Source organism: Furipterus horrens, unplaced genomic scaffold (assembly GCF_987537825.1).
Source record: "Furipterus horrens unplaced genomic scaffold, mFurHor1.1.pri manual_scaffold_5, whole genome shotgun sequence".
NCBI classification, from domain to species: domain Eukaryota; kingdom Metazoa; phylum Chordata; class Mammalia; order Chiroptera; family Furipteridae; genus Furipterus; species Furipterus horrens.
This window is the reverse complement of record NW_028327175.1, coordinates 41,702,660-41,955,209: the sequence shown is the minus strand read 5'-3', so window position 1 is coordinate 41,955,209 and position 252,550 is coordinate 41,702,660. Positions and strand designations below refer to the sequence as shown.

At 40.3% G+C, this 252,550-nt stretch overlaps 2 protein-coding genes, 1 non-coding gene and 1 pseudogene across 3 annotated transcripts; 1 reads left to right on the top strand and 3 right to left on the bottom strand.

Moving 5' to 3' along the window:
• Positions 1-13,313: 13,313 nt before the first annotated feature.
• On the top strand, positions 13,314-29,897 carry CD180 (CD180 molecule). The gene is made up of 3 exons (XM_090278946.1): positions 13,314-13,529; positions 23,570-23,736; positions 28,124-29,897. Exons 1-3 carry the CDS (start codon positions 13,440-13,442, stop codon positions 29,847-29,849), a joined length of 1,983 nt encoding a protein of 660 aa, XP_090135072.1. The 5' UTR covers positions 13,314-13,439; the 3' UTR covers positions 29,850-29,897.
• Positions 29,898-39,076: 9,179 nt separating this feature from the next.
• MAST4 (microtubule associated serine/threonine kinase family member 4) lies at positions 39,077-206,008 on the bottom strand. The gene is made up of 26 exons (XM_090276340.1): positions 205,613-206,008; positions 152,557-152,645; positions 117,042-117,111; positions 111,666-111,744; positions 105,716-105,873; positions 103,677-103,752; positions 101,694-101,903; positions 96,546-96,647; positions 93,993-94,125; positions 89,042-89,109; positions 86,642-86,727; positions 79,735-79,943; positions 77,808-77,946; positions 76,252-76,384; positions 75,210-75,375; positions 73,059-73,160; positions 67,612-67,734; positions 67,313-67,425; positions 65,380-65,507; positions 64,806-65,032; positions 60,365-60,565; positions 57,899-58,128; positions 57,229-57,351; positions 48,180-48,316; positions 45,809-45,990; positions 39,077-45,497 (listed from the first exon to the last, which is right to left on the bottom strand). The coding sequence occupies exons 1-26, from the start codon at positions 205,702-205,704 to the stop codon at positions 41,605-41,607; spliced, it is 7,269 nt and encodes a 2,422-aa protein (XP_090132466.1). The 5' UTR covers positions 205,705-206,008; the 3' UTR covers positions 39,077-41,604.
• Positions 63,399-63,560, bottom strand: LOC150008455 (U1 spliceosomal RNA). Its single transcript, XR_016511607.1, has one exon. It is a non-coding gene; the product is annotated as a U1 spliceosomal RNA (small nuclear RNA).
• Positions 142,501-144,474, bottom strand: LOC150008454 (heat shock factor protein 1 pseudogene; annotated as a pseudogene).
• Positions 206,009-252,550: the final 46,542 nt, after the last annotated feature.

Below are 252,550 nucleotides of genomic sequence, written 5' to 3'. Positions count from 1 at the left end.
CAGGGACTGCGAAGCATGAGAAGGGTCGTGAGAAGGAAAGACAGCCGAGCACCGCGGCCTCAGGAGCTCCCAACACTGCCAGGTCAGGTAGAAAGGTGGCCCCCCAAAAAAGAAACAGGAGAGAGAGCATGGGGGCTTGGAGGCCAAGGGAGGTGAGTGTCTTTGAATGACAGGGTCACCAGCTCTGGAGCAGAATCCAGTCTGGAGTAAATTTAAGAGTGAATGGTTAATGAGGAAGCAGATAAAGCCTGTGTGGGCAACTTATTCTGGAAGTTTGTTTGGCTTAGAAAATGCATCAAGAGAGCAGAGAGTTGTGGAGGATACTGGATCCAAGGAGGTTTTTTGTGCTTATTCTCAGATATTAGCATTTAAGGCATTGTGCCTGATTTGGAAAATGACCCAATATAGTGGAAACCATTGGAAATGCAGGTGAGGTGCAATTATCCGCTGAAGTCTGAGAAAGCTGAAAAGAGAAACATGTGGCGAGCAGATCTCACTCCGGGCTGTAGTTTCAGGTCCCCAGGGATTAGTTAAGATCTCCATGCCCAGCCTACACCCTAGACCAATGGCATCAGACTTTCTGAGGTAGGACCCAGATATCAGCCATTGTTAAAGCTTCCCAGGTGATTCCAATAAGTGGTCCAAGGGATTCAGACTATATCAGGAAGGCATGGATCATGGGCAGGTAGGCTTGGAAGGTTGGTGGGTGTACGTAAGAGAGACCCCAACTTTGCTTTTGTATTTCCAGAATTCAAGACAAGGCCATGTGCTAAGCATGTTCTGAGCATTTAAAGGAATAAAGGTGGGACTGAGAGCTGAAAAAAAGAAAGAAAAGGTGACAGCACGTACTGACAGTGGAAGAGGGAAGGTGCGCCAACTGGAGGAGTGTGGAAAGGGCTTTGTAGCTATACCATTCATCCATTCAACCAACATTTGTCAGAGAGACAATAAATTAGGCTGTGGGGGTAAAACATAAGCAAGACATTGTCCTCAGAGATTTCACAATTCAAGGGAGGAGGGAGTCACATAAGTAAACAGCAGACTCGGGAGCTATAATGGAATCAAGAGCAAAGGTGTAGCAAGGAGTCTTATGCTTGTGGGGACAGAAATCTCCTCCCATCATTGTGCTCGGCACATAGGAAGCTCTGGAGACATGTTCATTGGATTCCAAGCACCATACTATTGTGGGGAAGTGGAGGTGTCACAGAAACAGGGGAGTCCAAAAACAAACCCCAGAGTTTGCGGCTGGGGGATAGGGAGCAGGAAGCAGCTTTCAGGATGCCCTTGCATGCCTGGAGCTAGTGGCAGGAAACATTGTTGCAAAGATCCGCTTTACTTCCAAGACTCAGGAAGATGGGAGGGATCTTGCACTGTGGGCTGGTAGGGGAGAAGCAGACAGAGCCTACGTAGGGTTCTGTGAATGGTCAGAACTGTTTGCAACACCCACTGCGTGAGAGGACGCAGTGAGGGAGGGAGAGGAGGCAGTGAAGAAAAGAGAGGAGCTGCGGACATTTTGGGCTGGCTCTGGCTCTAGGAGGCTCTCTCTCTCAGGCTCTCTCTGGCCCTCACGCCCTCACTCTCTGACTCTTGTGGGCTCCCTCCATGTGGCTTGGAGAAGGGGTCTCCAGGCGGCTTTAAGAAGAAGCTCTCGCCATGCGGTTTTGAGAAGGAGAGGAGATCCGTGCGGTTTGCAGGAAGAAGGCAGTTTGCAAGGAGGCTGAGAATCGAGGCGGTCCTGCACTGAGAGCTGGAGGGCACCACAGCACAGAAAGGACCTCCCCAATCAGAACTGAGTGATTGGCAGCTACTGATAAAGCTGAACTGTGCCTAGGAAGTAGGGAAACGGTGTTTCTGACTTTCCTAAGACTGGCCAGGTCTGGGAGGGGGAGGCAGGACTTTGTGTCAATAAACAATTCTTTTTCTTTTCACCAAACTCTGGTATTAAGAGTTATAATTCTGGTGGCGGGCAATTGGGCCCCTAACTAAACAGCCCGTGGGTTCTGTTTCAATCGGAGCAGCCCAGGGGTTCTGTTACAGAGGGGGAAAGGACAACTCAGCTGTAATTCTGCAGGCGTGGCCAAAGCAGTCCTGAAACAGTAATGACAGAGCAGCAGTGCTGTGCCACATGGGGTCTCTGGGCTGGGGAGAATCTCAGAGCTGTCAGGAACGACAACAATACTGAAGTCAACAGAGAGCCTTCCACACTGTAATCTCCCCGTGACATTCAGAAAGTGGCCACTAGGTGGCAGGGCTAACATTTGCAAATTAACTGCCAGTAGCTGGATACGCTTAGAAACTAACCCGATACACCTTCAATACCCAGAACCTAAACTTCCTGGCCTCCCCGCAGGTTCCTGTGTCATCCTGACCAACACAAAAGGGAATAGCAAATAAACAATGGTTTAGGTCACTGTTTAACGTGGACCGACTGACCCTTGGTTATTTAGTTTCATTTATCTCTACCTTCTAGAGCTACGCTGTCCAAAAAGGCAGCCAGTAGTCACACAGGCCTGAGCACTTGCAGTACAGCTACTGCAACTGAGAAACTGAATAATTAATTCCATTTCACTTCATTCACTTAAATATAAAAGCTGATACACTATTCAATTATTGAAAACTTTTAAATATGCTTGGGACAACTTGGGTATGTCAATCTACTTTTTCAGCCGTTAATTTTGTGAAATCTAAATACAGATCTATGACTTTCAATGAAAATGTAGTGTCAAATTGAGATGTGGGATAACTGTAGAATACACAGTATGAAAAATAGAAGGTAAAAATAGCTCATTGATATTTTACATTGATTATATTGATTTCTACATTGCTTGAAATTATAATATTTTGATATACTGAGCTAAATAAGATGTTATTAAAATTAATTTTACGGGCTTTATTTTATATCTTTACTGTGAGTGTCTTAGTCTGCTCAGGCTCTTCTGACAGACTACCGTTAACTGGGTGATTTAAACAACAAACGTTTCTCCCAGTTCTGGGGGCCGGGAAGTCTAAGATCAAGGTGCCTGCAGACTCAGTAGCTGGTGAGTGCCCTCTCCTGGTTTGGAATTGGTCACCTTCTTGCTGTAGTCTCACTAGGAAGAGAGAGATCACCTCTTTATGTCTCTTATTATATTTGGGCACAAAATCAGCACAAAGTCTCCATCCTCATTACCTAATTATTTCTCAAAAGTCCCACCTCCAAATACTATCAAATTGGAGATTTGGGTTTCCACATATGGATTTTGAAGGAACACAGACATAACAGTGTTGCTCAGAGGATGTGTGGAGCTGGCCTAAGTGATGGGACTTCCATTTGATGAGACAACAGGAGACTGGGTGGGTGTGGGACAAAAAAGAGGCTGAGCTGGAGGTCACAGAGCCGTGGGCTGGCATTCTCCCAACATTGCTGTGCTCTTGGCCCTGAGACCCTGACCAAATGAGCACTTTTCATTTATAGCCCAAAGGGAAAGTGGATCCAAGTCCTAGGGAGACAGGGTGGCTGGGCATGTCTCTCAAATTTCACACAGAGCCTTCTCCATATACAATCAACCCCCTGCTTCTACAGCTGGATCTCTCTCCACTCTCAGAGGCACTGGCCCCAGTTCAGACCCTATCCTGAGAGCAGTTTCAGAGAGGGTTGGGGTCAAATTAGTCATTCTGATGGCCTTTTCCTGTCTTCAGACTTCCCTGTCACGTTCTTTCTCCTGTTTTCTCTCTGGCGTCATATGCCCCAGGTTCAAGCACCATCTCAGTCACATAGCTAAATAATCTTGAGCAACTTATTTAGCTTCCTTCTGTTTCTTTACCCATAAATGACTACTCAGAGTGAAGTCATAAAGATTAAGTCAGTTAATATTCGTAAAGTACTTAGAACAGCACCTGGCCATAGTAAGCACTGTGTGCTAGGTATTATTATTATTTTCTCAAGGGAAAATAAAAGTAACTATTTTTCTTAACTTTCTTATGAAAATGTTAAATAGTTGACATTCTAAGTCATAATTTAAAAAAACAAAAGGCTTGTAATCCCAATTTGCAAGTGAAAGTATAAAGAAAACTTAACGCCTCAACAAAAGGCATATCTACTCTGTAAGTGTGACCTGTGGTCAGGCGATTTTCCTGGTAGAATTCTGGATTGGGAATGGGCCACCTTCTGCCTGATGTCCAGCCTCCCACTCTGTCCCCTGCAGAAAAGCACAGCTTCAAGCCCAGGGCCAGCATGTGCCATACTGAGTCACAGGTCTTGATTGTGGTGGTAGTTCAGTCATTCCCTAGAGTAGCACACCACTTTGACATCACAGGGGACCTCTCCAGGCACTATAAAACTGCATTGCCCCTTCCAGTTGTTTGGGGTGTGAGTGGGGTGGCATTTTTCTCAGAAAGCTACAGCCTACAACACTAGGACAGCTAGCTCAAAGTGCAGCTCTGACATTACTGACTCACATGAAGCCATTCGTTGGGTTTCTTATTGGTTCATGAATATTAATGTGCATGTTTCAAAGCTACAACTCAGCCTTGCTTTACATAGCAGATTATACATGTAGTTAAATTTTGAAAAATCAGGTCATCAAAAAAATGTGGTAGATTTAGTTACAGTTTTAAGGAATTCTACAATGCAATGCAGTCATAAATAAACTAAGTCCTTTGATAACATAGATCATCGTATTTTATCAGTTCTACGAATTTCAATTTTTATGGTAGATTTGTTTAAAGAGTATTAAACTATATTTAGAAAGTGAAAATGGAGTCTTAGAATTTCCTCATTCTTTTTCTTCTTCTTCTTTTTTTTAATAATAGACTACAACAGGAACAAATTATGTTCCAAAGAGGAAGACTATGCATGAATTGAAGCTACAATTTTATAATTTTCCCACACCTGACCACTGTTGATTAAATCTCTATGTGAAGACTTTTGCGCTTACCTTGTGTCTATTTATGTCTGGTTTTATCACAATATATGTATATTCAGCAATATAAAATAAATTTTCTCTCCCTTGTTGAAGATCTCAAGACACGCCAGTTCTTGGCCTCCTGTTCTCCTCCCCACAGGTTTCATATATTTGCATCTCATTTGGAAAATAAAAAAAAGGCCAAGAGCTACTAGATATGTACCACCTTGGAGCGGAACTGCCTGTTGTGTTGGTCAATGTCAAAGCTGTGGAGCATGCTGCATCCCAGGTGTTTCAGGCTCACCACTGCCTGACTTACCTCCAACCAGGCACTTCCCATTGACCAAGCACAGCTGGCCACTGGGTTCCAGGCCTGAAGTGGAAGAAACTTAGAGCTGAGATCTGAGGCACCTTTCCTTCCAGCCATGTTGGCTGCTGACGTAAACAGCCACCTGGGCGACCTCAGAAGCCTGGGAACCGATAAACCAAAAGGTCTAAGGAGAGAAAAAAATGGGTACTGCCTGGGCCTTCCAGAAATCAAGAAACATGATGATCCCACAGAAAAAAAACTGCAGGTGAGTAAGAGACAAATGGGGTGACAAGACAATGAAAAGCCATAGCCAAAGGTGAGGTTCAAAAATAAAAAGGAATACAAAAATCTGAAGGGGATAAAAGTTACAAAGAGGCTATGGAAGTAAGAACTGAATGCTAATGTTATAGAGTGGGGTCCCCCAAATTCCCCAGAGCTTGCAGTTTGGGATGGGGGAAGGGGTCAGCTTTCAAGATGCCTTCGCATATCTAGTGTCTTAGTTATGCAAATGGTTTTGATTCTTCCAAGGTCCCAAGGAGATGGGAGGGGTTTTGACCATGGAATGGTGAGGAAAGAGCACACGGGGCCTGTACAAGGTTCTGTGAATGGTCAGAACCATTACCCTGCCCACTGCATCACAGGCCATGGTCAGGGATTTAAAAATAAGGCAGCAGCCATTTGCAGAGAGAGCACCATGTGGTTTTAGAAAGAGAGAACCATGTGGCTTTGAAGGGAAAGGCAGGAGAGAACCATGTGTGATCCAGTGCAACATGGCACATGTTTTCCTGGACTGTTACACGGAGGCTGATGGCATTGTACCCCAGATCCCGAAGGAGAGAGCTGACAGATAAGGGATGGGGAACTACTGGGCTTGGTTTTGGTTTATAGCCTTTTGGGGAGCAAGGGAAGTGCTGGGTCCCATGGGAGAACAGGGCTCTGAGCTGAAGTGCTCACTGCCCTCCCCAGCTTGGAATACTGTAAATAAGGACTTGTTTTCCTCAACACCAGTTGTTGGGTTTTACACCAAGGCGCCACGTGACAGAACCCCCTTTTGCTCGGTAACACTAACACAACAGGTCTCACAAGAAGAAGATTTTCAGAAAGGAAATGTAATATGAGTAAAAAAGGAAACAGGCAAGGAAATAAATACCACCCGGGAGAGAGGCAAAGGAAAAGAATAAAGAGGCCGTTTCCCGAGCACAGAGGCCAGAGGGCTGCAAAGTTTTGACCAACTCTCCATCTATCTCTACCTAAACTGACAAACTCCTACTATTGAGGTTGGTTGTGTTTTGTTTTTAAGTCAGAAACAGTAGTAACTTGATAAAACACTTGCAGATGCCATTTTTTGTGTGTGATTTTGAAATAAAAGACTCAAATGTAAATTTCCCCAGAGAGCAAATCTTTCCCCAAACTCCAAAACCTTCAATATATTCCAACAAGGTAGAAGCTGAGAGAGAAGTATGTGGATCAGGTTTTATTAGTGCCATTTATAGGAATTGGAATTTCAGGAGTCTTCTTGGGACAAATAACACCTTTTTCTGGGGTGGGATGTGGGGAGTTTGGTTCCAATCCTGCCAAATCCATTGGCTTTGGGCATTTATTAGAGGAACCCAAGTTGGTGTGTAAGAGTCAACCTTCTCTAGAAATGGGTGCAGAAAACACATGCAAGCATTCCATTCAGATGTTGCCATAATAAAAGCCCTCTGTGTAGGATCTTAACCTTTTACTTCTAATCCCTCCGTTCTTCCCCAAGGTCCCTGGTCCTCCACCCAGGGCCTCCCACGCAGGAGGAAGGAACAGCAGGGATCACGAATCAACTATGCAAACCCTGTGAGCCACCTTAATTAGCTCCTTTGTATGTTCAAATATTTCCTCTCATCACTACGTAACAATCAGCAGTCATGACGTGTCCTAATTACAACAATAAATTGGACCTGGGGTAGCCGCCTCCTGCTCCACCATTAAAAGAGGACTATTTACGGTGGCCTTTGCAGTTAATCCATCTCCTTAGCACTGCAGAGTCACCACGGCTGACAGTGGTCACCATTTGTGAGCAGGGAAGCCCTCGGTGACCAACAGAACCAGGCACTCGGCAGTCCCAGCAGTGGCTTGGAGCTGTAGATTCTGCACAATTAAGAAAATGTGTCTGTGTGAAGCGAGGAGCAGCCCACAGGCCTGGGGACCAAGTCAGCACGTCCTCGGCATTTACTAAGTCCAGATGTCTTTATCTTCTGGGCAGGAAGTCAGAGTTTGCCAGATGGCATCTTGATTGCTTTCTGTCCAGCTGATTAAATTGCTAAGGCTGACATCCCTTCCAAATACCCTCTCCATCCTATGAAAATGTGGTTGTCAAATAAGTGCCAGGAAGAACTCCTGCAGCGGATATCCATGCCATGCAAATTTCCTGACCCACACCTACAGCTCTGGGATTCTTTCTACTACAAGCAAGGCGATTTCTGGGGAGGGAGTGAAGTGAGGTGCAAAACCCTGGAATCAGACAAATCCAGGTAGGGGTCCTGGATGCTCCACTTTTTGACCTGTGACCTTGTGCATATCCCTGAACCACTGTGATCTCAGTTTATTCACCTATAATTTTGGGATAAGAATAGGACCTACTTCAACAAATTGTTCTGAAGATTATATGAGATAATGCATGTTAAGTGCTTATAAGAGTGCCTGATACCTGGTAAGTAAGTGTTCCCCGTGTACATTTTCTTAGTAGACTGCATATTTTGGTCCCTAGCTTTACCCTGCCTTCCAGGGAGCTGCTCCGTAAAATCACAAACCTGACTGAGGGCAAAAGACCAGCCTGGTCACTGGCACATGCTTTATACTAGAAACAATAAATCATTCTTTGTCCTCCCTTTTCAGGTTACCCTGCTGTCACAGGCTGTCTTGTGAAGAGTGGTCAGGGCAGGCTGTACTTTCCTTTTATAGAAGCGAAGATGCTGAGGGGTGAGTGACTTGTCTAATGTCAATAGGAAGCCATGTCTGAAGATGGACACCAAGAAAGGCTGCTGGACGCCTGTCTACTGCTAATCCCACTCATGTGAGGAAGCCAGCGTCCCACATGGATCAGGGGAATGAATGAGCTGCCCTCAAACCACCACCATGCACCCACCCCCTCCACAAATGCTGCCTGTCCTCCCGGTGGAGCAGTCTGAGGCTCACCAGAATGAAGAAGGGACGCCATACTGCCATGTAGAGCAGTGGCTCACTGACCTCTTTGCTGGTTCAAATGGCCCTTCCCTCCCACGCTATGAGGTTTGACCTAATACTATGCTCACAGTGAAAAGCCTGACTGGAAACAGGAGGTGGAAAATGTTCCAGAAGGCCGAAAAGTAAATAGCTGGATAATAATATGAATAATCTGAACTCTAGGGAATGTTAGACCCACATTGTTCTTTAAATTCTTTAAGAAAAGAAAATAATGGCAGAGTTGTATTGAATTATTTTAAAGCCTATTTTTAGCTTTAAAATGTCTGATGTTAATGTACTACTATTAGTATGACTTTTGAGTTGAGAGTTTATCTCAGAATCCCAATTCCAGCCCTGTTCTCTAGCCCCCATATTCTCCTGCTTGTTAATATCATATTCATTTAAAGGTTGGGAGAAAAAAAACCCAAGGATGTCTTTAACATTTCTGTCTTTATAAAATACACCATCTGAAAGAGAAGTTAGTGAATAGCACTAACTTTATGGTTAATTAGAAGTTTAAGCTTGGCAAATATTCTAACATGTTACATATATTTCCAGAACCATCTACATAGATATATAACCAGATGACCATAGATAATAGTGAAACCTAGATTTGGGGAAATACCCCAACATCAGACAGTTTTTAAATTGCTATAATGGGGGCCGTAGGGAATGGATATTTCCAATGTCAGTCACCTGGGAAAGAAATGACTCCTGGGGCAGGAAATGCAGACAGACTGTCCCTGGATCAGGCACGGAAGAAGCCCCTCTTTCCCTGAGTACAGAAGGCCTGTTAGCTTCGGCTCTGAGATGTGACAAGGCCTGGGGAGTTTTTGTGGTGGAGGGGAGCTGGCGATGTCATGTGAAATTCCTGTGCCTGCTTTGTTGGCAGTGGTGCCATCAACCACAGGGCAGAGAAAGGGCCAGTTCTGGAGCAGCAGGATCAAAAGTGGCATTGTGAAGCCATCCATAAACCTGAGCTTGAACTCAAGCAGGATGTGATTAAAGCCATGTCCCCTCCTGGGGGGTGGGGAATAGGCACAGCATTGCTTGCTCTGTCAAGGCTGGTGACTTCATGAGAGCCATCAACTGCAAAGGCAGCAGTGCAGCAGCATGACAAGGCGGCTTCAGGGCTCTGTTCCTATGTGCCCTCCCCTCCCGACTTCCCCCACCCCTCGCCAGGCCGCACAGCAGAAAACCCTCAGAGAAGAGGCACAAGGACCTTGAGAAGGCTTTACTACCAGCCTTTATGGCTTTGAATCTGTGTCATAATAACTGGGTAAACAAGCAAATATGGAGAAATAACCATCAGAGGTAACACTGGCCATAAAATGCATCAGAAAATTCAAGTTTAAGTAGAATTTGGGATGCAAATAGATTTCACCATCTGAGGTAGAGGTGGTAGAGGCAGGCATGACCAAAAAGCAGAACAGAAACTAAACGTACAGAAGGAGAAAAGAAGGTAGGACAGTTTAACACCCACGGGCACCCATAAGCTGCAACGGACATTGAACATCGAGTTCTTCGCTAATGTTGGATCACAACAGCATATTTTGTCTTGCACACCCTTGAAAGAAACTAAATAGCACTTGGGTTATTGTGCAGAAAGCGCTTGAAGAGCCAAACAAGCTCTCTCAGGACCCTGCGTCACTCCCCAGATTATAATGACCTAGAAGCACAGGCAAGTGAATGCACAGGCTTCCCAGACATGAAAGTGGGTGGTTCTATTGAGTCACCCATGGGTGGCAACTGACCCAAGGGATGAACTGCATGCAAACCTGGTAGATTAAAAGACAGCGCAACAACAAAAAGGAATGATGCAGGAGGTGTGTCTAAATATGTAATATAAAGGTGCTTGAACTTTACCAAAAATGTCTTGGGTCCACAGATCTTTTTTTCTGCATGGACGTGGTTACTGGTCCACAGAAATAAATAAGTTTCTGGTGTCTTACCTCATCTTCTTCTTTCCCTCTCCAAATCTCTGCAAGAACGGGAATGGGTAACAGCAATTCCATCTCCTAAAGGTACCGTGAGTAAGAGGATTGTAGCAATCACGTTGAGTATTGCTCTAGACAAACCTCTCTCTACTTTTTGTTTGCTGAAAAGGGGTAAGAGCACCTGGAATAGGAAAGAAAGAACAATTATCAGGAAAAATCTAATGTAACTCCATTTTATTGGTTCAAGCCAATGACTGTTACATAAGTAAAATGGAAATTATTGTACTGAAATAGAGCAATGGGATTTTGGATGAAGAGGTGCCTTATAGATAAGCTAGATTAATGCCATTCTTTTATAGATAAGGAAATTAAGAACAGAGAAATTTTCCCAAGCACACATAACTGGTTAATGACAAAGTTAGGACTAGAATTCAGGTGAGCTTTTCTCAGAAGATTGAGAAAATATTCAGAGAAACAGACTGTTAGGGCCTCTAATGCACGAACTTATAACACAGTTGGAGGAACCAGAGATTTTTAACCTAGAAAGGGGATGATTCGGGGACATAATTATTTTCAAATACATGAAGGACTGACAAGTAGAAAAGGGGCTTGAACTTGTTCTGTTGGCCCAAGAAAACAAGAATGACTGTGGACAAGTTGGAGGAAAGACTTTAGCAGTTCAGAATCAGACAAAACCATTTAAATAGTCAAAATAGGCCAAAACAGTTTGTTGGAGGAAGAGCAAGCTTTCTGTCACCTGAGGCATTTCAGAAAAGTCTAGAAGATGATGCAGTGAATGTTTTTGTCCACTGAAAGGCAGTGGAGTGAGGGGTGTGGAGGAGATAATTCAGGCATGAAAATCATTAGGATGAGGTGACCTTTAAGAGTATGTGATTCTTTACAACCTGGGACCAGATAAGGGTTTTATTCTTGCCTCTAAACTCTAAAACCTATCTCCCTACCTGTTTGCAATAGTTTAAATTTTAATCTATTTCCTATTTCAGGGTATTATGCCCTGAATATCTGATTTGAATGCTATGGCAGAAGGTTACTCCTATTCATTTATTTTCTTTTACTCTTATACTCTTGCAGTGAGTCTTTTGAATCCATTATGCAAACACATGCAAATAATATGTAAATACCGTGGCCTCAGAAAATGACAAAACCTTAACTGAGCCATCACACCTTTCTTTAAGAAGAAAAGTAATATGCCTTTTCAATATCTCTGGGGCAGGAGACAATTTCCTGAGAATGATATTTACATGACATTGAAAGTGGTTACTCAGAGGAGTCTTTTCCTTACATACTTCATATTTATGTAGGACTTGAAGGTTAAGAAAGCATTTTCATGTAAACTATCTCATTTGATTTTCATAATTACCCTGTCTTGACAGCAGAACAGGAACTGGAATTGCTGTTCTTTTTCTCAGATGGGAAATAGACTCAGAGAAGTGAAATGACTTCCCCAAGTTCTTTCAGTTAATAAGCGATGGACCTGGGCTTCCTTCCAGTCCAAACTCTTTCCATTACACCATGAAGCATGCCTTCTTTAAAGCGAGGTATTTGGTCATCAGTCTCGGTTTGCTTAGCCTGTGTTTTGCCAAAAGCACCTTTGGATGTGTGTTTTGCTGTTGAGGATGGAATTTTAGGATGACCAGAAAAGTTTAAATATTTGTAGTAGCCCTAGCATAGTGCCAAGTACATAGTTTTTTCCAACTCCCTCTTCTTTTTAGCATCTGCTCTGAAATCTCCAGATGAAGAACTTTCTTTACCCCATCTGCTCTTCAGCTCTTTCAGTAGGCAAAATTCTTTCTTGAACTATGGAGAGTATAGGCACAGTCTCTGCAGTGACCCTGGGTCTAAGCCCTAATCCAACACATTCTAGCTGGACTTGGAGAGGTCATTTCATTTCTCTAAGCATCAGTTTCTCCATCTATAAAATGGAATAAATAATAACACCTCTTTGATAGAATATGTGATAAGGAACTATACAAGGGAAAAATAAAAACAGTGTGCTCAGTGACTGACACACAGTAAGTGCTCAATAAATGGTAATTACTATAATTATTGTATTAGTGGTAGTAATACGGTAGTGGTAGTAATAGTGGCAGCATCTCAAGTCACTGTGATTGATGCTCATGATTGGGCTATTGGAAATGAAATGGGGGAACAGTAATGCTAAGTATCTCCTATATGCCAGAGGGTTGAAAAACAGACAAGGTTTGAGGTAGCTAAATTCAGTCCAGCAAGGAATGCTTGGATTTTCACTCTTAAATCACTACCACATCTTGCGCCATAATGAGTGTATTTGCAATCCTGCTTCAAAGCTATTTCTAAGGAGAAACAGAGCCAAGGCTGACATCCTCAACTCTGCTCTCTCCTAGCCAGACTGCTCTGTATATATCAGTGTCCTCTACTGGATCAGGTTGGGAAGGAACAAGAGGGGATTCCACCTTGCTGCTTTAGTAGGCCTGGATCACCAGGTCAAGAGATGGATTTGTCTTCTTCCTGTTCCAAGACCAGAGGTGGGTGTTGGTGAGGCGGCCCAGGCAGCAGCAGTGGTGCAAGGAGCAGCCATACTCCCTCGGTGGGTGACCCTTTCCCTCGCTCCAGTTCCCAGCTCCAGCAGCACCTCCACTCCCAGGGAGTGCTCTGCCCTTCCTTCCAGCATGCCCAGCACCTCTCCCAGTCACTCATCCAGGACAACTGACAAAGCAGCCTTTGTGAGGGCAGCTTCCTGCTTTCACAGACTCTCTTGAGGAAAGGGACCAGGAGCTGTTGGAGTTGGCCAAACCCTTGAAGATGGCCGAAAGTCTATAGAAACCATCACATTGAGAGTCAGCGTGACCCGCTCAGGAGGGCTGCCCAACTCATGCGTGTTTGCCAGGAAACACGCTGGGCCCTCCTGGGGCTGGGTTCTCAACTATTTTTGGCTTGGGTGGGTGGTATGTAAAGAGACTTCCCATTTTCTGCAGCACAGAGCCACCAGACACTGAGCAGTCAGAGTATTTCTTGTTCTGAGATCACCCTTCTGAACACCTCCGTGGTGGCCGAATCACCGAGGCCATCATAGACATAAGCCCATCGAGCTGGGGTGGCAGTGCTCCCGGGATGGCTCCCCCTGTCAGCTGCTTCTTGCTGGCGGTGCTGTTTTCTGCCAGCTGCAAAGTCATCGTCTCCTTGGATCAGATGTGCATGGAGGTGAGTCCAAACTTTTTGTCTTTAACCAGATTAAACTGCCTGGCAGTTCTGAGATTCAGCCTGCAGTCCCAGCTGAGCCTTGGCATCCTGAAATCTACTGTCTTTGGAAGGGCAATGAGGTATGTAGCAGTTTTTCTTTCTTGCAAAGGAGCCAAGACCTCAGCCAGGGGATGATCCCACAGATCCTTAGTAGGAGGAAGTGAGAGTGTTCCTCCTCTGCAAACAATGCCTCCAAAATAATCCTAATGGGACGTAAAATATCAACAGGGTTCCGGTGCAAAGAGCAGACCTGCCAACGTGCTGCCAGCGTGGAGGAGCTATTTGTCCAACATCCCAGCACATGGCCACTACCCCAGAGTCCTTCGGTTTCCTGGCTCTCAGGGTGGGGATTAGTAAGGATAACCTGCGCCAGGTTTTACAGCATGTAAAGATCACTCTGAATGAGTCTGGCATTCTCCTCGAGTTGGACAGTCCTCCATCTGTTTTCCTAACCCACCGGAGTGATATCCAAGAACAGAGCCAAATTGCACCTTCTGTTTGGGACCGTAACAATATTTATCAACCTGTGGGAAACTCTTACAAGGGGTGGTGAGAGAGAGAAAGAAGAGCCTCAGTCTTTTGCCATTTTCTAAAATGCTTCAAGCTTCCTCCCACTGTCTCTGACCCCAGCAAGTGTCCAGCACCACGTGGGCCTGCTGAACAAGAGCTGGGGGCAGGAAGGACCATCTGTCTTGGTGTCTGGGTGGCTGCTTTCCTGGGCTGGGACTAAAAGCATAAGTGGGTGCCGGAGAAGCATGATGCTGAGGTGGTGGTTGGGAGCCATGGGCGGGAGAATGGTAAGGGAGAATGCTAAGAGAAGGGGCAAGAACAAGAATTCCAGCCAGGACTGGAACAGGCCTGAGAGCCAAGGGGAAGAGAAGCTGCTTGGTCAGGTTTTAGGATGGAATCAGGACACACTAAGACTAAGAGGAGGCACAATGCCCAGGGAAATGAAGGCTGGGAAAGTGGATGATTTTGTTCAGGCTGCCATAGCAAAGTACCATAGACTGGGTGGTTCTGGAAGCTAAAAACCCAAGATCAAGGTGTTGGCAGGGTTGGTTTCTTCCAAGATCTCTCTCCTTGGCTTGTTGATGGCCATCTTCTCTCTGTATCTTCACATGGTCTTCCTTCTGTACATGTCTGTCTCCAAATTTATTTCTCTTATAAAAACACCAGTCAAATTGAATTAGGGCCCACCCTAATGATCTCATCTTAATTTTAAAACTATTTCCAAATAAAGGCATATACCTGGTTAGGAATTAAACATATGAATTGGGGAGGGGCAATTTATTATATAACAGAATAGAGTAAGAAGTTGCTATCAGCCCCTGAAGGCTGTCTCCTCCTCATTCAGGTTGGAAGGTCAATTTCACACAGACATGTAGGTGGCATGAGAAGAGGATAACAGTGGGCTCACAACCTCCTCAGTGATCAGATAGGTACACCATCCACCTGCAAAGCCCCGTCAGCCCTACTGAAGCCCACAAGAGAGTCACAGGGGATTTGGAAAGCTCATGGAAACACTGGACCAGTCTAGCTCCCTATTGAGGACACGAGGCCCTAGAGCTGCCATTTCTTTCCTGCAAATTACCCCTGCCATGGCTCACCCTAGTCCCTTTGCTGCCTTCTGAGACATTCAGGTGGCAAGAGCAGTGAGTGCTGAGGGTCCCAGGATCTCCAGGCCTCACCCTACGCTGCAGCGAGACATTTTCTTTTGAGCCAAGTTTGTATTGAAGCCTTCCAATTCAACAACCTCCCTGCAGCGTGCCCTCAGGAAGAAGTGGGATTTTAAATGCTCTGGGGCCTACTCCATGAACATTGGACCTCCATTTTCCTACACCTCTTCTGTCATGTGTGAGTTCTTGGCTGCAGGACCCTAAGGCTGTATACTGAGCCCTTACTCATGTGAGTACTGGGGAAAGACAAAGAGAGATGAGAATTGTCTTGAAGATGAACTTCTAGGCTGTAGGCAAGTAGGATGAAAGGGGGGGTGGAGGGAGAGGAAGTTTGACTTAAGGGTTTGACCCCAGTTAACCTACCCTTCCCCCTTGCTTTCCTTTCCTCTTTAGTTCTTCCCTTCCAGCTTAAGCCTAACTAACCAAATACTGTATACATGTTCATGTAACCACCATAGCTAATCAGGATCTATCCTGAAAACAAGGTTTTGTTTCCTTTTTTGTTTAGTTTAGTAAACTTTTAATTAAAACATAAATGCAGAAAAGTTCACCAATCCTAATTGTACAGTTCAATGAGTTTTTACTAAGTTAATACATCTATGTGGCCAGCACACAGATCAAGAAAAAGAACTTTCTCAGTACCTCAGAAGCCCTTTGACACCTTGTCCCAGTCCCTCCCAGTCACTAGTCCCCAAGGACATCCAATACTCTAACTTTGATTTGAATTTTATATACATGAGACCAGACAGCATGCACATATTTGTGTCTGGCTTTCTTTGTTCAACATTAAATATATGAAATTTCTTGATGATGGTCTGTGAGCTAATCACTTGTTCATTTTCATCACTGAATAGTATTCTGTCGTGTTAATGAGCCACCATATATTTATGTTTACTGTTAATGGACATCTGGGCCCTGGCTGGTTTAGCTCAGTGGATTGAGCGTCGGCCTGCGAGCTAAGTGTCGCTGGTTCGATCTTCCAGTCAGGGTACATCAGAGAAGGAAAACTCTGACTCCAAAAAACCTCCGCTGCCTTGCGGCATACCTCTTCAGGGGAAAGGCTAAGGGAGTAAACCCCGACAGAAAATCCGGAGCCGGAGTCCCTAAGGCGGTTTGACGTTGTAGTCAACACCGGCAACTCCTGCGGCGCACCTGAAGCCAAGCTGTATTGACTCCGTCTTTCCCTTGGACCCTTCAGCTGCGAAGAGAGGGGGGGTCTGCTGCATGGGCAACAGCAGACCCTCCATATTACCCTGCCCAGGCTCTGTAGCTTCAGCGTCATCACAAGATGTCGATTCAACACGGGAGGAGACAGATACCATGTCACTCCCGAGTCGAACTGCACAGCCATTCTCAGCGGTGCAGATAGACTCTTAAGAAGCTACACCATCGTCTCTCGAGATGGACGGCTGCCGACGACGACGGTAATGGACATCTGCATTGTTTTCAGTTTTTTGGCTATCATGAACATTACTGCTTTGGAATTCTTACCTATGTCTTTACTAAGCAAATGCACAAAACGTTATTAAGCATATACCAGGGAATGGATGCACTTGGTTATAGTGTATACACAGGTTTAAGTTTAGCAGATATTGCCAGTTTCCAAATTGTTGATACGTGTTTATATTCATCAGCGATGTATATCAATTCTGTTTGCTCCACTGCCTCACTGATATTTGCTATCGTTTGTGTTAAAAACCCATTCTGATGGATGAATAGCGGTATTTCACTGGGATTTAACTTTTGTTTTCCTGATGAATAATTAGAGTTCATTTTCATGCTTTACTTGTCCATTTGCATGTTCTTGTGTGGTGTGGTGTGGTGTGGTGTGGTGTGTGTGTGTGTGTGTGTGTGTGTGTGTGTGTGTGAAGTGCCTTTTCAAGTCTTTTGCCCATATTCTTTTGGGTGTCTTTCTTTTTTTTTATATTGGGTTGTAAGAGTTTTTTATGTACTGTGGATACAAGTTCTTAATCAGATAGCAAGTATCTTCTCCCACTCTGTGGCTTGCCTTTATACTCTCCTAGTGATATCTTTTGATGAACAGAAGTTTTTAATTTTAATGTAGCTGGATTTATCATTGTTGCTTTACTTCCAGTGCATTTCTGTCTCATTAAAAATTTTTTGCCTACTCAAGGCCATAAGTATATTAGCTTATGTTTTCTTCTAGTATTTTTATTGTTTTGTATTCATTTCTCTTTCTAGGTTTCACATTTAGATCTATAGTCCATCTGGAGTTGCTTTTTGCATATGAAGTAAGGTAGGAGTCAAGGTGAATTTTTTAATAAAAGTTTTTTTTGAAGATATTTAAAACATAGACAAGTTCTAAAAATAATACAATGAACACCCATCAACACTCCATATAGAATATTCCATTGCTAAATGCTACCTGTTCTGTGTGTGTGTGTGTGTGTGTGTGTGTGTGTGTGTGTGCATGTGCGCTTACACCATGGCTAACAAAATTAGACCCATGACTAAGTCTGGAAGCTGACAAACATGTGAAGCACAGCTAGAATTTAGTGTTCTGTGATTTGGATTTTGATGACATTTTAGATGGGCTCTTGAATAATTACCTGGAAGGGTAGGCATGCCTCCTCATTTCAAATGGGCTCATCTGAGCTATTCTGTATGCTCAAAACCACGGTAGGAGACAGTTTTCAGCCCTAGATATGAGGGTGTGTGCTTAGCAAAGCTTCTTTTTAGGAGAACTCCAAATTCATGGATACAAAGGCTTCCTAATAGCTCTAGACAATGCCATGATGCTCTGATGATCCAGTGAAATACTAACTCCTCTTGGGAGTGCTCCATATACATTATCCAATTAATCCTGAGCTGGCCTGCAAAGAAGGGTTATTGTCCTCCATTTATAGCTGGGGGGTAAGGGGGCTCAGAGAACACAGCTTAGTGGTTGAGAGCTGGGATTTGAACCCAAGCAGTATGAATGCAAACAGAAAACGAACTGCACATACTTGGAATGCCCTTTGCCCAGAGGAATCAGATGGACAACAAAGTTTTAGGACTATGCGCTCTTGGGAATGCTTTGTTTTATTTGCAGAGTAATTGTTACTCTGGGATTTGGCTCAGTCAAATTGCTATCTCTGGATAAAAAAGTGATTAACAGGGGAGGGTTGAGGTTCAGCCTCTCAGACTCCTTGTGCATGGTGGAGCTGGCTGCTGCGTGTGCCAAGTGTAGATGAGACATCCGAAAAGGTGGGAATCAGCACTAGAGTGAAACTCAAAGGATTCTAAATTAGAAAATGATTTCAACACTTGCAAGAAGAGAAAATACAGTGGGACCAGCAGGGAGTTAGAGATACAGCAGAAAGAAGCCAAACAAGATCCTGATTGGAAAAATGCAAATGAATACCTGCAGGGAGAAGGGATTGCAAACGCAGACACAATACTTGAAAGACCCGCTCTGTGTAAAAGGCGCAGCTCTGACATGAAGCTAGACACAAAGTGGTCGGCACAGGTCCCAGTGCCCAGTGGTCCTGAGTAAATGCCCCCTGACTTGGAATGGGAGTGGGAAGGGGGCAGCTGACCAGAATACCAGGTAGCCTCACACAGTCCTGCTAACTGTAGGAGTAGGGTGCTGTCTCTGATGGGACAAGCCAAAGCAAAAGAGTGACAAAATGACTTTGGAAATTGACCCCATATGGGAGTCTAGAGCAGCTATTTTCAACATTTTTCATTTCATGGCACACATAAACTAATTACTAAAATTCTGTGGCACACCAAAAAATATATTTTTTGCCTGACAAAATAGAGTGTAATTTTGATTCATTCAAACCAGATGGCTGTTGTATTGGCTGTTGTCATTTTTTTATTTGACAATCTAAGGGAAAACAGGTCAGTGCCCTTGACTAAATAGTCAGGCATTGCATGTTTTAAAAATTCTCGCGGCACACCAGTTGGGAAACGTTGGCATGGAAACTGAAGGCTGGGTTTATAGGAAGTGGCCACGTGGAGCTCAGAGAAACCGGGGGGGCTACAAAGCAGTGGTGGGTGTCTGCCTGGAAAAGCAACTGAACATGTGGCACCAGCAGCCAGCCCAGCCCTGGGCAAAACGGCAATAGCCACACTGTATTCTTTCCCTGCTTCCTGTCCTTTTCTTCTCTGCTGCATTATCATTCTGCTGTCCTGAAATCCTGTGCTATGCTATCAGAATTCGCTCTGAAAAAGTTTTGATATAAATCCTGACAATGAGAAAGACATAATCTCACTGATGCAGTATTTCTGCCAAAAATATATAATGTGAACAAATCATGAGGACAGATTTTTAAAAATCCATATGACGGCCATCCCATACACTTTGATCCTGTATTCATTAAAAAAAAAAAAAAAAAATCAATGCCATGAGAGATAGTGAAAGGCTGAGGAATTGTCTCAGATTAAAGGAGACTAAAGAGACAAGAAAAGTAAATGCAATTTGTGATCCTGGATTGGAAAAGCAAAAATTACTATAATAGAAAACATTAGGACTATCAGCAAAATTTGAATATAGACTGTATGTTGGATAATAATATTATTTCACCCTGGCCAAGTGGCTCAGTTGGTTGACACATCTTCTTCCCACACACAAAAAGGTTGCAGTTTTGATTCCCAGTTAGGGCACATACCTAGGTTGCAGGTTCAATCCCTGGTTGGGGAGCATACGGGAGGCAACCGATTGTGGATCAGTGTTTCTCTCTTTCTTTCTCTCTCTCTCTCTTCCCCTCTCTCTAAAATTAATCAACATATCCTCAGGTAAGAATCAAAATTTTTAATAATATTATATCAATGTTAAATATGCTGATTTTTGGTAATGGCACTGTGGTAGTGCCCTGGCTGGTTTGGCTCAGTGGATTGAGCGTCGGCCTGCGAGCTAAGTGTCGCTGGTTCGATCTTCCAGTCAGGGCACATCAGAGAAGGAAAACTCTGACTCCAAAAAACCTCCGCTGCCTTGCGGCATACCTCTTCAGGGGAAAGGCTAAGGGAGTAAACCCCGACAGAAAATCCGGAGCCGGATTCCCTATGGCGGTTTGACGTTGTAGTCAACACCGGCAACTCCTGCGGCGCACCTGAAGCCAAGCTGTATTGACTCTGTCTTTCCCTTGGACCCTTCAGCTGCGAAAAGAGGGGGGGTCTGCTGCATGGGCAACAGCAGACCCTCCATATCACCCTGCCCAGGCTCTGTAGCTTCAGCTTCACTGGAGAGGACACTCCAGCGTCATCGCAAGATGTCGATTCAACACGGGAGGAGACAGATACCGTGTCACTCCCGAGTCGGACTGCACAACCATTCTCGGCGGTGCAGATAGACTCTTAAGAAGCTACACCATCGTCTCTCGAGACGGACGGCTGCCGCCGCCGCCGACGACTGTGGTAGTATAAAAATATCCTTTTCCTTAAATGATTTAGGGGCAAAGGGTCATGGCATCTGTATTTACTCTCAAAAACAAAAAGAATGAGTGTGTGCGCATGTGTGCAGGTGTGTGTGTATACTTCATGCCTTAAACAATACATTTAACACTGCTTAAATGATTCCAGAGCATGAGGAGTTTGGGCATCACCACCCGTAATATCTGAAATGGTAATTTTGCTTGTACAGGAGTGTGAATGTGAAAGCAAAAAGAGACGCCAGCACATTCTCTGATATGTGTTTGCTTTGCAAAGTCTCGTGTCAGCTGCAATTTTTGTCACTCGCCTCTTTCTCCCAGAAATCAAAGGCGGAGAGTTCACTGCGGCTTCCCCCTAACTACGGGTGAATGTTACGACACAGGCGCTCGGAGGCTTCTCAGCACTCCTCGGCAGTGTGAAACCCACAGGTGTGCGGTTTCTCAGTGCGTTCAAACTGAGCTGCTTCATATCCCTGCTTCTCCCTTTGCTAGGAACTCCCTCAGGCCACTGGCTCAGTAGAGCTCCGTCTCAGCCTCAACTTTCCAAATCACATTAGTGCAGTAAAGTGCTCAGTAACGCAAAAAAGAGGAATAATCTAGGTGTCACAGGCACTTACATATTCAGCAGGTGGGAACTACCAGAGGGGAGCCTGTTTGCTGTGGGGCCAGAACAGAGCAAGATGACTTGAGGAAAGGCCCCTTTCTCCAAGTGTGTGTGACATCAGTTATGCCAATGGAGACCAGAAAAGAAAAATGTCCCCTCAAAGCTAACCTGAACCCTAACAGCTATTGAGACAGCAGCTGCACATACATCCTCTCTCTGAGTCATCCATGTTCATGGTCACCAAAGAGGGATCTAGCAACATGTTTTTTTTTTTTTTTTCCCACCAGTGAGCTAAACCTAAGTTTTAAATGCAAAGTGTGCATTTCAAGGACATTAGGTGGATTTGTGGCAGTGCCTGGAGGACTTTAGGTCTACAAAACAAAATACGAATTACAAAGAAGTATAAATATGGCATGTTCATCAGTGACCTTCATAATATCATCACAAGATAGGAAACAGCGATTTCTTGTAATTGAGCATGTGCACTATAACTGCAAAAAGGTGCACCACTGAGCAGAAGTTTCTGGCTACACAGGCCTATTTGCGTCTCAGGATGAGGAAAGCTGCTCATCTAGAGTTTGATGGGCTGGGTCTTTCCCAGACCCGACTCAGTGGGGCCTCTAGTGAGACCACTGCAGGGATTGGCAGGGTCTGAAAGGTTGGATGAAGTCATGTGGAACCTGAGATGATCTGAGAGATGGCCCCCCAAGAATATATTCCTTGGAGATTATTTCAAAAAAAAAAAAAAAAAAAAAACCATCACACCTACACACCTGCCCACTACTCTTTATCCTAAGGCATTATCCAGATAAATTATTGACCCCATCATTCTACAGATTTCTAACCAACCCCTCCCATTTTTACCAATTAGTCAAGGTTTATAACTTGAGCTAGGAAATCTAACAAGCAGTTACTGGAAAACTTCCGAATACTTGACTCTCCTGGACACAGGGTCAGGTTGTCCGCTGAACTGATGTGCAGGGCTGTGCCCAAAAACAAGAGCAGCCCATAGAGATCCGAAATAGATTCACACTTCAAGACTGCAAGGCCCCATGACCTAAGGTCTCTGCCCCACTGCTAGCTCATTTAAACCTAAAACATTTTCTAACCATATACAAATGTAAATAGTTAAAAGGAATCTGTATGTACTTATCACTCAACATTCAACAACCATCAACATTTTGCCTACTAATCTCATTCATCTACTCCTTCCCTCTTTTTGCCAGAGTATTTTAAAGCAAACCTCAAACATCATGTCATTTTACCCCTAAATACTTCAAAATGCATCTCAAAAAAAATTATTAACAAACTTCATAATTCTTTAGTATTCTTTGATATCCTGTCTGCATTCAAAGTTTCTTGATAGCCTTAACATCTTTCCCAAAATGCATTATTTGAACCAAAATCAAACATGGGCTACTGTATTATTTGTTGGTTATTTTCTTAAGTAGCTTTTATGTCTCTTTCCAAGAGCAGTCCCCTCTTTCCTCCTTCACCCTCCTCTCTCCACAACACTCACATGTTTATAAAATAAAGTCAGTTGTTCTATGATGTCCCATCTTCTGCGTTTGGCTGATTGGTACCTTGTGGTGCTTTTGAACTTAAATCCCCCATACTCCTTATACACTGGAAATTAAACCTAAAGTCATGATGGGATTCAAGCTTTAATTGGGTGGGGACAAGAATATGTGTAACTAAAATTGTATTACATCAGAAAGTCTAATTTTGTTGTTGCTAATCTAGAGTTTGTTTTCAGAATGAAATAAAGCATTTCCATGCATTCAAAATCAAACCTATAAACAAAGTATATTCAAAGAAGTCTTGTTTCCATTCTGGCTCCTCTACCTGGTTCCTTCTCTCCCTTTCAAGACAACCAGTTTTGAGTTTCCCCCATGGTTTATTTTTGCAAATATAAGAAAATACACACATACCTTTCTTACAGAAAAGGTAGCATACGATATACTACATACTGCATCCTATCTACTATGTACACTATATACGTACATTTGACATCTTGCTTTTTTTCTACACAATATACCTGGATATCGTCCCATATCAGCGTGTGGAGATCTTACTCATTTCATTTTCAGCGGCTAAAGGTCCCCTTTTGTTAATGTGCCGTATTTTGTTCAGGTAATCCTATAGTGATGAATAACCTGGTTATTGTAAATCTAATACAAAAAAATGCTACAATGAATAATTTATGCACAAGTCATATTGTGTTTTTGCAAGTATATATTTGGTATAGATTTGTAGAAGTGGGATTGCTGCTCAAAATATAACATATACAAATTTACTAGTCAAATTAAAATGTCTGATATTAATTTACATTGTTTCTCTCATCAGAAAGAAGCCAACAAAACATATAACTGTGAAAATTTAGGTCTCAGAGAAATTCCTGACACTCTACCAAATACAACAGAATTTTTGGAATTTAGCTTTAATTTCTTGCCTACAATTCGAAATACAACTTTCAGCAGACTCGTAGATCTTATCTTTTTGGATTTAACCAGGTATGTATCTGAGTTCCCTGTATTCAGCTGATGTTTTACTTAAGCAATAACACAACTTGCATTCCAACAGTTTCCTGGACCTTTTGGGGGGGCGCAGGGACATGCTTATCCTGTTTGTTTACCCTCTCCCGTGAAATAGTTTTATGCATGTAAAATGTAATTTTTTAAAAAAAGACAATCAATGGAGAAGAAAGTGAATTGTTGAACTAAATTAGGTCAATCCTGCTCTTTAAGGAGTTCTAAGGAACATTGATAAGAAAACTGAAAACAAGTTTTGTACTAAATCAGATGCATACAAATGTATCTTGTACTACATTATGGAGTGATAACATTTTAAAAACTTTACAGGAGAAAAAAATAATCTGCTAACTTCTTTCCTACAAATTTGGAAAAAAGTTCCATTATTTGGTTTTAGAGGCAGAAGCAGGATTCCAAATGCTGAATCAGTGTTTATGAACCAGTGAGGAGGTAAAGGAAGCAAACAAGAGGGAAACAGTGTGTGTGTGTGTGTGTGTGTGTGTGTGTGTGTGTGTGAGAGAGAGAGAGAGAGAGAGAGAGAGAGAGAGTGTGTGTGAGAGTGAGAGAGAGAGAGAGAGAGAGAGGAGAGAGAGAGAGAGAGAGAGGGCTCTCTGAATGTGATGGTGTCTGTACTTTCCACACAGTTGTTTCTTCGGTTGTTCAACTCAAGCTTCTGCAAAGTGGGAGGGCATTCACAACCATAATACTATTTCATTCATATAACCCGCTACTGTGAGGGAGGCACAGTAAATATGATCATCCAGCTTGTGTTAGATGAGGAAACAGAGACTCAAGAAAATTTTGTGAGCTTGCTTAAGGGTAAGGAAACTGGGACTCTGCTCTCCTGATTCCCAGTCCAGAGTCCCCCCAATGACATCAGGCCGCCTCCCCAGCCAAGAGTCCATGTGCACCTGCTCAGAAACACTTGAAAGAAGACCTTGTCCTGAAAGAGACAAAGATCATTCTGCTACCTACCTATTATGCCCCAAGGAAATTGACTTTCCCTCTCCTTTACCATTTCTCATTTTTAGATTAAATGAGTATGACCACATTTTTAAGAAGTGCATGGGCCAGGTCAGCTTTTCTATCTAGAGAACTCTTAAGTTTCCTCTTATTTTCAAAAAGGGATAGTAATGTGACCTCGTGCTTTCTAAAAGCCTTTTCCTCTCTTCCCCCCACGCTTGCCTTTTATCTAGCCACAAATCAGACACTATTTTTATTACTCGAAACAATCCTTGTGTCTTTAGCTTTGCCAACATGTTTTCTATTTTCTTTGCTCATTTTTCCATCTTGCTTTTCAGATCTTCCTCACTGGAAGAATTTTTCTTTTTCCTTAAGTACATGCTTAGAAATTCCTTTGGTGAGAGTCTGTTAGCAGTAAAGTTCCTTGGTTTTTGTTTTTATGAAAATGTCTTTATTTCACTCTGATTCTTGAAAGATAGTATTTTCTGACATATAATTCTAGGTTGACACTGTTCTTTTCTCTCAACCTTCAATGCTATCATTCCAGTCTTGCATTGTTGCTACTGGACAGTCACAAATCTGTTCTAATCATTGTTCACAAGCAGGTCATCTGTCTTTTCCTCTCTGGATGTTTTCAATAGCTTCTTTTGTCTTTGGCATTCTGTAATAACTCAATAATGCATTGTATAGAGTGTTGGGCTCCTTGAATGTGAGATTGGTGTCTTTTGTCAGTTCTAATATTCTTGCCGTTATCAGTTCGGACCTTGGCTTGCCACAGTTACTCTTTCACCTCCTCTGGATCCTCAGTTAGACTTATATCGCATCTCGTCATCTACCTTTCATATACCTTAATTTTTTTTTTTTTTTGCTCTCCATGTGTTTGGTTTTTTGGACTGTATTCTAGGTAATTTTCTCATATTTACTTCTAGTCCATTACTATCCTCTTCAACTATGTCCAATTCCTGTATAGATTATACATTAGCTTTCTAATTTCAATTACTACCTTTTTCCATTTCTATAAGTTTGATTTTTCATTTTATATACAAGAGGGGGACCCCAAAAACCTGGAATTTATTCGTAAAAAAGTGTGTATTTATTCTCACATGTTTAAACTTCAGTCACCTCCAAAGTACTCTCCATTGGATGCAATACACCTGTCGAGATGTTTTTTCCACTGCTCAAAGCAGTTTTTGAAATTGTTGATTTTGATGCCTTTTAGTGCTTCTGCCATTTTCCTGTTTTACCTCTTCCACATTGGCAAAATGTTTCCCTTTGGGGACTCTTTTCATTTGGGGGAAACAAAAAAAAAATGTCACTCAGGGTGAGATCAGGTAAGCAGGGAGGGTCGGGCATGGAGGTCATGCTGTTTTTGGTCAAAATCTGCTGAACATTCAGTGCAGTGTAGGCAGGTGTGCTCATCAATCACCCATCATGAAATGGGCAAATGTATTGAAAGAACCTTCAAAAAAAATTCACTGAAACTGAACACAGCCTCTCACAACGCCAGCTGGTACACTGATACAGATGGGTTCCTAGAACACTCCCCTAGCAGGGGAACCCTATATTACAAAGGGCTTGCCCTCCAGAAGATATTTCTGATTTTCTTGGGGTCCCCCCTCATATATAACAAATTAGTTTTAATATTGTTTTCCTTCATTGCACTTTGGTTTTTGCTATTTTTAAATATGTCAAACATGTTTGAAATAAACATATTTATCATATATTCTGATAATATACATACACATATAGAGCGTATTATCTGTATGTATATTATTACCTGCCTGTATATTACATATAGGTAATAGACCGTATTTTATATATCGTATATATTATCAGATATGTCTGATAATTCTGGTATCTGCTTTTTTAAAAAACCTGATTCTGTAGAACTATTTTTCCCCTGACTTTAGCTAATGTGTTTCCCTTATGTGTTAAGTAAATTTTTATTTTGAGCTCATTTTTCTTTTGGAATTGTGTGCATATCTTTGTTTAAAATGCTTTCCTGGAATTCGATGATACCAGTGAATTATTAATATTGTTAGATGAGACAATGGCCTTATGGCTATAAAAAATAAGCCTAGATATTTTTGCAGATGCCTACTCAAATATGTATGGGATCTCTAGGATTTGCTTTAGAACAATTCAGGAAAGAAAGATGGGAATAGATAAAGCAAAGAAACATATGTGGCAAAACCCTGTGAACTGCTGCATTTGTGTGATAAATATATGAAGGTTCTTTGTGTTATTCTCCTTGCTTTTATGTAAAATTGAAAGCTTTTTTTTGTTGTTGTTAAAAATTAAGTACATCAACCTGAAAACAGTTTCTACTTACTTCTGCCGGTTACCTGAAATTACTATCATTCTGGAACCACTTTAAACTGCATTTTCCACTTGGGTTTCTTTCGGGAGGTCCACAGAGGTAGCATAATTTCAGGTCTCAATAATCATGAGTAAAAGCTATGGTTAGGGAATCTCAGACATGTTTCTTGTTATTGTCTTTCTTGTTTCATTCAGAGTCAAGGCCAAGAAAAACACATATCCTTAAGGTCTCTCTCTCTCTGAGTTTTTTTTTTTTTTTTTTTTAATGTCATCCACTGAAAAGATTCTGTTTGAGGATCTTCGTAGTTTACAGGCTTTTCAAAGGACCTCTTGTCTATCCTCTCTCCAAACTTTATCTTCTGCCACTGATACATGTGGCTCATTAAAACCAAGACTCTAGGCCACTAGGGACTGACAGGTATTGGCAGATACAACAAAGCTAGTGTGCAATCCAGTATAATTAGATGTAATACCAAGATGTGTGTCTTTGAAGCTCTAGTGTGCATATTTCTATGGAGTATTTTACATCATTGGATTCACAACCACTGTATAAAAAAATCCTTATTTCTATACTTTATAGATGAAAAAACAGAGGTGAAGAAAAGTTGTAACTTGACCAGGATGACATAGATTTATATATAACAGACCATTATGTATAATATATATAACACACATATAATGTATATATTATACATTATACATAACATTTTATATTACTTAAAATAATAATGGCCTGTTATATATAATATAAATCTTATAATAAATATAAATTTTTATTATTTGTATGTATAATACAAATACTTTGATTTTTTCAATGATTATTGCCCTAAACTCCAGACAAAAACCTCTTAGAGGTCAATCTAAAAGTGCAAGATATCTGGGGAAAAAAAGTCTAAATCAGCGTGTTTAGAACTGAGGCTAGTCATTAATTCAATAGGTCATCTGTGGCTACCAAAGAACATTATTTTACGTTTTTGAATAATAACGTACGCTGTTTTTACTATACACAGATGGTGACTTTGTTAATATAGGTCACTGTGACAGAGTTTTTCTTCTTTTTTCTAATTAATACTATTATCTTTTTAAGATGCCAGATTAACTGGATACATGAAGATACTTTTCAAAGTCATCATCAATTGAACACAATTGTGTTGACTGGAAATCCCCTGATATTCATGGCAGAAACAGCACTTAATGGGCCCAGGTCACTGAAGCATCTTTTCTTAATCCAAACAGGAATAGCCAATCTTGAGTTTATCCCAGTGCAAAATATGAAAAACTTGGAAAGTTTGTATCTTGGAAGCAACCACATTTCCTCCATAAAGTTCCCAGAAAACTTCCCAACACGAAATCTGAAAGTTCTGGATTTTCAGAATAATGCTATACACTACATCACTGGTAAAGACCTGAACACTCTGGGGGCCAGCAACCTAAGCCTTAACTTGGATGGCAATGAGATTAGGGACATTGAGTCTGGGGCTTTCCATTCAAAAGTCTTCCAAAGTTTGAGATTTGGAGGGACGCTTGACTTGTCTGTTATATTAAAAGGTCTACAGAACTCTTCTGCTCAGTCACTCTGGTTGGGGAGATATGAGGACACTGAAGATCAATACCTTACTGCAGCCATGCTTGAGGGACTTTGTGAAATGTCTCTTGAGAACATCAACCTGCAGAAGCGCCATTTCTTTGACTTGTCACCTACCACATTTCGGTGCTTCACGCAACTCCAGGAACTGGATCTGACAGCAGCTCACTTGGGAGAGCTACCCTCTGGGATTCAGGGTATGAACTCTCTCAAGAAATTAGTTCTCAATGTAAATCATTTTGACCAATTGTGTCAAATCAATGCTGCCAGTTTCCCATCCCTTACAGACCTCTATATCAAAGGCAACATAGAGAAACTTGACCTTGGTGCTGGGTGTTTGGAAAAACTAGAAAATCTTCAGAGACTTGATTTAAGCCACAGTGTTATAGAGGCTTCTGACTGCTGCAATCTGCCACTCAAAGGCCTGCACCACTTGCAGTACCTAAACCTGAGCTACAATATGCCTATTGGTCTACAGAGTCAGGCATTCAAAGAGTGTCCTAAGCTAGAAGTCCTGGATTTGGCATTTACCCACCTGAGTGTTAGTGCTCCACAAAGTCCTTTCCAAAACCTCCCTCTCCTGCAGACTCTGAATCTCTCTCACTGCCTCCTTGACACCAGCAACCAGCACCTTCTGGAAGGCCTGTTGGATCTCCAGCAATTGAATTTACAGGGAAATCGCTTTCAGGATAACAGCATCTCAAAGACCAATCTACTTCAGACAGTAGGCAGCTTGGAGGTTCTGATTTTATCCTCCTGTGAGCTCCTCTCTATAGACCAGCAAGCATTCAGCAGACTTGGGAAAATGAACCACATAGACTTAAGCCACAACAACCTGACAGAAAACAGCATTGATGCTCTTAGCCATCTTAAGGGGATATACCTCAACCTGGCCACCAATAGCATTCGCATCATTCCACCCCATCTCCTCCCCATCTTGTCCCAGCAGAGCACCATTAATTTAAGTCACAATCCTCTTGACTGCACTTGCTCAAATGTTCATTTCATAACATGGTACAAAGAAAACCTACAAAAACTCGAGGACTCAGAGGAGACGGTGTGTGCAAGTCCCCCATCTTTAAGGGGGGTTAAGCTGTCTGAGGTCGAACTGTCCTGTGGGATTACAGCAGTGGGCATATTTTTTCTCATAGTATTTTTATTCTTATTCACCATTATGCTCTTTTTTTCAGTTAAATTCCTTCTTAGGTGGAAATACCAGCACATTTAGTGCTGAAGGTTTCTAGAGATGTCAAATAAATATGTTTGTCAAAATTGCCCTAAGTAGAAGAACTGTTGTCTCTTGGTAACCAGACTTCCCAGATTGGTTCCTGGTGCTGGGCAGGGACTTACTGGGCTTTTCTGAGCTCCAGAACTAAGGAGCCTCCCTGGAAAGTAAACTGAAGAGGGCCAGAGGGTTAGATGCAACTGTGAGAGACACAAAGCCATTTCCTCCCAGGGAAGGTGGGTGGAAGGTGAGAAAGGGCCTGTGGCAGGGCGTGGCCAGAAGAGTCACCCACAAAGAGGCCACCTCACTTACACTCATGGACTTCCTTCAAAGCACCTCCCACCCTGACCCAAAAAGGAGACCATCCATGCCCACCACTTGTCCATGCCGAGGACCCCAGCTCCCGACTCTCTGACACAATGTGGGCATTGTGCCTGGGTCTGAATTCCCAGTAACGCACCAGTTTGGGACACTTGTTGTGGGTATGGACTCAGTGCTCATTTTAATGAAAAAGGGAAAACAATGAATTTAAAAGAAGAGGCTGAGAAATGAACCTTGCTATCAAACTGACTCCATTAATCTCCCTAATCCTTAGGAGTCTGAGGGTCTCTACAATGCTACTAGGGTGCAAATAGCAACAACAACAACAAAAAGACAACCTCTGCCAGGACCTCCCTCCCAAGGTTTAGGATTTTGTTACATTGGCCACACTCACCTGAGAACCAGGAAAGCTCTTCTGCCAGTCTGGTCTTCTCACTCTTACGTTACAGAGCCCAACTTACAGGTGGGCTGTGGTCCAAATGCTCTTCTCATTTGGATGTCTGGTGCTTCGAAGCTTCTTTCCCACAGGGACCAGGTGATAAACGGCGATTTGGCTTCCAGGCCAGCTCTTAAATACTTATTCACCTGGGACAGCAATTGAGATAGCACATTTATAGTGGAAACCAGTGGAAGAAAGCACCTTGGCATACTCGCTGTCTGTCAAGAACACAATAAGCTGGCTCACTGAGTAGTTTGCTTGTTGTCAGCAAAGGTAGTACCAGCGACAGAGAGGGGACAGCCATCACTGAATGCAGACAGAGAAAGAGGACAGGGAAGCTTGCAGTGTTACGACTTAGGCCTTCTCAAGGCCTAAAGGGTCACACTCCTACAGGGTTTTGTAACAGAACCCCTGGGCTGCTCCGATTGAAACAGAACCCACGGGCTGTTTAGTTAGGGGTCCGATTGCCCGCTGCCAGAATTATAACTCTTAATACCAGAGTTTGGTGAAAAGAAAAAGAATTGTTTATTGACACATAGTCCTGCCTCCGCCTCCCAGACCTGGCCAGTCTTAGGAAAGTCAGAAACACCGTTTCCCTACTTCCTAGGCATAGTTCAGCTTTACCAGTAGCTGCCAATCACTCAGTTCTGATTGGGGAGGTCCATTCTGAGCTGTGGTGCCCTCCAGCTCTCAATGCAGGACCACCTGGATTCTCAGCCTCCTTGTAAACTGCCTTCTTCCTGCAAACCGCATGGATCTCCTCTCCTTCTCCATGCAGCCTGGCAAGAACCTCTTCTTAAAGCCGCCTGGAGACCCCTGCTCCAAGCCTGATGGAGGTAGCCCACAAGAGGCAGAGAGTGAGGGCGTGAGGGCCAGAGAGAGAGAGCCTCCTAGAGCCAGAGCCAGCCCAAAATGTCCGCAGCTCCTCTCTTTTCTTCACTGCCTCCTCTCCCTCCCTCACTGCGTCCTCTCACGCAGTGGGTGTTGCAAACAGTTCTGACCATTCACAGAACCCTACGTAGGCTCTGTCTGCTTCTTCCATACCAGCCCACAGTCCAAGATCCCTCGCATCTTCCTGAGTCTTGGAAGTAAAGCGGATCTTTGCAACAATGTATCCAGCCACTAGCTCCAGGCATGCAAGGGCATCCTGAAAGCTGCTTCCTGCTGCCTATCTCCCAGCTGAAAACTCTGGGATTTGTTTTTGGACTCCCCTGTTTCTGTAACAGTTTGATCTTCCGAAGAGTCTGCATCAGTGGACAAGAGATCCCTTGTACTCAGGTGCTGCATTCACAAGGTCTTGGTTAAGTTCTATAACCACTTTGAGGCAAGCAATGGTAACTTATAGCTATGAAATTCTGATTGGACATTAAGGGAAAATTTGATTAATATCCTATCAGAATTTATTAGCATTGAGATTGAGGGCATAATAGGGGGACATAAGAACAGAGTGGAAACTTGGGGATTAACTCCTTTTTACTTCTATATGCCCAGAAAAAGCAGGGAAGACAAGGGAGTAGGGAAGCTAAATCATAAATCCTCACTGCAAATGCTCTGTTAGTCTTAGGGGGTATCCTGTACTAGATAACAGTTCATGTTTTCCCACAAGTTCTTGGTCAGGGACACAAGGCCAGGACTAGGTAAGGCGAGCAAGGCTCTTACCTTGGGTACAAAATGTAAGGGAGAACCCAAATCTCAGTAATCAAGACCAAAATAATAATAATAATGCAATATTTTAAAAACTTTAAGTTAATACAAGAAAAAAAATGGTTGAAAATAAAACATTCAATTTTTAAACAAAGATAGGACCCACAACAGTGCCATGCTGAACCATATTAGTGTCTGAGGAAAAAGGAAAAATTATAGTAGTAATACTAGTCCTGTTCTTGTTTAAAATGTTGGTATTTTGTTCACTGTGGATGTTTTGTATTAGTTTTTATTCTTTAATATTGTATTAAATTATTATTTATCTCCATTACTGAGTCTTTGGTGCTCCCCCCCTTGGTTTTGTGCCCAAGGTAGTTGCCTCACTCACCTCTCCCTGTCCCCACGCCGAAGACTGGTGAGAAGTGGGGATTCCCAGGCAACTCCTAGGCTATAGTTTCCCGACGGTCTATTAGCTCGCTTACTATCTCAGTTTTACTCAAAAGTGTGCATCTCCTTCCCCTTTACATTCTGGAAGCAGGGAGAAGTGTTCAAGATCTTCCATCTTGCTCCTCCATCCTCAGCTGACTCCCAACTAACTCCTGAGCTCAAAGGCATTGTTCCTCCAGAGGCAAGGGAGGTGGCAGAGAGGAATGGGAACCAAACCCCTTTGGGCCATGGCGGCCTGGGCCTGGTGTGAGAGGGCAGGCAGAACACTACTCTGCTAAGAAAATACCACACGATTAACTGGTTTCATTATTTTGAATATTAGCATTTGGGCACACAGGTGCCTGGCACACCCCTGAGCCACCTTTGTTACTTCCCAGGCCTAGAGTATAATGGAGCATCCTTCTGCAAAGGCCAAATGGAGCCATGGCCGGGTTGGTATTGGTCTTGAGTCCGGCAGCGACTGAAGCCTTTTGTCATTGAGTTTGGGGCTCAGAAGGGACCTGATGCAGAAGTGGGCATGACAACCTAAGTGGGCAGAGTGGGGGCTCCTCCAGGCAGCTTCCTAACTGCTGCTACAGGAGAAGTCTCTGGGTCTAGGGGCCAGTTACAAAGGTCAGGCAGCCAACTGGTGGGGGTCAGAGCACCCACCCCTGCTACCCACTCTTGTGCAGGAACCATTCAGCTTTGGGGATCCAGGCAGGAACATGGTACGGCACATAGTTATTTTGTTGTGTTATGCTCATCTGCTTGTACCAGATAAGATGATCAGCTCTGGAAACTGGGAAATATTTCTGGTGGTGACCCTGAAGATGCAAAAGTGTATTCACTGGAAGCGCCCTCCCTCCTTTTATTTCTCTTTCCTTTTTCTTTCCATGCCATTTCTCCCCTCCCTCCTTCCCTTTCTCCTTCTCTCCTTCTGTGCTCCCCTCCTTTATTACCTTTTCCTTTCCTTCCTTCCTTCCTTCCTTCCTCCCTCTCTCCCTTTCTTCCTCCCTCCCTCCTCTCCCTTCCTCCCTTCCTTCTTTCTTTCCTCCCCCTAGAAGTCCATCTACACTCTAGGAATTCATTCTAAGACAGCACCACCCACTGCAGTCCCTGTGTATTCTAGCAAACTTAAGCCCTTTCCTGCCTCAAGAATATAAGCAGCAGACAGAAAATATTCATTAATTGCTGACCTACTACTCCGTAGCCACACTGTCCTTCATAATATTTAATATGCAATTTGGGGGGAAAAAGCATTCTGTAGAATATCTCTAATGTGAATTACATCATTCTGAAGACTACAGGGTCTCAACCCCTCGCAACAGGTAACTGCCTCTCTTGGTTTTGTCTGCCAGGCATGTGCCCCTTGCACGCGGTGTGACTCACTGCTCTGTAACTGCACACTGATCTAAGGCTTTGTGGTGGCTCCACTGTTTTAAGCAACAGTAAATTCACCTTACAAAGTCAGAAAGGGAGCTTTCTGATGACTGCTGTCAATTTTATTGCTTTATCCTGGTTACTAGGATAGAATCAGCAGACACGGTGTGTTTATTGGTTTTATGTATCACATGTTGTTGCTGCTCTGACAAGCTAGTCCTATAAAAATGTGTTATTATTGCATGTTGTAGCTCAGTGAGCTGACCCTGCATTTCAAAGTGTACTGAAGCAAATAGCATTGAAGTCCATAAAAACTGACTGGCCTTCATCACAGAGGACTCTGCGTGAGCTGCAACTCCCACAGTCTGGGAGCAAATTACTACACCTCTCCCCCATGCCAGCAGCCATCATGCTAACTGAACACAGCACAGACCCACACACGAGCGCTACCTGTAGAATTTTAAGACAGGAACCTGGCGTATCATTCCTACTCATTCAATTCTCCAATAAGCGCTGTTTTTAATTTTCAAGTTTACAACAGTATGTAATAATTAGCTTTTTAATGCTTTATATATTAGTATACAATACGGGAGGGGTAGCTGATACAGTTTTCTATCTGCTCTGAATGCCGAAAAGAAAATGAACTTGAATTACAGCAAGAATAGATGTGCTTAGCTCTAAGCAAGTCACGACTGGGGGTGCTGGGTGTTGAACTAGAATTAAGTGCCTGGAACATGCAGAGTTGTAATGTCTAACATGGGCAGGGCAGGGGGGAATTAGCCTGAAAGCTGCAGAGGAATGGGCCGGTGGGGCTTCCAGACAATGCTTTATCACCAGAATCACCTGGGGGAGTTTTTATAAAACAGGTTCCTATGCTCCACCCCAAGATAATGGGATTCTGTTAGACAAGGGTTGACCCTGGACTCTCAGCCAAATAATTTTAAGTAAAATCCTTCCCTAATCTTAATTTTATCAAAAAATAGAAGAAGCCTATGGTAGGCTTCGTGAGTCAGATAAGCTGAAGAGGTGCTCCATATTCTATAAGAGGAAATGTTCTAACAAAATGGGAAAGAGGACTGACTGAGGAGTCTTCAAGCCCAAAGGGGAGACATCCTGGGCAGGCAGGTTGTTAGTCTCTTCTGCCACCACTGCCAGACCACAGGGCTCTCTGCTCCTGAACTACCTTGCTCTGTCACCTACCCCCACCCACTCCTATTCCATTCCAGATACTCACAAGTTGAGATAAAATATTAAATACTGTGTGTCTTCAAAAAGGAAGAACTCATCTACAGATTATTTTTAAAAGCCATCAATGCCCACTTAAGATTAGTTAACTTCATTGAACATCCTCCTTTGATTCCTTCTATCTTTAGATAATATTCGATAAGCAGTTGACTTTTCAAGCAAGACATACTAGATCCTATAAAGGTGAACAGAGAGAGGACAGGGGGTCACCAGAGCATCCATCCATCTTCTCCTTCTTCCTCCATGTTTGTTCATGGGCTTTCTAAAGAGCTTGGGTCTCCCTTTTTCTCTTTCTCATGTCCTTGGGAACGACCTAAATATCCAAAAATAGATCAATAAATTAGGGAATAATCTGAACAAATGGGGAGGTGTTCTATGTTCTTGAGTGGGACAACATTGTAAACATGTTGATTCTCCTAGGAAATAGAGAAGTATATGTTAAAACGAGATAAAGTTTTGTATCTATTATCCTGGCAAAAAGAGAAAGCTGGATAATAGTGTAGGTGGGACAGGGTTCTAGGAATTGCGTGCACTGCTTCTGGGTATAGACCAGAGCAGCCGCTAGGGTCATGTGGCAATAATTAAGCAATTTAAATACATGACCCATGCATTCTGTTCCGGGTATATACCCCAAGAAAGCTTCACATTTCCAAAATGATATTCAGTGCAGCATTACTTATAGAGAATGAAGTTCCAATCTGAGTGTTCATCCCTAGGAAAATGGATCGGTAAAATGTGGAAGGCACCCACGATAGGGTACTATTAGACAGGAGTTAGAAGCAATGTAGTAGAAACAGCTATAGTGATGTAACTGAATCTTCAACATATAGTGTTGGAGGAGGTCACTGAGAGGATGTCACCACCAGTTGACCCACAAGCTGGACCCTGGCAATTGGAAGGTCCTCATCCCCGTCCCCTGTCCTTGGAATGTACACTCTGCCCACTATTCCCACAGTGGGAACCATTTTCAAGGATGCGGCCTCTCAAGAGTAAGGTGTTGTCGAGCCTCTCTGGACAGGATAAGAGCCTGAACCCCATTAAGGTCTCCATGCAAACTTTCAAGATTCTGGCAGGTGAGTGAGAAGATCTACCCTCTTGGGGTTGCCAAAGACAAGCTTTGTAAGTTCTCTTGCTTGTTAAAACTCATGCCTACCAATCTGGAGTGGTCTGCCTCCTTCTTCAGTCTCTCTTTGCCCTCTGTCTGCGGGGTCAGCTTGCAAACCAACATATGGTGCTTGATGAAAAAACAAACCCAAAATGGCATATTAACATGAATATGTTTATAAATTAAGAATCCATGCATACAAAACAAGGATACCTATATGTTGTAAGGGCACCAAAAGATAAGCCATTAACACGGTTGGCTATGGATTGGGAGAGGGAGATGCAAGGGAGTGTAGGGATAAGTTAAAAGAATCTTATAAACTAAGGTTGATGTGCCAAGAACTGAGAGTAGGATGATTTCAAGTGTTTGTACGTGAGGTTCTCCACTGTTGTACACATTAAGAAAAAAACAAAAAAACAAAAAACAGTATGGCACATCCATAAAATGAAATGCCATACAGCCGTTATAAGTAACATTTCAGACCTGTATTTCTAATCTGCCTTCAATAACCATGCACTGTGCAATAAAGGGGAAATGAGGGATTTTCTTTCAAAGACTACTTTTATTTTTGCAAAAGTACAAAAGAATAAAGAGGTCATTGGTTATGATAATTACAGGTACTAAAAAGGAGAAAACTTTTTTCGAAAGCTTTGTGTTTCAAATGCAAGTGGGTCCCAGCTTTATGGATTGCTCTTTCCTTTGCCTTGAGTACAAAAGGAGCCCCACTTCTTCTGAGGATCCCCACTTGAACGGTCCAGGGAGCTGGGACTCACATGACAGGATGGCTTTGCAGTGACAGACATGGATGCGTGTCCACAGGAACTGCCATTGGGACCAACAAGAGTGTATCTGTCTCCAGCCCAGGAAAGTCACTTCAGCACAGCAATGTTTAACACAGTGCATGTATTCCAAAGGGACAGAACTTGCAGGCAAAGGACTGAGACAGGTCAGGCCTGGAGGTTGTGGTGATGCCGGTCTGACACGGGAACGGTTGGTAGCTGTAACATACTTGCTTCAGGCCTTGCAAACATCTTCATTCTTCACTTCCCGGGTGCTGACAGCCACCTCCAGGCAGTGCTTAATGAAATTTGTTTAAAAGACTTTCAGCTTTACAATCTTAATCAATTTTTGGTAAAGTTGTGTAGGGCAATAAAGAGTAACCATATGCAACAGGTCTTTCTTTTCCCACATCAGAACTGACTGGACTGGCATGTCACAGTGTACAGGGAACTTCAGTCTTGGGAGCAAATTGCCTTTTTGAAGTGCTTGCTTGCATCCAAGTATTGGAAATGACTGCCTGCCATCAGCCTGTGGTGTTAGAAGAGGACCATCTTGGTTTTTGGATGCAGTGTCAGAGTTCAGCTAGATCCTGCCGCATGTTTTTCTATGAGGCCTGGTGCTGATAACTCTCATCCAGGGACTGAGGAGTCTGAACTGCCACACAACTTGAACCTGGGCCAGACTGACTGCCTTTCAATATGCAAACAGTAACAAGACAGATTCAACAAAGCTGTGGTCATGATATAGGAGATGTATACTACATTCACTGGGGTCAGAGGCAGAATTAAAGAGGAACGAACACAACATGACTGCTTTGAGAAATGAATTAAAAACATAACAGTAGGAAAGAGTTGAATTTAGAATGTCCCGGCCATGAGATCCTTAAAGCCTGGCCTGCATGGAAGAAAACAAATTCTAGTAGTTAATACAGCAGCACATTTTAATGTTACATTTGCTTTGTGAACTGAAAATGCTAGATGGGAAATGGCCTACTGATTTAGAACTAATAAAGGAGCCTATTACACAGAACAAATAGCTTCCTTGCCTCATGGTTTTCCACCAATCATCAAATTTGTAATTTTGCACCATATGAATTTTTTTCAGCATGTAAAGAAAGAGGAGATGGCTTCCATCATTCCCAGAGGGGACTGGATCTGAATTCAATTACATGACATCTGGTAATGCTTAGAAAGGTCAAGAGCTTTAGATCCAAAAAACCAAGATTTTGATCCAAGCTCTTCATAAGGTGTATGTTAATCAAATTACGTAGCCTGCCTGGGCCTGTTAGCTCATCTGCAAAATTGGGGTGCCACCACCATCTGGTTTGAAGATTGTGTTGAGGCTCCAAGATGGTCAATGAAAAGCATCCTGCCCAGTATTAAGCATATGTATATATGTATGAATATATATAATATGAAACATAATTCTGTATCTATGTATCTATCTATTGTATGTAGGTAGACAGTAAGTGTTGCTTCCTTCCTTCCTGATGGTTTCAATGGCTTTTAATTACGAGGAGACAAAAAGGGGGATAAAGAATAATGAGAGGACACAATGGTCATTGATGGAGCAAGGTTTTGGGAGACTTGAGGGAGGTGGTGTCACTGAGAAATGACACCTTTCCTGAGACTGTAGGGAGATGGGGAGTGTGGTGTGGAAGCTGAGAAGTTTTGCAGGCAAAGAAAGAAGGTTGGTGGAGAACAGGAAGGAGTTAAAGGAGACTTAATCTTAAAGAATAGAACACATTTGTGTAATTTAAAAAAACTAACAAACCTCCACTCAACAAAGAGCAATCTGCAAAAACCCAGTTTCCATAACATAGTTATATTCAATAACATTTTAGAGATAGTATGTGTGTATATGTAAAAAAAGAAACCACCTGATTAGCCATTATCTTTTCATGCTAAATTTTTATTTCAATGTTATGCAACTGCATAAGTATAAATATTTGTTCAATATACAACAATTATGACATCCATAGGGAGTTCCTTAGAGAAAATAAGACTGCAAACACTTTATTGCACAGATCCTAACAAACTTTAAGCTGGTAAATCTACCGCTGGGAGTACTACCAAGGAGCACATCTTACAATCACAGGAGACCGACCAAAGAGAACACAGAATTTCTACCAGCTGACTGGAGAGGTTTACAACAACAAACAGGTAGGTATTACATGAATGCAACCTTAAGTACTCTTTACTCATCCCAAATGCAAAAACATATTTGGCAAAAATGATAACACACACTATACAAAATATACATAAATATATCATTTGTAAACAAGCACCTAGTTGTGCTTTAAATGAAACTGGACAGTTAGAAAGCAAAGGCTGTAAACCATGAACTGCCTCCCCAGTGCCCTGTCTCGGTGTCTGAGTGCAGAAGCATCGGGTTATGACAACTGCAAACACAGATATGAACTATAAATGTTGAGACCGCTTTTGAAACCCATTTAAGTTCTTGTAAAATATTTTGTTTCTTCTACAACTTCACAATATGGTGATGGGGAATGACTGATACTACACGGGAAAGTAATAGGGGCAAGGAGGAGATGTTTTCCACGTTTTTTTTTTTTTTTTCCTTTTACCATTGCCAACTCATTTCACAACGGAGTACAACCAAGCAGTTGGTTAAATAATGCCTTTGTTTTTGGAGTGGAGTTCACAGCCTTGCTAAATGGTGTACAGTCCACAGGGCTAGAGAGTGATGCTATGCTTAGATGAAAATTTGTATAGTCTGAAGATACTAAGACATCCCTGAGGAGGTCTGGGTGTTGGGTTAGTATTTGTTGGTAGTTTTTTTTTTTCTTCCCTTACAAAACAAACAAACAAACAAAATTCCTGCTATGGATCCCAAGCATCTTATAAATACTTATCCGTGTGTGTGTTTCTCTTAGTACTTGGTGCTTTAGTACTTATGTCAGCAAGTGCCATATTACAACACAAAACAAGTCATCAGGAAAGCTGGCATGAAAAACAACAACGAAAAACCCTTCAGCACTAAAATGAGCGGACGATTTCTACATATTCCATGGTATACAAAATTCAAATAAGGCTTAGCAAAAGTAAAAAGGACAGTCACATTCAAGCACCAAATAGCTCCAACGGGTCTTTTTTTTGTTACAAAAATGCTGCTCTTCATTCATACAGTAATTTTTTGCATACAAATAAAGAGATCGTGTTATGAAATGTATGGAGCTACTTGATGCATCAGAAATGAATGTGAAACCCAGGAACTTGCTAAAAACAGCAAGCTTCGTCTACAACATAAGGCCCCAGCTATGTATTAAAAGGTATCTGATGTCCTGATTATTCCTTAATATATATGCTATGATGCCCAAATCCACCCTTCTTTTACGCAAAAAAGGAAATTTAAAACCTCTTCCAATGCCTGATGCTTATTATTCAACCTAAGTACTAGCAGATTTGTGAGCAGCCAGTAATGTTCCTTTTTGCCCAAGAGCAGGGCTCGGGCAGGACGGCAATGTGTGCTTCTCAGACTAGCGACTCAGCATGAAGCCTGAGTTTACGAGCATGAAAAGAAGAGAAGGCAGGAGAACAGAAATAAAGATGATGTGTGTTCACAGGCCCCGCTCTACCTAGGGTGACGACCGGACACACACCCACAGACAAGGACAGCTGGCCTTTCAGACAGGTGGACCCAGGGTCGAAATGTCCATTAGGATGACGGTGAAATGAACATGCTGGCTCCATTTGTTCCGGCCATTCCTAATGGAGGAGGATTCTAAATGCAGCAATTAGAGGAGTTCTTGCTTTAGATCTGGAAACAAAGGTAGCCAGATACAGTACTATCAAAATCTCTGGTTAAAAATACACATAAAAACTCACAATCTACTGTATCTTTATCTCTACTTAGGATGTTTTAACTTAGAAAATGTAGCCTTGAAATAGTCTCTTAACCACAGATGAAAACATATGGGTAAATGTGCATACACACGAATATGGCTGTATCTATACTTCCACATACATCGGTTTTAACCAGTTTGCCTCATTACTACATTTTGATAAGTGGTAAAGCAAAAACATTTTATTTTTTTTAAAAAGCTGTAATAAGTGACGCAATCAGCAGCAAGGTATCAACTCTACATCCCAAACAAAACACGTTGCCAGATATTTACAGAGAAAATCTTTTTCCTCAACAACCCTCCACTGTAAAGGTAGCTCCTTTTTCTTGTACAAACACTATCTGGTAACATTTTTTTCCCGGTTACAATTGGGAAGGCATTTGGAAGATGGTCCCCTCTTTCTTTCCATCTTTTCTCTCTCTCTCCTCTCCCCTTCTTCAATGAGGCTCCAGGCTCCGCCTGGCGGTGTTCCCACAGTGCTGGTTTCAAAAGGTAGTCAAGATTCAGTTACACATTCAGGCGGGTCTCCCCAAAGCTGCCGGGGCCCATCCCATTAGGAGGCCTTTTTGTGAGGGCTGCTCCGCAAACTCTCTTTCCCCCGCCTCTGCCGGACCACAAAGTCCTTCTCAGAAGAAAGCATGATGGGGCGGTCACTGCTGGGAGCAGGGGACAGCTTGGTCACCTCTCTGCCCGCACTCTGTTTCCTAGTCTGAGGAGGCTGGGCTGGGGCAGGCTCTCTCCCTTTGGTTTCTCCCATGGTGGCCGTTACTGAGAGAGCCTTGTCCTGGGGACCAGCCCCGCCCGCCACATTTGGGTTGGGATGGTGTGATTCCATAGTGATAGCGGAGCTCCTGAAGGATGGCAAAGAGTCGCTCTTGGTCATTTGGGCTCCGCCATCCCCCGCAGGCAGGGGACTCCTATGGTCCCTGTTGCTGGGGGCTGCAGGCTCAGCCGTGGCCCCGCTGGCCTTGGCAGAAGAGGGGTCGCTGCTGGCTGTTGAGGCCTCTCGAACTCTGGGTCTGGCTTCAGGAAAGCTGGAGGAGTAGCTCAGAGACTTCTCCGGGAGGGCAGTGGATCGAAAAGAACTCTGCCCGAGGGCTGAGGGAGACCGTTTCATGATGCTGGGCTTGCCTGCCTCTGTTGATGGCTTCTGGGGACCAAGCGCTTTGCTCTTGGCCTCTGGCAAGCTCTTCCCCGCTGCCACTGCCGGCCTCTCTGCGCCCTTCGGCCTGGCCTCCCCATGTGCCAGGGTCAGGCTGGCCTCCGGCTTCCCGCTGTCTGACAGAACATAAAGTGCTTCTGTGCATTTCTTCCCTTCAGACTTCCTGTCTGTGCTGGCGGCCAGTGGACTAGGGGTCTTGTCTGCCTGTCTGCACGGTGCGGGGCCATCTTTCACAGTGGATGGTTTGGGGTGCTTTGGAGACAGGTTTAGCTTTTCACTGACAGTGGGGGTTTTCTGGTCTACAGGCTCACTCACCCCTGGGTGCCCTTGCCGTGGCAGGTGTATGGGCTTCTCCAGCATTGCCGGGGCACGCCCGCCCTCGGTGGGCTTCAGCTTGGTATCCAGAGGACCCCCTTTGGGGGGCACTGAGGCTGAGGGCCCACTCCCTCCCTGGCCAATGACATTGCTGGCTGTGTTCTGGGAGCTTAAGAGGGCAGGAAACACATCCAACACGCCCTTACTGCTGCCCTTCCCATCTCGGCTGGGGCCACTGGGGGGCTGTGTGCCAGGCTCCCTAGCAACCGCAGCCCCAACGCTCGGCTTCTGGGAGGAGAGAGGCCTGTCTGGGGGCTTGGACTTTGGAGGGCTCGGCTCAGGGCCTGGCCTGGGCTTGTGGCTGCTGCAATCGCCGTGCACAGCAGCGGGCTTGGGCGGGTCCTGGACGCCCGGGCTGGGCTCCGCGGCACAGGGCTTGCTCCCCGGCTCTCTGCCTGGAGGGTGGCCGGGGGAGCCGCAGAGCTGCCGAGCAGCCGGGCCGGGCAGTTCTTTGGTGGTCGTTGGGGGCTGAGAGCCACCACTGACACGCTGTTGTGGCTGTTCTTTCCTTTCTGGTTCCTTGGGACTGTCTTTCTGCAAAGAAGGGAAACTGCAGAGCTTTTCACTCTTTCTATTCTCGGGTGGCTGCAGAGACCAAGTGGCAGGAGGGGCTTCTGACTTGGCTTCCACGCTACTCCTTCCCTTGCCTGGCTCCCTCTCACAAGGAGTGCCCACGGAATGCAAAACGGAGTCCTCTCTGGCCAGCGGCCTCGCCTCATCTCGGCCATCTCTGTGGTGTGTTTTCCCACAGGGCACCCACGCTTTCTCCATGGCCTGGGTCTGTGTGTGGAGATCTGGGCGAGTTCTTCCCACAGAGGGGGGAGTTCTGGAGTTGTCACTGCGTTTAGTAGCTTCCGGCGGACACGGCTCCACGGAGGGTCCTCTGTGGACATCAGCCCTTGCAGCAGACGGCTCGATTCTGGCCGTGGAAGGGCCCCTTTCCGATGATTCCCTCCCATTCAGCTTCTCCCTCGAGGGGACACCTTCAGGTGGGAGCGGGCCACACGGCCTGGATGGGTCGGGGCTATGCAGGTTCTGCCCCAGGAAGGGCAGGTGTTTCGTGTTGGGGCTGGGATCTTGGTGTTTGCTGGGGCCGCCCTCTCTGTGCTGGGGATTGTTTTCTGCGACTGTCCCTAGGCTCCTGGTGGCATGGGAAACTTTCCTGTCTTGCTTTCGCTCTGGGTCAGGCACGGGGGCTGCTGGTGAATTCTGGAGACCCCGGCTGGGTGGCAGGCACCGAGGCTCAAGGAGGTGGGATTTATTCATCTTGAAGCCAGCAGGGGAAGGCTCCCTCTGACCATCAGTGTCACCTTTCTTCCCCCCGCTGCTGGGCAGTGCTGGGGGCACTGAGGGCCTCAGACCGCTGCCTGGGCTGGGGCTCTGTGCAAGTTCCGGGGAGGGTAGCGCGACCTTGGAGGCCTGAGGTCCGGAGAGGAGAGCAATGTCCAAAGTGCCCTCGATTGGCTTCAGGCATGACACAGACCTACCTTCCAGCTTATACTCGGAAGGGCTTTTCCGGACAGGTGACTCAGGAGCAATCAAGCCCGGCTTCTCTGCTCCACCGTCCGCCCGGCCAGCTAAGGCCTTGAGAGGGACGAAGGCCACACCGCCCATCTGTGCTGTGTGGGCACTGCTCAGGAACACTCGGCTCTCGGAGGCTGGCGGGGTGTCCTGCTGCCCACCCATGGGCCACACTGGGCTGCCTGGCAGGCATTCATGGGCACTAGATGTCATCTTGGGCTTGAGCACAGGACAGGGGTTTTCATCTTTGTCTTCAAGCGCCATTTTCTTTCGGAGGTAATCGATGTTGGCCAGCTTGCTGTCAAACTTTTCACAGCGGAGACACTCCTTGGCCTGGGGAGCCTTCTCCATGTTGTCACCCTTTCCGGGGGTGGACCTGTCAGTGGAGTGACAGAGACTATCTTGAAGGGAGCTGGGAGCAGAGGCTCGTTTGAAGTCACAGGCGCCTTGGCCGTGGTCTCCGGGTGCCTGGCTACAGCCAGCTGCTGCCCCGTCCGAGGTCACGGCCTCGCTGGCCCGTGCGCTGGCCTGCTTGTGCAGAGCATCCTTCAGCAGGCTGCCCAGGGACTGCGTCTCTGGCACGGCTGCTTTGTTTTCAAAATGACTTGACCTTTCTAAGGCCTTTGGATATTTCTTCTCTCTCTCTTCTAGCCTCAAAGTAGAGTGGCTTTCCAAATCACTCCCAAGTCTGTGGGATTTCTGGAGGGATTCTTGCTTGTCTGGGAAGCCGTCTGGTTTCTTCACCACCACCTTGGTCTTCAGCTTGTCTCGGTCCAGGTCATCCACAGACTCCTGCCTGCCCAGTTTCCGGGAGACGGGGCGTTTCAGGCAGCCTTGCTCCACGGGCCTGGCCCGGCTGAGGGCAGGCGCGTCACACGTGTTCTCCTCCAGGCTCTGCAAGGTCACTTCCCGCTGGGGCTGTTCCCGCTGTACCTCCTCCTGCGTCACCTCCAGGCTGTGCTTTCGGGAACACAGGTGCTTCTTGTCACCACCATAGGAGGGAGAGAGCTTCTCTTCCGACTGCACGCGTTTGAGCAGCGGGGACCGAGGGGGCTCAGCGCTCTTGGGCCTCACAATGTGTCTGACAATGGTTGGAGGGGAGTGCATTTTGCTGGGAAAGGCTTGAGTGATCTTGGAACTGCCAAGTGAATGTCCCAGCAGAGGGGACGGAGACCGCTGTGGGGAGGTGGGCTGTGGAGTTGGAGAGGGTGTCCGGGCCAGCGGGGAGAGCGGGATGCTGCCCGCTGACTTACGCCTTCCGGACCGGTATCGCTGTCCACTGAGTTTGGGGGCCAGACCATGAAGAGTGCTGGGCCGGATGTGTCCCGACCCCGCTGGGGAGTTGGGGGCACTAGAACTTGGGGAGCTGCTCTGGGAGGAGTTAGTCCCTGGAGGTGGAAAACAGAACACTGTGAGCAACAGCTGCCTTCTCTCTCCTTTCCACCCTCCAGCCCAAACTGTTGCAGGTAAGGTCAGGTCAAGGTATCTTAGCACCCAACTCTAATGAATGAATGCTTTTCAAATAAACCTCCCAAATATAAGTTTTAACCCAATCCTTTCTGTCTCCGTTTAATGGTCCGAATAGCCCTACCTTATGACCGCCACGCTGGAATAATCCTCCTGTGTTTCAGGATCTAAGATGGGGACTTTGACCTCCTCCCAACTCCCCCTTGCTGTCCCAGCCAGGGGACTCACTCACCAGATGGGAAGTCGGGCGTGGAGCGATAGCTGGGTGTAGGAGATCGGGGAGACAAGCTGTGAGTGGGGGACCCTGGGAGGCTCTCCCCAGATGACAGTGATCGGTTCAAGCAGGAGAAACTTCGGCTGGTGTGGAGTAAGGGAGAAGGCTGCTTAGCTAGTTTTTTGAAAAGGGATCTCCTCCTAGAATGAAAACAAAGAAAATGGATCAGATCCTGTGTTTGGAGCCACTCCTGCCTCCCCGCAATTCCTGTGTGTTCTGCTCACACCTCTGTGCCAGAAATGGTGATATGACGGCAGATCCTATTAAAGAGTAGGATTCCATTTTTAAAATATTTTATTTATTTACTTTTAGAGAGAGGGGAAGGGAGAAAGAGAGGGAAAGAAATATCGATCGGTTGCCTCTCTCATGCCCCTAGCTGGGGACCTGGCCCACAACCCAGGCATGTTCCTTGCCTGGGAATCAAACCAGCAACCTTTAGGTTTGCAGACTGGTGCTCAATCCACTGAGCCACACCAGCCAGGGCAAGGTCCTACTTTTATAGTGAAGATATTTTTATGACTAAGAAAGGAAGATAATATACAATGGAAGCTCTCTTAATTCCAAACAGTTTTAGAAGAGCTGGGAAAATAAAAAAAAATATATAAAGCATACACATTACTTTTATTCATTTATTTATTTGTCAAGTTTATAAAAAGGTATTCTTGTCCTGAAAGCTTCTGAGTATGTACCCCCAGATACTGACATAATTTCATTATAAGATAATACAAAGTAAATCTCTGGAAGAAAAGTCATCTGGGATATAGAATTCTTTAATGGTGCCCCACTGGGCCAAAGCTTTATCTGCCAGGGGCTGTGTGCTATGCTCATTCCATTGTGAGCTCTTGAATATTCCTAATGACAATACAGGCTATACATTTACATAGAAAAGCCGAGAAAGGTGAACTGAAGATTATCCTATCAGCAGGGCAGCAGACACCACGCTGTATCAGTAGCATATGTGTATTCAGTGTTCAGCGAGCCTGTCTCAAAGCATAAGACACCGTCTCAGACGGCTGAGAAATACAGGCGGCTGAACAGAATTCCTTTACCATCATGCAGGCCCAACCTGCCCCCAGTGAGCATAAGCAATAGGTTTCAACACTGCCACCCTGGAAACAGTGTGTTTTCTATGAATTGCAGACCATACAAAATCTAAGCACACATTAAAAAAAGAAGAATCTCAAAATTTGTGTTGTGTAGTGTGCAATTTTAATAAAAGTAATAATATGCACTTGGGTTAAAAAGCCAAACAGTTTTATAAACTTAAAATGACAAATAATAACTCCCCTACTCTGCCTTTTTTTGCCCACTCCCCATAGACACGAGTGATTTTTCTTCCATCTGTCTGTATATTGCTAAGCAACTTGCTTACATTACTTCTTAGTTTTTAGTTTCAGAAATTATCTGTTGATATCCTACCACAGAAGATGAGAATTAAGCTCTTATACGACCCCTTTCCACCCTCTGACTAAATCCACTTTCCCTTTCCTATTCCTAATAGAGCTAAACAAAAAATTTTGGTTACAAAAAAAGGCTGGTGGTTTCTTTATGTTATAAATATTGTTCACAGCTGGGCCATGTAAAGCATAATTCTACTTCCTTCCTTGTATAACTTTGTCTTTCCTGGAGTTGATATCCATTCCTTTTACATTTGCTGATTTTTCTACATTTCTATTATCAAAACTCCTCTTAGTAGGATCCCACATCAGGTTCAAGTGGGCCAAGGAGAGCTGCTGGGGCACCAGGTAGGGAGAACATCTGGACAGCTGCCTGGCAAGATCTGTTCCCACCAGAAACACTCCCCGCATCTTGCCAGTGTCTTGCACAGACAGATGTTCATCGTGCCTCTCAGACAGCAAACGGGGAACCTGGCTAGATTTTCAGTCAGTAAAACAAAGCCCTTTTATTTCTAGGTTTATCTAGATGCTTTTAAGATATAGTTATTTCAGACTGTCTGGCACTTAAAAATACCAACTGTTTTTCGATAGCGTAAAGGACATTATTAAATATAAATTTAATGTTAAAAACTGCTTGAAGGTCCAGTTCCTCAAATTCAACTCAAATGAAATAAAGTCCAGAGGCTTAAGAAATACAAAAGAGCTGTTCGCAGTTCTCACACATGAGAGAGCAATATGAATTCTACAACATACCTATATAAACCTTATCACAATGAAAAATAATGCTATTATGAATATAAACTTTCATGTATAAATATACGTGACCCACAACACAAAATCTCTCCTATATAAACACTTAAATTAAGTAGGGAGTAACTTTCCTCCAACATGGGTGCCCCACTAAATTCACAAAGAATACTGTTTTAACTAACCTTTCTAGACTTTCTTTCTTCTTAGATTTCTTGCTCCGCCTCACCATCCGGCTCTTATAGCTGTTTCTCCTGGCTGGTCCCGTTTTGATTGATGTGTTTTCAAATGGGGTAGTAGTGATCGACACCTTATTCACACTCTATAAAAAAAATGAGGTGGCATTAAAGGGAAATGCTGTAATGAAACAAGATCAGAATAGAGACAGGAGTCAAAGACAAAGATACAAGAGGACGTACATACAAAAGGACTTGCATTTCTAAACAACCCCTCAAACAGTAAAGTCCTGGAGAACACAGTGTGGGTGGAGACAAAATGTAAGTTTCTTTTAAGAGGGTGGGCTCTGGACTCCACAGACTGAGCTGAAATCCGAGCTCTGGGACCTGGGCAGGTGGCTTCCCCTCCCTGGGCCTCCTCTTCCTGTGCTGACAGTACAATCAACCTTTCTCATAGGGGCTCCTCTGAGGATCACACACGGAACAGAGTTGTTAAAGCCTCCAGTACCCAGAGTGATACATGGAAAGGCTCTATAAATAACAGTTACCCTCATCCATATGTATTAAGTATAAATAATGTGCCCAAGGGCTATCTCCTGGGTTGATTTATTTTTCTTTTTTTTCATTTTTGTGTTTTTCCTTTGACCTAGAAATCAAAGAGTAACAAAATTGAATGAGACTTTCATTTTTCATTATTTTAAAAGGTTCCTTTTCTATCACCATAAAACCTGTCAGCTTGCTGAGCTGGAAAGTTTATGCCGGTGACTATGAAATGGCCTTTCTTCCACCAGGTCACGTGTGGTGAGGTAATTCCAGGCGGGTTTCTGTGCCGTTTCATTCAGTCCTGGGACCAGGGCTTGCTGGGCAGGCCCTGGGGACGGACTGGAGAATGGAGTCAGAAGCCAGGCTGAGGGGTGCCCAGGGCAGGTGGGCAGGGCTGAGCCCCATTATTCCAGCATCAATGATTTCTTCCGAATTTCTTAATAACCAGGGGAGAAACATGTCCTTTCAAAGTCAAAAATGGCCCTGACTACCTTAAAAAGATGAGAAGTATAAGAAGAAGGGCTTCTTTTTTTCATTAATTAATTTTTAATCCTCACCTGTGGACATGTTTATTGATTTTGGAAAAAAGGGAAGGGAGGGAGAGAGAAACATCAGTGTGAGAGAGAAACATCATCTGAGGCCTTTTGGTGTACAGGACAATGTTCCAACCAGCTGAGCCACACCAGCCAGGGCAGGAGAAGGGCCTTTTAAAAATCCAAGGCCTATGCCCTGGCTGCTGTGGCTCAGTGCAATGAGTGCTGGCCTGCAAACTAAAAGGTCACCGATCTGATTCACAGTCAGAGCACAGGCCAGGTCCCCAGATCAGGGCGTGTGAGAGGCAACCAATCGATGCTTCTCTCCTTCTTTTTCTCCCTCCCTTCCCCTCTCTCTAAAAAATAAATTAATTAACTAATTAAGCCTAGGCCTGAAAGACACACTCACCTTTAGGTGGCCTTAAGCAATGGGGATTTAAGAAAAAGGAGACTGAAAAAACAAGGATTGACTCTTTCCCTGTTAACATCTACTCTGTCCCCCAATCTGGGAAGTAATAAAGCCATTATAAGAATAATATAGTAAAGTATAAATAAAATGATAATAATCATCAAGAAGCCAATTACCTAGCTAACACTGGTGATACTTGAGGGTATTTTTTGCTGGTCTTTTTTTCAGGCAAGTATAAATTATACATCTACATACAGACATACTTCATAAATAATTTCCATCTTAAATTAAGCTAATACTTAGTTTCACATTGTTTCTTCATTTCACATTATATAACTTTGAAAAACTTTCCCTTAATCATTGAATATGCCTTCAGAACTTTGGCTGTCATATAATATTCCATGAGATGGGTGGATCAAAATTTAACTCTTTCCCTACTGCTACTGCTACTGTTTCCTACTTTTCAATTCTTATGAGAGTTGAAATAAATATGTTCACCTGTATATCACTGTCCTAACCTCTGACATTCTCTTTAGATTAGGTAACTAGATCCCATGCACTAAAACAAAGAAAGGGTCTATCTGAACTCTTCAAAGACTGTTGGTACAAGCTGATACACTACTTCCCAGAAAGTTTATGTCAGTTTTCACTCTTGCGAGTCTATCTTACCACAGGCTTGTCAGAACTTAATAACATTTAACAAATTACCAATTTTATAGAAAAAATTATACCGAGTTTTACTCTTCATTCTTTGGCAATTAACAGGCTGAATGTTGTCTCGTTGATTTTGATCATTTATATTTCTTTACGGAATTATTTGATCGTGTCATATCTAATTAAGTATCTGAAAATCATAGCATTTGATTATTGATTTTAGAGTTCTTTATATATTTAAGAGTATATAATCCCATACCTAATGTCATAATTATAAAAATATTTTAAAGAAATGGATTTAAACATGAATAAGAGAAGAAAAATTGTTTTCATTATGAAAAAATAAATTATACTTTCTATATACAAATGCCAGAACTTTACAAATAAACCTTTATCTGATAGTAGAGACTCACATTCTATTTATATTTAAATGGAAAATTCTTGTAAGTATGAAAGGCCCACCAATAACGGTTGTTTGGAATGCAGTCTTCCTTTTCTTCACAAACAGAAAGAAGCCATACTAAAATTTTAGATTTTACTATGCCTTAGGTGAAGGAAAAGGGCAACAAGTGTGGTGGTTGGAGCTTATCTTTCACTGAAGTTCTTTCTGTCTTTTTCCACATTCAATGCAGACTGGACACGTGGCCATAATGATCACTGCAGTGATCTGTCACATGAGCTACACGGGTCTGAATCCAGCCTATCCTTTTCTAACATAATCAACACTGACTTTATATCTCTATCTACAAGAGGCTAACAATGCCCCCTGGTATTTCAAAAGTGCATTATGAATATTAAAGTATTTATCACATATATTTTTTCCATTTATTTTCACAACCTGGTCATTTCCATTTATTTTTTACAACCATATGAGGTGGAAAGGAATTGCTATCCTTCCTTGTGTTATAGATAGATAAGGACAACAGATTCAGAGACACCGTGTTTCTTTCTTCCTTGAGTCACCGCGCCCTGTGGAAGAGCCCAAACGGGGCTGGCCTGCCCTCACTCCCACTGCCCGCTCCACTCCTCATGGGCAGGCAGCCTGGACCCTCTCCATCTCTCTTGTTCCCAGCAGAGTATACAGCTTGTACTTGTGGTGAGGGAGGCAAGGCACTGACTAACAGGAGGGACATCACAGCATCAGATTGTCAAGAAGTTAAGGAGTTAAAAAAATATCATAAGTACCAGCCTGTGAATCAAAGGGTTCAATTCCCAGTCAGGACACACGCCTGAGTTGCGGGCCAGGTCCCCAGGTGAGGGCGCACGAGAAGCAACCACACATTGATGCTTCTCTCCCTCTCTTTCTCCCTCCCTTCCCCTCTCTCTAAAAATAAATAAAATCTTTTAAAAAAATAAAATATAAGCATTTTATAAAATAAATATAAATGCTGAACATTTTTCAGAAAATAGTTACAACCAGGAATGCTAAATCAGAGCACATCGCTAGACTCTGTACAAAGGTCCCCTTTGCCTATGAAAACCCAACCCAGTTTTCTCTTCTTGTTTCTACATATGGAAATACAACAAGAGATAATGCCCTTAGGGGGAATACAGACAAAAAAGATAAAGAGTACCAATTTTGGTCAGAAACCTTAATGACTGAGAAAATGATAAATGACTGAGAAAATGATAAATGACTGAGAAAATGATAAATGATTGGAAGATAACTTTACAGAGAATAGGTGGGAAATAGGAAGCCTGCCACCTGGTGGATCCTTCGGTTACAGCAAGTGCTTCCTATACTTAATGGCATAATGTGGCTAACTGGGTGGGTTTATCCTCAGTACATTCTTCTAGGGAATGAGCAATCTCTTATCACAGAGACTCTGGGATACTTCTTTAAAAATAACAACAAATAACGAGCCAGCAGGCTGTTAAATGTTCTGTTGGTTTTCTTCTACTTGAAAGCATGGTGGAAAGGAAATTATTTTCAGCTGGCTGAACTGAACACAATAGCTGAAGTCAGTCTGCCCAACCACTTTTCTCAATCCCGCCCCACATTAGCTATCCGTTGGCCTTGGGTACCTCTTGAGCTAGACTGTTTCCACAATTTTTTCTCTGCAAAACGCACACAGAGCGTGGCACTGTTCCCGCAGAGCTGTGTCTTGCTTTGCCTAATTCACAGCCCCCACACTCCAGCCCCACCCTTCTTGCACACTTCATCCTTTCTGAACCTGCTCTCCACTGCCCGGCTTTGCTCTGAGGTCTCCCGCCCTTGCGTTTTTATGCCCTCTCTTTGTTTGGCATAGACTGTCCTGCCTCCCCTTCCCATATACTAATACCAGCCCTCACAGCCCTGCGCAGATGACCCCTAACTTCCCACATCTGTCCACCATGGTGGGAGGCCATTGCTCCTTCAGGACTTAGGCCATTCGTACGGCCTGCTCGTTATGTTTTAACACTTTGATGGTAGCCTGGAATTGCCACTGTCTTCCCCAGTGAACATCACACAGTAAGTCACTGGCAGTCGGAAAACTTAATGTACGAGCACTCTGGTGTAGTGCTTGAAGAACGGGCTCCACGTCTACACTGCAGGGGTGCAAACCCTCTTTGCTCCTTCCTACCAGATAAGCTTGGGCTGCCTAACTTCTCTCTGCTTTAATCTCTTTATCTCTAAAACGGGGGCATTTATATTCGTAGTACCTATTTCCCACTATGTGAGGATTACCTGAGTGCATTCATGTAAGGCACTATTTCTTATTACTCTTAATTTTATTTATTTATTGATAGAGAGGGGGAGAAAAGGAGGGGGAGAGGGAGAGAGAGAGAAAGAGAGAGCGACAGAGACATTGATTTGTTGTTCCCCTTATTTATGCATTCATTGGTTGATTCTTGTATGTGCCCTGATCGGAGACTGAACCTGCAACCTTGGTGTATTGAGATGATGCTCTAACCAACTGACCTATCCAGCCAGGGTCTATTACTCTTTTGTGCCATTTTTTGTGGGACCCTTGCAGTACCTAGAGCAATGCTCTGCACATTTCATGGGATGTGCTTACTATGTCGGCAGCCGTCCGTCTCGAGAGACGATGGTGTAGCTTCTTAAGAGTCTATCTGCACCGCCGAGAATGGCTGTGCAGTCCGACTCGGGAGTGACACGGTATCTGTCTCCTCCCGTGTTGAATCGACATCTTGTGATGACGCTGGAGTGTCCTCTCCAGTGAAGCTGAAGCTACAGAGCCTGGGCAGGGTGATATGGAGGGTCTGCTGTTGCCCATGCAGCAGACCCCCCCTCTCTTCGCAGCTGAAGGGTCCAAGGGAAAGACGGAGTCAATACAGCTTGGCTTCAGGTGCGCCGCAGGAATTGCCGGTGTTGACTACAACGTCAAACCGCCTTAGGGACTCCGGCTCCGGATTTTCTGTCGGGGTTTACTCCCTTAGCCTTTCCCCTGAAGAGGTATGCCGCAAGGCAGCGGAGGTTTTTTGGAGTCAGAGTTTTCCTTCTCTGATGTACCCTGACTGGAAGATCGAACCAGCGACACTTAGCTCGCAGGCCGATGCTCAATCCACTGAGCCAAACCAGCCAGGGTTGTGCTTACTATATGCACAATCCAAATGATGTAAGTATTGTACATGTATTTTTACATATATACATGCAGCCCTATGTGATGGCTCTTCCTCCTTTTTCTAAGGCTGCTATGAGATTTTGCAAAGTGGCTTGTAAGTATGAAACGTCATGTAAACAGCACCCAAGAACACCAAAACACAGCTACCACCTTGATGTCCGACCAGTGATGGCACACGGGAGCCCAGTGTTGAAACTAGTCACTTTACACATTGTAGAAGACCGCTGGGTAAATTTAAAAGAAAGCTGCATGATTACACAGTTCACTGGGAAGATAATTAAATCCCTTGCATCCTTTTTGTTTCGTTACACTGGTTACGCCTCCTGAGTGCCTCCTTTATGAACAAGAGGCAGGATCCTCTGCCCGGATCTGTGACAGAGCACGCCATGGCTCTGAAGAGTGCCAGCGGTTCGCCATCATAGCACATCTACACAATTTCAGGGACATACGCTGCCTAGGTGCGGCGATGAAAGCACTGTGTTACCAGATGGGATGGTGTTATTAATGCGATTGTTGGAATCTGACAAGAGACCTTGCCAGAGATCTTTAGGAGAAATGTACATTCAAATTTCATAGAAGCAGGAAGAGAGGTTTTAAAATCCAGAATCATATTCAGATACTATATAAAGTAAATGATGAAAATGGTCAACTATGTCTCAGTAAAATAAATGTCTATTTTCTAAAGATACATATTTCAGTTTATTACTTCTTCTGATATTCAGAGCAGAAATATGAGATGATACAGAGATATGCTGTGGCAGGAGCTATGCTGCATATAACACGGTGCTGCTATAAGGAATGAAGAAGGCCAAACATATGTTACCATCTAAAATCCCTTTGACCTTTTAATTGCTGATGCTAAGATATGGCAAAGATCTAGTAGGACTGACGACATCTAAGAGAAGCGCACCTATAAAAGCATAGACTTATTATTACAACAAAGGGTCAAAGTGAGCTCTTAGAAAAGTTCAAGGAGCTTTGTAGAGTTAGACAGCCTCTGTCTGCCTTCCTTTGTGGTCCCTAATCCACTGGAGAAGCTCATACACTGGATATAATAGACAGAGGGACAAACTCCCCGGACCAAGAAAAACTTCCGAGCCCTTACAAAGGGTCTCTCTGTGAGGCAGCAATGGGGCACCCCTGGAGCCCAGAGGATCGGGCACTGTGGGAGAAGCAGCTAGTCAGACACAAGAATCTCCTTGAATTTTGTCTTGGGGAGTTCTGGGATCATATCAGGGGAGCTCACAGCTAAGGGATCTCAAACTCAGCAATGATTCTCTGCCTCTCATTTCTTGGACACTTAAGAGAGTTGTCCCATGCCAGTAGGACAAAGAATGTTATCACAGGTAGGTAGTGAATGAACCTATTTCCAGGTAACTACCAGAAATGGCACATTTCTACTCAGTAGCCATGTCGCGAAAGTGTAAACTAACTCCATGCATCATAAGGCTTTTATTACTAAGCTAAATGGCATGTGCAGCAAGACAGGAGTCAAGACACAAGGTAAGTGGTTGTATGGAACTTGCCTCCCCCACCCCCTCTGATAACATGTGGACAGCAGGCAAAGGACAACCCCATCACTCACCTCAATTCCACAAACACTTATTGAGTATCTACCAATATACCATCTGGGTAAATACTGGGATTATGTGGGAAGTTTTAATAATAATTCTGCATCCCTCCTGCAGGGCTGCCATCAGATGGGCTACGTGTTCAGCGTGATCATAAGGGGATTTCCAACACCACCTATGGCTCTGCAATGTTCTCTTGACATTCAGCCCTAGCCCTCTGGTGATCAATAGCACGCATTTGCAAGAAAACTGCCTACAGTTAGAGGAACACCCTGTGATTACAGATGACAGCAAATCCCGCCCCCAGACCAAGAACAAAGTCTCACTAATGCTGTGAATCAATCAATGGCAACAACTTTTCTATGATCTGCTACTTCACACTGGACCTTAGAACAAACATGTTATTACTACCCTCAGAACCTCGGCCAGATGCAGAGTCTTTAGAAGACTCTTACGCTGGCTGGGGAAATGACAGAGAAGGAAAGAAAAAAGTCTCCTAACTGAACTTACTTTTGAAAGGCCTTACACACCCACTTCCCTGAAGTGCCTCCCAAATGCCTCATTTTCTTTCAAGTTCCAGTTACACGTCATTTCCTTGTGATGCCTCTTCACACACATAGAATGTTTTCTCCCTCTGCTACAGCCCTGAATAATTAAATTAGTGGTATTTTATCTGCTTCCACATCTCTTCCATCTTCCATACTTCTTGAGTGTAAGGACAATACCTTAATTCCCATGTTACCAATGTCTCCTAGGGTACCTGCCTCAGAGCCAGTGCTCTAGAAATGGTCTGACTGCACATCACTTAAATGACATATGTGAGTGTGTGCTTTGTCTCTCAGCAGGCCTCAGGCTCTCTGAAGCTTTGACTCACACCTGTGTCGGGCAGCCCCTTCCAGTATTCACCAAGCAAGAACTCATCCCCAAGTCTATTGATTTGTAAAACAATCCTACCACCAGAGAAACTGCATTTCTAATCTCAGAAAAATTGGTGTGCTTTTTTCTGAGAAAAAAATGTAATATCAAGCTCAAATTCATCTTTATTTGTTTTACTCAGATCCATATCTGTAGCTATAACTTTATCTTCTAGAATGAGCAGGTGGCAAAGCAGATAAGTTGGCAAAACTGAGCAGATCAATATAAGATTCCGTCTCTCCACTGCTTTCATGCTTCCCATGATCTTCTCAGTCCCTAGGCTTTATTCAGCTTACGTTTTAAACAGATATTAATCTCTATTCAAAGTCATTTGCAAGGGGGGGGGTGCTAATTTTTGCCAGAATCCCTTCTTTCATTACCACCTATTTCCATAATTTACAGTATACATGTTTATGTTCACAATCCTATCTTTCCAAGGAAATCCCTCTCTGACTAAACTTTCAGGTCAGACCTATCATTTAATACCACTTTGTCTTCCACTAACTTAGAATAAAACCCCCTAAATGTTCCTGAAGACTATCACCTTTAGTTGATTTCCAAATAGATTTTCCTATGTGAAGCACATTAGACAAGGAGAACTCTTATTATTTGTAATTTAGAATAAGAAGCCAAATTTAATCAGGAAGTGATACGCAGATATAAGGATATGTTTTTCATGATACAAAATCAGAGGAGTCGCATCTTTTGTCTTTAACAATAAACCTGAGACGGCCGAATACGTTTTCATTAATAAGACTATGTATGTAGGGGTGTTCCAGAGATGAACTCTAGAGCTCAGGTATAGAATTCTTGGTACCAGTCCCTTCCTTCCTCCTCTGTATGGTCATAACCTAAAAGAGACAGTACCTTTAGCAAGAGCTCTATTACTTCCGTGTGGACAAGTCCATGCACTGGTTCTCCATTAATGTGTGTGATCAGGTCCCCGGCCTTTAGTCCTGCCTGGTACGCAGGACTTCCTTCTTCCACATTCTAAAGTCCAAGAGGAGAGGATATATTTGTAAGCAAATAAATGACAACCCTAATGCCTACTATTTCTAGTGACAGACTATTCTGAGTTAATTAGCAAATGACCCTAAGCTCTTAAGAGGAAATTGAAAAGGCATTATTATTTTTTTTTTATTGTCATCATCCTAAAACAGGATAATTTTTATGGTTCCTTAAAAAATTCAAGTGATCTGAGAAGGTAATTTTTTAAAGAAGGTCAGAAAAAAAAGAAAACAAAAAACTAAAAGAAGAATGGAAACAGAACTGTCTCTGACTCTTTCTACCAGCTTGATACAAAGAGTGAACAATCAAATGTGAGAAATGGACAGAACTATGAGAAAGGATTAGTTTTTGCTAAATTTGATTCTATCATAGAGATAAAGGGAAAGGGCACTAAAGGAAAATGGAACAGGCCCCAAATGCCAGCATAACAGAAAATACATTTGGAGCTAACTGTGTCTCAGACAACTCACCCATATCCCAGTTCGGCTGGGGATGAAAAGCAGCAAGGATGGGAGGTGGCTGGTCTTACCCATACAATATGGTGCACTGTGTAGATGTCACTGTCCCCCACGTACACCCGGATGGCTCGGATGGTGAAACCATAGTTCTTCCCCGAACTGTGGATGACTACGGGCTGATGTGGACTGGCAGAGGCCACTGAAGAATCTCGGCTGGGAGAGGAGTCCCGTGAAGAAGAGGGGTCCGAGGACAGGGAATGCGGAGACATCGGGCTTCCCAGTGGAGAAACAGCAAACATATCTACAACAAGGAAGCCAGTCATCAAAACCGATCCCAGTCACACAAACACACATGCAGCCAGCCCTCACCACGCCAGCCCTGCTGGGATTGGGAGCATGGTCGTAAATCAGATTCATCCATTTCTAATAAAAAAATAATAATAATGAAGAAGAAATACTATAAAAACATTTCCACGGGTAACTGGTATGAATTTCAAAATAGAAGGCTGCCAAGGAAACTTCAAAAGTGTCTCTATTTTAATTAGCTTTCATTTAATAATCTAAAGTTATAATTTGTTAGTTCTCTATGCTAATTAAAACACACATAAAACTTAGCTACTATCTGGCTATAGTATTATGTGATGCATTTTATTTTAATTAAAGAAAAAAATCATAGTTGCACAAGTTTGAAGTCCACTCTCACAGAAAAGACTGTATGGGCTATAGGAAAAGATTCTCAGGTGCCAAATCATGCCCTTAACAACTTTTACAAACACCCATGACCAGAAAAGAAAGTTTCAATTTACCTACTGCTTTTTACATTATCATTGAACTACTTCTGATTAAAAAAATGGATCAAGAAAGCACTGAAATGGCAATTTCTTTATAAAAGAATCACTCCTTATTACTATGGTTACAAGTGATTCTCCTCATGTATTGCCTGCATTTCTAATAAGGTTTCTGAGAGGAAGATGCAGGTGAGATACAGAAATTTTAAGCGGAATTCAGTTCATATTCTAAAACACCAATTCTTACTTGGTTTTCCTTGTTTTATAAGCAAACACCTTTTACTTTGTAGTTCATATCAATGTTCCAGCTCTGTGAATCTAAACAGATTTTCACTGGTCATGCGAAATTGTTTGTGTGTGTTTGAGAACGAGAGTAATCTACAAAAGATGCTGAGGTTTCAACGTGAGCTCTGTTGGAACCAGGCTACAAAATGCCACCACTATGGAATCATCAGTGTGGTGAGTAGCCATGTGGCCACAGTAAGCGGGAAGGACCCCTGCCCTCCCTCACGGTGAGCTAAATGAATCACTATCCATGCCCCTTCCCTCTCTGACCTCATGGGCCACCTTGGTGTCCTTTTGCTGGTTACCTTGTGTCTGATCAAAAGAACAGGTGAAAAGATATACACAGGTGGGCAAAGGACTTCAAAACATGCAAGCAAGAAGAGGACTGGGTGGGCACACAGATCCGGACTGCTGAGAAGCCAGGCCCTGTTTTCCCCGAACTGAGTAACAAATTACTTTACCAAGAGGTGGGCTTTCTCGCCAGCTCTCAGGGTGGGCTGGGCTACATCACACTTACCTTCCCGATACAGCTGCACTGGGGTCACTGCCTCTGGGTATGGACAGTCATTTAAATTAGGGAGATGGGGGTTGTTTTACGGTGCCAAATAGGATGCCTCCCAGAAAATAGAATATGGTAGAGTGCTACCCCTAAATGAGCATTTGTTTGTATCCAGTTTCTTTTTGCCCAAATTTTAAATTTCAAAATTGTAAACAATCCTTTTATACATGGTCTGAACTCTTCCAAATGCAAGCCATCTGCAATATAATTGCCACTTTCATTCTATTGCTGTCATTTGAGCGATAAGCCACAACCACCACCAGGGTGTGTATTTCATCTCTGCCGGTGGAATTACTACAGACTTAGTGATTACTAGAGGCAAAACCAGGTGGTGGAAAACTACTGCAATTCAGCAAAACCGTTAGTAAGCTCTGTTTTCAAATACAGGGCAGAAAATGACTTGACTACCAGTAGGAGGAAGCATAGCTCAAGAGACAGGGCTGGGAAACATCATTTCAGGGCTGTCTGTGACTCTCTGCATCCCCAGAAATAAAAACTTATGCTTCCTGTGTCTACTTCCATTAATTCGATGAGAAAAACTATACTTAGCTTTCTAACACAGATGTTGTTCACAGCTCTGTAAAGTATATAAATGATACATAAGTGTAGGGAAGAAAGATTATTCAGGAGAGAAACTTATCACTTCACTTTCAAGGGGGAGAAAAGAAAAGAAAACAGAAGAAATGCGGCTCTGCGGGAAGGAAGGCTGCTTCATCTCCTGATGCAGGAAGAGGCGAGAAGAAACGAGGTGCACAAGCCTCTGGAAGCTGCAGGGTCCCCCGGGGAGAAGCTCTAGAGAGAGGGGCTGGGACCTCTCCCTTGTCACTTCAAGCAATCTTGTACCTCAATAAGCATTCCAAACATGCACAAACCACACAATTTCATGCGAGTAGATGTCTCTCTACCTCCTGGGATCATGAGGGACAGAGCACTGGCAGAAAGGGACTTTGTGACTTTCCCCGAGATTTTCTTTTTTTCTGTGCTTTCTAAGCGCGGCCGAGGCATGTGAGGAGCAGGTTCACTGGATGGCTTTGAGGAATTATCTGTACTGTCCACACACTCGCTCCGTCCATTTATCTGATCCAAGTGCTCTGAAAAACTGCCAACTGTACAAAGAAGAAGGGATAAACACGTTCAAGAAAATCTGGGTAGGAGAGGTGGGGAAAGGGTAAGAGAGAGAAGGAAGGACGGACGCTGGGAAATATCCTCCCACGTGGCTCTCAATCCGACGGTGTCGGCAAACATCAAAAACACATGACTCGTTTGAGGACGTGATGTGGAGGAGGAAAGATGAAAGAGGCGTTCCATCAGGTTTCCTCTACTTGTATACTAAGCCTGCTAATTTTCAGTCGATGACTCCATTTGACTAGAGTAATTACTTTCTAGAATGTACATTTTGCAGGCCTTGTACAGACAACTCTCCCCCCACTCCACCCTGCTATGAAGCAAGCATCACATTATGAAGAACATGAACACCCACTGTATATTATCCTCTGATAACAATGATCATCACTGGGAAGGCTGTTAATAATGGTTTTTGAAATATGGAGACATCATTTAATCACTTCATGTTGACTAAAGTCTGTGTCATCTCCTACCATCTTCCTAGCACACACCTCACACAAGGCTTAGCTGTGTAACTACTGAGAAGTACCTAAGCGTCTCCTTTGACTTCTCACACCTTTGACTCTAAGCTCCTTGTAAATTTCGTAGGAACAGACAAAGGATGTAACTGGCTACATTACTCAATGGCTCATGACATCTTCCTGGCTTTGAATCTAGACAGTGTGCTATGTGCTGATCTGCCCTAAAGATACTGGATCAGTAAGAAGAAGCTCCCTTCCCCTCCAAGCTAGCCATGACTCATTTTTAATGTTATTAACTTTTAATGTAAACTGGAAGACCTCTTTTTAGTTAAAAAATTAGGACTTCCTTCAGCAGAGGATCATAAAAGAATAGAAGCACGTGGGAGGATGCAGAAATGAAGCGTCACTGATATCGGTCTGGTGACTGCACAGTCCCAAACAGAAAAGTTCTTGAGCAGAGAGACATGTTAAGTCCCCAAAGAAAACCTGAATAACTTCTACTGGTTTCTACTGCTCTTTCTTCCACAGGCTATCAGTTTTCTTCTTTCTTTTTAAAATCACAAACAATATATCTGTTCTTTCCAAAAAATGCTTATTTCATTTTTACTCCTAAATGCTATAAGCCTGTATGTTAATCAATCATCTACACTATCATCACCTTAAAATATATAATCCACACAGAGAATTTAATACCATTATAATGATCTTTTGAAAGACCAGCCGACACATTTTAAAGTGCTGACCACATGACATTCTTTGCCTGAAAGAGTTAGGCTTAATTAGACTTAACTAACATTTCTGTCACACTGCTACATATACACCACTCGTCTGCACAGCTGGAGTCTGGCCCTCGTTCACGGGAGGCGGCACAGACCCTAGGTGGGGTCCAAGCTAAGGGAAGCCTGTGACCTGGGAGAGTGGGGTTGGGCACAGCACCATCCATGGCCATCTACTGTGCTGTGGGTGTAGGAAAGGACTCAAAGTCTTCCAGCTGACACCCATCTGACCTGCAAACGAAGACAATCACCAACAATCTTTCTTTATGCCAAACTCAATCTCACTTAACAGCATAGGTATTCCATTCATTCCAAATAAAGGAATCTATGGCTGAAGGACTTGATAAAAACTGCTTCGCAAACCAAAAATCTCATCTCAAAAGCCTTAAGCTTACTTCTGGGTAAGTTACACACTCCCTTCTCCTTTCTAATTTGGTTTGGATAAGATCATTGACAAGTGTAAAATGAAAAGCTGAATCTCTTTACAATGAATAATTCATTGGATGCATTTGGGCACTATACCTAAGGCTTCCTGACTTTTCCTTTTCCTTTTACAAATACAATGTAGTCACGAAAAAAGAGCAACAGGTATAAAGCTGTTCTTCCCTAAATGCCAGGGCGTGAATATATAGTGTTCTTTTACCATCTCTCCCCTTGCCTCCGCTGTCTCGTTTTGTAGCACTGTACCTAAGCGCATGCTTCTTTTCTGCCAGCAGTGGATAATGTCACCTTAATACTCTAGAAATGTCAAGGGTTCTTTCTTTTTGATGGTGCAGCAGTATAAAAATCAACAAATTTAATTTTACTACAGTCACGGCTTTCAGATTCCTTAATTATCCTTGGCTATGAGCAAATCAGCACATCTCTCTATTCTGTGAAGCCCCCGAGGTCTTTGATTATTTTTAGTGAGTGTGTGGGGGAGCCAGGAAGAAAGGTGGTTTAAATCTATTAATCAAAATGCATGGCAGGACCTAGGCAGATTTTTTTTTAATTATGAAAGTCATCTATCAAATGCTTTGACACCATTCCCCTCCCTTTACCTCCCACCTTTCTGATAGCGGTAGGCTAGATAGACTAAGAGACCATCCACAATTCACCACGCTAAGAATAAATTTTAAATGGAGGTAAATATATTTTATTTGGAGTAAAAAACTAAGAAACAGATAGAGACCTTAGTAACCTGAAGTACGAAATGCTGAGATATCTACATTTGGTTCGATTACCAAGGTGAACTAAAAATGGTCAGGGATTCTAGATTACTATGTTGTTTCTACACTGCTATTCTCTTGGCTTTATAGAGTTAGGACAAGTGGAATCTTTCTAATGGAAGCAGAACTGAGATGAAAAGTAAACAAATAAAGCTCAACATTAGTTTCCCCCATGATAAGCTATAAGTATATATGAAGCTCCTCTAAAGAACCAAACCTTCTTATTGAATTTTTGGGGGTGATGTTGGTTAATAAAATTACAGTACAAAGGACTCAGGTGTACAATTCTATAATTCATCACCTGTGTATTATATTGTGTGTTCACTACCCCAAGGTAAGTCTCCTTCCTAGAACCAAACTTTTTTTCCCCAGGGAAGAGCGCCAATGCAGTCCCCACTACCACAAATCACACAGCCAAATCTCCCATATTTGGGGTAATTGTAGGGGTCAGCACATCCAGAGTGCAACAGATAAGTCTCGCCTTGAAAAATCACCTTCGTGAGTACGGTATCTGCCCTGTCAGATAAGTATGATCTGTTCAATGAGACAAAGATAAACCCTATGAAATTTGTTGTCTTAAACTGATTTTAAAAATTGTGCACTATGAATATTCAGTTAGTTTAAAAAATGTTCATGAAAAATCTTGGAATAGTCATGGTTATCAATATAACACATGGAATATGGCTTAATGAAAACATTTATTAGAGCAACCCTAAGCCATATCCACGTTTTATTTTTTAGAGAAGCATAAACAGACATTGCTCTGTAGAAGAACATATGCTGTGCATAAAATATTTATAAACCAAATAATATTTTAAATGCACTTGAAGGACTTGTTCTGAGGGAAGTGAAGGTTAAGTATCTAATGAGGACCCCTCCATTATTAAGGGCCAGCAAGTATCTATGATACATTAAGCCTTTTAAAAAACCCATGAAGATACCGTTCCTGTTGTCAGGAAGGTTACTTCACACTGAAGCAACATTATAAAGTGTTTCCACAGAAAAGACCCAAGCCCTTGACTGCCTCCCGGACAATCTAAGTTGTCTCAGGAGTTTCTTATTCCAGTCACCCAGAGACTGGGAAGGTGACTTGGGTCTGCAGCAGAGTTGTGTCATATGCATATAAAATCCCAATGTGAACTGTGCCGGTGTTTCTGACTCCCCTCTCTGTCCCAGATGTATGGAAGACATCCGTGAGTCTCACAACTGTAAGCACCTGGCTGGACTTGCTGAGAGTCCAGCATGGTGAGGTTAAGTGATTTGGTTTGGCCCCTTAACAAAAACCAGCTCCATGTTGACCACCTATGTCAACACAGAGGGAAAACTGGCTTTCTGCTATACCTGACAGGAGATTCAAGACACTTCTGAGGGTAATTTTGACCGGGTGACTATTTGAAATTGTCCCTTACTCCTAACTTTGAGTTACATGCAACTCCACAAGACATGCCTTGGCACCAACAGAGAACATGCCCCCTTAGTGTGTTCTGACTGTCCCGACAGCATCCCACTGAAACCCGCTGTGATCGCTAAGGCTGACTCTCAGGTCAAGCTGAAGCAAGTTGAAGCATGGATTTGCTGCATGGCCATGCACTCAGGAGAAGTCTGAGACATCTGATCTTAATTTTTAGGAGCTCATCCTCCAAGCCCAAGAAGTTGGAGTCTTATAGCATAAACACCCTCACCTGCATCTGGCTAGGCCAGCCCCGGGAATGAGCGCCCACAGTCACTTCCAGGATCATGTCTGGGTGGCAGGCACCACACCCAGAGCTTACCTACCTGACAGGGTGGAGCTGCTTATGGTGCTGGCTGGGGTGGTGACCTCAGGCTCCTCCTGAGCACACTCAGCAGGAGGAAGGGCTGGCTTTTCCGGCTCCTCATGGAGGTCTCCAGGGCAGGGAGCAGCTTCTGCCTCTGCTGAAATAGCCAGTTTGGGAAGCAGGCCAGAACTGAGTTTATGTCTGTTGCTTTCAGTATCTGAAGAGTTGGATGTGGATAACTGTTGCCTTCATTGAAAACAAAAACAAAGTCATGTATACATACATACCAGGAGGCTGCTCAAGGTGAATTTTTTAACCAGGCAAAAATGGAACTTAGATAAGCTTAACCAAGACACGTCTAGTGCAGTGGTTCTTCAAGTGTGGTCTCTAGGCCCATAGCATCTGACCTCCTGGGAACCTGTTAAAGGTCACATTCTCAGGCCCCATCCTAATCCGAGGATCAGAAAGCCTGAGGAGGGACCCAGCATCCTACGCTGTTACAGGCCCTCCAGGTGCCTCTGACGCACACTCAGGTTTAAGAACCACGGCTCCAGCAGCTACTACTTATATTTCTTAACAGGCATTTCACATACATTTCAGAATATTCTGAACTCCAGCTTAGTGTTTCTGTGGATGGCAAAGTTGTGCTTTTGGTTTTGTCCCCAGGGTCTTCCTTCTCTTCTCCTGGATTCTGAGTTATTCGATCTATACTGCTGAAAACCTGCAAGGCAAAACATCAGTGCTCAATGATAACTTCTTGGAAGTGTTTGTCAGAAAAAAAAATACCCAAGTTTTAGGAGAAAAGCCTGAGAGTATGACTAAAGTTTGAAGTGGGACTGAATCCAGAAGGTACTTTCCAATGCTGTTTACTTAAGTCAATGTATAATTTTTTTTTCTTTTGAAGTGGGAAGCTAGGAATTCATTACTCTCTCACCATACCCCATAATGAACTTTGTATCTGCAAACAAAATCTATAGCTGCATTGGGGTTTCTAGGCCTGGGGATCAATGCACACCTCAGATTACTTTTTAACCATGAAGTCAATCAGAAAAAGAAAGTCAGAGAAAAAGATTTAACGGCTACCCGTTAGCGGTGAAAAGGAGAAAATGAATTGGAATTGAGTACGAAGAGAAGAATAAATTACCTGTTTCAGATGTGTGTGTGTGTGTGGGGGGGTGTATGCAGTCCATATTTGGTTGTGAGTCAGAAGTATTTGTTCGGCTTGTACGTTACATACACAGACAGCCCGCCTTGTATGTTGGTACTAGGATTTTTGAAGAGGATCAGAGCTCTGCCGTCCCCCAGGAAAGACGGAAGGTGAACTAGGGAGCTGAGAGCCCAGCCCAGGAAGCATTCTTGCTGCGCAACCCAGCCTTTTGCTGCTCTCATGGAAACGATCCTCAGACAGCCTGTATCTACTGGGGTGAGGAGGAAAGTAGCTAAAGAGCAGGAGACAGTGTGAAAGAAATAGAGTTGAGGGGCTGGCTTTGCTGGACCAGACTGCGGGTGCTGGGGAAAACCAGCGCTCGGTGATGTCAACGCTCAAGTCCTGGCTCTGCGGCTCAGCTGCCACCACTCCCTCCAGGGAAATCCCTACCTCTCTGTGTCCTTCCTGTAAACGGCGAGAGCTGTGCTGGCCAGTTTGCAGGTGCATTCTAGGCAGTTACTCAGAGAAAGGCACAGAGCATTGAAATCACTACATGCTACAGGAGATCCAAATAGTAACCACGTACAACGCCATGGCAACGGCAAGTACACAGCTTCCGAAAACGGCAAAGGGAGGCAGGGTGCCTTCGGGGTCCGGTTCCATCTCCCCAGGGCCCTGCTGCCCTGCCTCACACACACTGGGTTTCTTTGTTCTGATTGCTTGTTTTAATCTTGCCACTATCTGTATAAAAAGCAGCATCTTTCTCAAATATCAATTTTATTATGTTCTGCCATTTCTAAAATTCTAGTTTACTTCCTACTGTCTCTTTAATATAATGTACATTTTCTATTACTGGTTACCAGACTTGCTTATTCCATAATCAGCTATCCCCAATGATCTTAGCTTATGCCAAGGACTATGCCTTGTTCTCTGTGCTGTAATCCATGTAATACTGGGAGAAGGCTCTGCACACGCCGGGCCCAATGTTCTCCCTTATACCATGAAACGAGTGGACACGGGGGGCTGCCTCCACAGCCTGGCACCAAGCTACACGAGAGCATGTAAGGTGAGGTCGGCATGTAATGGTTATCATGTACTCCAAAGATACAGGAGTGGCCAGTCTGTGCCTCCAAGGAAAAAGATAGGAATCCGCGGAGAAGAAAACCAAAATATACTCCTGAGGGGTAGGGGGCTCTGGATTATCAAATGGTAGGGTCACTCTTCCCAAACAAAAAGGAGTTTTAAGTACAGAAGACCCAAGCTCCAAAGTACTGTAGGTGGTGTTTAGCATTGCATCCAGCTGTTTAGGGACACCAACCATCCTGTCAGCACAGAGTCGCTCAGAGGGTCCCGATACGTCTATGCCATATTTCACTGACCTTTGAGAACCTGTGTGAACATGAGGAAAACTGCCTTATTTCCATGTTAAAGTCTTCATCATTTGTGTCATCCTCTTCCTCGGTCTCCATATGATGATACTTCTCCGACCGGGCTACAGAGAAATGTTTGGTAACAGTTCCAGTTACTCAGAGTTTCAGCTTTTAATTTCAGTATTTTCATTATCAGTTTCTGTATCAGAGCAACATTATGATTAAGACCTCATAGGTTCTAGACTGGAAGGTTCTATGAAAAGTAAAGCTAATTTTCTGCAATATTTTATGTAGGATAATGCACATACTATCAAAATAACTTGTGTCATCTTCGGATTCCAGTTGGGGAATAAATTCTGCCTTCTGTCTCAGCAAACTGTTCCAGTCTAAAGAACGGAAGAATCGGTGCTGTTTGACTTCATATGCGCCACCTGGGGATGGGGAGGGGGTGGGTGGGGGTAGAGAACAGAGGGGAAGATGTTAAACTACCCTCCAAGTAAAGATAAACAGTAATTTCTTATGAACAACCAAAAAAAAAAAAAAAAAAAAAAAATCAACAGAGAAATAAAGAAGTCATGGAAACCTTACTTTTTCATTCTACAACTAAATACCCCAAAATCTCTCCCGTAATTTATCAGCAGATTTGATTTCGCTAAAAGCAGTTGCTATGACACAGTTCCTCAGTGTTCATTTTTCCAAGGCTTCTTCCATTTTTCAAAGGCTAATGAGGTGGCCACTTAAAATCACATTATGCCGAACCTGGGGACATGGATGTAGCACACTGACCCCAAGCACCTTGCTCATAACAAACCCAAAGACATTCTAACAAGGCACAAACTGTGTTTACCTAAGTATTTCCCCTGGAGGTCAGGTTAATAAAGATGAATTTTTCCTAAATAGTACACAGTGGTTACCATTCAATCTTATTGGGTTGCTCATTATCATAGGTAGGAATTAGAGTCTGTGGATTTCAGACTCTGAATGAAGCAAGGAACAAACCTGTTTGATAGATATATAATGTATGGAATAAAAAAATGAATCACAATTCCTAAGTTTTAGGCTTTTTTCTGCCAACGCAGCACAACAGTACAATTCAGTGAAATAATGTTTTTAATTCAGTTCATGATTCTAAAAAATGATATTACCTTACGCTCCACGTAAAGAAGGTACACATTATAAAATCATAGAGGGAGCATCAGGCCACTGGCCTCACACACACACACATATCAGGCCACTGGCCTCACACACACACACATATCAGGCCACTGGCATGACACACACACACACACACACACACACACACACACACACACACACACACACACACACACACACACACAGTTGATAAGGGAGACATGGCAGAATCAACCCTGAAAGACCACCAGGAAGAGAGAGCTTTCTCCCAAGACTAATGCCAGGGTCTAATCAGCCTCCCTGCCTCCCTGCCAGGAGATGCCCCTCTAGGTGAGATATAAACATCTCTTTAATGCAGTTGTGACCCATGCAGGCCAGGGAAAGGAACGAGAAATGCAAGCTGAATGAAAAATGGGCGTGGGCCTGGGAGTGGGGGAGCTGTCTGTGGGGTTTAAACATGGCTCTGTTCCCAGCGGTGTCCTGCAGCACACGGTGCAGGTCAGAGCTCTAAACCCAGACAGGGGCAAACTCGAGTTCTGAAAACAATGAAGTGGAGAGAAAAGAGCAAAGGGGAAAAGTCACCCCTCAAAAGAGGGAAGAGATTCTTCTTTACAAAGCATCTGATTAGAATCTTTATCCGGGATCCTACCCAGGCACCCCCTGTGTTCACAGCACAATACTGAAGTCTGATGTTGGTGACAACAGCTGCAGTCTTAGCAGCTGCCATTTGAGGGCTGACAAGCATTGCACTGGATGCTAGAGGCCCTGTGTTTCCTTCAATAAGTCACTGAAAGTAACCCCAATGACTTTCCATTTTGGGGTAGGGAAACAGACTACGCAACAAAGGATACTGGCCCATGACCCCCAGAAAGCAAGATTTAGAGGGCTGAGCGAGGTATGTCTGAAAACATTCATGTCAATCCTCTGCACCATAATACCACACAGCCCATAGGGAGAGCATGTTTCAGTTCGGATCCTACCCTGCCATCTTTCTTGGATCGATTTGCAGATGGATTCACAGCTGCCAATACTGGAGAACTGAGTCTAACAACCAATTCCTGAGGCTGTTCTCCTGGCACCTTTGCACAGTCCAACTCCTGACTTCCATGCATCCCGGCTTCCCTCCAGCCCAATATCAATGTCCCCAAACGCAGCTGCCAGTGACATCTCCTTCTAGTATTCTTATCTTGAGGAAGTTAAAGGGCTCAAATATTTATCTATCCAACTTCCTCGCTGGGTCAATGACAAGGAGTTGCAAAGAGTCAAGCTGCAATGACCACCATTTCAGCTACTGCTCACAGGGCCACCCAAATGGCAGGTCTAAAAGTCTGAGGTCACTTAGCTTCACCCAGACAAGCACAAGTTCTCTAGAGCCACAGGCTCAAACAGCACTTCCGGACCATATCCAGAGTGTCTGGTTTTCCCTCCTCTGCCTGCCACCCTTTGAAACACAAGTTGGTGAGATTATGTGACACATGGGTCCTCCCCATGGGGTCACAGCCAACTGCTGACCCAGCTCACATTTCTCACCCTTTGGCCTCTGTGCTCCACTGAGAACAGGTTCCTTATCACTGGGTCTTGTTTCTCATGCACCTTTGCAGAGATGGGGAACAAAAAAATTAAAAGGACACACTGGGGAAAAACGATCTCTGGGCTAAGTTGTTGGTATAATAAGGATATCATTATGAGCCAAATGCAAATTGTTGGACACAAACTCATGCAAATGACAGCTCTCATAAGAATTCAGCAGGTGGAGAAGGGCAACTGATGTACTAGGTTAATGCACCAGACACCTTTACAAATACGTTTGCATTTTGTCCTCACAATAATCCTGTGAGGTATATAACATGCCCATTTTCATAGACTGGAAAACTGAGACCCAGGGCAATGAAGAACTACTCCAGTCCCTGGTGGTACATGGGTGGAAGTCGGTCACGTCTGAGCAGCTCTAAGGTCCAAAGAGCCAGGCTGCTGCTCAACACTCTGCAAGTTCAAAACTCCAGTTCAAGTACAAGTCCCTAAATTGCAAGTTATGCTTTGGCACTAATATTCTCCCTTGAGTTTTTCTCTCCTTTCATGGAAGTTTCTTAAACATCCATTATGTTCTTCACACTCCTTTTCTCAGCCTCTCTAGTCTCTCGGGCAAATGCGTATTCGCGCATTTTCACGGTGCATTATTTTGCTGCTAAATATGCATTAAATCCAAAATGCTGTCATTGGCAGGCCTGCGGGATTCTCAGCCTCATTCTGAGCCCTACTGGGACCTGTCACATTGGACCTGCCTGTTTGGCAAGCACTTCTTGACCATGCTAACAGCTTGGGCAGGGTTTTTCAAATGCCTCTTCTGAGTTTGAGCTAGGAGATTTGTTTCTCAAACTGTCAAACCTGAAAAGAGCGAAAGTAGCAGTCAAGGAGAAAAGGTTTGGAGAGATGACTTGCGGCGTATAATATAACCATGAATGTGCTGACCACCATCCTAGCCTTGACTCGTTAAATCAAGCCCAATCAGGAGTCCAAGTATTCTTAGAGGAAGAAAACGGGCAGAATATTAAGCAGTAAAACCCTCCAAAATGACACGTGAACACTGAAGGGGAAGGGACCCTTTAGAAGGGGTAAGCTGAATCTAATATAATTTTTAGGACAACACTTCTCTGGGACAGTTGATTGGGGCATATAAATAGATATTTGTATTGTTGCAATCTTAAAATGTCACTGCTTCTTATATTTGGCTCAAGTGAGTAAAGATCACTCCTCAAAACTCTGCCCCATATAGAGCCTTGACATCAATTCTTTGACAGCTACTCTTATGTCTTGAACCATAAAGCAAATCTGACTGCAGGTCACAGAGGTGGGAAATAACAAGTTTGCTAGTCACTTCAGAGAAGAAGAAAACCAGATAGAGAGAAGAAATGTAAAGTACTCTGTTCAAAGAATTCAATCAGCTCAAAGGCAGGGCCACCACCACCTTTTCTTGATCTCACCTGCCCAAAGGGGAAAGCATGGTACCTGCAGAAAATTAAAATGACAATGCCAGCAGCGGCAGTGTCATACCTGGTTCTAAGAGCCAGAGTGGGTGACCCTTTATCCTCGCCATAATCCTGGGAGGTGCTGCTGCTCCGTGCTTCCTTTTTCAGTTGATGACAGGAGGCACAGAACGGGAAATAACTCACCTTGGCCACACTGCTGAGATTTAAACTCAGTCTGAACCCCACATTTGGGCCCTTCCCTTCATATTACCCTTTCTAGTTCAAGGCACACTCAGCCACTGAAGAAGGCAATGAGGCACACGGGACTCCAGTAAGAGGCTCAACTCAACAGTTTTCCAAATTGAGCCCTGGTTTTAAATTCTGATTCTCTAACTCAGAGTCTGTAAGATTTTTCTCTAAAGAGCCAAATAGTAAATATCTTAAGCTTTGTGGGACATACAGTCTGTCGTGACTACTCAGCCTAGCATGAAGGCAGCCATAGACAATATGTGAATGAATGGTACTGCCGTGTTTCAATAAATCTTTATTTACAAAATAAAGATTTGGTCCATGGGTCTTAATGCATCATCATAAACTCTAGTGGCATAGCATTCCATACTTTGGCAAGAACAGAACTTTCCAAATAGAGAAGCTATGGACACATGTGGAGAACAATGTAAGATAAATTTTTGGAGCTGTTGCAAATGGTTTTTGTCTAGGATAAATGGAGAGAGAGCCTCGTTTCTTCCATATTTTCTAATATTTCTATTAAAATGGAGTAGAATGAAGCAGCTCCGTAAACAACCCATCACAATTCTGATGGAAATTGTGAATATTGTCTACAGTGTGTCTGTGTTGTATATGTTTATATTTAATATTTAGTCTCATCTGTATAAGTCCACATAGTGGGCAGGCTGGAACTCTATCTTGGGATCTCTAAGTCTGTCTATTCAGAATATAAGAAAGAAAAGGAAAAGAGGAAGCAGAAGTAAAAAACCAATAGCAGAACTGTCAGGAAAAATAATCATCAACTAACAAATCTATTATCCTTACTCCTGAAAGTCAATAGTTTTTATCCTCTTTCTTGGGCCTTCGTGCTGATCAGCATGATGCGACAGCAGGGTTCAACCCCAGGCACTCGTTTCTAGTAATTAGTTCAAGAACTGATAACCCCTTTCAAAGCCTGGAGACAGTAACGTGCTGGGTCAAATCCTTGTGGGAATATAGATTAAAAAAAACAAAAAAACAAAACTCCAAACAAAAGAAGATCCACATCTCTAATCCTGTTTCAAATTATTTAAGATGCTTGCTTTTCAGGATAGAAGAGTTATATGGGTCTTGAGGTTTTCTCCCAGAGAAATTTTATTTATTGAAACAAATTAAGAACAACTTTGGCTTTGCAAAAAAGCAAAACAAAACAAACAAACACAAAAACACCATCCCATGCTCCTAGTATATGTACTGCTCTGAACCAGGAAAAAAATCCCAAAATACTGTTGTTATAATGTGTTGTGGTCATGTTCTACATCAATTAACAGATGTTTCCTATGCCAAAAAAAGAAAGGAAAAAAAAAAGACAAACACAAACCTCTGAGTGTCCCTCATAGACACTGTTTCTTGCATATTATTAGCAAAAGTGAAACATGTGCTCTAACCTGTTCCCAGTCTCTCCAGAGGATTCTGCCTGAGAAGCAAGGTAATCAGGTCCTGCGCATCCGGTGGCGGCGCCTCGTCCTTTTCAGGCCAGTTGATCTCATCTAGAAGGAAGGGAAGTAGTTACAACTTTATTGCTCAAATGGTGGCCCATGTCCCGACAGCATGGACATCCCCTGGGAATTTGTCAGAAATGCAGACTTTAGGCCCCACCCCAGACCCACTGAATCAGAAAATGCATTTTAACAGGATCTCCTGTTGATGCCTGGGCTCAGGCAAGCTTTAGAAGTATTGTTTCACAAGACATGAATAGCACAGCTTTGAACAAGGCAGGGAGATGCTATTTCAATAAACAGTATTTCTCATGTGCCTTTTTGACTCATTTTTCTTTGGTGGAATTGGCTCACAACAAATTGCTCTTTCTGAAAAGTTAATAAAAGGACAATACAGTGGAAACGCTAAACACCTGTATTTCAGGTGGTCAGTCATCCAGGGATCAGCAGAGTAAGACTTTCTCTCCTATGATCCTCAGTCACAGAGTTCTGCAGCTCCAAGAAGCAAAAAGTAATTTTGTAAAAATAACTCTTTCTAGCCCTGACTGGTGTGGCTTAGTGGGTTGGGTGTCGTCCTGCAAAGCGAGAGGTTGCTGGTTCAATTCCTGGTCAGGGCACATGCCTGGGTTACAGGTTCAGTTCCTGGTCAGGATGTGTATAGAAGACACTTGATTGAGGTTTCTCTCTCACATCAATATTTCTCTTCCTCTCTCTCCCTCCCTTCCCCTCTCACGAAAAATAAATAAAATCTTTAAAAAAAAAAAAAAAACCATTTCTAGAGACAAAGGAAAGGTCAAATGCTAATACTGAGAAAAAAATCCAAGGTAATCATAGTAATGAAAGTATTTAAAATCTGTCATAAATATTAGACTATGCTCTACATTCTGAAGGAGTTTGCCTGAAGATAGGTGGGCATGCTTGTGTGTATGGAAACGCAATAAAAACATGAATTATTTCCACGTGCGCCTGCCTCTAGCTTCCTCTGCTGCACTTTAAAATGATTTGGAAAATAAAACATGAATATGCATCTGAGCCGTAAGGCATCGAGAACAAAGCCAGCATTTACTGCTTGTGTTAATTAAACAGTTGATTCCTCTTGCCATTTAGGTCTTGGCATATCAGAAAACAGCCTAGTTATAAATCCATAAACAACTCAGATATTCACTGCAGGCAACTCACAAATCTACTTTGTTAAAGTTTACAAATATGTCTGACTTGCAAAGTCAGTGACAGAAAATAATGCCGTGGTTTAAAGGGCTCCAAAATGAAAATGTCCCCTATTTCCCGTGTTGGATGCCACAAGGACAGTCCAGAATGGACTAGAAGTAGGTGAAAAAGATATCAATAATCACTGACAAATTCTGAGATAGAGAGGCCTTTTTCATCTATGCTTAGGGGAAATTTATAAAAACAGCAGGTAGGGTAGTAATAGAGCCTATTTAATTATCATTTAAGTTTTGTCACAAGCCACCTAACAAAGCTAGGGTCAGCTTGCAGGTTAATATCTAAAGGTTATTGAATTTTAAATGAAAGATGAACAGCTGTTACAGAAATAACATTACACCATAACAACTACCAGTGAAATCATTAACAGTCTGTGGATTAAATCTGCTTCCTTCCCATTGTCATTATTTATCATTTGGTAGACATTTGTTTCAGGATTTATTACACTTTTGTTAATTTCTTCATTGTGCCTTTAGCATTTTTCCAGCTATGTAAATGTTACCCACATTCACCTTCTCTTCCCTGGTGCCACTTTGCTATTATGGAAAGGAAGACTGGACAGCAATGAACTCATTTGCAAGTCTCACACCAATTTGTTTTTGCTGAAAAGCATGCCATAAAAATTGGTAATATTGCCAGTACATTTCCAAATTCCATGTTAACAAAACTTCCTCAGATCACTTTTCAACCCAAATTGCTCTCTTGGTATTGTGAAAGTCAATTACGTGCTATGATGAGTGAGTTCTTTTAATTTGTTGGCTAAACTGTTTGATAAAGGTTAACATTTCAGTAATAAATACGGCGATAACTTCATAAAATTACATTAAATAGCTGCTTCCCAACAGTGGCTTAAAGACAGCTCCTGATGATATTTACCACTGATGACTTGTCCAAATAGCTCTTCTGGAGTGTCCCCAAAGAACGGCACACATCCAACCAGAAATTCGTAGAGGATAATCCCCATGGCCCACCAGTCCACAGGCTTCCCATAGCCCTGCCGCAGAATCACTTCTGGTGCAATGTATTCAGGTGTGCCACACACCTAAAAGATGATTGCAATATTAGAATAATGGCAATATTAGACATGAATTAAAATGAGCAAGATGGCTAAACATCAATTATCTTGCCTAGTGTGCACCTGCTCAACCACATGGAACCACATGGACAAAGAATGTAAGAACAGCAATTCTAAGCGGGTATCCCTAATACTAAAGGCCATAAATTATTTAAACACAAAAAAAGGAAGTTTAAAATTCTACTCTAATGTCCAACTATTTGTAATGTGTCATTTTAAATCAATCACTTGACCCTGTTCAGTAGTTTTACTTAGTTTACAATATTAAAAACACTTGTAATCCTTAAATTTAAAATCGTGTATTTTTTATCTGTCACTTTCAGAGATAGTTTTAGCATTTGTATGGCCAAAATATATTCACACCCTGGTCACTTCATAAAAGCATGACAATTGAGATGTGTTTACCTTAAGTAACCGTACAATGAACAGACTGTGGGCGCATGGTAATGAGGCATGCTTAAAGGGAAATGGGCCATGGCTCGGAATTTAGTGCCCGTGATTGTGCAATGCATCATGAGTTTCACAAGTACTCTACTGAGACTCCTGAATTCCTTACAAAAACAGTTTTCCATTTGTCTCTCTCACACTCTCACTTATGTGCAATTAGGTCGTTCGTCTCGCTAACAGACCATAATGTTGGGGGAGGAATGTGGAGGAATGGACAGTTCAAAGAGGCCCAGGGAGAAAAATGGAGGCAATTTGCACTCTATTAAATGTAAGGCTTATACAGACATCTAAACCCCAGTACTAATGTGAAGATGGCCTACACAAGTCGATTAGGAAGTTCACTGGCAATATCGTACTTGGTATTTCCCTACAGAACTGAACAGCATGCAAGCTTACCTGTTTGTCTAGGAATTCTCGAGCATCCTTTTCAATATGACCCTCGTAAAGATTGGTAGTCATGCTCATTAGTCCCACCTTGGATAATCCAAAATCTGTCAGCTTTATGTGCCCCATGGAGGTGACCAGCAAACTATGAAGCAGAAAGACATATATTACAATACTCACTGTGAATATCATTCTCATTTTGTTTTGTTTTGGTTTTTTTTTTCGTTTTTTTTAGCTTTCTCCCTCCTCTCTTGTCAACTGTAAAACTATTTAGTATATAGGTGTCAACTTTATTAGAAACCCAGCCTGGGAAGAGAGAAAGTCACAGGAAGATGTGAAATACCTCCATCTGGCAGCTGAGCATAATTCACAAGGGAGGGCCAGAGACTAGACCCAGCTCATTCTGGCTGGAGCAGCCACATGCAATGTCATCTACAACCTAAAACTCTTAGACAAATTCAAGTGTGGAACACTGACATCTATTTTCAGAATAAGAGAACAGAAGAGAAAGGGCTACCAATAATATACCATGTCACACATCAGGAACTAAGATAAGCAACCCATCTGTGACTCAAATGAGACATAAGAAACTTGGACAAGAAAATGTAGTATTATTTAAGATCTCAACTCTTGGCTTGAATTTAAATTTCTACTCATTAAGCACAAAACCTACATTCCTTATACATGCAACAAATTCACATTTGACAGCTTTATGAGTTTATATTTAAAAATTCTTTCATTTTAGGGAGAAAGTTGAAATTTTAATTAATTAAAAATTAAAAGACTAAGCAGTTGGGAGGGAAAGCTATTGAAAGGAAATATGTTAAAATTTTAATAGTTTTCTTTGCTTGGTAATGTTGTGCATTACCAAAAATATTTAAAGAAAAAGGTTTCTCTCTCTGTTTTTCTGCACTTCCCAAATTTTCTGGAATGAACATGATTTAAATTTATCATACAATCTTCTGTACTCATAAAAAATATACATATTAACATGTGACACATTTAGAGTCTTTTCAAATTAGTAGAGAAAGCATGAAACATTTAATAAGTGGTGTCAAGATGAATAGCCAGTCATTTGGAGAAAAATAGTCTCTCGGTATCTCAAATCAGATACCATAATGAACTCTAGATAGACTGAAATTTTTTAAATTAAATGATGAGTAAAATAGAATATAATATCAAGCATATCATTTTTCAGAAGGGAAGGATTACCTAAGTACAATACCAAAAGCAGAAACTATCCAGAAAACTAGTAGCAGTTTAGGTAGCTATTCAAAAGTTTATATGACAAAGAGTTTTAAAAAATTAACTAAGCCTGGCTTTATAATCATCCTTTTGTTTTTCATTTCCTATAAGCTATTATTATAAGCATTACAACTTTTAAAGGATTACCATACTATTAAAATAATTCATTTGGGCACATTATGGGAGGATTTCAAAATATATAAAACAGCATTAAAAGAAAATAATTTTATAGACCAAGAAAACTTATATTATATATATATATATATATATATATATATATATATATATATATATATAAAGACATGTTTCATTAGTGTACATACTTGTCTGGTTTCAAATCCCTGTGTACAATTCCATAATTATGCAGATATTCCAAGGCCAGGACTGTCTCAGCGAAGTACATCCTGGCCATATCAACAGGGAGAGGACCCATGTTCTTCATTAAGGTAGCACAGTCACCCCCTTTAAAACACACAAAAGAAGACTGAGCAGGTATAGAATCAGCTAGGATTGAAGAAGACCATCAGTTTTGAGTGCAGAATTTTAAAGCAGAATGGCCTTTACCCACAGACACAGTATATCATATTCTTAAGTGGAGACTGTGTGTTAAGTAATCATGCTTCTAATTAAGATGTGGTGTGGAGAAAATACAGATTAAAAAAAACATATTTAAGAAGCAGTACTCAGAAGAGAGCAGGTTTGGCTCTGATGTAGAACTGAAATTTGAAAAACTGCTAGCATAATTTTAGAAACACGGTGACAATTAAAAAATTTCCAGTATAAAACATGGATTCTGGAATCAGGCGGCCTGAGTTCAAATCCTAGCCTCTGACTGCTCCAGGTGTGGAGATCTTAGGGAAACTCGTCTTGGTTCTTTCATCATTAATATCAGGAGAATAATAATGTCATTACTTTTAGCATTATTGTGAAGACTAAATGACATAATTTATGTAAAGAGCTGAGGATATTGTCAACACACTTTAAATACGCGATAAATGTTAGTTGTTAAAATAACCACAACAAAGTGTTAATAAAGCAAAGTACTGGTGTGGTAAAAAGAACAATGGGTGGAAATCAGACAAGCTGTGTTTATGTCTTACATCTACCACTAAATACCTAGTACGTTTACCCCCTTTCTTGGGTTTCAGTTCACTCATGTGCAAAACAAAAAGGGTGAACTATATGATATTTAATGTTTCTTCCAGTTTTATAGTTTTGGGATTCTGTTCAATTACAAGAACTTACATTAGATGCTTTAAAAATTGTTTTGGCCCTTGCTGATCAATTTATTTTATTATTAACAGTTAGATCAACAAGTCACAGCCATTCAAACATTCAGAAATTTCATATAAATCTGCTGAAAATAACATCACTCGGAGCACCTAAGCTACTTGGTAGACCACAAACAAACAAACAAACAAACAAAAGAAAATACAAAGGCTAGGTTTTCTTGAATCTTAAATATCTCCTTTCCCCTTATTCATTTTTAATTTCCTACCATAGACCAGAAAGGATATACTTGTTTTTTAAGTACGTTTATTAAAGCTGGGGATAGTGAAACAGGGGAGGGTTGGGACAGAAGCAGCAGAGAGAACCTAGGCAGGGCTGCTTTGGATCACTGAGAAAGTCACAGTGACAGAAATGTGCCAAGGCGGGGTTGCTGTCAGCTCACCGGAAAGTCAGAGAAAAGGGGGCCTTGGAGACAGGTTCAGGGGTTAGCCCAGGACGAGCTGCCACTGGCCACTGCTCCCCTGGCTGCAAGTCTCGTGGGGACCCTTAGAGTTTAGGAGATGTGTGCCTGTGGGGGAAGAAGGGTGAGGAAGAGAAGGGTGCAGGTGTGCTTCCAGGAGGGAGAGTGCTGAAATGATATACTTTTAATTCATTATTTAAGGGATCAATTGTAATGAATGCTTTTATGATGTACGATAATAAGTAAGAAAAATCCCATCACCTATATTCTAAGTTTAATGACCAATTGATAGAAGATAGAATTAAATGTTATTTAAAAAGAAAAACAACAACCTTTTCCCAAATAGCACTAATTTTCCCTTTGTTATAGTAGAGCAAGCAGGCTCTTTACAAGCAATTATCACAAGATAATGACAAGGAATACGGCCATCTCCCTGCCTGGCTTCAGTTTCTAGGTGCACACAACCATTAAGTTGCACAAACACAGAAGGCTTCAGCCACACAAATGAGCAAGGAGTTTCTGGGTACAGGTGTCATGTTCTCCGTGTCAGACGGATTTACCTTCCACATATTCCATGACCATGCACAGGTGGCGCCTTGTTTCAAAAGAGCAATACATGCTGACCACAAAGGGGTTCTCTGCAAAAGTCAGGATATCCCGTTCCACAAAGGCCTGCTGGATCTGGTTTCGGAGGATGAGGTTCTGTTTGTTAATCTTCTTCATGGCAAACCTCTGCCGGGATTCCTTATGCCGAACAAAGTAGACTGCCCTGAAAAGAAGCACAGGAAACCACGTGATCATCAGCTTTTTTTACGTTCACATGCGAGCTGGAATGCAACTCACACAGGCATGCTGGCAGCTACAAACACCCCGTTCCAGGCCAAAATCCTTTGGTTAGACTGCTTTAAAAAAAAACTGTTTCAATAAAGGTCATAGGTTATACATAAGACATCAAATCTATTTTCACTTCTGAAGGAAGAAAAGGAACAGTCTCCAGAATGGGCTGTTTTCCAACAGCTAGCTGATGTTCTCAGTTTTGCCACAAATAAAACAAAATCCAACATGTAAGTTAGAACAGGAAAGAATTAAAAGTACATACATATAATGAGAACAAAATCCTTTCTAACATTAGATATACATTAGATATTTTTCTCCATTGACTAAAGCAAATATTTTCTATATAATACCCTTGGAATTGGCAAAAGGACCACAGCATCTTAGAGTAGTTGGCTTCCAACTTGAGAGTAATTATTTCTTATGAAATTTCCAGATAAGTGAGAAGTGTGTAAATAGGTCATATGAGGCTGTCCCACAACCAAGAATAGTGTATTTCTTCACTACAGACCTTGGCATGAGTAACACCTGTGCTTGGTTCAACAGGAAATGCATTTCCCAATACAAAAGCGGGTCAATAATAATACACTGACTTCTGCACCATCCGATCCATGGCCAGGTGTCAGGCAACTTTATTGTAAAATGAGTAGGCTGGGCTGAATCTCTGCCGAAAGCCTCCCACAAAGAGAAGAGACTGACTTATTTTCCCCATGTTCCATGACCATGCGGTGGAATCCCTGAAGATCTGAATAATGTGGAGAAAAGGAATATTTAGGAGGAGGAGTCTTAACACTACCTGGAGTTGATGAGCAACAAGGAAAATGTCTTGGACTGCCTTTTCTCATTAGTTACTCACTTGTCATTACTGTGGAAGAATTCTCAGGTTAGGCAATGTTCTGATAAGGGGTAATTTACCTAAAGAACCATCAGTCATTAGAATTGTGTAATAGGTTACATAATGCTGCCCTACAACAAATGCAATGATCAAATAAGTAGTAGTTTTCCTAAAAAGCAATCAGTCACAGTGAGATCTATCCAGTGATCTGCCTCCTTAAACAAGAGGTTATTTGATCTGAGAGGCATTTTCCTTTCTTCATTTTCATTGTCCTTGAAATGAATGTAAGGGGACTAAGATGCCCTGTATTCCTGCTGAACCAGTATATCAGGGTGGTCCACTTACATAAACCTTAAGTATATTCAATCTCAGTTTCATTGATATTCACATTTCCCCCTTAAGTATTCAACTAGGAATTCATTTTTCTTTCAAGCTGTATATTTTTATTTTTGTCTTCTCTCTGTATCTATCTTTTCCTTTCATTCACAAAATTATACTATTTTTTGGGGGGGGTCTCTTTAAATGTTTTGCTTCACTTCTTCTCTTGTCGTTTCTTGGGTTATCTACTTCTTGTTTTACTTTCTATTAAAAAGCTCTCAACCACATTCTACATAACTAAGTCAAGGAATAAGGTGGTGCTATTATTCCCACAATACAACACACAGACACAGAAGCTGGCCAGCTGCTGCTCAGGGCTTTCTGCATGGGCCAGGACCGCTTCAAGGTGCGCCCAAACCTGGGCTTCCACCAGCGGGGCTTATTTCTTTTCCACACCTGTTTTTATGGCAGGCTTGATATCATGATTAACTAATTTAAACAAATATTTAAACTGATTAAACATGAGGGTGAAAAGGAAAAGCATTTCTGTTTATAAGAAAAGTAAACAGAATGTTTTGGAAAGTGAGTTACTAAATAAAATCCCCCATTGCTTCAGTATGGGTGAAAAGATTTCAAACCTGAAGAAAATAATAAAAATCTAGATTCCTATATTCATATTGCTTCAAGTTCTTCACCTTTAAAGAAGTTAAAATTGGAAAACAGAAACAACATATTATAAGTATGATTTATAGTGGTTATCTCGGGGTAAGAAGGGGAAGGGTCTAGTCAAGGAACTAGTATAAATGACCCATGGACATGGACAACGGGGTGGGGACTAACTGTGGAAGGAGGGGTGGGGAGGATGGGGAGGAGCAATGGGGGATAATGTGGGACAATTGTAATGGAAAAACAATAAAAAATAAATTAAAAAATATATACAGTGGTTGTTTTAAAAAGGCCTTATATCAAAAAGCTAGTAAATCCACATATATTTGGGTTAAATTAAAATGTTTAAAGTACATATCATTTTTTAATGATTTCCTACTTTGACCAACTTTTTAGTTAACCAACCAATTACTCATTCTTTCTAAACCAGGTTAAAGGCTTATATGTGTGTGTATATATATATATATATATATATATATACACATACACTTTTTCAATACTGATTGGATAAAACAAAAATCCAGAGAAAAGTTGAGTTTCTCCTACTCAGATATGGTAGCAGGACAGATACATGGGAGCATAGGAAATAGCCTGACCTTCCCTTCAAGGTAAGACAAGCACCAGGAAACAAATATTGTCATTAAGAGGAATTTTTGAAATAGAGAATCTATTTTCAATAAAATTTAGAATTCAAAATGTTAAAAGATAGTGTCTTTATGTTATCACCTGCCTATTCTGAAGAGTAGCAGGAACAGAGCTTACTTTCCATCTCTCCTTTAACTATGTGATATTGAGCAGGTTGAGTGCTGAGGGCCCAGACAGATGACATCATTAACTTCTCTGTTAGACTCTCAGAAGGTTGCCATTTTGATTTCCAATCAAGCATCAGCATTTCTCACATAAATAACTGTTCAGCAATATGTTTGAGAGCAACAGGAAGTAGAGGAAGGAGAATGGAGCTGTACCCAATTTTCTGAAAGAACAAAAGAGAATGATGGCTCAGGCCCAACTTGACCATCATCCCAACTAGGCTTTCGGGGGCACTGTGTAAAATATTGCTCCAATCTTTATTTTCAGATTTTGAGTTCACTGATTTGAGTCAAATTTGATTTGACTTTCTGCTTTCCTTTGCTATGATGTACTTAAAATAATCAATTAATCCTTTGGGAAATTTACCTAAACCTAGTGAAATTAATCCTATTAGTAGCTTGAGATCTCTCTGCCTCAGGACATGCCTATGTTGATCAAATTGTAAAAGTCAACTAGACTTCCTAATTTGCTGTAGCTGGATTTCTGTTTATTTGTTGTCTTATATTCTGTTTTTTACATTTCTGTACTGTTTTGGAAATATTATTCTTAATGCTGACATTTGTTTGTTTAGTAATAATTGTTATCTTTCATATGCACCTTTCCTCCTTTCCTGTTAGTTAATGTTCCAAATGTACTTTAAGGAGTGAGGGAGAGGGGGAGGGAGAAAGGGAGGGAGGAAGGGAGGGAGAGAGAGAGAGAGCAGGGTGGAGAGAAATTGAAAAAGAGAAAACAGAGAGGCTGACACACAGAAGCCAAAAAACAGACATCTAACGCTGTTAAGCATCACTGTAAACCTCCCAGGATTAGAAAACTGGAGTGAAGTGATTCAGCCCACATTTCTCTGCTTTCTGGCCCCTAGGGTTATTTTCTCTGAAAAAGCTGTTTCTGTCTTTCTTTTCCTACACTGACCTCCCTGTGAAGAGAAAAATTCAAGGGTGGGAGTAGATGCAGGGATCAGGGCAGCCAGGGGCCCTGGTTCTCTCTGAGCCAAGTTACACTTCACCCATGCAGAACTGAGGTGTGGGACTGTGTGTCTGTGCGCGGGGTGGGGGTGGGGGTGGGGGGGTGGAATGAGCTGCCGACAGGATCTGGAGCAGAATAAATCAGTCCTATCGGGAGTGTGAATGTCTAATGCGTATAAAATTATGCATGAGTCTGAGAGCCCGATACATGAATCTGTGCAAGCAAATCTGCATGTGGGAATGATAGTGTACGTACTGGAGGAAAGCTGAGAGGAAAGGCAATGGGGAGAGAATGTGTGGGAACAGGGACACCGTCAGCGGGTCCATCTCCTGACCTTTGATGGGTAAAAGGGAACAACATGCATCAAGGCGAGAATGTAAAGCAGAGTGAGGAAGAAACAATGTGCCTTTCAAGTTTCGTTTTTTTACTTTTTAGAAATTTTAATCAATTTTATGCTTTGGTTTTAAAAACATTAAGAGTTGTTAATTTAGGCCCCAGCTGCTGTGGCTCAGTGGATTGGGCGTCGGCCCGCGAGCCAAGTGTTGCTGGTTCGATTCCCAGTTAGGGCACATGACTTGGTTGCACGTCAGGTCCCCAGTTGGGGGCGTGAGTGAGAGGCAACCACACAGTGATGTTTCTCTCCCTCTCTTTCTCTTTTCCCCTCTCTCTAAAAATAAAATAAATAAACAAACAAATAAATAATTTTTTTAAAAAAGTTGTAATTTAAAAATCCAAGTGAAAGTGCTCAACTGAAGACCTGTACACTCCAATTAACATGGCCAGAAGTTATAGAAAAAGAACACTTCACGTCAGGAAAGAGCTCTGCTTGGAATCAGTCTGTGGCCACGCCGCTGAACCTCTCCCCCCACATCTAAGAGGAAGTAATATTAACTGCCGAGCAGGGCTCTTGGGGGAAGAGAGCATAAAGAAATGAGACAGTGCCTGGTACACGCTAAGTGTTAGCTCTTTACAAAGTGTTACATTGGCATAGAGAGATGTTTCACTTCCAGTCAGTCATCTGAAACATGTTGAACAGAGAAGGAAATCAGATGCTTATCAAATTAGCAAATTGGCTTTATAACTTGAATTGTCACTAAGTAGTTAGTTAAGAGAAACCACAAGTTTTAGCACGTCAGGTAAGAAGCCCTTCCTAATGAGAGGGCTCATTCCCAACAGAACCAATTTTCAAAATCAGTGTCACTCTGAGTCACTGCCGTGAGCACTACACTGTCACAGAGATGTCTAAGAAAGCCTCTGGCAGCTCCAGTTCATCTTCCCATAGAGGGATCTATTTGCTCAGTAGTACACATAAGCCTGCAATCAGCATCTTGACTGGGTGGACCAATGGGTGTAGCTCCATTCAAATCCAAATTAGAAGTAATTAATACATAAAGGAAATCTGTCAGAAATGTAACAGAGAGATTAAATCAAAGAAGGGCAAAAGAAAAAAAATGTTTTAGTTGATTGGCGGAGGCTCCTGCAGGCAGCTTGTGAGCCCATTAATGACTTGGCCTGCATCCTGCGTGTTTACTGATTCACAGCTTGTTTAACTTCTTGTATATTCCCAACCATTCCCCGAAGTGTGATATACCTCATCTACTATCCTGTGATTTAATTGCACTACAAATGAGTTTACTCAACCAATTAAAACTCCAAATACGGCTAAGATCTAGGTCCACGTTTTATAAAAATGGTGCTTCACAGATCATCTCTTTCCAGAATTCCACTGTCAATTAAACCTAGCAGTGCTCAAATCCACAGGCCCATTAAATCAAAGTCACGTCTTCTCCCTAATGAAGGAAGAAATCCTCAAGGGGTCTCCAAAACTAAAAAGACCTAAAAACAAATAGTAAACAAACAAAACCCACAAATAACAATATTCTGAAGTAGAAAAGTTTCAATGAGATCCTTAAAGGAAATATCACACACACACACACACACACACACACATACACACACACAAAATCAGAGAGCATTTGTGAGCCACATCAGGAAATACGCCATTTGATACAATCCTGAAAGCAAATCAGTGAAGCGTAGGAATAACTCACAAATATTTAAGTTCTTCACTAAATTAATGGTGTGGAAAATATCAGAGGCAAAAAAAAAAAAATTGTCAGAAGAAACATCCCTGGTAGCACAACAATTACTTTTATCTCATCTGCTCACATGTGAGATAAATGACAATAAATGTCCAGGAGATTGTTCACTGCTGTCCACATACTGATGGAACTGGGATTAATACTTAATTAAACTAAAGTTCTTGGGTCATCTAAAATGGATCAGGATGTAGTTTGTGTACTAATTACCCTTTAAAACTATTTATTAGTAACTCAAAAGGATCAGTATTGACCCTTTGCCATGAGAAGGAAGTCATGTGTCTATAAAAATGGATTAAGGAAAAGGAACCACTGATGTCATAAGATTGTAACACAGAGTTCAACTGAACAACAATCCTGGTATAATATAAAGACTAAAAGAAATGTATTGCTCTTAATTTTCAACCAGCCTTCCTATTTAAGTATTAATACTTCCTTACTCGGTTGGCTGCCGATCAGTCAGGAAGTAGTGGCTAATTCTCAAGCAGTAATGCTGTGTATGAACTTATACATATTCAGATATCCATAATATTTTATTGAGATACTAATATATATTCAGACACATATATATCTAGATGTGTATGTTTATCTATACATATATTCATACATATACATATATCTGTATCAAAGAGATAATTACTTCTGAACCCAAAAGAGCAAAGAGGGAGAAACAGACATATGTAAAAAGTTTCTTTTACTTTATAAATTTTTACTCTTAAAGTCATACTCTCTGATCCTGTAAAATAACTCCTAGGGTCCCTGATATGTTTCTGATGATGTATCCCATAAAAAATTATTCTGACTGCATGTTATACACATCAGTGAAGGGGCAATGATCCAAAAACTGAAGTTCCTATAGAATATCTATTTGGGATAAGATAAAGTGAAGCAAATATTACCCTAGTGTGTTAAAATACAAGAAAGTTTTCTTGAATTACTCACCCATAGGCTCCATTGCTAATCAATTTAATTGTTTCAAAATCACTTTCCCGAGGTTTCCTTCGAAGTTTCAGGGAAGTATTAGAGCTCTTGGAAACAAAATATGGAAAGTTAAAAGCTAGTTGAGAATTCAAGAACATGATTTTAATAGCCAAATATATAACATTTCAATTACACGCTCTGTTTAATATGTTAGGTGTTGTATTCTAGCAGAGGAACCTGGGGGACAGCTTTAAAGATCAATTTTCCAGAGCAGTGCTGATAAACCACTCCTCCCAACAATCTCTAAGTTTCACGTAAGTGAACCCAGTTTCCAGGAGATGAAGGCACCAAGTGTTTGAAAATTCCCAAATTTAATTTACCTCTGTTACCTATTCAGGTTAGCCTCATCCTAATCTTTTAAAGTTTGAGATTGAAGTCCAGAATGCCAAACCTTCCTTCTGGTTTCAGTTGGCCAGAAAAGAAAAGAATGGGCTGGAGTGGCTGTCAGTGATGCTGCGGCTTCTCTGCCCCTGAGCAGAGCATGGCTATTTCATTCCTGCGGCAGCCTTTCTTGCTGGGAGAAGGTAGTTGTCAATTCATGGGACCTCCAAGCACAGGCTATCTTGCCTTTCTTTACTGGCATGCCATAAGTCTTACCATGGTTTAGATAACAATTTTCAAAAAGACAGCTCTTTAAAAAGTTCAGTTCGAAGGACAAGAACAAATAAAGTGCTTAAAATTTTTTTTTTTCTCATAGCCCATGTCTTCTTAACATTGAACGGGTTTTACCAGCCTCTGTGCTACTTCTGCAGAGCCTGGAATGCCTTTCCTATAATTTTGGAAGAAACCCAATCCTCCCCCATTCAGAGTTGTCATTTGCTGACTCTGTCATTCACTCACCTTTGGAAAACTTGGGTACCCAGCTTCCCACACTTCTCTCTGCTCCCATTCCCTTGCCATCTGGGTGACTTCAGCATCTACACAGATAACTTACCCAAGACCCTGGCCTCTGGGCTGCTTGACCTCCTCAACTCAAACAACCAGCTCTCTCCTGTCTCTCCCCTGGGCTTCTGGCCATAAGACCTGGATCTAGTAATTACCTGCCAATGCTCCATCTCAGAAAATATAACTCAACACTGGGACCCACTTGTCTCATTAAGCCTTCCCTACCCGAGAGTGAGCTCATTTATGCCCATGGATGACTCCTAAGTCATTTAGACCTCCACTTAAACCTCCCCAACCAAGTGCCAAAAGATACCACACCCTATATATAGCTGCTAGTCTGATGGCTTTTCTTGGATGTCTCAAAGGTACTTTGGTCTCAACACATTCAAAATTATGACAGTTAAAATAAAACAAAAACAGCTACCATTTATTTAGCACTGACTATGTGGTGCTGTCCTGAACATTTTACACAAACTCTCTCATTTAATCTTGTATATCTAGTCTACAGATAGAGAAACTGAGGCACAAAGAGATCCCACAGTTAGTAAGAGGTGGAGCCCGGTTTCAAATCTAGCAATCTGACTCCAGAGCCTGGATTCGCAGGCTACCCTGCTGCCCCTCTTTCCTGACTCCCCCTAGCCTGCTCCATCCTGGTTCCTCCTCTGCTGCTTGTAATTTGGGAGAAGAGCAGCAGCAGCAGCAGCAGCAGCAGCATCCAGCACCTCTCACCTGTGCCGCAGCATCAGCCTCTTCACTGGCTACCCCGTGGTGACCCCTGCCTGCTCCCCATGCAATCTGTGTGATTTTTTCAAGCTACAACTCAGATTCGGTATCTCCCTGTGAGCTTCCCCCCCACCCCAACCCCGCATACCCATATATTTCTTCCAAAGCTCAATAGCTTCCCATTGTTCTTTGAAAGAAAAAAATGGACAAAGATGAACAAGGACCTCTGTGTCCCGTTTTCAACCAAGCTCTCTAGTCTCTCCAGTGTCCCTTGCTCTTAATCCTCGGATACGCTCTGCTCCCTTGTGTCACAGTCTTTGTCCATGACAGTCCCTTGGCTGGGAATGTTCCCTCTGCCCCTTCTCATCCTAGTAACACCTCACATCTCAAACTCAGATGTCATTTCTGTGGGAGATCTTTTGGGAATGGCAAGACTAATGCGAATCTCTCCATATTATGTCCTATTAGCCCATAGCCCTTTTTCTTCATAGAGCTTATTTGAGTTTATCACTTAATTGTTCTTGCATGATTTCTCTGTATTTTATTATCTCTTAGTAATGAATGCAACACTTCATTGGAAGCCAAGATCCTTTCTCTTTGAAGAGAGGGGCTAAAATTTTATGCCTACTGTCTTGCCCATGGAATCCACAATAAATATTGGTTGAACAAATAAAGTTAATTAACACAGCTAAAAATCTCCAGATGCCACATACAGAAAAACCAACATCATATTTCATCAAGAAAGATACTTACACTCACTGATTCATCTGTTTCTGGTGTTTCTGCTGTCCCGCTATTATAGTTTCCCAACTGAGCCATTTCTAATTTAAAAAAAGAAAAAAAGCAAAGTTTAAGAAAATAGGGCAATTGCAATTAGACAAGATTACCATGCTGAAACAATGGAAAAATGATTTTTCCAATATTAAAAAAAAAGGAAAAATTAACTCTATGCTCCAATGAACCCATGGGAAAATCTTAAATTCAGAATGGCAAGAGCCAACAACTGACAATTAGGAATTGTTCATTACAAGTCCTTCCATGGACCATCCTTCCCTTCCTTCCTTCCTTCCTTCCTTCCTTCTTTTCTTTCTCTTCCTTCCTTCCTTCCTTCTCTCCCTCCCTCCCTCCTTTCTTTCTTCCTGCCTTCCTTCCTTCCTTTCTTTCATCCGTATATTGTATTGGGTGGTCACCACCTCAAGTCAAGTCTCCTTCCAACCAATACCATTATCTCTGCTTTATCCTCTTCTACCTTCCCCATCTCCCTTTCCCTCTGGTAGTCACCACACTGTTGTGTGTGTGTATTAGGTTTCTTTCTTTCTTTCTTTTTTTTTTTTGCTTAATGCCCTCACCTGTCTACCCAGCCCCACCCCCACAGCTGTCAAACTGTTCTCTGCATGAGTCTGCCTCCATCTTGTTTGTTTATTTTGTTCATTAGATTCCACGTGTGAGTGAAACCATATGGTACTTGTCTTTGTCTGACCGGCTTATTTCACTCAGCGTAATGTTCTCCAGGCCCACCCATGCTGTCACAAGGGTAAGTTTTCCTTCTTTTAATGGCTGAGTAGTATTCCATTGTGTACATGTACCACAGCATTTTTATCCACTCATCTACTGATGGGCACTTGGGCTGCTTCCACAGCTTGGCTACCGTAAATAACACTGTTATGAACATAGGGATGCATATTCTTTTGAATTAGTGTTTCCAGCTTCTTCTAATATATTCCCAGAAGTGGAATCACTGGGTCATAAGGCAGTTTTATTTTTAATTTTTTAAGGTAACTCCATATAGTTTTCCAGAGTGGCTGCACCAATCTGAATTCCTATCAACAGTGCACAAAGGTTCCCTTTCCTCTGCATCCTCGACATTTGTTTATTGATTTATTAATGATGGACATTCTGACAGGTGTGAGGTGTTATCTCATTGTGGTTTTAATTTGCAAATTTTCTGATGATCAGTAACATTGAGAACTTTTTCATATGCCTATTGGCTATCTCTATGTCCTCTTTGGAGAAGAGTCTATTCAAGTCCTTTGCCCATTTTTAAAATTGGATTGTTTGGGTTTTTTTTTTGTGTTTTGTTTTATAAATTTTGGATATTAACCCCTTACCATATGTATCATTGGCAAATATGTTCTCCCATTATGTGGGCTGTCTTTTCATTTTGTTGATGATTTCCTTTGCTGTGCAAAAACATTTCAGTTTGATGTAGTCCCATGGAACCTCATTTCTTATGAACACCTAGACATGGGTACTTTAGAGCTGGGCCTCTGCTCTAGCTAACAGGATTCACTGGTTAACAAAATCACTGCAGCTTGGAACCAGTTTGGGGGAGGGGGGGCAACAATTTTGCTTATCATCAGATATCCAAGATAGGCAAGTCTTCCCAGTCTCTGACAGGCATCAGAGAAGGACTAACTACAGCTCAGAGATGATTCTCAACTTGTAGTGAGCATCTCTGCTTCCATTCCTTCACATCCACTAAGATATCGCCCACCGAGTACCTTAAGAATTTGCAGTTTGTCAGAAAGGAAAAATAGTAATGGTTAAGAGGGATTTGGAAATGAAAAGATGTGGGTTACCACCAATATCATCACTTACTAGTGACCTTGTAACCTCAGGCTCTTACCCTGTAAGATGGCAACAATATTATACTTTTTTTAGAGCTTTTCTTGAATATTATTTATAAAAATGCAAGCAAAGCTCAGAGCATGTTGAATAACAAAAATGAAGTGCTCATTGAATGTTGACAGTTATTTTAATATTACTTAATTTCTCATGCAGTCAATCCTGGGCTAGATGCCACATGCTTGACACCAGCTCAAGTATCACACTGGCTGTGTAGATAAAAGAGACAAAGGCATCTAATTATTCAACCCACACTGGAATGCATCCTTGAAGACTCAAATCTAATTCATTTTACTGTATATTTTGGGTGTGTGTGTATGTGTGTTTCTTTTTTTTTTTTGAAGATTTTATTTATTTTTTTAGAGAGGGGGAAAAGGAGGGAGAAAGAGGGAGAGAAACATGACATGCGAGAGAAAGTGATCCAAGCAGTGCTCTCTCTCACACCCCTGGACCACAACCCAGGCATGCTCCCTGACAGGGAATTGAACCAGCATCCTTTTGGTGTCGGGCCGGCGCTCAATCCACTGAGCCACACCAGCCAGGGCTCATTTTGATTTTTATATGTAAAAAGACACAATTTAAAAAATGAAATAAATAAAATAAAAGGTTTTCTCCAAACTTCGATAGGGCAGGATCACCGGTAATTTGTGCCTTCTAATATTTTAAAACTTGAACATGTATAACAAAACGTTACAGTTTTTAGTTACCATATATATTTTTGTGTGCATCTAAAGTTATTTCTTAGGCTCTAATTGCATATATTTCATGTTCTTATAATGTCCATCTTGGGGAGAGAGTACATTTGAAGCAAAACAACAACGGAGCATTGCCTTTGAATAAAAAGAAACTCCAGATTCAATAATAACTGGAGACTGACATTCACTTTGCCAATTTACCTGTAAGGAAAATTCAAGAATAAAAATGAGCTCAGGACAAAGTGTATGCTTTCTTGGTGTCATTCAAATGCTGTCGACAACCTATGTGGCCAGCACCATAGAGATATGAGCAAGGAGCTGAACTAAAATGTATTCGATTTGGAGAGGCTTTCAAGAAAAGGAGTGGTTTTAATATTGTTTAAATAAAATTAAACATTGCTACACCTTGGGTACAGAGGTGAGCTCATAGGACCCTGACAACAACCCTTTGGATACGTACGACTATTACTCCATTTCTACGAACAGAACACCAAGGCACAAACAGGCTGGCTCACCAATAGCATCCTCAAGGTCACACAGCCCGCAATGCTGGCCGCCAGGGTGCAGTCCTGAGCAGCCCCACGCCAGACCCTCACTCCTTACCTTCAAAGGTCAGGCTTTAGGTATGTTAGTGAAAAGGGAGACAAGGAGGGGAAGAAAATATAGACCAGAGTTTGTAATGATCACATCTTAAGTGATAACAAACAGATTAAAACCTGTCCTCAGACATGACTCAAGAAAACTGAAACTTGTCAAAGATCACTATTAATTTTTTTAGATTATATGAAGGTACATAAATGGGCCTCAGATTATTCACCTACCAAGTTCAGTCTATAGCGGTATTTGCTGCAGGTAAGAAAACTGTGAAGAGCCCACTCAGTGTACAGTTCAAGGGCTGACACAGACTTATCTATTCCAGCGTGAAGTGTCACTATAATGTACTTTGACAGCCTCCCCCACTCCGATTATTTTCATAAGGAAACAAATTAAAAAGTGGTTCTGTTTTAAATAGAATTTCTGCTAAATATCTATTATCTGGGATATACATATTATGTGCAAGCAGTGGGTAGTAATGGAATGGAACCAAGAGTCAGCTTTTGAAGCAGGGACCTGAGGCATCATTTTGTAATGCCTGAAGAGATTTTTAAAACTCATCTAAATACCATTAAACATCTGCCCTTTTTATTTATTTCATTGATTTAAACCATTTCTGAAGATTCATGATTCAAAAAGGTAAAGATGGTAATTTACAAGCCACGGGGAAAAATCTCTCCCCAGGGAACTTTTCAGAAAAGCAGCCACCGGTTTCTGATAAGTGCTGAATCTGTTGTGGTATTGTTTTCAGTACAGCATACATTTTTCTGGCATTATCTCCCAGGAATGCATGCATCATTTCCTGGGCAGCAAAGATCCGATGGCCATACGGGCAAACAAAGCAGGGTGATAGGGGAGCAGGGAAGAGAGCAGCAGGTTCCCCGGCTGTAGACGGAAAAACGTCTGTGCTAACAGCTACCATCATCACAAACAACTTACCAAGACAAACACTGTTTGCAAATTCAATTTAATGAACCAGAAGACAATTTTGAATAAAGGAGTTTATGATTGTTTTTGAGTCTTTTTAGGCAGTACATAACCTAAATGCTTTAAATGACAATCCTAAACAATAAAGAGCATGAAAAGGAAGGGGAGGAGTTATTTTCCAGTATTAGATTAAAAAAAAAGAAAATCACTAAGAGAGTGTTTCTTCTTCTGTGTATTTAATAATATCAGACCTGTTTTTCATTTGAATCAATCATAAATCCTTATATAAGCTTTAAGAAACAATTTTCTCCACTGGCTTTCTTCTATTATTATGGCATTTGGGGACAAGTAAGCAAAAACAAACAAACAAAAAACAAGAAGAAAACATCGTCCAACACTGTACCCAATTTAAAGTAAGTAAGCTATCATTAGTTACCTTACTCCCAAATTACTTTAAATGTAAATGTCACTTTTATATTAATTATAATTATTTTCTTTAGCAACATTCTTAAAATTAAGAGCACCCTTGAAAAGAACTCAGTTGAGCTTTGCAAGAGGAAAAAATACTCAGAGAAGATTGAAATCTAAGCCTTTCCGGGACACTGGCATTGCCAAGCTGACAGGCCACTAGGATTTCAAGGCTGTCCCCACACTCTAGGTGAACTCAAAGTGGGGCACGTTCACTTGTTCCTCAGGACTCAACTTGTAGCATTTTCCTTCAAACCACAATTGGTCCTCAAACTTGGACTTTTCAATAGACAGAGCAAAAATTTGAGGAAAAAAAATAAAGATTTGTCATTAAGTTCTTCTATGAGGTCATGGTGCATAAGCAATTGAAAGGTCAGCCCAACCAAGGTACTCACCTTCCAAAGGATCCTTATTGAGCCCCAGCTGGCTGATGATGTACCTGGGAATGTCAGTTTTAATACCCTGTCCTTCTTTTGCATGGCCCTCCGCTGCTTCTAATAGGTAGTAAAATTCTTCAGGATCAAATTCCTAGCAGATGACAAATCACAGGGGGATACTTCTATGAGCCAAAACTGTTTAAGGTTTTATTACTTAAGTCCCATTCACCATCAATTCCTGGATATACATTGTTGTGGGTTACTTAGGCAGAAAGGAGGCAAGTGGCTTTAAAAAGTATATAATTCCCTCTTCATATTCGAAGTCTAGTCATTTTTCTGAGACAAGACATTTATGTACTTGGTAACCCAAACAAAATAACCATTTCCAATTTCCTAGTAATCCAACTTGGAAGGTACTACACTAGCTCCACTTCAGACATCTATCATACTGAAAATAAACAGGTCTGAATTTTTAGATGTGCCTTTTTAGCAAAGTTTTAAAATCTGGAAATCTCATCCAGAAGATTCAGTTTCTCTCTTCACACAAATAGCTACACACAAAAGAAGTAATGTTAGAACACATTTTGTCAAAGGTTTTGCAGGAAACTCCCTTAGTACAGAGGTGTCCAAAAATATTAGAAAGTAAAAGCTAAAAATTGTCACTTTTTATCAGTAAACTCTAAAATTAAGTGGTTAACATTCATATAATGTGACAGTTAAGAAAGAAAAATACAAAATTAGTGCTTCCAATTACCTCTGCCCATTTGAAAAAAAAATGACAGCACATTTTCCTATGTTTTTACTTTCATCGGCGTCTGTTGCTTCTAGCATATAGTTAAAAGCTTTAGGATCACATCACTCTAGATGGATGCCATGGATTTATGTGTTGTAAACAATTATACTCACAGATTTAAAGCACACTTGTTACTTTCAGTTATGCTTCCTGGTTTTCCCCTCAGAACTTTTCCTATTTTAATTAATATCCCAAGTAGGCAATTTTGGAATCTCAGGGTTTCACCTGACAATTATTTAAGCATTTCTAAAGACTGTTAAAATAATAATAAAATAAAAGCTTGCTGCAAATGGAGTAAAGCCAAACCCATGTATATACTCGGTGCCCTTTATATAGACCTACACTGACGGACAGGGCAAGCCTGGAAATACAAGCGCAAGACCATTGGTGGGAGACACAACCCCTAAGACTCAGAAAACCCAGTTTCATCCGAACTTTCAACAGTCCTGAAAGCATTTCAAATGTACTTCTAAGATCACTTGTTCCTATATTTGAGAGGCTATGCTTTTACTTTTTCTCTCCCGATTAGGAGTGATTACTGTAAGAGATTTATTTCCTCTTTCAGGGCATGGTCTTCTCTGAGCCTATCTGCTGCTGCTCAGAGAAACAATTTTTAATACTAACTGGTATTTCTCCTGAGACTAAATCACTGCAGGAGGTACATGCATGTGGTGCATAACTCACAGGTTACACTAGGAGAATAAATAAAGGGTCTTTCTTCTGCCTGCATTTGCCAATTCTCCTGCTCTCCCGAGGCATCAGAGTATTTTCCCCCTTTACCTTCCAGTGACACTCAGCGCCAAATGACATTTTGATTCTATGTTTCTACAGCTCTTGGTCATTGATGGAAGCACCTACTCCACCATGCCCTCACCTTTCTCTTCAAGATTTCTCCTCTACCACCTCTCACTATGCATTAGTGTATATTTATGGGGGCTATGAACATGTCGCTGTTAGAAAAAGCTATGAATGTTAATTAAATTAAGGGCAAAATCATAGCAATACCAACATACATGTATGTGAGTATATGCATAATTCTGAAAAGCTGTATTGTACATAGAATTATTAAATATTTTAATGGCTAATACAACTTAAAAGTGAGCTTTGGTAACATGCGAAGCCCCTTTAAAAACTATTCTTATGTTCAAAGCTTCCTATCTGTTCAGCGTTGAATGAAATCTCAATGAGAATTACATTAAACATAAATTATAAAACAGAAAAATGATCACTGACCAAAACAAATATATATAACTGATAAAAGGAAGTAATCCCTAAAAGTCTCATTTCTTCAGTGTGAATGTGGCCCTACTGTAAGCTTCCAAATGGGCTGCTGACTAGAACGTATTTCTAACATGCCACATTTTTAAAACAAATAATATTTATAACCACAGGTCACCGTATATCATATCTCTGATTTCTCTCTCTCTGCATCTTGGCAACACCCAAAAAGTGAGGTTCAGCAAGTGTTTTAAATCAGCTGTAACAGAGTAATTACACTGAGATAAGGTGAAGCATATATTTCATGATCATTTGTTGAGTCTGATCAGAATGTGATGTGATTATTGCTTAAAACAGCACAAGTACAAGAATTCTTACTTAAAACCAGAAAACAAAGGCCACACATGGATGTCATCACAAACATTCACAGTTGTTGTTCCCGTTAACTTTCTAGTTCGCGCTGGTCTTTGAAGCCAAATGGCATCAGAGCTTTCTGATGGTCATGCTCACCCACAGTTAACAACAGATAAAGGAGCCACATACATCTCGGGGCAGCTTACCAGGCACTCTAGTAACCGAGCAGGGCGGGCAATAACAATCAGGATCTTTCGGACTAGCTGTTTTATAAAAGCCAATTCGCCACTTTCTGAACGATCGTGGGCCTATGAGAAAGCAATGAAAAGAATGATGATACAGAGTTGCTCCATTAAACAGAACAGAAAATCAGCAAAGCATGCTAATTAGATAATTGCAAATATTCAAACATCAAGCGATTTAGAAAATACTTTTAAAAGATTGATAAGCGGACATTATCTCTACATAAATTGGACACGATTAAACTTCTATCTCTACAAAATGGCTCTATTAGCTAAATTTTAATTGCAAAACTTTGATTTATTCTCTGTGTTAAAAATCAGATGTTAGGACTCCTAATGAGAACCATGAATGAAAGGGAGATTAAAAGTTTATGACACATAAAGTACAAGGTACAAGTGGGGTGGGGGCAGCTGCTGAGGAACTTTGATTTTCCAGATATGACGTCTTACATGTAAGAAATGGCTAACAGAGTGAAGGATTGCTTTTGTTATCCAGATGATACGTATTTAATACATTCATGAAAAACATTTTACATATACAATATGCATAGTGTATAAATTAGTTATCTCATAACATATAAAAAGCGTGCATTACTTTTTTTCAGATGTTAGGTGGATGATGTTTAAACTTGGATACATACATATGATTTCAATTTCACATATTGAATGAATAATAACTAGGCATGCAACTCAATAAAATTTAACTGACTTAAAATCTTAACATTTTATTTTATATGTTGCCTACATGTGAAATCTAAATACAACAAATGTTCTAAGAACAAAACTCAGTTTATTAAGAGCCATTTTAATTTTCAATGATATTTTCATAAAGAAATGAGGTTAATCTGTATCAAAGCAGACCTAAAACCAAAGTTTTAAAAATTCAAATATAAATCTCTATGCATACTTACTTTTAGACTTTTTAATTTTTATGATTTAGTTTATTCTAATGATTAAAAAAATCAAGGTGATGCTGGTGCAACAAAATATAATTTCACAGACATGGTAATAACCATTTAAAATCATTCCTAAAGGTCTTTATTCTGACAAGAATCAGCCTTCCCATAAAAAGAATTGGTTATATTTGAAAAATGGTTACATTTAGCAGTAATATAACTACTGAATTTAAGCCACCAAATCAAAGGCTACTTTCTAAATGTATTGTAGGTACAAAAATGATGTACAAGTAAAAGCAAAACAGTTATCATTTAAAAGAAAAAAAAAACAGTAAAAATGACCATTGGTGAATAATTTTAGAACAGAATATGTTCAAAGCAAACCAACTAGTAATGTAATTATAGGTTCTAGTAACCAGTAAGGATGCTGGGACATATATACGGAGGTATATATAACATTTAAACTGTATTTAAGTTTTCTCTTCAATTTTTGTTTTATAATAAAAAGATTTTGGAAGATACAATGAATGCCAAGAAATATGATTGTATGCCTTTCTTAAAGTTTATCCTTCATCAAAACTAAACAGAAAACCTTAAAGATGAAAAAGAAAGTCCCCACTTAACTTCTTGATTGACAATTGGGGGTAGATCCTGAATTTTATTTTACTATAATAATTACTGACTTATAAATTCGAAAATGTAAAAAAAAAAAGAAAATCTAAAAAGTCTGCACACGTTTTGGTAGTCTCATCAAAGGAAATAAGAATTCTATATCTTAAATTTTTTAAAAATAGTTTAGATTATACAAATTCTATTTTAAAAACTATAATAATAAATAATCTGTTCCTTCTTACATCTTATTTTTAAGAGTTACCAGCCATAAATAAGGCCAAAACATACAATGGATTATATCAACTCAGATAATATTTCATCTACTAACATTACTGAGGAAGGATGGGGGATGCTTTGTTAAAATAACTCCAAACAAAACCACACACACAGCATGAGAAGAGTAATATTTTCTTGGCTGCCAACAACAAGCTCCAATACTCATTGATACCCTGTGCTTGTATTTTATGTGTTGACCACTATAAAAAAATACTGAGACCTAGATTTGAGGGTAGGTTATAGCTTCCCATGTGTTTTATTTTCCTTTGCTAAATACACTCAAGTAAAAAAAAAGAATGGACACATAAAGGCATTCATCAAGAACTGACCTAGACGTCAGCGCTTGAAAAGGCATCAGTTAAATCAAGCTATCCAAACCTCAGGGAGACCTTGCTGGGCTATGCAAAAGATTGACAATGGGAAGATGGCTGGGAGACAAGCCAGACAGGCACACAGTGTCACAGCTGGGAACTGACAACAGTTGCATCATGGGAAAGACAAAGCAAGTTCCTACAATTCCTCTCTGCTCAAAAAAGGTGTGTTCCCCTGTGACCGTTTAGCTCCAAACTCTGAAAGGAGACTGTGAATGTGATTCTGATAATAGCTTTGGTTTTCACAAAAGGACTGAAGGAAATGTTTATCCGTGAAGATAAATGAGAAAATATTATTTCTTATTCATACCCAGCAACGCCATTTATGCCACAAGTAATCATGCTTTTCTGCTTCCCCAAAAGAAAATTTTCTAAAATTCAACAATGTTTTATTTATTATATGGTCCATTTCAACAATTTTTGAAACCCTAAGATTTTGTTTTAATTGGCATGAAACAATCTGTCAAGTCTCTCATACAGACATGAAATTAAGCGGGAGATTTCAATACTAAGTAGCTTTTTATATCAATTGTACCCTTTGCAGGGAATGCCCATGAAGGAATGCACAACACAGGACTAAAGTGTAAGTAGGAGAATCTCTTGGGGCAGAACTGTGGGCTCGGAAGAAGTATCTCACAGAGGCTGACCGAAGTGCCTCTCTTACCTATCTCTTCCATTTAAAAATGACCTATTTACTGTCATGCTAAGTGAAATAACCAGTCAGTGAAAGACAAATACCATGTGATCTCATAAGAGGAATCTAATGAACAAAATAAACTAACGAGCAAAGAGAACCAGAGACATGGAAACAGGAAACAGTCTGACAGCTACCAGAGGAAAAGGGGGAATGGAGGAAAGAAGGGGAAGGGGCTAGTCACAGAACCTGTATGAATGACCCAGGGACAGGGGAAACAGTGTGGGGATTGACTGGGGGGAGTGAGGAGTGGGTTGGATGGACGAGGGTGAAGGGATAAAAATTGGGACAACTGTAATATAAACAAGAAAGAATAAATAAATAAAAACACTCCATTGAACAAATAGAATTTTCAAGGTATACCATAAAAAGGAATACACATAGTGTTTCCTGCATTTTCCAGAAGTTGATTTAATTAAAAGAAGAAGGGGAATTAGATTACTTGACAACAAACCCTACCAGAGAGAATATTTGACATGTACACACATGTATCTTCCCCCTCTCACCCTGCCTCCCTCCCACTTACTGAGGAGCTAAATACACACCAGGCATGGAGCGAGGTGCCAGGGAGTTAGAGATGATTTGAGGGTGATCCTTGTCTCTCAAAGAGCCTTTTGTATGCTGGTGAAGTGAGGCCCAAAACAGATCAGTACCGTGAGAGGAAGAGCAGGACCACAGGCCATATTATGGCTTTTACTTGCAGGCAGAAAGGAGCCAGTAAAGGATGTTAGATAAGATGGTCAGTAAAGGATGTTAGACAGATGGCCCTCAGTGGCACAGGTTAGGAATGGAACAGGGGCAGGCTGGTGAGGATGAGGGCCTGAGCCTGGTTATACAATAGGAGGGAAGAGTGGAACTCACATCCATGAGTTTAATGAGAGGGGATCAGAGGCCATTTATTCAACGCACAGGGACTGAGTCCTCCCCCACGCACCACACCTTGTCCTAGGTGAGTGTGACACACAACGTCTTTGCCCACACGAACAGTAGGTTCTGGGGTACTGCTACTCAAAAGGTGGCGTGAAGACTGGAACCAATCCACGGACTGTTACCAGCGCGTGACGAGATAAGCGCAATCAGTGAGAGTGAGCAAGCCTTCAGCAACTCTTATAGCAATTCCGCATTGCTGGAATGCCCAAATGCATGATCATTTTCCTGTAAATTAATTTTCAATTTAATTTATAGGACGATCGGTCCATATCAAATTGGAAATTAACAAAATAAATAAGTAAATAAAACAATGTGTTCATCCCTAAAGACAGTCTGAGATGCCTTAGTAGGCTGCAAGAGGTTGAAATGTGAGAAACAGGAACAGAGACTAGAAAACTCAGTGGGGAGATTTAGATGGGAAAGGGAAGAAAAGTAATGGCTGTTACCCAGAGAGGGATCTTCTCATCTTGCCACAACCAAATTCGGCAGGAGTAAGGATGGATGGATTCCTAGATAACCAGGATGCTAATACTTTCCTTCAGTTCCATTCACATATTCATGCTGAGAGAAAACCACCCTCAATTATGTTTACATGGGCTTAATTTATTCCCTATGAGATACAGAAATACAATGTACTCAAGTATATAGGCTAAACAGGTTTTACTTGTAGGCTGTGGCTTATCAATTTCAATCAGAATAGCAATACTATTTACTAATTTCACTTCACCATACACACTGCCTTCCTGTCCTGGGTATTATCAGGAGTTAGGCATGCAAGAGGTAGACCTAGATAAGACCTGTGTTCATCTGTCATTTCAGAAATTGGATATTTTGTTAGAAGAAGAACTGACACTAATGAAAATATAAGTTGCCATTCACCACCCAATACCACATGCAGGTTAATTAATAGGACACAGCCTGGAAGAAGCCAGCCATTTTCCATTTAGCTTTTCCAGATATTAGAACCAGATAGTATCATCAAATAATACACAGACATGCAGGCAATTTATGGCTAAGAGGTGGAGTTGAGGGGGATCACTGCTTCAAAATCCTTCACAATCCACTTATCCTAGAGCCATAGATTGTTGGGTCCCAAGGTTCCTTTAAAGGTTATTGCATTAACTTTCTATTACTATAAATGATGACCAGAATCAATTTATAGCAAGTAGCAATCAGTTCCCCCCCCCTTCTTCTTTGCTTCCCTAGAATGTGAACTCCATCTGATAGTTAAAACATGTTAAGCAAATGCTCTCATAAAATTTGCCTTTTTCTTTTTTTTTTCAGGGAAGAAGCAAAACAAATCAGACAATTTTATATGCTACATGGTCCTTACCTCCTGTAGCAACTTATCTAATTTGTGCTGTAATTCAAGGAAGTATCGTGAGGTGATAAGACCCTGGTGGGATTTATCCAAGCAATCTCGAGCCAGTTCAATAATCTGATGGTGAGTGAAACTCAGCACTCCGTCTGCGAGGGGAAGAACGTGGTCAGGAGAGTAGCTGGTGATAATTTCCTTCAGGCGTTCTTCCATCTGAGCTGTAGCCTATTTAGAGAAAATGTGCACACACAGATGTAATACAAGGAAACATACATCTGCTCAACTCGATCATCACATTTACTTTGCATTTTCAGAGACTTCCACAGTTACTAAATATAATTCTAGAAATTAAATTTAAAAGAAGCTTCACTTCTGCAGGATACTATACTGGTGCATACATGTCATTATATGTCCCTCATAACTGACAGAATGTACAGCACTAAGAGTGAACCCTAATGTAAAGTATGAATGTTGGGTGATCATGATGTGTCCATGCAGGTTCATCAACTGTTACTCATGGACCACTCTGGCAGGGGGTGTTGATGGGAGAGGTTGTGCCTGTGTGGGGTCAGGGAGTATCTGGGAATTCTACACTTTCTGCTCAATTTTGCTGTGATCTGAAAATTGCTCTGAAAAATAAAATCTGTTGGGGGCGGGGGGAGTGGGGCAGGCACAAAAAGAAGTCACACCATGTGGAAGAAAGATTTGAAGTATACAAGGAGAATAGAATATCCCAAGGTGATAATTACTTTTTCCTGTGTCCTCTTACATATAAAATGGTCCATGTAACCTTCTTCAGATAACTTACTATCTGTAAATTGTTATGCTTTCATTTCAGATTTTGAGGTCTTTCAAACAGATTGTCAAAAATACCAAGGAGCTTTGTTTCTACATATTCAAAACTCAGGACTATTGCTAGGGTTATACAGGGCAGGCCAATAGTTTGTTCTCTTGGCCCTGTTTTCATGTACCAAGAACAAACACCTTATACCTCCTGATCCTTTTCTCAAAAGGCTACATGCCATGTGCAAAAGGCCAAGGGGATTCCCTTAGTAACATAATCTAAACTTTCCTGTCCAACTTTCCTTCCCTTCCCTGTGATTCCCCTATTGCCTAGTCAGTACTCCTCACTTACATTAATTGCATAATTATCAGGGAGTTTCCCTCAGCCTCCTGCTCCCTTCTAAAGTCCCAACAAGTATTACCTAGTATAGTCAGGACCTGTTTCCCTGGTGAACAAGTGACATGTGATAAATAGCTGAAACGGCTTTAATCAATGACATTGATGTTGGCTTCATTACAAATAATAAGTACTCTACTCCTGATTTATGAAACCAAAGACTTCCTTTTGTTCTCTTGCCCAGGGCTATAAAGGTGGGGAAGGGGGACAGGAACAAAACAGAGACATTGCCTTCTCCCCCATGTGTAGGAACACTTTGGTGGAAAAGCCATGGACAGGAGGTGGCAGGGACTGTCAGACAGCATCTCCTTGCAGTCAAGGTGCCTAGTGACAGACAACCCTTCACCTAGTCCTCTCTGGCCCAGTTCAAATTCCTTTTGCCAGTCTAATGGAGAACATTGCACCTGTTCCTTCCCTTCTAAAGTAGTAAGGTTAGACCTATAATTGCTAAAGAAGTAAAAAGTCATAAAAAAGAAAAATTAGGTTAAAAAATGATTTTCATGACATACCAGGCTTCTGAGGAACATGGGCATGAGAAGCACATCAAAGCCAACTCCATAGGGACCTCGCCAGGCCCACCCAACGGTGGCCCAACAGCAGCATTCACGTTAGGGCCAGGTGAGCACACAGGGAGTGCGGCCCGCTCTCAGCAGTGTTAAAAAGTGTTTATAGAGATTTTCTCTCTCTAAGAAGGCTGTGCTGTTCTTTGCAAGTCACTTCTAGATGGAACCACTACGTCCCTGAAAACCACCTTGCAGACATTAAACGCATGTCGCCTGTTTGGTTTAATGCTGGGCATCTTCAATCCAACTCATTACCTTCGGGAACCTTTCTTTGTAGACGTGGTTCATCATAATTATTTCACGGTCACAGCAGGCGGGAGCACGTCCGGGGCTGCAAGCAAAGCAAATTACCCTTTTAAACTTGCCACAGCGTGAAATGGAAATAAGCCTTTTATTTATAAACAATTGGTTGCATCAAAAGTACTATGCGACCTTTGTAAAAAAGAAAAACACATATTAGGTAGTAAACTACAAAATCAGTCATTAGTACACATATACCTACCCCAAAACATAGAGACACCCTCAAGAGGATTCAAAAAGAAAGCTCAAGAAGTGGAATACCACAAATTAATTATAGTTACACTATATTGCTCGTTCAGAAAACATTCTTAAATTGAGCTGATATTCTGTATGTAGCATGCACTTGTGTACTAGTTCTAGAAACCAATTAATGAACTGCACTATAAAAGAAATAGGGTGGCTAGAGAAACAACATCAAGCACATGCTGAAGTGTGTAATTTCACACTTCTAGCATGCACCTGCGCTCTGTCACGGCCCACCACGGCAGGTTAGGAGCCGTCCGCGGCACAGGTGTCACCACTGAAATCCATTTTCTAGCCTAGCAAAGATTTATTTGGGACGCTGAGGCAGGCACTGTGTACCGTGTGAAACAGAGGCATACAACTGTTGTGTGCTTTTCTTTGTTTCAGTAGTAGGTTTGTATTCTTTCTTGGTGGTAGTTGTACAACTTCAGTGGGAATATATATATTCCTGGAAGGAGGTAGTTTGCACCAGATACCCTAGAAACTCCTTTCATAAAATCTAAAGGGCACCTGTGTAGTAAAATACAATGTCGTTAAATCAATTCGTAAAAATGCTCTTTTATTCCGTATCTCAAAATAATCTAATACATCCTACAAATACCAAGTGTGACTATATTTACTATCAGTTTATGATACTAAAGAAGAAGGGTAAAAAGTGAAAAACCCTTCTCAGTAAACTTCAATATTCAACTGCACACCTAACAAAATACTTTTATAATAAAACCTTAGTATATCAAAGTGCACCAATTGTATACCATCCAGATCTCGTACTGTGGTGGGCCCGGAGAGGGATTGCCCTGATGCACCTGCAGAGAAGGAACCGTCGTCCCAGATGCTGGGGCTGCAGAAGCCTTCAGCTGTCAAGTCTATTCAGAGAAAGCCTCGGCAGCAGCATCACCTCACCCAAGGCCAAGCCCTTCCCGGGGTACTGTATCCAATGACGGAGGCACAGATAGAAAGGAAGGGCCCATTTGGCCTGGAGAGGCAGCTCTACTGGGTCCTGTCATCCCCAGAGCTCCCTGCGGGTTCACTACAGCTGCTGGGCCTGTACGGCAGTGAGACTTCCGTCTCAGCCCAGTGCTGCTGCTTCCCCTCCCTCCCACAGCTGCGCACCCCGAGCACCCCCTCACACACTTCCTGGTCTCTCTTTCAGCGTCTGCTTCCTGAAGAAGCAAACTGGGATGCCTATTCCTTTTTGGAGGAGGGTCAAAATAAAACTGGCTCTATTCGATGTCAAATGAAGCACATTTGGCATCCACAAAATTCAAGGGACAAAAACTGCTAAGAGTTTGTTCAAACTCCTGGAGAAAGTACAGTTTCTGATGGGAGAAAATAATGCAAGCTCTGGGAGGACATTTATAATGTGGACTCTAAATTCCACGTGTGAATCTAAATGTCTTGTCCATCGCTTTCAGCCAAACTTCTCTCAGAGTATGAACTGCTCTTGAACCGTAATTAGATTGTCTTGAAATTTCCAATGGCTAGAAGTTTTTCTAGGTACAATACCCTTTAGTTTACTGATTACTACCACTATAGCAATTCGTAAATTGTAAGAATTTAAAAGAAAAATAATAAGATATCTTTCAATGGTAATTAACAATACCCTGTGTAGATGGAAAAATCACACTGTACTTATAGTTATTCACAAATCAATGAACACACACAGGAAAGAGAGCACCAAAAGTCTTCCCTTGAAATGGCTGAAAAGAGATAATCCGGTTTAGTAACGTTTTTCAATCCAGTCTACATACCTCAGACTTCGAGAACGGGGGCGCATGGGCGTGTTCCTGCATCTGTTCTCTGCGGCAATGCTCTCGGTAGTACAAAAATGTTTCGATAAGAAGTGTAATTCATCCGGTGTTGGTTGGTATGGTAACTGATGCAACTTCTCCTGGGAGGAACAGGATGACTGAAAGAAAGAAAAAAAGTGAGGCTATATGACTACTTCAAAAAAAAAAAACTTCAATGAATATGAGATCAAAGCACTAAAATTTGATATACCACCATTTAATAGTGTTTCTTTTTCATCTTATAATTACAGTAACTAGTGCCTAAATGATAATGCCTTAGTATTTTCTTTGGGAGGTCAAAATAGCTTCTATATTTCATCTCATTGGTCTATAAAATGATTGCCCCAAAGATAAGTTTCCTCTCTGAGGAAAACTGGGATCCAAATATGGATAGGACCCAGTCAAAGCCAAAGCAAGAAAGCAAAAACTGAAGGGAGAATTTGAGTGCATTGACAGATGAGTTTGCAGCTGAGTACGGTAAACATATTTCCACTGCTACTCACAATCAAGCGCTGCAACTTTTAGGTAAGTAACATAAAATGAACTGTATGATGTGTGATCAGAAATAAGGTAATGAGATCTCTCTTTACAAATTGTGCTGCCCTTTGGTGCAATTACCATTAATATGTGCCCTGGGTAAAAAAAAAGGAACAAAAGAAGATACTTTTCTCAATAATGCCATTGCTTTAAAAACTGGAATTTTCCCCCCTTTTTGCTTTGGCTAAGCCTATAATTTTAAAAATAGCTTTAGTGGTGGTAAATTTTTAATCTCTTGACTTCAGATTTACTTTTTGAAAATTTTCACTCAATACTTGGAGCAAAATAAGGTAGAAAAGCTAAGTGGCTGAATAACACTACTTTTAATCAATATGAGAAAACTATAAAACAGAGACTTTTTTTCTTCATTGGATAACAAACTCTGTAAGCAATTCTAACAAAAGAGACTGAGAAATTTTTGAATAATACAAATATGGTTAAATAAATGTATTTGGAAAGATACCACTCATTTAAAAATTCAGTTATAATAGGCTTTTTCATTAAAAAAAAAGAGGTCATTAGGTTAAGAGCACACTTCATAAACAATGAAACCTCAATGCAGTAACACTAGAAATTAATGACTAGAGCTCAAAGATATCCTGATACCTTGAAATTATAGACCACTGTACTATGTACAGAGACATAGAGAGATCTGAATAATGTAATGAGATTATTTTATAAACCATAAAAATGAGAACACTACTAGAAAGATTTATGAGATAAACCAAAACTCTATTCAGAAAGTATAGGCACAGCCTTTATGTCCTTTACTATGGATAAAAGAAATAAAACACATCAACTAAGTCAACTCAAGAAATCAGGAAAAGAATAATAACGCAAGCAGAAGAGAAGCAGCTGTGATAAAAGCAAAAATAAGGAAATTAACAAACAGAAAAAGAGTAAGAATCTAGACATATATCTCAAAGGTAAATAAATGTCCACAATTCTGTATCTAAGATTTCAAAACACCGAAACCCAGAAGTTTATTCTTAAGTTTACAGTAATCCCTTTGGCTGACAAAACATTAACTGAATTCATGGCAAGCTTAAAGTATGTATTTAATCCACTTGGTGTGAATGTTGATTCAGATTACTATAGAAATTTAATATATTTGATTATGAGCTGCTGGCCCAGTTGTTGCTGGGCTGTTATGTACAGTAGAGGGATTGTGTTACCTTTCTAAAATGTGACAATTAATTCCAAAACATACTGGACTCACGAGTTTTACATAAGGTATTAGGGACCTGTACTTGCATGACAATGACACCAAGAAATTTCAAGAGGGTGACTCCTATGGGGGTGCGGGGGAGAAAGGGAGGGGTTGGGTGGAAGGGGCTTTAGGGGTCTATTTAACATCTTATTTATTAAACAAAATAAAAATTGATTCTAAAAGTTAGCTGCAGCAAATGTAACAAAATGGTAACATGGGTTAACTCTAAGAGGAAAACATGTGGCCATGCCCATATATAGCCATATAACTCAACTCCATAAGGAACATGCCCCGTGTTTCCTGATGGGTAATATGTGAAACAGCCATGCAGGGTGTGAGCACTGTAACCTCACAACACTGACGAAGCAGGGAGGCAAGGAGCGTCTCTGGGGTGAGCCTCTTCTTTCATCTCAGTTAGAACGAGCAAGGTGTAAATGGAGCGGGGGACACCAGGAGCAGTCCATAGGATTGGAAACAATGGTAGACCCCCCAAATGTTCTGGGGATTCAAAAGGCACCAAATGGGGCCCAAAATGTTAGTTGACGTGGAACAATAGAGAAATGCAAGGCTCAGTTTCAGCTGCCGTCAGGGATGCAAAGGGGTACCTGCACAGCCAGTGAAGAGAGCATCCAGGACAACATGACCTCACACCCTATTGAAGACACCTGTACTGTTAACAACATCCTTGGGATACCACTTTCACTAGAGTTTCAAGAATTACTTTGGAAGTTTCTCAAAACACTGAGTCTTGCTACTTTATATTTCCTGCTGTTCTCTAAGCGTGGTGCCAGTGAGTCTCATGATCCACCTAGCTTGCCTATGAACTTTGACTACATCATAAATCAAATCCACTTTCAAAGAATGAAGACTTACACAAAACCTGTGTTGCTAGTTCTCAAGGCAACTAGAAGAGTTCCCCAAAAATGTTCTGAGTAATTATATCGTTCAAATAAGCCTTCAGTCTCTCAAGATAAACATTTTGCAAAGGACAGTATTCATATGCATGCATAACTTTCTACTTGTTATTTATTTAAAGTAATAGCATGTAGAGTCACATCTCATATTTATAGGTACACTCCTATTTCCATTCTTTCCCTCAGCAGAGGATAATTTATCTGGCAAGAAATATAAGGGCAGATGTCCCCCTACTGATGCAATTCCACATTACTTCTTTGAAAATTAAAATTTATGAACATCTCAATATTATCTTGAAAATTTTCACAAATTAATACTAATGGCAAAGTTTGAAGTTAAAATAGGTTGCAATAACTAAATATTCTCTGGAAGGACTAATTAAGTTCACATGATCAAATTTAGGAATACAGCATTTTTAACACTTGCCAATTTTGCAGTTCCCATACTATCCAAAGTATAAAGACATGATGTTTACATTTCAGTATAAGAAGTTCTGGAATTCAGTTAACAACACCATTGTCCTTAAAACTTAAGGTATATTTTCAAAGGGTTTGCCATTTTATTTGTATATGTTCTGCATTTTCATTTAAAAAATAACTAAAATGCATTTCTGATTGACTAAATAACTAATACTTAATCCAGAAACCGAGAATCTAAGAGTAATTCAGATTAGATTTAGAAGAGAAAAAAAATGAAACTACTAAACAATTTTGCTGTTTTTGTCCTAATATTTAAAAGACAAGAACATAAAGAAACTGAGGGAAAGGAGAAGTAGTTTGTCAAATTTTCACTCATAATTTTCAGAAACAACCAACAGGGAGAAGAGAGAGTTGAATGTTTGTGCAGCGGTGCTGACACTCCACAAATGTCACAGTTCCTTATGTCTTTTGGCAAAAAGTAATTCTGAGAGCTAGAATTCATTTTGAAGGACAAACAGGAATATGGGATCAACAATGGTAAAACACCACTTTCTCCAATAAAATAAACACAAGAGCAAATCTGTCTTAGCTCTGGCCAGAAGCTGTTAGAAACACAGAATACGTGTATGTGACTAAAAATTGTCCCAGGAGGCTTCTTCTGCAGGCACATATGGAAGTCAGGGACAGCAATGGCTCTATTATGACAGATGGCTAGGTCAGGTTTATTAATTATAAGGTTTGTTTTAAAAAGCATTATGTAAATTACTTAAAAAGAGCCAAGAGCCTGAGTGTAGCCCATTTACTTACTCTTATTGATAAAACCAGGGGGTTGGTAAACAGCCCCTCAGTGCATTCTCTGTACCTCACATTTTTGATCCATAAAATAAAGACAAAAACAGTGACTACATTATAGGGTATGTTGCTAGGATTAAATGAGCAAGTGCACTATAAGTAATTAGACTAGTGCTGAGCCCGTAAGTATTTATTTAAAAATTATTTTTAAAAATTATTTGTACCAGAGTCTGATTCTATGCAGCTCACCCTTATATACGATTGACTAGTTGAACATAGAAAAAAGAAAGATCCTGTACTCCCTATTTTTCTTGTAAACGAGAAATTTCTTTATCTCAACCACAACAAACTTTGACTGAAGGGCAAAACAAGGTGATATAGTTGAAATAAAAGAAGAATTTGGAGCTAAGAGACATGCTATAAATTTGGGGCATGGGGAGGATTAAGTGAGAATATGTGTGGGAAAGCTACCGAACAAAGAACCAAGTATTCTATTCAGTGGTGGCTGGGTTCTAACTGGAGATGCCCAAGAGCCTGGGGAAGAACAATACTTAAAATTTACAATATTACACTTTTGTTCTTTTTTGGTCAATCAATTTTGGCTTCTATTTTCCCCTGTGGTTGTCCATGTTTTCAACATCTAAAATATGGATGATAACCAAAGATGGCTACTGACACAATAACCAAGGGTGACCTTACTGTTATTTAGTAACCTTTTCATCCACTGAAATCATTTGGGAGTTTTAAGCACCCTTTTCTGATGAGAGAATGATGTGCCATTGAAACTACTCAGGGTTGTCAGGGCATTTCACAGAAATGATCTAAATGGACAATAAACTCATTTACCATGTAACAATGGATAGGAAAATAAATAATCTATCCTCAATAAAATACTATAAGAGTTGGTAAAAATAACCCAACAGATTTTAATAAGTCAGTTTTAAAGGTGCTCCAAAAACCCACATGCTTCTGCATCTGAAATATGGAAACACCTAATACGAGGCAGCGATGATACCAGTGAGAGTTGTAAGTTTAATTGTAGTTTCATTTCAATTTAAGTGTTATTAAGTGGCTGACTCTATGCTTGGCATGGAGCTTGGGTCTGTGAAAAGAAAAAGAAAAAAAAAGATGGCTAGCATTCCTCAATAAACCACAGATTTTGACAAAATGGAGATCCAAATGAATCAAAAGGGGTTCTAAAATCACCAGGTGTGCATTCCTGGCTGGCAGAAGAGCATTCAGACAATTCCATGAAGTATTGAACACCTACAACATACTGGGTCTTTCTAAATGACCATTAGCTTCTAAGGCTCTTCAGAGACAGATATCCCACAACATCACTAATTTAAACCAAGAAGGCATATGGCTAACCTACTGAATCGTTCCCAGTAATGATTAGGGCTCTTGTTGAAATGCTATAGCTTGGAGCAAGAGAATATCCTTTCTCTATCCTATTTTCATGGTTTCATCTTGTTTCTTTCTTTATCTTAACTTACTAAGTTATTTTAACCTCTCCTTAAAAGAAAAGTTCTTATCCAGAAGGCACAGACAAATTTAAGGCTTGCCATTTTTTTCTTGGAAGAATAAAAACAAACAAACCAAAAAACAACAACAACAACAAAAAAAAAACCCAAAACAAACATACAAATACTCTGCATCTAAGCCCCATAAAGAGAAAACACCCAGGCCATCAAAGTTTAATGGCATTTTCAGTACTAATATCACTGGCGTGAAACCAATACAATAAAACCAGATTGTGTTTACCACCCCAAACTACACCAAATGGTGTTAAAACAAAAGCTCCTGATCTTCAAACTTGTGATCCTGGGACTTACTCAATTGATGCACCACAGTTTAAAACCTTGCAGTGAAAAGAATGTCCTTGCTGTTTGTTAGCTCATCATTTAATGCGTAACCTATTCAGAGTAGCAGACAGACAGTATTTACCTTCTCCTCCCTACCAGGAAACACCCAGGGAAAACACTGCCTGCCTAAGAGCTCCAGGATATGAGGGAGAGGAAAAAAGTCAGGTACTTACAGACACCGTGGAGCTGGGCGTGTTTGTCCCATAGCCAGAGGAGGGGAGGGAAGCCAGGGACCAGCGGCGTCCATCAGTCCTGTTGAGAACGTGTGATTAGTTTAGGCCAACACTGGAGCGCTGTGACTTGGGAACCCCAAGGAAACCAAGGATGTTTACTCAAACAAATGACACAGACACAGTCAGTGAGGATGTGGAAATGTTCAGCAAGGGCCAGGATAAACACACATTATACAGCAGGTTGACTTTTATTTAAACTGAGTCAATATGCCCAAACAAGGAGAGAGTGAATGGGTTGATCCATAGTATTGATCTCACACTAATACACTTTGACAAAATGAATACCAGGGATAATTACAATGGTCAGACTCAGCAGATTCAAATGAATAAAAACAGAAAGGGAGGAGGAAAACTGTTATCTGGAAACTGATAATTGGGGCCATGGTTTTTGGAGGGCTCTGAATTCCAGCACACTGCAAGAGCTTGTAGAGACTTTCATCACATTTTAAAAATATCCCGCTTATTATTTTCAAGGGAACAATCCTACTCATCATGCTTGGGGGAGAGAGGCTCAGAGGGCTCATGGCTGGCTCAAGCCTTAAATGGCAAATAACTTTAGCACTAAGAAAGTGGCCTTATGCGCAGAATCTCTTAAGAGTTTATTACATTCTGCCATGACCTGACTTTAAAAAGCGTTGCAGCAAAAGCCTCTTGCAGAGTTTATGAGCCCAGCCCAGCTGTGGCTGAGAGCGGGGGCACAACGAGAACGCTGCACGAGGGCTAGCACGTAATGCAGAGTAGAGGTGTCTGCCCCAGTCACAGAGACAAAGCTGTCAGGAGTCTTCAAGAGAGTAGTTTTTATCTCTGGATGGCGATAGGATGGGTAGCTTTCTGGGTTGGACTCTGCTTGTGCATTAGGGTTATTACAAGGCTCCCATCTCAGACGAGTTAATGAAGTAGTAGAAACAATACTACTGTTAAAGCAAGGGGACACCAGAAAGCAAATTTTCTGAAATCTCTGGCACTCCAGAGTCATTACTTTATTAGCAATTTTGAGTAAGACTGTGCCTTCAGAATCATGTAACAATGTGAAAACAAATACATGATTTTTGCCGAGGAGAGAACAGGAAAAACACACTTTGTACAGAGCTATCTGTATTGCATTCTCAGATGGAGTATCACATATAGACTTATTGTAGTTCATGATTATATTAATTTATCACATGAGAGATGAAAGTTTACCAAATTTACCACAGATACATTCACAATAAGGTGAAGTAAGGGACTTCAACAGCATTAGACTTGAATTTCAGAAATGGCACAATTCATGAAAAAAACCTGACATTTTAGCCTAAATAACATTCAAGGTAAAATATAATCATAGCATACCATGGATGTTGCCTCCAAAAAATGCAAATGGTCCACAAAGACAAAACAGAAACTTTCAAGTGGACAAATCACAGAAGGACTACAATGTTAAGATTTTAGTAAAATTTACCTGTCATTTCTGTGACCATGATTGGAGTACAAAGGAATCAAGAATATTTAAAAAGAAAGAAGCAAAATAAGATGTTTGTAAATATACCAGAGAGAAGAAATGGGGGAGAATTAAGTCATAAGTTCTTTAAAAATATTTTTAAACAGTTGAAAATGTTTGATATTTAAAAAGAAAATAATTATAATAACATGCTTCTAAAGATATCCAACCATCAATTAAATGGAAGCAGGGTGGTCCTATTTAGCTACTTATTAAGGATTTAAAAACCCATGCCTGTGCTTTATATTTTAAAACCTCCAATTTTTAAAAGAAAAGGGTATGATTTTAAAAAGATTATTCAGTCCATTTAATAGCAATTATCAGAAACTAGTCTTTGGAAAGAGTGAGGGACACAATTTCCCTCGCCATGATTTTGTTTTGTGATTCATTAACTCTCCTTTCCCTCAGGTATCAATGAACTTATTTCACATGAATGAAAATTCCAAGAGGAGTCATGTTCTTATTAGTTCTGAAGCATAAATTACATTTGCTTACTCCAGAAAACATACAACTAGAAAGATGTTTAAACAAGAATGTGCTCAGAACCTTGTGCAGCCACGGACCAGAAATAATTTATGTCTTATAAAGTTCCCTAAGTTACTCTTGTTTATTTACTCAAATGGAGCACAAAGGAGCATTGCATTTTCATCACCATGACAACCGCACCTCAGAAGTTACCACATATGCTATATACAGTACTTAAGAGACAATGTCAATTTTTCAAGAAAGCTATCACACAAGTCTGATTTGGATCCGACTAACAATGTTGTCTTTTCTTTGCAGTAGCTACCAATAAAATGTTATCTGAAGACAAGACTATATTCTTGCCCAAGCAACAAGGCTTTTGGAAAGAAGTGTTTTCTTTGTGTGTAGAAATCTCAGTGTTACAGTAAATGAAAAAGTAAGAAGGGGAAAATAGCTGATGGGAACACAGGATAGAAAGAGATTGGCAAACAAACAAACAAAAAAACTGTCCCAACATCACTCACAAAAAATTAAATTAATGTGGTGTATAACAAAGGAAGAATGAAAAGTTCCCATATCAACCTGGCTATTATAACTGTATGTAAAGGAAGTAGATTTCTTTATTTGTCTAATTGTTATAATCACCTGGGGTGATATTTTATATTCTAGTTGAAGTTGAACTAAGCTAATATAGTGTAACCAGCTAAAGTTTACTCCACAAGAATTCTGAAAGTAACTAGCAGGTTGCTTTGCCCACCAGCGCTCAAAAAGTGTCTTTTGACCTGAACTCAGCAGACAAGTCTCTTCTACTAATTTGCATGTGGAAATATATTCTGATATTTAACGTGGCAAATAACAACAAAGCAACTAGGAGATACACATGGCATTTATCTAGGACTCATATGACCAATGAAAGTGAAAGCAATTTATAATGCATAAATTCCCACTTCTGGGAAAGGCAGAACAAAGTTATTACCTCCACCTTACCATCAAGGAAAAGGAAGTTAAGGATTCAATAATTCCATGATCAGCTAGGTCGTAAATCAGTATTATAGTTAGCAAAACAAAAATATGTTTTCTTGCTTCAGACAATATCAACTATACGCCAATGTTAATTTTCATCCTTTTGTCTTAACTCAATATTAAAAAATTAACTAGATAATTTTACTCTCAAATATGTATTAGATAATATGAAAAGCAACTGTGTCTCATCATATTTTTCAGTCCAAAATTAAACTATTATATTACAGAGGATGTCTACTGGGGGAGTATTATATATCTTGATCAGAAAAGATTAATAGTCTTATTTGTTAACCTTTCACCCACGGATAATTTTTAAAATAGGGCAATCTCTCCTCTGTTGAACCAAATACACAAAATAATATAATGTGGAACTCTCAAAATGACATTACTTCTTAGGCTTAGAAATTTATACCGAATGGAAGCAAATAGAGAACCATGAGTGGAATTTCCATGTTTCCTAATGAAAATCAGCTTTAAAATGGAAGAGAAAGACCCTAGATAAATCAAAATATGTCAGTTTGAGTTTCCGTAGCAAACACAAGGTTCTATTTACTTGAATAAAAGTTTAAAAAGATGATCACTCATGTCCTAATCTAAATTAATACTTTTTGAAGAGTGTGGAGGGAGTTCCATCTGGAAATTCAAGCAGAATGAACTACAGGTCTCCTGTGATAATCTTCTGTCACGCTTTATGGTTTATTTCTCAAAAATTAACATGCCTGGGGGTTCGTGTATTTTTTTAATAGCAAAGAAACAAGATTCATCTGTCTTCCAGTCACCCACTTAATTATTAGATTCTCTTCATTTTCACAAATCTGGCAGGATTAAGAGGCTGTGATTTCCATCATATTTAAATGCATGCTGTAATGAGATTGCATTTTTCTTATTACTTAAAATAATTGAATGTATTCCTTTTTTTTAAAAAAAGAGGTGTTTTATAAACTATGATGGGTTCTTGTTTATCAATTTTTATAAGATTTTTTTTTCCCACTTACTATAGTAGCACCAGCATGAATTAGTATTCAATGGGCAAACACAGGCTTTGTGGGACCAGTTAATTTTCCCATTTTCTTCACAGTGCTTAAAACTAGGAGCTAAAAGAACAAAAGTTGGATCTGGAGGAAATCAGGGTATACATCTCAAGAAGTTGTCTGGAGATCATGTCTTTGTTCCCCTTGTATCTCGCCAGGGTGGAGGGCCAGTACCTCACACACATGATACTTAAACATACAGTAGAAGAGTATGTGATGCTTACAAGGGAATCTTAATTAGAAGTCTGAAAATATTGCAAATATCCTCTTATCTGGATTTAGTAATAGAAACTCATTACACGCTGAAAAAATGGCAATGAGGCCACAATAGGCTTTGTGGTTAGTAACGTGTGTTAAATCTATTTTTTCTACACCTACCTACTTTGATCCACTTCAAAGTATAGTTAGGTTTCCAAGGAAAAATCAGCAGATATCTAGGACATTCAGACCAAAAACTGAATTTATCCAGAGACCTGGCTGAAGGGACAGAATGTGTATGTGAGAGGGCTGATGGGGCCAAGAAAGGTAAAAGGTTGAATCTGACAAGGTCAAGTACACTAATTTCGTACACAGAACACAGAAAAGGTGGCTAGGTCAACTCCTCTAACTTGGAGAAACCATAGTAGATATGGAACTGAAAAGGTCCAATATGAGAACATTTGCCCACTACTCTTGGAGCAGCAACACTTCCTTTTGACTCAGTGACTCAATATAAGACACATATCTTCAATATTTGGTGCCCAAGTCTAACTACAATAGGAAGAGAAAACAAAATTCCCTATAGTTCATGCAGGGCAGGCTTTATCTCAGGGAGATCAGTAAATTGCTGGCTTGATGATCTTAAGCAAAGGGGCCTCTTAAGAGTTTATACCTGTGATCCCCCAAAAGTCACTTTTATTTTGAAAAAGTGCATTTCAAAACAACAACAATAAAATATTGCACCAGGACATATATATGAATCAACTACAAGCTCAGGAAATTCACTAAAAATCTATTGAGCCCCAAGCTGCATAAGGCACTGTTCTAGGTATGGGAGAAGAGATGGAAATGGTCACTTCCTGCCATCATCTAGTGGTGACCAAGAGAGGTAGAGAAAACTAACATGGGGCAGAAATCATTATTAAAACTGTTAAAGAGTGTTATAACAAAGTTCTGCGATGGCCTAATGCTATCAGAGAAGGCCCTACATGATAACAAGCAGGACCTCACAAGGCAGAAGGCAAGGGTATAGGGGAGTTTAAGAGAAAGCTGGGAGAAGTAGGGGTGGGGGTGGGGTTCTCTGCATAACATTTTATTATTCAACTCACAAGAAACCCTTACCTGCGTGCAAATGAAAAATGGGCTGAGGCACTGGGGGAGAAATTTCTTGGGCTATCTTGAGGGCTATTGCCTGTAGAGAGAAAGAAGGAAGTAATTTACAACACGATTTTGTTTTTGCATCATTATCCACATCCAGAATTTTCTTCTCTTTAATAGTAAGTTTCTGTACACTTTTGTAAAATATCCACCTCCCCCCCCCCATAATGTTTTAGTTTTACCTGGAGCGGAATTTGGAAGGGATGGGGAACTGAGTTCCATTCCAGCACAGCGTTCCAATTGTGCAAGATATATGAATAAACTATTCACCTGTATCACCAACCAATGGTACTCCATATATTTAATAATCTAAATATTTCAGTCCTATAGAATAATGGATACACAAATTTTCGGTTTTGACCCTTCCAGATGTGCCAACATTTCAAACAGCAGGACGGATGGGGAGGCACATGCTGCAATGGGACAGTGTGGGATTGATTGCCTTTCTATTTTAGGAAGGTAGCCTCAGTATTTTTTATTTACAGTAAACTGAATAGAAGTCTGAGTTCTCAAAAACAAAACAAAACAAAACTCATATTCCCTAGTACACACTTTAAAGATGGATGGATATGTTAGCTCTAGCCATAAAATACTGCAGTTCATACCTGTTTCTCAAATAACGTAGATTTATCTCAGCATGGCCAAAGTGCCCAGTAGGATTCACCTTTCTCAATGCCTTAAATATTTTTTTATTGATTGATTTGAAAGAGAGAGAGGGAGATCAATCTTTGTTGTTCCACTTATTTATGCATTCCATTCATTGGTTGCTTCTTATATGTGCCCTGACTGGAGATTGAACCCACAACCTTGGCGTATCCAGAGGACACTAACCAACTGCACTACCTGGTCAGAGTTACCAATGCTTTCTTCAACAGGTCCCTCTGCTCTTAAGCAGCTGGGCTGTGACGGGCCAGGGAGCCTTTAAACGCCACAGTCACACAAAGACTGGTAGACGGTGTGGTCCCCAAGTACTTTTGAGGCAAACAGCGCATGGACTGATCGCTGTAAGGGGAACAGCTCCTTCGGGGCTTGTTAGAAAACTCAACCAGCTGCTGATCATTGAGGAAGCTTGGCAGGCAGCTGGTGCGAGGAAGTTCAGGACACTCCAGACCACCCTCCTTCCCTCTGCATGTTTAATTAGATTGGCAGAACTATCTCAGGACCCAATGGGACTGTAGCTGGTTTCAATCAGGAAGTGAAGAAGGCTGCAAACTGATCCTGTGAGTTCTTGAAACACGGAAAATAATCAGGAAGATATTTTTAATCCTTAACAGCAAGCCAGTTGCCACATTACTGATTTTGTAACAGATGTGACCATTGTAATTAGGTGTAAGGAATACAAGATCGCACTTTAAAGTCAGAACCTAGCTGTAATGTAAACAATTTATTACCTCTGTGCAAAAAGAATACATTAAAGGGGATAAGTTTAGTGTTACCTTGAGGACTTCTGGATGGGTTATACCGCTACTGAAAATTTTCAATTAACTTAAGGCTGCAAATTTTATAGTGATATCTTCAAAAGATGTCATGAACTTTATGACAAAGCACAATTAAAGCCATTTAACAGGAAAGCACTGAAAAGCCCCCTCCCCCTTTTCTTCTTTTTTGGATAATCAAGATGCATTTCCCCCCTGCTGCAATCAAATTTATCACGCCTTCGCATCTGTTATTCGTTGGGCCCCTGGAGAAATGGATTCTACTTTTGCCATCCAGTAATCCAGAACTATTTTTGTCCATTTATCTACATGGCTCAATTAAGTGCTTTCAGCTTCTCTCAACAGCCTTCATTAGCCTTGCCTCCCCCCAACTTAGCATATACATCATTCTTCATATTCCTTCAAAGGTCTCAATAATTTCAGGATGGTTAAAATTTTTGTTTTTTAAAGGGAAACAAATCTACTGCAAGAAATTTTCGTGTGAATTTTGTTTTTTATTTGGGAAAAAAAATGTTTCCTTTGCTCACACCCCAATAGAGCAAACTACCAGTACATTATTAGGAAAATCAAAATGATCATTTGAAGCCAAGGCATTTTCAGAACAATCCCTGCTACACTACTCACTTAGAATAAATAATAAGGCCAATGAAATGTGTCGCCAATTCTTAGCCCTGTGTTCTTTGTAAAGAGAGCTCTGTATCTAGAAATCATATGAGATCAACTACAATAACTAGAAAGTGCTTACTGAATATATTTAAGAGTCTGAAGACGGGAAAAACGGGGAATTAGCTTAAAACCCTTTTCGCTTTTAGAGATTATAATGAGTGGTCCCCAGGAAGCCATGTAACATGGTGACCCATCACTTGGAAATCGAATGGGCAGAGACAGAGATTCAGAGGTAGGTTAATTTAACTCTGCTTTTTAAAAAAGATCAAGGCTACCATTTCTAACCTTCACATCTGCCTTTCCACCTTGTGCTGCCTTTCCAGGCCCATTCATCGAAAATGTTCCTCATTTTCTTCTCATGAGTCCCTACACTGCTGTAAAATCCAAGTTCCCACATCTTCAACTTCAAGATCTGTACTGTCTTGCTAACCACAGATCTTTCTTCTTGTTTCATGTCAGACTGAAAACCACCCATCCCCCCACCCCCCCCCACACACACCCCACATTATCACAAAGGCTCTTGAATGTAGTGGGATATAAGACAAAATGAGGGTGTTGTGAACTAGAATTCCCAATAATTCTGTAAGGACAAGAGGATGTAGCTTAGTATGAGGGCAGCTCAGCAAGCTTGAGGTAAGAGAAGAAATAGAAGGACTTCAGGAAGGGACAGAAACGATCCAAACACAGCAGGGCAATGCAGGAGAGACCGGCTCCCTGGAAGCAGAGAATTCACATTGGTAAAACCAGCCAGTTGTCTACTAGGCTTACTGGTCCTAGCTAGCGTGAGGCCTAAGGAGGTATTTGGAGGCACAAGAGAGATGCTGGAGAGTTTAACCTGGTATGAGTGAACTGGGTGGGTGAACAAGGAAAAGGCTAAGGAGGAGGACCTAGATTAACACATGGAAAGCCAATAGAAAAATTTTTTGGTGAACAAACTAAGTATCATTGGTGATGAACTAGAAATAAGTGATGAGAAAGATCACAGACTACAAATGACTCATGCTCCCAATGTGGGTAGATTGAGATAATGGTGGACTCGTGGACAGAGAATTTTGAGAGAAGTGGGGTGGGGTAGTCACAGAAAAAAAGGGTAGATGAGTATTCTGCAGATTTTTGTGTCATTTATTACAAAAAGGTTCTCATTTTTTGGGGGGAGGGATTATAAAGTTAGCAGATTAGATAGATATAAATTAATCTTTGCAGTCTTATCTTCTCATTTAAAGTAAAAATTTGATTTCTGTTATGTACTCAGTCTTTGAAGACTTAGGGACTCCAGTTATACAGTGATCAAAACAACTGCTAATTTAAAACAGATCAAATTATAAAGCACATCTTCTACATTTTTAACTCAGAGATGAGGGCCAGACTGCTGTGGACAAGCACAGAGCTTCCCCAGGAGGAGAAAGCAAAATGGATTGAAACCAAAGTCCTACACATGACCTTCACTCCTCACAGCACTGCTCTCTGAATTCACCTCCACATCTGCAGAGCAATACCTGAGAGACTTTCCAATGAAAACTGGTGCCCGTTAATTCTCTGCCCATATGTGCTGCACTTGCTTATAACTCAAATCCTGCTGCTCCCAGGGATTTGCTGACTCCTGGATGTTTGAGTGCTAGGACACTTTATAGACCGTGGGGATTGCTGCTGATGTTTCTGACCCGGGAAAGGAAACCTCAGTGGTGGTCAGGCTTTGGGTAGGTAATTAACTCCGTGATCCCCAGGGGGAACTAGCAAGGCTCATAAACAAGCAGTATATCAAAATGGTACATTACCTAATAGGACTGCACGGGGCGCCTCATTTTAGAGGCAGTTATTGTTAAGACAGTGATTTCCAGATTAATTAAATTGTTTGATTGCTTTGTAATTAGTTTGGAGAAGTCCTGTGTCTTCACCACAGAGAAACAAGCTGCAAATCTTTTTAAAAGGCATATGCTATACCCACTATAGATTATTAATGTGCTTTTAATAGCTGTCTGTTCACAAAATGATAGTTTCTGGTTGCCTTGATTTTCTATCATGACTGAGGGAATCCAAGAATTAATGATAATTGCCATTTGAAAGTCCTAGTGGATCAAAAAGTAAGCCCCCATTTGAATCCTTGTTGTTAGTACTTGATGATCTGCCTGAATGATTTGTGATGTTTTAAACCATAACGATCACTGTTGTGTTTCCTAGGAGATTCTCAGCAATGAATTGACACTGCTTACAAACCTTCAGCCCTAACTTCACACAATCAAACCTAGGATCCTTTTACAGGATGAATACCAGCAGCTAAAGTGGGCAATGGAACAGTTATGTGGGAACCTCATACTGAGTGAACTTTGAAAAATACTAGTTCAACTCACCTGAGAAGTTTGCCTATCAGACCTGGCTGCCGCAAGAGAGTAAGAAATCTTCCTTTCACTTAGACAGCTGTCTCAGAAACTGGCTCCTCTCCAGATATAATTGCAGAATATTAATTAAAACTGGACAGCTGTTTAGAATCTAAGTGGACACAGAAAAACCTTGACTGGCCTTCAGTGGAATTGTCTCTGGGTAAGCTGCGAAGCAGTCACAGCAGGCCGATGAAGAGACAGAGGCTTATATGCCTGGGTTTTCAAGTAAAGACAACATTATAGGGGAAATCTGTAATAGTGTCAACAACAAAAATTTTTAAAGAGTTAGACATTAAAAAAAGATACCTACAATAAACTGGGTGTTGATAAAAGCTTTTTAAAAAGACAGGCTCATTCACAAGGCTTATTCACAATGAACCAAAGCTTTCTTAACATCTGCACTCCCTGAACCACTTTTGGTTTTCCCTGTTCCCTTATTACTTATTGATCCTTCTATGACCAGCACCACTACTCACTGCCATCTGACTGATTCATTCGACAAATATTCATTAATCCTCCCCTCATTACATAGAAGGGAATGGTACGATTTTATTTACATTGTAAAAGATCCCTCTAGCTGTTCTGTGGCCAGCGGGCCCTAAGCAGACACGAGTGGAAGGGAGAGCAGTTAGAAGGCTACCAGCACAGACAAGGTAAGAGATGACAGTGCTCTGAACAGGCTGACTGTAGATCTCAGGTATGTTCTGGCCGTAGAGCCAAGAGGATCTGCTGAAAAACTAGATTTAGCAGAACAATGGGGGAAAGAGAAGGGGCAAAGATTACTCCTAGGTTCGAGGACTAAGCAAATGGGTAGATAGTGAATTAATTGAGATGGGAAAGACTGAGGGAGGATAGGGTTTGGGAGTGTGAGAGAGGATTAAGAGCAAAATTTGAATATCTGGGTACGCTTTAGATTCTTACACAAGGAGGCATCATCTCAAAGAATTTCAAATATGTTAACATGTACTCATGGTCCACATTGTGTGCAATTATATATAACACACTCAGTTGCAGTTCTCATATGTAACATTTCTATTACTTAATTAAACATTTAAAATTTGTTATAGCTTTTATTGTACTTGAGAGCAAGTAACAGTTTTTAGCTCACATTATTTAGTGCCTAATAGATTTAATAGCCCTGATCAGTTTTAGACTAGTCAGTGCTAGGGAGAGGGTTATAGAGAAGAAAAATCCTATAGGTTAAATACTGAAGTTTGGGTAAAGCCAATTTCAATTATTCTATCTCCTGTCACCATAGGTTAAAAAACCAAATGAAATGTAATGCCATGTATACTATATTCTATTTTTCTATTTTTCTCACTAACTTATAATTCTAAAACACTGGTGAGGGATAAATCCTGGTTATATGTATAGACAAACAAAAAGTGTATTCTGATTTCTCAGTGCCTAACCAAGTCACTGTTATATAATAAACTAGAAACATATTGGTTTTTCTAATTAATAGTTATATAGTAATTTCTCTTTCATGCACAGAGTTTTGAACTACATGGTAGAACAGATTCAATAGGCAAACAAGACCGAAAAACCTAAAAATCTACCAACAAAAGCAGATCTGGGTGTCGCCAACTCTAGACTCCTCTTGCAAACCCAATTCTGGTTCCTAATTCGTGTAAAAAAAATATATTTTTTTAAACCAAAGCCCTTAAATGTATCAAACTTACTTACTAAAAAACTCAGTGGTAATATCATATAGAGAATGCACTGTGTCATAACAGACTCTTAATTGCGCAGGTAATGTTTTCTAAGGAATGACTGATGAGGTTATAGGGTGAAAAACATGTAGGGAGGGAAAGTGGTTCCGGTAACAGGTCAATTTCCATGTCATACAACGCTCACAGATATGCCTACTGTCTCCACTGCATGAAGCTGTTCCTCTGGAATCTGTGCGCCTCATTTGAAATGCCGTGGCATTGACACGAATCCCTTGGAGATGTGTTATAATGGGTTCTTGAGAATGTTTTAGCTTTTCATTGACCCTGCCTTATTACTCTGAATTGGTGTCACATCTCAAGGTGATCCCGGGTAAAGACTGGTGAATGTCAAGAGTGATGAAGAAAGTTGATTTTTAGGTGTATGTTTTCTTCCCATCTACAGTAATTCATCTTTCTAGCCATAGAGAAGAGATTACTTTTAGCCTTTGCTTAAAGCTACTGAGTTGCATTTGTAAGGTCAAGGAAGGGGAGGTAAGAACATAGCCACTGTAACAGTAGTTTCACGCAATTTTATGAAACTTGATACATTCTATTAATTAATTAGTCTCCAAACCTGGATAAAAGATTGAGTTAAGGAATACAACCTGAGGAATAAATGTTATTTTTTCCTGTCTTACATGAAGACATTTCAATTTTTTTAATCATAATTAGATACAAAGAATTTCTCCCTTTTTACTTAGAAGAGGAGTAGATACTATCAGCAAATCGGTTCGGATACTATCAGCAAATCGGTTCTTCTCAGATTGTTTGCTTCAATTGCTGAGTAATTTCTAGTCAAAAAGGAAATATTTAAATTAAATGCTGCACATCCATATAACTTGCATACAATGCAATCTAAATGTATTCTCAATATAAACCTCTTCCTTTCAGCTCCTCTTAGTTAAAAAATAAACACTAAATTTAAAGTGGTCTCATTTAACAAATGCTAAATGTTCTTTTGGCTGCTAGCATAGAGGAATTCAACCTGAAAGAAGCAAAATATGTGTATTTTTTTCTTTTAAATTGTTAATCATTTTTCAGTTTCTAGTGCCAGAAATATGTTCAGACTTAAAAAGAATCAAAGACATTCAATTCTATTACTTCATAATAAAATAGTATGTAACATGCCAAGTATCTAACAAGTCTGAACTTTGATTTCTTTTCCACAAACCATATAGATCTTGAGACTGATCCTGAGGCTCTTTCTCCTTCAATGGTTTCCTCTTACTTTCTTCTTCCATTTCCTTAGATACACACTTCTCAATCTGGGGTGCATAGGAGAATCACTTGGGAAGCTTTAAAAATGCCAGCCCCTACTCCATCTGCTTTTAAATGAAGTGATTCTAATATGCTGCCAGGTTTGAGAGCCGTCACCCTAGAATTTCCTTGTATGCTGTAAATCAATTCCAAAATGTTCACTTGCCCTTAGAGCTCTTAACGAGGAAGTCTTAGGTTTTTTTCTCTTACTTCCCTATTTCCTTCTATAACTCATCTTCCCTCTTTCCTGTTTCAGGTATACTAGTTCAATACCCCTTTTATACATTCACTTCACTCTGACTTCCAAGTATTCTCAAAATAGAACAAAGGCCTGAGATCAAATACCTCCCTACCATGTCAACAGTCTGGAATTTCCACCTGCCCACAGGTGTCCTCTTAGCTTAATCAAGCAAGTTATTACACATACCCTACCCAAACCACATAGCTACTCTCCTCTAAATGCAATTATTTCCACAATTCTCCCTTCCCCTAAAACAGGAACATCCCCAATCTAAGTTGGGTATCATTTCCATGTTCCTGGGTTGAAATTAAGTTTCTATAAAAGGAAACACAGGAAAGAAAACATTCATAAATTGTAATCTTGTTTATATGTTTACTATCAACTTTAATCATTTGATTGTTCAAAGTTGAAACACCAGTTTTCATTTTATTCCATACCTAACAGTAAATGAATGAGATATTTGACTTAAAATTGCACATCTCATGCTTACATTTTTTCATAAGCAGAAATATTATAATATTGTAATATTAAAACATTTGAAATTATTGTGACAGTTAAAATCAAGACAATGGGGTTTCCATTTAACAAGTGATTATCAGAAGAAAATATAAGATCACTCTAATTATTTTAGTCATTCCTCTTTGCAGAAAATATGATTTGCCCTTACCTGTAACAGGGACATGTCCATTCAGGGAATTATTCTCTTTAGGTTCTATACATGTAACCATGATATTTTTAGCATAGAATGTTAAGTAATTAACAGGTGGTTGGGGTAAGAAAGCTTGTTTCAAACCACATGCTACCCTGAGGTTCTGTATGCACAAATATCAACCTTTAGAGAATCCCTGCCTTAAGGAGCCACAGTTATTGATTACAGTGTGTTGAAGCCTGCAGATATGTTGGGACGTACTCAGGCAGGGTAAAAAAGTTGTGATTACTCCCTCAAAAAGCAGGACCGGGTCTTTAAGGGCCTCTGAATAAAATATTAAGTATATAACAGGTACATATTTGGCATAAAATTATCTTATTTAATTGTAAGTAATTTGACAAATATTTATCTTACTTAAATATAAGATCTGACAATGTAAAACTACTAGAAAAAGAGGGGAAAAATCCCCTTGACATTGGTCTTGGGAGTAATTTTTTTTGGATATGACACCAAATATGCAAGCACCTAAAGCAAAAACAAACAAGTGGGGCTCCATCAAACTAAAAAGTTTCTACCCAGCAAAAGAAACAGTTAGCAAAATGAGATGAGAACCTACTAAATGGGAGAGAAAATATCTGCAAACCATATATCTGATAAAGGGTTAATATGCAAAATATATAAGAAACTCACACAACTCAATAGAAAAAATAATGATTAAAAAATGGGCAAAGACTTTTAATAGATTTTTTTTTCAAAGAAGACATGCAAATGGCCAACAGATACATGAAAAGATGCTTGGCATCACTAATTATCAGAGAAATTTGAATCAAAACCACAATGAGATATCACTTCACACCTGTTAGAATGGCTATGATCAAAAGGACAAAAGCCACGAGTATTAGTGAGAATGTGGAGAAAAGGGAACTCCTGTGCACTGTTGGCGGGAACGTGAATTAGTGCAGCCACTATAGAAGCGGTATGGAGGTGTCTCAAAAAATTAAAACCAGAACTAAATGTTCCAGCAATTCCACTTCTGGGAATCTGAAGAAAACAAAATCACTATCTTAAAAAGACATCTAAACTCCCACAACAGCCAAGACATGAAACAATCTAAATGTCCATGGATGGATAAATGGATAAAGAAAATGTAGTATATATTGTATAATGGAATATTATTCAGTCACAAAAAACAATTTTGTGACAATGTGGATGGACCTTGAAGGCATCATAATGAGTAAAATAAGCCAGACAGAGAAAGACAAATGCTGTATGTTCTCACTTATATGTGGAATCTAAAAACCTAAACTCATAGAAACAGAGTAAAATGGTGGTTCCCGGGGGCTGGGAGATGTGGGTTAAAGGCTACAAATTCTAGCTATGAGATGATAAGTTTTGGGGATTTAATGGACTCCAAAAAACCTCCGCTGCCTTGCGGCATACCTCTTCAGGGGAAAGGCTAAGGGAGTAAACCCCGACAGAAAATCCGGAGCCGGAGTCCCTAAGGCGGTTTGACGTTGTAGTCAACACCGGCAACTCCTGCGGCGCACCTGAAGCCAAGCTGTATTGACTCCGTCTTTCCCTTGGACCCTTCAGCTGCGAAGAGAGGGGGGGTCTGCTGCATGGGCAACAGCAGACCCTCCATATCACCCTGCCCAGGCTCTGTAGCTTCAGCTTCACTGGAGAGGACACTCCAGCGTCATCGCAAGATGTCGATTCAACACGGGAGGAGACAGATACCGTGTCACTCCCGAGTCGGACTGCACAGCCATTCTCGGCGGTGCAGATAGACTCTTAAGAAGCTACACCATCGTCTCTCGAGACGGACGGCTGCCGACGACTATATTCTATACTCGAAAGCTGTTAAGAGTAGATCTTAAATGTTATCACCGTAAAAAAAAAAAAAAAAGTAATTATGTGAAGAGAGGGGGTAGTAACTAAACTTTTTGTGGTAATCATTTTGCAGTATATACATGTATCAAATCATCACACTGTACACCTTAAACTTGCATATGTTATATATCAATAATACATCAATAAAGCTTGGGGAGGGGGAGAGAATCAATATATGCTAAGCACTTTGCTGGACCCATTTGTCAAAGATGACTGATACCCCGCACTCCTTCCAAGTGATGCTGGCAGTAACAATGGATGAAATAAAACAATGGCAATTCTGGAGTCTAAGCTAGAGCACTGTATCCTGAGAAGAGTCACAGGGTCCAAAACGGCCAATCGCTTTGGACGTCTGACCAGATGTGACTGTTAGGCAGATTAGTGCTTAGCAGATGGACAGGAAAGTACTGCCACATTTTCCTCCTTTTTGACAACAATGTGGGAGAACCTCGATAGTTTTTGAAGAAAGTCGGATGAATCAGATTACCCCTGATCACAAGGCTTTCCCTACCAGGCAGAGAATAAAAGTCCTTCAGAAGCTAATGGAACACTGTGTTTAGGGTGGTGCCTACTGTGGAAGCCATGATTTCAGAAGGGAGAGGAATGAAGGGCTGCCCAGAGGTGACCTTCAGTCTGAATCCGAGGGAAAACGGTAAGTGAAAAAGTGAAGGAAAGGAGACTTGTGAAGCAGAGGAAACAGAACAAGGAAAAGTGAACAGCACATTTTCATGTTTTAGTTTTTATTACACAAGTAACTGTAAATACATGGTAAAAAATTCAGAGTTCAAGGAGATATACAATAAAGACTAAAAATCTCTCTCAACCCCTGGCTTCCATTCATTGATTTATTTGCATAGATATATCTACTTGTTATGAACTCATTATGTGCCAGGCACTCAAACTAGCTTGGGGCTCCCATGACCACCTACCCACCATCAGTTCTGCTCTTCATATTAACCCCTCTTTTAGGGTGTGGATTTATACTTAATATTTTATTCAGAGGGCCTTAAAGACCCAGTCCTGCTTTTTGAGGGAGTAATCACAACTTTTTTTACCATGCCTGAATATATCTCAACATATCTGAAGGGTTCAACACATTGTAATCGATAACTGTGGCTCTTTAAGGCAGAGATTCTCTAAAGGTTGATATTTGTGCATACAGAACCTCAGAGTGTGTGTATATATACACATACAGACACACACACACAAACACACAAGTATATATATACACATACACAAATATGTATTATGTACATAAAACTTCCCCAAATACCATACCCTGCCCCCAACATATATTGCCCTGTATTTGCTGGGGGTTTTTCTTAATCTACAACTTTCTACAGCAGCTCATCTAAACCTTTGCCATCATCTTTTAGCACCAAATACAACTGCAGCCTGTCTTGTACCATCACTTAGTCTTCTGTTATGGGTATTTAGATGGATTTCATTGTTTTGATGATTCAGTGAATAACTTCTGAATATTTAAGTAATTGTATTTTCCACTTTGGTGCATATAGCTAAATTCCTCTCCAAAAACACTGCACTAATTTATCCTCTTACTGGGGCATATGAAGGTGCCACCTTCCCCTCAATCTTGCCAATACAATTTTTTTTCAGGTTTAGGTGGCATCCCATTGCTTTGATATGCATTTCTTTAGATTGTGAGTAAAGTTGAGCATCTTTCAATATGTTAACTGACCATTTGTGTTTCTTTTTGTACAAACTGCCTGGTTCATACTTTATTCCTCTGAGTACCGTTCTCCTACTCCTCCTCTTCCTCCTTCTCCTTCTCACATTGATGCAATTCTCTTAATACAGTGAAGATGGGCTTTTTTTCTACTTGTGATCTTTTAATTTTGCTTATGCTAACTTTTCTGCAGAGAAATTTTTATTTAATCACATTTATCAACCATTTTCCTTTATGGTTTTTAGATTTTGTATCATGTTTGGAAAGGCCTTCCTCACTTCCAAATTATTTTCTAAATGCAACTATGTTTTTTATAGTACTTTTATGGTTTCTTAATTTTTTTTTTAATCTATATGAGATTTTGGGTGTGTAAGCAGTGAAATACCAGTCTAGTTTACTTTTTTCCCCAATTGCTAATCAATTGATTCAAGACCATTTATTTGCTTGAATAATCTACATTTTGTCCAATGATTTAAGGAACTCCAAGTAATTTGATACAATTAGGGCAGGGCAGTGAATTATGGGAAGCATAGAGGACAGAAAAAGATCAAACTAGAAAAGTCTGAGAGATCGTTGGAAATAACCTTCAGGGCAATATTCCAGGTGAGTCTTCACCTGGGTGGAACCCTGGGTATCTATTTTTATCAAGTACTCCAGGTGATTCTCAGGCTCACTAGTTTCAGAAATCTAGCTTTAGAACGGTAATTTTTTTTTTTAACTTTTAAAAATTTTAGTTTTCATTGTATTATTTTCCATTACCATTTAGTCCCCTTATACCCCTCCCCCCAGCAATCACCACCCTACTGTCGATGTCCATGCGTCCTTTTCCCTTTTTGCTCAGACCCTCCACTCCATAACTTCCCCCTCACCACCAGCTGTCATCTGCTCTCCATCTATGAGTCTGTCTCTTAGAACAGTGATTCTTAACCTTGGCTTCACATTATAATACAATAGTCTATGGAACTTAAAAAAAAAAAAAAACAAAATCCAATGGTCAAGTCACACATTAAAATGGGGGTGGGGGTGGGGGCAGGCATCAGTCATTTTTAAAGCTTTCCAGGTGATTCCCATGTGCATTCAAGTCTGAGAAAATCTGCTTTAGATTCTGCTAAAGAAAGTGAATTTTACAGATTAAGTTGTTCACTAACTTTACTATGTATCAAAATACCCTGGGGAGCTTTTAAAAAAGCTATATACTGATGCCAAGCCAGACACTTTAAGTTTCTGATTCAATTGGTGTGGGACCTAAGCGGGGGTTGGGGGTTGGGAGTTGTGTGTGTGTGGGGGGGGTGCGCACGCGTGTGAGTACGTGTGTGTGTATAGCTCTACCAGTGATTCCAACATGCAGCCAGGCTTTAAACCTGCAGTAATTCTCAAACTGTGGAATGCATCAGAATCACCTTGAGGGTTTGTTACACCACAGATTACTGGGCACCACTTGATAGTTACTTAGTTAATAGCTCTTGGTTGGAGCCTGAGAGTTTATAATTCCCACCAGTCTCCTGCTGCTGCTGCTGTCTGGGGATCACACTCCAGGAACCACCACACTCGTGTGTATCATGACAAACCAGAGAATGTGTATCTTTAGTTAAAAGACATAATTAAGTCCATGTCTTAAAAAATAAATAGCTTCCATGTAGAAGAGAGATTTGATGGAGGTGGCAGAGGCAGTGAGAGCATGCACAAAGCGGGGCCTGTTATTCTACTGCAAAAGCCCTGAGCCCAAGGCTAGGGAGAACAGCCAGGTGTAATGCACATCAGAAGGAAAGTATGAATTAACAGGGAGGGTGTACAGAGTACGAGGCCGAATTGCTGGCTTGGGTGAACAGGTGGATCATGTTACTGATCACTGAGTTGCCATCTAACAGAATTGGTGATGGTAAACTTGGAATTGGGTAACAGGTGCTGGTGGGACACACTCAGAGGGAAGAGCTCCAGTAAACAGAAGCGTGCAGCTGTGGGGTCAGGAGAAATGTCCAGGCCCACGATGAAGCTGTGGGAAAACTAAGCACATGCATGAAGCAGGAGACCTTGGGCAGAGAGTGCTTGTCACAAGTAAAAGAGGGACAAAGGATTTAACCCAAGGGATCTCCAGTTAAAATGGATGAGAAAACAAAAAGGAGCCAATAAGGAGGATGGAAATACAGCAGAAAGTGTCATAGGGGGCAAGGGAAGAGCAATTTTCAGGAAGTAGGAAATGTTTCTTGGTGTCAAATCCTGTGGGGTGCTTGGGTTGAATACAAAGACATCATGGGGCCCCTGAGGTGATCACAGTTTGTATTTTTAGGGGGCAGCAGGACAAAGCCATCCTGAGCTCATCATCAATGAATGTTGGCCAAGGTCAGACCTGAGGTAGTTTCCAAGGGTACTCAAGTAGGAATTGCTGACTGTTTTACTGAGATGTAAAATAAAGATAATGAAGAACAACATCTACATTTGGTTATTCATTTAATCAAGTTATAATTTTAAAAGAAATTTCAAATGTTATAGCAGCTAATCATTTAATAGAACTATTTAAAAACCTAATATTAAAAATGTACTGTCAGGTAGAAAATGAGCAAGATAATGCCTCGGTGAGGGGCTTTTACATTTTATTTTTTATTTATTGATTTTAGAGGGAGAGACAGGAAGGGGGGAGAAAGAGAGAGAGACATCAATTTATTGTTCCACTTATTTTTAAATATTTTTTTTAAACCTCACCCGAGGATATGTTTATTGATTTTAAAGAAAGAGGAAGGGAGAGAGATGGGGGCAGGGAGAACACAAAGAGGAAGGAAAAGAGAAATAGTAATGCAAGAGAGAAATAACAATTGGTCACCTCTCACACACACCCGACCCGAGATCAAGTGCACAATCTACGTATGTGCCCTGACAAGGAACTGAACCTGCAACCTTTTGGTGCATGGGACAGCACTCCAACCAACCTAGCCACCCGGCCAGGCATTGTTCCATTTAATGATGTATTCATCGGTTGCTTCTTGTATGTGCCCTGACCAAAAATCGAACTCACAGCCTTGTTGTATGGGGATGACACTCTAACCAAAAGGGCTACCTGGCTAGGGCCAGGCCAGTTTTTACATTTCATGAAATGAAGCCATAGCAAAACAAAATTTTGATGTTTCCTCTACAGGATAGATGCATTAGCACAGAGTCTTAGCACAGAACGGTTTTAAATGGGTCATTTTTAAATTAAAAAAAAAAAAAAAATTTTTTTACCAAAAAAGGCAAACATTCTATTAAATAGTTTTGTAATGTTTTCCAACATTATTCAGAACAAAAAGTAAAAAAGATTTTTATTCAGCAATGTATGTCATAACACTCCAGTCTTCACCGAGACCCTCCACTACCCTGTGGTAGACTCCTAGGTGATGTTAGACAGAAGAGAGCAGCGTGCCCACCACCACCATGGGGCTGACAAAGGATAAATCAGACTGAGGACTCACTGCAGTGCTGCGACCGATCTTGGAAAATGCTAAAACATGAAACTGTCTAACTGCTTTGAACTGGAGGCAGATGGTGAAGGTGGAAGCAATGTGCACATGGGATTTGGCTGGTATAATGTTTAAAATCCATAGAGAAGGAACTGCTCATTTTTGAAATAACTTAAAAATCTAATTCTAAAGCTAACACATGCTCATGGTGAAGGACTTGGAAAATACATTAAACTATAAAAGTGAAATTGGTAATCCTACTAATGTAACGTTGTGGTGTTTCTCTTCAGCTTACTTTTTGATTGTGTGTACATGTATATACAAGTCACACTTTTAAATAGGATCATAAGCCATATTCAGTTTTTGTATCCTGCTCTTCATAGATAGGCTGTAATGATAATTTTCCTATGCTATTAAATATTTTTTTATGTGATGATTTTTTAATGGCTACAAATTACTCATTATACAAATGGATTACCATCACTCTTCTTATTATTTAGAGTCTAGGTTGTTTCCAATTTTGTACTATTACAAATAATACTGTAGTTAGCATCCTGAAATACATATTTCTGAGTACTTTCCTGATTATTTCCTTAAATTATATTTCACAAAGTGTAAATAATGGTTCAAGTAATATGAACTATTTTTAGGGTTCTTGTCATAAAGTGTCACTGGGCTTACTAAAAAGATTGTCAATAATGTACTGAGAACACCCATCTCACTATACCATCACCAAAAACTACTATTACTGGGTGTGCTTTTAATATTTGCAAATCAGGTGAAAACCAGTATTTCATTATCATTGATTTGCATTTATTTGATTAGTGAGAAATTAAACTATTCATTTGTTTACTTGTCATTTCAACTTCTTTTGGTGAGCTGTCTGTTCTTGTCCTTTGCCTATTTATTCAGTGAGGCATTAGAATTTTTTCTTACATTCATTGAAAAAGGAGCTCTTTATGACTTAATAATATTAAACTTCTGCCCATCATATTTATTACAGATATTTTCTCAGTTGTTAGCATCTTTTGTTTATGCTGTCTTTAAATTACAGAATTTTAAACTCTTAATATGCTCATATTATCAATCTTTTCCTTAGCAATTTCTTCCACTTTTTCATGCTAAGAAATTATTTCCCCATCCTAAACATGTTAAATATTCAAGTAGATATTAATTTTACTTTTTAGGTTTACAGGTAATTTAAAATCCATGAGAAAACCATTTTAATATACAGTATGAAGAAAGCTTACCTTGTATATTTTCATTTAGCTACCCAATTTTCCCAATACCATTTGCAGATTAAACTAGTACTTTCTCAATACTGTGTGACATTTCCCCCTCATAACACCATCAATCCTGTCCATTTTTTTCACATGTGAATGACTGCTGGCATTGCTAGCACATGACAGTGTGTGATAATTTCAGGTAGTCAGATCTAACTCACTGAATTTACTTGGTCAAGTGTATTTACTCAGTCTTCCCGATGTACCCTAGGGTGTGTGTCAAGTTACCACAGTGAGCATTTTGTCATCTTTATGGTCACCCAGTATTCTCTGAGTAGCATATCAATATAAGAGGAATTTCCCATAGTATGAGACCTGCCTCCCCAAGGTTGATACCACCACCCACTTTTTCAGCTTTTCCTGTAGTTAAAGCATAGGCAAGGCTTTGTCAATTAAGTCTAAACTCAACTGTGGCTTGAAAAAGGGCAATATAAGGAAGTATATACCAAAGGAATTAATTTTGTGGGAAAAGTGGAGGGGGGGGATGTATTTCTCCTGGGGGGCAGTAGTGTCAGAGTTTCTGGAATCCAGGGGTCAGGAGCATCAGGAGCCAGGACTAACTCTGGCACAGTGCCATGATGTGGTCTGGGAGCTTCTCCAGGCCTTGTGGCCTGCAATGCTTGGACCCTCCAGAAAATTCCGTGCACCCCCTGAAAGACTTTAATAAATTACCCTTCTGCTTAGACAGAATGAATGTGGTGCTTGCAATGAAGAAAACACAGTCTCATGCACACATACACACACATACAACTAGAACAAACTGTGATTTAATTTGGAGAAATAATATGTAGCCTTCCTCAAATGAACATGTCTTTTCATTTTTCAAAAATATCTTAGCTTTCAAATAAAGTTTTGCCGTTTCTTCATAGCAAGCAAGACTCTTCTAAGTCTCTTTTTGGTTACTTAAAGGCATGGTATCTTATGCCCCAATTTTTTTGTGGGGTACGGTAGTAGGGCAAAGGGTAAGGGGGGAAAAAGTGAAATGCTATCATAAATTGATTCCTTTATCATTTCTAACTAGTTATAGTTGGTAATATATAATAATATTAATTTCTATATATTCATCTTGTATACAATGTACTTAATGAATGCTTTCACTAATTTTAATATGTATATACTTAATTCTCTTGGATATTCTAGATTATTTATATCTGAAAGTAACAAATTTTACCACCTTTGAGTTATAGATTTTGTTTCAGTTTTATGTGTTGCTTGACGACAAAGAACCTTTAGAACAAAGTTAAACATTAATGGGAATAGATTTTAATAGAATGCTTCTAGTATTTTGCTCAAGTAAGATATTGGCCATTAGTTTAAATTACATATGTCTTACTATATTATGAAATTCTCTATTCATTTTCATTTTCTAAAGAATTTTTTAACAAAAATAGATGTTTAATTTTATAAAGTACACTTTCAACATCTATTCAAATGAACATTTGCTCTATTGCTATGATGTATTAATAGTATTTATAATATTAAACCAATCCTCATTCTTGGGATAAACCTCAATAGTTTATAGTAAATAATTCTTACAGTGTACTGTTAAATTTGTTTATATTTAAGTTTGATTTTTAATGCATCAAAGCACATGCACTTATTTTAAAAGTCAAGTTGTTTTCTGTAGATCAAAATACCAGGCCTCTTAACTATTAAGTTTTAACATTGATATTTCGAAGTGAAGTGAGTTGGTAGTTTTCATACTCTGCTATATAATTTTTTTCTGTAACATACAAGAAAATCACTGCTTTTCATGCCAGTAAATTATAGCCTTTAAATAATTTAAAAACACACCTGAATGTAATTTTACTAATTAATAAATTCAAAAGGAATACAGTGTAACTCTTTATTTCTTGACCCACTCACCAAAGTCAAGGAACTTAGCATATGTGTACTTCTGCCATACCTCCATCTTAGAGCCTCCAAGTGGAGTTCTAGATCCATACTGTTATTGGAGTCATTATTTATACTATTACATTAAAAGAATATTTCAAACTTTCACTTTTCTATTAATGCTTACCATAGCACCTTTATATGCCATCTTCCAAATTACTTATTTATTTCAATTTAACTCAGTCATTTTCTGTTTATACTAGTTACTCAGAAAATACATGAAAGTATATTTTGTGTGATCTCAAATATATAATAATACATTAATACATACATATGTATAAAAACTGAGCAAATACAGTTCTTTGGTCTCCACACCATTACCTAACAATTTGTGGAAGGAAGGTCTGAGGCCACCATGAATTTTATTCCTTCATAGGCAATCATTGTTTTATTTTCTGTTCATCATGTACAAATTTAAAAGTCACAAAACCATTTATAGGGCAGAGTTTTATTTCTTTTTTTGTAACTCAATTTTTCTTCCAAGTTGAGAAAACCTTCATTAATATTATCCTTAACTATTACTTTTGTTCCATTTACCTGGTTCCCCCACCAAAAAGATATGTTATAAATTAAAGAATCCCCAGTTTACTTGGCATGGATGTTTAATATCAGAAAGTAGTTTTTCAAATCTAATAGAGAAAGATAAGGCTGTCAGGAGGGCAATGGAAGTCTCTGGCAAGCTCAAAATGCAACTTTTTTTGTGGTGGGAGGTGACTGCCAGGTTTTTTGGCTACTGGAACAAATGCCAAGTCTCATGTGTCAGGGTATTCAATACTGAAGATGTCTTCTGCCCTTCAGGCTGTCTGTCGCATTATTTCTAAGGTCTGGCCATGAGCTGTTTTTTGTTTTTTTAATATTTATTTATTTGTTTGTTTGTTTATTTATTTATTTATTTTAGAGAGAGGGGAAGGGAGGGAGAAAAAGAGGGACAGAACCAGCAATGTGAGAGAGAAACATCAAGCGGTTGCCTCTTGTAAGTGCCCCGTAAGTGCCCCCAACTGAGGACTAAATCTGCAACCCAGGCATGTGCCCTGACCAGGAATCCAATGGGTGACCTTTTGCTTTGTGGGATAACCGGCACCCAACCAACTGAGCCACACCAGTCAGGGTGAGCTATTTTTGAATCATGAGATGTTGTGATGTACATGGAGTAATTCTTCCTAAAGATACAACCAATTATTGATATATTCTCAATATCAAGTATTACTGCAGAATGTTACCAATATTTCAATTAAAAGCATAATCAGCTAACAAACACACAACCCATAAGTAAACCCATCACTCTGAGGTATGTTAATGTCAGTGACTTAAATTTCAGTTATTGTAATTTCTATCTTGCTAGTAAAAATCTCAGGAAAGAAAATGGTAAGCAGGAGTTAGGTTAGAGAGGCACACATATTCGTGACAGCAATGGCTAAAGCCTCCCATCACCAGAAGAAATGAACATCCATCACTTATGTCAACAATAAGAACAGAAGGAATGAAATAAAACAGCTTCACTGAACTACTGACAAAGCAGACAGCATGCTACACTTACGTGAAATTTGTTGTCAGGGAAGGTATGTACATCTCTTGATATTAAATGTCTGCCTGGGTCTCTGAGATTGGAGAAAAATTTGCATTTGGCCTTTCTTTTTCAAAAATCAAAACTGTCAAATGAAGTGACCACTGATAAGTTCAAAAACTTAACATTTCCTACTGAAATAATGGCACAAAAGTACCAAATGTGAACCAACTCACATTTTTTTCTTTCGATTTTAAGGATGTTAGAATGTGTCCCTTCCCAAACCAAATTACTAATCCCATAGGGAAGTGGACTTTTTAGCCATTGAAGAACTGGATTCTTTTCCTGCATTTGGCCCATTTAAAATGATGTGCCTTCTGCCGTTTGCAACACAACCTGAGAACATTATGGTAAGTAAAGAAGTTGACAGAGAAAGACATACAGTATGACCTTACCTATGTATAGGATCTAAAAGAGATGAACTCTGAGACACAGAGAGGAGAATGGTGGTTACCAGGGTCTTAGAGTTGAGAGAATTCAGAAGATATTGTTCAAGGGTACAAACTTGGAACAAGTAGGAAAAAAGCGCCAGAGATCTAGTGTTCAGCATAGAGATTACAGTCAATAATATTGTATTATAAACTTCACACTAGATCTTAATCATTCTCACCTCAAAAAGAAATAATAATTATATAATATGATAGTGGTATTAGCTAATACTATGGTGGTAATCATATTGCATCAGAGCAACAGCTATTATACCTTAAACTTCACACAAGGTTATACATCAATTATATCCCAATTTTAATGTATAAAATAGTAAGATGATTTGCATCTCAAAACACTGAAGTGGTGCATGTTCTATATGGTCTTTGCCTGAGGATCTCTCACTCTTGTGTGCGTGCAAGTGCATGCACACACACACACACACACACACACACACACACTCATTTGTTCTCTCCCGCTCTCAAAACCTTCAAAACTAAATTCATTCCTTTAATGACTAGTTGGTCACTCTGGTAACTACTATAGTGTTTCAGTACATTCCCACATGTGCAAAGGGAGGCTTTTAGGCCTAACTGTCCTAGTGTATAGATACACTCACCACAAACTGAGATGTATTACTACTCTAAATAATACATTTGAAGGAGGTGACCTTCAAAGTGTGCCTAGGAGACCCAGGCAACAGAACAACCAGTTTTCCCATCAGAAATCCTTACATGCCGTGGCTGCTGTGGCTCAGGGAATTGGGTGCCAGCCTGCAAACCAAAGGGTTGCCAGTTCGATTCCCAGTCAGGTCATACATATGTCTGGGTTACAGGCCAGGTCCCTAGTTGGGGGCGTGCAAGAGGCAACCACACACTGATGTTTCTCTCCCTCCCTTCCCCTCTCTAAAAATAAATAAATAAAGTCTTAAAAAAAAAAAAAAAGGAATTTCTTACAAATGCAACATCCATCTTCAGATGATGATAAAATGAAAAAAAGTGACCACACCTAGAATATGCTTGTGGGTCACTCAGGCCTGCTCCCACCTCCTTATTATGTCTGTATAATCCAAATTGCTGTCCCACACTAATGTTTTTCCTTAATATCTTAGAAGCTGAGAGATCATCTTTCATTAGATTCTAGAATACTAAAAGCAGGCCACCAATGAAGAACACAAGGCCAATATGAATCAATCCTGAGAACACAGGGTAAAAAAAATCCTTTTTTTTCCCTTAAAACTGTTTTTCTACTACACTTGTCCAATTTTCCCCCCATTGCTCTCCCCTGTCCCACCCCTCCTCCCCCTCCCACAGTCAATCCCCACCCTGTTGTCCATGTCCATGGGTCCTTTATACTAGTTATTTGACTAGGCCATTCTCTTTTTTCCCCCCTTTTCCTCCTCTCCCTTCTCCTCTCTGGTCACTGTCAGTCTGTCCCTTGTTTCCATGCCTCTGGTTCTATTTTGCTCATTTGTGTTGTTCATTAGGTTCCTGTATTAGGTGAGATCATGTGGTATTTGTCTTTTGCCGCCTGACTTATTTCACTAAGTATAATACTCTCCAGTTCCATCCATGGTGTCGCAAAAGGCAGGATTCTTTCTTTCTGCTGCATAGTATTCCATTGTGTAAAAAAAAAAAATCCTTTAAAACAAAAGAACTAGAAATATCGACTTACATAACCTTAGAAATACTAAAAAAGAATATTAAAAAAATGCATGTAATACAATCTCCTCCTTTGACAGAACAGAAAATTAAAGAGAATTATTCAAAGTTATAGGCAATCGATAGCAAACAACCATAAAATTTCAAAAATATTAGCCTAAAATATAACCTCTTTATATATAAGGGAAAAAAAATGAACATATTCTCACTTGTTTACTAGGTAGATGCTACCTCCTGCTGACCATCCATGACTTGAGATAGTATTCTTGTTAGTATACTATTTTCCTGTTCAGCTCCTGATTTCCAGTTACTCTTTTAAAGTATTACAGCACCATAGTTCATTCCTAAAATAACCTGAAATTTTTTCTCTATCTTTAAAATACAGAATAAATGAGAGCTATAACAACTAAATATATAACCCATGTGTTCCTTTTTGGAAAAGTGAGCTTTCCCCCATCCCCTCTTCAGGCATGTGTGGACCCAAGTTATTTGACAGAGTAGGATAGAAGAAATATAAATGAAAATCATTAATCTAGACACTGTGTTCGTGCCCCAGAAAGAAGAGTGAATCATAACTCCCTCAGGTTTCTCCCGCTTCCTTTAGAGGGCACCTTCAGGGCCTCGCTGGGAAGGAGGCAAGAGGCAGTGACCAGGGTTCCAAACCTGGGCTCTGATCTTCATCTTTAGCTCAGACAAAAAATTACTCTGTAGCCCAAACTGTGACAAAAGTTGATTTTTCTCTGGCTGAAGCAAAGGTGGACTGGGGGGCTATGAACCCCACTCTCAACTCACCCTTCCTACTCCCTACCCCTGAGGTAGCCTCTCTGGAGTTGTTGTAGTTCTTACTCACTAGAGAGGACTTTTTAAAAAATGCTGTTCATTTCCCAAATCAACTCTAAGCCAGAATAAGAGCACTAGCTGAGGGATTTACAAAGGCTGGTGTGTCAAAATGAAAATATCACAGACAACTAATGTGTCGTCCCAGCAGAGACTGCTACAAGGATTCCACATTCCACTGTCAGCAATCCACTTGGAGACTGCAACAAGCCCGTATTCTAATTTGCTTCAAATTTACACACTATGGTGTCCTATCATTTTAACCACACTATGAATTCAGATTGGTTACATTACTTTAGTAGTTTCTTAAAACCTGTCACTCTTTGGCACTTTATAATATTGCAATTACTGTCAAATTTCATCATTCATTTGAGGCTGCAAGAGCAAGTTCTATTATTTCCATTTTATAGAAAAGGAGGTTGAGACCTAGGGTCTTTGCTCAAAGTAGCACTGCTGATACCTGAGGGCCATAACCAAAATCCAGACCTTTACCCTGAGGCCTCATGTTTATTACATACACCATTTAGTACTTTATCAATTAGTAGAGATCTGAAAATTAATGGAGCCTGGGTAGCAGGATTAGGGAGATGCGTAGTAGCTCAAGGTTTCTACCCTAGAGACTAGTCCTCAATTCCTGGCAAAGCAGGAACACAATGTGAAGCCTGAACAGCTTTGCAGCTTCACATGTAACAGCTTCTCCTTCTTTTACCTCACTGACTTCTCCAGGTCACCATGATGTCACTGGATACAGAGTTCCTGGAAGTTTGCTAGAACTGTTGTTTCGCCTAGAGAGAACACACTTGAGATGTACTTAGATACATGTCAAATTATTCTGGAGCCTACACAACACATTCTTGATGCTTATTAAATGTCATTTGCAGCAAGCATTGAAGAGCATTTCCTGTGGACCCAACCTGCGACTCTTAGGGCCTCAGACAACAATGGACAGCCCAACAATACCAATACAAGACAAACGAAGGCCAGCACCTTAAAGAATAACACCCCAGTTTAAGCTGAAAAACTAATCAGAGTTGATCACCACATTAGTCATAAGAATAAAAAATTGGAAGCAGCCAAAATATTCATTTAGGGGAAGGTAACCATTGCACATTTATAACTGGAATATTTTGTATTCATTAAAATTAAGCATTTGGGGAAAAATGACATTTAATGATATGTAAAAATCTCAAAGTAATATTGAAAGAAAATGATTTAGATAAAATTCTATCTCTAATCCCATACTTGCATGTATACATACAAATGCGTATGTATACATTAATTTTTATGCATAAATTTATGTATACATAAATGTAATATTATTATAGATGTAGATATATAAAATATACACATTTAGACAAAAACCTAAATGTTAAGTAGTTAACTCTGAGTGATGGATAAGAATATAGATGATTTTTATACTTTGTTGCATTTTTCAAATTTTCCACTAATAAACACACACAGGTTTTATAAACAGAAAAAAAGGTTTTAAAGACATTTTTTAGAAACCTGAAATTTTTTTTTTTTGAAGCAAACCTTAGCTCTTCTTCCTAAGCTATATGACTTTTCTTGTATGTATACTCTTCTAAATTTTCTCCACCTTTCTCTTCATAGTCCAAGGAAACCAAAATTAGGTATCAACTCTGAAACAGGAATGTGGGTGGGCAGCTCTCCCCCATAGCTGAGCCCTCTAAATTTGAGAGGGTTACCATAGTGTATGTACACAGTAACATATCATGACGAGCGCTGGAATTTACCCACTGTTATTCCTAACATAAAAGCTTAGAACTAGAAAAGCCTGAAATCTGCAAGGCTTTTGTAGAGAAGTACTCACACATTGCTGCAATAAATACAAAAATCTGCATTAAAGCATCATTAAGGCTTATATTATAATGATGCCGGACTAAGTTCAAAGATAGAGATGGCATTGCTGTACATGGTATTTTAGAAAACACTCTCCAGCATATGTAGTTGAATCTGGAATACAGATATTAAACCTCTCTGGCAGGCTGCCCAATAGGTAAAGGCCACTTTGGTTATGTTGAGCATCTAGTCCTCTATCAAGGGCACTGGGCACTTAATGAAAACAGATGGCTGATCCCCACATTAATGGAACCCCTGCCTCAAGTTCTTTTAGCTCTAAGGAACAGTTAGTTTTTCTGTGATCAAAATCCACACTCTTGCCAGCAAATGAGCTGGAGATGGTCAGTATTTACATACAGCTAAGGATTACTAGCTCAAATTCAGAGATAACTTGGGGCTAAGCTGCTTAAGAGTGTGCCAGAAGCACCATAGTACCAGAAAAACCATAGTCCCCATGACAGTCACTGAAGCTGTCCAGCCTCAGATCCACAAGTTCTGAAAACCTTGAGAATGAGGAGAGAAGCAACTCAGCAAAGATTTTAAATGCACCTTTTATTTTCTAGGTAACCATTTATCACAGACCTTAGAAAAAAAGCAACCCTTGACCTAAGGAAATCTCCAATTTTTTTTTTTTCTTTTTTCTTTATAGGGACAGTTCTTTATAGATCTCTGTCTCCTTCAACAAGCCATGTATATACCTGTATATTTCTATAGAAGGGGAAAGGGCTCAGGTAAAAACCCAAAAGACAATCTGAGAACACCCACAGTACCCGGTCAGCTGGCTGTGGCTGTGAAGCCCCAAGCAAGTCATGGCGAGCCGGGGCTGAGGTCCTCGAGGTCCTCACTGCACACAGACTCAGGCTGGTCCTCCTCCTGGGCCCCCCAGGAGGCAGTGGGGTCCTCGGCTTTGGGGGTCTCGGGGGCCTCGGGGGCCTCGGAGGCCTCGGAGCTCACCAGCAGGGAGATGGCGGGGTTGTCTGCGTAGTCGTCCTGCTCCGAGACGAAGGTGCGCTCCTGCCCTTCTGCGAGCACAGGCAGGTTGCTGCTCCCCGCGTCCACGGAACCGGGCTCCACCAGGTACACGGGTTGCACCACGTAGTGCACCAGCTGCTTTCCTGAGTTGGGACTACTGTGCTCCGCGTCCAGAGGCCTGGGGGGCTCCTGGGAACGCAGGAACTGCTGGATACTGACCAGGGTGCCGATCAGGTCGGACAGGGTCAGCCCCGACCCCAAGGGGCTGAACAGATCCAGCAGGGCGGTGGCGTCTACGCTGAAGCCGTGGTTCAACAGCATGGTCTGCAGGTTATGCAGGTTTTGCAGGTTGTGCAGGTTGATGTCCCCTGTGTCCAAGAACTCACTGGGCTCGGCCCTGTCCTGGCGGGCTTCGCTGAGGCACCTCTCAGGGGACAAGGCGGGCGGGGTCGAGGGGGGCTGGGCCCCCGCGTCTGTGAGCAGCGTGGCTGAGGCGGCAGGCTCAGGCTCAGGCTCAGGCTCAGGCTCAGGCTCAGGCTCACTCTCCCGCATAATGGCCTTGATGAGGACAGCCGGAGACAGGGGGGTCTCCACAATTAAGGACAGGCGCCCCGGGATCATCTCCAGCTCGATGCCCTGACGAGGGCTGGAGGCCTCCTCCTTCACTTGCATCACGGGGCTGCTCGACAGGGGCCCCTCGTCTGTGCTCCTGCTGGGGGAGGCCAAGGGGCTGCCGGGAGTCGGCTCAGTGATGTCTGAGACGACGGAGCCGGAGCTGGAAACGGCATCCGAGGCATAGAAGCTGGAGCCGCTGTAGGCTGGGGCTGCAGCCAAGCAGGGGCCTGAGTCGTACAGGGCCCCTGGGAAGCACTGCCGGGCGCGCTTCGGTGAGGAAGGCCCCGAGTCGCTGTCATCCAGGATCAGGGGGATCCTCCTCTTCACCCCCAGGCTGTGGTTGGACTGCAACAGCGAGATGAGGAGTTGGATAAGCTTGTTGAGAACGTTCTGCTGCTGGGCGAACTTCTGCCGCAGGCTGGCCATCTCCTGCCCCAGTGCCTCGTTCTCCTGCCTCAGGGCCAGGAGCTCGGAGTCCATGCTCTCCTGCTTCGCCTTCATCAGCTCCATGTCGGCCACAAGCCTGATGACACTGTCCTGCTGAACCTTTATGTCCTCGATCTTCAGAGTGGACCCGCTGGTTGCTTTCCTCTTGATGTTTTCCAGGAGCCTCGGCTGGCCGCGCAGGAAGCACGGGTGCTGGAACTCGATGTCGTCCCTCTCTGGCTTGCCCAGGCTGCCCTGCTCGGCGTGGCCCACCTTTCGGAAGCCGTACAGGTTGAGCTGCCGCACGAAGCTGGCCATGTTGCCGTGCTTGAAGTACTTGGGCAGCACGGCTTTGGCGAACTGGCCTTGGTTGTAGACGTGGAAGCTGTTCCCACTCGGGCTCCAGCAGATAAGCTCGTCGGTGTCCGGGTCGCTCACGAGGGCCCACAGCTTGGTCAGGAAGGCCGTGACATTGCTGTGTCCCATCGCGCTGGAGACCAGGGACCGATCCATACCGGCAAGGCGAAGAGAGACGGAAGAAATGACCGACCGAGAAGAGAGGCAGGGGCAGGGCTAGTGCAGCCGCTGCGTCTGCAGGGCGGGTCCGCCAACGTCGCCAGCGGCGCAAACGCAGCCCCTGGGCCCAGCTTGACTGCTGCCATCTAGCGATGGGCCTCCAAGTTTTCAAATAGATGATAAAGAAATATTTGTTCTGTTTTTTTGTTGTTGTTGTTTTTTGTCTGGTGGGGTGGGGGTGGGGGCTATGTGAATAATATAAACTTTCAGGGCTTTAGAAGATGTGATACATGCCATCTATACATTTTAAAGCAATGAAATATACATATATCAATCATACTGTATCAACTTGAAAATAATAAAATTAACCACTCTCTTTCTGGGAGCCCTATCTTCTTTTGGATTCCGAAAGACTACATTCTCCTCTTTCCCTCCTGCCTCTCACATTGCTGCTTCTCAATTTCTTTCTGGCTACTTGTCCTCTCAGAACGTCTAAATGTTGGCACAGTAGATTCCACTGCAGGTTCTGTTTTCTCAGCCCAAAACTTTTTCTCTCAATGATTTCATCCCTCCTCATGGTTTTAAATAATGCCTCCGAACGAATGGCTTCCAAATTGATAACACTAGCACAGATTCAACCCCTTGACATATAACAACAACTGTTTGTCACTTGGGTATCTTGATATACAGCAAAATGAACTCTTAAGCATTAGCTCATATGTGTTCTTGTTTCCTCCATCCTAGGAAATGCCCGTTCATCAGTTCATATTCTCAGCAAGACAGCTAAAAGCCACCTTTGATCATCTCTCTCTCACCTGACATGTAATCTATCACTAAACGCTGTCAATTCTAACATGGAAAATAGGCAATTATGATCCAACTGTTAATTTAGCTGTCAAACCAAACTGAGGGCAATTCACAGTTGATGCATAAACACACACAAAAAAAAAAATTGCAAATTTTTTATTTAAAAAGAGAAAAGAATGAAGAGTCCTTCCCAGTGGATGAGAAAGTAAAATCTCCATGAGTTGCTAAGCAAAACAAAACCCACCAAACTAATACCACTTTTGTTAGCACAGAGGAGCTTTAAAATTAAATTTATAAGTTAGCTTCCAAAAATTTCAATTGATAATGGAGAAACTAAAAAGCTAAATCAAAGGCAATTCAAATTAAATTCTACATGTAGGGATTAGAGGAATATGAAAGATGTCAGTCATTAACTTATTATTAGGAATAAATTACATATAAACATTACAGTCTTCTCAAAGGACGAAAATGATAAGCAGAGGTCACAGGGCAGAGGGATATTCGTGGAAAAATTGAAGATGCTGGTATATACGCATAGTTAGTGATTCAACACAAAGCAATACCTCAAACTTGGAAAACACACTGACGTCAATTCTCTGATTTTATCATCCTTTTCCTTCAGCAGGAAAGGGAAGATATGTCATTACTAAGGCCAACAACTGGCAATTATACAAAGGCTACGAGTTAGAATATAAACCTGTGAGTCCAGCATGGAATAAGAAAGATGGAACTCTCCATAATTCAGAGAAATGGAAATACTTGAAATCACAGGGCAAATGCATTGTAAAATCATAAAAACTGGACACACCCATTAGATTAGGAAATCTGGTGTCAGTCCCTCTGAAGGTTTTTATAAACCAGATGATTCCCAGGTGATGCTCCACCCATGACTGACAAAATGAATTGCTGATTTTAACCTCAATAAAATGAAAGCCTACAAAGAAGACTTCAAGGTGCTCTAAACTGAACACAGGTTTTACCAGTTTCAGTTGATTTTGTTGAGATACGCTTATCATTAGGAAAATAAAAGGACAATGAATGACCATATCAGAGATTCCTCGAGTAGAAAAAGAAAGTTTCTCTTTCTAAAGAATGGTTGTATGGGGCATCGTGATGATTTCTATCATGGCTACAAAATGGTTTGCCATGACTATGTGGGCACACAATTTGCTTTGTTCTATTACCCAAATATAAAGAAGCCAGGGAATCATTTGTCTTGAAGCATCATGTCTACTCGGCTAAAAGAGGTCACTGCCTTGCTGTGTAAACATTTTTACTGAAGATCTACCAAACGAATTTAAACAGTTTGGCAAATAATATTTCAAGCATTAAAAACCTGCTAATGGCATTTGAATGAAGGTGACAAAACAAGTGAAACAAAGGCTCTATTACACTCAGAGCTGTGTACCTCGTCTCACCTTATCCAAGGAGAAATCTTTCACAGATACCTAAAGAACATTCAACTCTACTAAGTTGTTCCCACCAGCTGCATGCAAAACCTGATGATACCATACACATCTAAGCAGAAATATGTAATGTATAATCTTTCCTAGTCAGCTAAGCAGTAGACAGAAACTTTTGATGCCTTTTTGTTAAATCGCTATCTTCTTCCCTTTAAAGGCTAACCTATAAATTTAGGAAGAATTCAGAAAAACTCTTGTAGCTCAAAACCTTGCTCACTGCTTGGAAAAACCATCACCCTATATGACATATTAAGAAGTATGAGAAAGTAAAGAAGCGCATCACTGATACCAGACTTGTCAAGCATAAAAGGGCAGAAGAAGCAGGGAGGTCAGAGCCAGTGATTTTTAGAGCAAGACCAGTCTTGTTAATAAAATGAAACTTGACAATAGACACAATGACAACAAAAACAGAAGGAATCAGAAAGAAAAGATTGACAAACTGTACCACAAAAGGATGAAAGAAAAATTTACATTAATCAAAAAGTCAGCAAATTACAAAAGGATATCTATGATATTTCAAAAGATTATTAAAGCATGCACATTAAACATACTAAGATATTCGCATGGACTTTTTAAAGATAGTTCCTGTCTTTAACAACTTCCAGAGTTGTTCAATAGGAAAGTGATACTCCTTTCCATCCTTTCTCCCAGAAATCCTCTTATAAATGAGTCAAGTAATCATCTGCAAATTCACAGTAAAACAATTTTTGAAGACACAAAAGGTTAGGTATTTTAGCCAATAGGACAATATTTTCTCTTAGAACTTTAAAAGACTAGAATCAGTAGGTCTCAGTCATTTATCTATACCTGGTCTGTGGCTCATTCTCTAGAAGTATAACTTTTAGGGCTCATACTTCTACCATTAGAATGAAATGCAGTATGGAAATGATACGGTGGTAAGAAGAATTTTAAAACGATCTTCTCAAGATCCCTGCACCCAAGTTATTCAAGCAAATGTATTTACACATATTCATAAGAAAATTTTGGATGGAGAAAGGAGAAACTTAGTAATGTCTATCTTTGGAAAGTAGGAAGGTAAGATTAGCATGTAGTGATTTTATAACAACAGCTAGTGGGGGAGGTTATAGGATGGAGGGATTGAGAAAAAAAGGAAAAAGGACTCATGAACATGGACAACAGTGTGGTGATTGTGGTGGGGAGGGGATATAAGGGGACTGAATGGTAATGGAAAAAATACAATAAAAATTTAATAAAAAATAAAAAATTATGCCTCTATAAATAAAACCAGTAAAGAAAACAAAATAATACCTGTATTAGTTTTCTATTGCTATGTAATAAGTTACCAAAAGTTTAGTGGCTTAAAAATGATAATCTATTAACCTTATAGTTCTATAGGGCAGAAGGCTAGGCAGACTTGACTTGCTTGAGCTCAGGCAGGGCTCTCAAGGGATCATAAAGCCAAAATCAAAGAAAAGTAGAAAATCACAAGCTGCTAGTTCCCCAGGAACCCTCACCTAGTTTTTCTTCTCAGGGTATCATGTGGCCAAAATCAAAGTATCAGTTGGGCTGGCCTCTTATCTGAAGACCAGAAAAGAATCTACGTCCAAGCTCATACAGGTTGTGGACAGATTGAGATCACTGAGGTTGTCATAGGACTGAGGTCGTCCTTTCATCCTGGCTGTCAGCCTGAGGTTGTTTCCAGCTTCTGGAAGCTGCCCTCCTCCATCTTCAAGCCCATAATTGCCACATGCCCTCATTCTCAGGCCCACATCTCTAACTTCTCCTGCCGTCAGCCAGAAAAAAAGCCTTTCTTTCAAAGGGCTCATGTGATTGGGTCAGGCCCACTCAGGTAATCTCTGTGTAAAAGGTTAGCTCACATGGGACTTCAATTACGTCCACAAAATCCCTTCACAGTGGTACCTAAAGGATGAATACAGGGGGAGGCAAAAATGGGTTTACAGTTGTGAGTACACAAAACACAGTTTATTCTTATATCATTAGTTACTAATTATCATATTATTTACCTGTATTATGACTGTAAACCTACTGTTGCCCACCCCGGTATATTATATGAGAGGAATTGCTTCACCACAACCTTGCTACTATTAGATTCTACCAATTTTTTAAATATTTTTGACAATATGCTAGACTACCCATACTATCTCTTTATTCTGGTTCACATTTCTCTTATGATTGCAATGAATCAACATTTCATGTTTCTGTTCCCATTTTAATTTTTTTCTGTGACATGCCATTCACATTTTTTGCCCATTTTTCTCTTGGTTCATTCATCAACTTTCACATTAATTTACTCACGGTCTTTATATATTAAGGCAATCAGATGTTTGTCAGTTATAAGCATAACAAATTTTCACACTTTTGATTTTGTTTATTACATAGACATTTTCATTTTAGAAGATACACACTTGTGTTTTCCTTTGGGGCTTCTGTATTAAATGTCATGCTTAGAATCTTCCTGGAAATAGAAGCCCAGGATATTCTATCTTCCTTTTTTTAATGGGACTGTCCTGCTCACTGTTCTTTGAGGAATCCCTGGCTTTGAACAAGCACTGCTTTGTTAGTGGAGATAAGGTCCGAATAGCACGCCAGCATTCCTTTTCCTCAGAGCACTACTGATACAGCCACACAAATAAATTAAAGTGCTCATCTTTACTGATTCATCTGATGGGAATAAATTCATGTGTCCGTGATGAGCGGTCTGACTCATATCGTCCCTACCTATGGAAAATGGAAAGCATAACTTTATGTCTTGGGTCAATAAGCACTGAGAGATGACAGTGTTTCTTTCTCGTTTTTCATGGAGACATTGAGGAACCCTCACCTGGCCTTCTGTGGATCACACACGTGACAGAGAATGTAGCCATAGGAAGGAAGAGGAGAGAGGCATGGTGAGTGAGGAAGCATTTCACATCATCAAGACATGCGGACTGGTCCTTTACTTAATTTACATTTGCTTCTTTTTATACAGAAATAGGAATCTACCAGACTGTGATAAATGCCATTTCTCCCAAAAAGTCTGACAGACTTCTGCAGCTTCTGAGTGAATAACAACCTGTTGGCTCCGTAACATAAGGAAAAATACTCTCAGAAACTGAAAGAAAAGCTCCTCTCTACCCACTCCTCTGATTAAATACTAAAATTATGTTTGAAGGGAAAAGAATTCACACTAAGTCTACATAGAGAAAAGAAAAACAATTAAAAGGATCATTAAAGTCTTAATCAAATTTTCTCTAATCTTAATATGAGAACTGAAGAAAATCACAGTAATAAAAGGCTAAACAAAAGGCACATAAATTGTGATGCAATTACTACAGAATACTATAAAGAGGAGTACGATTAATTTTTTTAATCACTATTGAATTACATGTAACAAATAGAATTCATCATTCAGTTAGCACCTCATATATACCGTCAGGCACTGTCCTGGAGGAAGGTAAAGATGAAAAAAAGAATTCCAGCCCTCAGTAAGGTATGTGGCCTTGCTTGACCCCTGTCAGCTTTTACCATTATGACAATGATGTAATATAAATCTCCAAAGTATAAATGGCAACAATATAAATAGTTATGTCCTCATTGCGCAGCTTTGGAAATACAGTATTACCAACTGCTTATCCCTCTCCCCAATTATATCCCCCTCACAACTTTCAGGGGTAACTACTATCAATTGGTGTTTAAAATTACCATGTTTTCTTTTATACTCTTACTAAAAACAAACACACATATACAAACATATTTATGTGTACATGTATGTGTGTACCCCTAAACAAGATATTCTTTGTAGCATCATGTTAGCCTCATAAGAATGGGTTAAATAATATTCTTTTGTTAACTTGCTTTCGTTGTCCAATGCTATTTTTGAGTTTCACCAATGTAGATATGTGTTGGGCTAGTTCATTTTCTTCTATGTGCACAGTGTTCTGTGGGTGACTATGCCGCAATTCATTTATCAATTTTCTAATTGATAAATATTTCGGTTGCTTCGTATGTTAAGCTACTATATATACAATGCAGCTATGAGCAGTCTAGAGCATGTGTTCTCTTGTATTTGTGCACAAGTCTCTCTAAAGTTTTGCCTAGGAGTAGTATTTCTGGACTTTAGTGGTCTTGCTATGGTATCACAATTTTATCGATTTATCTTTTACCATTTTTACTTTACCACCTTTTATTCATAACTATGAATAAAATAAAATTTTACTCTAATGGGACAACTCCCTCTGTCTCTCCCTTCTCCCCAAACACGTTACAGAGAACACCCACTCTCAAGTTGAGAGCCAGCACCCCCAAGCAAAAGGAATTCTGAGGAAGAATCATAGCCCTGCTTCCTAATATGAAAGCAGTATAATGGAGGAAGAGCCTAATTGCTCATCCTTTCAACCCATCACCCTTCACAATCCTGAAGTCATCTTCCTAAAACACAGATCATCTTCAAAACCCTTGAAGGGCAAAACTCCTTCCACTCTCTGGCTTTCATTTCTTTGTCCACCTTTATGTTCCTTTACAAGCAAGCATATGCTTCTCATGCTATAGCCACCCACCAGGAACACCGCTTCTTTCACCCCATTTCTACCTGTCAACATCTTGCTCATCTTTCTACATCTTGAGAAAGTATCTACTTCAAACTCTCTCAGACTTTCCTGATTGGAATTAACCCTCTTCTTCTTTGCACCATCTTGGATAGAACTTTTAAAAATATATTTACAGACACAACATACAAAGCAGTCTTCATTGTAGTTTTCTTTTTTTTTTTTTTAAATAGAGTTTTACCTTCCTTATAATTAGTACTTGAGCCCAAGGGCCTTAGCTTTTGGATCTTTATTGGCCCCACAATGGTTATGGATGAAATAGATAATTATTGTACATATACCACCGACAGGAAAAACTTCAGATAAACTTGACTTGTGCATGAATACAAGAGAAGAGACGTTCTAGACTGCTCATAGCATTGTTTGTAATAGCTAATATATATGAGATAAGCTCAACATTAGGGAGAATAAAATGCTGAGTATTTCTGATAGAACACAGGTCACGCAACCCAAAACTACAATACATTGTCCGGGCATATTCAATGATTTAAGTTGAAGGAATGTGAGAAACAATGTGTGCAGGAAGGACTTTCTGACCTATCCTAAAGCAGGACCTAAAACCCTAATGTGAAAAGTACCCTCCCCTGTGCCTGGAGTAAGGAAACATCCTTATCTCTAAAGATAAGGGACACAGAAGAATCTGAACAACAGGCCTGCTGAGCTTCCCCCAGTTTACCACAATTAGCTCATCTTTTCCCACAACACATTTCTTCAATCTTTACTGAAAAACACTCGGGTTTCGCCATTTCTTTGAGTCTCCACTTCCTTATGAAGGCTCCTGTGTCACCTAAAACTTACATTAAATAAGTCTATATGCTCTCCTCCGGTTAATCTGCTTCTGGTTACTGGGTTCCCAGTGGAAAACTTAGAAGAGGAGAAGAAAAAGATATTTTTCTTCCCCTGAAGTTCTTAACACTAATCCTCTTCACGTGAACCAACATGCTTGCACTTCCCCAAAATAACCCTAACATACAGACACATCTTGCATCATTCACAGATTTAGAAATGAAGAAAGAAACCATTGAAAAGGGCCCCACGTAAAAAAGAAGTCTAGAGTTTAGAATCCAAACACTCTGAAAGGAGATAAGGTTTGGGCCAACACTAGAAAGAGCAACTTAGTGATAAGCCAATAGGAAAATCAAGCTAACAAGGCATGAAGACACCTGAATTTCAAAATGCCTGGATTATTTTGAAAAACTAGCAAAAAGAAGTAAAACAAAACTCAAGGAAAGAGAACTAATTACCTGCATGAGCTGAAAGAGGTGAGTGTGGTCGAGGCAATGCTGGCGACTGCCCATTGCCTATCAAGCTTTTCCGGTTGCTTGTTCGGCAACTGTCAAAAGGAAAGGAAAAACAAAGTTTTTTTAAAAAGAGAATACAGCATAAAAATTAATAATAATAAAAATAATTAAAGTATATTCAACATAGGCACAGACTAGCAGGTAAACAACCTATCTGCTCATACTATTACCAAAATTTTCCAAGTTGATATGCACTCACTAATATTTGAGGGGTGGCTGCCTCTTGAATATTAAAAAATGTAAAGTATTCATACAGTATAACATCATCAGTATTCCTCACCACCAGTGAAGCTATAACAAAATGCCTTCCTTCAGGTCTTGACTGCAAATATGTGACATGCCATACATACAAGTGATAAATTAAGGATTCAAATCAGCCCACCACAGGTAGCATCTTTGTTGACATGAAATTTCTAATACAAATTACATGCAATGAAGCGCAATGACATTAATCTTACAATGATGCACTAATTAAAAATCTAATTATTCCAACAAATTTCGTATTTGTGCCTTTTGTCAATAGAACAGTCAATGCCTAAGATAAATGTATTTTGCCACTCATTCATTTTTCATCTTGTAGACTGTATTCAAATTCCTTAGTGAGGTAACTATTTTGGAAATATAAAAACTGATTCCAGTTTGTATGAAAATAGCAGTGAAGGTCTTTTTTCACAGGCACACTACCTACTGTTTTTATCCTGGGACTCAGTGAATACAGTTGCTACGTATATGCACAGACCAACTATTTTTTCCTATTTCTGCTGGTAGAAAGTTATCAAATGGCTAATTTTATTCCAAAGTAACTTTCACAAGCTTCAAAGAATAAGACAAATGCAAAGCTGATTGATGGTGAAGTCGGTCTAATTCCATTTGCTTTTCTTCAGTAAAGGTTGGCACTTCATTCTCTATTATCAGTATACACATTAGAAAAGCATAATAAAAACAAGCAGGTTACCACACTGAATTCACCTACAATAAGGTTTAGACCACTCTGATTCCATTCTCCTACACGGGGGTGCCTTCAATCACCATTAAAGGTTTACTGTAATGTCTTCTTAATTCAGAATATACCTCTGTTAGAGCAGGTTCTTGAAGCAGGGATTTTTACCTGGCTTCTAAACTAGATATAGTGGATACATTTGAGAATTTGCATAAAATATTTGAAAGGAACATTTCTAGATATGCAGATATTTATTTAACCAAACCCAATTTCTTTCAGCAATATTGACTTGCAAACCAATCCTCTCTCTTAGATGTTTGCTGTTTATCACCATTTTGTCAACATTCCCATATTTATAATTTCTTAAGGTCAGGCTGCATCATTTTATTTTCCTGACTGGAGTAATCAGCATCCCCTAGCATTATCTGTGAGTATAATTAAGATCATGTTTACTCAGCCTTAAAGAAGCTGGAGAATAAGAATAGACCCTGATACTTAATTATGAAGGTGGATTGTGGTATTATCAACTCATCTATCAAAATTGGTATTAAATTCATAATTACTAAATCAGATAGTGTGATTGTTTTAAAAAGAAACTGTATAATATATTTAGTGTTAATTCAAATTAATGTCTCCTTTCACTTCAATACAGATATTTTAAGTATATCAACTTGCTGGTGTTAATAAAGGAAATTAAAAAATGACAGATTTATACCCTGGAAATCTCAGCAAAGTTATTTGTTAAATTGAGCAAATTAAATGAGACAAGAGTTAACTGTCAAGAAATGGTTATTTGTATTATTTTTATATTTTGTATTTGTCATTTATGAAGATTTTCCCTTGATAATCAATTATTGTTTTTACATGTAAATCAAATAAAAATGTAAATAAATAGAAGTAGTAATCTGATATCTTAAATAGGGATACCAGTAAAATATGTTGACCTACTTAAACCTAAAATTTAGAAGATATTTCATAAAGAAAACTTTAAAAATTGGATTTTCATTAAGAGATATAGAATGACTAGTATACTACGACAACAAGCAAAATAAAGGCAATTTATATTTATAACAAAGAAAACACAAATTAAAAAATCTAACATTTTAATTAGTTATTTAAAAGTCTACCACAGAAGGGTAGAAAGTATTAATTTCTAAAATGTGACTCAAAAAGATATCAAAAATAAATGTCTAAACAAAACCTGAAAATGGAATTTACCTGCTTGGTCAATACAAAAATATGAAAAAAGTTTATATTACATTCATCCATTATTTGCCTTCTCTCTATAAAGAAGTGTAATCTTTACAAATAGATCACTATAAATGCAATTTAGAGTAAAAAATTGGGATTCTTCATCTATGAATACATGAGCAAGTTAAAAGAAGTTAAAAATAAACTGCTTCAGAATTGAACTATTTACCATATTTAATGTAATGTTGGTATGTTACACTAAACCTTAAGTAATTGGCATATCTTATTGACAAATGCTATTACAATCAAAGCTAAAAGTGTCTTATCTAATTTCTGTATGAATCTTTAGCGTGAAGCTAGAGACAATATTAAAATGATAACATACTTTGAACTTTCTTGAATCTCTCAACAATCAAACAGGAAGATAGTAAACATGAAATGCTCCCCGGTAAGACAAAACAAGACTATAATAAATGGCTGGGTTGGGGAAGAATGGGGTGGTCTTTGGGCTTCACTTTAAAACGCGTTTCTCTTTTCTATCCTAATGGCTTGGACAGAAAAGGCCCAGAGGTCTGAGAGGGGGAAAAACCTAAACTATTTACCTCAGCCCAAACTAAGTATAATGGGCAAAAGGGTTTTGGACAGGCGAGATGTGCCTAGCACACCTTCTTACAAAGAAGCTTTTTTTTTTTTTTTTTTCCCCTAATATGGAACATTGAAAAATTAATCCCTGCCTTTTGTCATCTAGTAGTTATGGATTGAATGATGTCTTTTAACCCTTTTCGCCAAATCTGTTGCCCCCAGAACACAACAAGGACACCAGCCTGCTAAACCAAGCACGCCGTTGACCGGAGACAGCCAACTGACCTGGAGTCTGCACGATCCTTCCCTATGTGGGAAGGCCACCCTCCCCTCCACACCCCCACTCTTATTAGGGTTTTCTGGACCCAAGGGTAGGTAGGACGACGACCATGTCCAGCTTGAAGCAGCTAGAGGAGCCTGAGACCTTCGCCCATTGTCCTTTACAAGATTACAAAGGGTCCTAATATTTGAGGGGGGGGGGGGGGGATAGTTAATTTTTACGAACCAGGGGTATGGACTTGGGGGGGATTGCTGGGGGAGGGGGGTGCTAGGTGGAGGGGAACAAGGGGGAGAAAATTGGAACTGTTGTAACAATATAATCAATAAAAAACATTAAAAAAAAAAAAAAAAACAAGACTATAAAATACAGGTCAAGACAGATTTCCATGTGGACACAAAAGAAATTTCCACTTTCGTAAAGTAAGGTCTTGGCCTCACAAATAATGTATACATTTTGCTAACATCCTTAGGGGTAAGGGGGTATTTAATACTGTATTTAACCTCCAAATACCTAGATCTTGATATATAAATACTTTTATATCCTGGGACCCTACTAAGATATTCTGTAGATAACTTTCCAAGGTTGGAGGGAAAGGGCGGTTATTTAATTTTAATACTACCTGTGTCTGATATCTCTGAGAGTAACCTAATCTTATTGTTCTAGGTACCTAATTCCCAATAAATGAATAGAAATCTGCATTTAATCCCAGAGTAAGAAAACTCCAGGTAGACAGGAGCTAGGAGTATTTACTACCTCGACTGCCTCAGCACCTGGCACTGCCCACATTAATAATGATGCTGGTACAAAATGCTGAGGTGACCTCTGCTGTCATTTATTCATCCAGGTATCACACTCTTTTCTGCTGATGGAAGAAGCTTATGGCATCCAAACATGAGGTGCTCCTGACTATACCATATTCATCTGACCCATAAAATGATAAAGTAGAAACATGGCCACTTGGGCAAAATCAAGGTCCCTTCCCTTTCATCAGCATGACTAAGACAATTCAGCCTTACTTTTTCTCAGGCAGTGTCACCACCCCCCCCCCCCACCCCCAGCCAAATGATGTCACACCAGGTAAAACAGGAACATCACTTCTACTGTAGCAGAAGTCTCTTAACTTTTTAAAAATTTATCCTCACCTAAGTATTTGAGGTTGCAAAGATTTATCTCTAGTTTCAGCCTTAGCAACAAAGATATGTAATTCCCAAATGAAACTGAAGGGCAGTTATAAGTGCAGGTTTCAGCTCAAGTTCAACCCCAAAAGCACTGTTTCTGCTTCAATGTTTAAGAAGAAATGTAAGCCATTCACTCTGACCGTGCGCTCTGATCCGAAAGCCAAACAGGTGACTCCACTTCCCACAAAGCCCTGCTCCTCCTCCTCAGTTCTCCACTAGAAACCACATAAGGAGACACCTACTCTGCCTGCAGGTTCCAGGCTTGGTTTGTTCTTTCAACTAGGAAACTGGCACAGTGGTGGCATGGTTAGATTCTTTACCTGCAAAAATCTAATTCAGCTGGGGAAGGCAGCCAAATACAACTTGAGACAAAGGCAGAGTGGTCTTTGCACCAAGTCAGGCTAATGGGGCCAGTGGGCACTTGGTTTTATCCCATTCTATTAGTCCCTCCCTGGCAAGATCCACCCACAGGCAAGACACACACAACACACACAACACACACACACAGTATAATAAATACTGTGGACCAGGGGTATGAGAAGGACGAGAAGATGGACAGACAATGACAATACCTCTGAGTGAGCAGGCCTAGCTGGCCCCTGGGGGCTGGGAGGCAAGGCAGGCAGAGGCAGACATGCTGATTAAGAACATCACAGCTGGATGGGTACCGGCACGGGGGTGGACATGCTTTAGGGCAATAGGAGGCCACCAGAAGTAAGTGCTTTATCTGTCTGCTTGGGTTTTTGTGGCTCAGGCAGGTGAAGTGGGGATTGAATAGGGCACCACTCCTGCTCCTTCAGTTCACTGTTCCCATTCACCAAAGCAGTTGCACAATCTCCTAACTACTGCAAACAGAGCCTTGCATTTGCTAGGAAGATAAAGAGATGGATCACGCACTTCATCATCTAAGTCACGTCTGACTCAGTGTGAAGGACAAAAAGGAATGCAGGGAGGGGAATGTATTTTTTCATTCAAAGCACCCACGTTCTGTTTCTGCCTAGGTTGTCCTTATGCTCAGGGTTCCATAAGAAGGTCTTGCCGGGACCTGTAAACATTTTACATCTGGCTCTTGTCACATCTCTCCTGGCAGAAAAACCTGCTAATTGTCCCCACCCAGGGCTGTAAAAGCCACGAGACCCACCAGGCTGTGGCCTTTAGCAACTGTTCTGAGTAGCTGAAATCCAGCTTAATTTTAAATTATATTCATTTTGAGACATGAATACCGATCATGTCTTATCATGGCAAGACAAGCCGAGGAGGGGAAACCCCAACAGGCAGTAATTTCTAACATTCATGGCTGACTTGAAAGGTCAACACTCATTATGAAATTTGACTGACCACGATTGAGGGGCAGTGAGCATACCATGAACTGCATAAGAAGAGCGCAAGTAATTCTCAAAAGCTAGGCTATAATTTATTAATTCATCTTGATGAAAAATTTGATAAATTTGCACAGGAGACCAATTATAGACCAAAGCTTTCCTGGATATGAATATGCTGCTAACTATTTCCTAATACCTTAATAGAATCTGAACATTTGGATATTCCTTAAACAAAGATGAAGGCTGAAGTGGAGGAAAACTGGGCAAGAAGACTAGAAGCCAGAAATTATTTAGCCAATGTGGTAATGCTGAATACATGTTACAAGCCAGGAAAGCTACTGATTCCTTATTTTTACAATAAAGGGGTTGGACCTGGTTAGAGAAACAGTTATAAACTTATATATACCTTTTGGTCAATGAAAATTTAAAAATATAGAAAAATAATACAATCATTTTCCCACCACCTGGAATGAACAACTTTATCATTTTGTCTTACATATGTTAGAGACAGGGGAAAATGTACCCTCTGACATCCAAACCAGTTTTCCACTCCCCAGCGAGGCAACTACTAAAGGGACTGTGGCTTGTAGCTTTCCCATCCATTTTTGGCACTTTAAAAGAGATGCATGTTTACCTATGAACAACATCTCTGTATGTGTTTACATTTTCACTAGTAGCATCACATATCAGGAACAACTGGCAAAGGCCTGGGACTGTACAGAAGAGATGAATGGCTTTCCTTTTAGGGGCTTGTTAGGCTATACAGTGAACCCCCGAGAGGGTTATGGAGTCTATAAGGGCGCAGAAGTTAACTTGTAGTAATGCAAATGATTCTTTGTCCATAATAATGTAAATTAACTTTGCACGGTACAGATATGATCACTACCCACTCCATGGAAAGATGACCCAAACATTTAATATCATTGTAATATGAGATACGAATCAACTTTCCATCTACTAGCAAATCCATTTCATCATTCCTTATTGAAAAATATATATATATACAGATGCTTCTGGTTTCCAAAATTTTCTTTGAACTTTTAAAAAAAATCCTCACCAGAGTACAGTTTTCATTGCTTTTAGAGAGAGAGGAAGGGAGAGAAACATCTATGTGAGAGAGAAGCATCAATTGGTTGCCTCCCACACATGTCCAGACCAGGGAACCTGCAACCTCAGTATGTATATGCCTTGATCAGGAATCGAACTTGTAACCCTTTGGTTATGGGACAACGCTCTAACCAACTGAGCCACACAGACAAGAATTTTTTTTTTCCCTCATCCGAAGACATGCTCTGATTTTAGGGTGGGGAAGGGAGGGAGAATGAGAGGGAGAGAAACAGCAATCTGTTGCCTTTTGCACATGCCCCTACCAAGGACTAGACCTGAAATCCAGGCATGTGCCCACACCAGGAATGAACTCAAGACCTTTCAGTTTGTGGGACAACACCCAACCGAGTCACACTGGCTGGGACTCCTTTGAACTGTTTTTAATATGCTGCCATTATGTTCATTAATTAATAACTTAAAATCTTTGAAACAGGTTCATTTTGTACTTCTATGACAGCCATGTTTTTGGTTTTTATATAAATTATAAAAGTACACAGTATACATTATAGTCTGTAATTTACTATTTTTCATTCAACATTTTATATTTTTTATTAAATTTATTGAGGTGACATTGGTTAAAAGGATCCTACAGGTTTTCAGTGTACATTTCTATGATACAAGATCTCTAAATTGCACTGTGTGCCCACCATCTAAAGTCAAATTTAACTATGGCAACATAAAAACGGATCTAATTCATTCCTTTTTAGATTATTTATTTGAAAAACATTTTAGGATTTTAAATGTATAAAAATTATATCTATCATGGACATTTATTTTTCCTTTATTGGAACATCAAATATCTAGGCCTCTGTGCATTTACAAATGTGATAGCAAAAGCATTGAAAAATAGCTGAGGCTGTATTTGAAAGGAAAATAAAAAATACTATGCAACATAAAGCAGATTTCCTTCAGATCTTCTTTGGACACTTTTCCCCTAAATCCTGCTTATTCCTTCAGAGGCTGCCTTGCCCATAACTTGATTTCTGCCTTCCTATCATTTTCTCCAAAAAATATTTTGCCTTTCTTAAGTAAATCCAGCTACTCTTTCTCTGAGCTTCAAATCCACAGTTCTACCTCTGTCCCTGAACAGCACAAGGCCACAGACAACAAAGCATTAATATTTGTTCCTGAGACATACTTTGTTACTTATCCAAGCTTTTATTAATTCATTCAACAAATGACTTTTTGAGACCCTAATCATATGCTAGGTACTATTCTAAACCCACAAAATCCTTGCTGCCCTTCAAGGGGCTTACATTCTGGAGAAGGGAGCAGATAAGAAACACAATAAATCAGTACAATTCATAGTATGACAGATGGCGATTACATTTAAAGTATGAGATGGCAATGGAGAAAAAGAATGTATAAGGGAAGACAGGGGGTATAGACGTGAGAAATCACAATTTTAAACAGGCAGTCAGGAAAGGCCTCACTGGGGAGGTGATAAGGGAATAAAGGCCAGAAGGATGAGGGAGTGAGCATCCAGTCAGAGCAAAGGCCCTGAGGCGAGAGTGCGCCAGAACATGGAGGCCAGGCGGGTGCGGCAGGACTGAAGGGAACCAGAGGCAAGCAGCACAAGCGGACAGCAAGCAGGGAACAGGGCATAGGTCTCCAGCAGCCTGCAGGACCGGTTTTCAGTACAGGCGCAAAAGGAAGCCTCTGGAAGGTTTTGAACGTAATCTGACTTTTTTTTTTTTTCAGAGAACCTTTCTGGCTGCTACATTAAAATAAGGAAAGAAGGACATAGGGAGATTAGGATGTACAGCTGATGTGTATCTTTAATCACAGTCATCTCCTGTAATTCTACTTTAAAATAAAGTGTTTTATTTTAAAATTAATTCATGGGGAAAAAAGAAAAAGGCCCCCAAATTGAAGGCAGGCATTATATTAATCCATGCTCTTCGGTACAACCTCCAAAAACCTGGAGAAATAGCAGTGCTGCTTGCTACCACCGTGGTGACTACCAAGCCTGAGTGCCCCAGACCTCTGCATATTTGCATTAATGTAAGGACTCAGTTCACAGTTACCAGGGGTATGTAATTATGAATGCTTATCATTGATATTATTGGCTTGATATTTGAAGCTGACTTTTCCATTAGTAGAAAATCTCCTTTTTAAAGGCATTGATTATAATGGAAATGAATGGTTGCTCAGACTATTTTCAGAACTGTCTTCACAGAGAGAGAGAGAGAGAGAGAGAGAGAGAGAGGGAGAAATGGCTGAACACTCAGGTAAGCAAGACACTATTCAATGTAACAAATATTTAGGGAACGTCTATTGCTATGTACAAAATATTATGGGAGATAAGAAAATGAAGAAAACATTCTCAAAGTATTTAAAGTATAAAAGAAGAGATAAGACTGAGTCACAGATAACTGAATCACAGATAAGGCAGAATATGGAAGAGAGGTACAAACAAAAATTGGTTGCCAACTAAAGTGTGAGATGAAATCCCACTCAGCTTTGAGACATGTTTTCATAAATAATAAGCACTATAACTTTACAGTATATAGACAGTATATGTATATAACTTTATACTATGCATGGCAAATTTCCTTTCATTTCATAAGTCTTCCCTAATCAGCCCTTAATTTCAGCAACCTGCCTAACACACACACATGCACACACACATTTTTTTAAAATCTATTTCTTCTTAGTTATCCCATTTTGTTGCTATTTCAAAGCAAGACATACCAACAGAGTTATTTCCATGTGGCTGATAAGGTGAGCGCTGATGTCAAACGTTAGCATGTGACTGGCAATCACCATGCTGACCACAGTGCTCGCGGCACGCAGGGCTTCTGCCGTGAGGTCATCCATTCATTCGGTAAACAAAACCGAAAATTCCACAGGGAGATTATAATCTAGAAGGGGGGATAAATCCCTAGAAGCCAAAGATCATAATTTATATAATAATGACTCTCTGGATACCCAGAAAATAAGAATGATTTGAAAAGAGTCAGTAAATATTTTTAAGTAACTAAATACAGTTCCTGCCTCTAGGAAGTTTATAATTTAACTTGGAGGACAAACATATCCTAATTTACAAAACTAAATTGATCCAAGATGGTATTATAATACAATCTAAACCTATTAGATTGATCAAGCCAGGTAAAACTGAGAATATGCACAGAGCTGACAGGTTTGTGGTGCTGGGTTTATGGTTTGAAACATCTTACTGGGAAAACCTATATACATGTCATTCTGAATAAAATGACAGTGGAATCATCAGTGGAATTAAAAGAGGAGCATAATATAATGGCCAAAGTCAAGTAGGAGTTGGAAGTGATGTGAAATTTATAGTAACAGGCTATGTTCAACCGATGAAAATGTTAGAAGCAAGAAGTAATTCGAATGAGAAGGATCTAAATATCTATAATCTTTTTTAGTGCAATTTATCTAAAACACGAATCATAGGAGGTACCAAGCCCTCATGCCTCCCAAGGAACCCTAAAACATTAGAGCAGGTCATTGGTTTGAATGAGGATGCTTAAGGGCAGAGAGAGCCAAAGATGAGGTGACTTCTGGACTTATGATTACTCAGCCGGAGTACAACAGGTCAAACCTCACCTGAAAGACACATAACATAGGCTGTTCCTACTTGGGATGAGGGTGTGAAGAGTGCTAAGAAGCCAAGGTAATTAATTCTGATTTAATAGTTTAAAGGCATGTGCTATATCTTGAGAAACTGCTCCAAGGGCTGATCTGGTCAAAACATTGCATGGAGTCCTTCAAAACTGAGGTCTAATCTGTCCCAGAAGGATAAAGGGCTGTTATTACTGGCTGGGCCTACCTATAGCTGGGCTATCAAAGTGGCAATAAAAACAGCTGGGGAGAGGTGAAGGTGGTGGCCCCAATTTTAAAGCTGGGTAAAGGGTCAGGGTCAAATTCCCATGAGGCTGACACCCAAACCTTTGGTTATTCTCAGGGCATCTGTGGTCACAGACCAAAGGTAAGACTACAGGCATGCTGGAGAGCTAAGGAAAAATTAAGAAGAAAAATACAAACTAATGTTTCTCTAAACCTCCATTTTTCATGTGTGTGTTTGGGGGCTGGGGATGTTTGTGACTTAAGCACATTTTTTTACAACTCCCATGTTTCATATTTAATGTGGGTAAAAGTCACAACTGGATACATTTTTCTTTTTAAATAGCAGAAAACCAAGTTCAAAGTCCAACTATAAAAATTACTTTTAACCAATTTAACCTGATAGCATTGGATTATTCTCAGTTGGCCAGTGATAAGGAAATAAATCTTTAAAAACCTGTAGCAAGTGGTAGCAGTACCAAATCAGAGTTAAATGCAAGAGCTTAACTTTCATGTTCCAATCTGCCTTCTTGGAAATACCATAACTATTAATCCTTTGCCCTGTACTCACTATCTCCTACTTTTATTATTTTTAAGAGATGGTCAACAGCTGTATTATACAACTGGATTGGAAGATTTCCTTATATCCAAATCTTATTGGATATATATACAACATATGAACATATACAATATTATTTTACCAATTCCACCAGGCTTTCCCATACAGAAATTAAACCTCAGTTTAACTTGCTATACCTAGAAATATTTAATTTTGTGGCTATATTTTAGTCTAGGGAGTAATTTAGCTACATAGCTAACTACTGCCAATTAAAAAATATTTTAAAAATATAAAAGCTCTGTTCCTTTTTTCTGGTTCAGAGGAATCTGGGGCTGTTTCTTTCTGACCCACAAAAGAGAGGGGGGTTTACCTCCATAACCACCAGATCTCCTTTTATGACACTCACCAGAGATTTATGTCAAGCCCAGAATGAACAGCACAACTATTTACACCCTTCCATCTCAAAAGCATTTGCCTTCACAGCGATTTGGCATCACACTTTGCCCACCAGTGAACTGCCCGGTTCCATGTGCTTCCGCAGTTGGAACACAAACACACACACACATAAAGACGACATCAGAACTCCACTTTGTTCTTTTCTGGGAGAAAAAGTCATGGGCAAAAAGCCATTATCTTTCTGTTCAGTATGTTTTGTTGCTAGCTGCGCCTAATTCGGTATCTTGCAAAACGACATTCTGTTAATGACATGAATGTCAAAGCTGTGATAATGGGCAAAAGTAAAAAAAAAATGTTTCCTAACCAGAGAAACAACAGGAAAACTGCCGAATGGATATTAAGATTAGTTGTGTGTTCATCCCACACTTAAGCACTCAGTCCCTGCTCCTGCCCCCCACCCCCCATTTATTTCCAACATGAAAGAGATGCAGCCCTCTGAGGAGGAAGAACATTCCACCTTGGTGAAAAACACAGGGAAAAAGAGGTCAAAGGAATGTTTCTCCCTAATTAACTTGACAGATGTCTGTTCTTTCCTCATTTGCACCCACCAATGTTTTCTTAGTTGGTCTTTCATTTTGCAAAAATGAAATTGGCCACAAAGAACCAATTCTGTTGCTAAAGACAGTTGGGCTGGGGAGATACCAGAAGATACTAGCCTTGAAGTTGCTCAGTATTCAGCCTGGGTAATGAACGCTCCTCGCTCTTGCCATGTGTGAGCTGACTAGCAGAATTTTAGCTCTGGAAGACCGTACAGTTACTGCCAAGGCAACACCACCAATGAGTGCAGACAGGGCCAGGGACGGGAGGATGTGTGGCTCCCACAACCTGGCCATGTTAGAAGTTGGTAATTCGCATTAATGTAAAGATAGCTCTAACCACAGTAGTCCCTCTCTATATCACAGCCTCATGTATCACGGGATTTTTAAAAATATTATATTTAATTATTTATCCCGGGATTTTGTGGTACTGTATGCGTATGTTGTTAAAGTTACGTAGGTTTAAGAGTGTAGAATAAATGTAAGGTTCCTACTTCATGGGGGGGCGGGGCGGTGTCTAGCATGTAATATCCGTGATAAGTGAGGGAAAACTGTACTTCTTATGTAAGTATATAATAATTCACTCCTACAAATGAAGAGAGTGTTCTGTTTTAGATTTCACAAATTGGCTATTTCTTAGGGGAGTCAATTATGAAACGCCATTGTTATATCTGATTTCAAATTCCAGCTCCCTTAAGCCTCAATTTACTGCTCTGTTTAATGGAAATAAGACTATAAGCTGCCTCAGAGGGCTATGGAGAAACTAAATGAGATAAAGAATATAAAGAAACTGTCATAGTGCCTGGCACACAGCAAGTACTTCAAAATATTAGCTGTCAAAATAAAACATTTTGGTCTCTTTTGCATACCTTCTTTTATGCATATATATGTTTTTGTTTTTGGAATGTTACACTAAAGCTTTCCCTCAAGGACCCTGGGACAAGAAGCATAAGACTGCCCATAGAATTAACGTTTAAAATCAATCCAATGAATTATGCAAAAACTAAAGAGACTGGTTCTAAGGCAGCAAGGCTTGAGAGTAAATGTAAATATTAACACAGTTATAGAAAGAATTTAACAATAGGAAGAATAATCGGTTGGCTTTAGAAACAGAAACACAAAAGCTGCAGAACCACAAGTTCAAGTGTCCAAACAAGCACTGGCCGAGGGCTTCACATTGGCAACATGAGGTGGAGGGGCGAGCAAGGACTGCACCCACCCGACTTCAGTGTTTCAAAACCACGTGCAGAGGTCCTCCTGTGCCCAATGCCGTCAGTCACTTACGTCATCGAACGCGCCTTGCTCTGCCACCATGCTCCCCAAGTTCATGGAGAGGTCTGCCCAAATGTGAGCACAAGAACAACAATGGCAACTGCTCACTTTCGCCAAGTGTTTAACACTTGCCAAGCAAAGGTTTAATTTTCACAACAATCCGAGGAGGTAGGACTTATTTTTATCCATACATTATAGATGTGAAAACGGAAGAACTGAGAAGTTCAGAAACTTACTTAAGATCACAATCTAGTGAGGGGTAGAATTGGAATCCAAACCCAGGCAGTCTGCACTCATTCAGAGCCTGTGCTTTTAACCATCTTGTTAATGTCTATAAGGTAGAGAATAAGAACTTTAAGGGGCCTACGCCCAATAATAGCTATATTTATCCATGTGAATTAATCTCAGCATTCTGGTCCTGTATAAAAATTGGTAAGCGTGATAACTATGGATCCATGCCTAAGAAAAGACATGGAGCTACCCTTGGGATATTGGATTTGTGAGCCTGTAGCCTGATGGTCAGATACTGGAGGTGGGTCAAGCCATAAAGCTTCACACCAGTTTGTGAGGTTTTTCTGGAGGCAGCAAACTTGACCCAGATGGACAGACACCTCAATGTCACCAGTGGGGCATGCTTTTTATTCTGGAATAAACTTGTGGACACCATTTTCAGGCTCGTGGTAGACAGTCAAGTGAGATGTCATGATTGGGACATCCTCCTCCACAGAGTATTCTCAAGGATCCAAAGGCAGATGACCCAACACCTGGATTATCCATGGCAAGCAGGCTCATCTTCCTTATCCTTGCTCAAACCAGTTGGTCTAGTCAGATGCAACTAGGAAAGAGGGTTGTGCTTAAGATGTGTGAATCAGATTTTTTGTTCTCCTGTTTCTGAACAGATTTAAAAATTAAATCCAAATTTCTATATCATGCCTCCTTTAATATGGCTATTTTTATTTTTCTTCTCTGTTTCTGGATATCTGACCCTTTAAGTTTTAGAGAACATAGGAATCAAATCTGTGACATGCAACACCTTTGTATGCATTGACTTTGGAGAAAAGGACTAAGGGCCCCCGGTGTAAGATGCTTTAGAAAGCAAACTGGCCAGAGGAAGATCTAAAGCCTGTGATAAAGTATATTGACTCTATTATTGAGACAAGATCTTTTTTAAGTTTAAGTATTCACAAATGATACACCTCAACTTAAAACAACCTCGACATTATAAAATCTACAACTTCTGTAATCTTGGAACCCCCAGATCTTGGGTTCTTCTGCTGTAACTTATTCTTCCAAAATGCATTCCTTTAGTCTGGCTTCTTGCCCCATTTTTGCTCCCCAAAGACCTTTCAGACTTAGTGTACACATATAAAAATGTGTCTGTGTGTAAAAGAAGGTGTCGCTAAACTGTGTGAATTACAATAAAACTATGGCAGGAGTTCAGACAAGGCAGAGCGCCAAGTCAGAGTGTCAGTTACTAAGGAAACGTCTACTGCTGGCTTCACTCCCTTCAAATCACTGGCCTGCCTCTTTGGGGCACAGCCATCTATTTCTCATAGGCCCAGCCTTCTGTTTAAAGAGGTGACCTCATTTGTGTGTAGCCTGGGGTTTGGCCCTTATTAGTAAGTACCTTGAGCTCCAGACTAACACACCAACTCCTCCTCTTCACCCTATTCACCAGGCATCCAACCTAAACGCATTTGACATTCTCTGCAGTGACTCAGAGTTCCTGTTCATTGTGTTCCTGGATTCCTGTTTATTAAAGTTATGGAATCCCTGGCCTTCACAGAAAAACATTTCTAAGTAGAAATTCAATGGTATAGAGAGATGGCACCCTGCTGTGTAAAATTTCCATACTGAAAAGGATTCTGAGTAACTCACCCACAGGAAATTAAATAGCATATCAAGACTAGAATTAGGTTACCTCAACTTAATAAAAACAAATCATTGATACTATGAAAGAAACGAATGTGAAATTGTCCACTGACTATTTTTGCTTATTATTTTTAAAATAGACCTTAAATCCTATTGAAAGATCAAAATGCATATGAAGACAACAATGCAGCTCAGTGATCTTGAAAACAAAATCTGTGAATAGCTACCCTGTGAGTCATTCCTGGAGCTTTGTGGTCACATAATATTTTCATTTACAATATAGTGACAAAATTGTAGGGCTCACTGATATACAAAGAGTGTTTTCTGTCTGGGTCTTCAGATATTAGCTGCTATGACTATTTATTACAGTAGGCACCAAAGTTTCTGAACTCACAAAACTATATAGTAAGAGCAAACTGACTTTATGCTATCAGCTAATCTGCCTCATAGTAGATTTGATGCTATGTTCTTCAGATGACAAAAATTGTTTCCTATTTTACTTTTAAAAATCACATAAACACTTTAACGGCATCTGAAAGATTCAATATTTTAAAATAATTTTTTAAAAAGCAGATGCATTTGTGTGCAATAGGTCATGTCATGTTTGTACCAATTGAAGACTAACACCTAGTAGTAAACAGTTTCATGAGAAAAGATATCTCCACCAATACAACCATCAACTTGGTTTTCTTGTTTCAACTCAACTTTGTGTTTCCTATGTGCAGTTTTATTACTCCACTAAAAATCCCCAACTTTTTGAAAAAAGCGTCTCTGCCCCAGGCAGAAGGAGAAAGGGTATAGGGCCTATGAGATGTGCTTATCAGGAAATCTGGGGAGGGACACATTTCCCTGAGTTTTTAAATAGTTTCATTGTTTAGTTAGGGGACATTGTGTATTTGACAAAAAAAAAAAAAAAAAATCTTTCTACCTAAGGTTTGACAGAAACAAGGCAGTCATGTTTTTTTAATGACTAAAGACCAAAATAAAATAAAGTGAAATAAACCAACAAGTAATCATCTAAATTAGAAATGCACCTGTTAAAGACAGGTTTCATATCCGGGTAGGCAAATTGTTACTATCTTGGTCAGGTTAAGGTATTTTCTCAACTAAGTACTACAGAATAAGATACTTAACACAGAAAAAATTTTATCATTGAGAAATAAAGAATAAGGAATGAGGGGTTGGGGAAGGTCCCCGGGAGATTATTTAATGTGTCCATAATATATTATTCAATAAACACATATAATTCCATTTATAAAATAAGTTATTGAATTATTGCAATATAGCAAATAACCAGTAAAACCAATAATTAATTTTTGTGTTCCAGTGGAAAACCAATACTGGCAATGAGTCTGATACCATTTTTGGTATATTAATTATACGTGGTAACTCTATCCCCCAAACCTCCTGGCCTCACTGTCACTGCCTTGCTTCAGAGATTAGTCATTTCCGAACTGTTAAAACTTCCTCTTAGAGAAAGAACTTTGATTAGTTTTCTACCTCCTTGAAAGATATAATTTTACCTCAAGATAAATCTCTAACTCATCTATGAGAAAGAGCTAATCAATTTATAACAACTTCCCTAATCTTTTTAAAATGTTTTTTAAAAATTGATAAGATTCAGGAATAGAAATAGGGTTGGCAAATTTTCTTAGGATGACTCATTTTTTGGTCATTCTGTCCTCCAAATGCTTTTTATATACTAAAAGAAATAATCTACCCCATAATAAAGACCAGGCCGTGCCTGACTCACTAGCCTGAAGTCAAATCATGAAAAAAGTCCAGAATGACTGAAGAAAAGGTGATCTAAAGAGGCACAAGGACTGAGGCCAACAGAAGGCTAGACTTTCCTCTGAGAACTAAAAAGCTAGAATTTACAACAAAATTTCTCTACTTGCCCACTATCATTTTTTCCTGTTTTAAGACTATCTGGGATTAACTGCCCTCTCTCTGTGGAAGTTTTTTTGTTTGTTTCTAATCAAGCCAATTTACCCCACCCCCACACACATCCCTTCTTCAAATGTTTTCTGAGGTTACAGAGAGCAAAGGATGATTCTGAACGAATGATCAGTCTTGTCCTCCTAAAATCCCTGAATGAAGTCGTTAAATAAGCTGCACTGCAATTGCAAGACGGTATATTATTCCAAAAATGCTTATAAAGACATAAGTAAAAAATGTAGAGTCCAAGCCTGATAGCAAACATATTTAAAATATATAGAACGCAAAGGAAACAGATTGGACGGAGATGCACATAAGTAATAATGGTGATTACTTCTTTGGGGTGAGAAGATGGGAGTCTAAATGTTGGTGCGCGTGTGCATGTGCTCTAGTTTTTAAAAAACTTTAATCATGAATCCTGTGCCCTCTTACTCTGGAAAAATATGTGTGTGTTTTACAAAGAAAAGCAGATGCCTTTTAAAATATGCTAGCCACAATTCCCATGAGGAACAGAGGGAGGTAGAGAGTGACGACAGATGTATCCCGTGACAAGATAATCTATTGAGATATTAGTTTGTGGTATTTTTTCTACTGGAGGAGAATGAAAATTCTGTTTTCCTTTCCTCATTCCAAGAAGTTTTTGTGCTCAGAGTCTGGGATCCTGGGTCTTAGAGGGTGTATAGTGGGCTCTGGTTTCAGGGGTGAAAGCAGAAGTTAGAAGGCAGCCTGAAGATAAGCCTCCACCCAGGCCCTTCCTAAGGACAAACTAGCCAGAGTGATGCTCCTCAAAGAATAGGAAGAGAAACAAAGATGGAGTGAGTGCTCTTGACCGGGGTGGGGAATGGAGAGAAGGCAGAGGCATCTGGTTGTGGAGCTGCCTGGGTGAGTGACCAGGATCTGTGCCCACTCCTTTCCAATGCAGAGATCCATGAGGTACAAGGTGACAGGCCTTGAGGTGGGTATGCATGTGGTTGGGGGGGGGGGGGGTAAAGGTGAGCTGGAAAGAGTTAAGAACAGGAGCCAGGCTTGCTTTGCAAGTGCCAGTTACAGATGCTTGCGCCCACTGCAGGCACCAGAAGTACCACACACCAGCTGAGGACAGGCTCATCGCTCTAGGTGGGCTTGGACTGTAAGCAGCTCAGATAAGGAGGGATAACCGCTGGTGTGCACATCACCTGACCATATCAGAAAGGCCACAGCAAGCAGGTACAGCGCAGCACAGACTGCAGGGATGGCTGCGTGGGGGTATATCTATTTCCACCTAATCAAGTTGTATACATTAAATATGTACAGCTTTTTAATGTCAACCATACCTCAACAGTTTTATTTTTTTTTAAAGCATCTAGAGAAAAGGCAGACAAACAATATCCTCCTTGCCTGAGAAGTACCAGCCAGCCCTAAATCACTCAGAGAATACCAGCAAACTGTCTCACAGGAGATTATTAAAAAATGTCATTTTGTTATTTTAGCAAAAGCCTATCCCTCCTCAGAACCTGATTTAAAACAGAGAACAAACAAAGCACAGAATGTTGACCACACAGGTTGCTGATGGAAGGATTTGTTTGCGCCCCTCTAATTACAGTTCAATGGCTTCTGGTTGTATAGTCACAGCAGTGCCAATCAAAGCTGGACCAGGCCCACTTGTAATGGCTATTAATGATGTGGGGGAGGTGCAGCCAGACTTCAGTGGGCTAGGTCAACTCCACAAATAGCAAAGCCAAGGGAATATGGGCTCCTTGACTTAAAATGCCCGTGAAAGTTCCACAAGAAGCCTTGGAGTTGCAGAGGTTTGAAAGGGAGTGTACATAATCTCCACGGTTCACTCTAAACTAGCAGTCCTTATACTTTGGTGTATAAATTAACCCCTGAGCGCACTCACAGATGAAGACTATCCTTTTAGACTATCCACATAGAGCACGCTACCTGTACAGTTGTAGACATCACCAGCTACTCTACAAGAATAAAGAAGTCTGTAAACATCATCCTTCCGCAGCATTTATTGTTATATGTATTCACTCCTTTTGGAGCTTTAATTAGCGAATTTAGATTCGGGTGGTGATTACCATATTGGGTTGGAATATAAAGTGTCTTACATTCAATTTGCAGAAACTCACAGAGTTGAAGCTGCAATGCCAGTTCTAAGTGGAATCATGCTGTCATGTGTGAAGAAAGCATGAAGCTCCCAGTGATATGGAATGACTCATATGTGACCACACAGCCCGAGATTTCAGGAAGGTTACCTGGTCCTCACTGTGGAATCAACAGGGAAGAATATGGATCCGGAATCCAGCACCACAGGGAGAATGGGGAGGATTTGTGGCTTTGGAATCATGTGATGGACCCTACATACATACACACACACACACACACACACACACCCCAATGCTTTCAAGTATCACTTGGCAGGAACCCCATCCATTTCCTGCCTGAGCCTTTTCCAAAGGTTGCAGAAATGTCATGCTTTTGTGGTGACAGACAGCAGTCAATCACCTTAGAAGTTCATGGCCCAGAAAGGGTATGTTGCTTCTCAACAGCCTGCATAAAGGCAGCTTAGCAGAAAATGTCTGAATAAGCTCTAAAGAACAATTCTAAATGCTCTCTAGGTGTGGCGTGTGATGAGACTACCACAAAAGATATGAGCCTTTTAAAGTTAAGTTGTTTCAAATGAAGAGATTGCACAAAGCCAGATAAGACATTTTATACTGAAGTCACTGGCCAACCGGCTTACGCTCTAATCTCTTGTTTGAAATGTGGTCTGGTGTGAAAAGTAAACTGCCATGAAGGGCCTCTTTCATTGACAACCAAACAGATAAACAGGGTTATACCTTTAATGAAATGTTATATTGTGTAAAAACCTGTTCTTGGACTACATTGTTTATGTGCCTCTCCAGATGGATGCCGTATGTAGATGTGGATTCACAATGCCATATTATTTGACAATAACCTGATACTTTCCTTTGAAACTTGAACTTACTTTGCTTATCACAGAAAGTGGTTGCAAAAGCAGGGATAAAGGTGACAAATGTAATGAGAAAATGAACACAGGCAGGCTGTCTTCCCACAGTGGAGTTGAAGTTAATCAGCGGTCATATTGCAAAATCTAGATCTTTCTACTGTGACACAATTCATAGGACACCACACACCATTGCTAGGGCATTATAACTCTGATTAACTAGCTCTCAGTTACTTTACAAGCGGCAGCTTCACTTGTGACTTTGACCAGAAGCTTCAGTGTCTTGCTCAAAAAGCACAAAACATTATCTAGATCAGAATATAAACCATGTGTATGTTGCAATATATCACGACAAACAAGATCAGCCTGATTCTAAATTTTTTCTCTGGACATTCTCCCCAAAAGGAGAAGTGTCTTTAACAATCTATAAAAAGCACAAAGACATTAAGATCCATATAAAGTAATAGCCACAACTCCATTAGTTAGCAGAGAACAAGAATCTACTCTCTTAATTTAATGTTAATAGCTGACACTTTTTAAAAAGTGCTATTAAGTTAGCAAGTTTCTTCTCTTTTTTAAAAAGTGAGTTGTTCCCAGTAAGAACTAATTAACTGCCAAGAAAGAGATGGGTTTCAAAAAGAATACCATTCTCCTCATCAAATTCTGGTTTCCAGCCTTGTATGTGCTCTATACACTTATAAGTAAGACTATTCATTTCTAATATGAGAGTCTGCAAATATGGTCAGACCAGGGCAAAAAGCATTTTTATATTATTCTAAGATATAAAATAGTTATCTTAAATAAAGCCAAATTGAAATTTATCTTATATAACACATAAGTATGGTACATAACCTCTAATACTTTACAGTATCTACAATATTGGACATAAGATAAATCTGAGCTACTATACGTTGTTTGTAGTTGCTGCTATACATATGTGTTTGTGTGTTTGCACTTAATAAAATACGTAATTTCTTTTTCTGGAGTGTAGAATTCTGTTATTTTCAATAAATCCTCTCAAAATTTGCATTAAGTTCTCTGGTAAACCATTCAACATACGTGACCTACGTGGCTGGGGAGTAGGTCAATGCTCTGGTCAAGAGAGATAAGGCTGATGCTGAGAGAAACAAGGTTAGGCAAGAAGTGATCCTTATTTCAGTCTTGGTATGAACTATTCTGCACTTTCCCACGTTTAAAATACTGTTTAAAACTGGTCTTACTCTTAAAAACTCCTTGCCAGCAAACATCTGTCTTGTTCTTTTTGTGACCCCAGAGCAATACCTGACCCAAAGGCACACTTGATTAAACCCTGTTGAATAAATGAATAACCAAGTAAGCTAATAAAAATGAGAAATAAAAGGTTTTGCTGAAAATGGCGGAGGAAAGAATCTGGTCATATTAAACCCTGGCCTAATATTCCTTTCTTAAATTAGTGAAAATTATCATTTTACAGTTTCTCCTCTAAAGCCTAGAATCTCCATTAGAAAGCTGCGATCATAGGTCAGGATATCCTTAGAGCTATACAAAGTCAGATCCTATCCTTTGCCTCCAGGGACTAAGTCTAAAATGGATTATGTGTACAATAGACTAATTGATGGACAGATTTAGGTAGCTGTAAGTATTCTAAACAAACTATAGGCTAAGGGGTTAAGGTAGCAATGGAGCAAGGGTTTCTGGAACGGGGACAGATGGCTTCTGACAAATAAGCACACCTTCAACGCAAGTGACAGAAGTAGGTCACAATGAGTAAGTGAATTTTCCACTGACTCATTTCCACATGCATCATGGGCAGCAAAGGATACCAGTGATCTAATTCTCCACCTGGAAGAGCTCTGCAAATTAGTTCTCTAACGAAAGGAGCTAGAATTAACACTGACTCAGCAGGGAGAACCACCACCCTGACCTATAAAACAGATCAGTAGGTAGTAAGGTCAATAGGATCTGACAAATAATGCGCCCTTCATACAAATCCTTGTGTATTTAGAAAATCTAACAACTTAGACTGTGGGTCTGTGAGAGAAAAGTGATTCCTGCCTTTTCTCCAGCTACCAGATCTATGCAACCAGGCTTAATGGGGCTGCACCAATATTCAACAAATCTTCACTTAAGTCTGCATGCAGTTTTTCAGTTGTTAACTTTGCCTGCAAATAACCTCTATTTTGGTGCTGACAGAAAAAAAATCTGGTAAATTATTTTAAAATACAAATTCATTTATTTTAGTGCAAATGGGGCATACCATTGTAAATGTCAAATAGTCACCATCCATTATGATAATAGGGTCCAGCCAATCTTACCAACTTATTCAAAGTTCACTGCATGAATGATCAGAGCTCTCAGTCCCCAGACAGAACTTAAAATATGTCCTTATTTAAAAATTCAAAGGCAATAAATCAGGTTAAAGAGGTGACAAAAGATGACTCTCCTCTGCCATCTACCCTGGGAAATGCTTACTGCTCTCTACTGGAAGAGCCAGTGAGCTCAGTCTCTCTGTCTATGCAGAGAACACCAGGGTAGGGCAGTGCTATGGGGACCCACTGTCTCTATCCACCAGGAACTTACATTAAAATAAGTCTGTTGAAATCATGCATTTCACTCTAGTGGGAGGTCATTCGCAGATGAAAGGAAATGCTTTCCTTCACGCAGGAAAAAATATTGTCCTCATTTGGAAAGATTTCATCCCATGAATATCAGTTTTATTTTCTCCAATACAGTTCATGAGTTAGGTAGTCTCATCCATACTTGGAACACAATTAGTCAAATATTATCTGTCACTTCTGAAGCACCAGTTGAAGCTCTAGGAAAAATAATTTTCAGTGTAAAAGCTGTCTGGCATGAAATCAACACTCATGACCTTGGCCTCTTTAGCACAATGCACTACTGAACCAAGATACTATACAAAAATACAGCTATTGAGACACCCAAGGCTCTATACAATGAGACATTATAAGTGACACACTCAGGAGAGGTGAGTGCTGAGGCACAGAACATTTATAAGACAGTAGGTGGTCCAAATATACAAAGCTCATACAGTTTTAATGTTTTAAATTAAAGCTACTTGAAACTACAAAATAGAATGAAAGGGTGTAAAACCACAATCTCATTCCAATATACAAAACAGGTCCTTATTCCAAATCTCAGTTCCAGGTCTGACAATTTGCCTTTGGACTGCTCTGCTCTGTTGTTGTTTTCCCTGAGTTAAAAGGTCACTCATATGCTGTAGTTCTGCTACAAAGGTTATGGTTACCTCTTCAAGCACCAAACTGATAAATACGTCATTTAACAACAGCTATCCAATAACCATCAACTGGTCACCTCGGATCTTACACTTAGTACTAGCCTGGTTCAAGCCAAAGTTTAAAAGGAAAATAATCCTAAACCACCAAATACTGTCTCTGAGTCTCTGAGACAAAAGAATATGAAATAGAGCTATCATATGGAATGACTAAATAAATTACAAAGATTTTATATTGTGTTGCCCTTGGAAATTATTTGTTAAATGAGCATCTTTAAGGATGTGAAAGATGTGAACGAATAATATCTAGCCACATGTATACAAAGTATTTAGATAATAAGAAGTACACTTAATTAGGGATGTGGATTTGTAAATCTCTAGATGTTCCTAAATATAAATAACATTTTACATTGAATTGTGAAATCAAAATAAATTTCTTGGTTTAAATTTATTTTTTCTTTATTTTTATTGTTGGCATTATTACAGATGTCCCCATTTTCCCTCCCTCTGCCTGCCTCCCCACAGTTCCTGGTCCCCTTCTCTCTGGCCATCACCACACTGTTTTCTGTGTCTATGGGTTTTGCATATGCATTCTTTGGCTAATCCCTTCACCTTCTTTCATCCAGTTCCCCTCCCCTCCCCCCAACAGACAGCTTTAAACATGTCTACATTTTTTTTCATTTAAATTTAAAAATATCATTATGTGAAATTTTGCAGTATATAATTTAGAGGAGTCTAAAATGTATGTCTTATTTTCAGATTAATTAGGATCAGCTCCATATAGACCTGTACGTAGCACAGATTTTTCAAGGCCACAGACAGCTATTTCAATGATGTGGTTAACATTAAATTATAAACTTAACCAAAATGAACTTAGATTTTTTTCCTCCTCCTACCCTTTACTCCATATGAGGAAACATGCTTTCCTTTTAAAACTCCTACTACAGTATTCCTTTTTCTTCTATGTGGGCCCAGAAATCATGAGACTGACATAAAACTTATAAACAGAAAATGCTTTTTGTTCTTGTCAAGAGTGAAAAAGCAAAATAAACAAAACCCAACAATCAAAAACTACTGACACTATGTCACAGAATTTTCAACCCCAATTTCCTATTCAACTCCTATAATCTCTTTCCACTCTTAATTCTTTTTTATAAAGACTACTCGTTTTTAGAGAGAGGGGAAGGGAGGGAGAAAGAGAGGAAGAGAAACATCAATGTGAGAGAGAAACATGAGTCTGTTGCTTCTGGTATATGCCCTGCACAGGGACTGAACCCACAATCCAGGCATGAGCCCTGACTGGGAATCAAACTGGTGACCTTTTGCTTTGCAGAAGATGCCCAACCAACTGAGCCTCACTGGTCCAGTTTCCATTCTTAATTCTTTTTCCGTAGAGACAGAATATACAGGGTAGTGAGGTTTCCCAATACACTTTTAACTATAAGAAAGATGTCAACAGTGCTATGAAACTTTAGTAGCATCTAATTCTCCTATCATCAAAGATGCTTAAATCCCAAACACTACTCCAAAGTGAAAGAAAACACCTGTGCCTATGGAAAAATAAGTATAGTTATGTGGCTCTTCCAGCCTAGAAAACACTATTTAAACCATGTGCAAATCATCTCCCCTACCCTGACCTTCATTTCACTTGAAACACAAAGGGCAGAAAAGATTAGATTCAGTCCCCGGGTCCAGACAGCCCTAAAAACTTGAGACTCCTAGAAAAGGAACATTCAACACTAACTCCGGGACTCTTCATCTATCTTTATGTCAATGATTTTTAATCCCCAACCTGAAACTCTTTCCTACGTTTCAAACCCTTGTATACAATAGGCAGCTGCACAGCCCCACACTCAGTTGCCTATGGAAGCTCCAATTCAATGAGTCCCAAATTGAAATTATCATCTATACCCAACCTGTCCTGCTTCGTGTGCCTCTGACTGCAGTGATGGGCACCAAAAAAGCACACATTCTTTTACCCTTCCTCACTCTAATCATCTAACTGATCATCCAGTCCCACGGATTCCACTTCCTGAACGTGTCCCCTAACCCCCATAGCCACCAAGATGGTTGTGGTATCAGCACCATCTCTGGCCTGGAACCCGATCAAGGCTTGTTCTAACCAGAATCCTGGCCTCCTCCCTCCCCAATTCCTTTTCATTCTTCAACTGCCAAGAATTTTTCCCATGGGCAGGTATGACCTCATCATTGCCCTGGATAAAAGCTTTCCGTGGTTCCTCCTGCCCGCAGAGTAAATTCCAGACCTCTGTTTATCAATCGAATCAAATTTCTCTTCAACTCTTACGCCAAGGGCTTGTTTTACAGGTATTTGCCTCTTTGCCTGGAATCTTCTCTTCCACCTTTCACTGACTCCTCTCTTACCCACCAACATGCTTTATTTCCCTGACAGCCCACTTTCTGTCACAGGTCCCTGAAATACTCTCGAAACCCTGTTTATTTGCCACACCATGACATGGCTAAGAGGAGGTAAGCACAGACATATAATCACATGCAATGTTATATAATAAATTTCTGTTAATCTTTTGTGTCTTCCTCCCCACATTCCCACCCACACCACATTCCCCACGAAACTGCCAGCTTTCAACCAGGCAGAAACTATCTGTCTCCTTTCCCATGGCCTCCCCAGCACAATGCCTAATGTAAGAAAGGGGCGCAACTAATATTTACTGAATTCATGAACAAACAGATGCAGAGGATGGGAGCAGGCTGTACCTAGTTCTCATCTCCCAAGTGAAATCTCCCCCGCTTTAGGCATATTTTGTTAAACTCACAGGTGGCCATAGCAACAGATCCTACCCTAAGGTGTGGCTTCCAGGAAGTAAGGATGGTTCAAAACTAAATTGCTTAAAACAGACCCAGAGCCCAACAACTCCTTCCTAATCCAACTCTTTATTCACTGACAATCCACAAACTCTTTTTAGACTGAAAACTCTCATGGGGAAAAGGCTTATCATCCTTAGGGAATGTAGAGCTTCTACTTTTCATGCTGATAGGTAAAGTTTTTATTTGGAATGATCTAAGGAAAACTAGAAAGAAGCTTCCCCACCTTTCACACAGCTCTTTTGATAGAGGCCACTATGCACCCAGGAATCGCGTCTAAGACCCATGACCCATCACTAAATGGGGTTTCTTTTGGAGTTGTCCCATGAGGTCCCATTAGCCCCCTGAGACCCTCACGTGTGAACACATTGACATTCATCTGTGGGTGTGTACCGGCGTATGGAACACAGCTGGAGTCACTTTGTGTCCACAGCCTAGCTGGGACTGGTGAGAACAGAGCACATATGTATGAGCGAATGGTCAGCCAGATAAATTTTACTTTGTTTTTGTAATAACTGTATATTTCAATTAGTTTTGTGCTACAAATAAATGTGCATAGTAGACAAACTGAGTACAACATTAAAGTACAAAACGGCTGTCTTCTACACTAATTATCTGAACTGTATCATTAAATATGAAGATAATAAATCTACAGACTGACAGCTGTTTAAGGGGAGGGGGCTTGGCAGCTGGGTGAAAAAGGTGAGGGCATTAAGCAAAAAGAAAAAAAAACAAAAACAAAAAGTGGGTAAATGGGGGTAAGTAAATGGTGACTGAAGGAGACTTGACTTGGGGTGATGAACACACAATACAATATACAGATGTTGTATTGCATAATTGTACACTTGAAGCCTATATAATTTTATTAACTATTGTCATCCCAATAAGTTCAATAAAAATTCAAAATAAATAGATGTCCTTACACATCTTTGAGTAATAACTGATAATTTACAATAATTATATAAACATACATTTCTAGAGATAACTTAATATTATTTAAAATATGAAAATAAGATATAGGTTAAGATGATATATTTGGATTTTCGCAACTAAAGGTAACTGGTTTATTTCTTTTCATAGAGCATTTCCATTTCATTTGCATTTAGAATTTAAAATAAGGTGAAGCCCAAAGGTAAAAAAGGAAGAAGTCCCCACCATTCAAATCTATGTCAGCTCCATGAGTTACTAAAGTGATGGATTGTTTTTTTATCTCTTTTGAACAGAATTCTGTGGTCTCAAGTATTATAGGAGGGAAAATGTGCCTAAGGGGCTATGATTTACAATTATTCTGTTTCATGCTGATTAGCATAAATGACCATGATAGAAAATTGCATGCAAACCCTTGAAAAGTCAATACAAGATATTGATCCATAGCAGCAACAAAGGAGGAAAAATTGCTTAGAGACCCTGCTTCCAGCTGCCTATCTAATTTGGTAGAGCATCTTTTAAACTGAAAATGTTTCCATGTTTACAAAGCATTCTTATAGTTGCATGAATTACCTTTCCCAAGCAGATGGACAAATCAAATCTCAGTGCTTCACTCCACTTCTAGGTCTATTAGGCTAAAAGGTTGTACCAAGATTAACATGGAAGCATTTTTCAATGCAACTGCAAAGTCAAAAAGAATCCTTCTTTCCATTGGAAACTAATATTGTGAGATGATCTTATAATGGGCAAGTGGTGTGACATTTAAAACCATTCATTGTTCTCTTTCTTCCCCAAAAATAACCTCTCAAAAATGCAAAGTTGAAGGTTGTAGGCAGGTAATTAGAAGGAATGGCTTCCATTTTCTAAAATTATGAGAATTGTTTTTGCTTACCATTCTTCTCATTCAGAACATATATAGACCTTCATTATTAACATGCTTCTACACTTTGGGAAAGAAAATGACTCTAAGACTAGTAAACGAGAAGTGTTTTATCACTATTATTCCTTAATGCCTTTTTATTACAAAGATCTTCCTTTTCAGCAGGACAATAGAATTCAAGCCAATAAGTAGGTAGGTCAGCACATGATCTTTGTATGTTCATGGCCCTATTTAATTAGAACATGTGGTTATGACAAACTGGTGGTGATGCTCTGACGGCAAGATGCTGAGACACAGGCTCCTCTAATTTAAGTCAAGGACATAACTTATTATATATACACAGAGCATGGGACACAGCCACATTTCCATAAGTAAAATGATCAGGGTGATGATCAACACTCTCGTGTTGTTGCTTGTTTTAATATACTCCTGGGCTTTCCTAGCTACATGCTATAGAAGTAACTGATGAAAAACCAGCATATTTCTCGCTGCTTACTTCCCAGCTTGCTTCCCAGGTGAATCAAAGGTTATTATTCTGGCATAAGATTTATTTAACTATGCCAGGTCCCAACGTCAGTGTTCTGATAAACTCGAGAGGCCATCTGGGTCAGCTGTTCTCTATTCTATCTACTACAGTGTCTGAGCTGACAGGGACGGCAGCAGGCTTCTGATCCAGCTAGTCCTAACCTACAGTCCATGGACGTCTTAAGGGATCTATGAACAGAATTTATTGGGTCTATGAACTTGGATTGTTTTGTGGTTTTCACTAACCACAAATGGAAATGTATCATTTCCTTCATATGCAGTCACAGTACTACCAGTCCTTTTGTGTTTGTCGCCAATGGAAATCACATATATTTTCATATCATGTTATAGTTGCTACAGATACAATAAAAATCACTTATACTCATTATCACTTCAAACTTATGGTAGTTAACTAGACCTGCCTCTAGATCTTGATATCCAATGTGCTAATAAAGCATCACTTATCATCACAATTTTTAAAATGTGTTAATGGTCATTTCAGTATAACTGATTTCCTTTATCATCCTACATCTTTTATTTTATGCAATTTAAAACGCTATTCTGAAAAGTAGTTCATAGGCTTCATAATACTCCCAATGGAATCCATGGTTTTATTTACTTTTTAAAATGATTATTTTATTGGCTATGCTATTACAGTTGCCCTGATTTTTCCTCCTTGGCCCCACCTCTACCCAGTACCCACCACTCCCTTATGCAACACAATACCCCCACCATTCTTCATGTCCATGGGTCATGTGTATTAAGTTCTTGACTACTCCATGTCCTGTACTGTACTTTACAACCCCATGGCTATTCTGTAACTACCTATTTGTACTTCTTGATCTCCTCACCTCTTCGCCCATTTCCCCACACCACCCTCCCATCTAGCAACCATCAAAACATTCTCCATATCCATGATTCTGTCCCTGTTCTTCTTGTTTGCTTAGTTGGATTTTTAGATTTAGTTGTTGATAGATATGTATTTATTGCCATTTTATTGTTCATAGTCTTGATCTTCTTTTTCTTAAATAAGTCCCTTTAACATTTCATGTAATAATAGTTGGATGAAGATGAACTCCTTTACTTTTTTCTTGTCTGGGAAGCTCTTTATCTGCCCTTCTATTCTAAATGATAGCTTTGCTGGGTAGGACAATCTTGGCTGTAGGTCCCTGCTTTTCATGACTGAATATTTCTTGCCAACCCCTTCTAGCCTGCATAGTTTCTTTTGAGAAATCAGCTGACAGTCTTATGGGAACTCCCCTGTAGGTAACTTCTTACCTGCTTTTGCTGCTTTTAAGAGTCTCTCTTTACCTTTAACCTTTGGCATTTTAATTCTGATGTGTCTTGGAGTGGGCCTCTTTGCATCCATCTTGTTTGGAACTCTCTGTGCTTCCAGGACTTGCATGTCTACTTCCTTCACCAAATTAGGGAAGTTTTCTTTCATTATTTTTTCAAATAGATTTCTAATTTCTTGCTCTTTCTCTTCTCCTTCTGGCACCCCTATGATGCAAATGTTGGACCTCTTGAGGTTGTCCCAGAGGCTGCTTATATACCCTCCTTCTTTTGGATTCTTTTTTCTTCTTGTTGTTCTGATTGGTTGTTTTTTCTTCCTTACGTTCCAAAATCATTGATTTGATTCTCAGCTTCTTCCACTCTACTGTTGTTTGCCTGTCTTTTGTTCTTAATTTCAATAACTGTATCCTTCCTTTCTGACTGGATTGTTTTTATGCTGCTGAGGCCCTCACTAAGTTCCTTTAGCAGCCTTATAACCAGTGTTTTGAACTCTGCTTCTGAGAGATTTCTTATCTCCATTTTGTTTAGCTCCTTTTCTGGAGTTTTGATCTCTTCTTTCATTTGGGTTATGTTTCTTTGCCTCCTTGTTTTGGCAGCCTCCCTGTATTTGTTTCTATGCATTAGGAAGAGCTGCTTTGCTCTGTCTTGGTAGTGTGGCCTAATGTAGTAGGTGTCTTGTAGGGTCCAGTGGCACAGCCTCCCCCATCACCCAAGCTGCGTACTCAAGGTGTGCCCTTCATGTGAGCGGAGTACACCCTCCGCTTGTAGTTGAGCCTTGATTGCTGTTAGATCAATGGGAGGGATTCACCCAGGCCAGTCAGCTCTAAGGATTGGTTGTGACCACTTACCACCAACCTCTGCCCTCCGTGGAGGATCAGCCATTAAGGGGCAGCATGGTGGTGGTGCTCTGACATGGTCTGTAGCTGTCCACTGGGTGTGCTGGCCCTGGGGTCTCTGGGTGGTCCAGGCCAAGGTCAGCCCCACCTGTGTTTTGCCTGGCACGCCCTGCCTGAGCTATAAAGCAATCTGAGGTGGCTGCTACTCAAACTGGACGTGGAGATTCCCAGGCAAAGCTAAGCTGTGAATCTAGGCTGGCTGCTCATTAACACAAGCTGTTGTTTGTTTGATAAGATTTAGGAAGTTGTGAAGCCTGAGTCAAGATCAGCCATTCATACAGAAAAGTGACTTTGGTGGGCCTATAAGTTGGGTGGGGTGGAGTTCCTGAGGATCTCCAAGGCAGGTCAAACAGTGTTGGCCAGGTTGATGGAGTCTCAGATATGGCACCAGCTTGCTAGCTCTGTGGAGGAGGATTTAGAAAAGGGACAATGGCCTCTGCTCACCTTGATGCCAGACACTTCAGTTTCTCCCTGTAGACCACTGGTGCCTTCCAAGCTGCTACCCTTGTGCTGGAGTAAGAGGAAGTGAATCTGAGTAAGTGAGTCTATGTGGGTTCTTTAAGAGGAACTGCTTGAGGCTCCAGAAATTTCTTCCACCAACTCAATCCTCACTGGTTTTTGCAGCCAGAGGTTGTGGGGATTTATCTTCCTGGCACTGGAACCCTGAGCTGGGGGCCTGGGACGGGTTTGGGACTCCTTTCTCCTGAGATATCCCTCCTGAATTTTTACCCACCACACATGTGTGAGGGACCAGCCTGTTCCATGTCTGCGCCCCTCCTACCAGTCTGAATGGATGAGGTTTCTTTCACTCTGTAGCTGTCAGGCTTCCATTCAACTCAATTTCTGATGGTCCTGGCTGAAGGTTGTTTTATATTTTGTTTGTAATTTTGATGTAGCTGTACAAAGAGGCGAGCCATGTCTGCTTATGGTGCCACTGTGACCAGACATCTGGAATCCATGATATTAAAACAAACAGGTAAGCAGTCTAGGGCCGAGGATGTCTTGCCAATGTCACACAACTAGTTAGTAACAGAAATGTGACTAGAAACAAGATCCCAGGTCATACTTCAGGGTGCCTTTCATTATATTTTATGGCTTTGCTGACCCCAGCAAAGAAAACGAAAGTAGAGAATCCCCAGAGAAAGATCATGTAATGTAAGCACATTCCAGGCACTGTTTAAGGGACTGGGCTCTTCAGTCCATCATCCCTTCCTTTCTGAAACTCACACACTATTGTCGGTACAAATAGAACCACAAGTTTCTTCTTTCAAGGTATCCTACAGCCAGTTTAGATGTTCATAAATGTTCCACAAATTTAAACATCTAAGAAACAGAAGACAGGTTTACCTAATCCACATCAAAGAGGACTATTCTCAACTGCCCCATATAGTATTTAAACATTACTTAGGATTAAGATTCTATACTTAAAATCTTTTCCACTAGTCACAGAAAGATAAGAAAAAAATATGAATGAAAATGAAAGGCCTTAATCACTTGACACTCATTAAGACAGCAACTATTAAAAAAGGAAAAGAAAAGAAAACAAAACAAAAAGTTATTGGCGAAGGTGTGGAGAAACTGGAACCACTGTGTACTGCTGGTGTCAATTGAAAATAATGCAGCTTCTATAAAAAAACAGTATAGCAGTTCTTCAAAAAAATAAAGGAAAAAACTGAATTTCCATATGATCCAACTCCCTTCCTGGGGAAACACTAAAAGAATTGAAAACAGGAACTCAAAAAGATATTTGTAGATCTACATTCATAGCAGCATTATTCACTATAGCCAAAAGGTGTGAAAGCAACACATGTACCCACCCCTCAGTGGATGAAAAGGTTAACAAACATACCCAATGGAATATTACTCAGCTTCAAAAAGAAAATTCTGACACACGAATGAACCTTGTGGACATTATGCTAAGTGAAATAAGCTAGTCCTAAGAACCAAGTACTTGATGATTTCTCTTACATGAGTAATCATGTTCATAGAGACAGAAAGTAGAGTGGTGGTTGCCAGAGGCTGAGAGAGGGAGCAAGAGGTAATTGTTGTTTGGTGAGTCCAGAGTCCAATTTTACGAGAGGAACCAGGTCCTGGAGGTCGGCTGCACAACACGGGGAGGTAGTCAACACTACTGAAATGGACACTCACAAAACAGTGAGGATGGTAAATTTTATGTTATGTGTGTTTTACCACAATTAAAATTGTTTAAAGTCCTGTAAAATAAATAAACCAAAGGCTTGAATGAATGGAAAAGAGGTGGGTCAATGATTGGACAAAGATTTTTTTAAATGAATGTATAATACAAATAAGTTAAGGAGGCATATTTATGCTACATTTGCTAAACCGTCTTTCAAATACTCTAAGTACCACTAGTCATAATTATTCCACCATCCTGCCCTGCAACTATAAGTTTATAAATAATTCAGAATAAAACTATTCCTATTTCTAATGAGTTAAAGCTATATGGGTTAGGAGAATCTGTTCTTAGTCTTCTATCACCTTCTTTCTAATCTGTGAAGGAGAAGGGTTTTGTCTGCATCTGAATACTAAAACCTAGAATTCATGAAAAGACTTCTCACTTTGATTCTCCATTGCCACCTATCTAGAAGGCCTGCCACCTACCTGTGAGGCTTTGTAAGGCTTTGAAGTTATGGGAATCTGGAAACTCTGACTTCATTGCTCATGGAGTCCTTTACAGAGGCAGATTGGAATGAGCAGTGTGGTCATGTGCTACCATGTGATTGTAGACTTTTCCAAGATTCTCCTTAAAAGTGTCTAACTAGGTCAAGCCCCACAGACTCTAGGGTGTGGGGAAAGATGAGAAGTATCCTCTCAAAGCCAAATCTACCATGTAGGAAGTTTTTCTAACTCCTTTATCTGAGTATCTTCTCCAGAAGCTGAAGTCATGGCCTTGAGGGTGGATTGAAGCTAAGCTAGAAAAAGAATATATATACAATGGAACATATAACACAGAAGACAGATAAATTCTTTAGAATACCTATTGAACATTATTCAAAAAAAGTATCCACTAGAATCCTCAACCTCCACAAAGGGTATTTCTAAATGAACGTGGCCCTTGCTCCATTCAGCTTAGTCTCCACAAACTTTCTATGCCACCTTTAAGGTGGTATTCAGATAACTGTGTGTTCATCAACAGCATACTTGCACCAAAAGATAGATATGGCTATTTATCATTGTAATTTATAAGCCTGCCAAATACTAGATGAAGGAGGGGAATAATATCAAATTCAAAAAAAGCTAATGCTGCCTAAGTTCACAACACGGAGTCTCAGTCTTATTTCACACACACAAATCAGATCAATTGAAAATGGAAATACATAATACATTAGACAAACAGTTCTAAACCTTGATAAAAGTAGACCTTGCAATGTGCATGAACAGCAATTTGCATTTAGTAATGTTGTATTGAGGGGAAAAAAAGCAAGTAAAAAATATCCAATTGTTTTCTTGAAATATTAATAACAGTGCAGTAAAAGGTGAGAGCATTAATAAAACTCCAGGAGTTATTTGACCCTATAACAATATCTTTTATCCTATACCTGGTCCCTGCTTCCTCCCTCCCTCCATTTCCCAAGTTCCATAGGAAGGAATGTCATTCTTTTAGAAGCTTTTCACCCTAAAGCCCATGGCAATGTTCACTCCAGACTTGAATCTGGCAATGATGTACCTTCCTGTCATTTTGGGGTTTTTTTTTTGCTAGAGAAAATATGGAACACCAGACTGCCAATCTAGCAATAACGTATCATGCAATATGAGAGTCACAAACTTGGAAGGAACCTCAAGTAGACATAAGAGCTACTTGGCATTATGTACCAAAATTCATAAACACGTTCACGTCACTTTGGCCTAGAAATCTTTATTCTGGGAATTCATCCTAAGGAAATAGTTCCAAAAGACAGAAAAAGCTATATGCATGAATATGCTCACTGTGGAGTGCTTTCATTCAATAAACCTTTATTAAGGGTCTATTATGTGCCAGGCGCTATGCTGGCATAGAGTCTCTGCCTCAAGACATTTGCAATCAGCTGGGAATTCAGACAAGTACACACAGAATTACATGTTGGGATAAATGCTAAAAGGCCTGTACAAAAAGCACTAGAAACCCTGGAAAGTGCTGGAAGAGAAGGGCAATGAGAAAAGGTGAAGAAAGACTTTCCAAAATTTTAGGTAATGCTTTTAAAATTTCTTCATGATATTCTTTTTAAAAACACAAGGTAATGTTAAAGCATATTTTTAAAAATCCCTTTGCTATTCTGAAGAAAACATTCCTCAATACCATTTAAAACATTAAAAATAACAAGCAAGCATGATTGTCCTCTCCCAGCTCTCAGAAGCCCCCACAGTCCTCATCAGGCACGTTGCGCCAGTCTCTCCTGGTCTCAGTTTTCTACTAGACCCCAGGATGTCCCTAATCAAAACTGTTAAGGAAGTCTGAGTACATTTTGCTTAAAACACAAAACAAATAAAACCTGTATCGCTTTGAGAACTTTTTCTTTCAAATGACCAAGTCACTTCAGAAAACCCCTGCTTTAAGATTTCAGGAAGTCCTTTGCTAAACATGGTAAGGAATGTGTAATAATAGTTTTTAGTATATTTGGAAATGAAAAATAAAATCCAATGGAGGGGTTGTGTTGGGAAGCTTTTGAAGAAGGAGAGAATAGCTATACCTAGTACTATTTGGTGAGATAACATCTAACTACGCTGAGTCATGTCGCAAACAGAACAGCATGCCTGTGCTTACTCGTGGGTTAGAGAAAGTTCTATTCTTGTGTCACGCACAGCACCCAATTCAAGTCAAGACACGCTGCGTGTTCAGGGTGGTGGCGCCACAGACGTGCCTTTCTCAGTGTGTTCTGTCTGGTGTCATGGCTCAAGGCTTGGCCACACTCCAGAAGTGGCCAGGGGCTTTGGAAGGATTATGAGAGAAGGCCACACCTGAACTACTTTTCTTTAAAAAGTGCCTAAAAAGCAAGATGAAACCTGAAATAATCAATGGGAAGAAGGTAAAATTAACATTTGTTAAGTGCCTGTATTCACTAGGCATTGCCCTAGGTCCTGGGTTGGCAAAGTCTTTCTGTACAGTTCTTGTTTTGGGTTTTGCAGGCCAGAATTTCATGTTACAACTACTGGGTTCTGCTATTGTAAAATAAGTGGCCATAGATAATTCCTACATGAACTTGTGTGTCTGTGTTCTAATAAAGCTTTATGTACTAAAACATATGGTAGGCCTGATTTGGCCTGTAGGCTGTAGTTTATCTACCCTGACCTAAATGCTTCACAATTTATCTTATTTAAGGCACAAAAAAAGGTATGGTGGTTATTTTTCCTACTTAAACATGGGAAACCAAGTATCAGAAGCCATATCACCTGCCAAGGCCACATGTCTAATTTGTTCCAGAGTCAGGATTCCAACCAAGGTGTGCCTGAATCCAAAGTCTGAACTCTTTGTACTAAATGAATTGGATAGATTGTTGACTATAGATGAAGTGGACAAATGAACAAAAGAAAAAAAAAAAAAGACAAGTCTAAATCCTTCCTCTTATTTAATATCAACTAATCTATTCCCATCCATGACAAAATACAGAAGCGTAACAGGTGAAACACCCCTCCCAAAAGAAGCTCCTGGAATATACAATACCGGCAAAGCTATCATGTGGTCTCTCTCCTAGAATTCCAATACTCCCCTAGAGGATTTGGTACAACAACCCCACTGACATTCATATATTCAGTAATCCATTTTTTCCATGCCCAGAGAATACACTATATAACTGCTTAATAAAGGATGTGGCACTTGATCTTAAGAAACTTAAGAGAATTGGAGCCAACATGTTGACAAATAATTACCGTCTGATCTGAACTGCCACTTGAGTATGAAGAAGAAACTATAGGGGTAATGTGTACAGTTCAGTGTCTGAAACTCAAGGGAGAATAGGTAATAGTATGTGTGTTGCTCCTCCTAGCTGAACCTTATTCAAGATTCTCATTTCTTTTATTCCTCTTGAGAGATCAAAGGTTCTATTTTTACCAAGGTTGTCCTAATTTGGAACCTGAAAACCAGGTTCCAAGTCCACCAGCTTCCAAGTTGTTTACCAGCTTGAAACTTCGATACCTACACATTAATTTCCTCATCTTGCAATAAGGGGGTTCAACTAGATGTTTCCTAAGTCTCTTCCAAGTTAAGCCTTCTATGAATCAGTTTTTAAACTATGATTCTGTATGACCAACATTCAAACAAATACTACTACGCAGGATGGAACTTAGATGTCCACATATTTTAATACATGACATACAGTTATTTAAATCTTTATAGTAAGAAAAAGTTTCAATTATTCAAACTCTCTCCCTTAAAAAACAGAAAGTATCACTTTGAGAGTTGTGCAATTATTTCTGAAAATTAAATGATGATTGTCCCCAAAGGACCCAGAGGAAAGGAAGATGTGAAGCAGATGGACTCATTGTTCCCCTATGGAGAAAAAAAAAAACATTCCCACACCTTGCAAAAATATATTAATTGGCCTGCCATCTGGTAAACCTGCTCACATACGTAAAGGATAAAGTTTAAATCTTGAGGTTTAACATTTAAGCCTGTGGGGAGATGGTAATTGGAATCTTTCTGAGTTAGTATGTTTAAAGGGAACATTTCAAGATAGATCTGAATACAGGTGAAGAAAAATAACATCTAAAATGTGAGACCACCCAGGCGACACCACTGGCACCAATGGCTTCGCCCTCAATGCTAACCAGGGTGGTGTGGCCACTGCTGTCGCACGAGGCTGCACATTAGCCCCGCAGCTCTCAGAGGGGCATCTGGATGCTTCCCCACACTTTACAGGAAACCCCCCCAAACCTTCTTGTATATTAGAGATATTTTGAAAAATTTTTGGAAATCGTAGCATTGTAAAGCTGGGTATTTAAAGAATCTCTTTAAGGGAAAAAAGAAGCTCATAAAACAGGAGGAAAAATAAAATATGAGTTTTTGTGGTATGTATATACACATGTGTGTACCCACATGCCCAGAAAAAATAAAATCTGGGAAGGATAACCCCATATTTTTAATAGTGGTTATGTTTTAGTACTAGAATTTGGGGTGATTTTTTTTCTTAATTGCTGTTTATATTTTCTTCATTCTTGATCAGGTGTAAAGTTTAAATTTTATTTTATATTATTTTTTATTTTAAAAGCTATCTACATTCCACTGAAATTAAAATATAATAAAAATAGTGGAAAATTATGATAAATTACTCTTCAAAGTAAATAAGGTATCTTGAATTTATTTTTTGTAAAATACATGTTTTGTTCTGTCTTCATTTGCATTCAAAAACCCCAAGATCCCTTCTGGATCTCTGGATCTTTTTTACAATAACCATAATCCATGTTTACAACGATATGCCTTCCAAATCTTCTAACTCATGGCCATGTTTCATTCACCAATAAATAACCCCAAATTATTTTAAACAATTTTCTGCTTGTTGTATTTGTTTATCTGGTTTCTTATAACTGCTTCATCTATGTAACATCAAGGGGGCTATTATATATTAATGATGAGTCATACAGTTTAGGTGGTTTCTGCTTTTCTTTTAAATCATGCACTTTCCTGGTAGCTTACTTGACATTATCAACCCTGTAATCAAGCTATGTGTTAAACATCTTCCTCATCAAAATGATTTTAAAAAAAGATGATACAATGTAACATGGTTTCCTAGCTGGGGTCCTGGAACAGATAAAGGACATTAGAAAAAAACTACTCAAATCTTAATAAAATATGGAGCTAATATTTTTATAAATGGGATCAGGGGAAAGCAAAACAAAACTACTTATTTAATCCTATATTAGCATTAATTAAAAACAATTAAACAATGACACAATTAAAAACAACAAAAATTTTTTGAGGTGGTGGCAATATTCTGTATCTTAATCGTGGTGGTATTTAACTGTATTTGTGAAAAGTCATAAAATTGCACACCTAAAAGGATACTTTAACTGTATGGAAATTGTATCTCAATAAACTACATTTAGAAAACAAAACAAAACAGACTTAGCTGCTTGGACTTCTCCTTTTTAAAGTGAGCAAACAGAAGTGATCAACCCTCATTAGTAGGAATTTGAAGAAGCTTTGGGCCTGGATTAGTGGCTACGAAAAACATCCTTAACATTTATCAGGGTACCTGAAGAGAATAGTTCTTTCACTTCAGGAAAGAGCAGCTATTCCTCAACAGCAGCTCAGATATTATACCCTTAAGAGCTAAGAGGACTTCCGGCCAAGATGGAGGCTTAGACGGACACGCTAGGTCTCCCTCTACAACTAGAGAGGAATACAACAACTTCAAAACAAAGGATAACTAGAAATTCCAGAAAATAAAACTACACGGAAGCCCAACATATGAAGTTATAAACCAGCGGTGCCATTTGGGCAGGTAAGAGTTAAAGAGGGCAGCGCTGTTTGCGGTCAGCGGCGGGGCGGCGAAAAAGCCCGGAGGCAGTCAAGCCCCTGGTAGTGCGCGACCCCAACGCTGGGGAAAGCGGCCACCGCATCGCCTTGAACAGTGAGGCCCAGGGGGGCGGGAGGACGGATCCCGGTCTCCTAGCTGAATAACTGTGTGAATCCACCTTGGACCCCCGCCCCCAAAGAAAGCACCACAGGGCTGCGAAATAGGTCGCGGACAGGCGCCGGTCGCGGAATTGTGACGCGTACACAGGCACTGCCCCCTACAGCCGGCCCAAGAAAACAAAACGCATCTGTCAAAATGAGGCAGACAACTATAGAAATCCCGGTGACACAGCTCACCAGGCAACAGATAGAGAACCTGACAGATGAACAGATAAGAAACCTGTCAGTGGCTCAGTTCTGGGCCATTGTTATCAGGTGGCTTACAGAATTCACAAAAGAGCAGGAAAAAGATATGAAAGAAGCGAAAAACATTCATAACGAAAGGAACAAAACCACATACGAGACAGATGGTGAGGAAAAAAAATCCAGAGTTCATTTCAACAAACTGGAATATGGAGAAGGAACAAGCAGTCAACCAATGCAGAGAGAGGAAATGGGAAGCAACAATGAGAGGATCAGAAACCTCTGGGACAGCTATAAAAGGCCCAACATAAGAATCATTGGTTTGCCAGAGAGTGAGGAAGATGAACTAGAACTTGAAAAATTGAGTGAAAATATAATAAAGGAGAACTTCCCAGACTTGGGGAAGGGAATAGACTTGCAGGTCCAGGAAGCAAGGAGAGTTCCCAAGAGACTGGACCCAGGGAGAACCACTCCAAGACACATTATAATCAAAATGTCAAAAATTAAAGATAAAGAGAGAATCTTAAAAGCAGCAAGAGAGAAGAAAAGAATTATGTACAAAGGGGTCCCAATTAGACTATCAGCTGACTTCTCAAGGGAGACCCTACAGGCAAGAAGGGACTGGCAAGAAATATTCAAAGTAATGAAAATCCAAAACCTACAACCACGAATACTCTATCCAGCGAAACTGTCATTCAGAATAGAAGGACAGAGAAAGTGTTTCCAGGACAAAATAAAACTGAAAGAGTTCATTAGATCCAAACCACTGTTATATGAGATGTTAAAGGGACTGGTTTAAAAAACAGAAGCTAGGGAGATGAAACAAAGGCAAACTAAACAGGCAACGAGAGTGGAAAAGGAACTGTGGGTACGGGAAGCATATTGGGGGGAGGTCAACAGGGAGGGGGAGTGGGGAGAGGGAGGGAGATGATATAGGAATTGGGGATCATGGTAGGAGGGAATGAAATAGACGGAGAGAGGTCGGGAGGAACTGTATGCACAACTAATGGACATAATCTAAAAGGGGGGGGGGAACAACTGGAGGGAGGGGGGCCACCAGGTGGAGGGGAGCAGAGGGAAGGGAAATTGGCACAAATGTAATATTTTAATCAATAAAACACATTAAATCTGAAAAAAAATAAAAAAGAGCTAAGAGATGGCTGGAGAAGGGTTTCTGTAGTGTAGAGAATTCTAGATATAATATTTGTGCCTTTGCATATTGTATAATTAATTATAATTGATTCTCATACAATTGTTTTCTGTATAACAAAGCATTATTTCTTAATTCTCTACAATGATTTTCCCAAAGGAAAAGATGAATTTGAGTGGCATCATTCACCTCCTTAAAAACTTAGTCAACATTAACATAAGAGGAATTATTATATTCTTAAAAGGTAAAGAAAAAGCTGCAATTAAGTCACCTCTAAACTCCTCCAAGAGATCTTTGGCGGCAATCACACTTTACTGCCACATAAGATGCAAGAACTTTTGGCCCTTCTATGACATGACCTACATTCACTATTACAAGATTAACAAAGACGTTGAGATGTGTGCATAATATACACACTCATGTGAATGCACGGGAGCTTATAGAACATACAGGGGAACCTTAGAAAAATAAGCATGGGTGCCATGGGATGCTATTCATTCAAAAAGCCTGCAAGACAGCAGCTGTTCAGAGCTTTACCATAAGGAAAACCTCAATTTTAAAAGCACAAGCCCACTTGAATACCATTATAAACTGTGATACTTTAAGATGAGAAAATTACAGGAGAAATACATATGCAATTTCCATTAATGGGAAAGAGAATCAGTAGGTGGCAATTTTAAGAACAAGGAAATCCACTTCTATTTTTCACTCTCTTCCCTCAGACAGTGGGGACATTTCTGTAGCAAAGATCAAAATGATCAGGACTCTATATTCCACACATATATTTGAATTTCCAGGAGGCTACTGTATTATAAAAATTAAGATGCCAGAATCTTACTTTACAAATATTATTTTCAATAATTAGAATATTGTTGGAGCTGTTATTTCCTTTGGAGACAGGACACTAAAGTTTTATCCAGATTTACCACTTACTACTGATGAGATCTGGGGGCAATTAATTTAATTTCTCTGTGCCTCAGTTTTTTTCCACCTGTATAATAGATATTATAGATTGGATTATATAAGACAAACTGCCCCAATAGATATTCTCCCTCTACCTTCTCCTATGCTGATATTGGTAGAACTACCAGTTATTAAACATTATTGTAACTCTGTCCACATTGCTTTCTAAGCCTATTAAACTGAACTATTTGGAAGAAAAGGATCATGCCATACATATTTTTCTTTCCCAGGTGATAATCATAGCCCTGGTCACAAAAAGGTACATGAAAAATATTTGGTACATGAAAGACTTAATGAGGTGATTCAATAAATTCCCAGATCTTATCCACACCAGTCAAACATTGTCAAACTAAGTTATTAGGCTATTGGATTCCAGAGGATGATTCAGGCTCATCCAGAAGCCACAAAGCAGGAGAAGGGTCACCCAAAGATGTGTGACTCATAAGTAACCCCTCTAAGCATTTTTAAATGTAATCAACTTCCCATGTTTCTAAGGTTAATCTCCCAGATCTGGGGTCCTGGTTTTTCTATCTTTTGGCCCAGTTTGCAATTATTTTATTCCTCTTTTTAAGTGCTTTTAAAGCAGCCAAAAGGAATTAGAAAAGGAGCTATATGGCCTTTAGGTCTGGGGCTCTCTCTTCCCAATCCAATCCCTAAGGTATCTTAAGAAATTCTATGACAAGAAGGCAAAACAAATCCAACACAAAACAAAGCCAAAATCACTGTAGTCCAATAGGCCTTAACATAGAGTTTAAGATATATACACACCTGGAACTTCCCAACAAAATCCATGAATGTTGGGCCATGAATCCCCTCCAAACATGTTAGTTTCTTATGAAATAGATTTGAAATCAAACCTGTTAAGTGGCTGAAGAAACAGCTACAAGCCACTGCCTGCAGGACACACCTAAAAGAATGGAAGATTTGAGAGACGAAGGTTTTCTACTCTGCTCCAGGCTGGGCATGGCTTACATGGGAACTAGAAAACTGGCTTCAAATGGGAACTATAATCTTTCTGGAACAATAGGTCATGACGAGCTTCCTTAAAGCCAAAATAAGTGTTTAGAAGTGACTTCTGCTAACTGAAAGAAAGAGTAAAGGGCATATATATTTACTCTGGCTTGAATACAACACTTTTCAATATGTCTATCAGTGCCAAAGGTCAGAACCCTTTTCTTCACGGATTTTAAACCTGAGACCCATTCCACAGAATTTTTCTATTTCCTAGAAATGGTATCTAAAATTTGCTTCATATTAATATCTAACCAGCTCAATTATCTGTACCTTTTGATCTTCAAAAGTCTGCTATGGGATGGTAGACTGATTTTAAGGTTAAATCTCAAAAGGTAAGACTGACCACAATTTCTCTTCTTTAAAGAGTTTCCTTTAAGAAGCAAGCCACCAAATATAACTAATCAATCACAATTTCAAAGTAAACTGAAGTCTACTTATCACAAAGGCATCATGGCAATGGCTGTGCTGGTATAATGATGTAAACCACTATGATCTAGGAACTGGACTGAAGAAAGCAGAGCTCTGATCTTGTGTCTGGATTTATATGTTAAGAAGGCTTTAAAAACCACTACCAACTCTTCACCTTAAAAATCCTAGATTTCCAAGGCTAACTTACCTGAAATTGACAGGAAAGAAGGAATGCCACATACAAATTTTACAATTCACATGGTAAAAATCTGGCAATTTTTATTCCTTACTAATTTTGTGGTACAAACACCTAACCCCAGACATCAAAACCTAAAACATACAGGGAATTATAATTCATAAGCATAAAGTTCATTTTGTAGAATGCACAACAAGAACTATAACCTAAAGCACACTGAACTCTCCTATACTTTACCTGTCCCCACCACTGGCCACCAAATCCATTTGAAATCAAAGATAAAAAATTTCTTTGCTTAAAGATCTATCATTTATGAAAAATGAAAATTCATAATCATCCATTCAACCTGCCGAGTCTGGTGAGTGCCTATCAGCTGTCTTGCCACCTGTTTGCCCTTTGGAGTGGTTGAGCAAGCACAGGTTCATTTTACAAAGAACTCTTTTTGGGTTAGCAAATAATTTGTGTTAATCTGGATGGGTACCAGAATGGAGAGCACCAAATGGATAAAACTAATCCTCACATGAAAAAAAAATTAAATCTCTCTGACAGGGTTTCAGTATCTCCAATGCTCAGTGTCTGACCTAGGTAATCTACTTGGAAAAGTCTTTGATTTTGCATCAAAAGTCATGAGATAAGCCAAGTGAAAGTAATATTTTTACAGGAATTATATCTCATGTCCAAGATCAACAAGCCATTCCAAATGAGACTTAAGAAATAACATTACATAATGGTCACTTAATAGCTATTGTTTTGCAGTAACAAAGGTTTCATTTACCGTATTTCCTAGAGTGCTTTATTCAGCTGGCAGTTTTTCCCATGGCAAACGTACTTTTTTCCCTTAACCCCTCCACATATGTGTAAAAGGGAAAACATTTAATAATTATAAATTCTAATTTAAAGACACCCATCATATAACATTTTAAACGAATGTTAAAGGGATATAGGTGATTTTCATGCAAGCTACAGGTTCAGTGATTTTCTTTAGATTTAGCAGCTAAGAAATCTGGCAGTGGCTAGATAATATTCTAATAGAGACTCCCAAGAGAAAAATGCAGTAAGATCAAAGTTAGCATCCTGAGACATCAATAGGCACTGTAAATGTTTAAAATTAGACAGACCAAAGCACAACAAAGACAGCTTCAGCAAACACTCATTCGGCAAAATGAGCTTGGTGACTACCATCAGTTTTCTTCCCTCTCTGATTCCATGACCCTAGGAGACCCCAGCAAGTTTCACATACCCTCCACCCAGGTGATTCACTCAGAACCTAATACATCAGCTTTCAGAAGATACTTGCAACTTGAACTGCCTGTCAGGTTAGAGAGTTTCCAGGGACATGGAGCTGGTTCTTACCTGTAAAGAGCTAAAAGCTTATTTAAGAACTTCAGAAGGAACAGGGTAGTTGGCCTACCATAGGTCAAGATCTGGATTTTGACCTTGCTTTTGCCTGCAATTACAGTCTCCTAAGAGACCCCAAACTCTAACAAAATCAACATCAATGATAAATGTCAAACCACACAATCAGCAGAAGCAGAAAGTCCCTGGGTTCTATAATAAAGCAAGCAATGGGGGAGCTTAAGATAAGGGATAAACATTAATGATGGTCTATTCTTTTTACCAAACTTTCAAAAGCAGATCAAAGCCTAAATTCCCTCCTTGGGCCATTTTTCTTTAAAACAAAACAATGTGATGCTTCAGTTTGATATTGGAATAATTACCTTCTCTAATAAGCATGTCCAAAAGCCATTAGTGTAGCTAAAACTCCCACAGGTCCTCTCATTCTGTTAATCAGGTTTAAGGTCAATATTTTCAGAATTCACAGCCAAGCTTACAAGGGAACTTTCCTAATTACCAAGATAGAGAAAAACAAAATAAAATACCAGAACTACAAGTATTAACAACAATGTGAACTCTTACTTAGAGATCTCTCTAGTTATACAATGTGCCCCTTATCACAAAAACCAAATTTGAGACTTCTACTGATAGAGATTGATTCTGCTTTTAATAAATGGTTTTATTCGCACCCTGGGCCTACTTTCATCCAGGTAGCCCCAGGACCACTTTAGTATCTTGTCTCTACTACTTAACTTTCAAAAGGATTACTCAGCTACCATGATATCACTCCCAAATGACTTGGTTAAATGTAGTAAAGACAGCTCAGACCAATACTGGAGGAGGGTGCTCACCCACACTGGAGGTGGGTGTGTATGGGGGGAAGTGGTGGTTTAGGGCCTCCAGTCTTACTCTCCCTGAGAAACCAACCTGTTTCCATTGCAACCAATACAAGGAGGAATCTCCTAAATTATTCAGTATGGGTTCTATGCCAAGTTTCTCTTCTATGAGCCATCTTCATCTTCACATAGGGACTCATATGATTTCTCAATATCAACATCTGTCAGTTTTGGTCTGAAGACAGACAGTATCTATCTTAAGGCTAAAGATCCCTCTGTTTCAAACACAATTATTTAGACTTCTGATAACAGGAGAGATGTGTAAGAGCAGCAAGCGAAGCCATAAAAGTATATAATGTTCTGCCCACTCACGGTGAACTTACTGATGCACACACACCCCCTCCCAGTGTTGGCCAGTGAGAGCAATGAATAGCTCATGCCTGCCCATGGGGCATGTGAGCCATGTTTTTTAAAACTTGTTTTGAAATCTACTTTTTGCACCCTCACCTCTCTTTCGCTCTCTTTCTATCTCTATCTCTCATTAATTTCCTCCTCCCTCTCTGTCTGCCTCCACCTTCCCCACAGAAGACCTACATAGTCAAGGAGCAAATCAAACAATCTGCAATCTCTTGTAAACTGCACACTACAGGCTAAAGCAACATTTTCAAAGTGTGCATCTGCCTGCTTAGGTCTTTTGCACGTGGTAAGCTTTAATAGTGCATGGAGCACACAGAGTCTGAGAATGCACTGCTCTGGTGTGGGTCCGCCAGGCTCCCCCTTAAATCTCTCAGCTTGCAACGGCAGCTCCTGGCCTGGAGTTTCATTCAGCTCTTACGGAGGAGTATCCCTGACTACGCTGCGGGGAGAGGATTCATGAGTGATCCCTCATGGAATATTACTAATGCTAGAGCCGGGGAAGGACCGAAGGGCGAGCCCTGTAGTGCCAGGCAGCCTGTGCTGCCCATGGAAACTGCAGTCTAGGGCATGAAAAAAGGGAAAAGGATGAAAGAAAGCAGTTACAAAACAGGTCCAGGCAAAGCAAGGAGTGGGAGAAGATGGGCGTAGAGCCTCAGGGAGGGGCAGAGCCTGCAGGTAGGAGTGGAGGGGATAAGAGGCACAGCAGCAGGGAGGGATGCAAGGTTCCAGCCACCCAAGGAAGAGGCTGGAAGGACAGGCAGGGCACGCTTCCCAGGCTCAGGAGGAGACAAAGTGGTGGTGGGTGGAGGCTATAGCCGCTCAGAGCCAAGCCTTTAAAGAAAGAGAACTTCAACTGTAAACACGGTTAGAAAGCAGATCCTCATAAGGCTGTAGAAACACTTTCAGCTTCCCAAGAGGAGGTGAAAAGGAAACTGTCATAGCCTATTTGGGCGATGAAGCAAAGTGAGCAACAGTGAGTAAGGGGATATGATTCAGGGAAGAGGGCTGAACGGCCAGCTGTGAATATGCAGTGGCTATACGACACAATGGTGTGTCAGCGCTGTGTTTAGCTGCCCACAGAGAGTGGTTACCACCCAGGATCTCCAGTTCTTCACCGCACTACTGTTTCCTGGCTCAGCACCTCCCTACGCCCACCCAGCCCCACCACTCTGCTGCTGGCGTTCATGCTGAGGTCACTGTGACTTTCCAGTCGTCAGATGCAATGCCCACGCTCACTTCAGCTCTCTCTGGAGTGACAGTGTTGAGCGTTCTCCTCTTGGAATCCCTGGGAGAACATGCTGCTGGCTTCCTTCCCTCTTACAGGACTTTCCTCCAAGTCTCCTTTTCTGTCCTCTCTGCATCTCTGTCCCTTCCTTAAATGTGATGTCTCTAGTCCTCCCACAGAGGTATCACATATACTTCTCAGACAGTCCTGATGATGACTCCCAAGATGTAATTTCTGGTCCAGCCTCCTTGAGTGCCCTGGGCCTACACATCCAACTGCCTGCCTGGGGCTCTTTCTTTCTGGTAAAGGGAGCCTTTACCATTCTCAGACGCCTGCCCCCAAAATCTTCCCTCAGTTGGCTCTTTCTCATCCTATAGGTGTCCCCTTCCATAGAACCTCCTCAAAAGACCTTCCCTGACCACATTATCTCAAGTAGCCTCCAACACTGTTAGTTCTCAGTAAGCCTTCGGAACACGGACCACCATTTGGCAACTGACTGACTCACACACGTGTTCATCTGTGCGGCCCAAGCACTCTCTGGCCTTGTTCACCACTGTAGCCCTTGCCCGGCACTGGACGTTGGTGCTGCAGACACTGGCTGAAGGAGGGAATCAACGCGCCATGGTAATCAGCACACAACACATGCTCAGTACATGTGGATTAACTGAGCTTCCGAGGATGAAAAGGGTGAGAACAAGTTCTTGTGCCGTTCCCTCCCCCACTCTTACATGTATAGGTGGTGCCTCCATCTCCCAGGGTCCTCAAGTCAGCAACCCCAGGGCCATTGTAAAATTTTTCCCCATCCCTCAGAGCCAATGGTTTATCAATGTATCAATTTCACATCCCTAGTGTCTCTCAAAGGCATAAGCTCACCTCAGTTTTGCTCAGACCTGCAGAACCCTTTAGATGGGTTACTGCAATAACTTATTAACTGGTTTCTAGGTCTCACCCTCCACTCCCAGACCGAAGCTCCCACAAATACCACTGTCTCTCTCTCACTGGATAAAGGCCAAGCTCCCACAAATACCAGGAGCTTCATCTCTTCTCCTCAGCCTCATCGTCCACTGCTCACCTCCTTGTTGTAATGATAGTAACACTATTAACAGTCAGAATTTATTGAGTTTTTACATGTCAGTCATTGCATTAGACATCAAGACCTATGAATTCATTTGAATCTTTACGACATTCTTATAAGTAGTTTACTTGTCCCTATTTTATAGATGGAGCAACTGAAGTCCAAAGACATTAACTAACCCAGTATCATTCAAACCCAGGTAAACTGGCTTCAGCTCAACCCTCTTAACCATGGTGCTATATTACATCACCTCTTCAAACTTCATGCTTCAGAAAGACTGAGTTAGGTTCTGATTCTTTATGCTCCAGCAATACTAAGTTATATATAGTCCCTTGAACACTGTGATACCAAGGCTACTATGCCTTTGTACACACTACTTCTTTAGCCCCTTGGGAAAGCCCTGTCCTTCTGTCTGATAAAGACCAACCTACCCTTCAAAATCTCCCTGAGTGTTTGTTACCTTTTATATATGGTATGTCTTATGGCTCCTTGAGACCAAAGCCTCTCTTACCTACTGAACACTCCTGTGGCTTATGTGTACCTTGTAAATACTTCTTTGTATCCTAGTTTGCAATGATTCATTGGCATATCTTCACTGAAGGCAAGCCTAGACTTTCGGCTTTGGCTCACAGTGCTCAGGCACAAAAGAGATGCTTAACAAACACAGATTTTACTGGGCTTTCCATAAAAGGGGTGAGTTCAAATTCACTAATATTTGATATGTCAGATCAGGAGAGAAGTGCATTCTTCATACTTTTTAAAAACATATATTCATAAAGGAAAAAAACAAAAACAAAACAAAACCTCACCAAACACTGCAGATGTTTCTGAAGGGAAGATGCCGTATACATAAAATTTCAGCACAGTCTGACAACTACAACAGTTAATTGAAGATCCCTGAATATACCTTCTGTTCATAGCAACTGCTGACTAATGTGAATTTATGAAAAGAAAAAAAAAACTTTATCCCATGGGTTCTCAGAAAAATATAAAAATATTTTTGGAAACTTGTTCAAAGTTATTGACTGCCCACAGGCACGGATGAAAGTTTTATTGATTTAGGTCACTAAGGTTTGAAGATTATCACTAAAACCCAATGAAAACCTGACAGATTTCTGACCCTTAAAATTAAAAATCAAGGATCTTCTAGATTTACTAGAGCATACTTTAGCAAAACTAATGGTGACCCTCAAAACTGAGTGGCAACATTTAGAAATCAATGGAAGTTCTTTCTTTACTCTGTGACAGAGTTATAAGTAAAATAAGCTTGTTTGCTTCCCCCCTCCACATTTTTAATCTGATGGGGGGGGGAGAAGATGTTATAAACATAAGTGGTAACATAAAGCAGGCAAACTCATTTCTACTCTACGATGTGATGGGTTCTTGAAGCGAATGGAATATCCACAGACTTATGAAGTTTACAGGCTCTGAAGCATGCAATTATTATTTCAGTTTAAAACAACAAATTTTGGCTGGAAAAATCTGTCCATTCAGCCTAGACTTCTGTCCCTCAAAGCAGAAAGTAATAAACGATTGCATGGAGTGGGGAAGGGAGAGGGAGAGAAGGGGGTAAGAAGGGGAAGGGTCTAGTCGAAGAACATGTATAAATGACCCACGGACATAAACAACTGGGTGGGGACTGACTGTGGGGGAAGGGGTGGGCTGGGTGCAGGGAAGCAATAGGGAAAAAGGTGGGACAACTGTAATAGAAAAACAAACAAACAAAAATTTTTAGTGGGGGGAAAAATGAAAGCAAAATAAATTAATAAATGAGTCTGCAAATCCACACCCCCTCAAAAAAAACCTCACATGTAGAAAAAAAAATGATTGCATGGAGACTGCCTTGAAGAAATAAGAGAGGGGAAGAGGAGTACGAAGCTAGTCATAAAAAAGAAACAGTTTCCAATGGAACATGTGAGCTTTACAACAAAACAGCAGACAAAGTCAATGCACATTCAGACAACCCAAAGTCTGCCAAGGTCAAGACAGAAAAGAATGATGGGAACAACATAGCATCTGTGGGACATAGCACAAAGAACCCAAGCTTTGAGTTCATCAGTACTGTGTAAGAGTGTAGGCCTGGGAGTAAGTCCGTAAGCATCTTTTTCCAAGAGCCCAGGGAGTTATAGGCCCAAGTAGGGCTCTGAGTTGGAATAGAAACCTTTCAAGTTTTCCTGTGAGAGGACAAACCCACAAAGCAGTGTCATGCCGAACTGGCAAGGCAAATGTGATGCAGCAAAGCAAAGGTCTTCCATGAGGACAATTTCTCCCATAATATAGATTTAAGGGTAGAGTCTGAAACCATTCAACCTCTCTTTCTTTTGTCTAAGTGGTACACACATCCTGTCCCTAGAAGCCCTAAGATGCGCATTCACAGGCTCAAAGCCAATTGTATCTACTCTTTGATAGACACAGAAAGAAAGAAAGAAAGAAAGAAAGAAAGAAAGAAAGAAAGAAAGAAAGAAAGAAAGAAAGAAAGAAAGAAAGAAAGAAAGAAAGAAAGAAAAGGCTAAAATGAAGTTTTCTGAATTACAATGTTAATCAGAACAAGTTGCTAGAATAAAATAGGCAAAATGAATAAAAACCAGTGAATCTGCAGAAAAGAAGGTAGGCTTGGGCAGGACAGATATTCCAAGGACTAAAGCACAACCCCTTGAGGGCAAGGGCAAGGACAAGGCATCCTCACCTGGACACTGGTGAGGCTGGTGAAAGGAGAAGACACCTTGGGATCCAAGAGGTCTTTTTGAAAGGATAGCATTAGGGAACCTGATCAGCCACATAAGAAACAGAGTTAATGTGGGCCTTGGAGAAGGAGAGAGGATTTAGAGTTAAGGGAGGTCAGTTAAGGAAGAGTCACATGTAAGCATATGCTACATGTCCTTAGGGAAGGTCACCCAGCCAGAATGATCACTATAATGAGATTGCAGCAGCTATATACATTGCCCTGGAGAAGAGGACATCTGCCCTTCACCTTCCTGAATCTACATATAAAGAGACGCTGGCCTTTGGAGACTGAAAAAAGGAGGGGTATGTACAGATGATCTTCAGAACACACACTTTCAAACTGCGTGAATCCTGGAAATCCCCAGTAACAAACAGGCTGTGACAGCCACTGCAATTAGCAGGTAGGGAAGAAAATCCCCCCTCCCTCTGCTTCACTCCACTAAAGATACGGGTCCATGACTTGGAGAGTGGAGACAGCCCTGCACCCCTTACTCTCCCATTTTGCTGGGAAGAACCCAGGTTGCTTTAGAGTCTAGGCTTTCTGCAGGTGGGAGCTGTCTGAGATGGAGTGTTCTGGGCTGGAGAGATCCTGCCCTAAAGCTGAGGTCAGACCGGCCTGAGAATTCTTCACACATTTGACTCTAAGTAATACTATCAACAGGTAGGTAAGGGGGAGAAAGGCTCCAACCACTTTTCAGGTTTAGGCACACAGGTGTAATGCCAGTGCAGACTTATCTCTGCAAGAGCTAGCACCAGGTGAGAGGAGAGGCTGCAGGCACAGCCAGGACCACATCACTTACACATACACAAGGGCTCCTGACAAGGTGAAGAGGTAAGAAGTTACATTATTTACTGCCTTGAGGAGTAGTGGCCTTGTTCACGTACAGCATGTATCTCTTCAACAGATTCGTCCTTTTGGGGGGTTGCTGCATGGATGACATAGCTGAACGAAAAAAGGCCGATACCAGAAGAGTGTCTCTGAAGATATTACAGAATGAGAGAAGCACAACCACCTTTTTTAAAGGCACAACGTTAGAATTTATCATGGTTTAGTGGTACCAACACTGCTCGAGTTACATTGGAGGGTAAGGATGACCTAAATATCTCTCTCTGTCTCTCTCACACACACCAACACACACTTGTGTTTGCTTGATGCATGTATATATGCATATGTATATACAGCATATATATGAGTATTCCAGGGTGCTTCTGAAATGTAAGAAATACTGTGGGAATAAAAATAAAACTACTAAGTCTTCCAAAGTATTGCATATCTGCATTTATGTGACAAAAAGTTACAGGTGTAACCAAACAGAATGAACCATTTTTTTTCTGTGTTCTTTAAACAGTGCAGAACAAAGATTATGAAGCTCCAAATCTGATAGCCTGCATCCTGTTTATTTGATTGCTCAGTTGCTCTCACGCATGTTCACGTGTATGTGCAAGGCAAGTTTTAAAGAAAAACAAAGAATCTGTATTTGCACAATTCAGAGGGTGTGCACCTCGAAAACCACAATAACGCCCCTTTCTGGGCTGGATGCAAACGTGGAGAAAGGAGAAACAGCTCCTTTAAAACCATGTTCTCCCAACCCAAGTGTCAGCAGCTCACTCTAAACTGCCTTTCACTGTGGCATGAGCTTCATCTTGATTTTAAAAGCCGCTCCCCACCCCCCACGTATTCTGTCAACTATATGCTACCAAATGAAAAGGCCGGCCCTGTATCAGAAACAAATGTCAGCAAGTCAGTTAAAAAAAAAAAAAAAACAAAGTTATGCAGACCTGGCTCTTTAAGCAGACAATTCAAAACTGGGTAACTTGAACTATGTTTGCATAGTAATACATCTGCATCTTATAAAGGTCACATATTTAATAAAGGAGACACCTGAAAGGCTCTACAAAGAGCAGCAGAAGCTGTGATGTCTGGGTGAATGAAATGGATAAACATGATCAGATCCTAGAGACAGGCTGAGACAAAGTATCTCCTCCCCCTTCCCCTTTTCTCTCCCCACCACTCGCAATTCAACCTCGTATTATCTACGTTTCAAAAGAAGAGCCCTCAGAAGCACATTCATCAGGATTTCCCAGGAAATCCACACGGAGGAGAGAATACCTGAAACAGTGCCCGCCTGGCAGGGTATAAACTTTTCAAAGTGTCACCCAATAAACAAAACCCCAGTTTCTAAGGCGGCTTAGACCGTCCAGCTGCCTCCGAAGCCAACGCTTTCCCCTTCCAGGCGAAGAATCCCCGCGTTTTTACCTTTGTGTTCGCCGCAGCCTGTTCCCACTCCTCAAATGAGGCAAAGTAAAGTTTGAGAGCACAGTCCAAAAATTGGGGTCAGACATATCCATTCCTTTCTCTCTTGAATTCACTGCAGGTTCAAGGCCATACGACCCAAACGGAGCACGGGGTGGTGGAAATAATCCCAATTATCTTACTCACTCCCTGCAGAGGAAGCGTGCTGCGAACTGTGACCTCAAGAACAACTTGGAGTCTGTCTGAGAAGTACCCGTCCCAGCCTTGCATTAGCACACAGCCATCTCCCCAAGGATCAGGAAACTTATTTTCCCTCGGGTGTGCACTCTCCCGGTGAGCCTCTGCCAGCTATAAACAGTAATTACAAGAGTTGGGCCGAGCGTTCTGCTCAAAATGCTGTCTGTGTGTGAATCAGTCCAAGGTACTTTGTCATCTCTTTGGCAGATACCATTTGCAGCGCCTGGGGGGGGGGGGTGAAAGGGGGTGACGACTATTTTAAGTCTTTGGTTCCGGGAGGCTGTTGCCTCTCAGTAAACCATTCAACATCCGAACATGCCCAGTGTTGAGTTTCCTTTTGGTATCTACATACAAGGAAAAGAATTCCCATGAAAAAGCTCCTCTTCTGCTCCCCCTCCCCCAAAAAGGGAAAGGTGAAAGCACTTTTGCAAAACTGGCCTGTTGGCGGACTTGAATGGGACACCTTTGTGTAGCCTCCTAGCCTAGCGCTGAAAGCGGGTACACGGCAAGGGGGGGCGGGGGGGGGGGGGGACAGTGGGCAGGGCTCCTTCTCCACCCGCGGACACTGCCCGGAGGAGCGGGGCCTCACGGGAAACGGAGCAGGCTGCGACCTGGGTGGGAACCCGGTGGGAACCCAGCCCAAGGAGCCAAGACACTCAAGTATCTTCCGCCTCTGCCGCGCCCCCTGCCCAAAGCCCCAAATGGATCATTCCCCCCAAATAAATAAATAAATCCAGCCGCTCCCAAAGCAAAGGGATGAAGTGCTCTGCGCACACCTGATGACTAATCTGTGACTCACGGAAGAATGGAGCACCATTAAAATACTCTAAGGAAGTCAGTCATACCCTGCTGAGATGCTCTTTGTTGGGTAGGAAAATCACGCCAATGGGCTGCGACGCTCACCTTGGCAAACTAAATTTATGAGTTACATGAACTTGATGAATTACTGCAGTACACACGTGTTTGCTTCAAACTGCAAGGACTTATTTAGAAAATGCCCAACCACCATGATTAAAGACACTACCTGCATCTATTTAACAAATGCTAGAATTACTTTCCTTCCAAGTGCGTTAGAGTTTGAATAGAAGGAATGAAGGGGAGGTTGAATCAATGTCATTGTTCCTCATTTTGAAGAAGGGCGTGGTATCCAAATAAGTTCCCAACCTGACAAATGCTTGTGTAAAAGTATATAAAGAAAAAAATTGTAATTTAAATTAGGTGCCTTAAATCTGATGTAATACGGCAGGAGACATATATATATATATAAAATTAAGCAAAAGTAACTTGTAAAAAAATGGCTTTTTTCAAGTAAATACTGGGAACAAACTTGCTAACAGAAATAGGAGGGTTACAAGAAGGGGTGGGGGGGCAACTGACAAGGAAGACAGGGTGAACAAGGACAGGAGTCTACTTTGGGGTCAACTTTATTTCATGCTTGTAACCCACAGAAGTATTTCCACCTCAAGGACTCTAAGGAGGATGGATAATATTCTTGTACAGAGCTTTCTTATTATGCATTAGCTCCTCAAATGCTTACAGAGCCTCCTCAGATCCTTGAAATCCACAGTTAGACAAAGAAGCCAATATTTTCTCAATTTTACAAGATACAAAATACGCTTTACCATATACTTACAGGGTTGGTCCAGTACTTCTGCCCCATACTAAGCCCCTTCTTAGTGGAAATGGTTTTAAGTATTTAAAAATTTATTTTTTAAAATCCTGACAAAAAGGTAGTACCCATGTTCCACAGCAGAATTTCTCAACCTCAGCACTATTGACATTTTACGCTGGATAGTTCTTTGCGAGCTATCTTAGGCATCGGAGGGTGTTCAGCAGTATCCCTGATCTCCACTAGATACCTCCATCCATTAGTTGTGACTATCAAAAATGTCTCCAGACATTGCCAAATGTTCCTGGGGCGGGCAGGGGGAGGGGAGGGGGCAGAGCAAATTATCCCTGGTTGAGAAGCATTGATCTAGATAAAAGCTCCCTCTGAGAAAAGTGGCATAGGGCACTGGTTAAGAGCAAACATTCTGGATCCAATAATTACTGCGACCTTAGGCAAGTCCCTTAACCTCTGTTTATTTTCCCCATTTTTATGGGGTCTATGATAGGACCAACCTCTAAGAGGTTGACCTATACATATGAGGTGACACACATAAGCCCCTTCAAGCAGTGTCTAGAACACACTTCACATAAACATTGGCAATATGCAAAAGCTAAAAGAATACTAAGAGATGTAAGACTGGAGCAGAGGGTACTCCACACCAAGTCCTCTACTTTCATGGTGCCTTGAACATCCCTCTACCAAGCTGCTTGGAACACTGAATTATAACTCACTATTTACTGCTGTCTTCCCTATTAGTCTGTGAGTTCCTCAGGAGTAAAATGATTTTTTTTTTTTATCTTTGTATTTCCAACATCTGACAGTTCCTGATTTAAACACGCATTTAATAAATGTTTTTTGAATGGAGATGCTTCAGATGCTCACCTATTTTTTCTCTTAAAACGCCCCCAAATTATCAGTATTAGCAGATCAGTTGATTTTCTCAAACAACCCTAAATTCTTAAGAACCCCATAAAGATATTTTTGAATTCTAAAGACTTTCTCTTATTGACTCAGTTTGTTCTACATTCTGTAACTGGAAATAGATATGCTAGCATTCGTCAAGTCTTAACATGGCTCTAAGAAATGTCATAATCAAAACCAAGGTAAACTCTCTTTGAATTCTCCCCATACCCCATCCCCAATGGTAAGCCCAGGGAATAATTTCTGTGCTCATTTTTAGGTATCCAAGTTTAAGAGGGATAATTACATACTTGAGGCTTCCCAAAGAAGAACAACCAACATGGTCAAAGGGGACCTGAAAGTGTACTATATAAATTACGGGTTGAAGGAACTCTCTTGAAAGTGGAGAAGAGAAAATTTAGGGAACAAACAATAAAAGTCATTGAATAGTGAAATAACTATTATGTGGAAGAATCTTTGGATCCAAAGATGAAAAAGGCTGAAACAATAAGGGAGGGGGATGCAGTAGGTGAGACTCAAGTTCTGGATGGTTTCCAGACCTGATGACTCTGTACTTCCCAAATCTTGTACTCTCTGTGGTCCTTCTAGGAAAGCCCATGCACTTGGGCAGCACCCACAAAGAGGGCAGCAACTAAAATGGATAAATCAATGACAGAACATTATTCATTTCTTCTCTTGTTTGAATATCCTGCCCTATGGTCAGCAGATGTCTTATTATCTCCACTCTACATTTTGGGGAATCTACCATGCAGATTCTCTAAGGGATGGGTAATAACTTTCTATGATTTTTATATTTAAAAGGCTTGGGAGAATTTGGGTTATATCCAAAATGAAAAAATAAAAATAGGTAATGAGGATCCAGAAATGGAGTAGCTAATACAGTGAAAGTGGCTGATATATTCCCACTCATTTAAGATAAGAGTAGGTGTGACAGTAAATTGTAACTTGTCTTCTAACCTGTTTGACTTGTTTTGGGAACCTATGATTCAGAAGGCAAGCCAGTCAGTAAACACAAGAATTAAAATTGTCAGAACTTCTGACATTTTCCTACAGGTAAAATAATTATATTGGCAGAAACTAGCATAGTTTAGTTGCAACTGTGGTAAAACTCTGGCTACAGAACTAAAAGGAAATTGAGATTATTGGAAATTCTTAAGACAATAGCTGATCTAGGTCAACATACAGATATTCAGCAAGATGTTCTACTTATTACACAACAACTAAGCCTACACAGCAATGGACAAGTGTTGTGATCCAGGATGCTCATTCATTTAATCAGGATGTTATTATCTGACATTGTTTTATGAGAAAAGTATATAAAATTAAAAAATAAGCTTCCGTGCTACTGAAATACTAGCTTAGGACTCGATTTTTATTTCAATAATGGTCAATTTCTTCACTATTTACTCCCCTCCTACATAAAAAAAAAAAAAAAAAAAATTCTATGCTTTTTTTACTGACTTCAATTGTCCGCTCTACTCCTCACTTCAATTGTCCGCTCTACTCCTCACCCTCTGCCCCATGCCTATTTGGTAGGGTTTTCCCTTTCCTTACACAGAACAGTGTTAAATATCCCTGGAGCCTTGCTTTGAACTCAGACACCGTGGGACACTAAAGCATAGGAAGCTATCAGCTCCCAACACTAACCCTCTGGTCACAAGACCATGTCCAATGAGAATATGTTAAGGAAAACATGGTTTATACTGAGTTTCCAAACACAGTCTACCTAATCTTGGCCTTGTCTGGGGACTCTGCTATAAATTAACTTGGACTTCTATCCACTGCATCTTAGAATGACTATCTTCCCAAGGCTATCCACACCTACAGGTCTACTTTGGTTACCTTCCAATTGCTGTCTTGAGAGTTTAAGGGTAGGAGTGCAAATACCAAATTGCCCATCTTAAATGAGCAATTCTTGTAATCACTGCACATCCTGAAAAATAAAGTTTAAAGACTGGGCTAGAAATGTGAAGAAAGTTGCATCAATGGGAGCAGACTGAATGACAGCTCTTCTTGTGTTATTAAACACTTTTTTTTTTGTTTTTTTGCTCACATTACTAAAATACAAAGGAAGATAAAACAGTAAATAAAAACTAACTTCTAGGGGTAGATGTGAATGCCAGAAACCAAGAAACGGATAAAAAGTAAGGTTATATTATCCTTGGAATAGTAAAAATATTTTTAAAAAACAGTATTACAAGGTAGACAGATTAAGATTTCTAAATTGAATAGATAAAAAAGGAAGCAGTAAAAATGGTTTATATTTCCAGATAGGTTCAACAGAGAACTACATAATCGCCAAGGGCAGGTTGAAGGATAAGGTCCAAGACAGAAAGGGACAGGCCAAAGACCGGCCAAAATAGGAGCAGAATGTAACATTTTCCTTAGGTCTTCCGTGGATCCCAGGAGATTCAAAGGCTCAGAAAATGTAGCAAATAATAACCACACAAAATCCAAGGGCGCAGAACAGACAGATATGGGAAATGAAGCACTTTTCTCCCAAAGTGCTGACTCTGGCTTGTGTGGTAGAGACGTAGCATGGCAGCCCAGCACATACAACCAGGGAGGGTTTCGTAACTGCCGTTTGTGAGCATATCACCCTGGCACCCTATCCTCAAGCAGGGGAAGTTCTTGGGAGAAGCCCTGAAGCTTAGTATGGCAGAGTTCTACCCCCCTGAAAGAGGAAATGGACAGAAAAGGTGTATCATCCTGTAGGAAGGAGACAATGGAAGAAAGCCGGAGATGAACATCGCTTTCCATCTAAACCAGCTGTCTGAAGGACCCATCAATTAACAGCGCTCAACGCTGGCTTCTAATAGAGCTAAGCAATCCAATTATGGAGCCGAGCACAAGACCTGCATATCAGCACCCTCATCTGATAAGTGGAGAGCTAACTCCTATCTTGCTTTAAGACAAACTTTACTCTAGGTGGCCTTCCTGTGAGCCTCCTGATCCCCACTGAGTTCAATTTTCCTCTACCAGGCTCTGCCCCTGAGAGCTCCTGCAGGAAGGTGTTCTCCCAGTCTATCAAAATCAAAATCCATTGGTTTCCAGATTCCTCGGCCTAAGAGTAAGAGATCTTTGAAGGCAGGGGATGTCTTTCCTTCCTCTTTAAATCCTCAATACAACCATTAGGATGAATGTTAAAGCAAGGGAGGAAGGTTTTGCTCGCAATTAGAAAGATACTTGATATTTTGAAGACATACATATGTTTTCACAAGATTTTTCTGTCTATTTCAGAGTTTCATGAGTCGGTTCCATTATCTATATACGGTATACCTGTTAGGTCTATTGTCTCAAATTTCCAAATTTCAGAAAATATAGACCAGCTGTGTGTATACATGTATATGTATATAACTAGTTTGTAAGAAACCCTGAATGCTTTTTATTGTAACACTGACCTTCAGTTACTAATCATTACCTAGGACTCTCAGTCTGGAGTTAACTTCAAGGACAAGGTATTTCTTGATCCAGAAGCTTGCATCTAAGATACATCATCTGTCAACCAGCTCCTGAGCATGAATTAACAGTACAATTACAAGTACCAATTTGGTTTATGTGGGTCATTGTAGTTGTATTTAGCCCTGTAGTAACTGATACAGAGACCTTTCTGTAATATAGGATTAAGGTTAATTTATCAGTTCTTCTTTCCTTGGATATTTTTCCAGGTCAGACATCTTCAGTTATGATCCCATTAAAATAAGAGGTGAGAGTTGCCATCAATGTACCATATAGGGAGCACATACAGACAGAGGTAGAAACCATGTGCTTCTGAAGTAATCAGAATTTTTAGCCAAGAAAGTCTCAACCAAGTTTTAGTATCTTTATCTATTATGTCATTTTTATACCAACAACAACAAAAAAAGAAATACTAATTTATAGGAGAATAAATAAATGTTAGGCAAAAAGTGTTCACTCTAGCTCATTTTCATAGAAATATAATTAAAACACCAATCAGATATTTTTTACCCATTTAACTGGCAAAGATTAAGAAAAGATGATATGCTAGTGAGAGTGCAAGGGGATATGTTCTTTCTACCAACTTTCTGGAAACTGATTTGGAGAATGAAAACATACAGACACATACATATAAATGCATTGTGTGCATATATACATATACATATAATAATCACATACAAATATATATTGTACATATAATATATAATAAATTGATATACTAGTATTTATAGAAATATAATCAAGTAAGTGCACAAAAATTTATGCATGTGGAAATTAATCTCAGAATTCCTTATAATAGCATAATATTGGTAGAAAAACCCAAAGGTAAAAAATAAGGGCAATTGTTAATAAATACTAAAATAGCAAAAAAATGAAATATTATAAAACCAGTAAAGACCAGTGTGGTAGACAAAATAATAGATTCTAAAGATAACCAGATTCTAATCCCTGGAACCTGTAAATACGTTATCTTATATATCAAGAGAAATTTCACAGATGTGACTAAATACAGGATCCTGAGACAAGGAGATGATCCTAGCTTCTCTGGGTGGGCCCTGGATGTAATCATTAGTATTGTTATAAGAGGGAAGCAGAGGAAGGCTGGACAAGAGAAGAAGGCAATGGGACACTGAGGCAACATGCTGTCTGTTCTGCTGGTTTGAGGTTGGAGGAAGAGGCCCTGAGCCAGGGGAACACAGGAAATGGAGCTCTAGTAACAAGACATAAGGAAACCATACTCCATCCTGGGGTTTCTGGGAGAGAAGCTCAGCCCTGCTGATACCTTTGTTTTTAGCCCAGGAAGACTGATTTGAGACTTCTGATCTCTAGAACTCTAAGAGAATAAAATACACGTTGTTTTAAACAACTTAGTTTGTTGAAACTTGTTACAGTAGCCATAGGAAATGAAAATGATGTTTTGAAAAATCATCTAAAAAATGGTAAATGCTCCTGAAATGTGTTTTGAAAAATGGAGCACTTTTATGATACAAATTGTTTAAAATACACTATATGTAAATACAAAAGTTGGAAGTAAACAAAGTATTCTTAGTGAACATGTATGAGTGTGGGATTATGGCTGATTTTATTCCTCTTTATACTTCTTTATTTTTTATGAATTTATATTATTTTTAATTAGGTTTGAAAACCCTAATTTCCAGAACCTACACATTTGACAATCTTTTTATCATGACCTGAAAGTTCATGTTGTGACAATTTTAGAATATTTTATAAAATTTACAAACTTAAGAACATACGCTTCTGACATTTTTACAAAACTTAATTGATATTTTTTTTGACAAACAAAATAAAATGCATATGTACAAGCTATTCAAATCTTAAAAATAAATACCAAAATTACTTTAGAAGAAGTCTTTCTAACCTCTGGGAATTTTATAACATAAAAAAAAAATGAAAAAAAAATATCTCTTTTCTACACATAAATCTTTACCTGTTTATGGCAACCAAGCAAATAGGTATTTTTAAAGCTAACTGGGTTATAAATCCACATGGTGGTTTGTATTTGGTTGAATATATATGTTATTATTTACAGATTGGTCTGGCTGTGCATTTTGCCTGAGAACTTTTGAGTTTCAGACCTGCTTTACTCCATTGTATTGTACATGAAAGCTTTCTTCTTTCATTGCTCAGAAAAATCATGTACTTCTGAAAAGCTCACTTTTAATATTAGTCAAATATGTACACAGTAAAAAATAATCTTAATTTCTAAAAATTATATTAGCTATAATTTGGGATTACCTCTCCCCAATATACACAACCTTGTTATTTTCCATAAGGCTAGATAATAAAGACTTTACTGTTTTTATTTAGTTAGACTGTAAAGACTGAAAGGCAAAGACCAAGCTTCTGGTACCAAACAGAAATATTCCTTGAACCAATGTATTGTCATGTATGTCATAGATGACAACCATATTAAAGTTCAAAGCTACCAAAAACTTTTTAAAAAGTTATTCCATTTATTAAGCATTATAATAACAGCCAATCATGTCATCCCATATAGTGGCAGATGGGTGATGGATTAATATCTATTAATGCAAAATCAGAATTGTCTCTATAGGTGGCTCTTACAAAATGAGCTACATACAAAATTATAAAGAATGCTAATATACCAAGAATAAAAGATAAACAAGGCCAGATGACATTTACACAGCAGGCATAGAAAACTGAAGAGAATAGAGTAAATATCCCTAAAAAGTGGCAAAATAATACACTAGCTCAGAAAATTAGAAAATGGGAGGAAAGTAAATGCGGGGAAGTTTTTTGTTGCATATGAAACGATAAAAGAACACCTGGCCACACCCTTGTCATGGCCTCCCTGACCTCTTGCCCAGATTAACACAATACCCTTCTGGCTCCCACTCCAAACTGTTCTTCCCAAGCTGCCCAGCTCCAATGTGTGTATGCTGGACAATCTCTTCACTCTCCCTTGAAGCATAGTTCATGGCAGCCCACAGTCCCAGCAATATTTCTTCAAGTATGGTTTCTGTCTTACCATCATTAATTTATCTAGAGTGCTTGTTAGAAGTGCAGATTATGGGAGGTTTCTCCACACCCACTGAGTCAGCATTTCTGACAGTGATGCCCAGGAATCTGCAGAAGTGCCCAGGATATCCTTATGCACACTAAAGTGAGAGGTTTTTCATAGGAAAAGTCAAAACCTCTTTAAAGAGAATACTTTATGAGGTAGTCCCTTGTTATCTCTCCGGCCTCATCCTTGGACACATGTTCCTTTTGTAGTTTATATTCCAGTAATAGTAAAACAGGTACTTGTCAACAATATTGAAGTATTTTAAGATCTCCAGACACAGTAGCTTGGGCACACCTCATTGCCTTTGCACATCCTCTTCCCTGTTCTTATTCCACTTCCTCTGCCTGGAAAACTGCTCATCTGTCAAGTGTGAGCTCTAAAGTCACCTCTCCAGTCAATTCTGCCTTACGTCCCCTTGCAAACATAAGTGTTTTTTTTTTTCTCAGATCCCCAGTGAATTTTATGCATGTCCATGCCTCTTTTAGAGCAGTCATTCTCCTGCACACGACTATGTGTTTATATGTCCAATTCTCCATTAGGCTTTATACTCTGCAAGTACAAGGACAGCTTCTATTCATCTGTGTAAGGCTCAAAGTACAGAGCATACACACATTGTTTTCTAGGGTTAGTTAAAAAAAAAACAAAACAAAAACGGTTATTTCTGTATTATCTCAACTATTACACACAAGCCCTAGGGGGAGGATGCTTCTGAAACCACACTGCCTTTTGTCAATTGGCTGGATGCTTTTTCTTCTAAAGCATTGTCATTACTGATCATCTTCATGATGATTAATAAAAAGGATGATAAAAATATAAGTCTATGACTTTTAGGCAGATTTTAATGGTTCATTAAGAAATGAAGCAAAAACACATATTAGATTTTTACTTTCCTTCACAACAAGCATGGCTGAAGTAAAACGTTACTTTGTTTCTTCTGAAAAAAATGACTAAAAACAGGATCTAGGGCCGAGTGACCTTTCTTCAAGGGGGGAAACTCAGTCCTACTGGGGACATGATTAACACACGCACCCCACCGCAGTAAGTAGATGAGAACTGAGAGACCCACAGCGGTTGTGCTCAAGGTTTGTGATCCGCAGGTTACCACCTCGCAGCCCACGGCTCGGGGCTCAGATATGTCAACTTCCACAGCAAAATCTTCCAGCCCATTTAGGAAGACCTGCAAAGGCAAACTGGTATAGCTATATGAGTGATGTTTGACAATCAGCCTCCTCTTTCTGCCTCCTCTGCTAGCACCTCTCTTCCTCTGTGGCAAATGCCCACTCTTACATCTTGATCTTGCTCTTATTCTGTAGTCAACCAACCCTTAGAAGGGATTAACTAAAAATTAAGGTTTTAGTTGACAATGCTGAAGATCTGACTATCCAGCTGGGCTTACATTTTAAAGGGGATCGAAAGTTTTAGAGAAAGGTGCAAGGAGCAGGTGACGAGCAGCAGTCTGAGTTTAGTGGATGATGCTACCAGTCAGAATCTGGAGACAGGCTTCCCCAAGAGTGGTAGCTGAAAAATAGAAGTGAAGATGCAAAACCTTGCATTGGAAGAACTTTCAGTACCTGGTGTACGAGTATATACTATTGTCTCTTTTATTTTCCACACAGGCATCAAAGGTAGATGACTTCCTTACTAATTATGAAAATACCAAAAATAATCATTATAGATTATATAACAGCATGGTAATATTACATTTAAAAAACATAAAAGCAGATAACTATGGTATGATTACAATCATAAAATTACGTACAGGTAAGCCTGTATAACATGGTTGTTAGGTTCCTAACAAATGCCATGCTATGTGAATCCAAGTTATACAAAACAAAGAACTAATACAAAAAGGGGGGTTAGGTTCCAAAAATTTTAAAAATACTACTATATTTTTATAATTAAGGGAAATGTCTTTATTAAAGCGATTTTCATCAAAAGTATTACATATTAATATGAATTAAGTAATGTTTTCTTCGTCATCACTACTAAGCTCCATTAACCGAATGTGTTTTCCTTTTGACAAGATATCCTCAACCTCTGAACTTTCTTCAGCATTATCTTGAGTTTTATGCTCTACTTTTTGCGAAAAATCTGTTATTTTAGATTGCTTGCTTTTAGTTGAGAGATCTTTATAAATTTCATTATACTGTGCTAAGCACTTTTGAAGTTCTCTCTTAAACTTTGTACTCCTTTCAGTGGAAGGATCTTCATTTAAGAAATATGACTCTAACTGTTCAGCTAAATCTAGGCCTTTCTTTAGCCTTTTTAGAGTGAACTGTTAACTTCTTCATTTTCATCAGTGCTATCATCCCCTAAGTTATCTTGGTACATTCCAGATGTCATTTCCACCAAAACTGCTTCATCGGTTTCTTCTTCTACCAGCAATTCTTGGATATCTTCTACAGTAGTATCGTGTTAGAGTGAAACCGTGTTATAGAAGTACCATGTTATGGGGTACCTGTATGCGTAAAGATGAATAAGCAGGAACCTCATTTAAACTGGAGTTGGCCTGTTGGGAGAGCTCTCACACCCTGCTGCTTGTCAATTAGCCCAAACAAGAGGGAGAATCTTCTCCATCCCCCACCCTGGCCACCAATCAGCCAATCAAAGACTGTTACAACTTAGCCAATAAAAAGCCACTACATAGCAAACTCTCAGTTTCCTCCAATGGACTCTCTTTACAACAGCCCCTCTGAACTCCCCTCTTTCTTCTATAAAAGAACATTTCTCTCTCTTTTGTTCTCTGGACTCACACATAGATCACCATTAGACTGCATGTCCCAACTTGCAATTCTTTGTTGTTCTAAAGAAATACATTTTGCTAGAAAAGTAGCTGGCTATTTGCTTGAGGTCATCATATGCATATAGAAAATTTTATAGGCATCATGAAAGCCTGAAAACAGTTCATCCTAAGTGATGTATTTTACTCTTTCATTTCTGCTATTGTTGTTTTAATATATATCAAAGCACATTATATATTTTAACAGTTATTTCCTGGTCTTTGGTAACTTGCTCCATGATTATATCATTTTTGACTTGCTGCCAATCTATCTTCCCTGAAGCAACTCCAACTCCCTTCAAATAACACTGTTTGATACAAAAACACACACACACAAAAATGTGAGGACCCAGGCAGGCTGTCTCTGTTGGTGGCTCAGGGAGGGACAACCTTCAATTGTACAGAAACACTAAATTATCAGGGGCTAACAGATAAACATAATCATCACTGAACATCTTCAGTGGCATTTGACATTATCAAAGTCCTATCTCTTCCTTTCAAAATAATCATTTCTTCCATTTCTGCTTTGTCATTGCCCAGTACCATAGCTTAAAAAACAAGCACTGCAGAATTCATGGCTCAAAGACTCATTCAGAGATTCTGCCCCAGAAAAGGGATCATATACATTTCAGTGAGCTTCCAGATATGTAGAATACCTACAACTTGAGGTGTTATTTGTCACTTCCAGCTTTGTTGGGGAGTGAAGTCTGCTACATGCAATTTTCATAAATGGAGAGCTCTGGCCCAGTCACACAAGTCATAAAGGCTATTCTGGATGTGTTTTTAAAATCTAAGACAGGTAATCCCCACCACTCAACATGTGATCTATGGGTTGAGCCTATCAGTTAACATAAGTATTCAAACAAGAACAGTTTGGAGGAAAAGGGAAAAGGGAAGTCTTTGTGCTGTAAATTACTGACATTTTTTCAATGTCTTCCTTCGAAGGGAATCAAAGAACAAGTGGGAAATAATGGGCAGATGAACAGATCAGAGCATACAACCCAGCCAGCCAGTTTTTTTAAGTGAATGGTAAGTATCAGGATCATGTCTATGCCTAGAGTCTATAACACACTTTCTTCACCTCCCCACTCACTACCTCACAGTAGATTAGGGTGTAATTGCTTCTTTGAGTGAAGTAGGAATTTAGGGTCCTACTAAAGTGCCTTGAGACACTCACTGACACAATTCTGAATCTTTCTTACTTTTATTTTCCATCCAAAGAATCAGCATTTCAGAAGGAAATAACTAAAATCATAAAATGCTATTCTCCTAGAAAAAGCCCAGTAAATTTTTTTTTAAACTGTTTTCCCCAGTGAAATCACATTTAAGCATCCTGCTGAGGAAAGTCTGATTCCAGGATTCATATCTAGAAGTATGCAAAACTAGTTAACTAACTTTAAAAAAGACACTCAGAGAAATATGACCATGCAATTTATCATCAACTGAGGGATGAATAGAATAGTTGTGGTCTTATGGCTCTTTAAATTTTGGTATGAAAACTGACTTCATAAATAGAATATAGTCCTAATTAAAGTTTATTATTGATACCAGTTTCCAAGGCCATATAAAAGTTTATCTTTGCTTCTTTGGTGAGAGAGATTAAGCAAAGCATGAGCAATAAATTTCACCTGATGAAATTATTTCGACTTCTTGTCACACTGAATCTTCCCATAGAGCAGTGAACAAGCTGTAAAGCCTAAGTCTGAATTTCACTTCTGCATTTCTCTGTGAAACCTGTGTGGGCCTGCAGGAAAGCAATGCCCTAAGGGAGAGATCTAGAATTAAGATACAAAAGCAAAATTCTCAGTGTGTATAGATATATATAGTCTTTGACTATTCTTACACTGACTACAGATTTTTTAAAAAACAATCAGAATGAGAAATAGAATATAAATAACATTTAAAAGAGATTTAAGAAAAATGGTCTAAAATTGTTTTATAAAAAGTTGTTTTACTTATTCTAGAAAAGTGTTTCCTTCTTCCTTGCTTGAAAAAACTTTTGCCTAGTGTGAATGTGTGTTTAGGACTCTTGGGAACTCCCCTAAAAATGTATCTGAAAGCATATTTCTTTCCTTAAGCAGGTTTCAAAATGTCAGTGGGGAGGGTAATAACACTTTACCATATAAAATATAGTATTTTGCACAGGGTTTCACATGTGTGTCAATGTGAGTTTTGGCCAGACACACACACCTGTACTGCTGCTGTGCCTCCGCTCCCAAATGCCACAGACTCTGCCCAATTTGAATAATTCTGGGCTGTCACGTACTTCAAATGAGAACTTCAACTGATCAATGACAGGGCAAAATAACTCTGAAGACAAACAGCTCTCCCCAGATGTTCTATGATGTTACTATTTTTGAAGTCTTGATGAGAATAACTGGCATCCTAAAGGGAAAATAAGTAGCCTTAACCAGATTATGCACAAGGAGCGGGGAAGGAGAGACAGTCATGGTTAAAGGGTCCTTCTGAGAATCTGAGAAAAGGCCGAATTGAGCCCTATATAAAAATGGCAAGGTTCTTGGAACTCTTACCTTTAGAAGTCCCATCAAAAAGACTATCAGACACCACCACATCCCACATTAAACCTTTTATTCCTGTGAGTCATGTATATTTTATATTTTTGCTTCATATCTAGGCAATCATCACACATACTCAGGAATTCTCACAAAGTGCAAGGATCTAAAATAGAAATTGCTTTCAAATATTATATTCTTGTCATTGGTAAATGTAATGATGAATGACATTGATATGTTTACAGACAAATATCTCATTTTGCCTAATAAAACTGTAAGCCACAACCTGATTTCAGGCATGCTCAAATGTAAAAAATATGTTTTAGCTAAAATATAATACAAATTTAGATTCTGCAGTTTTCTTTTTTGTATTTTTTGAACCAAAATATCTTTCTACTTTGCAGATTCAAATCTATCATAATTCTAAGAATGTCTTGGGAACTGGGTATGTATGAATAGGCAATATCACATAGTGACTGAGAACATAGTTTGGAGTCACTACCTGAGTTTGTAATTACAGCATCAATACTAATTAGTTCTGTGATCTCGGGTAAGTTATTTAATGTCTAAGTACCTTCGTTTTCTATTCTGTAAAATGAGAATAAGAGTACTTATATCATAGGACTATTGCTATTTCTTGAGTGTTGAGAATACAGCCTCATAACCTAGAAAGTATTACTCATGCTATTGTTTTTTCGAGACCAATGGATGAAGTAGTTCTGGAAGAATCACTTACTTTCCCCAGCAAAACTGTCCTGGAGGAGTTAGATGGACCCCACCCACATTTCAGGCACACATATTCATACACCAAACCCTAGACCAATGCCCTTAATTCTCTCTTTTCCTTCCCAGAGATTCTTCTGTAGTATAGGAACAGGGATAAACCCAATGCTAAGGGGAGCCCCCTTCTAGGTTCAGGGTCAATGAGTAGGCAGAGGATCAGAGAGACTCAACATCTCTCTCCCCAGAATAAATACTGGTGTCACTACCCTCTAGTGGCTGAGATACAGAATTACAACTCCCGTGAGCAACAGTAATTCTTTAGGTTTGTTGTACGGAAATAATTCACAGAAAAGTCAACTTAAGTGAAAAGTCAATTTTAAGTCAGTGGGTACAAACTAACAAACCACTGAGTGTTTCTTAATAAAGCAATATTAAACATGTACACAGTGTGATAATTATTAACGTACCATCACAAAAAGAGCAACATTAATTAAATGTAACCCCACTCTAAGTACTTAATACCTACTTCCATGTCCTCTAAATACAGTCAGTGTAATCCACATGATAAATAGCTTTTTCTTTCCTTAAGTTTTTTAATGGATGGGGCTCATTAGTTTACATAATTGCCTCGCCTCTAAAACTAGGACAATACTCCCACTGTCGCTCTGCAGTAAAATATTAATCCTACCAAACCAAATATTTGACATGATCCACTGGTGTGGAGGGCTTCCTTAAAACATTAACTTCTCAGAGGTTTTGGAGACAGAGAAAAAATTAAAATACTACCTCTTTCACTACAGTTTTGTTACATATGGAATATATAACAAAGAAACTAAATTTTTCTTATGAATATTGAAATCATTTTTTAGCAATTTATGTCCTAAGCCATTTCAGCCCCTCAGCCATCCAGCTCTTTTGATGGTTCTGATCTTAAAAACACCTTACACATGATCCATCAGCATACACTATGTGCTGTAAAAGTGTGACACTTTTCATTTATAAGTTCACTTAAGAAGGCTAAAAAAATGTCACCTATAAGACGTGGATCTTCCTAAACCAAGACTCTCCTATTTTTTCACATAAACTTTATACATGCATATATACACATGTAGCTTTAAAGAACCCTTATAAAATACACTCATTAAAGAGTGTATTTTATTCTTTTATGCTGTTAAATATACAAAAGTCAAGAAATATTTTCTCTAGCATATAAAGTACCATTAAGAATCTAGTCACCATATGATTTCACACTTAGGATGTTGAGAGGTGTATAAGAGTACACGAACGCACATGATATTTGTGTGAAACAAAAGAGGAGAAAATATCAGTCTTAGACATTTTGTTTGATGTGGTAGCAATTCATCAGGGTGGTTGATGTTCTCTTAGCCTGTGGACACACAGGGCTAGAAATAAGCAGGGGAAAAGATAGGCTGGTATCTATATTTACAAATTCTCTTTCTATAATAAAGGAGAATTATTTCTCCCTTTAAAAACTTATGATCTCTACAAAACCAAATATACTCTTACCATACAGCCCAGCAGTTGTACTCATTGGAATTTACACAGAGGAGCTGGAAACATATCTATACAACGACCTGCGCGCAGATGTTTATAGCAACTTTATTCACAATTGTCAAAACATGGAAGCAGCCAAAATATCCTTCAGCAGGAGAACAGATGAACTGTGGGACATCCCAACAATGAAATGTTTAGAGCTAAAATGACGTGAACTATCGAGGTATGAAAAGATAAGGAGGAATCTCAAATGCATAGTACTAAGTGAAAGGAGCCAATCTGATGAAGCTACAAACTGTATGATTCCAACCAAATGACATTCTGGACAAGGTGAAACTATGGAAACAGTAAAAAGATTGGTGGTTTCCAGAGGTTTGGGGTGGGAGGAAGGATGGATAGACAGGGCACTAGGGATTTTTATGGCAGTGAAAATACTCTGTATGATGGCATATGATAAATACATGTCGTTATTCATTTGTTCAAACCCACACAATGTGCAACAGCAAGAGTGAAGCCTAATGTAGGCTATGGACTTTGGGTGACAATAATGTGTGAACGTAGGTCCATCCATAGTAACTAATGTACCTATGACCTCTCCTGCCTACAAAAATAAAGCCCAGCATGGTATCAGTCTCCCTCTCCTGCCTCAGCTTTGAACACTTCTGGCTTTGGTTAAGTTCCCCACCACTGTCACCGGGAACCATGGCTCTCTATGCTGTAACCACCACACACGCTCACACCCTGCCTATCTGTGCAGCCCGTGCTCTCTGCCCAGGAGGGGCTGCTTCCTGATGGACATCTTTTCCTCCTACAGGCAACTAGCATCTCCTCCGTTTAAAGTAAATCAGAAAGAATTAATCCCCTCTTTCCTTTTCCCTCATTATATGACAGTTAACAGTTTTCATGTCTGTCCTCCGTGAGGGTAGCTCATGGGTCATCCATCTGAGTAGCCCAGCCTCTATTGTGGGGTCATTATTGGCAATCAATACATGTTTGTGGGGTGAATGAGTGGTTCTACAAGACCAGGCTACATGGAAGGGCTTCCAATGTGGTACGCAAGGACCACGTGAAGCCCAGGCTGCCAGTGTTGCTGTGCTGCTTACTGGAGTTTTCCTCCTGTGTTAAATACATTCCTGAGTCCCCCACATCCTCATTCCGCCTACCCAGATGTTATCCTTCCTCCCGGCCTGACTTCCTAAGGGCTTTTTCAACTTCACAGACATGCTACGGGTTGAGGGAAAAAAACAAGGTAAAGTTTTAAAATCACTCCAGGCCTACTGCTCACATAAGACTGGAATGGAAGATAAACCTGATTTGGCAACAGGGAAGAGAAAGACCTCAAAAAGGATAGCTCTGAGGTCTCTTTCAATGACCAAGAGCCTCAGTTTCCTGAGAGGAAAATCTAGTGCCCCTCAAGCTGGAAATAATTAAGAGGATGATAACTTCAGTGAAAATAAAGTATCATGAAGGCCTTGGTCCTGTATTAAGTATTTCTTCTAGCACCTGCATTATTCTACCTTCCACCACCTTGCTTCTTCCCACCCCCACTCGGCCCCACTGGCCTGATTCTGTGGCCTATGCACGGATCAGCACTGACTTCCGGGAGCACTGTGCACAGGGGGCCACCCTCCCGCTTGAACCTTCCTTTCATTTCTGTGAAACCTCTCACCTGGTTTTCTTTCTAATCTCTGGCCACGCCTCCTCCAGTTCAGCTTGACGTCTGTACTGTGGCATCTCAGGATCTGTCCTGGAGCCACCACTCCCTAGTTGATCTCATACAGTCCCCTGGCTTTAAGTACCACCTACTGGCCTGAAAGTGCTATTTGCCTCCCCAGACCTAACTTTCTTTGCAATTCCAGACTCCACGTGGGTATCATATAGGCATCTCAAATTGAACATGAACCAAATTGAACCAAACTCTTGATTTTCTGCCACAAGCTGTCTTTCCTCAAGTCTATTCCACCTTGGTAAAGAGACCCACCATCTATACCTGTCTAGGAGTCGACCTTGATGGAGTTTCCTTAAATCCCCTCCTCCAACTCATCCCCCAGCAAGTCCTGTGCATCCTCCCATCAGAATGCTGCCTGAATTCACCTACTTACTCTGACTTTGTCATTTAGCTTCTGGCCCAGCCACCATTACCTCTCCTCTAGACTACTTCCTAAACCTGTAAAGTGAGCTCAGTGTATCCACTACATAAGCAATGAGAGAAAACTTTTAAAATGCAAATCATACCGTTATTCTCCTATTTCAAAACCTTCAGTGCTTTCCCATCAGGCTTAGAGAAAAGCCAATTCCAGATTTGGGGAGGGAGGTGGGGGGAGGAAGGAAGGAAGGAAGGAAGGAAGGAAGGAAGGAAGGGAGGGAGGCAGGAAAGGAGGAAGAAAGGAAAGAAGGAAGGAAGGAAGAAGAAAGAGAAAGAAAGGAAGGAAGGAAGGAAGGAAGGAAGGAAGGAAGGAAGGAAGAAAGAAAGGCCACCAGACTAAGCAGTTTAACTTCTCTGCATATCACTCTTTGGTGTCTTTTGGACTTTTTTATGGTAGATCCTCTTTCTCTCTATTCCCACACCCCACTAAGATATAAGCTATACGACAGCAGAGAGCTTCTCCATCTTGTTCACCACTGTGTTCTAGAACACAGCCTTGTCAGTAGTTGATACTCAAAATGAATGAATGATGTAAGAATGAAGGTCCGGCTCATTGCCTGCACCTCCCTGTATACTCCTCAACACTATCGGCCAAAAGACTGAGATGAATGGTCTAGGATTTCTCTGTCCATTCTCTGTTTACATTTAATGATATTCTAGACGATATGCTCCATAATATGATGTCGTAGGTTACATCTTTGTACTTCCCCAGAATTTCTATCCTTAATTAGACATCATAGAAGGCATGCCACTGGAACAGACCCTCTGGCGATTAAGTCACAACATTACATACGCAAATACCTCCAAGCTTGATAGAAACTGCTAATTATCTTCTCTGTGTCTGGTCCTCAGTCATCCTCAGTACTGAAAGATATGTATTAACTACCCCATCTTACAGATGAAGAAAACTGGGGCTCAGAGAGGCTATCAAACCTGCCCAAGTCCCTTAAACAAATGATAAAGCCATATGTGCCTTGCAAATTGTAGGTTAAAATGTCTCAGTAGGAGGCCTGGATATATTTAACTGAATAACTGTCTATTCACCTTTAAATTAGCATCCCAAATCCTAGCTTCTGTCAAAATCCAGAGCCAGAGTCACACATTCAGAGTTCCAGAACACAGCTAACTAGCAGCCATCTGTGATCACGGAGAAGAAGAACCATAAAGACAACTGACATCAGCTAATGTTTCCAGAACTAAGCCTAGATCATAATCTTACATGGGGTCTCAATCACAAATGCTGCTATTTGTAATGACACTAGTGACATTTCATATCCCCTAATGAAGAATCTACACGTAGTTGTCAAGAGTGTAAGGAATGCTCACTGGCAGCAAAGGGTTGGAACTTTAAACTGTCTCTCCACCCCTGTGAAATGAAGTCAACTACACAATCAAAGCCATACTTAACCACAGAGCTCCTTAAATTAAAAAATGCTATATAAATGCTATGTGCTAAACAGAAGCTGTAAGTCTTTCATAAATGGGGTAGCATTCCCTAATAGTTAGTTTAGTGTACTTAGATTGATATTAAAACTAAATTTAACTAGACAATGAGCCCTATGTAGTTGGGCAAATTAATCACCAGCAAAAGGGCACCATACTCCAATAGCAGTTGCAGGCTGGCAAACTCTTTTGCACAAATTGCAGAAAGGCACTTGAATAAGGGAGAAAGTATGAGCGAACATAACTAGAGTCAAATCATTTCCTCTAGGAGGGAAAGGACCTTAACTGATATGCTGATATCTGCCACCAAAATATCAGCTAGGAAGAACAAAAGGCTCTCAAAGCAAGACGCCTTTAACTAAGTCAAGACAGCCCAGGCTTTGGGCTTAAGCTGCGGTATGACATTCTCAAGGGAAACACAAGTTTTGTTTCTAATGTCAGCTCTTTAGATGATTTTTATTGATGTCATTTTTTTTTTTAGGACTCGCTAGTTCCCTCGGACTACTACCAACAGGAGACTGCAATAGATTGTCATGATGACTGCAGATATACACACGTAGATAAATAATAAGAAATTCCTGTCATCCTTGAATACTCTTTTATAACATTTTCCTATCTGTTCAGTAACAGTGTCCAGACACATCCATACCATTCGATTATATTTCTGAGTGACCCTCTACACCAAGTGAGACAATTTACCAAACCCTTACCTATAGGGGATATGTTCCAGGATCCTCATGGATACCTGAAATCATGGATACTACCAAACCCTATACATACTATGTTTTTTCCTATACATTAAGTTTATAGTTTAGGCACAGTGAGAGATTAACAATAATAACTAATAAAGCAATTATAAAGATATGTGAACAATAAAAGTTATTTGAATGTGGTTTCTCTCAAAATATTTCATTTTACTGTACATAGAGCATGAATAAATTGGACAAAGGAATGATTCATGTCCCAGGCCGGATGGAGTGGGATGGCGTGAGATTTCATCATGCTACTTAGAACAACATGTAATTTAAAACATGAACTGTTTATTCCTGGAATTTTCCATTTAATAATTTTGGACTGCAGTTGACTGTAGGTAACTGAAACTGTAGAAAGTGAAACTACAGGTAAGGGGAGACAGCTGTATTAGAATTAATTTTAGTCTCCTTTGGTAAAGAAAAATGGAGAAGTTAAAGATGAGTGAACACAGCCAGACACACACACACACACACAGACTGATGCCATGGTTCAGAATGGAATGAGGCTGATGTTGTTAAAGGAGAAGGAACATATCACCCACAGGAAGCTAAGATGAGCAAGGCCATCACACCATAGAAGCTGAGTCATAGCCTTGCCCCTTTTTAGTTTGTAACACTCTGGACAAGCAAATTCATCTCTGCAAATCCTGCCTTCCTCACCCATAATATGGGAATAACATCGCTGAATAACTCCACATTTTCTACCTATTCCCACAAAGTGAGGCCCTCACATCATTTGGGGCTGCCTCACACATTACCAAAAGGTAAATGACGGAATGGAGTTTAAACAAATAAACAGTAAGCATGACCTCATTGGGCTTGAATGAGGAACCACTCAGTTTGTATGTGAGAATTGTCCCTAAACTGGGGAGCACTTTACAATTACTGAGCCAAATTGATCTTGGCAGAGATGCTGAGTTTTTAATGCTTCTTCAGAAGTAATATCAAAGAGGGTCAGAGACTCTCTTGAAAAATTAAATGGGGCAAAAATAAGACTAGCAATAGCCTTCCTTATCTCTCAACAACCCAAATCAACTTATAGGGTGATAAAATGCATGTTCTCCGAAGATGACAAACTAGGATTTTGTTTTTTACAGAAGTACCTGAAGCTTCTGGCCAATTTCTGTCAAAACAAATACAATGCAACTATGTCAACTGCAGGACACATTTTTCATTGGCAAATCTATGGCATAGGAGCTGGCATCCCCATCCTTACCCTACCATCACCACAGTAAGTACTGCTGACTGACCATATAGGTTTTTTTTGCCACTAAGCTCCCTCAGAATCCTTCTCAACACAGATTTCTGAGTGGATCTTAGGAAAAAGTAGTTGGAAACAAGTATCAATTACTAGCCATCCCTGGAATAGAGAGATGAGCAATGAACTTATAGTCAAAAAGCTTTTCAAAATGAAAATTTCAACTTTAAGCTGATAACTTCCAGTAAATAGAAGCAACACTATTAAATAATTTTATTCACCAAGTCAACATATTCAGCTATTCTAGGTAACATTTTGCAAGTACCTCACAGTAGAAGGCTTAAAAATAAGCACTGCAATTCAGAGTCACACGTTCTATTTTATCAAGAGGTAACATGGAAATGACAGCAGACTAGAAAAGTTTGACTTTAATGTTTTTGTGCCCAAATGATCTCTCTCATAGTCAAACTTACAGAGTTTTGGGACCTCAGTCCAGTGCTGTTTTTAATTCAGCATGGTCCTTGTTCTTTCCTGAGAAGAGAATCGTGGCCTGGTTAACAGCCAGCCCAACAATCCACCTCCATTAAGGAGAGACTTTTGCTACTGCTAGAATTCCTCACATTCCTCGCTGGCATCTTAAGTGGAAGAAACTCCTCTTTCCGGCTTCTGGGGCCTCTCCAAGGGCCTAGAGGCTGTGGGCCCAAATTGGAACTTCAGGCTATTCAGGTGTTTCTCCAATCAGAACACTAGGCTTCCTCCCCAGTTAAATGGACACAAGAAATCTCAGTTGCAGGTTACAGCTGAACACACTCCCCAAGGCTAGTCCTGTTCCCTGCCTGAACTGGGAACTGTTCGCTGTTTATCCTTCATCTAGACTCAAACTACAGGAACAATGAGCAAGGTGGATTTTGCAGGCCATCTGTGTCCCACTCGCAATTTGAAAGAGTCCTGAGTGTCTCTGTTGATACCTTCCACACCCTCATCCACATTGCACGTGAAGTCCTGGAGCCTCTTCTCAGCTCCAGGTCTGCACCTCCAGCAGCAAGCTGCATGGTGCCACCTGGCCATCAACTTCAGATTGGACATTACTAAACATAATTACAAGTGAAGTCAATATCGCCAAAACTGATTTTTCTCCAACTTCCTTATTTCTCTCTGAGATACTACAAATCCTCCAATCTGTGTAATGCTTCGTCCCATCCTTCAGCAAGTCTGGTCGACTACTTTCATAACACCCTTCACAATCTTCCTTCTCGTCTGCCGTCTTTCTAGTTCTGTTCTTTGCTGTTCTTTTTCTGCATTTCGCTTCTCACCACTCTATTCATACCATGTTTTTCCAAATCTTGCTAAAACTACTATCTTCACGTTCCATACTGAAAAAAAATAAAACCCGAGGCTTTTAGATTGGCATGTGAGAAACTCTACAGCCTGCCTTTTCCACGAAAATCCCCTCTATCCACATTCTAATGTTGCTTCAGCTCCCAGGCGAGCTGCTTACCCCCGCTCCCTGAATATGTCCCATCATTCCTACCTTTCCTGCTCATCCCTGGTGACCTTCCTTCCTCCTCTCATTTAGCCCTTAATAAACCTTCATGGTCCAGTTCAAATTCTGCTTGTAAATTCCCAAATCCTCTGATTTTGCCATGATGTAGCCTTTGGACTATAACCTTTATGTTTTATTCTTTTCAGGTGTCTAGGCCTAACCAAATGGTTACTTAAAACAGGAAAACCAGAACACCTTCTTTTCTGCATACCTCCCACAGCATTAGTAGAGCAAACCAAATGGAGTTGGTTGTATTTGCTGACTGGTATACTACAACTTATAAATAGTGTTCAGATGACTTCCTAAGGAGGCCAATTTTTAAACAGAGTAAAGTAGAATGAGCACATTTTAGGTCATGCCTTTCTTTAGTATGTTATTCTCATTACTAATTCACACAAGGTCAACCAACCTTGGAAGCTCTAAAGACACTGTATCCTTTTTAGAGGGAAAAGGAGAATGAAGGAATTTATTTTACTTCACTGGAAAGATTGTTTCTGATTCCAATACTGTGTTAAAATATTCACAATAATTTCAGGGTATATCCTTTCTCATATTTATTTATAGCCAAACTCACAAACTTGTGCATTTAATTAAATAGAGACTCAAAATAAGCAATGTAATTTTATATGTGTACTTTTATGATAACAGTTCTTTGTTATATTTTTCAATTACAATTGACATAGAATATTACATTAGTTTCACATGATTAGACATTTATATAGCTTATGTGGTGATCACCCCAATAAATGACAATACTACTTTTGGCAATGGATTCTGCACTGAAGCTCAAAAGAAGCAGAGAATAGAAATGAAAATGCCGCGTGAGACAGGTTAATCATGGAGTTCCAAGTACTGAGTTCAAATCACTGTCATGTTATCAAAATACCACTGAAATGTACAAAATTATGCAAGATCTGATAAAACAATAAAAATACATTTTCTGTTAAACTCTTTCAATTCTATTTTTTACAGAAGAACATAGCACCAGCTGAAATCTCACTTATTTCTCTAACTTCAGTGACTTATAATCTTTTCTCCTTTTGGAAAGGAAAAATGGTCAGTGGAAGCTGGATGGGTCATTAAGGTGGAGGACAGTGTCTTATGCCCTGGAAGCCATTATGAAGAATCTGTGATCCCAAACACTGCCAATGGCCTGATAAACAAAGCCACACTCAGAGGCATTAGAAGTTTTTTCAGATGTCTATAGCTGCTATTGTGATCAATGAATTAGAAAATTTTAAATGCTCTAAAATTCACATTTTCTGCTTTCTGTCTTTTCTCAATCAAGAGAGATATTCAATTAAGAAATCATGAGGGGTGCTCTCCAAAATACCGGACATTAAAAAGAATTCCCCAAGTTACAAAGGTGAGATGGTCTGTATCACATCCCTGATGCTGATCCCTTCCATCATCCAATGCTGTATTGCTCTGGGATGCTGGTCTTTGTGCAATGTCTATACAACTAAAAACTTCTCATCAATAGAAGAACACAGATGCAAAGGAGGTTATTATGGTAGTCAGTAGCTAGTAAAAGAATAAAAATAGTGTTGAATTATCCTTACTCTATCTCACACTGAGGTAAACAGGAAGCCCATGTGGTCATGGCTCCTAGATAGTGCTGTAAGTTCCAGAAGAGTAACAGGTAAAGGCTGGATAAACCAAAGTACGTTATAATAGAATACCCAGATCTGCACTGTGGGGTGCTAACTGTCTAGACCCTCCTGCCAGATACCACAGTCTAGGGACTCTCTTCCATGTCCTGGTTCAGGGTGAGCCTACAGAGTCCCCTTTTTAAACTTCAACATTGCTTTGTTCTCCCAGTGTCTGTGCAGAGGGAGCAACATGGGGTTAGCATGGCCTGTGACTGCTGGCAACTTCAGTCAAGCTGTTTCCCATACACATCTGAAAGCTTCCTGAGGGGACAGATGGAATCCCATTTATCCTCATCTGGCTGGAACAACCCTGGCTCATAGAAGCAAGATGGTAGTTGAATAAATTAGGGAAGAGAAAGCCCCATCGCTGGGGGAAGTAGCGGGAGCAGCAGTGCCGGCCATGCCGCCAAGAGTAGAGATCTACATCAGGGGCTACACAGCAGAATCTCAATGGCTGCCAGAGAGAAAGAGTGAGCCTAGCCTTAGGTGCTTCCAAAAACAGTTAAGGCCCTGAAGGCTGGAACCACAGTTCACTCCATGGCTTTTAGCTGGAGCCTTGTACAGGCTTCCCCAGTTCCCACTGCTGTAACATGTCAAGAAACCACGATGCATATGGAAGAGGCAATCACTTCGTGAGATAAGGTGAAATCTCCTGTCATCCACACAACAAGGGATTCTCCCCTTCATGAATACATAAGACACATGGGCACACACATGCTCAAAGGCATCCAAGATGTGGAAGGCTAAAATAGCACCTGGAGAGGGAATAAGTCCCCTGGATTGTGGCAAACAGAGTTCATCACCATCCAACTCTTTGTATGTCTTTATCCTGTAAGGATGTCTTGGGGGTTCCACCCCTCACATGTCTGTCCCTGATCCTTCTGGCCACTGTGCTCTGTCACTTTCATGAACCATTGTTGTGAGCAGTCTGTGCTGTTCACTGGCTCTCATTTTTAGAAGGAGGCACTAGACCAAGTAAAGTAAAAAAAGCACTGGACTAAGAATCAGAAAAGCGGGTTCAAGGCATATGACTTCCTCAGTCCTTGGGGCTTCTTCTATGGAATGGATATAAAAGTGCCACCCATAAGGCTCTCACAGGGTCGTTTGACAGTCACAATAAAAGTGAGTGTACAGCTCACCACTATATTTGGTTTCTTTAGCTGCTGTAACAATTACCATAAGCTCAGTGGCTTAAAACAACAAAAATACATTCTCTCCCAGTTCTAGAGGCCATAAGTCCAAAATCAGCATCAATGGGCCAGCATCAAGAGGGCGGCAGGCCATGTTTCCTCCAGAGATGCAGGGACACAAGCTGCTCCTTGTTTCTTTGAGCTCCGTTTGCTATATCAAATCTCTTTGCCTCTGTCTTATAAGGAGACTTGTGATTGGATTTAGGAACCACCAGGTTAATCCAGCATACTCTCCTCACTCAAAATCCTTAATCACATATGCAAAGACTGTTTTTTCCAACTGAGATAAAGCTTAGGAGTTGCAGGGTTTAGGATTTGAGAGCCATGGGGCCACCATTCAGTCTAGTATTCCCATCAGTTACACTGAGTGTTAATATGCAATTCCTACTCTGTATGCTTTTCTTAATTCTCATCTCAGTTAGAATAGAAATTCTTTGAGGACATGAACAATTCGCACACCCTGCAAGTCCCATGAAGGCATTTTAAGGTATTACTGACTTATTTGTTCATTTAGAAAAATAAAGCTTTTATTCTATTCAGTTTTTAGTTCCCAGCATTAGAGCCCATGTAAAAACTCTAACATAGTGTTGTGCTTCATTTTTTAAATTCTAAAATAGTCAGGCCTTCTGTGCAGAGAAGCTGGGAAGAAACGGCATCACAAATGCTTCCACTGTCATTGCCAAGTGCCTTGCAGTGAGTGTCATGTGTGATGCACTGTTGGTAATAGTTGCAAATAGGACCAGAATCCAAAGGCAGGAAAACCACTAGCAGTAAAATTGCAGTGAACTCCAGATGGATGAGCATGAAGCCTCTCAGCCTGATTCATTTCAGTGTCAAGAAATAGGAGAGTAGCAGCTAATCCGGAAGAGCTTGATGAAGCCTCAAGACAGAGAAAAATACAATCATTCATTTTTCCAACAAATATTTGTTGAGAATGTATTACGTACCAGGCACCAGGGACCCAGCGGTGAACAAAGTAGGCAGACCCTTGCCAGTTTGGGGGTTTCCTTCGAGTTTGGTAAGGTTAACAAACAAACAAACAAACAAATGTTACATATCTAGTGGGAATATGCACCACAGGAAACATTATAAAGCATGTTTTAAAAGGGGTGCTGGGGGGCTCTTTAGAGTGCCTGGGGACGGCCTCTGCTGCAGTAATATTTAGTATAGATATCAAAGAAGTGACGAAGATTGGGTATCAGGATGAAGATTGTTCCCCTAGCGGTTCTGCATGACTAGTACCTCATGTGCCCGAGAATGAAGAAGTGCTCGAAGACGACTAATGTCATGTCAAAAGGACCTAGGGGTCTGCTTGAAAGACTTCCTGCTGATGAATTTTGGGACAACCTAACCAACAAGTAGAAGATCATGGATTATTACACACCAAATATACATTCGTTTCCTACTTTATTCTTTAAAAAAGGCATGAATCAATAGTAATGCTCCTAAAAAATGAGAGGAGAGGAAGGAGGAAAAGTTCTTCTTCAAGTGGAAAACAGCAGCTAATATAGAATTAGGAAACTGTCGCTTGAGCTCTGACAGGTGTGGCTCAGTTGGCTGTGCATTGTCCTGGAAACTAAAAGGTCGCAGTTTCAATTCCTGGTCAGGGTGTGTGTGAGAGGCAACCAATTAACGTTTATCTCACATTAAAGTTTCTTTCCCTCTTTTCTCCCTCCCTTTCCCTCACTCTAGAATCAATAAAAAAATAATTTAATTAAAAAAGATAAAAATGTCATTTGACATACAGCAAAATATTTGATTCAATCAATGCCATCAGTGAATGCAAAAAACATTGGATGAAAGCTTTCTGAGAAAAGGATATTCACATGACTCAAAATGTCACTCCAGAGATTACGTAATAAAGCAAAAGGGGTGGGTAGCACCACAAAAGATAAATCAGGCAAACACCAGATTTTGGACTTCCCAATGTGATGCTATGAGGAAGACCTGTTCTTGCCAAATATGTTTAAACCTGAATCTAATGATGAAGAAACCATAATATGAATTGAGATTGCAGGATAGTCAACAAAATAGTTGTCCCATACTCTTAAAAAAATGTCAGTGTTATAAAATGTGCTCCCCCCAAAATGGTAAAACTATTCTAAATTAAAGAAAACTAAAGAGATATAAAAACTTCATAGAATATAGAATTTTTAATTAGATCCCAGACTTCAGAAAAGAACCATAAAGAACTATTTTGGGACAATCAGAGAAATCTGACATGGACTGCATATGAGATAACATTTTAATCATGTTCAACTTGGGAGCATAATAATGATAGGATAATACTACAATTATAAAGAAGAATGTATTTATTCTTAGGAGATAAATGTTGAAATATTGAGGAAGTGTCTAAACGTCTATAAACTATTCTCAAATGGCTCAACAAAAAAGCTTTGTTAAATATCCATAGGGGCTAAAAGGGAAGGAGACAGAGATAAAGTGACTGTGGGAAGTGTTAACTGGTAAATCAAAAGGTGAACATGGGTATTGACTACAGTACTCTTCCAACTTTTCTGTTTAGAATTTTCTTTAAATTTTTTTCTATCACCATTTATATCCCCCCTATACACTCTTCCACTTCCACCTCAATTTTTTTTTCAAGGTGAAAGAGTAGGGGGAGAATATTCCAGGAACAGGGGACAATAGGCCCTGACATGAACATGCCCTGAGAGGTCAAGAAAAAGCGGAGTCCAATGTGGCCAGAAGGAAATGAGTGAACAGCAGTGGGCAGTGGGGTCGTAGAGGGCGGGGAGCAACGACCAGAAGGCTCTACCAGATGCGTGCGTACACTGCCAGGGTCACTCTGAGAGCTCGGTGGAGAAAAGACCACAGGAGGGTAAAGGCTGATCTGAAGCAGGAGGATATGCTAGGAGGCACCTACAAAACTCCAGGGATAAATGGCCCATTGAAGTGGTATACAGAGCACAGAGGTGAAGAGGAAAGCAGATCACGAAGGCAGAATGAACAGAATTTCCTAACGGATCTCACACACATACACCCACATACACTAAAAACAAAAAGACTTAAAGATGACTTCTTCACTCAGAACTTGTTTAAGACTGAGTTATGGTTTCCATTTTACATAAAGAAGAGAGGAAAACAATTCTGATACCCCTGCAGGAAAATAAATGTTCTCTCACTTGGGGGTATCTCCATACAGTTTTACTAACTGGATCCAGCAATAATTCAGCTGAACATATTGTCATGGGAAATGTTATAGAAAAGCATAAAAGTCCATGGAATTCATCTCATCTTCTTTTTGCCTGGAACCATTAGTACAGCTATCCCAGGTTTATAATATCTCACAATTCACTGCCACATTCAATCAGAATATTCCACATTCTTGACACAAAAGCCAGGTGTTAAGAGTTCATTTTGAATGCTGAGTTTCCAACAACAATGTGAAGCTATTAATACTAAAACAGAACACTCATCTTAGAACTTTACACAAATGTTACCTAATTAATTCATATACCGCTTCCAAAAGATATTATTATCCCCGTGTTACTGTTGGAGAAACTTGAGAATTTTTTTCACATTCTGCACTTGCATCACCCCTCTTACCGAGACACCTCTGTGCTTCACATTATCATCACCATTTTATGCTTTCAAAGAACATCACAACTTAATTCTTGTATCAATCGGTGGGTGTTAATGGCTGTAGCCACATTTTAAATGTAAGAAATAGGTGTTTTTTAATTTAATTTTTTATTTATTTACTTTTAGAGGGAATGGAAGGGAGAAAGAGAGGGAAAGAAACATTAATGTGTGAGAGATACATCGATCAGGTGCCTTTCACACACCCCCAACTGGGGACCTGGCCTGTGACCCAGGCATGTGCCCTGACTGGGATTAGAACCAGTGACCTTTCAGTGCTCAATCCACTGAATCACACCAGCGAGGGCAGAAATAGATTTTTAAAAATGATGTGAAATATCTTTTTCCCTAGTTACAAAGTAATGCAGTAACAAAATCGAATATAGGGCAGGACCTCCCCCAACCCACACACACCAAAATAATTTTTTCATTTAACCCAAGAAGATCTGGTAAATACAAGATAACTGCTGAGGCTCCATAGAGTAATTCCAATATACTCTAAAACCAAAATCCCGAAAACTGGTTAAATAAAGTGATTGCAAAATTTGGTCCGGGAAGCCTATGTCATAATGGACACTCCCCGGAGCAATTAGACCCAAAGGAGCATTTGACGGTAGGTGCTAGAAAGGAAATATCCTGGTTCCTTGCCCGTGGGATGAGGCTCCTTCTTCAGGCCTGAAGAGACTTGTCTTCTAAGAGGGCCCAAAGGGCCTGGGACCACCACAGCAATGACGAGACACTGTCACCCCACCGCAGCAGCAGGTCCCCCAGCTGAGGGAACCCAGCACAGACTGCTCAGGTTAGAGCAGCAGCTGAATCTCAGCCCCTGGGACCCGTGGCCTGATTTCCAAAATGAAACCAGTTTAACCCTCATCGTATCATTCTGGGCTTTGCCTAAAATAAACTTTTAAAAAATAGGAATATAGGGCCTCACAACTCAAAACATGTTTCCCCAACCCCATAACTATAACCTCAACAGAACACTGAAACTTTATGTGTATAGTGAAACGAACCAAGCAGAGAGACACCAGACAAAGTAAATCACCTCTCCTGTAAAGAGAAGAGTCTATTCTGCATGCAGATTTAAAAGACTGCAAACTGAAATGTGTTGAAGGAAAACATAGACAGGGGAGTTTTAGGCCACAGAGTAAGACTGCAGACTCTCTCTACAGGTGCTTGAGTTTGAACCACAGTAATTTGGTTCAAGTGGGTATAATTTGTTGTCCAAACTTAGAAGGCTTGAAAGTGAAAAGGGGCATTTTCCATAACCATACTGGGACAATAGACATAAATAGAATCAAACCTGAGCAACCCAAGATGTGTGCCCACCAGAGATAAGTCTGTTTCTCTGGGCCTCGGTTTTCACATCTGTAAAGCGACAGTAGTATTCCTCGCGCCACAGGCACGGTGTGAGAGCTGCATGAGTTAATATACGTGAAGCACTAAGAACAGCACTGGACACGTAGCAAGCTCTCCAGGAATGCTGGAAACTAAGCCACAGCACGTGCAAATACCAAAGCTAGAAGTTTGGCCTTCCACCCAAGTCAGTAGGCCAAACAAGAAAGTTAACGTGAAAAGTGGATGCATAACAAAAAATTGAGAACCACCACAATGAAAACCGCAGCCCCAGGACCGCTCTGGGGGCCCGGCGTACAGAGGCACCTTCACAGGCCTGAGCGAGGCTCTGAGAGGACTAACGTGCTCCAGGGACCCAGTGGCCTTGAAAGCTCTGTTTGCTGTCTGACCACACAAGACTTCATCCTGTAGGCTCAGTAATTTTATAAAAGGTAACTTATAATATCAGTTCAAAAATAATGTGTTCTTGAAAGATTAAAGGAAGCCACCTAAACATCTTTCTGCAATAAATTATACTCACCTTTACTCATTTATGCTACCCACATGAGTCTATCACCATCCCTCCACCCACTATCACAGACATTTCATCCAATTCTCCCGTCTTTGGATTCTTACAAGCAGCAGAATCCTCCAGGTGGTGACAGAAACCAGGTGGGGCCCAGAGTAGTGCTGACTGGCCTGCCCACACCTCTTCCGCTGCCCTGCAGGGCTGCCTTCCCGTCCCACATCCACGGCACCAGCCCAGTGCCCATAATCCAGCTCGTTTCTGCTTGGCAGAGCCATTCCTCCAAGTGTCTGTACTACACAGATCTGGTCCTACAGCACAATTCAGAAATAAAACTCAGGGGTGCATAAGACAATTCATTAAACCATCACATTCACAAAAGCACAGGAACTGGAGTCTGCAGAGTACGAGAAACTTGCCATCTGGTACCAGCTTCTTCAGATTTTTACAAAGTTCTCCATAAAGGGAAATAAGGAAAAAGGAGAGAGAATGAAAAAGACAAATGGTCCTGCTCATTCTACAGAGTAAATAAAACTAAAAGGGTTTAGCCGTCAGGTGACTTTCCCTCACCTATGGGTTCCTTGTGAAAAGGAGACGCAAAATCACAACACATTGCCATGTATTTGGTAAATGCTTATTATGTCTGCCCCTCACCATGGCAACAAGTGAAGTGAGGAGCATTCAGGCAGCCGTGGGCACTCAGTAACCATCCTAGCAGCAACAGAACAAATGGACAGGCTCCTGGAGAAATGGACAATTGTCCCTGATGTCTTCCTCTGTGAAGGTATTAATGCCTGCCTGTTCTTCCCACTATCCTTAGGACCAACATAGGTCCCATTCTTGCTAATACAAATTTATCAGATCAAATACCTCTAAGCTATAATTGTTATTCTTCTATTTTCAGCAAGGTTGGGAATTTGCAGATGAAGACAATAAAGGTCCCTGAAGTTCACGACTGGCCCAAGGTCACGGAGCTGGAATGTGGTGGAAGCAGTGACCCAGGCACTATGACTCAGGTCTGCTGGGCTCCCACACTCAGTTCCTCCAGGGCCTGTCAGGTCATGTGATGAAGGAAGCTGCCAGGTGGGGTCTGCAGTGCACTGGAGGACAGGATTCCCCTGGAAAAGGGCGGCAGTGACTCAGTTCTAGGCTGGATTAGAACCACACCATGAGGGCATACAAACTTCGCTGAAGGGCTGAAGCACTGAACAAACTGAACTAACAAGGGAAACAGAGATGGACTCATAGATGGAGAGCAGGCTGACAGCTATGGTGGGGGGTGGGGGAGGTTAAAGAATGGAGGGATGGCAGGGGTGGGGAGGTTAAAGAATGGAGGGATGGAGCAAAAAGGAAAAAGGACTCATAGACACGGACAACAGTGTGGTGATTGCAGAAGGGCGGGGGCTGTAAGGGGGTTATGGAAAAAAATACAATAAAAAAAAATTTTTTTTTTAAGGTAGCTCCAAAAATCCCCAATTCAGAACTCTCTTGTTGGTCCAAAGCACTTTCAATGACAACAACTAGTTGATTTTATTTACTATCTACTATATACCAAGTGCTATTTATAGGTGCCAGGGAGATGGCAGTAAGCAAGATAAAAACAGGCCTCCACCCATAGAGCTTACATTCTGACCACCTGTCCCTAAAGTGACTTTTCCTCTTCAGCATGTGATCTGCCATACTTCTAGATCATTTTCTCTGTCCCTCACCATAGCCATATCTCTAATACACCCTGAGGTTTACCTTTCTTTAATAAAGCCTTACTGCTTTGTCCTTGAACCTTTAGTTATAATTGATATTAGGTCAGTTTTTATATTTTGATGGCTATAATTTAATATTTATGAAAGAATCAAAATGTAAGCCCTACCTCCCAAGGTGTCCACACCATTCTCAAAGCATGAAATGTATGTCCCATTCTGAGCACAGGTAAAAACATGAGAATAGGCTTGAGTTTCAGGGAATAACAGTCATTTATTCCATCCACACATAGTGATGGAGTGTCAGGTACTATTTTAGGTGTGTGGTTACATGTTTGAAAAAAAATAGACAAAAATGATTGTCTCCATGGAGTTGGTAGCATGGTGACAATGTTCTCCTCTGAAACTTGGACTGTATCCTACCAGCCATGTGGCATGTGAGCTTTCAGTCCCAGCTGAAACCAGGAGAGGGGGACTTGGGAGAAGAAATGGAATACCTGCTCTACTGCCAACTCAGGCATAGCCAACTGCTTGTCTACTACCTTGAGACTCCAGGAACCAAATAAGAAGGCCAATAAGAGGATGGAAGAGCTGAAAGAGAAGGAGTGTGGGCAGTGCTGCAGATACGCTAATGCCTTCTGTCCACTCAGAAGTTGCGGTGTGAAATGAAAAACAAAAGAACACCACTGTATTATGATAGAAATGTCACTGAGTCATGGTAGCCAGCCTCCAGCTACTTACTGGGTCCCTGTTGAGGGAAAGGCCTGCTAGATGCCAAGAAATACTGAGGACATAAAATGAGGTAGCCGCCGTTAGAATCCTGTTATCTAATCACAGTCCAGATTACAAACTGGCACAGGTTACAGCCACATCACTCACAACGCATTGATGTCATCGTTATGTGAACAGCCACTAAATGACAGTCAATTTAAGTACAGTGGACCATGGAAATTCTGAGTGGCTACAGTTACTTCAGAAGAAGGAGAGGGAAGAAATGCAAAAATTCCACTTACAGTTTTTAAGATGTTTACGTTGGTACCGATAAACTGATTTTCGGGCTCTCCCTTTTTTTAACCTTGTGAGTGCCATGCGTAATTCGAAATTTGGTTGGATCAACATGAGAAAAAGCTATATCAATATATAACCTGACGTACAAAAATAGAAAACAAAACATAAAATATGAATTATTCCATTGTTATTTACATTTATAGCCGTCGAAAAAAGAGTCGCTGGGAGCGACACTGGCACTTTTGGGAAAATTTGTCAGCGTCGCTCACAGTGATGTTGGCACTCAAAGGGTTAAGCTTCTGGACAAATTGAGTATTTTGTCTCTCTCTCTCTTTCCAGTCCTGCTGGAAGATTATAAAAGCACCAGAATTTCAGGATAGCAGGACCTTTGGGGAAACTGTGGTCTAATACTCTGCTCAATTCTGGAATGACCTCTACCTCCCTCCAGCTAGGTGGGAACTTGGCTTTCCAGAAACTTCCCGTGCCATGCAACTGATGGCCTGCTGAGGCAGCCCATTCTACTTGCAGAAAGTGTTCTTAGAAAATCCTACCCCTCATACTGGGCGGAAATTTGCCTTGCTGTAACCTCCAAGCCGCGGTACAAGGTTGCATTCTCAAGACATACCAAACTATAATTTCATTTAGCAACTGGGCTGCCAGGAAAGCTGCAGATCTCTTCTTTCTGGGCAAGCGTCAGGGAGCCCGAGCCGGAGAAGCACAGGGAGGTGGGGAGGCAGCTCACCTCTCAGCACAGCTGGCCTCCAGGGCTTTTCTGGGAAAGGAACAGCATCTGCCGCGGCCATATTTAGAAACTCTGGGTGTCAGCACCTCCAAGGGCACAGACACAGTAAATGCTCACCACAACCCCTTGCCCCAGACCTTCACACCCCACTCATACAAGAGGAACAAAGAAGAAATCTGGTTGATCATAAGCAATGGAAGGAAAAACAATTCTATGCAGGGAAGCAATAAATGCTCTTTTGTGATAATATCATAAACATAGTTGGAGTCTCTCCAATTCACATTAGGAAATCATTTAAGGCACACTATCAGATAAACCCAGTTCCACACTGCCAACCACAGATCTCTGTCTAGAGATGTCTTCGTAACTCATCATTCCTACATTTTCCTCCCTCTCCAACTCTGCTTTCTGGGGTTCCATTCAATGAATGCTAGACATTCCAGTGTCAACCATTTGTTTAAAAATATTTACTGAACACCTGCTATGGACACTTCTTTTAAATCAGCTTCAGTGACAGATTTCCAAATTCATTTCCATGGTTTTTTGGAAACAAGTGAGATATTTTTTGGCCTTCCTTGTCCTCAGGTGTAGTCAGAATACTAAATTCTAGGCCATGAGATGTGACTGGAAGGGATGCATGCCATTCTCAAGTCTGGTAGTGCACCATCTCCCATTCTATTTTGCTTCCCACCAGCAGGATGTTGATGCCCCATGCAACCTTGAAGGCCAACTGTTGAAGATCCCCTGAATTCCTAAATGACTGCATGGAGCAGATCCTCTCCCGCACTCCTGGTCTGGGAGTGAGAATCTAATTGTATTAGTTATTTTTATTTGGTGGTTGATTTATGAGTAGCACTATTAAATACAGCTTTTATTTTCCACTCATTTCTTTATCCATTCTTTAATAAACATTTCTCAAATCCTTACTACATTCTAGTCATTGAGAGAGGCACTAGGGAAATAAAAATGACTAAAGGAGGTCACAAGGTCTACTTAAACTGGATAATTAAAACTCAATATTCATGATCTCATAGCAATATATATGTCTTAAGTTAGTCACAGTGGGAAGATCTGAGTCTTCATTTTGAATCTGGCTAGTTAAGCTACTTAATTTCTAAGTGTGTTAGCATCTTCTTCCATAAACAGAGGCAATATTCTTTCCCACCTTGTAGTAGTGTCAGGTGGATGAAACCAAATGAGATAATATAGATAAAAGCATTTGGCCAACTATAAAGTAATTTGTAAATGTTAATTTAATTCATTGCAATTGACTCATGAAATATTGTAGCAGCATCTTCACTGGAGTATCTGCCTAAAATTCAACCTATTCTTAATTCTTATAAAGGTAAGTTTTCTCAGTCTGTGCTCAGATTGGCTATTTCCTTATTAAAAAAAAAAAACAAAACAAAAAACTTCCAATCCTTTGGGACCTTGACAAAATGAAAGTCAAGCTCAGTATTGAAAGCCCTACACAGCATATTTTCAAATTAATTTTTAGGTCCACATCAATCTCTGTGCAATGTCATGCTTTTCTTCTATCCCATCCCCCCTACGTTTCTGCTACACACATCATTCCTACAAGGTGCCACACCTTCTCACCTCTTTGCCTCTTTTGCATTCTAACTCTGATTTTGTCCTTCACTACCATCTCTCCCTACTGACACCCCAACATTTTTCAAGGTCCAGCTCAAATATTATCAGTTCCAAAAAACTTTCTCCAAAAGTACTCTTCAGAACTTCGTACTCCTCTGTACTACCACAGCATTTAGTCTGACCACTAGTGACAGCACCTTCATTTAGAATAGTTTATTATCTTTAAGAAGGAAAAAGAACAGGTGAGCATTTAATGAAGACACATTACAATGAAGACAAAAGTTCAGAACAATCTAATCATTTTTGGTTGCATCAGCAAAAATAGACAAATACAAGAGCAATGGGATTCTCTGGATGGTCAAAACCTTTCCTATGCTTTAGGATCTATTTTATTCAGAGGAGCCTTCATAAAAGCTATTATAAGGAACTTTCATGTTCAAGTCACTTTTACAATAATAAATATAATCTTGTCAGCAGAAGAGTAGAACCAAAGTTCAAAGGCATTAACTCATTTCCCCAGTCAACTCTTCTTCACAGATTTTAGTTCAGTCTTATTTTAGAAAAAATGAGAGGAACAGATTGTAAGTTGTCCCATTGATATCATCTAAGCATAAATCTTGTAAGTTAGTACTTTAAGGAATGGTCCATGAATGACAAATTTTTCATTCATTTGCATATATGAAGTAAAATGTATATATTAATAAATGTTACTTTCCCATCAAGTCAGAGTATGATTTTACTTTATTCCTTATGATTAAAAAAAGACAGGAAGGAATGCTGGATACTTTATGTGTGCCTTCTTTTTAGACCAATTATACCCATAGATACTGAATTTATAAAAGTTCCATTAGAACATATGTACTATATATACAATACCCATAGTATTTTCTGTCACATATTCTGTAACGAACTGTGCTAAAATGCAAGTAGAGTTCCTTGGAGATAATTCTCTAAAAAATAGAGAAGAATAAATATATATGTCAGTCTATCAGTGAGGGGATGAGTTAGTATGTAACTGGGCATTCTAAAATAATTAACAATACGCATCCATTCAGACAATGTCAATACTTTGTCTTGTAAATAATAGAATATGAAATTATTTGCCGCAATAGATATTATGATACTTTAACATAAATTAGAAAATGTTTTCTAGAAGTGGTAATAAATTATATCATTATACAAGATTCATAAAAATATGTGGAACTTAGCGCAGATCATTTCCTAAGAAAGCAATATGAGACACTATAATATACTCACGGGAGTCAAACAAACAACCAATCACCAGACATTAAGTAAAATATTGTAAGATATACTAAATGGAATAAGCACAGTACATGTTAGTGCTCCTGTAAGTCATCAAGGAAACAACTCAACCAGTTTCCTCACTCTATGTGTTAACGCTAGGATAACAATCAAGATAAACACTGTATATTACGTATTGCAGTGTCCAAAGTGTTCAAATACCCATGGCAGGAACTGGGGGAAGGGAAAAGGAAGACAAAGCAGCCTCCATAGACACTGGAGCGTGCTTACCTCCAGAAGTGAAAAGCGAAGAGAGGACTACAGGGACTGCCAGGGCTGGATGGGGTTGGACTCAGGCTCCTTGGAGTGAGACTGAAAGTTAAAATAATGTCATTCCAAGTCGGAGAAATGATGGCAGTAAAAATAGCATAGCTCGGGACTATTCCCTTTAGGCCAGAATCACTACAGCATGCCTACAATACCACTGGGGAATGATCTAATCATTTGTCCTTTTTCAGCTCTAAAATACTGAACAAGTACAATTTTCTTCCTGCTGAAATTAACATTCTCGAAACTACAGCTGCCATTTTTATTTGTGCCTGTCCTTTGTCACAAAGCAACTTGCCAGATATCTTTGACATGTGTTTTTTGCAAAGAAAATCCGGTCCTGTTTTACATGGAGTACATTCTAATTCTAATTAAGAATCAACAGTAACTTTGCAGTGGAATTAAAGGGAAGTAGTTATCACCACAAAAGAAATTTCAGGTTAAATACTGTAGTTTTTAAACAGCAAAGCAAAAAACTTTTCCATATAGGAAGATACGTTTTTAAGAACTTCACAGGAAAAGCACCCAACAGCATTTCTCTAATGCTAAGGGGCAGTCCTAAAATATACTTATATTCATAATAAATATCTTCAAAATCCCTTGCATATTGATAGCTATAAGCTGTTTTCTAAAATCCATCTGTCAATGGACCACTATAAACCCCTGCCTCCCGCCAACCCATCGACACCACCAAGTGTATTTATCAGCCAACTCTCAAATATTCATCTTAGGGTGATAAGCTTACAGTCACTTTATTTTTTTTCCTTTGGCTTCATGTCTCTTTCAGAGAAGAACTGAAACTTAAACTTGTCAGATACCTTACTTATAAGAATTTTGCCAACAGACCTATCAAAGTATGAAGTTAAAACTAGTCAACTGTCAATTATTTCTACATGGCAAAATCAAAATAAGAATCAGCTTGGTACTCTGGCACCAGTTTTTTGGCTATAGTGCAATAAATTTCTTGAAAAACATTCTTCTGCCTCTCCACTGGACCATGACTATACCACACCATGTTTTCCTACCTTGGAGAAAGGGGTCTTGGAACAGAGCTGCATATTGGTTAATTCAAGCTGGTTGTGCCCTTCCCTGAATGGAGAGGTGGCAACAGTGGTTAAAAAAATCAGATTTGGACTTACCCAATTTTTAATGCCAACCCTGTTTCCCATTATATGGATAATTGAGACTTGGCTGTATTTATCTTAAATGAAAATATGAAATTATTATTCAAAATGCTCCAGTTTATTAAATAAAATATTTTAACAAAGTTTTATACCTTCTAAAACCATTCTCTGGTTTAGTGTCAGTACTTGACAAACTAAGGAATTGGTTTTCTTTATATTCAGAGCACATTCAAAGGCTGCTGCTCTTAAACACACTGTACTTGAACTTAACAGCTCACTGGAAAGCTCTTAGGAATGTCTGCTGATAGAGCTATCAATTATCTAGGTACAGTCTTATCTGTCCCTTCCAGTCCTAAAATAAGCATGCACAGGCACTGATGCCACCTCATGTCACTCAGCTGAGACATGTATGATGTGTGCTACAAAGTGTCCATGAACTTAATTCCATGCTTAAAAAGGAGAAAGAAGAAAAACAACCTACTTTCTTTCCCAGAAACTAGAAAGCCATGCTTAGGCAATCTACAAGTCATAAATTTATAAATACATTAATAATCCATTAATTTTGGAAATATTTATATATTTGGTGTCTCACATCCAGGATTTCAGTTTCTGAAACTGTAATCAGAAAATGCTTTATGTTATTGAAAAGTGACATGGAAAATTCTGAATTGCATCTACAGAGTATGCAACATGCTAGTATAATAGTTTGTGGGTGCAGTACCTATGGAATAAGCTTTCCTGAAAGAAAAACAGAAATGTCTCAAGACAGAGCATCCAAAAACTGTTCTATACATATGGTTTGTTATAAGGTCCCCAAATAATTAAAATTGGGTACATTAAATCTGCTTTCAATAAAATCAGTGATAAGACTTTCCATTATAACATTTCTCTGCAGTGTTTAGAAACTGAACGTACTCAACACTGAAGAATTAGTTTCCTCCATGAATGAATGTAAAGTTAGCTATGTCTACCTAAGAGTAATTTTACATTTCACGGTAAAGAAAAGGTTCAAAATAAACTTCATGTTCACACTACAATGACATTTAAATTTAAGAGCTATTATACTCTGTTCTACAATCTCAAGCTGAAGTGGAGGAGTAATCTATTTTAAGTGCACGTTAGCACTTACCAGGATAGAGGCTCTGCTGAGGGGATGTGGCCTGAGACCCAAACAAAATCCAGGGAACCCCTGTTTAGCTGACCTGTATGTCCTGTGTCACCCTTGGCCAAGTCATCAAACTTGTGGCATCCCTCAGTCTTTCAAGTTACAAAAAGAATACGTGATACAACTGAGTTTGTATTTTAAAAAGTTACTTTAAAGTGTCTCCTCCTAATGTGGATAAGATGCTAAAAATAGAAGGAAGGAAGGAATGAAGGAAGCAAGGGTAGGAGGGAGGGAGGGAAGGAGGGAGCGTGGGAGGGAGGGCATAATATAAAACGATATATACTAAGTCCAAAGAAACAAGGAAGTAGCATGACCAGGAACAGGTGGAAAGAAGCAAAGCTGGGGTTAACGTGACTGAGTCTTGAACACAGAGCTATGGGCATCCTAGTTGTGCATGTCCAGAATGCTGGAGAAAGGAGAGTAAAGTAAAGTAGAATAATCAATGCATGTCATTAAAATATTCCCCATCTAAGACAAGGCTTGAACGTTGGAATGGAGAGGGGAAATGGGGGCAAAATATTAAGGGGACAGGTAAACACTGTTTATATTTCTAATATGAAAAAAGTCCCGCCTAGCAAGAAGGTTGTAACAGCCCCCTAACTTTTTATAAGTGAGTACTCATTAGTATAAAAGATGGTGTACAATTTTAGAGAACTGGCTAGAAAAGTATTCTAATCACTTCAGAAATATCCTGTTTTTATTAATTTACTAATTAAGGAATAATTTCTCTTTCATGACGATGCATCTACAGAATTCAAGAGAAATAATTAATACTAGGAACTGGGCACCATTCTCTTCCTGGAAGCAGTCCAGTATAAGATAATTGGGTTTGTCCAGATTTCAACCAAAATGTAATTTTATATCTGTATTATAAGTTAGAAAAGGGGATATTTATGCTTTTCTACCGGATTTACATTTTACTGGTTATTATTTTAAGTGTGCCAGCACAGACTAACTGAACAGTTTCTGCATCTTTGACTAACAGATTTAAAATAAAAATTTGCTGACACTTCCTGCATCACAGATGTTTAACTTCTGCGCCACAGATTAGATATGGACATTTTCATGAGGTGACATCAAATCAGAAAGGAGTCAGATAAGTTAATGGGTTAAAAAAGAAGAAGAAGAAGAAGAAGAACAGCTAAGCAAACAGAGCTCAACTAGGTAAACACACTGCATGCAGTGGCTAGAGACTCTGCAGAAAGGATTCAAAATGTACTACAGTTCATTAATATTCTGTTGCACAGATAAAACATGGATCACATCTAATGAATGTCACAAATAACCCTTCTCCTGCGCTCTAATCCATTGTCGTGTCTTTTATTATTCAACGCAGACAGAGGCCTTTCTTTAGAAAAAGACAGCATGGGGGTAAACAAACAGTAAGAGAGAGAGAGAGAGAAAGACAGACACACCATGGCCTGCTGATACATTTTTTCCAAATGAGCTGTTAAGATGTTTCCAGCACTGAGGTTTGGTAACTTTAAATATGCAGCAAGGCTTTTCCTGTGACTGCAATGCAAAATGCAAGGGTCTGGGTTTCCACACTGGCTGAAACCAAATGCCATGCATTTAAGACGAGTTCCTCCACCTCCCACTGCAGTGCTCTGAGGCTGTCAGTACAAACAAATGCTAAATAGCTATTGGTCGCAGGAAAGCGAGTGCCATGCAGAAAGCATTAAAATATTAAAGACAGACAATACTTACTCCAAGGTCAGCCCCGGAATCTGTAGCCTTTCGCGCTGGGCTTTCATGGTTGTTATATGTGAGCCCACTCTATTGTCACCGTGACACACATCCCCTGACAGCGTCCCGGTGATGACAGAGCGCCAAAACGAACCTCTCTATAAAGGACTGGACTAACAATCTCTCGAGGGGGAGGGAGATCCTGCAAGTTTGGGTCCTTCCACCTCTAGCTCTAATCAAGAGATGTCAGCCGCTTTGCTCAGGTTAACAGCAGTGCACACTGCACCGATTTTGTTAAGGGAACGCGGCTTTCCGCTCTGCATATCAAGTAATTGGTTTCTGATTTTTTTTTTTTTTTTAAAGAAAGTCGCTCCACTCACAGACCCAGTTTTCACCTCAGTGAAATGAAAAGTCCTTTTCACCATGCAGACAGGGACAAAAAAAAAAAAAAAAAAAAGAGCCACAGTATCATACTTGTAAGAGTTTATCTCAGGAAATCTCAACTATTCCCCACCTCCCAGTGATGCTCTCAAAAAGAATTCAGCCACCCTGGGAATGTTCCGCTTCCTCTTGGTGGAAGTAACAAAATCACTCATGTTCCACAAGAGAGACATGGGGAATGATGCCCAGTGAAAATAATTAGATTTTTTTCTATATATGGCAATCATCAGAGAGAGGAATAAACTAACTGCTTAATTTGGGGGAAGTTGAACTCTGAGGCAATGACTTTTGTGAACAGGCAAAATCCCCACAATGGGAAAATACCAACTGGATATGCAAGAGATAGGAGCTTGTATTTTATATTCGCAAGCTAATTTTAAAGAACACCACAGTGCTACGTACCTTACAACAGGAACCAAATATGAATAAGGAATGAAAGGGAGAAAACATACATTACGAATGCCTGAAAGTTTCGTCTTGTGTTTACTTAAAGAACACAATTTTTCACAGCATTCATAACTTGGAACTGAGTGTACTTTTATTGTCACGTATGAAGAACATATCTGACTCACTTCCTCTAGTGCATTTTAAAATTTGGGACACATTGATATATTGAGAAATACTAGAACAAATTAGAATTTTCTTTTAGCAAGAATTCTAGTGTTCAGGCACCTCAAGTCCACATACACAGTGCTGAGCTGCGGTGAACCTGCTGGCAAGTAATTGCATTTAAAAGGCTCTGCAGTCAAACTCTGTGTTTTCACAGATGAAGAAAACGAGGGCACACACTTGGTGGTGGTGCTAGGACTAGAGTCTGGTGTGTGTATTTCTCCGCACGGGCCTCTGTAGGCAGGGGCACCCTGTGCACTTGTTCAGGTTGTGCCCTGGACCAGGATGCTGGGTGAAGACAGAAGTGAGGGCTGAAACCCAAGCCTGCATCATGGCTCTAGGCAACTTCAGCCCCATTTTTCCCTCATTTTCACAACGTCACCTTCAGCTCTGCATTTATCTAGAGGGTCACCTCTACTTAATTCTTTGAAGGTTCATGTGGGCTAGAGGAGGTTCCTATGATATTCCTAGAACCCTTCTTTAAACCCTAACCTGCCAGCTTGCTCTGGGGTATTTCAGCGAGGAACCAAATTCTCCTGTGTGGGCTCACAGAACCAACCATCCCTCCTCCCGTTTAGGAGCAATACATCCACACTAGGACCATGTAGTTGTTGGTTAGTGACCATAAGGAGGCAGGCAGAAATGTAAGCAAATAACTGTAATTAGTATAAAGGCTTAACAGTAAGAAATAATAAAGACTTATTGGAACACAAAGAGGGATCAGCTTTGTTCCACCTCCTGCCCTTCTCCCCAAACTAGCTTCTTTGCAAAGTAAAATATCCAGAATCCCACCATTCTTCCCACCTAAGCCACCCTGATCCCAGGCGCACCACGTCTTCACTGGATTATTGTAACTTCCTTGTGAATAGGTTCTGTACTTCCTCCCTGATACCTTCTACACTTTGTTGGCCACACAAGCTCCAGAATGATTTTTTTCGAGAATATATCACTCTTGTGTTCAAAACCCTCCAAAAGCTCCCCTCTTATTCTGAGTAAAAGTAAAAAACTTAGCAAACTTGGCCAAAAATGGATAATCAAGCATTAGTAGAAATGATCACAGTAATATATTAAAACACATCAAATGTTTAAAGCCATGAGTTCAAGAAGACAGGGAAGAAAGGATGGAGGAGAGGAAGCAAGCCAGCCAGGGTCATCTTTGGGAGACACTAGGGAACTACACCACTAATTTTGAAAAATGGTAAAGGGGGGAAAAAAATCAAGCACTTATTCTGATTTCCCCATGAATTGCACCTCACAGACAGAAAACTGATTCTCTTTATAGAAGTACTCCAACTGATAATAAAAGAGAAAAGATGTAATTAGAATATCACCATTTTTCAAATCCTAATGAATCATGGACCTAGGCTATGACCATCAATGACTGCTGACCCCAGAAAGAGAGGGGACTGGTCTTTATGGGCATCATGATACAACACACCTCGAGGAGTCTTATCAAAAAGGCCACATCCCCAGGATAACAACCAAGCCTCTCCATCACAGTATCAATATACAGGAAATGTAGGGACAAAGGAGCATGTGAAACAATATCAGAGATGTGATCAGCAAAAGCTATACTGAAACACTGCCCCTCTAACAATGACATGGTTTTGTAAGTAAAAATTTTCAAAGTAGGGAAATAAAAGAGATAGAGGGAGAACCTAAAGACTAAAAAAGACTTAAGAGACATATCAACTAATTGTAACATACTAAGTTCTGGGGTCTTGATGCCAAACAAACTAAATCAAACACATAATCAAACATTTAAAAATGAGATATACATACACATACGCGCGCGTGTGTGTGTCCCAATAAAAACCCAGAATTTATATATAAAAAAGTATATTTATTTTACATATATAAACTTTAGTCATCTTCAAAGTACCCTCCATTTGATGCAGTTCACCTATTGAGACATTTTTTCCATTGCTCAAAACAGTTCTTGAACTCATCAATTTTGATGTCTTTTAGTGCTTCTGCTGTTTTATGTTTCACCTCTTCCACATCAGCAAACTGTTTCCTTTTGAGGACTTTTTTCATCCAGGGAAACAAACAAAACAAAAAGTCACTTGGGGCAAGATGAAGTGAATAGGGAGGGTGGGGCATGGGGGTCCTCCTGTTTTTGGTCAAAAACTGATGAACAGTCAGAGTGGTGTGGGCAGGTGCATTGGTAAATTACCCATCATGAAATGGGCAAATATGTTGAAAGAGTCTTCAAAAATATTCACTGAAGCCAAACTCAGCCTCTTATAACAACGCCAGCTGGCACACTGATACAGATGGGTTCCTCGAACACTCACCTAGCAGGGGAAGCTTGCACTACAAGGGGCCCACCTTCCAGAAGATAATTCCGTTTTTTGGGGTCCCCCACTACCAGCCTTGAATATATATAAATATGAGTATGTGTCTATACACATACACATAGGATATCTGAAAATACTAACCATTATTTGTTGGTATAGGGACAAGGATCAATTTTAATTCCCTATCTTTCAGAGATACATACTAAAATATTCACAGATAAAATAATAAGTCCAGACTTTGCTTCAAAAATAATCTGGGGGTGGGGAGAGAGTAAGATATAACGTATATAAAAGAAAACTATCCATGAGTTACTATTTTAGCAAACCTCGGTGCTGAGTAGATAAGGGGTTCATATACTGCTCTCTCTAGCACAGGTTTGAAATGTTGTTCAATGAGAATCGGAAGAAGAGTTCCTGCCATGCCTTCAAAGCTCCATGAGACACATACACACCCACCCTTCCCAGCCTCCTCTCCTGCAATTCTTGCCCTCACTCCTTGCTGTTTGTTCTGTAAGAACACCAAGCACCTTAGGGTCTTTCTACTGCCTTCTCCCTCTGCCTGGAGCTCTTTTCCCCAGAGACCTCCAAATCTCCTAGTTAAAACTGCAAGCCTTTCCAACGTGTAGTTTACTCCTCATCCTAATGTGTTTTTCTCCTAAGCAGTTATCATCATTGGGCATATTTTGAATTTACTTGTTTATTGTGCCTCTGCCTCTATAAGCATAGGCTCCAAGAAGGTAAGTGCATCATGTAGATCTCCAGTTCCAAGAACAGCCTGCACAGGTAGTCAAAAATTTGCTGAAAAATAAATGAATGACTC

What these genes read in the sequence shown, in the direction of transcription:
- CD180 (XM_090278946.1), top strand. Translation starts at nt 13,440, where the DNA reads ATGGCTCCCCCTGTCAGCTGCTTCTTGCTGGCGGTGCTGTTTTCTGCC. An exon ending in TGGATCAGATGTGCATGGAG is followed by an intron (nt 13,530 to 23,569) that starts GTGAGTCCAAAC and finishes TTCTCTCATCAG; the next exon opens with AAAGAAGCCAACAAAACATA. An exon ending in ATCTTTTTGGATTTAACCAG is followed by an intron (nt 23,737 to 28,123) that starts GTATGTATCTGA and finishes TATCTTTTTAAG; the next exon opens with ATGCCAGATTAACTGGATAC.
- MAST4 (XM_090276340.1), bottom strand. Translation starts at nt 205,704, where the DNA reads ATGGATATGTCTGACCCCAATTTTTGGACTGTGCTCTCAAACTTTACT. An exon ending in GGTCATGGAATATGTGGAAG is followed by an intron (nt 77,947 to 79,734) that starts GTAAATCCGTCT and finishes TGTGTTTTAAAG; the next exon opens with GGGGTGACTGTGCTACCTTA. An exon ending in AGTTCAGAATATTCTGAAAT is followed by an intron (nt 65,033 to 65,379) that starts GTATGTGAAATG and finishes TTTTCAATGAAG; the next exon opens with GCAACAGTTATCCACATCCA.